Genomic DNA, 241,233 nt, shown 5'->3' on the forward strand with positions numbered 1-241,233 from the left:
ACCGGGATCTCTCTTCCAGGGCTGTGTCTGGGCCGGAGGGTCTACCGGAAGAGAGGTGAGCCCACCCCCTGGCGTCCCAGGTCCTGCCTCCTCTCCAGGGACAATGTGGGACCCCTCCCGGGGCATCTGGGGGTGGAGGGAGGAGTGGAATTCTGAGCTGATGAACAGGGCTCATGTGTGAGGAGCCCAGAGGCTGATCGTTGGGGGAAACTGAGGCACAGAGACTAAGGGGACGGCAACCTCCGACTCTCTTCTAGAGGCTCTGCCCAAACCTACCATCCGGGTGGCGCCGAGCGCTGTCGTCGCCATGGGGAGGCCCGTGAGCATCTGGTGTTACGGGTCTCGGAAGGCGGACCGGTACCACCTGCACCAGAAGTCAGCCCCGCGGCCCTGGAGAACTGTGTTCCCACGGGGACCCAGAGACAAGGCCGAGTTCCCCATCCCCCTCATGACCCGCGGCCTTGCTGGGAGGTACCACTGCACGTATGGCAGTCGAAGAGCCTCGTCCGCCCCCAGCGAGCCGCTGGACCTGGTGGTCACAGGTGAGCAGACACTTCCTCGGGCACAGGTGAAGGGGCGGTGCCGGGAGGGCCCACTCTTCCCACGGCCAAGCCTTGGGGCCCATGTGGGGGCGCTGGTCCTCTCCTTCCGTGGTTGTTTTAGAAAAGCAAGTGGACATTGATTGGCCGCAGACTTAGGACAGTGAAACCAGGAAGGGCGTAGAAGAAGCCACAGGGGAGCCCAGGGTGGGCTGCCTTGGATCACTGGGAAGTCAGAGAAAAGGGGCCTCAGGGTTCAGGGGGTTGGTGAGCCTGGGATGAGCTGCCACTTGGTTGCAAGTCTTGGGGGGTCCCTTGCCGTTTAGGAGATACGTGCCTGTGTGGGAAGGACAGGGGTAAAGAAATGGCATGGGAGAACTCCTGTGTGTGTGTGTGTGTGTGTGTGTGTGTGTGTGTGTGTGTCTGTGTGTGTGTGTGTGTTTAATATTTGTATTGATTTCAGAGAGGAAGGGAGAGGGAGAGAGAGAGAGAAACATCATGAGCCCTAGCTCAAACATGATGAGCCCTAGCCAGTTTTGCTCAGTGGATAGAGCACCAGCCTGGACTGATGCGTCTCGGGTTCGATTCCAGCCAGGGGCACATGCCTGGGTTGTGGGCTCGATCCCCAGTGGGGGGCATGCAGGAGGCAGCCGATCAATGATTCTCTCTCATCATTGTTGTTTCTCTCTCTCCCTTCTCTATGAAATCAATAAAGAAATATATTTAAAAAAAAGAAACATCAAGGATGAGAGGGAATCATGGATGGACTGCCTCCTGCATGCCCCCTACTGGGGATCGAGCCCACAACTCCGGCATGTGTCCTTGACCGGAATCAAATTCAGGACCCTTCAGTCTGCAGGCCAACGCTCTATCCACTGAGCCACACCGGCGAGGGCATGCTTCACTCTTTGGATGCATCATAGCAGTGGGATCATGCAGCATCTGTCCTTCTGTCACTGGCCCATGTTACTTAGTATAATGCCCTCACGCACTTCTCCTCTTTTTTTTTTTTTTTTAAATATACTTTCTTTAATTTCAGAGAGGAAGGGAGAGAGAGATCGAAACATCAATGATGAGAGAGAATCATTGATTGGCTGCCTCCTGCACACCCCCTACTGGGGATCGAGCCCGCAACACAGGCATGTGCCCTTGACAGGCATCGAACCCAGGACCCTTCAGTCCTCAGCCCTCTGCACTATCCACTGATCCAAAATGGCCAGGGCAGCATCCTCTCTTCTTTTAACAGTTCCTTCCCTCTTGTTCTTTTCCAGGAATGTTTGACCCACCCACCCTCTCCGCCTTGCCAAGAGCCGTTGTGACCTCTGGAGGGAGCGTGACCCTGCAGTGTGGCTCATGGCAGGGGTTTGACTGGTTTTATCTGTGTGACGAAGGGCGAGGTGGCCACTACCAACGTCTGGACTCACAGCGCCGAGACGGGTGGTTCCAGGGCCTCTTTACCGTGGGCCCCGTGAGACCAACTCACTGGTGGACATACAGGTGCTACGGTGTCTTCTCAGGTTCTCCTCATGTGTGGTCTTCCTCAAGCGGCCTCGTGGAGCTTCTGATCTCGGGTGAGAAAGTCTCAGCATTGCCCCAGAATCCCCTGGGTCTCCAGGCAGGTGGGGAGGAGTCTGGTCTCAGGTGGAGCACCAGGTTGGATGAGGTTGGAGCGAGAAAACTCAGGGATCCAGGAGCCTGCGGCCCAGGGCAGAGGGGAGTGCAGAGAGCCTAATCCTCTTACAAATACGATCACCTTTTTTCCCAGGTGTTTCTAGGAAACCATCCCTCTCAGTCCTGCCAGGCCCTGTGGTGGCCCCTGGAGACACCCTGACCCTACGATGTCAATCTGATGTCAACTATGACAGATTCGCTCTCTTCAAAATGGGGGAACATGACCTCCCCCAGCAACTTGGCCAGCAGCCTCAGGCTGGGCTCTCTCAGGTAGACTTCTCCCTGGGCTGGGTGAGTGTCTCCCACGGGGGCCGGTACAGATGCTACGGTGGATACAACCTCTCCTCTGAGTGGTCAACCCCCAGTGACCCTGTGGACATCCTGGTGACAGGTAAGGTGCCCGTCCCCAGCTCACATGCAGACTTGGCATCCTGTTGGCAATGGAGGGCGGCGAGCACAGACAAGAAGGGATGGGATGAGGGATGGGAAGATCTCAGAACAATAGGAACAGAAGGAGCAATGAAACACCCTTGAGTAGAGGCCCCGAGTGGCATCTCTTCTGAGGTCAAGGGAAGGGGGAATGAGGAAGGAGTTTGCACTAACACCGTGGACGTGTCTCTCCCAGCCTTACTCCCTCAGGACACGCTGCCCACTCTGTCAGCCCACCCAGGCCCCACCCCGGCCCCAGGAGAGAATGTGACCCTGCGGTGTCAGACTGGGAGCTTGTTTGACACATTCCTCCTGTTCAAGGAGGGGGACATCCGTCCCCCTCTGCACCTCAAGTCTCAGTACCAAGACGGGGTGTTTCAGGCAAACTTCCCCATGAGTCCCGTGACCCTGGACCACGGGGGCACTTACAGGTGCTATGGGTCACTCAGTGGCACCCCCGTCCAGTTGTCACGTCCCAGTAACCCATTGGAGCTCAAGGTGGAAGGTGAGGAGCTGTCCATGGTATCTTCCTGCCTTCCCACCCCATTCCATCCATCCCGGTGTCTGGATCACCTCCCACAATGAACCACATCTGTCCGTCTTTCCCTCCTTTGCCCTCCTCTGCGTTCAGGCACCACTGTCTCCGACTGGGCTTTCATTTCCATGTGTGGAATGCATCAGCATCAGAAAAGACAAAGAGGTCTTTCTTTATTTTTCCTCTTCTTTTTCTTGTTCTTCTTCTCGTTCTTCTTGTTCCTCTTGTTGTTCTACTTTTTCTCCTTCTCCTTCTTCTTCTTTTTCAGTTAATCCTCACCCAAGGATATTTTCCCATTGATCTTTTGAAGAGAGTGGAAGAGAGAGGGAAAGACAGAGAGAAACATCGATGTGAGAGAAGCACATTGCTTTTTAGAGAAAATAGAATGGAGGGAGGGGGAGAGAGACACACATGGATGTGAGAGAGACACATAGATTGGTTGCCTCTTGCATACACCCCAACCAGAGCCCAGAATTGAACACCCAACCCTTTGGCATGTGAGCCAATTCTCCAACCACTGAAGAACACCGGCCAGGGCATAAACTGGTCTACATTTAAAAATGAATCAATGCATTCTAAAGAATGATCTGGTATCAGTACATATGAATCCACTGTAGACGTTTTAATGGCTGTATAGTACTCCCGTGCTTGAAGCTATCACCATTATCCAACACCCTAAAGTTTGGTATTTTGTTTGTTTCCAACCATTTTATATTTCAAGCCACCCTTCAATGAGTATCCCCATACATACCTAAAGCACAGATGTAGATGGAAACAACAATCCCTTACACCGTGGTTACATTTTTAGAATAAAATAGCTTAGGCGGAGGATATGGACACTTATTATGTGATAAAGATTCACAATTTCTTCCTATGGATCACTCCTTTTTAGCCCTCAGGTTGTGATTGAAAAATTTTTCTCCAGATAAAAACCTTGGCTGGTGACCCTATTCAAATAGACCCTGTCCTTATAACACCTTTCATAATTTTTTAAGTGTCTGACCAATCCTAACTGTATTGTATATTTTTCTTGTTACAGATCTAACTGATCTGCTACATATTTTACTTAATAATATTAATTATACTTTATCTTTTTTACAGAGACACATGTAGGTAGGTATGTGCACACCCCCCCATGTATATGTTTTTATACACGTCTCCTTACATTTATATATTTTATATAATGCATGTACTATACATTGTATACATATATGTCCATTATACACATATTATTTATATATTTACATGTAAATATATAATATATCTCATGTAAATGCATATGTTATATACATGGCACGCATAAATGTATATACATCCATACATAAATCTATTTCTACAAAGTCCACAACTATTTGGAGAATGAATGAATGCATGAAATAACAAAAGAAAATCACTGCAGACTCAGGATTAAGGTGAACTGGCTGAGGTTGGGCAAAGACTGGTTTATTTCTGACCCTCAGGAACCCCTGAACACCCACCTCTCATCCATGGATCCAGGACCTTCATCTAAGGATGAACTCCAATGTTCAGGAGATCAGGTTTAGCTTGGGCTATTGCTCCAGAGAGATAAGAGACCAAGAAAAAGCTAAACTTCAGCAGTTTTTAAACATGTTCACTCTAAGCCTGTGGCATACGGTGTGGCCAAACCCCACCCTCCTTTTTTTTAAAGACCCTAAACCTAAGTCTAAGTGAGATGAAATCAGAGACACTAGGGTTGCCCCCTCAACTATAGTTGTACAAGGCATCATCGTGAATGTAGATAAAACATGTTTGTGAGTAGGGATATACAATAAGGTAGATTCTGAGTCAATGCTGGGCTGAAAGGCTTCCAGCTCCTCACTCTCTCTGGTTTTCTGATTCTTAGGGGATCCTGTTAATATCACCCCATCAGTGCAGACCCCAAATTTCACAAGTGGTAAGTAACCACACATGTTTACCTTGGGGACTGGGAAGTTCCATGGACAGAGGGGACCTACACATCTGATCTGGTGCTGATTTGAGTGTGACTCGCCATATCCATCATGACCACTTTCTCCCATTGTCCCCAGGACCCGAGGTCCCAGATTACACAGTGGAAAATCTCATTGCCATGGGCCTGTCTGGATTGATCCTGGGGGTGCTAGGTGTGTTGCTGTTTCATGCGTGGTACAGCGAGAGAAGGTCCTCAGGGATAAACTGAAGATGGAGCGCACCCATTCCTCAGGCATGGTGCCACAACCTTAGACCCAAACCACAGAGGCAAGGTTGTGAGGGCAAAGAAGGTACTGAAAGCTGGAGCCACAAGCTGTGTGAACTCTGTGCTGAGGACCTAAAGGAAATGAAACAGTATTGTTAGTGCTGGAGGCGATGACAGTGGCTAGGAATATTCCTCGTGGGAGATTCCTCCACCATGACCCTTGCCCTTGCATTGCCCTCTCCTCAGTGTTTGGCTGCTCTTATCCCCCATCTCAATGACCCAATGCTACATCCACATGAAGAGATTATGTTCATAACTCCACTCTGTCTCATGCTTGTTCCTACACTGTGTTGCACATGTCATCTTTATCACACCTACATTCCCTGGTGTGAGTTGCTCTGTGCCTTGAACTCTAAGTGCAGAGACTCAGGTAACGTGGTTGAGGAACTAGATCAATGAACTAATATTTATATCCAGCCCGGAGAGTGCAAGCTGAGAATGCCACCAAGGACCATGTCTGGATTCTGCAGGTTCCTTTCTCTTCACCTGGTGCTTCTCGTGTGGCTCCTCCCACACATCAGCGCTTGGAATCCACACTCTCCGGTGTGGCCTCATGCAAGGGACAGCCCGTCTGTGAGCCTGTCTTGCCTTCCTGTGAAGCTGGTAGTGATGATGGCTCCTACGTGGCTGTGGTGCCAATGAAATGAGATTGTGAATTGTAGGACAATAAATCCATGCTTGTTTTTTGTTGCTGTTTGTTTTCATTTTGATATTAACTGCTGGAGAGAGGATGGAGCAGGTAGCATCTCACACACTACTGGCAAGTGTACAAATTTTTTCTGCCAATTTGGGGAATTTTTTGTTTTTTTGAGAGAGTAATTTTCAGGTATGATAATCCTCATCATCATCCTCATCATGACCTTCATGGTCATCATCACATCATTATCATCATCACCATCACTATAACCATTATGAGCATCACCATTACCAGCATCATTACTATAATCATCATCATCATCATCAAACTTGGGACCTTTCTGTCCACAGGGCAATGCTCTATCCACTGAGCCAAACTGGTTAGGGCAGGACAATGCTTCTCGAGTGGTACTCTACCCCAAAATGCATAATCTGAATCTGAGCATGAGTTGCTATTGGACAAATCTCTTTCACGTCTATTATAGCTTCTTTCTCACCAGAACCATCCCCTGCCCATCAGCCCCTGGTCATCTCCACTCAACAACCCTTCTATGACCAGTGCCTGTAAGAAGAAGCCTGTTCCTTTATCTAAGCTTAATTCAAGTGAAATCTGGGAGGATTTAGAGACACACACAACCCCTGCAGTGTGGGGAGACATAATGCCTTGGGCAGAGACCAAGGCAATGTCCTGCCCTACACCCAACGGTCACTCCATGGTGTGTTAGGAACAGTGTCTAGAATACAGAACTTGGGGTTTACAAAAGGCAGAACTTGTTTTCTGAAAAAGGAGAAGTCATGCATCTTATTTGGGATGGTAACAGAGACTAGCCTGTGGCGAAATAGCTGTTTTGCTTCCCTTTAACAGGTCAGTGTTGAAACATGGGCTGGGGGCAATGGATGCCTACCCACGACATCCTCTTAGTAAGCGTGGCCTTCCAGGCCCTGTCCTCTCATCCCTCTGCACAGCGTGGGCGGGCCAGGAAAATCCCCGTAATTCTGAAACTCACCCCCCTGGTCTGCCATATTCTGTGGGGAAGAAAAGTTGAGTCCTAGTTTATTATTATCACTTTGTAGTTTTAGAAAGACCCCCTGATTTCACTTCAAAATCCTCTTTAATTGGTCTTTTTGCATTGGTGTGTTATTGATTTATTATTTCTTCACAAGTATTTTGAAAATAAGGCTTGGTAACAAAGTTGTCCATAATCAACGGTTGACTATTGGCACTATGTCACCTTCATTAGTCTTCTCATTGGTGTGTTACCGATCTATTATCCATTAGTAAGTGTTCTTAAGTTAAGCATTGGTGATCAATTAAGCAACGGTTAATCACTTAATGGATTTATTGGCTATTCGAATGTTCATTTATTGAATTTTATGAGCTGGAGCACAGTGTAAGAAGTGCTGATGATTCCACAAGGAGAAGATGTGGCTTACAATCCCATGGGCCATCTTATTGGCTTAACTTCTTTTGCCTACAAAATCACTACAACAAATTGTGAGACACACTCCTTAGCCAACCAGGGACAATCCTTTATTTAGGCAGGGGAGAGACATCGGACATGTAGGTAGTATAAACTTGGTTTGAAATGCACAGGTGGTCGCTTACTTGAAGGTCCTGGACACCAGGTGAGAAGATGATGCTGGGATCCACAGGGGATAGCAAGCTCTTATGGGGCATGGGGAGTGTCCAGGAGAGGGTCAAGGTGAGATGGGAGTGGACATTCACCAAGAGAGGCAGATGGGAAGTCACCGAGCAGGAATTTCTTAGTGGGATAACCAGAGATGCGGACTTCTTTCCAAGTGCCTGTGTCTCCAGGAAAGAGAAAGATTTATGCACATTCACGTTCTGGAAAATACTTTGGAAGTTGAGAATGGAGGGGGTCACCATTCTCTGTGTTTGGGCTTTTCATTTCCTGGTCGTTGAGTCTCCCATCATTTAAAAACTATGTCATTATCTTTTAAAAAATATATATAGAGAGAGAAGCATCGATCAGACAATTAAACCTCAGAGGGAAGGTAGGGGAGAGTAGGGGTAAGGGGGAGAAAACAACCAAAGGGCTTGTATGCATGCATATAAGCCTAGCCAATGGACACAGACAACAGGGGGGTGAGGGCATGAGTGGGGAGGATGGGGGGGATAATGGGGAAATAAGGACACATATGCAACACCTTAATCAATAAAGAAATTAATATATATATATATTGAGTTCAAAGAGGGAGAGGGAGAGAAACATTAATGATGAGAGAGAATCATTGATCAGCTGCCTCCTGAAAGCCTCCTACCGGGGGCTGAGCCCGCAACAAGGGCTTGTGCCCTGACCCGGAATCAAACCATGACCACCTGGTTCATAGTTAAGATGCTCAGCCACTGAGCCATGCTGGTTGGGCATTATCACCCTTTTTACTGGTAAAATAGTAACCTGTAATTCCTGTAATTTCCTGCAGATTCTTTTCTACTGATTGTTGACCTAGCCATTCTGTTAAATATTCAATTACTCCTGGTTATCTCCAAACCACTAGCACCTGCCAGTCAGAGTGGAGGCTTAAACAGGTGAGGTGATAAATGCAGATTGCCTGGGTCTCTGAACCTGCCCTGTAGCTATTTTTCTAGTTCTGGAATTCCCCAGTGGTATGGACATCCTCAACACCCGAGCTGTGGAGTAAGAGATACAATGGAGGAAAGGCCGGGGGTGGGGTGGACGGCACTGGAGATGACCTTTTCACCTGGTAGGGCTGCACATATTTGTGCCCCCACCAAGGACTTGGAAGACACAGGTACCAGGATTCCATCCACATCCCCATGTAACTCCCCAAGGAATTTGGCTTCTGCTAAGGACAAATGGACCTTGAAGAATCGCAGTGGGTTCTTATGTACCAGGTGATGATTTTAATTTCTGCCTCAACTGAGTCTTCATTACTGGAAAAAACACCCCCACCCCAAACCCTGGACATTTCCTGGTGTACAGCTATTTATCTGGTAAAAATGGACCCTCTCTGGGTCTATCTCTAACGGCTACAAGGTCAGTCTGCTTCTGTGTGTCACGGCCAACAACACACTCAACTGCCCTCCTCTAGGAGAGAGGAACTCTCCAGACCCCTAATCTAGGCTGCAGGGACCAGGATCGCCCCTCCATTGGGCAGGACACCCCACAGGTCCATTACGTACCATGTGGATTGGACCTGCAGAAACAGGAAATAAGCAACCATCCAGGCCCTTTGTAAGACCGATGTGTTCCAGAGTGTGGGAAAGGGATCTGCCCACGTCTCCAGCCTTGCTGCCCGGGTGAAATTCCTAGGACTCCAGTTCCCCGAGGCATGTTGAGGTAGCCCATCCATGGTGAGGACTCAGGTCCATCTGACCCTCTTGTGAACGAGGAGCAAACCTAATTCCTGGTGGACCTTCTTTGAAAGTTGGAGACAACATATTCCTCCTTGGGCATGTCACCTCCACCCACATATGAGCGTCTTGAGAGGCTGCTGGTTTTGGGTGGGACCCGAACAAGAGATGTCTTTGCAACAGGTCCAGGCTGCCTGGGCTTGTGACCCAGGAGATCCAATTGTGTTTGGAGCATTGGATAGATTGTCAGCCTGTGGACGAAAGGGACCCGGCTTCAATCCTGGTCAAGGTCACCTACCTTGGTTGCAGGCTCCTCCCTGGCCCGGGTCCTGGTCGGGGCTCATGCAGGAGGCAACCAATTGATGTGCTTCTCTCACATCGATGTTTCTCTTTGTCTTTCCCTCTCTCTTCCACTCTCCCTTAAAAAATAATCAATGGGAAAATATCCTTAGATGAGGCTTAACAACAACAACAAAAAAAATCAATCAATCAATCCATCAATCAATACTAAAGCACAGACATTTACTACTCTGGAGTCACACTATGCATTTCCATGGAGGACTATTCTCCTCTGTGAAACAATGTTGGGGTTGTTACTGGGTTCCACCAGAGGTCGTCTTGGCCAAGTCACCATGAGGCATGAGGTGCCCATCATGGAATGGGAGGTGGCTCCTGAGCACACCTTGAGCGGGGCATGCCCAGTAGTGCCCCATCCCCAGACAGAAGTGCTTTATGTGGCTCAAGAAGTCCCCAAAGGCATGAGGCAGGCACAGCAAGGACCTTCTGAAGATATGCACCTCCTTCTCCTCAGTACCTGGGCCTATGTCACCTCCCATGGCACAAGGAACTTTGCAGGTGTGATGGAGTTAAGGATGTTGAGATGGGAGATGGCCCTGGGTGATCCAGGTGGGCTCCATGCCATCAGAAAGTCCTTGGGATTGAATGAGGGAGGCAGGAGAACAGAGCCAAAGAGATGTGATGAGGAGAGCAGTGGACAGGGATATAATTGCTGGCCCTGAGGATGAGAGGGCATGAGATATGGGAAGCCAGTGAAGCTAGAAAGACAAGGAATCCCATTCTGACTCCTGAATGGAAAGATGATAAATCTGTGTTGCTTTAACCCATTAAGCATATGGTTATTTGTTATAGCAGCAACAGGATACTAATTCTCTCTCTCTCTCTCTCTCTCTCTCTCTCTCTCTCTCTCTCTCTCTCTCTCTCTCATTTTTGGAGGTGGTGATGCAGTTTTTCTCTGTTTTGGCTAATCTGAGATTTGCAAGCTCAGAGTTGGAATCTGATGTGTGGTTCAGTGGTGAATTCCCTGGCAAGGCACATTGCAAATCCTCAAGGAATAAGGGTGGATGCTTGGGTCAAAGAGGAGTTCAGGCCAGTGAGGCAGAAGCTTATGGATGAAATGGGGCCTGATTCGGGGTCAGACATGTCTGCAGAAGCCTGCTGCCTGCCCCTCACCCCCCGCAAGGCCTCAGCTGAGGAAATGAGAGCCAGGCTCCCCGGGAGGGGCTGTTCCCTTTCTTGGGGCTGCTGACGTGAGAGCCCCATGACGGGGAGGACCAGCCTCCCGGGGGCCACACCCTGTGTGTCTGTCTGTTCTGAGGACACTGTGGCCTCCTCCATCTGCACAGCCGCGAACAGAGAGAGGAGACGCCATGACCCCCACCCTCAGGGCCCTGCTCTGCCTCGGTGAGATGGGAGGGGGAGGGGAGCCCTGCTCTCTCAGGACCCCAGGACTCAGGGGGCTCCTGGGGAGGAGGAGGCTGCTCAGGGTTCAGGGCAAACCTCTCACAGGGACTCTCTTCCAGGGCTGAGTGTGGGCCTCAGGACCCCAGTGCAGGCAGGTGAGTCTCCCAGATGTCCCAGGTCCCGCTCCTCCCTGGGGACAAGGGGCCACCCCATGGGAAGCTGGGGATGAACAACACCCCTTCCGGGCTGACAGATGGGAGATGTCTGGGAGGGACGTGGGGATGAGAGCTGGGAACTGGGGGTGGGAATATCTTGTTAGCCTGATACTGGTTTCCTTCCAGGGACCCTCCCCAAACCCACCCTCTGGGCTGAGCCAGGCTCTGTGATCCCCTGGGGGAGCCCAGTGACCATCTGGTGTCAGGGGACCCTGGAGGCCCAGGAGTACCATCTGAAGAAAGAGGGAAGCCCAGTGCCCTGGGACAGACAGAAGCCACTGGAGCCCGGGGACAAGGCCAAGTTCTCCATCGCACACATGACAGAGCTACACGCAGGGACATATCACTGTTACTATCTCAGCCCCGCTGGCCTGTCAGAGCACAGTGACCCCCTGGAGCTGGTGGTGACAGGTGAGAGGATACTCAGGGGTCCCAGCCTCAGGCTCTGCCCTCAGGAAGGGGGTCTGCTCTCAGGGTGTCTCCCTCTCACAGCCCAGCCCTGGGGGACTTGAGGGAGGTGTGAGCCCATTTAACACACTGCCTCCTCCTCTCCTAGGATCCTACAGCAGACCCAGCCTCTCAGCCCTGCCCAGCCCTGTCGTGACCTCAGGAGGGAACGTGACCCTCCAGTGTGGCTCACGGGAGGGTTTTCACAGGTTCATTCTGACTAAGGAAGGAGATCACAGGCTCTCCTGGGCCCTGGACTCACAGCCACAGCCCAGTGGGCAGTCCCAGGCCCTGTTCCCTGTGGGCCCCGTGACCCCCGGCCACAGGTGGACATTCAGATGCTATGGCTGCTACAGGAACAGGCCCCAGGTGTGCTCACTCCCCAGTGATCCCCTGGATCTCCGGGTCCGAGGTAAGTCCCATCCTGGTCCCATCCATGGATTGAAGTGCCAATCAGGTTATTGGCATCTTTGCTGTGAGAGGAGTCCCATGTGAGCTGGTGGGGGTTAGTGCATCACAGGGGGTCCTGGGTCAGAGACAGTGAGACCTGGCGCCAAGAGAGAAGAAGGGGATTATGGGAGGAGCAACCCCTGTAATTCACGTCTGGTCTCCCCAGGTGAGTCTGGGAAGCCCTCCCTCCTGAGCCAGCAGGGCCCCATCGTGGCCTATGGACAGAGCCTGACCCTCCAGTGTCGCTCTGATGTCGGCTATGACAGATTCACTCTGCACAAGGAGGGGGAACGCGACCTCCCCCAGAGCCTTGTCCTGCAGCCCCAGGCTGGACTCTCTCAGGCCCACTTCCCCCTGGACACTGTGAGCAGCTCCCACGGGGGGCGGTACAGATGCTACGGTGGATACAACCTGTCCTCTGAGTGGTCGGCCCCCAGTGACCCCCTGGATATCCTGGTGGCAGGTGAGGAGCCAGTGGGTTCAGTCAGGGACCCAGACTCTGCACAGGCCCTGCTGGGTTCTCAGGTGGTGAGGCCAGAATGAGAGTGCAGGCCCCAGGGAGGGAGAGAGATAGGTGGTGGGAGGGGAGAAGGGAGACTCAGAGAAACAGAGACAGACAGAGATGAGGGCCCGCAGAGAGAGGCCTGGTGACTCTCAGGGCAGAACAAGGTGGGCAGGCAGCCCTCACCCTCCCTCTCTCTCTCTAGGACACCTGCCTGACACACCCTCCCTTTCGGTGCAGCCAGGCCCCAGGGTGGCCTCAGGAGAGAACGTGACCCTGCGGTGTCAGTCACAGAGCCCGAGGGACACGTTCCTTCTGGCCAAGGAGGGGGCAGCCGATCCCCCCCTGCGTCTGAGATCAGAGCACGGAGCTCAGCAGTTCCAGGCAGAGTTCTCCATGAGTCCTGTGACCTCAGCCCACGGGGCCACCTACAGGTGCTACAGCTCACGCAGCTCCTCCCCCTTCCTGCTGTCACTCCCCAGTGAGCCCCTGGAGCTCCTGGTCTCAGGTGAGGGCCCTGACCCTGTCTGCTGAGCTTTCAGCTCAGGGTCCTGTCCCCAGAACGATTATGGGCTGAAAGGTAGGGAGGGGCTCTAGGGATGGTCACCCAGAGGAGATCTGCCCCTCAGAGACCCTCCTATCCCTGTTCACCTCTCCTGCTCCCCTGGGTTCGGAAGGTGCCAGGAGGGCAGTGGGAGGGTCTGAGGGGCCACAGGGCAGTTGCAGGAGGATCTGAGTGAGGTGGGGACCCCAGAGGCAGCCTCAGCTTCTCACCTGTTCTGGCCTTCTTCCCAGGACCCCTGGGCTTCAGCCCCCACCACAGGGCCCATGTCCACAGCTGATGGACCACTGGGTCCCCTTTGCTCAGAGGGAGACAGGCCACCCCAGGGTGATTCTGAATCTCTCAGAGGATCTAATGGTCCCCCACCCCACCCCCCAGACACCTACGGACAGGCTTGTGTCCCAGGGGGGCTGAGAGTCAGGCAGAGATGCTGGGAAACCCCAGGCTCCTAGGCTCTGAGGCTGGCAGGTGACAGGTCGGGAGGTCATGGCAGAAGGAGATGTGGGGGCCCAGTCTGGGGCAGAGGAGCTGGGCTCAAGTGGGGAGAAGGCAGACACCACCCCTCACCCCACATTCTGATCCCAGAAGGCTCTGAGGAACCGCAGCTCCCCCCCATGGAGTCAGGCCCCTGGAGGGGTAAGTGAGGGTCTGTGTGAGTAGGTGGTGGGTGTCTCCATGGGGGACAGGGGCTCAGCCATGCAGGGGTTCAGGTGCCTCTGAATTCGCTGACTTGGGCCCGCCCTTTCCCTGCCTGGGCCTCAGTGTCTCCAGGTGTAAAAGGAGAGAATCCTTGTCCAGAGCTTAGACTTCCTGTCGGTTCTGGCCCTGACCTCCTGGGAGAGGGGCCTCACTGGGAAGCCCCCAGGACGTGATGTTATGGGGCCTGTCCCCTCTGTCTCAGTGACGGTGACACTGTACAGGGAGGGACAGGCAGGACAGGGTCCGGGCACCCAGTCCTCCCCCTCAGCTCAGGCTCAGCTCAGAGGAGGGAACAGGCTGGATCAGCCCTGGGTCAGCTCCTGGCTCTGCTGCTCCTGCTGTGGGGCTGGGCGGTCCCCTCTCTCCTCTGAGTGTCGGGTTCCTGTCTGCTCATCCCTGGTCCCATCCTGCTCACAGGCTGCTGGGAGATGAGGTGACATAAGGGCCGCACAGAGCTCAGGAAGGCAGAGCCCCCAGCCCGACCTTCCCAAGGAGGCATCAGGGCCTGCAGGGTGGGATGGATGAGGGAGAGACTCAGATTCCACCCCTCACCCTGCCCCTCCTGTCCCTGCTGTGCTGGGGGCGGGTAATGAGGAAGGACTCTCAGCTCCAGATGAGATGTGGACAGGCCCCTGCAGAGAAGGAGCCCAGAGCACGAAGCTGGTGTCCCCCTGGGGGCAGCGTGAGGACAGCACAGGGAACCCACAGTCCTGTGTTCCAATCCCAGCCCTGCCCCGTCCAGGCTGGGTGCCCTGGGGCACGTGATTAACCTCTCTGAGCCTCATTCAAGTGGGAGGTGGGGTCAGAAATCCCTGGTGCATGACTGCTGTGAGGTGAGAGATTAATGACAGACCCCAGCATGAGCCTCGCACACAGTAGGTGCTCATTAAATTGCATCACTGGCTCATTCATGATGTCACTCATGTCCAAGGTCCCAAATGGTACATTATCATCCTGATCGGGGTCTCGGTGGCCCTGGTCCTGCTGCTCTCCCTCCTCCTCTTCCTCCTCTTCCGACACCGACGTCAGAGCAAAAGCAGGATGTCAGGTGAGTAGGGAAAGGCATGACCTGGGTCACAGGAGGGAGAGGGACTCAGAGCACCTGCCACAGGAAACCAAATGGATGGAGAAGGTGAGCTGGGAAAAGGATTTCTCCAGAATCTCAAATCAGGAAATATATAGAGAAAACATTCAATGTCAGCACACGTGTATGTATCTAAGGTAATCTTTCATTATTGTCAATGCCATGAAATAGGAAACTTACACACAAGGTATGTTAAGGTTTCCTCGTTTTCAGTGGAATCACAGGGGCGGGGGGAGGTCCTATCTCCCAGGGCTGAGACGGTCCCTCTTGACCAGCCCAGAGAGGGGCTCATGTCCAACCTCCTGCAGGGACCACACACCCAGAGCCCAAGGACAGAGGCCTGCAGATCAGGTAATTCCTGCCCCAAAGACCTGAGACCTCCACCACTTATGGCCCAGCTCTGCCCCAACTCTCCTCTCTCCTCCCCAGCTCCAGCCCAGCTGTGGACACCCAGGAGGAGCCCCTCTGTGAGAGGAAGAGACAGCTGCCCTGGGGGAGGGGGCACAGGGATTTCAGGAGGCGACGCGTAGGGTTAGGCTGGGAGGCTGGGGGTCAGGGTGAGAAGGACTGAGACCCACACTGTGTGACCTGGCACCTTACCTCACCCTGGGTTAGTGGCCCATCTGGGAGCAGGCAGGGTTGCAGCCCTGAGATCTCGGGGACCTGCCAGGAGACACCCCCCTGTTCTGCCCCAGCAGATGCTTCTGTGAAGGACCCACAGCCTGGGGAGAGCGTGGAGCTGGACCCTCAGGTGAGACCCCTGCTCCTGTCCAGGCCACCAAGGACCTTCTGTTGCCCAGTTTAATCCAATGGACCCTTCCCTGCCCCACCTCACCTGCTTCTCAGTAGAGTCCACACCGACCTCCCCTCTGGGCCCCCAGGTCGTCCAGCTGTGACTCACTCCTCCTGGTTTCCTTGTGACCTCATGGCCCCTCCTACAGGGCCCCCTTTGCTGGCCCCTCGTCCTCTGTCTGAGCTTGTGCAGCCCCAGGTCTCAGGAGGAGGCAGGAATGAGTGACTCACCCACAGGTCCCCAGGACCCCTTCATTCATTCACCCAGCAGATGTGAGGGGCTCACTGTTTACAGCTCCATTTAGGGGCCACGGTGCCGCCCTGAGCCACACTATCTCCACACTCCTCGAGCTCCCCTGTGGGCGAGGGAGACAATGTGCAAACAAGCAGCCAGTGTCCCGGAGAGCAAAGTGCTGTGAAGGAACATAAAGCATGAGGAGGGGATAGAGTGCACGGTGGGGGACAGGGAAAGAGCGGGTGCAGAGGTCCTGGGGCAGGGCCTGCTTCTTCAGGAGGAGGGGCCCTGAGGCTGGAGTCCAGTGAGCGAGAGAGAGCGCGTTAGGGTGAGAGTCAGAACCACAGAAGCATCCAGAGGCCCCGAGGCTCGGGAAGTCCCTGCAGATTCCATCAGGAGAGGGACCTGGTCTATTTAAAGTGTAAGCCATCTCTCTGGCAACATGAGGATGATTGACAGGAGGCACTGTCTCCAGCAGAACAGGCAGGATGACGGCCCCCAGGGAGTGACGTACGCCCAGGTGAACCGCTCAAGACCAAGACTTGGGCCGGGAATGGCCGCCTCTCCTTCCTCCCCTTCAGGGGGGTTTTTGAACCAGAAGGCCAGACAAGCAGAAGAGGACACTCAGGTGGGTCCTGTCCTCCCCAGGTCCCTAGGATCCCCCCAACTCCAACCATGTTTCATCCCTCTCTTTCTCTCCCCCCTGCTCCAGGCTGCTGCGTCTGACACCCCCCTGCATACAACCTACGCCCTGCTGACCCACTCGGCCCTCAGATAGAGGACAACACCCCCCTTCCTCCCATCAGTGGGGCCCCCAGATGAGTCCAGTGTGTACGCTGCTCTGCCCATCCACTAGCCCAGACCCCACAGTGCAGGGAGAGGGCCTGCCGGGGCCCCCGAGGGCACTGGAGCGGCCCCCATGGACACTCAGTTAGTGCCCCTGGCAGTCTGGAGACCCGACGTGGACCCCCAGCTACTGGGACTCCCTGGGAGTCGCCTGATTCTGCAATCACAGATAACTAATATTCCTCTCCATTATGGAATCAAAGCAACAGACTTCTCAATAACCAACGTGTGAACTGATTATTGACAGGAAGTGAGCGAATGCTTTAAATTAATGATCATGTAAATATTATGCATCAAGCCTATGAAATAAAAAAAATTAAGAGGCACGCCCTGACCGGTTTGGCTCAGTGGATAGAGCATCGGCCTGTGGACTGAAGGGTCCCAGGTTCGATTCCGGTCAAGGGCATGTACCTTGGTTGCAGGCACATCCCCAGTGGGGAGTGTGCAGAAGGCAGCTGATAGATGTTTCTCTCTCATGGATGTTTCTAACTCTCTATCCCTCTCCCTTCCTCTCTGTAAAAAAAATCAATAAAATATATTAAAAAAATTAAGAGGCATGAGTGAATATATTAGAAAAGAAAAGCCTAAAAGGTCGAGACCCAAGTTATTACATCAAGGATTTAGAAAACGAATAGCCAATTATTCTAAATGAAGGTAGAACGAGGGATGTGATAATGAGTAGCTACTAGTGAGGACAGACAAAAATAGAGAAAAAGCAGCAAAGTCAAAAAATTTCATTCTTGAAAATCGTGAGTAGACAAGGAAAAAGTAGACACAGATCCTACAGACTTTAATTCCCCGATGAGACAGCATCACGGATCCTACAGTCTTTAAACAGATACCACAACGTGATAAACAATTTGAGGCCAGGCCCTGCCCAGGTAGCTCAGTTGGTTAGAGCATCACCCCAATACATCAAGCCTGCAGGTTTGATCTCTGGTCAGGGCACATACAAGAATCAGCCAATGAATGCATAAATAAGTGGAACAACAAATCGATGTCTCTCTCTCTCTCTCTCTCTCTCTCTCTCTCTCTCTCTCTCTCTCCCTTCCTTCCTCTCTCTCTCTAATTAAGACAATAAAATTTGATGCCAACGTATTAGCCACCGGCATGACTCAGTGGTTGAGCATGGACCTATGAAACAGCAGGTCATGGTTCGATTCCCAGTCAGAGCCCATGCCCGGGTTGTGGGCTCTATTGTCAGTTTGGAGCATGCAGGAGGCAACCGATCATAGAGTCTCTCTCATCATTGATGTTTCTATCTCTCTCTCCCTCTCCTTTCCTCTCTGAAATCAATAAAAAATAAGCCTAGCCAATGGACACAGACAACAGGGGGGTGAGGGCATGAGTGGGGGCGGGGGTTGGGGGGTAATAGGGGAATAAGGACACATATGTAACACCTTAATCAATTAAGAAATTAAAAAAACATTTTTAAAAAAATGGACATGTTCAAATGTACAGTTTACTAAGTAGACATCAGAGTTAGTAGAAAGTCTGTGTCACCTTGTGTATACAGTAAGTACACGTAATAAACATTGGCCCGCACATGAGCACTGTGGAACATGAAAAAAGTAAAAATGGTAGAAACAAAGAGTAGAGTGGTTGGGGGAGGGAGACATGGGGAGAGCTTGGTTAAAAGGTACAACCTTCCAGTTTCAAGATTGGCAAATCCCGGGGCTCTAATGCACAGCATGGTGATTATAGCTAAGACCCCGGTTTATCTTATTTGTGCATGTTGCTGAGAGAGAGACAGCAACTCAGGGATAGGAGTGAGGTGTTAGCTAAGGCCAGGGTGGATCTCCTCTTGCAATATCCTATATAATAAAGAGCTAATATGCTAATTAGACCGGATTGCAGAATGACCTTTCAGGACGACCTTCTGGGATGACCTTCCAGAACAACCAGTGGGCAGAGGGTGGGGCCGGGGGACCGCTAGGCTGCCGGGGCTGCGAAGGCCTACCATTGCATGAATTTTGTGCATCGAGCCTCTAGTATAAATATACCAGTTCAGGAGGCTTCATTGGTGGTTTCTTCAAAACACTTATGCACTTACACACACACACACACACACACACACATGCACGCACATGCACGCACATGTGCCCACACGCACACACTTCCCAAGAGCAAAAAACCACACCTGGAGGTTGAAGAATCTCTCCCCCCAAACCTGTTCTCCCTCATGGAGAGCCAGTCTCACCTGGTGGGTTTAAGGAGGGAGACACGACTTCTCGCTCAGGGATTTGCCCCAGCTGACATGTTCACCTCTGTCCTTTAAAATTAATGTGGCTCAGGACACAGTGTTCACTAACAGTCGGCTCCCTGGAGGTATTCCTCCACTGTCTTCTTGTATCAGCTTTTCCTGTGAGGAAGTCTGGTGCCAGGGAGCTTGTCATTATGGCGATTTGCATTTTTCTCTAGAAAGTAAGGTGACAACCCTTTTAGAAACCCAGGCTAGTCCTCCTTGATTTGTTCTTGAGTTGAAATTCACATAAAATCAACCATTTTTATGTGTACAATTCGGTGTAGGATATACATTTTAAAATTTATCTATCCTTCATTCCCCACAAAAGATCAAAATAAAGATTGCAGCTCTCCAGGATTTCATTTTTAAGCATGGACACCTTATCACTTGTTTGGTCTTTTCTCATGTCTGTAAAATTTTCAATTATTTATCTCTTGAGCTGTTACTAGACGTCATTCTCACTTCTTTCCTTCTGACATCAGGGATATGACATTAGCCCTCCTCATTGTAGTCCTCAAGTACCTTACATCCCCACTTCAGGTCTCTCTAAGCTGCATTCTGGGAATTACTTCAGTATTATGCTCCATTTTCATGATTGTCTCTTCAGCTGTGTCTCTTCCCCGAGGGGTTGAATTGTTTGAATGTGCTCATTCTACTGGGTTTTTCATCTTTCAAAGTTCTAACTCATTAGGTTCTTCTACAACAGAATCCATATTCTTCTTGTGTCAAAAATCGAATCCGCCTTTTATGTTCCAGAGATTGAAGCATGATTAATCTCACATTACTCACATATTTCCCTACTGACTCTACTCTATTGCATATCACACTCCCCATCATCAGTAGATTGCTGTCCATAGCACTGTTTGTCATTATCAGGATGACTCTACTGTGCATTCTTTTTTTTGTTTAATTTCTTTATTGATTAAGGGGTTACATATGTGTCCTTATTCCCCCATTACCTCCTCTTACCCACCCCCCAACTCATGCCCTCACCCCCCTGTTGTCTATGTCCATTGGTTAGGCTTATATGCATGCATACACATCCTTTGGTTGATCTCTCCCCCTTACCCCCACCCTCCCCTACCTTCCCTCTGAGGTTGGATGGTCTGATCGATGTTTTTCTGTCTCTGGATCTGTTTTTTTTTTTTTTTTTGGATCTGTTTTTGTTCATCAGTTTATGTTGTTCATTACATTCCATAAATGAGTGAGATCATGTGATATTTATCTTTCTCTGACTGGCTTATTTCACTTAGACTCACCCCTCACACACCTGATCTTCCACAGATTGCTCATGGGGCTGTCCTGGGAGTCAGGCTGACGAGGCAGGGACTGTGGCAGCTGCCCCCGCCCCATGGCGACCACTCACTCAGACTCAGCATCTGCCCAGGGTTCTGCCCCTCAGGGATGGTCCAATGGGAGCCTCGCGGGCACACACGGGACAGACACCCGTGGCTGACAATGCAGGACTTGGGCTGTTTCAGGCCACACCGGGGAGGTTTCTCACTGCGGACCATGGGCTCGGTCCAGTCCCTGAACACAAACATGGGGCGGGGGACCACGGCTTCCAGCCTTCACCTGGCCCCTGACCCCTCCCTTCCTGTGAGGACCTGGAGTCCCTCTCTGTGTCCACACAGGATAGACTCTCTTTTCTGTGATGACCTGCTGATGGCTTCAGACACACCAGGGCCTCCCTCCCACTCAGCTTTTGTCACTGATTTTCCCTGTAGTTCCCTCTCCTTTTGGGCAACTTTCATTTCCCCTTTTTCTGCATTTGTCTGTTTCTAAAATTATAGAACTACTAGTGGCCTGATGCACAAAATTCATGCATGGGGGAGGAGGGGTGTCCCTAGCCCAGCCTGCACCCTCTAGCAATCCGGGACCGCTGGCTCCTAACCGCTCACCTGCCTGCCTGCTTGATCGCCCCTAACCACTCTGTCTGCTGGCCTGATCAACCCCAACTACCCCCCCCTTCTGGCCTGATCACCCCTAACTGCCTGCCCTGCTGGACTGATTGCCCACAACTGCCCCCCCGTCAGCCTGATTGCCCCCAACTGCCCCTCCACTGGCCTGCTTGCCCTCAAGTGCCCCCCTGCCAGCCTGATCACCCCCAACTGCCCTTCCCTGCCAGCCTGATTGCCCCTAACTGCCTCTGCCTTGGCCCCGCCACCATGGCTTTGTACAGAAGGACATCCAGAAGGTCTCTGGAAGGTCTCTCAGTCTAATTAGCATATTACTCTTTTATTAGTATAGATTGTAAGAAGTTTTATTTGGTCTTCAGAGCAGACAAGGGCTCGAGTGGGTGCAACAATCCTGCACTTGACTGTGGACACCTTGATCCTCTCATCGCCCACCCGCTCAGGTCTCCACCTGGTCTGAAGTCCATGTCTCCCTCCCATGAGCCCAGCTCCACTGACCCACAACCACTCTGAGGATCCAAAAGGGGAAACTGAGGCTCAGAGACAGGACATCACCACTCAAGTTTACACAGGCATTGGGTGATGGGCATTTAAATAAAAGTCAGTTCTAAGTCAAAATCAGCACTCTAACCCAAATCAATGTCCCCTGAAGCTTGGAGGCAGCACCACAGAATGAGGAAGAGACTGTAACCCAGAAACAAAGGGCCCTGAGGGGGCAGGAATGACTCACAGGCTTGTTGCCAGGAAGGTGGGGTGAATGCTGTCACTAAAAAAAAAAAAAAAAGTTCAAGAGGGCAGCTATGGTAGAAAGAAAGTCACACCCTAGGCCAGGAGAAGGGACATGTTTCCTTCCCTTATTTCCCTTCATCTCCCTTCTGTCCTCATTGTTACAAGGACATCACCCTGAGCTGCACAGGGAGAGGGTGAGCGTGTCCCTGCTGATCTGAGCTCTGCAGGCCACAGGGACCCACATCTTCCTGAAGTGTCTCCAGGGCCCGGGTGGCACTGTCCATGGTGAGGACCCCAGGGAGGTGCTGATGGACGGGCTGAGGAGGAAGGAGACCCCGGGGGGGGGGGGAGGCTCTGACAGGGAAGGACGTGCCCTGGTCACCTCACCTGCAAGGGGCATCTCAGGAGGCTGTGGGTCTATTTCCTGCTTCACCATGAAAATGAGAGCCAGGCTGCTAGAGAGAGGCTGTGCCCTCGCCTGTGGGCTGCTGATGTGACAACCACGAGAGAAGAAGGGCCAGCCTCCCTGAGCCCACACCCTCTATGTCTGCCCAGAGGGCATCATCGTCTCCATCTGCACACCCCTCACCCGAGCGAGGAGACACCATGATCACCACCCTCGTGGCTGTGCTCTGTCTTGGTGAGATGGGAGCGGGAGGGGAGCCCTGCTCTCTCAGGACCCCAGGACTCAGGGGGCTCATGGGGAGGAGGGTGCTGCTCAGGGTTCAGGGCAAATATCTCACAGGGATTCTCTTCCAGGGCTGAGTGTGGGCCTCAGGACCCAAGTGCAGGCAGGGGAGTCTCCCCAGGTGTCTCAGGTTCCACTCCTCCCTGGGGACAAGGGTCCAGCCCAAGAGCAGCTGGGGATGGAGAAGAACAGTTCTGGCATGACAGTTGGGGGGTATCTGGGACTGAAAAGCTGGGGACTGAGGATGAAAATGTCTTGTGACCCTGATACTTGCTTCCTTCCAGGACCCCAAGCCGACTATCTGGGCTGAGCCAGGCCCTGTGATCCCCTGGGGGAGCCTCGTGATCATCTGGTGTCAGGGGACCGAAGGGGCTAAGGAGTACCGTCTGGATAAAGAGGGAAGCCAACGATGGAAAAGACAGGAGGCACTGGAACCTGGGGACAAGGCCAAGTTCTCCATCTCACACATGACAGAGCGTGATGCAGGGATATTTCACTGCTACTATCTCAGCCTTGATGGCTGGTCAGAGCGCAGTGACCCCCTGGAGCTGGTGGTGACAACAGGTGAGAAGACACTCAGGGGTCCCAGCCTCAGGCTCTGCCCTCAGGAAGGGGGTCTGCTCTCAGAGTCTCTCCCTCTCACAGCCCAGCCCTGGGGGACATGAGGGAGGAGTGAACCCATTTAACACGCTGCCTCCTCCTCTCCTAGGATCCTACAGCAAACCCAGCCTCTCAGCCCTGCCCAGCCCTGTCGTGAACTCAGGAGGGAACGTGACCCTCCAGTGTGGCTCAGGGCAGGGATTTGACACATTCATTCTGACTGAGGAAGGAGATCACAGGCTCTCCTGGACCCAGGACTCACAGCGACAGCCCAGTGGGCAGTTCCAGGCCCTGTTCCCTGTGGGCCCGGTGACCCCCATTTACAGGGGGACATTTACATGCTATGGCTGCTATAGGAACAGTTCCCAGGTGTGGTCACAACCCAGTGACTCCCTGGAGCTCCTGGTGTCAGGTGAGTTCCATTATTGTCCCATCCATGGACTGAGGCACCAGACACATTATTGGGATCTTTGTTGTGAGGGGAGCCCATGTGAGGGGGTAGAGGTGAGGGGAACACAGGGGCTCCTGGGCCAGAGACACAGAGAGATACAGTGAGACCTGGGGGCCAGGTCAGGAAAGGGGTTTATGGGAGGAGCAGCCCCTGTAATTCACGTCTGGTCTCCCCAGGTGAGTCTGGAAAGCCCTCCCTCCTGAGCCAGCAGGGCCCCATCGTGGCCTCTGGACAGAGCCTGACCCTCCAGTGTCGCTCTGATGTCGGCTATAACAGATTCGCTCTGCACAAGGAGGGGGGACGGGACCTCCCCCAGAGCCTTGTCCTGCAGCCCCAGGCTGGGCTCTCTCAGGCCCACTTCCCCCTGGGCACTGTGAGCAGCTCCCAGGGGGGCCAGTACCGATGCTACGGTGGATACAACCTGTCCTCTGAGTGGTCGGCCCCCAGCGACCCCCTGGACATCCTGGTGGCAGGTGAGGAGCCAGTGGGTTCAGACAGGGACCCAGACTCTGCACAGGCCCTACTGGGAGGTTTCAGGGGGGTGAGGCCATAATGAAAGTGCAGGCCCCAGGGAGGGAGGGAGACAGAGAGATGAAGGGTGGGAGGGTAGAGGGGGAGACTCAGAGAAACAGAGACAGACAGAGAGGAGGGTCCTCAGAGAGAGGCCTGGTAACTCTCAGGGCAGAACAAGGTGAACAGGCAGCCCTCACCCTCCCTCCCTCTCTCTAGGACACCTGTCTGACACACCCTCCCTCTCAGTGGTGGTACATTCAGTCACCAGGGTGGCCTCAGGAGTGAACGTGACCCTGCTGTGTCAGTCACAGAGCCCGACGGACACGTTCCTTCTGTCCAAGGAGGGGGCTTCCGGTCCTCCCCTGCGTCTGAGATCAGAACACCGAGCTCAGCAGTACCAGGCACAGTTCTCCATGAGCCCTGTGACCTCAGCCCACGAGGGCACCTACAGGTGCTACAGCTCACACAGCTCCTCCCCCTTCCTGCTGTCACACCCCAGTGAGCCCCTGGAGCTCCTGGTCTCAGGTGAGGGCCCCTGACCCTGTCTGCTGAGCTGTCAGTTCAGGGTCCTGTCGCCAGAAGAACTATGGGCTAAAAGGGAGGGAGGGGCTGTAGGGATGTTCCCCCAGAGATCTTCCCACTTAGCATCTCAGCTCCTCCTGGTTCCACTCAGAATCTGTGGGGGTTTTCAGTAAAATCCAGCAGCCCTGTGTAGTTCGCATGGAGCCTGGGTCTTTAAGCAGGTTGGAGAGTGTGTGGAGTGGGAGAAGGAGAGGGCACCCAGGCCTGGCTTGTAACATAGGGACGATGGCGGGGGTGATGGGGGAGTAGAGGCCGGGAGAGGTGGAGAGAGGACAGGGGGACACTCCCTCAGCTGCTCATTTCCAGAGCCCCTTGGATGGAAGCCCTCACCACACAGGTGGGGGCCCTGAGCCTTCTCAGAGCAGGACAGGTGGCTGCTCTGGCCAAGGTGGGACCTGCTGTGGGTGATGGTGCCATCCCCAACACCTGACTGTAGTGAGAATGTCCCCACCTGTGGGCATCACTCTGTAAGGCCCTGTGCTCACCTGAGACTCAGGTGGACCATGAACACCTCATGAGGAACAATGGGCTTCCTGCTCAGATTCTGTGCAATTCATGGCTGCCCTCTGCATTTTACGTCTTTATTGTTGAGAATATTACAGATGTCCCTCCTCCCCTTTTTCCCCCTTTATCACCCTCTTCCAGCTGACTCCCTCGCTGCCCTTCCCAGGCCCTCACCGCACTATTCTCTGTGTCCATTGATATGCATATATGCATACAAGTTCTTTGGTTAATCTCTTCTCACCCTCTCCTCTTTACCTCTGAGATTCCTCAGTCTATTCCGTGTTCCCATGCCTCCAGTTCTATATATCCATCGTCAGTTTATTTTGTTCATCAGATTCCACATATGTGTGAGATCAGGTAATATTTGTCGTTCTTGACTGGCTAATTTGGCTTAGCATAATAATCTCCAGCATGTTTTGCACACATCTCTCTATTATTGGTTTTGTTCTGAGAACTTTTGAGCAATAGTTATTTACGCATTTAAATTTTAGTTACAAGCATTCAGGAATTAAAAGAGGTAGTTCAACTCCAATTACCAAAGTTGCTTCAAGGGTGTTGTATTTGTGTTTTGTCTTTTACTACAGAACAATTTTTTTTTTAGTTTTTTTTCATAAAATAACCCCCACACATAGCTGAAGAATTGCTCAAGTTGTACATAAATGCATGTCTGTATATTTGAGACCAACCCATGGAACCTGGGCCCTCAGCTGTTGCATAAATATAAGCTTTTATACCCAGATGAGGTAGATTCCATGGCTCAGAATCCCACAGTGAGCAGAGAGATGCAAATAACACATTGCTTTCTGCCATGAGCGACCATATTCCTCACCCATCCTGGCAAAGCCAAACTGTGTTTCAAAGTGACTCAGAAGCAAAGTCTAAACTCAGAAGTCCCAGGGAGACAGAAAGAATCCATGAAAGCAGCCAGGACCCTTCTCCATCAGAGAAAGGGTTCATGGAGGGACTGGTAGCAGTTAGGTCCTGAGAAAAGAGAGAGTTATGGGGACACTGGGCTTGAGTGGCATCAACTCCTCACACAGCCCCACTCCTTTCTGGTTCTCAGGAGCAGCTGACACCATCAGCCCATCACAGAACAACTCAGACCCCATGAGTGGTGAGTAGGAGACACTCTCTGTTATGGGCTCAGCACAGATGGTCATGTCCTGTCAAGGGGAGGTGGTGACCTGGGTGGACATCCAGGGCCCAGGGGTGAGTTTGTCCTGCCCTGACCTCTGTCACCTCTTTGCCCACAATTCCCAGCCTCCCACCCCCAAGACTACACTGTGGAGAATTCCATCCGGTTGGGTGTGGCTGGATTGGTCCTGGTGGCGCTTGGGGTGCTGCTCTATCAGGCTTGAAACAACCACAGAAGGACCCAGGATGCAGCAGGACGTGAACATTGAGGGAACAATGCATGGTTCAGAGAGGGGGATCTTGGGAAGGTTCTGGAAGATAATGTGGGATATATGCTGAGGGACCTGTCTGTGGCTCCTTGCATGTGGAGGAGTCATTGCTCATGTGCAGGGACAGGTCAGGACCTCCTGCCATTGATCTGTGGCCCTTTCCCTGCTGACCACTGTGAGGCCTGTGACTGGTTTTGACTCTCCCCATTTTGGTGAAATTAGCATTTATCCCATGTGGCAGGTACAGGTCCACAGCTCCCTACACTTTCTTGGAATATGTTTTCCTTTATTTCTAACCACACGGACGTTCATGTCTGTATGAAGTCCCCATCTACTGAGTCCAGAGCATGCTTTCTATTGTCATCAGTCTACAAGGTGCACAATCCATCCTGCAAGAGGTAAACCCACAGGAGGTCCTAATGCCCTCTCTGGACTCCACAAGCCCCTCACCTGGCCTCCGAGGCCACCTGTGTGCTTTCTGCAGAAACCTCACCCCTTGGGATGGAGACCTGGTTGTTTGAAGGGGTTGCCTGTTCTGCGCTGCCTCTGAAACCCCCTATTGTACAAAACACAGTGAAACACACAGACAATGTGTTACAGACGTGCTCCCTTGAAACCTATGTCCAGTTATTCCCCGATGGCACTTCAATAAATTTAATTAAAAAAAAACAACTTCTGATTCCTGGCATTTGACAATTTCTCTGGTATATATGCTTCATTCATGGCCAATGTCCAGTGCCCATGTTGTTATTATAGAGGGACCCGCCTAGAATGGGTCAGCCTCAGGCTGTCCTGTAGTTTGTGGGTTCTTTAAAATTGTTAAAAAATATATATTTCTACTGATTTGAGAGAGGAAAGGAGAGGGAGAGATGGAAACATCCATGATGAGAGAGAATCATTGATCTCCTGCCTCCTGCAGGCCCCACCCTGGGGATCCAGCCTGCAACAAGGGCAGGTGTCCTGACAGGGAATTTAACTGTGACCTCCTGGTTCTTATGTCAATGCTCAACCATGGGCCACAGCAGTTGGTAGTGTGTGAGTTCTTGACTTCATGTAGGCAGGCCTTCACAACAGGGTCCAGGTGACATTGAGAATACGTTTATTACGGCTGGGGACAGTGAAACACAAGGAAAGGCTCAGGGTAGAAGAAGCCACAGGAAAGAGCGTAGGTGGGGCTTTGGCACTCTGGGAAGGTTATAGGAAAGAAAGGAGCCAAGGCAGGGACAGCTCCACTGTGAGCCTCACACTCAGCCCTGGACAGATGCTCAGGCCTGACTCGCCTGGATGATTGAATCTGTTTCTCACACACACAGGCTGGGTGGCTCAGTGCTGACCATGGGCTGGGTCAATGGGTGTAGACATCCCTGCTCCCATCCTCAAAACATGTATGTGGAGGGGCCAACACTGCTTCCAACTCTCTCCCTGTTCCGCATCCCTCCCTGCATGTGAGGACCTGCAGAAGCTTTTCTGACCATACAGAGGTGGGAAACTCCCCTCCGAAGACCCTTTGCAAGTCCCAGGCATTGGAGGCCACTCAACTTGGGCTGATTTTCTTTGTTGCTGGAGATTCTGATCTTGGGAACTTTTACTTCTCTTTTATGCATTGACTGTGGTACATAATCCTATATAATAAAAGGGTAATATGCAAATTGACCCTAATGATGGAATGACCATAATGACCACTCGACCAGTCACTATGAGGTGCACTGACCCTTTCCCCTGTTGGCAGGTTCTGATCACCCAGTGGTGAACAGTGAACCAAGGGGTGGGTAGGAGGGGCGGCTGCCGGCAGCAGGGGAAGATATCCCTGATCGCAGGCCAGGCCTAGGGACTGTATCTGTGCATGAATTTTGTGCACCGGGCCTCTAGTTCAGAAACATCATAAGTAGCATTTCTCAGCATAAAGAGCAGATTGGGACTCGGGTGGGCACATCCATTGTCCACATTGACTGAGGAGCAAATAGCTTGATCCTCTCATGTGTCCACCCAGCCACCTTCACCTGATCTGGGAATCAACAAGGATGGATCACTCCCATGGCCCAGGCACCACTGAAGCCACAACCACTCTGAGGAGTTGAGTTCATAACAACATGCTGCAGATGGGGAAACTGAGGCTCAGAAATCAAATGTTACTGCTCAAGGGCACAAGGGCCGTGGTCCATGGAGGGACACTTACATAAGAATGAGGTTTGTCACCAACATCACAGCACTGACCACTCACTGTCCCCTGAGCTGAGGACCGAAGTCAAAGCTCACAGGATGGACCACAGCTCTGCCCCAGGAACAAGGCACTGAGCAAGCAGGACTGAGTCATAATCTTGTTCCCAGGAAGGAGAGGGTGGCTGCTGTGGCAAGAAAAAGGAGAAGGTCATGAGAGGCCTGTGAGACACAGAAAGCCCACACTCTGGGGCCAGGAGAAAAGTTGGTTTTCCTTCCTTTATTTCCCTGCATTCCCCTCTGTGCTCACTGTCACAGGGACATCGCCCTGAGCTAGAAAGTGAGAGGGTGAGCGTGTCCCTGCTGATCTGAGCTCTGCAGCCACAGGGACCACGTCTTCCTGAAGTGTCTCCAGGCCCGGGTGGCACTGTCCATGGTGAGGACCCCAGGGAGGTGCTGATGGATGGGCTGAGAGGAAGGAGACCCCGTGGGGGAGGCTCTGACAGGGAAGGACGAGCAGTGGGTCACCTCACCTGCAAGGGGCGTCTCAGGAGGCTCCGGGTCTATTTCCTGATCCTTCATGGAAAGGATGACCAGGCTTCTGGGGAGACACTGTTCCCCTTCCTGTGGGGCTGCTGACATGACAACCATGAGGCAGGGAAGGACAGCCTGTCAGTGGCCACACCCTGTGTGTTTGTCCAGAGGCCACCACATCTCCATCGACACACGAGAACGAGGAGACGCCATGACTACTGCCCTCTTGGCTGTGCTTTTCCTTGGTGAGATTTCAAGGGGAAGGGGAAGTCCTGATTTGAGAGGGACCCTGCCCCACAGCAAGGCCCTGGTCTGTCAGGACCCCAGGACTCAGGAGGCTCATGGGGAGGAGGGAGCTGCTCAGGGTTCAGGGCTAACCTCTCACAGGGACTCTCTTCCAGGGCTGAGTGTGGGCCTCAGGACCCCAGTGCAGGCAGGTGAGTCTCCCCAGGTGTCCCATGCCCCACTCCTCCCTGGGGACAAGGGCCACCCCATGGGAAGCTGGGGAAAAACACCCCTTCCGGGCTGACAGATGGGGGATGTCAGGGAGGGACGTGGGGTTGAGAGCTGGGAACTGGGGTGGGAATGTCTTGTGATCCTGATACAGATTTCCTTCCAGGGCCCCTCCCCAAGCCCACCCTCTGGGCTGAGCCAGGCCCTGTGACCCCCTGGGGGAGCCCCGTGACCATCTGGTGTCAGGGGACCCTGGAGGCCCAGGAGTACCGTCTGGAGAAAGAGGGAAGCCCAGTGCCCTGGGACAGACAGAAGCCACTGGAGCCTGGGGACAAGACCAAGTTCTCCATCGCACACATGACAGACCTGCAGGCAGGGACATATCACTGTTACTATCTCAGCCCCACTGGCTGGTCAGAGCGCAGTGACCCCCTGGAGCTGGTGATGACAGGTGAGAGGACACTCAGGGGTCCCAGCCTCAGGCTCTGCCCTCAGGAAGGGGGTCTGCTCTCAGGGTATCCCCCTCTCACAGCTCAGTCCTGGGGGAAGTGAGGGAGATGTGAACCCCATTTAACATGCTGCCTCCTCTTCTGCTAGGATTGTATAGGAAACCCAGCCTCTCAGCCCTGCCCAGCCCTGTCGTGACCTCAGGAGGGAACGTGACCCTCCAGTGTGGCTCATGGGAGGAATTTGACAAGTTCATTCTGACTAAGGAAGGAGATCACAGGCTCTCCTGGACCCTGGACTCACAGACACAGCCCCGTGGGCAGTCCCAGGCCCTGTTCCCTGTGGGCCCCGTGACCCCCACTAACACGTGGAGGTTCAGATGCTATGGCTGTTCCAGGAAGAGACCCCAGGTGTGGTCACACCCCAGTGACCCTCTGGAGCTCCTGGTCTCAGGTGAGTCCCATTATTGTTACATCCATGGATTGAGGTACCAATCAGGTTTTTGGCATTTTTGCTGTGAGGGGAGCCCCATGTGAGAGGGTGGGGCGAGGGGAACACAGGGGCTCCTGGGCTAGGGACACAGAGAGAGACAGTGAGACCTGGGGGCCAGGCCAGGAGAAGAGGTTTTTTGGAGGGGCAGCCCCTGTAATTCACGTCTGGTCTCCCCAGGTGAGTCTGGGAAGCCCTCCCTCCTGAGCCAGCAGGGCCCCATCCTGGCCTTGGGACACAACTTGACCCTCCAGTGTCGCTCTGATGTCGGCTATGACAGATTCGCTCTACACAAGGAGGGGGGACGGGACCTCCCCCAGAGCCTTGTCCTGCAGCCCCAGGCTGGGCTCTCTCAGGCCCTCTTCCCCCTGGGCACTGTGAGCAGCTCCCACGGGGGCCGGTACAGATGCTACGGTGGATACAACCTCTCCTCTGAGTGGTCGGCCCCCAGTGACCCCCTGGACATCCTGGTGGCAGGTGAGGAGCCAGTGGGTTCAGTCAGGGACCCAGACTCTGCACAGGCCCTGCTGGGGTATCAGGTGGTGAGGGCAGATCACAGTGCAGAGCCCCAGGGAGGGAGGGAGAAAGAGAGAGGCAGGGGGTGGGAGGGGAGAGGGGGAGACTCAAAGAAACAGACACAGACAGAGAGGAGGGTCCTCAGAGAGAAGCCTGGTGACTCTCAGGGCAGGACAAGGTGGGCAGGCAGCCCTCACTCTCCTTCTCTCTCACTAGGACACCTGCCTGACAGACCCTCCCTCTCGGTGCAGCCAGGCCCCAGGGTGGCCTCAGGAGAGAACGTGACTCTGCGGTGTCAGTCATGGAGCCCGAGGGACACGTTCCTTCTGGTCAAGGAGGGGGCAGCCGATTCACCCCTGCGTCTGAGATCAGAGCCCCGAGCTCAGCAGTTCCAGGCAGAGTTCTCCATGAGTCCTGTGACCTCAGCCCACGGGGGGACCTACAGGTGCTACAGCTCACGCAGCACCTCCCCCTTCCTGCTATCACTCCCCAGTGAGCCCTTGGTGCTACTGGTCTCAGGTGAGGGGCCCCTGACCCTGTCTGCTGAGCTGTCAGCTCAGAGTTTTGTTCCCAGAAACATTCTGCATTGAAAGGGGAGTGGGGGGCTCTAGAGATGGTCAACCAGAGATCTTCCTGTTAGAGGCTCCCCTCCCCCTGCTCAGCCCTCCCCCTCACCTTTATCCAGAAGGTGCCAGGTGGGAAGAGGGAGGTCTGAGGGCCACAGGGCAGATGCAGGAGGTTCTGAGTAAGGTGGGGAACCCCGGGTTGGTCCCAGACTCTCACACTTTGTGTTCTCCTTCCCAGGACCCTCTGGGACCCCAGCCCCCACCCACAGGGCCCATGTCCAAGCTGCTGAACCACAGGGTCCTCATTGCTCAGTGGGAGCACAGACCTCCCCTGAGCCTCTGAGGATCTAATGCCCTCCGTGACTTGAGAGCAGGCTCCTGTCTGGGAGGGCGGGGAGGGGGAGGAGGGGTTGGCAGTCCTAGAGAGCTTTTACGGAAACCATGGGGATCCAGAGGCTCTGAGGATTCACCCACCCTCCACCCATGGAGTCAGGTCTAAGATGGGGAAGTGAGGCAGGTGACAGGTGGGATGGTCATGGCAGAGGGAGATGTTGGGGTCCAGCCTGTGGGAGGACCAGCCAGGCTCAAGTTGGGAGAAGGCAGCCCCGCCCGTTACCCCACTGACCTTGGTTCATGGTGAAGGGGGAATCCCTGGCAGAGGGGTCTCTGTGCTCCCTGAGGTCATGAATTTGGTCCTGTGTCTGGTCCCTGAGCTCCTGTTCCCAGGTGAGTAGCCCTGTTCTGTCCTCTCTGAGCTCCAAGGTCATCTCTGTCTCGGTCCCCAGCAATGTCTGAGATGCGATGGAAGTAGTGGGAGCACTGTGTGGTTCCACAGAGAAGGGTCATCCGCGAAAGGGTGGACACAACCGGGACCACCCTCCCCTGGGACAGCTGGGCCCTGCAGTCTCAGACACGCCTAAGGGAGGGAGGGAGGGAGGCGGCACTATTGGGGTGATGCTAAGAGGAAGTGGGAATTAACTGAAGTGACCAGACAGAGGCCCTGCCCCCTGACTTCTGGTGCCTACACCTCAGACCTGAGCATCACTCTTCCCAGGGGGACATCCCACAGGCGGGACCCCGGGAAATGGGGCTGAGTGTGTGTGGGCTCAGCTCTCCTGGGAGGTGAACTCTGAGAACCTTTTCCCTCTGCACCAGGGGGCTGCCTGCCATGACCTGCAGGGGCTCTTTGATTCCTGACTTCCTGGGGCACCTGACACCTGGCTTGGCCTAGACCTGCTCCAGGTGCAGCCTCTCTGGGCCTGTCCTGCTGCTCCCAGTCACTGTGACCTTGTAGGGATTGAAAAGCTGAGGGAGACAGGGGGCAGGTACACTGAGCATCCACCAGGCCTGGGGGCTCAGCTCAGCAAGAGGAGCCACAATGTTTGGAGACACCAAAGATTTGGAAACTCCCACTTAGCATCTCAGCTCCTCCTGGTTCCACACAGAATCTGTGGGGTTTTCCACTAAAAGCCGGCTGCCCTGCCTAGTTCCCCTGGCGCCCAGTCCCTAAGCAGTTTGGAGAACGTGTGGAGTGGGAGATGGAGAGCGGGCCAGGTTGGCAGCCTTTGGTGCCCAGTCCTGGCTTGTAGCACAGGGACGATGGCTGGGCTGATGGAGGAGGTGAGGTGGGGAGAGGTGGAGAGAGGACAGGGGGACACGCCCTCAGCTGCTCATTTCCAGAGCCCCTTGGATGGAGACCCTCACCGCACAGGTGGCTGCTCTGGCCAAGGTGGGGTCTTCTGTGGGTGACGGTGCCATCCCCACTGGACACCCTGCTGTAGTGAGAAGTGTCTTCACCTGTGGGCACCACTCTGCAAGGCCCTGTGCTCACTTAGAGGTCTCCAGGCCCTCAGTGCTCACCTGAGACTCAGGGGGACCAGGTGAAGCTTGTGACGAACTAGGGGGTTCCAGACGCTGTGCAATCAATTCTGCTCTCTGCATTTTAAGTCTTTATTGTTGAAAGTATTACAGATGTCCCCCCCCCCCCCCCGCTACTTTTGTTGCTCCATAACCCTCCTCCAGCTGGCTCTGTCTCTGCCCTTTCCAGGCCCTCACCACAGTATTCTCTGAGTCCATGGGCATGCATATTTGCATACAATTTCTTTGGTTAATGTCTTCCCTCCCTCTCCTCTTTACCTACGAGATTCCTCAGTCTGTTCTGTGTTCTCCGCCCCTGGTTCTATTTTATTCATCACATTATTTTGTTCATTAGATTCCACATATGTGTGAGATCGTGTCATAGTTGTTGTTATTGACTGGCTTATTTACTTAGCATAATGATCTCCAGCATGTTTTGCACACATCTCTCTATTATTGCTTTTTTTCTGAGAAGTTTTAAGCAATAGTTATTTACGCATTTGAATTTCAGTTACAAACATTTAGGAATTAAAAGAGGTAATTCAACTTGAATTTGGAAGATGCTTCCAGGGTGTTGTGTTTGTGTTCTGTTTTTCACTTCAGAACCATTTTTTTCAGTTTTATTCATAAATTTGCCCCCACACATAGCTGCAGAATTGCTCAAGTTCTACATAAATGCATGCCTGTATATTTGAGATCAACCCATGGATCCTGGGTCCTCAGCTGTTGCACAAATATAAGCTTTTATACCCAGATGAGGTAGGTTCCATGGCTCAGAATCCCACAATGGGCACAGAGATTGAAATAACCCATTCTTTTCTGCCATGAGAGACCATATTTCTTCCCAATCTGTAATTGTCAAGGCAAAACAAAAGTGTGTTTCAATGTGACTCACAAGCAAAATCTAAACTCAAAAGGCCCAAGGAGATAGGAAGAATCCATGAAAGTAGGCTGGACCCTTCTCCAGCAGAGAAAGGATTGATGGAGGGACTGGTAGCAGCTAGGTCATGAGGAAGGGGACCCTGGGCTTGAGTGGCATCAACTCCTCACACAGCCCCACTCCTTTCTGGTTCTCAGGAGCATGCGAAACCATCAGCCCATCACAGAATAACTCAGACCCCAAGAGTGGTGAGTAGGAGACACTCTCAGTTATGGGCTCAGCACAGATGGTCATGTCCTGTCAAGAGGAGGTGGTGCCCTGGGTGGACATCCAGGGCCCAGGGGTGAGTTTGTCCTGCCCTGACCTCTGTCACCTCTTTGCCCACAATTCCCAGCCTCCCACCCCCAAGACTACACTGTGGAGAATTCCATCCGATTGGGCGTGGCTGGATTGGTCCTGGTGGCACTTGGGGTGCTGCTCTATCAGGCTTGAAACAACCACAGAAGGACCCAGGATGCAGCCAGGACGTGAACATGGAGGGAACAATGCATGGTTCAGAGAGGGGGGTCTTGGGAAGGTTCTGGAAGATAATGTGGGATATATGCTGAGGGACCTGTCTATGGCTCCTTGCAGGTGGAGGAGTCATCACTCATGTGCAGGGACAAGGTCAGGACCTCCTGCCATTGATCTGTGGTCCTTTCCCTTCCGACCACTGTGAGGCCTGTGACTGGTTCTGACTTTCCCCATTTTGGTGAAATTAGCATTTATCCCACGTGGCAGGTACAGGTTCACATCTCCCTACACTTTCTTGGAATATGTTTTTCTTTATTTCTAACCACACGGACATTCATGTCTGTATGGAGTCCCCATCTACTGAGTCCAGAGCATGCTGTCTATTGTCATCAGTCTACAAGGTGCACAATCCATCCTGCAAGAAGTAAACCCACAGGAGGTCCTAATGCCCTCTCTGGACTCCACAAGCCCCTCATCTGCCCTCCGAGGCCACCTGTGTGCTTTCTGCAGCAACCTCACCCCTTGGGATGGAGACCTGGTTGTTTGAAGGGGTTGCCTGGTCTGCGCTGCCTCTGGAAACCCCCCCCCCCCCCATTGTACAAAACACAGTGAAACACACAGACAATGTGTTACAGACGTGCTCCCTTGAAACCTATGTCCAGTTATTCCCCGATGGTACTTCAATAAATTTAATTAAAAAAAAACAACTTCTGATTCCTGGCATTTGACAATTTCTCTGGTATATATGCTTCATTCATGGCCAACGTCCAGTGCCCATGTTGTTATTATAGAGGGACCCGCCTAGAATGGGTCAGCCTCAGGCTGTCCTGTAGTTTGTGGGTTCTTTAAAATTGTTAAAAATATATATTTCTACTGATTTGAGAGAGGAAAGGAGAGGGAGAGATGGAAACATCCATGATGAGAGAGAATCATTGATCGCCTGCCTCCTGCAGGCCCCACCCTGGGGATCCAGCCTGCAACAAGGGCAGGTGTCCTGACAGGGAATTTAACTGTGACCTCCTGGTTCTTATGTCAATGCTCAACTATGAGCCACACCAGCTGGCAGTTTGTGCGTTCTTGACTTCATGTAGGAAGGCCTTCACAATAGGTTCCAAGTGACGTTGAGAGCACATTTATTACAGCTGGGGACAGTGAAACACAGGAAGGGCTTTTCTGACCACACAGAGCTGGGACCCTCTACTCTGATGATCCTTTGCTAGTCCCAGGCATCGGAGGCCACTCAGCTTGGTCCTATTTTCGTTGTTGCTGGTGATTCTGATCTTGGGATCTTTTACTTCTCTTATTACTATACTAGAGGCCCAGTGCATGAAATTCGTGCCCGGGAGGTGGGGGTGGGAGCGTGCCCTCAGCCCAGCCTGCACCCTCTCCAATCCAGGACTCCTATGGGGATGTCCCACTGCTGGTTTAGGCCCAATCCCTGTAGGATAGGGCCTAAACCAGCAGTCAGATATCCCTCTCGCAATCCACAACCACTGGCTTCTAACCACTCACTTGCTTGCCTGCCTAATGGCCCCAGCTACCCTCCCCTGTCAGCCTGGTCACCCCCAACTGCTCTCCCCTGCCAGTCTGGTTGCCGCAACTGCCCTACCCTGCTGGCCAGTTCACCCCCAACTGCCTTCCTCTGCAGGCCTGGTCTCCCCCAACTGCCCTGCCCTACCGGCCTGGTCACCCCCAATGGCCCTCCCCTGCCGACCTGGTCCCCGCAACTGCCCTCCTCTGCCAGCCTGATCTCACCCCTAACTGCTCTCCCTTGCCGGCCTGATTGCCTCTAACTGCCTCTGCCTTGGCCCCCACCACCATGGCTTTCTCCAGAAGTAAGTTGGACATTTGGAAGATGGCCATCCACCTGGTCTAATTAGCATATTACCCTTTTATTAGTATAGATAGATTATATAGGATAGGATTGTTTAAAGAGGGGGGGAGCCTTTTTCAGCAGGAGGAGATGCTCTTGGCAGACAAAAATATGTAATCCCTATATCTGGACCAATAGCCAGCCACATGCACTATACTGCCAAACCGGTCATTAAAAAATTGAACCGCTTTCTTACACCTTACACCAAACAGCTGGTGCCCTTAAAACCCCTCCTCAGTCCCAACCTTAGGTTCTGCCTTTGCAGTTCACCCAGATTAGGTTCTGATTGGTCGGTTTCTATGCCAGTCAGCATCAAAAGCTCCATCTCCTAGCATTGGCTCCTCTGGGAAATCCAGAATGGCGCTGACTTCACATTGGTGTCAGCCCTTCTGTCATGCCCCCAGTCCACTACCAGGTGTATCTCTGGCCGCTCTGAGAAGCAGTACCTCAGGTCTGGGCTGGTGGCAATTTTGAATTCTCATCCCTGACCTAACCTTTGTACAGTGCGAGCTCCATGAAGGCAAGCATTTGTCTTGTTCATTCTTAGTTCACTCATAGACTTTACCTGTGTCTATGCATCTATGCTAGCACTGCATGGAGACTGGTCGGACAGTCGTTTCGGTTATCACAGTCAGTGCCTGTTTGTATGTATAGATATAGATGGAGTGTGGGACATATTTCAGAAATATCATAAGTAGCACTTCTGAGCATTAAGAGCAGATGCAGTTCTTGGGTGGGCTCATCCATTGTCCACGTTGACTATGGAGTCAGATAACTTGATTCTCTCATGTGTCCACCCACTCATCTCCATCTGATCTGGGAATCAACAAGGATGGATCCATCCCATGGCCTGAGCACCACTGAACCCACAACCACTCTGTGGACTTGGGGTCATAACAACATATTTCAGATGGGGAAACTGAGGCTCGGAGATTGGATGTTACTGCTCATAGGCAACAGGGCCATGGATGATGGAGGAAAATTTAAATAAGAATGAACGTTGTCACCAACCCTACTGACCACTCACTGTCCTCGAAGCTGAGGACCAGAGGCCAGGATCACAGGATGGGGCACAGCTCTGCCCCAGAATCAAGGTCCTGAGGAGGCAGGAGTGAGTCATAATCTTGCTCCCAGGAAGGAGAGGGTGGCTGCTGTGGCAAGAAAAAGGAGAAGGTCATGAGGGGCCCATGAGACACAGAAAGCCCACACTCAGGGCCAGGAGAAGAGTTGGTTTTGCTTCCCTTATCTCCCCGCATTCCCCTCTGTGCTCATTGTCACAGTGACATCGCCCTGAGCTGCACAGTGAGAGGGTGAGCTTGTCTCTGCAGATCTGAGCTCTGCAGGCCACAGGGACCCATGTCTTCCTGAAGCATCTCCAGGGACAGGTGGCACTGTCCACAGGGAGGTGCTGATGGATGGGTTGAGGATGAAGGAGACCCCGTCGGGGAGGATGTGCTCTGAGTCACCTCACCTGCAAGGGGCTTCTTTGGAAGGCCCTGGTCTATTTCCTGCTTCACCATGGAAACAACAGCCAGGCTACCAGGGAGATGTTGTTCCCCTTCCTGGGGGCTGGTGACGTGGCCACCACAAGAGAGGAAGGGCCAGTCTCCCAGTGCCCACACCCTCTTTGCCTGCCCAGATGGGACCATCGTCTCCATCTATATACCCCACATCCGAGCGAGGAGACACCATGACCACCACCCTCATTGCTGTGCTTTTTATTGGTGAGATTTCAAGGGAGAGGGGAACCCTGCTCTGTCAGGATCCCCAAGACTCAGGAGGCTCTTGGGGAGGAGGGTGCTGCTCAGGATTGAGGGGCAAATCTCTCACAGGAACTCTCTTCCAGGGCTGAGTGTGGAGTTCCAGAACCAAGTCACAGCAGGTGAGATGGTCCCCAAGTGTCCCAGGTCCCTCTCACTGGGAACAAGGGGATACAGCCTGTGCATCTGGCGATGGAGAGCAGTGGTTCTGGGTTAATGGATGTGGGGCGCCTAAGAAATGTGGGGATGGGTAATGCCTTCTAACCCAGCCTCTGGTTTCCTTTCAGGGACCCTCCCCAGACCTACTGTCTGGGCTGAGCCAGGCTCTGTGATCCCCTGGGAGAGCCCAGTGACCATCTGGTGTCAAGGGACCCGAGGGGCTAAGGAGTACCTTCTGGATAAGGAGGGAAGCCCCATGCCCTGGGACAGAGGGAACCCATTGGAGTCAGGGAACAAGGCCAACTTCTTCATCACACACATGACAGAGCTACATGCAGGGATATATCGCTGTTACTATCTCAGCCCTGATGGCTGGTCAGAGCGCAGTGACCCCCTGGAGCTGGTGGTGACAGGTGAGAGGACACTCAGGGGTCCCAGCCTCAGGCTCTCCCCTCAAGAAGGGTGTGCGCTCTCAGGGTGTCTCCCTCTCACAGCCCAGCCCTGGGGGACGTGAGGGAGGTATGAGCCCATTTGACATGCTGCCTCCTCCTCTCCTAGGATTCTACAGAAAACCCAGCCTCTCAGCCCTGCCCAGCCCTGTCGTGACCTCAGGAGGGAACGTGACCCTCCAGTGTGGCTCATGGCAGGGATTTGACAGGTTCCTTCTGACTAAGGAAGGAGATCACTGGGTCTCCTGGACCCTGGACTCACAGCCACACCCCAGTGGGCGGTCCCAGGCCCTGTTCCCTGTGGGCCCTGTGACCTCCAGCAACAGGTGGACGTTCAGATGCTATGGCTGTTACAGGAACAGACCCCATGTCTGGTCACACCCCAGTGAGCCCCTAGAGCTCCTGGTCTCAGGTAAGTCCTCTTATTGTCTCATCCATAGATTGAGGGACCATGAACTTTATTTGCATCTTTGCTGTGAGGGGAGCCCCATGTGAGAGGGTGGGGTGAGGGAGCACAGGGACTTCAGGGCCAGAGACACAGAGACAGTGAGACCTGGGGGCCAGGACAGGACAAGGGGTTACGAGAGGAGCAGCCCCTGTAATTCATGTCTGGTCTCCCCAGGTGAGTCTGGGAAGCCCTCCCTCCTGAGCCAGCAGGGCCCCATCGTGGCCTCTGGACAGAGCGTGGCCCTCCAGTGTCGCTCTGATGTCGGCTATGACAGATTCGCTCTGTCCAAGGAGGGGGGACGGGACCACGCCCAGAGCATGATTCCACTGGACACTGCTGTAGTGAGAAGTTTCCCCTCTTGTGGGCACCACTCTGCATGCCCTGTGTCCCCTGGAGGCCTCCAGGCCCTCAGTGCTCACCTGAGACTCAGGGGGGACCATGGGCAGCTCATGAGGAACTAGGGGGATCCTGCCCAGACTCTGTGTGAAATTCATGGCTGCTCTCTACATTTAAAAAAAACATCTTCATTGTTGCGAGTATTCCAGATGCCCACCCCCTTTTTTTCTTCCTTAACACTTTTCTATCTGGTTCCCTTCCTGTTCTTCCTTGGTCCTCACCACACCATTCTCTGTGTCCATGGGTCATGTGTATATGCATGTAAATTCATTGGTTAATCTCTTCCCACCCCCTCCCCCAGTCCCTCTGAGATCCATCAGTCTGTTTCACGTTTCCATACCTCTGGTTCAATTCTTTATTCTTCACTTTATTTTGTTCATTAGATTCCACATATAAGTGAGGTCACATGATATCTGTCTTCCTGTCACTGGCTTATTTCGCTTAGCATTATAACACACTCCGGCATATTTTGCACACACCTCTCTATTATTGCTTTTGTTATGAGAGCTTTTAAGCAATAGTTACTTACACAATATAAATTTAAGGTCCAAACATTTAGGACTTAAAAGAGGTAACTCTACTGGAAATGTCTTACAAAAGATGCTTCAAAGGTGTTGTGTATTTTTTTTCTTCAGATGCATTTACCAGTTATATTCATAAAACTGAACCCACCCTAGCTCAAAAATTGCTCAAAGTCTACATAAATGTATGTCTGTATATCTGAGACCAACCCACAGATACTTGGTTCTCAGCTTTTGTTTAAATATAAGCTCTTATAACCAATGAGGTAGCTTCCATGGCTCAGAATTCCACAATGAGCAGAGCGATTGAAATAACACATTGTTTCATGCAATGAGAGACCATATGTCTCTCCAGTCCTGAATTCTCGAGGCAAAGCTAATCTGCGCTCCAAAGTGACTCAAAGAAGAATCCATGAAAGCAGACTCGACCCTTCTCTAGCAGACAAAGGGTTCATGGAGGGACTGGCAGCAGTTAGGTCCTGAGAAAAGAGAGAGTTATGGGGCCTCTGGGCTTGAGTGGCATCAACTCCTCACACAGCCCCACTTCTTTCTGGTTCTCAGGAGCAGCTGACACCATCAACCCATCACAGAACAACTCAGACCCCAAGAGTGGTGAGTAGGAGACACTCTTCAGTTATGGGGTTCAGCAAAGACAGTTGTATCCTATCAAGGGGAGAGGGTGCCCTGGTGGACATCCAGGGTCCTGGGTGAGTTTGTCCTGTACTGACCTCTGACCTCTTTTCCCACAATTCCCAGCCTCCCAGGCCCAAGACTATACCTTGGAGAATTCCATCCGGTTGGGAGTGGCTGGATTGGTCCTGGTGGTTCTTGGGGCGCTACTATTTTGGTCACGAAACAGCCAGAAACAGACCCAGGATGCAGCCAGGACGTGATCACAGAGGGAACAATGCCCCGTTCAGAGAGAGGGAGCCTTGGGAGTGAATCTCATGTGCCCAGAAGGTTCTGGAAGATAACGTGGGACATATGCTGAGGGACCTGTCTGCGGCTCCATACAGATGGAGGAGTCATCACTCAAGTGCAGGGACAAGGTCTGGACCTTCTGCCCTTGAACTGTGGCCCTTTCTGATTCGACCACTGTCTCCTCGTTTTCTTAGAATTCTCCCTTCTGGTCCTTTTACCTTTGCCCTTTCATATAATAATTTGGGTGCTTATAAAATTCTACACTTACAATTCACGCCTTCAGTGAACTTTTATGATATTCATTGGCCATTTTTTATTTGTAAAGGAGAGCTGGTGTACAATAAAGTCACTTCTCACCTGTTTCCTCCGCTTGACACGAACTATGAAGACACACATTTCATATGTATATTCATGCACCTGACACTGCGTGTTCTCTCTGCTTCTCTGAAAAATAGCTGCCCACTGTCCCCTAGGTCTGTAGCCAATGTCATCCTCACCTCATTCCTCCTGAAACCACACACATGGTCCTTCTCTTTCCATTCCCTTACATCTGCCAGCACTTCTGTCTGTGAGGAAACTGCCCCTCAGCTTCAGTCCTGACGATAATTAAGTCCTCCCTGTATGTCCTTGGTACCTTTCAAGCTGAAACGTATGTTCTGGAGAGCTTCAGGGCAGGGAGTCCCAGTAAATGTGTTCACAGGCCCTTTGAGAGAAACACATGGGACTCCAGAAACCCGCTGTCTCACTCAACCACAATAATCGCAGGGTTTTACAACCAAAAGTTATGGGGACTTCTCTTCCCAGCACTGTAACCATGGGCTGGGGATTCTGATGTTGATCTGGGATCCCTCACAACTGAGGGAGGACCTTCATATCCAAGCCTCCCCCCACCCCGTTTTTAACCATCACACATGGGTATGAGACCAGCCCATTTTCCTCCCATGTCTCTATCAGTCTCTATGTGGCTTCTGTATACACTCAGTTTTAAACTTCTGTTGGGCTAGATTTCAGGCAGTTCTGAATGATGGATGTTCTGTAGTTAGGTTTAATTTGATATTGTTGTGGGAAGTTCCAGTTACTATGCTTGCTTACACAACCATCTTGACCAGAACTCTCTATTCCCATGCATCTAAAGTGTTCAATTCCAGTCTCTCCAATCTCTCTGTATTGCATTCTACAAAACTAGAGGCCAGGTGCACGAATTCGTGCACGGGTGGGGTCCCGCCGGCCTGCCCCTATTGGGGCCAATCAGGTATGCTGGGTGGGGGTTGGAGGCCCTGAGGTTGGCTGGCTGTTCCCACCTCTGATCAGGATGGGGGTGGGCTGATCAGGGGTGATTGGGGGGTAGGGCCAGCCAGAGAAAGGGACCTCAGGAAGTTGGCTGGCATGCCCCTACACCCTGGTCAAAATATCGGTTGAGGGGACAATTTTTTGCACCTTAGCCTTTTATTATATAGGCTTTCTTCAATGTTGTCTTCCAATTTTGTTAATACAATAACAAAATTGGAAGACAACATTGAAGATACAACTTCAACTGTATCTTCTCCTGGGTGAAAAAAAAAATATTTTGAGAGTGTTAAATCAAATCATGTTTCTATTTTTATTCCTTTTACTGCTATGACATTTAAGTAATGCCTTTCTAAAATTCTCTACACTTTTATCATATAAACCCTGGGGTTGTTCCAATAATTCAATTTTCACCTTCGTTGTTTCTGACATTTCAACAATCTTTGATTAAAATGAGTTTCTTATATTCCTAGTGTTGTTGTCTCATATATGATTACCTGCATTAAAGACTCGGTAGGCAGCCTTTCTTAGCGTTATTTTTCATAATTAGAGTACTTGTTGATGTCTATTCCTTGTAGATGCTCACACCTGATTCTGCTCAGAGAGTTACTCCCAGGACTCACCTGATGTTGGAATCTGAAGGGGATGGAGAGGTGCAGCATCCACTCTCCTAAAATCAGCTTTTAACTGTGATGTGCCCAGCAGGGATGGCTCCAATGTCAGCCTCACACTCACACCTGAACAGATGCTCCTGTTGGACTAGGCTGGATTGAATCTGTCACACACACCCCCCACCCCTCCCCCACACACATGGCTCAGTGCTGACCTTGGGCTGGGTCAGTGCATAGAGACGCCTCAATGCTCATCCTCAAGCAGGAGAAGTGGGGCAACCAAACTATCACCTTATCCCAGATCCCCTCCCTGCCTGTGATGATCCTGGGGTCCCTCTCCTGTCCACATGGAGGTGGAGAACTCCGCACAGATGACCACTTGTGGTCACCAGTGGCCACTCCTCTGATCCTTTTTATTTGTTGTGGTTCCCTCTCTGTTTGGGGAACTCTCATCTCACTTCCTCTGCATTGACTATGGCTGCATCTTTTAGAAATATAAGCAATAGAATATTTCTCAGAATTAGGAACAGATGAGGGCTCCTGAGTGGACACACCCACTCCTCATTTTGACTGTGAAATGAGATACATTGATCATCTTGTGTCACATCTCACACATCTTAATCAGGTCTGCAAATTATCAAGGACTGATCCCTCCCACATCGCAAACATCACCGATCCCACAACACTCTGAGAATTTGGCTTCATGCCTACGTGCTTCACACCAGGAAACTGAAGTGCAGAGATCGGCTGGTACTGCTCAAGGTCACACAGACCATGGATGATAGTGAAATATTTAAATATGAGCTTTGTTCCCAACATCAGAGCACTAGACCCCTCGCTGACCCCAAAAGCTGAAGAGAGGAGGACAGGATGAGGGGACAGCTCTGCTTAAGGATCAAGGATCACTGTGGAGGCAGGAATGAGCCATATCTTATTTCCAGGAAACTGGGTGGATGCCGTTGCAAGAAAAAGGAGAAGTCCATGGAGGGGGTGTGATAGAAAGCTACATTCTGGGGCCACAGAAAGGACCTGTTTCCTTCCCTTATTTCCCTGCATTTCCCTCTGAGCTCACTGTCTCAAGGACATCACCCTGAGCTGCACAGGGAGAAGGTGAGAGTGTCCCTGCTGATCTGAGCTCTGCAGGCCACAGGGACCCACGTCTTCCTGAAGCATCTCCAGGGCCCGGGTGGCACTGTCCATGGTGAGGACCCCAGGGAGGGGATGATGGACGGGCTGAGGAGGAAGGAGACCCCGTGGGGGAGGCTCTGACAGGGAAGGATGTGCCCTGGGCCACCTCACCTGCGAGGGGCATCTCAGGAGGGAGACTACAGGTCTATTTCCTGCTTCACCATGAAAATGAGAGCCAGGCTGCTAGAGAGAGGCTGTGCCCTTGCCTGTGGGCTGTTGATGTGACAACCACGAGAGAGGAAGGGCCAGCCTCCCTGAGAACACACCCTCTATGTCTGTCCAGAGGGCATCATCGTCTCCATCTGCACACCCCTCACCCGAGCGAGAAGACACCATGACCCCCACCCTCGTGGCTGTGCTCTGTCTTGGTGAGATGGGAGGGGGAGGGGAGCCCTGCTCTCTCAGGACCCCAGGACTCAGGGGGCTCATGGGGAGGAGGGTGCTGCTCAGGGTTCAGGGCAAACCTCTCACAGGGACTCTCTTCCAGGGCTGAGTGTGGGCCTCAGGACCCCAGTGCAGGCAGGTGAGTCTCCCCAGGTGTCTCAGGTTCCACTCCTCCCTGGGGAGAAGGGTCCAGCCCAAGAGCAGCTGGGGATGGAGAAGAACAGTTCTGGCATGACAGTTGGGGGGTATCTGGGACTGAAAGCTGGGGACTGAGGATGAAAATGTCTTGTGACCCTGATACTTGCTTCCTTCCAGGACCCCTCCCCAAGCCGACTATCTGGGCTGAGCCAGGCCCTGTGATCCCCTGGGGGAGCCTCGTGACCATCTGGTGTCAGGGCACCCCAGGGGCTGAGGAGTACCGTCTGGATAAAGAGGGAAGCCAACGATGGAAAAGACAGGAGGCACTGGAACCTGGGGACAAGGCCAAGTTCTCCATCTCACACATGACAGAGCGTGATGCAGGGATATATCGCTGTTACTATCTCAGCCCTGATGGCTGGTCAGAGCGCAGTGACCCCCTGGAGCTGGTGGTGACAACAGGTGAGAGGACACTCAGGGGTCCCAGCGTCTGCCCTTAGGATGGGGGTTTGCTCTCAGAGTCTCTCCCTCTCACAGCCCAGCCCTGGGGACATGAGGGAGGTGTGAGCCCATTTAACATGCTGCCTCCTCCTCTCCTAGGATCCTACAGCAAACCCAGCCTCTCAGCCCTGCCCAGCCCTGTGGTGACCTCAGGAGGGAACGTGACCCTCCAGTGTGGCTCAGGGCAGGGATTTGACACATTCATTCTGACTGAGGAAGGAGATCACAGGCTCTCCTGGACCCTGGACTCACAGCGACAGTCCAGTGGGCAGTTCCAGGCCCTGTTCCCTGTGGGCCCCGTGACCCCCATTTACAGGGGGACATTTACATGCTATGGCTGCTATAGGAACAGGTCCCAGGTGTGGTCACAACCCAGTGACTCCCTGGAGCTCCTGGTGTCAGGTGAGTTCCATTATTGTCCCATCCATGGACTGAGGCACCAGACACATTATTGGGATCTTTGTTGTGAGGGGAGTCCCATGTGAGGGGGTAGGGGTGAGGGGAACACAGGGGCTCCTGGGCCAGAGACACAGAGAGATACAGTGAGACCTGGGGGCCAGGTCAGGAAAGGGGTTTATGGGAGGAGCAGCCCCTGTAATTCACATCTGGTCTCCCCAGGTGAGTCTGGGAAGCCCTCCCTCCTGAACCAGCAGGGCCCCATCGTGGCCTCTGGACAGAGCCTGACCCTCCAGTGCCGCTCTGATGTCGGCTATGACAGATTCGCTCTGCACAAGGAGGGGGGACAGGACCTCCCCCAGAGCCTTGTCCTGCAGCCCCAGGCTGGGCTCTCTCAGGCCCACTTCCCCCTGGGCACTGTGAGCAGCTCCCATGGGGGCCGGTACCGATGCTACGGTGGATACAACCTGACCTCTGAGTGGTCGGCCCCCAGTGACCCCCTGGACATCCTGGTGGCAGGTGAGGAGCCAGTGGGTTCAATCAGGGACCCAGACTCTGCACAGGCCCTACTGGGAGGTTTCAGGGGTGTGAGGCCAGAATGAAAGTGCAGGCCCCAGGGAGGGAGGGAGCCAGAGAGATGAAGGGTGGGAGGGTAGAGGGGGAGACTCAGAGAAACAGAGACAGACAGAGAGGAGGGTCCTCAGAGAGAGGCCTGGTGACTCTCAGGGCAGAACAAGGTGGGCAGGCAGCCCTCACCCTCCCTCCCTCTCTCTAGGACACCTGCCTGACAGACCCTCCCTCTCAGTGGTGGTACATTCAGTCACCAGGGTGGCCTCAGGAGTGAACGTGACCCTGCTGTGTCAGTCACAGAGCCCGACGGACACGTTCCTTCTGTCCAAGGAGGGGGCTTCCGGTCTTCTCTTGCGTCTGAGTTCAGAGCACCGAGCTCAGCATTACCAGGCACAGTTCTCCATGAGCCCTGTGACCTCAGCCCACGGGGGCACCTGCAGGTGCTACAGCTCACACAGCTCCTCCCCCTTCCTGCTGTCACACCCCAGTGAGCCCCTGGAGCTCCTGGTCTCGGGTGAGCAGCCCTGTCCTGTCCTCTCTGAGCTCCAAGGTCATCTCTGTCTCTGTTCCCAGCAATGTCTGAGATGCGATGGAAGTAGTGGGAGGACTGGGTTGTTCTACAGAGGAGGGTCATCCGTGAAAGCGTGGACACTGACGGGGACCTCCCTCCCCTGGGGCAGCCTGGCCCTGCAGTCTCAGCCAGGCTTGAGGAAGGAGGAAGGTGGCACTATTGGGGTGATGCTAAGAGGAAGTGAGATTTGACTGAAGTGACCAGACAGAGGCCCCGCCCCCTGACTTCTGGTGGCTCCACCTCAGGCCTGAGCATCACTCTTCCCAGGGGTACATCCCACAGGCAGGACCCCGGGAAATGGGGCTGAGTGTGTGTGGGCTCAGCTCTCCTGGGAGGTGAACTCTGAAAACCTTTTCCCTCTGCACCAGGGGGCTGCCTGCCATGACCTGCAGGGACGCTTTCATGCCTGACTTCCTGGGGCACCTGACACCTGGCTTGGCCTAGACCTGCTCCAGGTGCAGCCTCTCTGGGCCTGTCCTGCTGCTCCCAGTCACTGTGACCTCGTAGGGATTGAAAAGCTGAGGGAGACAGGCGGCAGGTACACTGAGCATCCACCAGGACTGGGGCTCAGCACAGCAAGAGGAGCCAAATGTTTTGGAGACACCAAAGATTTGGAAACTGCCACCTAGTATCTCCACTCCTCCTGGTTCCACACAGAATCTGTGGGGTTTTCCACTAAAAGCTGGCAACCTTGCATAGTTTGCCTGGTGCCCGGTCCCTAACCAGAGTGGAGAGTGTGTAGAGTGGGAGGTGGAGAGGTGCCAGGTTGGCACCATTTGGTGCCCAGGCCTGGCTTGTGGTACAGGGATGATGGCTGGGCTGATGGGGAAGGAGAGGGCAGGAGAGGTGGAGCGAGGATAGGAGACACTCTCTCGACTGCTCACTTCCAGAGCCCCTTAGACAGAAGCCCTCACCACACAGGTGGGGTCCCTGAGCCTTCTCAGAGCAGGACAGGTGGCTGCTCTGGCCAAGGTGGGACCTGCTGTGTGAATGGTGCCGTCCCCACTGGACACTCTGCTGTAGTGAGAAGTGTCCCCACCTGTGGGCACCACTCTGCAAGGCCTGTGCCTCCTGGAGGCCTCCAGGCCCTCAGTGCTCACCTGAGACTCAGGGGGGATCATGCAGGGTGCAAGGGGACCTGGGGCCTCCTGCCCAGAGTCTGTGCATTCACCTCTGCTCAGGGTTTCTGTGCACACGGGTCTATTATGGCTCTTTTTAGAGAACCTTCAGGCAATATTTCAGTCTATGGGCTCACAATTTAACTTACATTATATGGAGTCCAGATTGAAATATAAGCATTCTATTCCTCTTCTCATTGGGAGTAGATTAATACCAGACCTGTGTTATGGAGAATAACTTCTTGTTTATATAAAGACTTATTTTCACACACATATTCAAATGAGCTTTATGCATGAATCTAAGAAGCATGTGACAGCTATTTTTAAAATTGAGTAAATGCACAGCCCACGTAGATAATTGCACACCTAATATTGTAATTTGTGAGTAAGCGGTGTGATTCCTGTAGGTTTTCTAAATGGTAGTAAGTGCACATAGGAAAGCTCTTGGTTTGGGCATATTTATTTCATGACCTGTTAGCCTCCCAAAGACTCTCTCCCTGTGGGCTGTTTTTCAGTTGATTCCTCCAACATGCTGAGAAAATCAGAATAGCCACCAGGCCTAGAAAATGTCACTTCTTTGTTCCCAATTGCATACCTATTTTTCTCACTCCACACCTAAGACAATGAAATGAGGGATTAAAATGTTCCAGAGTTTCTCTTCCATAAAACAGCTTAATTCACACCCAAAGTGATGTCAAGGCAAACCCACTTACAAATTTGCATTTTATATTGAAAGCACTATGGGCCGCTTTGTTCCAATCCGTTCTTCTGTCTCATTAGGGTTTACTAGGAATGGTCTCTATCCTGACAGACGCACATTCCCCATATTTACCTTTTCTCTGACCTTTAACCACATGACACCCATTACAAAGGCTTCTTAGTGTCACTAGAACATTTGGACATTAACCCAACTGAGTGACGCGGATCACCCATGTGCATTATCTGAATTGTGGAGCTGACACTTAGAGTTATTGTGTGGATCACTGTAAGGAGGAGAGGTCCGTAATTTCTGTTTACATCATGGGATTTATATAAAAATGGGGTGAGAGATTGACCTAATTTCCTACTCTTGGTGCTCAGTAGATATTGAAATTAGGGGGATTTTCTCTGTGACTTAAATTTGAACCAAAAGTGTGGACTTCCTTGGTTTTGACCTTAGTTGTCTTTTGAGTTAAAAAAAATAATCACATGATTAGCATCCACATACCCATATTTTTTCATCTGGAAAATACATCTACCACTGTAGGTATTTGTTATTGTAAAATAAAGTGAGTTAATATATAAAAGAATCAATAGATGAACAACTTCAGGTGAAGATGAACATAGCAGACCCGTGAGAGGAGGGGCCTGGGCAGGGTGGGGTGAAGGAGACCCAGCCCAGACTTTCACCCCTTCATGCTCCTGAGATTCAGGAGGCCCTGACAGCAACCCCTCCTCCATGGACCCTGGGTCCCCCGCCATTGAAAACAGGGGATCTCTCAGCTGTAGGGGAATAAGCTCATGGGGTCTTGATCCTCAGACTGAACACAGAACACACAGCTGTTAGTTATTTCTGAACTGAGACCATTTCTTACTCATCCTCAGTTCTAGGGCACAGCTAACTCTTATCAAGGTGACTCAGAGCAGGTGCTGAGTGCAGACATCAGAGGGACACTGATGTCAAGGGGAGGTGGGAGCCCAGGTTCAACATTAAAATTTTGGAGATTTGGGTCTGCCCCGACCTCTGAGACTTCTTTACCCACAATTCTTATTTTTCCATCCCCAAGACTACACAGTGGAGAATCTTATCCGGATTTGTGTGGCTGGCTTGATCCTGGTGGTCCTCGGGGTGCTGATATTTCAGGCTCGAAATGACACCAAAATCACCCTCCAAACAGCCAGGATGTGAACACAGAGGGAACAATGCACCGTTCAGAGTGGGGGAGCTTTGGAGCCCATCTGAGGATTCCAGGAGGTGCTGAAAGAGAATATGGACCACTATTGGGGAAACTGTCTGCTGAGAATGCCCAGGGAAGTAGAGGTGGTAGGTGAGATTTGGGTGCAGGAGAACATGGGCCATGTCCCTGTAGAGGACGTCTCCGCCATCTACCTGGGTGCTCTCCCTCCCTCCCTGACCTCGCTGATTCTCTCCCACTGCCCTTCTGTTCTCACCCTGTGATGTGAGGGTCCCTCCCACATTGCTGGTTTGGATTCACATTTATACATCCCTTCATGCTGGGTCACATCCATCTCAACAAAATGAAGGATCTTCACAACCCTGTTTTGTTTTGTTTTAAACCATAAAGAACAAAGGAACACGGACCTGGTCCGTAGTCGGAAAACATCATAATAATGCAGCAGTGACAGAAACGGGACACAAACTGGAATCAGGTTTTGTGTGATTCCCTTTATGCAAAATGTCCAGTTGAAGGAAACCCATAGAAACAGAAATCTGATGGGTTTGTCTGGGGTTGAGCAGGAGGACAGATGGGTGATGGACTGTTTGGTGTTGTTGTTTTTTGGGGTGGTTTTGGGCGGGGCAGGGGTTTTTTAAAAACACTTGAAACAAGGTAGATGTTGTCATTGAGACATTGTATATTTACTGCATTCTAGTGAATTTCATATTTTAAAGGCTCAATTGTCTGTTATGTGACTGTTGCTTCAATAAAAATAAATGCAATGAAATACGCATGGTTCCCTGTAGGTTTTTTTTACCTTGGAGGTTGCCCCACTGGTGTCCGTGGAGTTTTATGGAGGCAGGACTCCCACCAGGTCAGAGGTGCCCTAAGTGCCTTAGAGACCAACCCGCTGATGAAGTTTCCACCTTCACTCCTGACTTGGGCTGAGTCTAGGATCCAGGATGAGGCCCACCATCCCTGCTTCCTTTTGTCTGTGCTCATCTGCCATTCAACCAAGGATGCACTACAGCTTCTGATTTACCTTATGGGCTTGGGAATACACATGTGGCTTCCACACAGCCCTTCCCACCACACGTCTCCCATAAAAATGCCTTCATCAGGTCAGAAAATGACACCAGATTTCCGGCTTCCGAGGCTCAGTGGTTGAGTGTTGACCTATGAACCAGGAGGTCATGGTTGGATTCCAGGTCAGGTTACATGCCTGGGTTGTGAACTCCATCCCCAGTGTCGGGCTTACAGGAGGTGCCCGATCAATGATTCTCTCTCATAATTGATGTTTCTATCTCTTTCTCTCCCTCTTCCTTCCTCTCTGAAATAAAAAAAAAAATCCCACCTAATAATAGAGTAATATGCTAATTGACCATACCTTCGCTATGCCCAAGCCACACCCACCAGCCAATCAGGGCGAGTATGCAAATAAACCCAACCAAGATGGCTACAGCCACAGAAAGCAAGGTTTCCCTGGTAATAAAGGCAGCCAAGCTTTCCACGAGCCGTTGCAGGCCTAAGCCTCCACTCAAGGATACAAAGTTTCAATTATAGAGTAAACAAATTCAAACAGAATGGCGGCAGCCATGGAGCTGGGGAGTCCAGGCCAGGGTTGCCCATGGCAACAGAGAAATCAAAGCTTTCCGCACACCCTGGCTGGGCCCAGGCCTCCATTTAAGGCTACAAAGTTTCAATTATAGAAGGTGAATTAACCCAAACAGAAATGGCTGCCGGCTGTGGAGCATGCAGGAGGCTTGGCTCCGCTCCAGGCTACAAAGTTTCAATTGTAGAAGGTAAATAAATTCCAGATACCAGGGCCTCCACTTGGGTCGCCAGGGGGCGTGGCTGGCCTGCAAACCACCACAGGCCCCTTGCTCAGGCCTCCCCATGCCCCAAGGGAAGCCCCACCCTGATCAGGGACACCCTTCAGGGCAAACCAGCTGGCCCCCACTCCTGTACCAGGCCTCTATCCTATCTAATAAAAGAGTAATATGCAGATTGACCATCACTCCAACACACAATATGGCTTCCCCCATGTGGTCAAAGATCCTGCCCCCATGTGGACACAAGATGGCCACCACAAGATGGCCAGCAGGGGAGGGCAGTTGTGAGGCACCCGGCCTGCAAGGGAGGGCAATTGGAGGCGATCAACCCTGCAGGGGAGGGCAGTTAGGGGTGACCGGGCCGGCAGAAGAGGGAAGTTGGGGGCAAACAGGCTGGCAGGGGAGCAGTTAGGCATCAATCAGGCTGGCAGGCAGAAGCGGTTAGGGGCAATCAGGAAGGCAGGCAGGCGAGCAGTTGGGAGCCAGCAGTCCTGGATTGTGAGAGGGATGTCCGACTGCCCATTTAGGCCTGATCCTACTGGGATTGGGTCTAAATGGGCAGCCGGACATCCCTTGAGGGGTCCCAGATTGGAGAGGGTACAGGCTGGGCTGAGGGACATCCCCCCCCTCCGTGCACAAATTTCATGCACCGGGCCTCTAGTTATATTTATAAAAAAGGAAAGAAAATAACAACAGATTGGGGCTCTTCGTGTCTCAGGCACTGCCAACCTTCATAACAATCCTCAGAAGTGAGGTTTCACGATTTTGCCCAACACGCAAAGAGGAAGAGAAGAGACTGGTTCAAAATAGATGCTCAAAAAACAAACAAACAAAAAACAAAATACATGCTCAATAAATGTGTCCCCAGGTCTTAGAATACAACCTGGGAATTGTCTCCCACACACTCTTCTACCCAAAGCATGGAGATGGAATAAACAGCATTAGACAAAGAGGTACAGTCTGGGGGACAAGAGGCGGTGAGGAGGCAGAAAGGACTCTGAAGGTTTGATGGAGAGGGATGGAGAGCAGGGGTTCTGCTCACAAAACAAGGAAGTCAGAGAGAGGAAGTGATAGGGAGAAACAGCAGCACACACCCAGGCCCAGAGGGTGGTGCTGGTTGCCTCTGTGGGTGACTGACAGTGTTGTAACATCCCCCAGGCCCCCTGTTCCTCTTGGGGTCCGCAACCTTGGCACAGCCCCGTTGGCTCCTGCAGGCAGCCAAGGAGGAGAGAGGAGGATCCCTCCATCCTCCCCTCCCTCCCCCTCACACACTGAACCAATCCCAGCGTCTGGCTCCAGGTTCTCCTTTCTGTGACCCAGTTCATCCCACAGACAAGCTCACGTGAAGACCCAGGACAGCTCATTGGTGTGACCCCATCAGCCTTCTTCTGGCCTCCTCCAGACACTCACTGTGGGCTCAGGTGTTTCATTCTCATGGCCCCAATCATACATGTCACCGACCATCCCCTGCACAAGCCTGTCCACGGTCCCCCCTGTTTCCAGCCTCATCCAGGATCTCCACTCGGCAGTCCGTGCTGCTGATGATCAGGCTGAGCTACACTCTCCAGCCCCAAGGAGGCCAAGGCCTCCTCCAACCAAACTCATCCCAGTGAACCTCCTCCCCTCCCCCCCACACAACCCAGGTTAGGACCACATCGTGCCTCCTCACGGGGTCCCCTGAGCCCATCTGAACAGAGCCGCCTCCTCTCCAAACCTCCTAGACCTGAAACAACATACGTTTATTTCCAATATGTATTCCCTGCATTTCAGAAATAAAGCAACAGCCTTGGCAAAATAATCAATGTGTGGATCCAAACAGAAGGGAATGTTTTAGATTAAATGATAATGTAAATATTACACAGCAAACCTATGAAATGAAAAAATTAAAAGTCATGTGTGCTTGTGAGTGTGTGTGTGAGAGTGTGAATGTGTATGTGTATGTGAGTGTGTGTGAATGTATATGTGGGTGGGGTGTATGAATGTATATGTGAATGTTTGAGAGTGATGTGTGTGTGTGTCTGTCTGTGAAGGTGTATGTGTGTGTTTTGGGGTGTGAGTGTGTGTATTGTGTGGGTTTGAGTTTTTATGGGCCTATGTATGTGTCAGTTGGTGTGTACGTGTGAGTGTGTAGTGTTGGAGTATATATGTGTGTTGCTGTTTTAGTGTGACTGTGTACGTGTATATGTGTGTGAGTGAGTGTGTATGCTTGTGAGCATATATGTCAGTGAGAGTTGTGTGACTAGTAATGAGAGTGGATATGTGTGTATGAGTGAATATATGTGTATAAGAGTATGCAGACATGAGTGTGTGTGAGCCTATGTGAGCATATGAATGTGAGTGTGTATGTATGTATGTAAGAGTGCTTAAGTGTGTATGCTTATGTGTGTGTAAGTGTATAGGTGTATGAGTGTGAGTGTATATGTGTGTGTGAGTGTGTATATGAATGTGCATCTGTGTTTGAGTGTGTGTGTGTATGATAGTGTGTGTGTGTGTGATAGTGTGTGTGTGTGTGTCCATGGGCAGCTATACCCATCTGTCTGAGGGAAGCAGAGGTGAGAGCTGAGGTTGGAGGGTCACATCTGATGACAATGAACAGCCTTGAGCTCAGAAGGAAGAGACTGGACTCACCCTGAAGACAGTGAGGACCATGGAAGGGTTTTAGGCATAAACAGCTTCTGAAAGGGAGTGGCAAGGGCAGATGTGGAGGGTGAACTGGAGAGGGGAGTGAGGGTGTGGAGCTAAGAGCTCAGGAAGGTGGTGGACGTGACCGCTGCCTTGGAGTGTATGAAGGTGTCCTCCCTCCCTGCCTTGGTGACTGGGGACACCAAGGGGCCCTCCGGACAGTGAGCCCAGAGGTGGGGAGGGAGGAGCCTGGGGCTGTGCAAGATGCATCTGCTCCCACAGGAAGCTCAGCACCTCCTCCTGGCCCTGGGACGCAGGTCCTATGTCTCCCACAGGTTCCACCTGACTTTCTGTCTCTGTGAGCAGCGGGATCTCTCTATGTCCTGGGGGCCAATCACCTGAGTCATTTCTGCCCCCTTCAGAGCACCTTTGAGGCTGGGTGTCACTTTCCCCTTCAAGCTGTGGAGACTCTTCAGAATTCAGACAAGAACAACATTCATGGGAGTCCTATTCCAAGGCAGTAACACACACAGACACATTCAATATCAGGTGTGGCGCTATCAGCTGAGTGGTTGGAGGACACTTGAGCCAGCCACTTCCTCCCTTGACTTCTCAGCAATACCAACGCCTTCCCCACAAAGATGGAGAGAATTCTTCTTGACTGAGATATGAAGGAAAGGAAACCAGCCATTCAATGTAGATGGAGATGGTGATGGTTTGAGAGATTGAAAAGCAGAGACGCCTCATCCAAAGGAGCAGAAGGAAGACTCCAGGCCAGACCCCGCGTGTGGAGTCACCTGGATCATAACAGACCCTTGCCGTGCAGCGGGGAGGTCATGGCCTTTCCATCATGTTGTGCTGGGCCAGTCGGTGAGTCTGTGGGGCACAGAGAAGCTTTTACCTGCCTCACAGCATTTGCAACCCGCAATGCCAAATGGGCGACAGACCAAAATGTGAAAAACAAACCAATTACCTTTTCTTTTGCGAAAAGGGAAGGGGGAACTATCTTACTAGATTATGGGTGACATTTTTTTTTTCTCGATGTGGACACAACAACACATACTTAGGGGGGACATGGACACAGTGGAATCCACTAACATGAAGAACTTCTGTTCCTGTAGACACAGCGAGACTGAAGACGATATTTGCAATGCCCAATTGAGACCACGGACTGGCATTCAGGTCATTAGGACACATGTACAAGTTGTTATGTGGCAGCAGAGAGCAAATAGAAAAGCAAGCAAAAAACCTTAACAAGCAACAGATACTGACATGCCAATGTGCAGTGACATTATGTAAAGGTGATGAGCTGGCCTTGGCTGGTGTTCTCAGTGGTTAGAGCATCAGCCTGACCACCGAAGGGTCACAGGTTTGCTTCCTGGTCAAGGGCATGTGCCTTGGTTCCAGGTTTGATCCCCGGCCCTCATGTGGGATGCAACCTATTGACGTGTCTCTCTCACATCAATGTTTCTCTCTCTCTCCCTTTCATCCTCTCTAAAAATCATTGGAAATAATATCCTCAGGTAAGGAGTAACAAAAAAAAATTTAATAAAAGGTGCTGAGCTTTATAAGTCATTGAAGAAATAAATGTGCATCAAACCACAGGGTGGTACCAATACCTACACTGAATAATGGACATTAAAAATGCAGGAAACGCGAAGGGTCGGCAGGGATGGGAACCTACCAGGACCCTGCTCCAGGGAAAGTGGAGGAAATGCTGAGGTCACTGGGAAACGGCTCACCAGAATCTTTCACAAATGAGCTCCCTCAATAGCCGTGTTCGGGTGTCCCATGGGGCTGTTCAGAGCCAGACTCTCAGGGGCCGAGTCAGGACCAGAACGTGGGTCCCGCCCTCTCTGAGCAGGAGTCAGACCAGCAGACACATGAGACCTGAGGATCAGGTGAGACCTCAGACACTGCTGACCAGCCTCCTGAAACCTGGGCTCCCTGTGAGCCCTCATTCTGGGGAGATGCAGAGCCAGGCCCAGGGCGGGGCCCTCCCCTGGCTGTGGGGTGTGGTAACCCCAAAGGGTTGCAACATCCTTTAAGTCATCACATCCTGTGAGACTCTGTCCTTCAGGCTCAGGCTTCCTCCATCTGCAGAGCAGGAGCCCTCAGAGCAGACGCCATGACGTCCATCCTCTCTGCTCTTCTCTGCCTCGGTCAGTTGTGAACATGGGGACGGGGAGCAGGAGGGGCGGTAGCACCCCCTTGTTCATGGGGAACCTCTGGCTCAGGGAGCTCGAGTGGACGGGGCCTTATAGTAAGGGAATCAGCTCAGACGTCCGGGTGCAAATCTCTCACAGCAACTCTCTTCCAGGGCTGAGTCTGGACCAGAGGATCCGTGTGCAGGCAGGTGAGTCCTCCCCAGGCTCCATGTCATTTCTCTTCCTTCATCCCTGGGGCTCAGCAGGGGAGCACAGAGGTGCTGGGATGAGGTGAGAGAAGAGGAGGTTTGAGCACTGAGCTAGGAAATGAAGGTGGAGAAGGTCTTGGTAATGCAGCCTCTGGTTTCCTTCCAGGGACCCTCCTCAAGCCCACCCTCTGGGCAAAACCGGACTCTGTGATGCCCAGGGGGAGCCCCGTGACCATCTGGTGTCAGGGGACGGTGGAGGCCCAGGAGTTCTATTTTGATAAAGAGGGAAGCACATTCCACCAATGCGGAGAGAAACCACTAGATCCGATGGACAAGGGCACGTTCAACATCACAAGCCTGACAGAGGGTGATGCTGGGAGATATCACTGTTACTATCGCAGCCCCGCTGGCCAGTCAGAGTGCAGTGACCCCCTGGAGCTGGTGGTGACAGGTGAGAGGACACTCAGGGGTCCCAGCCTCAGGCTCTGCCCTCAGGAAGGGGGTCTGCTCTCTGGGTGTCTCTCTCACAGCCCAGCCCTGGGGGACCTGAGGGAGATGTGAGCCCCATTTAACATGCTGCCTCCTCCTCTCCTAGGATCCTACATCAAACCCAGCCTCTCCGCCCTGCCCAGCCCTGTCGTGACCTCAGGAGACAACGTGACCCTCCAGTGTGGCTCAGGGCAGGGATTTCACAGGTTCATTCTGACTAAGGAAGGAGATCACAGGCTCTTCAGGGCCCTGGACTCACAGCGACAGCCCAGTGGGCAGTACCAGGCCCTGTTCCCTGTGGGCCCCGTTATCCCCAGCCACAGGTGGACGTTCAGATGCTATGGCTGCTACAGGGACAGGTCCCAGGTGTGCTCACACCCCAGTGACCCCCTGGAGCTCCTGTTCTCAGGTAAGTCCCATTATTATCCAATGCATTGATTCAGGAACCAAACTGGGGTGTTATTAGTGTCATTACTTTGAATGGAGCCCCATGTGAGAGGGTGAGGTCAGTGGATCACAAGGGCACCTGGGTTAGAGACACAGAGAGAGACAGTGAGACCTGGGGGCCAGGCCAGGAGAAGGGTTTTGTGGGAGGAGGTTCCCCAGTAATTCACATCTGGTCTCCCCGTGTGAGTCTGGGAAGCCCTCTCTCCTGAGCCAGCAGGGCCCCATCGTGACCTCTGGACAGAGCCTTACCCTCCAGTGTCGCTCTGATGTCGGCTATGACAGATTCGCTCTGCACAAGGAGTGGGGACAGGACCTCCCCCAGAGCCTTGTCCTGCAGCCCCAGGCTGGGCTCCCTCGGGCCCACTTCCCCCTGACACTCTGGGAGGCTGATAAGGGTGCGGGGGGTGCGGGTACATATGCTAGAGTAGAAACAAACTTTTCTTGAGTGTTAGACACAGTGACCACCCCCTGGACATCCTGGTGGCAGGTGAGGAGCCAGTGGATTCAGTCAGGGACCAGACTCCACACAGGCCCTGCTGTGGGTCTCAGGTGGTGAGGCCAGAATGAAAGTGCAGGTCCCCAGGGAGTGAGAGAGACAGAGAGAGGCAGGGGGTGGGAGGGGAGAGGGGGAGACTCAGAGAAACAGACAGACAGAGAGGAGGGTCCTCAGAGAGAGGTCTGGTGACTCTCAGGTCAGATCAAGGTAGGCAGCCCACCCAGCATTGCTCAGAGGTTGAACTTCGACCTATGAACCAGGAGGTCATGGTTCAATTCCAGGTGAGGCTGCATGCCCAGGTTGCAGGCTCAATGCACACGTAGGGGGCATGCATGAGGCAGCTGATCATATCTTCTTTCTCCTTTCTCATCATTAATGTTTCTATCACTCTGTCCCTCTCCTTTCCTCTCTGTAACATATATATATGTCACAGCCGACATCAGAGCGACACTGGAGGGTCAGGCTTTGTCCAGAGGCCATAGTGGGGCCCTGCTGGCTCAAGAGGGAGGGCATCCAAGGACTCACATGGGCGACCAGATGGGTCACTAATATATATATATTAGTGGCCCAGTGCATGAAATTTGTGCACTCGAGGTGGAGCGGAGTGGGGGTTCCCCAAGCCTGGCCTATGTCCTGTCACAGTGCGGGAGCCCCACAATCCATCGCTGCAAAGAGGTAGGCCCCAACCACCCATCTGGGGCTCCTTGATAGATTGCCCCAAAGAGGTAGGAAGGCGCAGGGTCGGGCGGGGACATGAGCCTCAAGTCCCCAGGACAGCACAGGGGTCAGGGACGTGAGCCCCAAGCCCCGGGCCCATTTCCTGTTGGGACCTGAACCTCATGTCTCTGGCCTGCACAGGGGGCAGGTACACAGCCTGCTGATTGGTCGTTATGTGACGGTGTCCTGACCAATTTGCATGTTATCTATTATTACATAGATTTTAAAGTACAAGGTGGGCAGGCAGCTCTCACCCTCTTCCTTCTCTCTGGACGCCTGCCTGACAGACCCTCCCTCCAGGTGCAGCCAGGCCCCAGCGTGGCCTCAGGAGAGAATGTGACCATGATGTGCCAGTCACAGAGCCCAAGGGACACGTTCCTTCTGTCCAAGGAGGGGGCAGCTGATTCCCCCTGCATCTTACATCAAAGCATGGAGCTCAGGAGTTCCAGGCAGAGTTCTCCATGAGTCTTGTGACCTCAGCCCACGGGGGCACCTACAGGTGCTACAGCTCACATAGCTCCTCCCCCTACCTGCTGTCACTCCCCAGTAAGCCCGTGGTGCTCCTGGTCTCTGGTGAGGGCCGCTGACCCAGCCTTTTCTGAGTTCAGTCATTCAGGGCCCTGTGGCCAGGAGAGGTGAGGCTAGGATGGAAGAAATACACGAACGATGTCTTGGGCTGAGCTGTGGGATGCGGTGGGGATGCCTTTGTAATGGAGCCTCTTGTTTTCTCTAGGGCCCCTTCCCAAACCCACGCTCTGGGCTGAGCCAGGCCCGGCGATCCCTCAGGGAAGTTCCCTGACCATCACCTGTCAGGGAACCCCAGGGGCTGACGAGTACCATCTGGATAAAGAGGGAAGCCCAGCACCATGGAAAAGAGAGAAGCCACCGAAGCCCGGGGACAAGGCCACGTTCTCCATCACACACATGACAGAGCATGATACAGGGATATTTCACTGTTACTATCACAGCCCTGATGGCTGGTCAGAGCGCAGTGACCCCCTGGAGCTGGTGGTGACAGGTAAAAAGACACTCAGGGGGCCCAGCCTCAGGCTCTGCCCTCAGGAAGGGGGTCTGCTCTCAGGGTGTCTCCCTCTCACAGCCCAGCCCTGGGGGACATGAGCGAGGTGTGAGTCCCATTAAACACGCTGCCTCCTCCTCTCCTAGGATCCTACAGCAAACCCAGCCTCTCAGCCCTGTCCAGCCCTGTCTTGACCTCAGGAGGGAACGTGACCCTCAGGTGTGGCTCAGGGCGGGGATTTGGCAGGTTCCTTCTGACTAAGGAAGGAGATCACAGGCTCTCCTGGTTCCTGGACTCACAGACACACCACAATGGGCACTCCCAGGCCCTGTTCCCTGTGGGCCCCGTGACCCCCATTCACAGGTGGACCTTCAGATGCTATGGCTGCTACAGGGACAGGCCCAACTTGTGCTCACCAGCCAGTGAGTCCCTGGAGCTCCTGGTCCCAGGTGAGTCCCATTATTGCTCCATCCATGGACTGAGATACTAGCCAGGTTGTTGGCATCTTTGCAGGGAGGGGAGCCCCATGTGAGAGGTGGGGTGAGGGGAGCACAGGGGTTCCTGGGCCAGAGACACAGAGAGAGACAGTGAGATCTGGGGGCCAGAACAGAAGAAGAGGGTTAATGGGAGGAGCAGCCCCTGTAATTCACGTCTGGTCTCCCCAGGTGAGTCTGGGAAGCCCTCCCTCCTGAGCCAGCAGGGCCCCATCGTGGCCTATGGACAGAGCCTGACCCTCCAGTGTCGCTCTGATGTCGGCTATGACAGATTCGCTCTGCACAAGGAGGGGGGACGAGACCTCCCCCAGAGCCTTGTCCTGCAGCCCCAGGCTGGGCTCTCTCAGGCCCTCTTCCCCCTGGGCACTGTGAGCAACTCCCACGGGGGCCGGTACAGATGCTACGGTGGATACAACCTGTCCTCTGAGTGGTCGGCCCCCAGTGACCCCCTGGACATCCTGGTGGCAGGTGAGGAGCCAGTGGGTTCAGTCAGGGACCCAGACTCTGCACAGGCCCTGCTGGGGTCTCAGGTGGTAAAGCCAGAATGAAAGTGCAGGCCCCAGTTAGGGAGGGAGAAAGAGAGATACGGGGTGGGAGGGGAGAGGGGAGAATCAGAGAAACAGAGACAGACAGAGAGGAGGGTGACTCTCAGGGCAGAACAAGGTGAGCAGGCAGCCCTCACCCTCCCTCCCTCTCTCTAGGACACCTGCCTGACAGACCCTCCCTCTCGGTGCAGCCAGGCCCCAGGGTGGCCTCAGGAGAGAACGTGACCCTGCGGTGTCAGTCACAGAGCCCGACGGACACGTTCCTTCTGGCCAAGGAGGGGGCAGCCGGTCCCCCACTGCATCTGAGATCAAAGCACCGAGCTGGGAAGTTCCAGGCAGAGTTCTCCATGAGCCCTGTGACCTCAGCCCATGAGGGCACCTACAGGTGCTACAGGTCAAACAGCTCCTCCCCCTTCCTGCTGTCACGCCCCAGTAAGCCCTTGGAGCTTCTGGTCTCAGGTGAGGGTCCCTGACCCTGTCTGCTGAGATGTGAACTCAGGGTCCCATTCCCAGAAGAATTATGGGCTGAAACTAGGGTGAGGGGCTTCCGGGATGGTCACCCTGAGGAGATCCTTTCCTTGGAGGCCCTCCCACCCCGTCCACCCCCTTCCCCTCACCTGGATACTGAAGCAGTGGGAGGTCTCAGGGGCCACAGCACAGATGATAGAGGGTGTCTGTGTGAAATGGGGTCCAGGGTCAGCCCAGGCCTCTCAACCTCTTTGTGTCATCACATGCAGGACCCTCTGGAGGCCCCAGCCCCCCACCCACAGGGCCCACCTCCACAGCTGGTGAGTCCCAGGGAGCTCTGCCCAGAGGGAGCACAGCCCACCCAGCAAGTCCTGAGAGTCTGTCAGGGGATCAAGTGACCCAGATCCTCAAGGACAGCTTGTGTCCCGGGGGGGCTGGGAGTCCCACAGTCTGAGGCTGGTGATGGGTGGGGTGGTCATGGCAGAGGGAGATGTGGAGGTGCAGTCTGGGGAGGAGCTGGGCTCATGTGGGGAGATGACAGCCCCCCGTCCTGCCCCATCCTGAACCCAGGATGCTCTGAGGATCAGTCTCACCCACCCTCAGGATCAGGCCCACAGACAGGTAAATGGGGGTCTCTGTGGGTAGGTGGCGGTTGCCTGATGGGGACGGGGCTGAGCCATATGGGAATCAGGCCCCTCTGGATTCGCTGACTTGGACACCCCTTCCCCTGTCTGGGCCTCAGTGTCTCCAGGTGTAAAAGGAGAGAATCCTGCCCAGAGCTTAGATTTCCTATCAGTTCTGGCCCTGACCTCCTGGGAGAGGGCCTCACAGGGAAGCCCCCAGGATGTGATGTTATGGGGCCTGTCCCCTCTGTCTCAGTGACGGTGACACTGTACAGGGAGGGACAGGCAGGACAAGGGTCCGGGCCCCCAGTCCTCCCCCTCAGCTCAGGCTCAGCTCAGAGGAGGGAACAGGGTGGATCAGCCCTGGGTCAGCTCCAGGCTCTGCTGCTCCTGCTGTGGGGCTGGGCGGTCCCTGACACCAACCCCTCCTCCATGGACCCTGGGTCCCCAGCTGTGGAACACGTGGGATCTCTCAGCTGTAGGGGGATAAGCTCATGGGGTCTTGATCCTCAGACTGAACACAGAACACACAGCTCTTAGTTATTTCTAAATTGAGACCATTTCTTCTCTCACCCTCAGTTCTTGGGCACAGCTAACTCATATCAAGGTGACTCAGAGCAGGTGCTGAGTTCAGACATCAGAGGGACCCTGATATCAAGGGGAGGTGGGAACCCAGGGAAGACACAAGAACCCTGGAGGTTTGGGTCTGCCCCGACCTCTGAGACTTCCTTACCCACAATTCTTATTTTTCTATCCCCAAGACTACACAATGGAGAATCTCATCAGGATGGGCGTGGCTGGCTTGGTCCTGGTGGTCCTCGGGGTGCTGATATTTGAGGCTCAGAACAACCCTATAAAGACCCTCGATGCAGCCAGGATGTGAACACAGAAGGAACAACGCACCGTTCAGATTGGGGGAGCCCTGGAGCCCATCTGAGGATCCCAGGAGGTGCTGAAGGAAAGTTGAGACCATAGTTGGGGAAACTGTCTGTTGAGAATGTCCAGGGGAGTAGACGTGGTAGGTGAGGTTTTGGTGTAGGAGAACGTGCGCCATGTTCTCCTCCATCCACCTGGGGTGCTCTCCCTCCTTCCCTGTCTTCGCTAACTCTCCTCCACTGCCCTTCTGTTCTCACCCTGTGACGTGAGGGTCCGTCCCACATGGCTGGTTTGGATTCACATCTATTCACCCCTTCATGCTGGGTCACATCCATCCCAACAAAATGAGGGATCTTCACAACCCTGGGATTTTTTTAAACCATAAAGAACAAAAGGACGGGTACCTGGTATATTGTGGGCGAACGTCATAATAATGCAGCTCAGTGACAGAAAGCGGACCAAACTGGAATCAGGTTTTGTGTGATTTCATTTATGCAAAATGTCCAGGAGAAGGAAACCCATAGAAACAGAAATCTGATTGGTTTGTCTGGGGTTGACCAGGAGATCAGATGGGAGACAGACTGTTTGGTGTTTTTTGGGGGTGGGGTATAAAAACTTCTTGAAACTAGATAGACGTTGTCATTGAGACATTGTGTATTTACTGAATTCTAGTGAGTTTCATATTTTAAAGGCTCAATTGTACAATATGTGACTGTTGCTTTAATAAAAATAAATGCAATGAAACATGCATGGTTCCCTGTAGCTCCCTTATACCTTGGAGGTTGCCCCACTGGTGTCCGTGGAGTTTTATGGAAGCAGGACTCCCACCAGGTCAGAGGTGCCCTACATGCCTTAGTGCTTAGGGACCAACCCACTCATTACATTTCCACCTTCACTCCTGACTTGGGCTGAGTCTAGGATCCAGGATGAGGCCCACCATCCCTGCTTCCTTTTGTCTGTGCTCATCTGCCATTCAACCAAGGATGCACTACAGCCTCCGATTTACCTTGTAGGTTTGGGGGATACACATGCAGCTTCCGACAGCCCTTCCCAGCACATGTCTCTCATACACATGCCTTCACCAGGTCAGAAAATGAAACCCGATTTCCGGCCGGTGTTGTTCAGTGGTTGAGCATTGATCTATGAACCAGGAGGTCATGGTTGGATTCCAGGTCAGGGCACATGCCTGGATTGTGGGCTCCATCCCGAGTGTGGGGCTTGCTGGAGGCGCCCGATCAATGATTCTCTCTCATCATTGATGTTTCTCTTTCCCTCCTCCTTTTCTCTGAAATCAACACAAAATATTTTTTAAAAAGAAAGACAATGACACCAGATTGAGGCCCTTCATGTCTCAGGCACTGCCGATCCTCATAACAACCTCAGAGGTGAGGTTTCACAATTTTTCCCAATAGGCAAAGAGGGAGAGGAGAAGAGACAGACTCAAAATAGATGCTCAATAAATGTGTCCCCAGGTCTTAGATTACAACCTGGGGATTGTCTCCAACATGCTCTTCTACCCAAACCATAGAGATGGACAAACAGCATTAGACAAAGAGGTACATTCTGGGGGGACAAGAGGCAGTGAGGAGACAGAAAGGACTCTGCAGGTTTGATGGAGAGGGATGGAGAACAGGGGCTCTGCTCACAGAGACAAGGAAGTCAGAGAGGAAGTGATAGGGAAAAGCAGCAGCACACACCCAGGCCTGGAGGGCGGTGCTGGTTGCCTCTGTGGGTGACTGACAGTGTTGTAACATCCCCAGGCCTCCTGCTCCTCTTGGGGTCAGCAACCTTGGTACAGCCCCGTTGGCTCCTGCAGGCAGCCAAGGAGGAGAGAGGAGGAGCCCTCCATCCTCCCCTCCCTCCCCATCACACACTGAACCCATCCCAGAGTTCTGGCTCCCGGTTCTCCTTTCTGTGACCCAGTTCATCCCACAGACAAGCTCAGGTGAAGGCCCAGGACAGCTCATTGGTGTGACCACATCAGCTTCCTCTGGTCTCACTGTGGGCTCAGGTGTTTCATTCTCATGGCCCCAAATGTACCTGTCACCGACCATCCCCTGCACACAGCCTGTCCACGGGTCCCCACTTTGTGCAGCCACATTCAGGGAGCTCCACCAGGCAGGCCATGCTGCTGACTATCAGGCTGAGCTGTGCTCTCTATTCCCAGTGAGGCCAACACATCCTCCAACCAAACTCATCCCAGTGAACCTCCTCCCCTCCCGCCTTGGGTTAGGACCATATTTTGCCCCCTCATGGGGGCCCAGAGCCCATCTGAACCTAGCTGCCTCCTCTCCAAACCTCCTAGACTGAAACAACATACTTTTATTTCCAACATGTATTCCCTACATTTCAGAAATAAAGCAACAGACTTCGCATTAATCCATGTGTGAAACCAAACAGAAGTGAATGTTTTAGATTAAATGATAATGTAACTATTACACATCAAACCCATGAAATGAGAAAATTAAAAGCCATGTGTGCTTCTGAGTGTATGTGTGTGTGTGTGTGAACGTATGTGTGTATGAATGTGCATGTGTGTGTGTGTGTGTGTGAGTGTTTGTGTTTTCATGGGCAGCTACACCCATCTGTCTGAGGGAAGCAGAGGTGAGAGCTGAGGTGGGAGGGTCACATCTGATGACAATGAACAGCCTTGAGCTCAGAAGGAAGAGTCTTGACTCACCCTGAAGACAGTGAGGACCATGGAAGGGTTTTAGGCATAAACAGCTTCTGAAAGGGAGTGGCAAGGGCAGATGTGGAGGGTGAACTGAAGAGGGGAGTGAGGGTGTGGAGCTCTGAGCTCAGGAAGGAGGTGGATGTGACGGCTGCCTTGGGGGTGTGAAGGTGACCTCCCTCCCTGCCTTGTTGACTGGGGATACCAAAGGGCCCTCAGGACAGTGAGCCCAGAGGTGGGGAGGGAGGATCCTGGGGCTGTGCAAGATGCATCTGCTCCCACAGGAAGCTCAGCGCCTCCTCCTGGCCCTGGGACACAGGTCCTAAGTCTCACACAGGTTCCACCTGACTATCTGTTTCTGTGAACAGCAGGATCTCTCCATGTCCTGGGGGCCAATCATTTGAGTCATTTCTGCCCCTTCAGAGCACCTTGAGGTTGGGTGTTACTCTCCTCTTTAAAATTTGGAGACTCTTCAGGGTTCAGACAGGAGTGATGTTCATGAGAGTCTTGCTCAAAGGCAGTAACACACACAGACACATTAATTATCAGTTGTGGCGCTACCGTCTGAGTGGTTGAAAGACACTTGAGCAGGCTACTTCCTCCCTTGACCACACAGCAATACCAATGCCTTCCCCCACAAAGATGGTGAGAATTCTTCCTGACTGAGATATGGAGGAAAGGAAACGAGCCATTCAATGCAGATGGAGATGGTGAAGGTTTGAGAAATTGAAAAGCAGAGATGCCTCATCCAAAGGAGCAGAAGGGAAGACCAGGTCAGAACCCACGTGTGGAGTCACCTGGATCATTCAGTCGGGAGGTCATGGTCTTTCCATCACATGGTGCTTGGCCAGTGGGTGAGTCGCTAGGACACGGTAAACATCTTACCTGCCTCACAGCATTTGCAATAAACAATGCCAGATGGGCAACAGGTCAAAACAAGAAAAATAAATCCATTACTATTTCTTTCACCAAACTATCTTATTAACTGGTGAGAGATTTTTTTCTTCAAGTGGACACAAGAACACGAACTTAGGGGGAAATGGACACAGTGGAATTACTAACATGAAGAACTTCTGTTCCACACAGACACCAGTGAGACAGGGAAGAGGTAATTGCGATGCCAAAATGAGACCACGGACCGGCACTCAGATCACTTAAGAAATATTACAGATCTGTAATGTGGCAGCAGAGAGCAACAGAAAAGCAAGCAAACACCTTTATCAAGCAAGTGATACTGACATGCCAATGTGCAGTGACAGTATGTAAAGGTGATGAGCTGGCCTTGGCTGATGTTCACTGTAGTTAGAGCATCAACCTGACCACCGAAGAGTCACAGGTTTGCTTCCTGGTCAAGGGCATGGGCCTTGGGTGCAGGTTTTCTCCTCAACCCTCATGTGGGATGCAAACAATTGATGTCTCTCGGACATCAATGTTTCTCTCTCTCTCCTCTCTGTCTCTCTCTTCTATGTCTCTCTCCCTTTCACTCTCTTTAAAAATCAATGGAAGAAAAATATCCTGGTGTGAGGATTAAAATTTTTTTAAAAGAAGTGCTGAGCTTTATAAATCATTGAAGAAATAAATGTGCATCAAACCACAGGGTGTACCAATACCCTGAATAATGACATTAAAAAGGGAGGAAACACAAAGGTCGGCAGGGATGGGAACCTAGCAGGACCCTTGAGCCAGAGAAAGTGGAGGAAATGCTGAGGCCACTGGGAAACTGCTCAGCAGAATCTTTCACAAATGAGCTCCCTCAATAGCCGTGGTCGGGTGTCCCATTGGGCTGTTCAGAGCCAGATACTCAGGAGCCAAATCAGGACCAGAACTTGGGTCCCGCCCTCTCTGAGCAGGAGTCACACCAGCAGACACATGAGACCTGAGGATCAGGTTGGGCCTGAGGACCTGTCTCCTCCTGAGCCCTCATCTTGGGGAGATGTAGAGCCATGTCCAGGGCAGGACCCTCCCATGGCTGTGGGTCCCCAGCTGTGAAAACCTAGAAAGCGGCAGCAGCTTCTGACTCTCCACATCCTGTGCGTCTCTGTCCTTCAGGCCCAGGCCTCCTCCATCTGCAGAGCAGGAGCCCTTAGAGCAGACACCATCCCATCCCTCCTCTCTGCTCTTCTCTGCCTTGGTCAGTTGTGGACATGGGGACAGGCAGCAGGGGCGGGAAAAGGAGAGAATGGTCAGGTAATCCCCCCTTGTTCATGTGGAACCTCAAGCTGAGGAAGCTCAAGTGGACGGGTACAGAAGAGAAGGGAATCAGCTCAGACGTCCTGGTGCAAATCTCTGACAGGGACTCTCTTCCAGGGCTGAGTCTGGACCAGAGGATCCGATTGCAGGCAGGTGAGTCCTCCCCAGGCTCCATGTCATTTCTCTTCCTTCATCCCTGGGGCTCAGCAGGGGAGCACAGAGGTGCTGGGATGAGGTGAGAGAAGAGGAGGTTCTAGCACTGAGCTAGGAAATGAAGGTGGGAAAGGTCTTGGTAATGCAGCCTCTGGTTTCCTTCCAGGGACCCTCCTCAAACCCACCCTTTGGGCAAAACCGGACTCTGTGATGCCCTGGGGGAGCCCCGTGACCATCTGGTGTCAGGGGACCGTGGAGGCCCAGGAGTTCCGTTTTGACAAAGAGGGAAGCACAGTGCACCAATGCGGAGAGAAACCACTAGATCCGATGGACAAGGGCACGTTCAACATCACAAGCCTGACAGAGGGTGATGCTGGGATATATCATTGTTATTATTACAGACTTGATGGCTGGTCAGAGCGCAGTGACCCCCTGGAGCTGGTGGTGACAGTAAGTAAGAGGACACTCAGGGGTCCCAGCCTCAGGCTCTGCCCTCAGGAAGGGGGTCTGCTCTCAGGGTGTCTCCCTCTCACAGCCCAGCCCTGGGGGATGTGAAGGAGTTGTGAGCCCATTTAACACGCTGCCTCCTCCTCTCCTAGGATCCTACAGAAAACCTAGACTCTGAGCCCTGCCCAGCCCTGTCGTGACCTCAGGAGAGAATGTGACCCTCCAGTGTGGCTCAGGAGAGGGATTTGACACATTCATTCTGACTAAGGAAGGAGATCACAGGCTCCCCTGGACGCTGGACTCACAGCGACAGCCCAGTGGGCAGTTCCAGGCCCTGTTCCCTGTGGGCCCCGTGACCCCCGACCACAGGTGGACCTTCAGATGCTATGGCTGCTACAGGGACAGGCCCCAGGTGTGGTCACCACCCAGTGAGTCCCTGGAGCTCCTGGTCCCAGGTGAGTCCCATTATTGCTCCATCCATGGACTGAGCTACCAGCCAGGTTGTTGGCATCTTTGCTGTCAGGCAAGCCCCATGTGAGATGGTTGGTTGAATAAATTACAGGGGCTCCTGGGCCAGAGACACAGAGAGAGACAGTGAGACCTGGGGGCAAGTACACGAGAGGGGTTTATGGGAGGAGCAGCCCCTGTAATTCACATCTGGTCTCCCCAGGTGAGTCTGGGAAGCCCTCCCTCCTGAGCCAGCAGGGCCCCATTGTGGCCTCTGGACAGAGCCCGACCCTCCAGTGTCGCTCTGATGTCGGCTATGACAGATTCGCTCTGCACAAGGAGGGGGAACGGGACCTCCCCCAGAGCCTAGTCCTACAGCCCCAGGCTGGGCTCTCTCAGGCCCTCTTCCCCCTGAGCTCTGTGAGCAGCTCCCACGGGGGCCGGTACTGATGCTACGGTGGATACAACCTGTTCTCTGAGTGGTCGGCCCCCAGCGACCCCCTGGACATCCTGGTGGCAGGTGAGGAGCCAGTGGGCTCATTCAGGGACCCAGACTCTGCACAGGCTCTGCTGAGGGTCTCAGGTGGTGAGTCCAGAATGAAGGTGCAGGTCCCAGGGAGGGAAAGAGACAGAGAGAGGCAGGGGGTGGTGGGGGAGAGGGAGATACCTAGAGACAACAGAGACAGACAGAGAGGAGGGTCTTCAGAGAGAGGGCTGGTGACTCTGAGGGCAGACAAGGTGTGTAGGAAGCCGTCACCCTCCCTCCCTCTCTCTAGGATGGCTGCCTGACAGACCCTCCTTCTAGGTGCAGCCAGGCCCCAGGGTGGCCTCAGGAGAGAACGTGACCCTGCTGTGTCAGTCACAGAGCCCAAGGGACACGTTCCTTCTGTCCAAAGGCAGGGGGGCGGGGGGCAGCCAATCCCCGCCTGTGTCTGAGATCAGAGCACCGAGCTCAGCTGTACCAGGCAGAGTTCTCCATGAGCCCTGTGTCCTCAGCCCACAGGGGGACCTACAGGTGCTACAGCTTACACAGCTCCTCCCCCTACCTGCTGTCACACCCCAGTGAGCCCCTGGAGCTCCTGGTCTCAGGTGAGGTCCCCTGACCCTGTCTGCTGAGCTGTCAGCTCAGGGTCCTGTCCCCAGAAGAACTATGGGCTGAAACTGGGGTGAGGGGCTCTCGGGATGTTCACCCTGAGGAGTTCCTTTCCTTGGAGGCCTTCCCATTCTGTCCACTCCCTTCCCCTTCACCTGGATACCGAGGCAGTGGGAGGTCTCAGGGGCCACAGCACAGATGTAAGAGGGTGTCTGTGTGAAATGGGATCCAGGGTCATCCCAAGCCTCTCACCCTCTTCCTGTCCTCACTTCCAGGACCCTCTGGAGGCCCCAGACCCCACCCACAGGGCCAACCTCCACAGCTGGTGAGTCCCGGGGAGCTCTGCCCAGAGGGAGCACAGCCCACCCAGCAAGTCCTGAGAGTCTGTCAGGGGATCCAGTGACCCAGATCCTCAAGGACAGCTTGTGTCCCGGGGGGGCTGGGAGTCCCAGGGTCTGAGGCTGGTGATGGGTGGGGTGGTCATGGCAGAGGGAGATGTGGGGGCGCAGGCTGGGGAGGAGCTGGGCTTATTGGGGAGAAGGCAGCCCCGACCCTTCCTGCCCCATCCTGAACCCAGGAGGCACTGAGGATCAGTCTCACCCACCCAAAGGGTCAGACCCACAGACAGGCAATTGGGGGTCTTTTAGGGGAGGTGGTGGGTGCCTCTTTTAGGATAGGGGCTGAGCCATATGGGGGTTCAGGCCCCGCTGGATTCACTGACTTGGACACCCCTTCCCCTGCCTGGGCCTCAGTGTCTCCAAGTGTAAAAGGAGAGAATCCTTGTCCAGAGCTTAGACTTCCTATCGGTTCTGGCCCTGACCTCCTGGGAGAGGGCCTCACAGGGAAGCCCCCAGAACGTGATGTTATGGGGCCTGTCCCCTCTGTCTCAGTGACGGTGACACTGTACAGGGAGGGACAGGCAGGACAAGGGTCCGGGCCCCCAGTCCTCCCCCTCAGCTCAGGCTCAGCTCAGAGGAGGGAACAGGCTGGATCAGCCCTGGGTCAGCTCCTGGCTCTGCAGCTCCTGCTGTGGGGCTGGGCGGTCCCTTCTCTCCTCTGAATGTTGGGTTCCTGTCTGCTCATCCCTGGTCCCATCCTGCTCACAGGCTGCTGGGAGATGAGGTGACATAAGGGCCTCACAGAGCTCAGGAACGCAGAGCCCCAGCCCAGCCCGACCTTCCCAAGGGGGCATCAGGGCCTACAGGGTGGGGACAGATCCAGGAGAGATTCAGAGTCCACACCACACCCTGCCCCTTCTGTCCCTGCTGTGCTGGGGGCGGGTAATGAGGAAGGACCTACAGTTCCAGATGAGATGTGGACAGGCGCCTGCAGAGGGGAGCCCAGAGCAAGAAGCTGGTGTCCCCCTGGGGGGCAGCGTAAGGACAGCACAGGAAACCCACAGTCCTGGGTTCCAGTTCCAGCCCTGCCCTGTCCAGGCTGGGTGACCTGGGGCACGTGGTTAACCTCTCTGAGCCTCAGTGAAGTGGGTGGTGGGGTCAGCAATGCCTGGTGCATGACTATGAGGTGAGAGGAGATGAGTGACAGACCCCAGCATGAGCCTCGCACACAGTAGGTGCTCATTAAATTGCATCACTGGCTTATTCATGATGTCACTCATGTCCAATGTCCCAAATGGTACATGATCATCCTGTTCGGGGTCTCAGTGGCCCTCGTCCTGTTGCTCTCCCTCCTCCTCTGTGAGGTGAGAGGAGATAAATGACAGGTCCCAGCATGTGCCTCGCACACAGTAGGTGATCATTAAAGGGCATCATTGACTCATTCATGAAGTCTCTAATGTCCTAGGTTCCAAATGGTACTGGATAGGGCTCTTGGTGGCCTTGGTCCTGCTGCTCTCCCTCCTCCTCTTCCTCGTCCTCCAACATCGGCCTCAGAGCAAAGGCAGGACCTCAGGTGAGTAGTGAAGGGAGTGACCTGGGTCACACAATGGAGAGCTCAGAGCACCTGCCACAGGAAAGCCAAATAGATGAAGAAGGTCAGCTGGGAAAAATATATCTCCAGAATCTCAAATCAGAAAACCTAGGAAGAATACGCTCATTGTCAGCACAGATGCACAGAGGTAAGGTCATTTTTCATCCTTTTCAGTCTCATGAATATGAAACATTCTCACAAGTGCTTTTTCTGAATCTATTGATAAGATCATGTGATTTTTATCCTTCATTGTGTTGATGTAGTGCATCACGTTTATTGATGCGTGAATATTGAACCATCCTTGCATCTCCAGAAAAAGTCTTTTTGGTCATGTTGTATGATCTTTTTAATTTATTGCTGTATCTGGCAGCATGAGGATAAGTGACAGGAGGATTTCAGCGGTGGAATTTAGGGGAAAAGAAACCATTGCGTTGAATCTTTAGATCCATAGACAACTAGATGATAAAGATGTGGCGTGTGTGCACAATGGAATATACATCAGGCATAAAGAGTACGAAATGCTGCCATTTGGGACGACATGGAGGACCTACAGGGTATTATGCTGAGTGAAATGATTCAGGAGACGCTGTTCCGTCTCACTGTCTCCAGGAGAACAGGACAGTTGAAGGCCCCCCCAGGGAGTCTGTACGCCCAGGTGAACAGCTCAACATCAAGACTCAGGCAGGGAATGACCACCTCTCCTTCTTCCCTGTCAGGGGCATTTTTGGACACAAAGGACAGACAAGCAGAAGAGGACAGACAGATGGACAATCAGGTGGGTCCCATCCTCTCCAGACCCCAAGGCTTCTCAAACCCCAACCATGTTTCATCCCTCTCCCCCTGCTCCAGGCTGCTGCACCTGATGCCCCCCAAGATGTGACCTACGCCCAGCTGAACCTCTTGGCCCTTAGACAGCAGACAAGTGCACCCCATCCTCCCCGTCAGAGGAGCCCCCAGAAGAGCCCAGCGTGTACGCTGCTCTAGCCATTCACTAGCTCAGGAGGGACCCAGACCCCACACTTTAGGGAGGCGGCCTGCAGGGACCCCAGAAGGCAGGAAAGTGCCCCCCTGGACATTCACGTAGTGCCCCACCACCGCGGAGACCTGAGGTGTCCCTGGGACTCTTGGGGAGTCACCTCATTCTATAGCAAAAGATAAGCCAATATCTCTACATTTGGAAATCAAAGCAACAGACTTCCCAATAACCAACGTGTGAACAAAATCAAGTGAATGTTTTAAGTGGAATTGTAATGTAAATGTGACACATCAAACTATGAAATAATAAAATTAAGAACCTTAAAAAATGAATGCCTAATCTATTATGTCAAGAATTTAGGGGGAAAATCTAACTATTGCGTTGAATCTTTAGAGCCATAGACAACTAGATGGTAAGTATGTGGTGTGTATGCACAATGGAATGTAAACCAGCCATAAAGAGAATGAAATCCTGCCATTTGGGACAATATGGATGGACCTAGAGGGTATTATGCTGAATGAAATGATTCAGACAAGGAAAGGTGTCACTTATCTCTGGGATTTTTCACATCCTCACAGCAAAGGGAACAAAAGCAGACCCATAGAAATAAATAACAAAGTGATGGTTGCCAGATGGGAGGGGAGGAAGAATGGGTGAGAAGGGGAAAAGAAGATATTCAATAATAAATATCATATCTGTGTTGTACACCGGAAATTAATATGCTATTGTATGCCAACTATGCTTTAATAAAAATGGTCAATTAAAAAATGGTTAGTTAAATGATAGAAACGTTTTTCTAAATGAAGGTGTAAGGAGGAAATGACACGTTTTTACACAGCAAAGGAAACCATCAACAAAATGAAAAGACAGCCCACCGAATGGAGAACTATTTGCCAATACATCTGATAAGGGCTTATTGTCCAACATTTATAAGGAACTTATAAAGCTCAACACCAACCCTCCCCTCAAACAATTCAATAAAAAATGGGCAGAGAACCAAATAGACACCTCTCCAAGGAGGACATACCGATGGCCAGTAGACATGAACAGATGCTCAACATCACTAATCATCAGAGAGAGGCAAATTGAAACCACACACCTTTCAGGATAGCTTATCATCAATAAAACCACAAATATCTATGCCCCTCTATGGTCATAGCAGCAGCATTTACAAAAGCCAAGATCTGGAAACAGCCCAAGGGCCCATCAGCGGAGGAAAGCTCTGGTACATTTACACAGTGGAATAATATGCAGCTGTAAAATAAAGAAGGAACTCTTACTTTTGGCGACAGCATGGATGGTCCTGGAGAGCATTATGTCAAGTGAAATAAGCCAGTTGGAGAAAGACAAGATCCCTATGATTTCACTCATATTTGGAATCTAATAAATAAAATAAACTAAAAAAATAACAAACATAGTGGAGAGAGACTCACATATACAGAGAACAGACTGTCAGCTGTCAGAGGAGAGGGAGTTGTGGGCTGGGGGAGAAGGGGAATGGATTAAGCAAAGAAATAAAAGAAAGACTCATGGACACAGACAATACTATGGTGACTGCCAGAGGGAAGGGTGGGGCGGGGGAGGTAAAAATGGGGTAAGGGGTGTGGAAATAGATTAGACTTAGGGGGATAAGCACACAGTATCATGTACCGATGACGTGGTGTAGAATCTTATACCTGAAACCTGCATAATTTTATGAACCAACGTCACCCCAGCAAATAAAAAACTTCAATAAAAAACAAATACATGTAGGCTGTTCGGAGATATGGTTCCAGTCAGACCCTCAGGGCCTGCTATTTTTAGGGTGAGAAGCAGGTGTCGCCTTCCTGTGAGGCTAGCGCCTTGTGAAGAGTGCGCGTGTGGTGTGAGGACCCGGCCCCCCACATCCTGTGACCTTCTCTGCTGGGCTCAGCCCCTGCCTCCCCTTCCTCAGAAGCACCCTGGTCCCCAAGTCCTCAGCCTCAGGAAGGGCAGGTAAGCAGGGACCCCTCATTGGAGCTGAATATGGACTTCGTGTTTGTGAATTTCTGCTCCTCGCCTGCCTCTCAGGTGAAAACACAAGAAGTGTCTCTCCTGGGACTTTTATGCCTTTGTGACCGACATTGAAGTCTTTTATCCATTCTGAGTGCATTCTCGTGTATGGTGTAAGTGAGTGGTACATTTTCTTATTATTCTTTTTTAAAAAAATATATTTTATAGATATTTTACAGTGAGGAAGGGAGAAGGATAGTTAGAAACATTGATGAGAGAAAAACATCAGTCAGCTACCTCCTGCACACCTTGCACTGGGGATGTGCCCACAACCAAGGTACATGCCCTTGACCGGAATCGAACCGGGGACCCTTCAGTCTGCAGGCCGACGCTCTATCCACTGAGCCAAACCGGCCAGGACTCTTCTTATTCTTATTCTTATTCTTATTCTTATTTTTAAAAATATATTTTATTGGTTTTTTACAGAGAAGAAGGGAGAGGGATAGAGAGTTAGAAACATCAGTGAGAGAGAAACATTGATCAGCTGCCTCCTGCATACACCCTACTGGGGATGTGCCCGCAACCAAGGTACATGCCTTTGACTGGAATCGAACCTGGGACCTTTCAGTCCGCAGGCCGATGCTCTGTCCACTGAGCCAAACCGGTTTTGGCTTATTCTTATTCTTTTTTTTTTCCATGTGCCTGTCCAATTTTCCCAGCACCATTTTTGCAGAGCCTGCCCTCACTCCGCTGTATATTCACAAAGTCACCAATCATCAGGGAAATGCAAGTGCTGGATGTGGAGAAGAGGGAACCCTCATGCACTGCTGCTGGGAATGCAGCCGGGTGCAGCCACTGTGTAAGCCGTATGGAGTTTCTCAAAAAATAAAAACGTGGAACTGCCATTTGACCCAGTGATTCCACTTCTGGGGATAGAATCGAAGAAACCCGAAACGCTCATTCGAAAGAATATACCTGGTACGCATCCCCTACCTTCACTGCAGCATCATTTACAACAGCCAAGATGTGCAAGCAGCCCTCGTGCCCGTTGGGAGATGAGTGGATAAAAAAGCTGTGGTATGTTTACACAATGGAGTACAACTCGGCTGTGAAAAAGGATGAAAGTCCTACCTTTTGCCACAGCATGGATGGACCTGGGGGTTTGTATGCCAAGTGAAGTAAGCCAGTCGGAGTAGGACAGGTTCCATATAAAATCACTTAAATGTGGAATCTAAACAACAAAACCATTAAGTGTATTTAATTTTTATCGTTGACGCTGTTACAGATGTCTCCCATTTCTTCCGTTTGCCCACTGCCAGCCACCCCATCTCCCCTCCCTTGGCCCTCACCTCACTGTTGTCTGTGTCCATGCGCTGTGCATATATGCTCTTTAGTGAATCGCTTACCATTCTTCATCAACTCCCCCCCTACCCTCCTCCCCTCTGACATCTGTCACTCTATCAATCCATTTCTCCTCCCGTCTTGGCATGTCTCCCATAATGTTGCCATTAGCATTCTTATTTTCTTTTTATACTTGAGGCCCGAATTCATGCACTGGTGGGGTCCCTCAGCCTGGCCTGCACCCTCTTACAGGCCAGGCTGAGGGATTGGACCAAAACCGGCAGTCTGACATCCCCCAGGGGATGTAGTAGTGCGCAAAGCAGCGGGCAGCGGAGGAGAAGCCCAAGCCCAGGCCAGGCGCCGTGCCTCTCCCGCTCATCCCGACCGCCCACTGCACCTGCCACCGCTCTGTAGTGTTCCCACGTAGGCGGGTGAGGCTCGCACCACCGCAGCTGTGCTCTCCAGCAGCGAGCCCGGTGTCTGGCTCACGTAGGTCAGCTGAACGGTGCTCCCGCTGTGGGAGCGCACTGACCACCAGGGGGCAGTTCCTGCATTTAGCGTCTGCCCCTGGTGGTCAGTCTGCATCATAGTGACCGGTCAACCGGTTGCTTGGTCACTTAGGCTTTTATATAGATAGATAGATAGATAGATAGATAGATAGATAGATAGATAGATAGATAGATAGATAGATGATAGATAGATAGATAGATAGCCTTCTCCTTCAAGATAATACTGTATCTTTTGTATTATTATTGACATTATTACAGATGACCTTCATCTCTGCCTATATGCACCCCTCTACCCAGCACACACCCCACCGCAGGCCTTCGGCACACTAATATCTATGGCTCTGAGCTATGCATATATGCAGGTAAGTTCTTGGATTCATCTTTTTCTGCCCCCTCCCTTCCCAGAGATCTGTCCCTTTCTTCCATGCATCATGCCTCTGGACCTATTTTTTTTTTATCAAGTTATCTTGTTCATTAGATTCCACACATAAGTGAGATCATGCAATATTTGTCTTTCTCTGACTGGCTTATTTCACTCCACATATTACCCTCCAGGTCCCTCCATGCTGTCTCAAAGGATAAAAGATCCTTTTTTTTTCACAGCTGCGTAGTATTCCCTGGTGTAAATGTACCACAGCTTTTGTACCCACTCATCCACCGATGGGCACTTGGGCTGTTTCCAGGTCTTATCTGTTGTAAATACCGCTTCCATGAACACAGGGGAGCATACGTTCTTTCTGATTGGTGTTTCGGGTTCTGAGGATAGGTTCCCACAAGTGGGATCTGCTGGGTCCATCGGCAGTTCCATTTTGAGTTTCATGTTAACAACTGAGGAATGAACGACTAACACCTCTGCTATAAACACGTCCAGGGGGAGTAGAGACTGTTTCCTGATGGACCAACAGCACCAACCAGACACTGCAAAGTCCACTCAAAGTTGTCGTCACAGAACCCAAAGGCCAGACCAAATGTGTAGAGTCGCCGGGAACAAAGGAAAAGATCCCTGCGGCGCCGGGAGGGATCGGGCTCCGGCCCCCCAGACCCTTCTCTCCTCCTGAGCCCTTAGTTTGGGGAACCTCAGAGCCAGGCCCAGGGCGGGAGAGTCCGCAGGCAGTGGGTGCACAGCTCACGGACGCGGAGGGCTGCAGCACCTTCTGACCCACCACATCCTGTGCGTCTGTTTTTCCGGCCCTGAGTCTCCTCCATTTGCAGAGCAGGAGCCACCAGAGCAGACGCCATGATGTTCCTCCTCTCCGCTCTTCTCTGCCTCGGTCAGTGGGGGACACAGGGAGGGGCAGCAGGAGGGGGGATGGCACCCCCTTGTTCATGGGGAAATTCAAGGTCTGGCAGCTCTGGTGGACGGGGCCTGATGGGAGGGGAATCAGCTCAGACATCTGGGTGCAAATCTCTCACAGGGACTCTCTTTCAGGGCTGAGTCTGGGCCATACGATCCACATGCGGACAGGTGAGTCCTCCCCAGGCTCCATGTCCCTCCTCTGCCTTCACCGCTGGGGCTCAGGAGGGAGCGCAGAGGTCCTGGGCTGAGCTGGGGAAGGTCTTGGTAATGCAGCCTCTAGTATCCTTCCAGGGACCCTCCCAAACCCACCCTGTGGGCTGAGCCAGGCTCCGTGATCCCTTATGGGAGCCCTGTGACCCCCTGGGGTGAGGGGACCCTGGAGGCCCAGAAGATTGATCTGTATAAGGAAGGAAAGTGTGTGCTTTGGAACACACAGACTCAAAGGAAGTCCACAGCCAAGGGCAAGTTCTCCATCACACACATGACAGGGAATGATGCAGGGAGATACTCCTGTTATTATAACAGCCCCACTGGCTGGTCAGAGCGCAGTGACCCCCTGGATCTGGTGGCAACAGGTGAGAGGACACTCAGGAGTCCCAGCCTCAGGCTCTGCCCTCAGGAAGGGGGTCTGCTCTCAGGGTGTCTCCCTCTCACAGCCCAGCCCTGGGAGACAAGAGGGAGGTGTTAGCCCATTTAACATGCTGCCTCCTCCTCTCCTAGGATTCTACAGCAAACCCAGCCTCTCAGCCCTGCCCGGCCCTGTCGTGCCCTCAGGAGGGAAAGTGAAGCTACACTGTGGCTCAGGGCAGGGATTTGACAGGTTCAGTCTGACTAAGGAAGGAGATCACAATCTCTCCTGGACCAAGGACTCAGAGCCACACCCCAGTGGGCGGTCCCAGGCCCTGTTCCCTGTGGGCCCTGTGACCCCCACTCACAGGTGGAAGTTCAGATGCTATGGCTGTTACAGGGACAGGTCCCAGGTGTGGTCACACCCCAGTGACATCCTGGAGCTCCTGGTCCCAGGTGAGTAAGTCACATTCTACTCCCATCCATGGATTGAGGCACCAGACACATTGGAATCTTCTCTGGGAAGGGAGCCCCAAGTGAGAGGGTGAGGGGATCACAGAGTGGGCCAGAGTAACAGAGAGAGACAGTGAGACCTGGGGGCCAGCATAGGAGAAGGGGGTTATGGGAGGATCCACCCCTGTAATTCACGTCTGGTCTCCCCAGGTGAGTCTGGGAAGCCCTCCCTCCTGAGCCAGCAGGGCCCCATCGTGGCCTCTGGACAGAGCCTGACCCTCCAGTGTCGCTCTGATGTCGGCTATGACAGATTCGCTCTGCACAAGGAGGGGGGACGGGACCTCCCCCAGAGCCTTGTCCTGCAGCCCCAGGCTGGGCTCTCTCAGGCCCTCTTCCCCCTGGGCACTGTGAGCAGCTCCCACGGGGGCCGGTACAGATGCTACGGTGGATACAACCTCTCCGCTGAGTGGTCGGCTCCCAGCGACCCCCTGGACATCCTGGTGGCAGGTGAGGAGCCAGTGGGTTCAGTCAGGGACCCAGACTCTGCACAGGCCTTGCTGGGGGTCTCTGGTGGGCAGGCCAGAGTGAAGGTGCTGTGCCCCAGGGAGGGGCAGAGACAGAGTGTGGGAGGTTAGAGGGGGAGACTCGGAGGAACAGAGACAGACAGAGAGGAGAGTCCCCAGAGAGAGGCCTGGTGACTCTCAGGCCAGAACAAGGTGGGCAGGCAGCCCTCACCCTCCCTCTCTCTTTCTAGGACAGCTGCCTGTCAGACCCTCCCTCTCGGAGCAGCCAGGCCCCAGGGTGGCCTCAGGAGAGAACGTGACCCTGCTGTGTCAGTCACGGAGACCGATGGCCACTTTTCTTCTGTCCAAGGAGGGGGCAGCCGATCCCCCCCTGCGTCTGAGATCAGAGCACCGAGCTCAGCAATACCAGGCAGAGTTCTCCATGAGCCCTGTGACCTCAGCCCACGGGGGGACCTACAGGTGCTACAGCTCTGACAGCTCCTCCCCTTTCCTGCTGTCACACCCCAGTGAGCCCCTGGAGCTGCTGGTCTCAGGTGAGGGCCCCTGACCCTGTCTGCTGAGCTGTCAGCTCAGGGTCCCGTCCCCAGAAGAATTATGGGCTGAAAGGGGAGAGGGCCTCTAGGGATGGTCACTCAGAGGAGATCTGTCCCTTAGAGGCACCCTACCGCTGTCCACAGCCTTCTCCTCACCTGGATCCAGAAGGGGTCAGCTGGGCAGTGGGAGGGACTCAGGGGCCACAGCACAGATGTAGGCGGAGTCTGAGTGAAGTTCCCACGCCAGGGTCAGCACCAGCTCCTCGCCCTGTGCCTGTCCTTCCCAGGACCCTGTGGGACCCCAGCCCCCCACCCACAGGGCCCATGTCCACAGCTCGTGCGTCACTGAGAGCTGGGCTCTGAGGGAGCACGGACCACCCAGGAAGTCCTGAGAGTCTGTGAGGGCATCGAATCTCTCCTAGATACTCAAGGACGGCTTGTGTGCGGGGTGGGGGGCTCAGATTCAGGCAGATATCAGGAACCACCAGGCTCCTGGGTCTGCGAGGCTGCCAGGTGACAGGGGGGTGGTCAGGGCAGAGGGAGACGTTGCGGCCCTTCCCTGGAAGGGGCAACTGTGGTCAATTGGGGAGAATCCAGCTCCTCCTCTCACCCCACATCCTTATCCGCTGGAGGCTCTAAGGATGGGCTGCTCCCCACCATGGAGTCAGGCACTGAGAGGGGTAAGTGAAGGAGGTGGTGGAATGCCTCCATGGGGACAGGGGCTCAGCCACACTGGGTTTCAGGCCCCTGTGGAGTTCCTGACTTGGACCCGCCCTTCCCCTGTCTGGGCCTCAGTGTGTGCAGGTGGGGAAGGAGAGAATCCTTGTCCAGAGCTTAGACTTCCTGTCGGTTCTGGCCCTGACCTCCTGGGAGAGGGCCTCACAGGGAAGCCCCCAGGACGTGATGTTATGGGGCCTGTCCCCTCTGTCTCAGTGACGGTGACACTGTACAGGGAGGGACAGGCAGGACAGGGTCCTGGCACCCAGTCCTCCCCCTCAGCTCAGGCTCAGCTCAGAGGAGGGAACAGGATGGATCAGCCCTGGGTCAGCTCCTGGCTCTGCTGCTCCTGCTGTGGGGCTGGGCGGTCCCCTCTCTCCTCTGAGTGTCGGGTTCCTGTCTGCTCATCCCTGGTCCCATCCCACTCACAGGCTGCTGGGAGATGAGGTGACATAAGGGCCTTACAGAGCTCAGGAAGGCAGAGCCCCCAGTCCAGCCCAACCTTCCCAAGGGGGCGTCAGGGCCCTGTTGGTAAGGATGGATCCAGGAGAGACTTAGAGTGCACCCCTCACCCAGCCCCTCCCTGTCCCTGCTGTGCTGGTGGCGGGTAATGAGGAAGGACCCTCAGCTCCAGATGAGACGTGGACAGGCCCCTGCAGAGGAGGAGCCCAGAGCATGAACCTGGTGTCCCCCTAGGAGGTGGAGGTGGGGGGTGGGCAGCGTGAGGACAGCACAGGCAACCCACAATCCCGGGTTCCAGTCCCAACCCTGCCCATCCAGGCTGGGTGATATCAGGCATTGATTAACCTCTCTGAACCTCAGTGAAGTGGGAGATAGGGTGAGCAATCCCTGATGCATGACTGCTGTGAGGTGAGGAGATGAGTGACAGACCTCAGCACGTGCCTCACACACAGTAGGTGCTCATTAAATGGCAACACTTGCTCATTCATGACGTCACTCATGTCCAAGGTCCGAAATGGAACATGAACATCCTGATCGGGGTCTCGGTGGCCCTTGTCCTGCTGCTCTCCCTCCTTCTTTTCTACCTCCGACACCAGCGTCAGAGCAAAGGCAGGACCTCAGGTGAGTAGGGAACGGGGTGACCTGGGTCACACAATGGGGTGCTCAGAGCACCTACCACAGGAAACCAAGTGGGTGGAGAAGGTCAGCTGAGAAAAGACTTCTCCAGAATCTGAAATCAGAAAACCTCGAAAGAAAACAGTGTCAGCACAGATGTTCAGTCTCATGAAATATGCACACAAGTGAGTGTTAAGGTTTCCTTCTTCCCTGTGGAATCACAGGGGGAAGGACTCCTAACCTCCCAGGGCTGAGACGGACCCTCTGGACCAGCCCAGAGAGGGGCTCATGTCCAACCTCCTGCAGGGACCACACACCCAGAGGCCAAGGACAGAGACCTTTAGATCATGTAATTACTGCCCCAAAGACCCAAGAACTCCACCACCCATGGCCCATCTCTGCCCCTAACACATCTGTCTCCTCCCCCAGCTGCAGCCCAGATATGGACGTCCAGGAGGAGCCCCTCTGAGAGAGGAAGAGACAGCTGCCCTGGGGGAGGGGAGACAAGGATTGAGGATGAATTTGGGAAGGAGATAGACTGGAAGGGTGGGGTTCAGGGTGAGACCCACACTGCCTGACCTGATGTCTCACCTCACCCTGGGTTAGTGGCCCATCTGGGAGCAGGCGGGGCCTGCAGCCCTGAGAACTTGGGGACCTGCCAGGAGACACACCCCCATTCTGCCCCAGCAGATGCTGCCATGAAGGACCCACAGCCTGGGGAGAGCGTGGAGCTGGACCCTCAGGTGAGACCCCTGCTCCTGTCCAGGCCACAAGGACATTCCTATCACCCAGTTTAATCCAATGGACCCTTACATGTCCCACCTCACTTGCTTCTCAGCAGTGTCCACACTGACCTTCCCTCTGGGCCCCCAAGGTTATCCTGCTGTGACTCACTCCTACTGGTTTCCTTGTGACCTCATGGCCCCTCCTACAGGGCCCCCTTTACTGGCCCCTCGTCCTCTGTCTGAGCTTGTGCAGCCCCAGGTCTCAGGAGGAGGCAGGAATGAGTGACTCACCCACAGGTCCCCAGGACCCCTTCATTCATTCACCCAGCAGATGTGAGGGGCTCACTGTTTACCGGCTCCATTTAGGGGCCACGGTGCAGCCCTGAGCCACACTGTCTCCCGCCTCGAGCTCACCTGTGGGCGAGGGAGACAATGTGCAAATAAGCAGACAGTGTCCCAGAGAGCAAAGTGCTGTGAAGGAACATGAAGCAAGAGGACGGGATAGAGTGCATGGTGGGGGGACAGGGAAAGAGCGGGAGCAGAGGTCCTGGGGCAGGGCCTGCTTCTTCAGGAGGAGGGGCCATGAGGCTGGAGCCCAGTGAGCAAGAGAGAGCGCATTAGGATGGGAGTCAGAACCACAGAAGCATCCAGAGGCCCCGAGGCTTGGGAAGTCCTCACAGATTCCATCAGGAGAGGGACCTGGTCTATTTAAAGTGTAAGCCATCTCTCTGGCAACCTGAGGATGATTGACAGGAGGATTTCTACTGTGGAATCAAGGAGACCCTGTTCTGTCTCACTGTCTCCAGCAGAACAGGCAGGATGAAGGCCACCAGGGAGTGACGTACGCCCAGGTGAACCTCTCAAGACTAAGACCTGGGCAGGTAATAGCCACCTCTCCTTCATCCCTGTCAGGGTGATTACTAGATAAGAAGGGCAGACAAACAGAAGCGACAGACAGATGGACAGTCAGGCGGGTCCCATCCTCTCCATACCCCAAGACTACCCCAACTCTAACCACATTTCATCCTACTCACACCCCTCCCCCCCTGCTCCAGGTGGTCACCTACGCCCAGCTGAACCACCTGACCCTCAGACAGAAGACATGTGCACCCCCATCCTCCCCATCAGAGGAGTCCCCAGATGAGCCCAGTGTGTATGCTGCTCTGTCGGTCTACTAGTCCAGGAGGGACCCAGACCCCACACTCCAGGGAGGGGTTTTGCATTTCCCAGAAGGGGTGGAAGCCTGACGTGGACCTCCACAGCTCCTGGAAACCTCTGGGAGTCACCTGATTTTATAGTCAAGATAAGCAATGTCGCCTGACCAGTGTTGCTCAGTGGTTGAGAGTCGATCTATGAACCATGAGGCAGCAGTTCCTTTCTTGGTCAAGGAACATGCCAGGTTGCTGTCTTGTTTCCCAGTAGTAGGCTTGGGGGAGGCAGCCAATCAATGGTTCTCATCATTGATACTTCTATATCTCTGTCCCTCTCCTCTCTGAAATCAATAAAAATCTATACTAATAATAGAAGAATATGCAAATTGTCCGGGACTCCTTCACAGTAATGACCAAACAGCAGGCTGTGTAGTGCAACAAGGCCAGCAGTGGGGTTAGTGAGGGACGACCAAATGACTGAACAGCAGGCTGCATGGGGAGACCAGGCTGGCAGGGGGGAGAGTTGGGGGTGATCAGGCCAGCAGGGGAAGCAGTGAAGGGTGACCAGGCTGGCAGAGGGAGGCAGCAAGGGGCTATCAGGCCAGCAGCGGGGGGAGGGGCAGTTAGGGGCAACCAGGATGACGGGGAGGTCAGTTGGAAGTGACCAGGCCAGAAGGGGGGGAAGTTGGAGGTGACCAGTCTGGCAGGGGGGGCAGTTAGGGGTGATCAGGCAGGCAGGCAGGTGAACAGTTAGGAACCAGCAGTCCCAGATTGTGAGAGGGATGTCCAGATGCCGGTTTAGGTCCGATCCCTAGGATCGGGCCTAAACTGAAGGTCGGACATTGCCCAAGGGGTTCCAAATTGGAGAGGGTGCAGGCTGGGCTGAGGGGACCTGACCCCTGCATGAATTTTGTGCACCAGGCCTCTACTATATTAATAACAAGATAACAAATATCCTTACCTTTTTAAAATAAAGCAACAGATGTCTCAATAATAAATGTGTGAACAAAACAGAAGTGAACATTTTTAATTAAATGATAATGTAAATAGTACACATCAAATCTATTAAATGGGAAAATTAAAAACAATGAATGGTAGAAAAGAAAATGCTAATTAGACCAGATTAAAGCCGGGGCTGTGAAGGAAGCCCGGATTCCAGGTGTCTGCCAGCAGCCAGAGGGAAGCAAGCCTGTGTCCCGGGTGCCAGAGGGAAGCAGGTGCCAGCAGCCGGGGGGAAGGAAGGCCTACTCTTGCAAGGATTTTGTGCATAGGGCCTCTCTTAAATAATAACCTTAAAAGTAAATGGATTAAATGCTCCAATCAAAAGATGTAGGGTAGATGATTGGATACAAAAACATGACCAAACTATATGCTATCTACAAGACATCCACCTTAGTACAAAGGACTCACACAGACTAAAAGTAAAGGGATGGAAAAAAATTCAGGCAAATGGAAATTAAAAAGAAAAAAAATACTGGAGTAGCAATACTCATGTATGGCAAGATAGATCTCAAAGTGAAGCCATAACAAGAGATAAGGAAGGCACTTCATATATTAAAGGGATTGATACAATAGGCTATAACTCTAGTAAACATATACACACCCAATACAGGAGCATCTAAATATATTTTTTAAAAACTTCTGCAGGCTATCAAGGGAGAGATTGACAGCAATAATAGTAGGGGACTTTAATACCCCATTGACATAACTGGATAAATCTTCTAGACAAAACAATAAGGAAACAGCAACCCTACATGACACTCTAGAGCAGATGGAACTAATTGACATCTTCAGAACATTCCACCCCAAAGCTACGGAATATACATTCTTCTCAAGTGCACATGGGACACTGTCAAAGACAGACCACATGTTAGGACACAAGCTAAGTCTCTATAAATTTAAGAAGATTGAAATCATACCAAGCATCTTCTCAGACCACAATGGCATGAAATTAAAGAAAGTAGCTACAATAAAAAACATTAAAAAACAATCAAATGCATGGAGGCTAAATCACATGCTATGACATAATGAATGGTTTGCCAAAGATGAATTAAAAAACATCCTGGAAGCAAATGAAAATGAACACGCAACAATCTAAAATCTATGTGACACAGTGACAGCAATACTGAGAGGGAAGTTCATAGCACTACAGGCCTACCTCAAAAAATAAAAATAAAAAAAACACACAAAACACACACACACACACACACACACACACACACACACACACACACAAGAAAAAATGGTAATAAGTTATCTAACACTACAACTTAATGAATTACAAAGTGAACAACAAGAAAAGCCCAGGATAAGTAGAAGGAAGGCAATAATAAAGATCAGAGTGGAAATAAATGAGGTAGAGAAAAACAAAACAAAAGATCAATAAAACAAGAGCTGGTTCTTCGAAAGGATAAACAACATTGATGAACCTCTAGCCAGACTCACCAGGAAACACAGAGAGAGGACCCAAATGAACAAAATCAGAAACAAAAGAGGTGAAGTAACCTCGGATCCCATAGAAATACAAAGGATCATTAAAAAAAATACTATGGACAACTTTATCCCAACAAATGGGACAACCTGGATGAAACGGACATATTCCTAGAAAAATACCACCTTCCAAAACTGAATCAGGGAGAATCAGAAGACCTGAATAGGCCAATAACTACTGATGAAATTGAAGCATAATGTAAAAACAAACAAACAAAAACCTCCCAGCAGCCCTAGCTTGTTTGGCCAGTGGATAGAGCATTGGCCTGTAACTGGAAGGTTCCAGCTTCAATTCTGGTCAAGAGCACATGCCTAGGTTTCAGGCTCAATCCCCAGTAGGGGCATTCAGGAGGCAGCAGATCAACAATTCTCTCTCATCATTGATGTTTCTATCCTTGTCTCCCTCTCCCTTCCTCTCTCCAATCAATAAAAAATATATATATTTTAAAAAAACAGCAAACAAACGCCTTGGTCCAGATGGATTCACAGGGAAACTTTACCAAATATTTAAAGAAGAGCTAACACCTGTTTTTTTCATGCTGTTGCAGTTGACACTAAGTTCCCTGTAATTCTCACTAAGTTCCATGAACACACTTATAACTATGACTTTGAGCTCTATATCTGATAACTTGCTTGCCTCCATGTAATTTAGCTCTTTTTCTGAAGATTCCTCTTCTTCTTTTGTTTGGCACCTATCCCCACATTTTGGCTCTCTCTTTGTGTTTGCCTCTATGTATTAGAGAGATCTGACATGAGTCCCATTCTTTGTGGGGTGATTTCAGGTAGTAGGTGTCCTGGGGGACCTAGTGGCTAAGTCTCCTTGAGCTCCTGAGCCAAACGCACAAGGAATGTCCCTTTTGTGTATTATGTGGGCCCTCCTGTGGAAGTGGGTCTTGATTGCTGTTGGCCCACTGGTATGTGGACTCAACCCTCAGAGTGTTTACTGTGAGGCTCACCTCCAACCACATCATGCTGGTTGTTGTACAGGTGCTGACAGACTAAAACAAAGCAAAATAAAAAATAAAAAAAAAATCAAGAAAAAATGCCACCAAGAACAACATCAATAAAAAGAGAAAGAGCCCTAACTGGTTTGGTTCAGTGAACAGAGCGTTGGCCTGAGGACTGAAGGGTCCCAGGTTCGATTCCCGTCAAGGGCATGTACCTTGGTTTCAGAAGGCATCTGATTGATGTTTCTCTCTCATCGATATTTCTAACTCTCTATCCCTCTCCCTTCCTCTCTGTAAAAAATCAATAAAATATATTTTTAAATAAAAAGAGGAAGAAAAGAAAGAGAAAGAATAATAAAAGTCAAAAGAAGAGGTGAAAATATGCAAGAAAACAAAAAGAAATAGAAGATGAAGAAAGAAAGGGGGGAGGGGGGAAAGAAAGATTAGGAAAAGAAAACCAGAAAAAAAAAGTATAAGAAAAGGAAACAGAAATATGAAGAATTAAAAAAGAGAGAGAAGGAAAAAGAAAATGAACAACAGAAAATGAAATGAAATGAAATGAAATGAAATGAAATGAAATGAAATGAAATGAAATGAAATGAAATGAAATGAAATGGGGTGGGGGAGGAGAAAACAGTGAAGCTTGTTGGATCTGCTCTGATGATGTCTGAAGCCACCCACGTGGGCTGCAGATTCCTGACCCCCAGCCACCTGCCTGAATCTACAGCTGACCCCCAGCATGCGGCTGCCTCTGCTGGGCTTGTCTACATGAGGGGAAACCAAGCTGTGCTCCACGGCCCGTTTTCACCATCACAGGGGCCGGGGGTGGGTCAGCCAACGTCCCCAGGCTCCCTGGGATCTGCCTCTGCTTTCCTCCACCTGCTGGCCGGCTGCCAGGCTTAGGCACTGAAACAGCCTGTGGTGGCATCAGGAGCTTGGGGTGACTGTGTTTCCCATGAGGGGAGGTGCCCTTTGCACTTCAGGGAAGAGGGTGGGTGTGCCCCCCATCCCGGGAGCCCCACCTCTGAGTCTGCCCAGGATGGTTCCCTGACTCAGCAGGCGGAGCCCCTAGTAGTCACGTGGGTGGAGCCTTGGAAGCCAAGAGGCTGGGTCTGTGGGAGCTAGAAGCTGGTGTTTCTCTCAGGTCTCCCATGAGTTCCCTGGAAAGTGGGGGGGGGGCATGGTCCCACCCCAAAATAAGTCACTGACAACCCCTGCCACTGCTCAGCCTTCTGAGCCCCAGTTGATGCTGCTGAGCCCTCAAGAGGACATCACGTGCTGGGTGGGGTGAGGAGGATTCCACAGGGCTGGGCGGGTGGAGTGCTGGAGGGTGGGGGTCATTGCTTTTCCTCAGGCAAATGCTGCTTGGGGTGGATTGATTGTTCCTCCCAAGAATGGCGGCTGTGGTATTGGATTCTCTAGCACTGGATCCTGGTGGCCGCGCCTCCACACCTCTCCCCAAAGCCGGACACCCCAGACTCTCCTTGGGTGAGTCCAGTCTGCAGCATCCTCCCTCTGCCTGTGGGTGAGTGGCTGAAAAATGTTTTGTGTGTTGGCCCTTTATTAGTTTTTGTTAATCCTCATCCAAGGATATTTTTTCCATTGATTCTTTTTTTTTTTTTTGAGAGAGAGAGAGTGGAAGGGAGGAAGGAAGGGGGAGAGAGAAACATGAGTGTGACAGAGACATATTGAGGGATTACCTCCCACACATGCCTGGATGGGGCTGTATCCAACCTGTAACCCAGGTACGTGCCTTTAACTGGGAATCCAATCCATGACCCTTCAGTGTGCTGTACGGCACTCTAATCACTGAGAAAAACTGGCCAGGGCTGAACATGCTCTTGGTGCTAAACACAGCAAAAGGATAAAATACCTATATAAGATTTAAATATACTTGCAGTGAAGATAAACCCTTTAAAAAATAAAGATCTAGAAAACATTCTGACACATGGAAGTCATATACTCATAGTTTATGCCCTTTTTATATGAAACTAGAGGCCCAGTGACGAAATTCATGCAGTGGGGAATGTGTGTCCCTCAGCCCAGCCTGCACCCTCTTCAATCTGGGATCCCTCTCACAATCCAGGACTGCTGGCTCCCAACCGCTCGCCTGCCTGCCTGCCTGATTGCCCCTAACTGCTTCTGCCTGCCAGCCTGATCACCCCCTAACCACTCCCCTGCCAGCCTGATCAACACCTAACTGCTCCCCTGCCAGCCCAATTGCCCCCAACTGCCCTCCCCTGCAGGCCTGGTCTCCCCCAACTGCCTTCCCCTGCCAGCCTAGTTGCCCTTAACTGCCCTCCCCTGCAGGCATGGTCCTCTCCAACTGTCCTCCCCTGCAGGCCTGGTCACCCCCAACTGTCCTCCCCTGCAGGCCTGATCATCCCCAACTGCCCTCCCTTGCAGACCTGGTCCCTCCCAACTATCTTCCCCCACTGGCCTAATCGCCCACAACTGCCCTCCCCTGCCAGCCATTTTGTGATGGCCATCTTGTGGCGGCCATCTTGTGGCAGCCATCTTGTGTCTACATGGGGTGACCATCTTTGACCACATGGGGGCGACCATCTTCTGTGTTGGAGTGATGGTCAATTTACATATTATTCTTTTATTAGATAGGATTGAAGAGACTTTAGAAAAGAGACATATCTAGGTGCCCTATGGATGGGGCTGGAACTGTCCATGACCCAGTGCTGAATTCACACCACCTCTCAGGATTAACATAAAAATAGGGCAGAATTAGGGGAGATGATGGTGGCCTGTGGTCTTAAGAAACACCTCCTAGATACACACCACATTCCTGGTCAAGGCTGGGCCAGGTCTGGGTCAGCACAACCTCTTGAAAGAGATGAACTGTCCTGACCTGTGGATTCTGTGGTGACCACTTTGAATTCCCTTTATGGTTTCAGGTTCGCTCTCTTCATGCATCAGAAAAAGGGGTGAATTCCCTGTGGAAGTTTTTTAAAGCAGAGGTTTTGATGACTTATTTTTCAGTTGTTAAGGTGAAGCTTGAGAGGCAAGTTCACAAAATGTGGTGGGCAGGGTTCCCACACCACAGTGTGGGCAGGGCACAAGGTGCCAGTCACACAGGAAGGGGACCAGCTCTCCTCACCCCAAAAATAGCAGGTGCTGAGGGTCTGACTTGAGCCGCATCTCTGAACTGTCCTGTTTAGTTTTCCTAAACTCTACAATCACACACTGATTTTAACATAGCTCGCTGCCATGTGAAAGTCAAAACAATTATTTGGTTTACTTAATATTCCAGTGCCAAGCTAATGAATAAAATGGTTAAGGATGTAAAACAATTTTTAGCAGAAACATGAAATCTCTCTCCCCCAATATCTACACAGCCTTCTATCAGTTGCACATATAACTCTCCTGACAACAAAAAGCAGAGTGGACAGTTGGATTCTGCATCTCTAGAAAACAAGAAAACCTACAATATCTATTTTTTCTTGTTTGACTGAAGTCATTTATTTGTGTTTGAGTCAAACCTGTTTCTTCTATCAGAAATCAGAGAGATGAGAGAGAGGGAGATGATGAAAGACAGTGAAGTTGTTTGCCACAACAAAATACAACTAACTAGGTGGCTTAAGACAACAGAAATTAATTTTATTAGAGTTTGGAGAAGAAAAATTGATTGCAGATGGAGATAGATATAGATAATAGATAGATAGATTGATGATAGATGATAGATAGATATAGACAGACAGATAGATAGATAGATAGATAACAGATAGATAGATACATGATAGATAGATGATAGATTGACACGCTGATACATAGACACACAAAGGGATACATAAGTGGGTGGATAGATTTGCAAACTTTCCAACATGTGCTCTCATCAGATTCTATTTTCTGTCCTCCACTCTAGGTAAAGTTTTCTTACATCAGGCCTGGGTAACTTTTCCCAACTTTACTGAGATGTAAATGATGTATAACATTGGCTAAGTGTTAGGTGACAACGTGTGGATGTGATACATGTAAATATTGCAATATGATACCACTTCAGTGTTAGCTAACAATTCCATTAATAAGTCATAATTGCTCCATTTTTGTGGTGATAACCTTTAGGATACAATCTCTTAGCTACTTTTGGGGTAATATGATACAACATTGTTTACTGTGGTCACCATACTGTACATTAGCCAACCCCCCCAAATTCTTTACCTTATCACTGAAAGTCAATACTCTTTCACCAACATCTCTCCTTTCCCCACACTCCCTGTGGTAACCATCATTCTACTAGTTTGGCCTTTTCAGATCCCACACGTACATGAGATTAATTAGCATCTGTCTTCATCTGTCTGATTTACTTCACATAGCATAACACCCTCCAGGTCCCTCAGGGTCATTACAAATGGCAGGATTTCCTCCTCTCTTGTGGCTGAATAATATTTAATTTTATGTCGATTCAGAAATGGGCAATTTCCACCAGTCAGAGCATTCTACACATGTGCTTTCAGGGACAGCAGTCCACCAGACCGTCCCCATGAACACTGACGTGTTAATGCCACATGGGGACAGCTCTGGGGAAATGACACGGTGGCGTCTAGTGAGGAGAGGAAGGACTGTGGGTCCAGAGAGGGTTTGGGCATCATGTTGGAGCTTTAATTCCCAGGCTTGCACCTGGCTTAGCCCATTTATTCAGTTATGGAACCCAGGTTAACCCCTGTGAACTGAAGAGATGAAGAAGCGATAATGCCCATCAGGTAATGTGGGGATTAGAAATAAAGAATATTTTATTACATGAACGTGGGGGGAGAGCATGAGGTGTTAGATGTGGGGACCCACACCAACCCTGTAAATGGACTCCCTAGTCACAGGGGTGAGAAAAGAAGAGGGGTCCTCACAGAATGTCAACCAAGACGGGTAGAGAAAATAAATATTTAATGAAGTAAGAGTCCTGTACAGGGAACACATAGACAGACATTTCCTGCACCCAAACCACATCTACTCTCCTGGACACACTCAGGAGCAGATGGTTCCCACAACTGCTTGCCCTGACTTTCCTTCAGCACCTCCTGGGGTCATCAGATGGGCTCCAAGTCTCCCCCTCTCTGAACGGTGCATTGTTCCCTCTGTGTTCACTTCCTGGCTGCACCGTGGGTCTTTCTCTAGTGATTTCTATTTTTTTTTTTCAATCTTCACTGTTGAGGGTATTACAGATGGCCGCCATCTTTTTTCCTCCCATTGCTCCCCTCCATCTGTTTCCTGCCTGACCCCATACCTCCACTCCCTATTGTTTGTGTCTATGGGCCATGCATATATACATTCTTAGGTTAATCTCTTACCGCCTCCCCTCCCCTTTCCCTCTGAGATCTGTCAATCTATCCCATGCATCCATGTCTCTGGACCTATTTCCTCTGTCAGTTTATGTTCATTAGATTCCACAGATAAGAGTCATCCTGTGATATTTGTCTTTATCTGATTGACTTAATTCATTTAGCACCATAATCTCCAGGTCTCTCCATGTTGTCTCAAAGGATAAGATTTCCTTTCCTTTTTAAAATATATTTTTATTGATTTCAGAGAGGGAGAGAGAGATAGAAACATCAATGGAATCATGGATTGGCCACCTCCTTCACACACCACACTTGGGACTGAGCCCCCAACCCAGGTGTATGCTCCACCGGGAATCGAACCAAAACCTCCTGGTTCATAGGTCGACACTCAACCACTGTGCCATGCTAGCCAGGCTAGAGTGACCCCCCCCATTTTTTTTTTTACAGCTGCATAGTATTGCATTGTAGAAATATACCATAGCTTTTTTATCCACTCATCTACTGATGGGAACTTGGGCAGTTCCCACTTGTTGGCTATTATAAATAACACTGCTATGAACAGAAGGATTCATATATTCTTTCTGATTGGTGTTTTGGGTTTCTTAGGATACATTCATAGAAACAAAAAAAAAATAAACAAATGGGACTACATAAAACTAAGAAGCTTCCACACAGCAAAGAAAACCAGCATGAAAATGAAAAGGGAACCCACTGTATGGGAGAAGATATTTAACAATGATATATTTCATAAGGGGTGAATGTCCAAAATATATAAAGTTCTTACATAACTCAACAAAAGGAAGAGAAATAATCCAAATTAAAAAAAATGGACAGAGGGCCTGAATAGACAGTTGTCCAAAGAGGACATACAAATGGCCAAGAGACATATGAAAAAATCCTCAATGTCGTCACTCATCATTAGAGATTGGCAAATTAAAACGACAATGAAGTACATCCTCACACCTGCCAGAATGGCTACCATCAATAAATGAACAAACAGCAAGTGCTGGCAAGGATGTAGAGAAAAGGGAACCCTAGTGCGCTGCTGGTGGGAATGCAGACTGGTGCAGTCACTATAAAAATCAGTATGGATTTTTCTCAAAAAAAATTAAAATGGAGCTGCCTTTATGACCCAGTGATCCTCCAGAAGCTCTTGGTAGCATCAGATCCATTTCCAAGGCTCTGCCTCGCTGGGTGGTGGGTTTGTTGTCTTTTGTGTTTCCGTCCCGGCTGCCAATCCTGAAACAGCAACACCCCAACGACCACCAGGACCACGCCAGCCACGCCCATCCGGATGAGATTCCCCATGGTGTAGTCTTGGGGGGTTGAGGCTGGAGGTTGTGAACAGAGAGGTCACAGAGGTCAGGGCAATGTTGAACCAGCCCAGCATCTCTGGATGTGTCTAGGTCACCTGACTTCCACTGACTGGATGTGACCTTCTGCACTCAGCCCCATTATTGACAATTTCCCATACTCACCTGCCTTGGAGTTTGACTTGTTCTGTGATAGTCCCAGGGTATCAGCTGCTCCTGAGAACCAAACACACACAGTGTGTGGTGAGGAGGTGTGGGAATGCTTGTCATCTCTTCTCTGATCTCCAAGGAGTCCCCCAACTAATAATGCCCCTCTCAATCCCTTGAGATGAGCATCTTCGGTGTCTTGTCTTGTAAGTAACTAGGATGCAAAGAGGAACATGTAGGGCTTCATTGTGACTTGGGATCAGGAAAGTGAAGGAGTGAAGGGTTAGGTCTACCTTTTAGTTCCTCCACTTCAGCCGGTTCCTTGTGTCTCTGATTTTGTATTATAATCACAGTGATGCCGTCACTGCTAAGGAGGGGACAGGCCCAATAACGTCACGTCCTGGGGGTTCACTGTGAGGACTCCTCTCCCAGGAGTTCAGACCCAGAACTGACAGAAAATGTAAGCTCTGAGCCACGATTCTCTCCTTTTACACTTGGAGCCACTGATGCCCAGCCAGGGGAAGGGCGTGTCCAAGCCAGCGCCTCCACATGACTCAGCCTCTGTTCCCCATGGAGACACCACCACCTCCCCACAGAGACCCTGACTTACCTGTCTGTGGACCCGATGACATGGTGGGAGGGAAGGATCCTCAGAGCCTCCTGGGGATCAGGTAAAGTGTGAGAGTTTGGTGCTGTCTTCTCCCCACTTGAGCCAGGTGTCTCCTCTTCAGCCTGAGCCCCAATGTCTCCCTCTGCCATGACCACCCCTCCTGTCCTCACCCTCCTTTACCCCTCTGCAGGCCTGACCCTATGGCTGGGAAAGAGTAAATCCTCAAGCCACTGGCCCCATGGTCCCATGAAGGAGACTCATGTAATACTTTAAACAATAACGAATTTTTAAAATATGAGAATCAATCAATTACTTTTTCTTTAGCAAAAAAATGTAGAAAAATATTTTAAAACTGTGTGGAAACTAAGGTTTTTTTAAATGGTTACTAAACCATGAACTTTGTGGAAAATCTGGTAAATTGGAATCCACTGAAAGTAAGCAACAGACACCCAGAAGAGAGTGAAAAGCAAAACCACACAATAGGTGGGTGAAGGTATTTGCAATAACAAAATGAAACCAGGAAGCCCTATCCGGTTTGGCTCAGTGGATAGAGCATCAGCCTTGGGACTGAAAGGTCCCAGGTTTGATTCCGGTCAAGGGCATGTACCTTGGTTACGGGCACATCTCCAGTGGGAGGTGTGCAGGAGGCAGCTGATCGATGTTTCTAACTCTCTATCCCTTTCCCTTCCTCTCTGTAAAAACTCAATAAAATATATATATTTTTTAAATGAGACAAGGGACTGGTACTCAGAACATTTATGTACCATGCAGAAATCTGTAAGATGACAGCAGGGAACAATAGAAAAACAAACAAATACATTAACATGCAGCCTAAAAAATTTATATCCATTGTGTGGTTATTTTTTAAAATGTCCTCAGCTTCATCACTTATCAGAAAGTGGACATTAATCCATACTCTGAGACCAATGCATACCCAGAATGGCTAAACTATCCAGACAGAATCTCTGAGCATTGTCTTGGGTGTGGACACTGGTGATAGGAGTGAAATGGTGTGGCCACTCTGGGAAAATGCTCCCTGGCATCTTGTAAACATGAGCACCTGGCACAGCCTTGTTATCTAACTTTTCCAGCAACATTTGATGGAAAGAGCATCCTTTCTCCCTTGGTTTGTCTGGGCACCATTGTCCAAGCCCAGTTGACTGTGCAGGTGTGGGTCTATTTCTACGTCTCTTTTATTCCCTTGACCTTGAGCAGAAATGAACACATTCTCTTCATTAAAGGACTTGTGTCTGTCCTTTAACTAATTCCCAAACCCCCTTATGACAGGCACTTTACAGTAACATTTGAAATATGATCATGTGAGTCCTCCCTTCCCACAATGTTTTCCTTCAGAATTGTTTTTGCCTCTTTTAGTTCTATGGATTTTTCATGTAAATTTTAGAACCAGCTTGTCAGTACTTAAAGCATAAACTTGAGATCTTCAACCTAGTGACATTTTTTAAACTGTCCCTGAGAAGATAGAAAGTCGGAGTTGAGTGGCTGGCTTTTTCTGTCCTGGAAATATCAGGATTATTTCATCATTCATGTTTCTCAGGCTCATCCACCCAGATAGTCCATCCCACTCAGCACATTGACGTTCTTCCTAACAGGACACGCATTGTGACCCAGGAATATTCACCTTTTTAGGCTATGACCAATCTTCCTTATGTGCTTGAAAGAATTTAACAAAGACTCTTCCCTACCCACTAATGCATACTTTTCTGTGAATAAAATAGTGAGTGTCTGGGAGAAGTATCCACTCATTGACAAAGTGAATCTACCTTCCTCTTATCTTCATCTCAGTTACTCCCCCACTTACAATGAGTCTATTTCATCATTGATGTTTCTGTTCTTGGACATGAAATGAGCTCTCTGGTCCTATTATTTCCTTTAAAACAAGCTCTAGTTTGTTCTATTGGACATAATCTTGATGCTCAACACACCAAGAGGATCAATGTCTACATAGGACGAAAATATACTTGTGGTTAAGGTAAACCACCTAAAAGGTATAGATGCATAAAATAGTTTCCCTGAAAAGAAAATGAAAATAAATAAGTAAGTAAGTAAATAAATAAATAAATAAATAAATAAATAAATGCTCCTCAGGCCAATAAAATCATGCCGGTCATGTACTCATATTTCTATGCCCCTTTTATATAAAACTAGAGGCCCGATGCATGAAGATCCGTGCAAGAATGAGCCTTCCTTCCCTTGGCTGCCAGCACCACCTTTTCTCTGGCCAGAGCCACCTTTTCGCTCCTGCCGGGAGCCGCATTTCTGCCTTCCCATGCTGCTCAGAGGCTTGGAGAGGCTGGGGTGGTGTGGAATGCCTGCATCCTCTCCATGGGGATGACACAAGTGTCCTGCCCCTGGCCGCTCAGTGCCTGAGTATGCAAATTAACCTGCCATCTCTGTTGGGTTAATTTGCATACTCACTCTTGATTGGCTGGTGGGCATCACAAAGGTATGGTCAATTAGCATGTTACTCTTTTATTAGTGTAGATTGAAGAGAGACTAGAAAAGAGATACAGGTAGGCACCCAATGGATGGGCGGTTGGAGCTGTCCATGACCGAGTGCTGAATTCACACCACCTCTCTGGGTTAACATACCATATAGGATAAAATTAAGGGAGGTGGTAGTGGTTCATGGTCTTAAGAAACACCTCCTAGATACACACGTACATTCCTGGTCAAGGCTGGGCCAGGTCTGGGTCAGCACAACCTCTACAAAAGAGGGGAGCTGTCCTGACTTGTGGATTGGTAATGACAAGTTTGAATTTTCTTTGCAGGATTAGGTTGGTGCTGTTCATCCATCAGGAAGAGGGGTGAACTCCCAGTGGTAATTTTATCGCTGAGTTCTTGATGACTTACGTTTCAGGTGTTAAAGTGACACTCAAGAGACAAGGTCACAGGATGTGGTGGGCAGGGTCCCCACAGGGTACAAGGTGCCTGTCACACAGGAAGGAAGCCAGCTCTTCTCACCCCAAAAATAGCAGGTGCTGAGGGTCTGACATGAGACACATCCTTCAAGAGGCCTCCTGTTTGAACTGACACATTTAGTTTTCTTAAACATTACCATCAGATATAGGTTTTAACATAGCTTGCTGACATTTGAAAGTCATCAAAATTATTAAGTTTATTGTAGTCAGTGTTCATGGGCCAAGATAATGTATAAAATGGTTGACATAAAACAATTTTCAGAAAAAATATGAAACCTCTCTTGTAAGCAATATCTATTAGGCCTTTATCAGTCACATATTTTTTCACTCTCCTCCCGCCCCCCCCCCCCCACCCAAATAAAATGCCAAGTGGGTAGTTGGGCCTGAATTTTATAAGAGAAGAAAACTAACAAGATCAGTTTTTCTTGTTTTATTTAAATCATTCTTGCGTATGAGTCAAAACCCTATTTAGCTTGGCCAGTGTTGCTCAGTGGTTGCGCATCAACCTCTGAATCAGGAGTTCATGGTTTGATTCCCAGTCAGGGTACATGCCCTAATTTTTCCCAGCTTCCCTGAGATAGAATTGACATATAACATCGTGTAAGTGCTAGGTGACATGTGTGGATGTGATGCATTTAAATATTGCAATATGATACCACTTCAGTGTTAGCTAACAATTCCATGAAAATATCACCTAATGGCTCCTTTTTTTGTGGTGAGAACCTATAGGATACAATCTCTTACCTACTTTTGATTATATGATACAGCATTGTTTATTGTAATCACCATGCTGTACAGTAGACCTCAATTTGTTAATCTTATCACTGGAAGTCGATACTCTTTCACCAACATCTCTCCTTTCCCCACATTCCCTGTGGTAACCATCATTCTTCTCTGTTTGAATTACTATAGCTTTTTCAGATCCCACATGAATGTGAGATTATTCGTCATCTGTCTGGTTGATCTCACATAGCATAACGCCCTCCAGGTCCTTCAGGGTCATTACAAATGGCAGGATTTCCTTCTCTCTTGTGGCTGAATAATATTTAATTTTATGTCAATTTAGAAATGGGCATCTCCCACCAGTCAGAACATTCTACACATGGGCTTTCAAGGGCAGAACAAGCACTGATGTGCTGATGCCACGTGGGGACAGCTCTGGGGAAATGACATGGGTGGTGTCTGGTGAGGAGAGGAAGGACTGTGGGTCCAGAGAGGGTCTGGGCATCTTGTTGGATTTTTAATTCCCAGGCTCGTATTCGAGTTAGCCCATTTATTCAGTTATAGAACCCAGGTTAACTTCTGTGTGCTGGAGCAATGATGAATCCATAACATTCACCTGGGAATGTGGCGATTAGAAATACAGAACAAGTTATTGCATAACAATGGGAGCGCATGAGGTGTTTGATGTGGGGACCCACACCAGCCAATCGGTCGTTATGCATGAGGGTGTAACCTCAAGTCATAGGGGTGAGAAAGGAAGAGGGGTCAAGACAGACAGAGAAAATAGACATTTAAGGGTGGAAGAGTCCTATACAGGGAACACACAGACATTTTCTGCATGCAAATCATGTTTATTCCCCTGGACATTCTCAGGAGTTTCCCCAACAATGGCCCCATCTTTCAGCACCTCCTGGGGTCATCAGATGGGCTCCAAGGCTGCCCATCTCTGGACGGTGCACCGTCCCCTCTGTGTTCACCCTCTGTCTTCATCATGGGTCCTTCTCTGGTTGTGTTGAGCCTCAAATAGCAGCACCCCGAGGACCACCAGGACCAAGCCAGCCATGCCCATCCGGATGAGATTCCCCACGGTGTAGTCTTGGGGGAGGGAAGCAGGGAGTTGTGGACAAAGAGGTCAGAGAGATCAGGATCCTGGATGTCCACCCAGCACACCCACTTCCCCTTGACTGAACATGACCCTCTACCCCAAGCATGTCAAACTCACAGCCTGCTGGCCACATGCAGCCCACATGAATATTCTTGCAGCCCAGCCAATATAATGGTATGTAAGAAATGTTTTAACAAAAATTCCATAACTTAATTTTTACAATATTCTGTTATACATATCTAGTGGCCTCGGTGCACTCGGTGTGTGTGGGGGGAAGGGGTCCCCCAGCCTGGCCTGTGCCCTGTCACAGTGTGAGAGCCCCGCAATCCATTGCCCCAAAGAGGTAGGCCCTGTCCACCCATCTGGGGCTCCTCGAAGAATTGCCCCAAAGAGGTAGATGACAGCCAGAGGAGGCCTGCGGATCCATGGTCTGGGCCACCTTTGCGGGATCCATGGTCTGGGCCACCTTTGCCCAGGCTCGCCGAGAGGCCTCTGCCACACCCGCCTCTGTCCCCGATGCTGCAAGTCCCCGCCCACCCAGCCTCCAGTTGATTGGTCATTATGCATGAGGGTGTCCTGGCCATTTGCATATTGCCTTTTTATTTGTATAGATTGTTAATGACGAACTATAACGTTTGCTAATGAATGATTACTATAATTGTGTTGCATTCATTTCCCTTAGGTGCCTTACACGCAGGTGCACCATTTCTCTCCACTAAGTGCACCATTTCTCTCCACTAATACCAGCAGTGAATATTTTAGCAGCCGATGGCCACGTCATTAGGCTTGGACTGACTTGTTGGGTGTAATCAACAGGAAATATTTTGCTTTGGTAGATAAAGAAAAATAGGTTCATTTGCCTTACACTGATTAATTTGTACAGTTATCTGGTGTCTGGTAAGTTCATGTTCAAGAAAAAAATATTAATTTTTATTAAAATGTTCCATTATTTTATGTTAACGATGACTCATTTATTTCAGCCCTTTGTATTGAGCATGTCTCTATCAACATAAACCTACGTTTCTATGAAAATGGAAGCTTTTGGTTTTTTTTTTTTTTTGTGGCCACATACACTTAAACCTTGTTAGACTTTGAGTTTGACATGCTTTCTCTACCCCAACCCCATATCTGAGGATGTCTCCCACTCACTGATCTTGGGGTCTGACCTACTTGGTGATGGGCTGAGGGTGTCACCTACTCCTGGGAATCAGGACACGAGGGTGTGCGTGAGGACCTGGGGAGGCAGGAGCCCTCCCCCTGGGCCCTGTGCTCTCAGATGCCCCACTTCTCCGATGATGACTTTTACACCGCCCCTCCACGAGCCTGTCTTTTCTCTGCCAGGTTCCCTGGGATCCTCCTTGGATTGTTACTAGCCTGCCTGTGAGCTGTGAATTCAGAACCTGCTCTGAGGTTCATAGGACCAGACTTGGCTTGGGCCCCTACATTAATGAGAAAGGCGGTCTCCATAAAGAAATTGTTGACTGTTCTTGTTGTTGTTGTTTTAACTACAAGACTTCATCATCTTACTTTGCTACAGCTGAGAGATGCAACTTATCCAAAGCCTGGGGAGCAGGAATCCATGAATGAGGAGCGAGAGTCAGTGGCTCTGGAAATTATAGGTTTTTGGAGCCCCCAGGGTTCCCTCATTTATTACTGTCTCACACGTTCCCGGGTACGGGGCCCTAACCTACCTGAGCAGAGAAAGCAGTGGGTCAGGGACCCCTCACCTGCAACCAGGAGCTCCAGGGGCTCACTGGGGAGTGACAGCAGGAAGGGGGAGGAGCTGTGTGAGCTGTAGCACCTGTAGGTGCCCCCGTGGGCTGAGGTCACAGGACTCATGGAGAACTCTGCCTGGTACTGCTGAGCTCGGTGCTCTGATCTCAGACGCAGGGGGGGATCGGCTGCCCCCTCCTTGGACAGAAGAAATGTGTCCCGCGGGCTCTGTGACTGACATAGCAAGGTCACGTTCTCCCCTGAGGCCACCCTGGGGCCTGGCTTCACCGAGAGGGAGGGTTTGTCAGGCAGGTGTCCTAGAGAGAGGAAGGGAAGGAGAGAGGGTGAAGGCTGCCGGCTCAGCTTGTTCTGACCTGAGAGTCACCAGGCTTCTTTCTAAGGACCCTCCTGTCTGTCTCTGTTTCTCTGAGTCTCCCCCTCTGCCTCCCACTCCTCTCTCTCTCTCTCTCTCTCTCTCTCTCTCTCTCTCTCTCTTTATCCCACTCTGAGAACCCCAGAGCCCTGGCCCAAGCCATCACCAACTGGGGCTCTCCATCGGGGTCAGTATAGATTTTAATACCCTGACTGAACCCACTGGCTCCTCACCTGCCACCATGATGTCCAGGGGGTCACTGGGGGCCGACCACTCAGAGGACAGGTTGTATCTACCGTAGCATCGGTACCGGCCCCCGTGCGAGCTGCTCACAGTGCCCAGGGGGAAGTGGGCCTGAGAGAGCCCAGCCTGGGGCTGCAGGACAAGGCTCTGGGGGAGGTCCTGTCCCCCCTCCTTGTGCAGAGCGAATCTGTCACAGCCGACATCAGAGCGACACTGGAGGGTCAGGTTCTGTCCAGAGGCCACGATGGGGCCCTGCTGGCTCAGGAGGGTGGGCTTCCCAGATTCACCTGGAGAGACCAGACATGAATTACAGGGGCTGCTCCTCCCACAAAACCCTTCTCCTGGCCTGACCCCCAGGTCTCACTGTCTCTGTCTGTGTCTCTGGGCCAGTAGCCCCTGTGCTCCCGTCACCCCACCATCTCACATGGGGCTCCCATCCCAGCAAAGACCCCAATAACCAGGTTGGTGCCTCAGTCCATGGATGGGACAGTAATGGGACTTACCCGGGACCAGGAGCTCCAGGATGTCAGTGGGGTGTGAGCACACCTGAGGCCTGTCCCTGTAGCAGCCATAGCATCTGAACGTCCACCTGTGAATGGCGGTCACAGGGCCCACAGGGAACAGGGCCTGGGACTGACCACTGGCCTGTGGCTGTGAGTCCAGGGCCCAGGAGAGCCTGTGATCTCCTTCCTTAGTCAGAATGAACCTGCCAAACCCCTCCCATGAGCCACACTGGAGGGTCACGTTCCCTCCTGAGGTCACGACAGGGATGGGCAGGGCTGAGAGGCTGGGTTTGCTGTAGGCTCCTAGGAGAGGAGGAGGAAGCGTGTTAAATGGGGCTCACAACTCCCTCATGTCCTCCATGGCTGGCCTGTGATAGAGACACCCTGAGAGCAGACCCCCTTCCTGAGGGCAGGGCCTGAGGCTGGGACCCCTAAGTGTCCTCTCACCTGTCACCACCAGCTCCAGGGGGTCACTGCGCTCTGACACGCCAGCGGTGCTGTGATAGTAACAGTGATATATCCCTGCATCATGCTCTGTCATGTGTGTGATGGAGAAGTTGGCCTTTTCCCCGGGCTCCAGTGGCTTAGGTTTGTACCAGGGTGCTGGGCTTTTATCTTTATACAGACTGTACACTTTAAACCCTTGGGTCCCCTGACACCAGATGGTCACGAGGTTCCCATAAGGGATCACAGGGCCTGGCTCAGCCCAGATGATGTGTTTGGGGAGGGTGCCTGGAAGGAAACCAGAGGCTGTATTACAAACACCTTCCCCACCCTCATCCCCCAGCTCCGTGGTCGGCAAACTGCGGCTTGCAAGCTACATGCGGTTCTTTGGCCCCTTGAGTGTGGCTCTTCCACAAAATTCCACGGCCTGGGCAAGTCCATTTTGAAGAAGTGGCGTTAGAAGAAGTTTAAGTTTAAAAAACTTGGCTCTCAAAAGAAATTTCAATCATTGTACTGTTGATGTTTGGCTCTGTTGACTGAGTTTGCCGACCACTGCCCCAGCTCAACCCCAAATCTTCTCATTTTATCACCTCATTCCAGCACCTCTGTGCTCCCTCCTGGGCCCCAGGGGTGAAGGAAGAGGAGGGACAAGGAGCCTGGGGAGGACTCACCTGCCTGCACCCCGGTCCTCTGGTCCAGACTCAGCCCTGGAAGAGACTTCCCATCAGAGATTTGAACCCGGATGTCTGAGCTGATTCCCTTCCTATCAGGCCCTGTCCACTGGAGCTGCCTGAGCCTGAGGTTCCCCATGAACAAGGTGGTGCAGCCGCCCCTCCTGCTCCCCCTCCCCATGTCCACAACTGACCGAGACAGAGAAGAACTGAGAGGATGGACATCATGGTGTCTGCTCTGAGGGCTCCCGCTCTGCAGATTGAGGAGGCCTGGGCCTAAAGGACAGAGATGCACAGGATGTGGTGAGTCAGGAGCTGCTGCCCTTCAGGGTTTTCACAGCTGGGGACCCACAGCCTGGGGAGGACACCACCCTAGGCCTGGCTCTGCATCTCCCAGGAGGAGGGCTCATGGGGAGTCCAGGTTTCAGGAGGCAGCTCAGCAGTGTCTGAGGTCTCACCTGATCCTCAGGGTCTCATGTGCAAATGCATGTTGCAAAGATCCCCAGGCTCACCCCCTCCCACCTTGTTGGTGTTTTATTTACAAACTAGAGGCCCGGTGCATGAAATTCATGCATGAGGGTTGTTTGTGTGTCCCTTACCGAGACAGAGAAGAACAGAGAGGATGGACATCATGGTGCAGGCTTGGGTCCCCCCCCCCCCAACTGTCCTCCTCTGCAGGTCTGGTCATCCCCAACTTCACTCCTCTGCTGGCCCAGTCCCCCGAACTGCTCTCCCTTGCAGGCCAGTTCCCCCTAAACTGCCCTCCACTGCCTGCTCCCAACTGTCCTCCCCTACAGGCCTATTCACCCCTAACTGCCCTCCCCTGCAGGACTGGTCCCTCCCAACTGCCCTCTCTTGCTGGCCTGATCACCCACAACTGCCCTCCCCTGCTGGCCATCTTGTGGCAGCCATCTTGTGTCTACATGGGGGTGGCAATCTTGTGTGTTGGAGTGATGGTCAATTTGCATATTGCCTCTTTATTATATAGGATACTAGTAGCCCATTTGCAGGAAGAATCCTGCAAGCGGCCGCTGCGGCCGCGTGTGCCGCCACCGTTGCAGCCGCCGCGCCTGCACCCACACGTCGCTGCCGCCCACCCCGCCCCGCCCCGCCCTGCCCTGCCCGGGCTTTCCCTCTGGCAGCCACCTTGCTTTCTGCTTTTCTTCCCTCTTCCTTCTAAGTTGTCTTCAGTCTTCACTCCTCCCTTCCTTAGCGTATGCAAATTAACCACCATCTTTGTTGGGTAATTTGCATATTCGCCCTGATTGGCTGGTAGGCGTGGCTTTGGCTGGTGGGCGTAGCTGGGCATAGTGAAGGTGTGGTCAATTTGCATATTACTATTTTATTAGGTAGGATTGCACTCCTCCAGTTCATTTGTAATACATGACACATGATTTTATAAGATGATCTAAACAGTTTGTTTCTCATATGTTCCTTTTGTGATAAACACCTCATCAATGCCCTTGTGTGGCGATCCCCACACCCATGACAAGCCACCACTTCTCTCTCCCTTCCTCCCTTTTAGACAGTCTGTCTGTATGTGTCCAGAGGCATTTAAAATGTTCTTTCCTCTCTACCATGTTCTCATCCACCTCTTAGGTCTCCACCTACTCACACAGCCGATCCTTCAAACACAGTCTAGACATGGTCCCAGCTGTTCTCATACAGTTCTTTTTAAATTTCCTTTTTGTAAATAATTAATTCATACATTAGCCTTAGAATGTCCTAGTCTACTTCTCCGAGTTCTCAAAATACAAGCAATGTGTCTCCTGGATCATGGATGTATTTCTGGTACCTGGATAAATACCTGGCAGGTAGAAGGAGATAAATATTTGTTTATGGAAGAGTCCAAGACAGAATGTAAATTCCACTTGTGGTGGCTGAGAAGGTTCGTGATTGCCCTCTTTAGAGCCGGCCGGCCAGGGGTTGCCTCTGACCCAGAACAGGGACCTGCCCTCTCAGAGCAGAAGTTCAGACCAGAGTCCTGGGAGTCAGATGAGACCTCAGAGCTGAGCTGTGTCCCCAGAGGCCTGGACTCCCCCCTGAGGGCTCATCCTGGGGAAACCCAGAGCCATCCAGGGTGGGGCCATCCACTTGCTGTGGGTCCACATCTGAGGGAAGCCGGAAGGGCAGTAGCAGCTCCTGAACCACATCCTGTGTGTCTCTGTCGTTCAGGCCAAAGCCTCCACCATCTGCAGAGCAGGAGCCCTCAGAACAGATGCCATGGCGTCCATCCTCTCTGCTCTTCTCTGCCTCGGTCAGTTGTGCACCCGGGGAGGAGGAGAAGAAGGGGCGGCTGCACCCCCTTGTTCATGGGAACCTCAGGTTCAGGCAGCTCCAGTTGACAGGCCCTGATTGAAGGGGAATCAGCTCAGATGTCTGGGTGCAAATCTCTCAAAGGAACTCTCTTCCAGGGCTGAGTCTGGACCAGAGGACCCATGTGCAGGCAGGTGAGTCCTCCCCAGGCTCCATGTCCCTCCTCTTCTTTCATCCCTGGAGCTCAGGAGGGAGCACAGAGGTGCTGGGATGAGGTGATAAAATGAGGGTCTTGGGTTGAGCTGGGGGTTGAGGGTGGGGAAGGCCCTTGTAAAACGACCTCTGGTTTCCTTCTAGGGATCCTCCCCAAACCAACCCTCTGGGCTGAGCCAGGCCCTGTGAACCCCTGGGGGATCCCCGTTACCATCTGGTGTGAGGGTTCCCCAGGGGCTGAGGAGTACCGTCTGGATAAAGAAGGAAGCCCAGCACCATGGAAAAGACTGGATCTACTGGAGCCCGGGGACAAGGCCAAGTTCTCCATCACATACATGACAGACCATATTGCAGGGATATATCACTGTTACTATTGCAGCCCTGCTGGCTGGTCAGAGCGCAGTGACCCCCTGGAGCTGGTGGTGACAGGTGAGAGGACACTCAGGGGTCCCAGCCTCAGGCTCTTCCCTCAGGAAGGGGATCTGCTCTCAGGGTGTGTTCCTCTCACAGCCCAGCCCTGGGGGATGTGAGGGAGGTGTGACCTGTACTACATTCCTACTTTTTCCCCTAGGATCCTATGGCAAACCCAGCCTCTCAGCCCTGCCCAGCCCTGTCGTGACCTCAGGAGGGAACGTGACCCTCCAGTGTGGCTCAGAGCAGGGATTTGACAAGTTCATTCTGACTAAGGAAGGAGATCACAGGTTCCTCTGGACCCAGGACTCACAGCCACAGCCCAGGGGGCAGTCCCAGGCCCTGTTCCCTGTGGGCCCTGTGACCCCCAACCACAGGGGGACTTTCAGATGCTATGGCTGTTACAGGAACTGGCCTCATATGTGCACACGCTCCAGTGATACCCTGGAGCTCCTGGTCCCAGGTGAGTCCCATTTTTGTGTCATTCACAGACTGTGGTATCAACCAGTTAATTGGCATCTTTGTTGTGAGGGGAGCAAAGGGGCTACTGGGCCAGAGACACAGTGACAAAGAAGGTGAGACCTGGGGGCCAGGCCAGGAGAAGGGGGTTATGGGAGGATCCACCCCTGTAATTCATATCTGGTCTCCATAGGTGAGTCTGGGAAGCCCTCCCTCCTGAGCCAGCAGGGACCCATCGTGGCCTCTGGACAGAGCCTGACCCTCCAGTGCCGCTCTGATGTTGGCTATGACAGATTCGCTCTGCACAAGGAGGGGGGACGGAACCTCCCCCAGAGCCTTGTCCTGCAGCCCCAGGCTGGGCTCTCTCAGGCCCACTTCCCCCTGGGCACTGTGAGCAGCTCCCACGGGGGCCGGTACCGATGCTACGGTGGATACAACCTCTCCTCTGAGTGGTCGGCCCCCAGCGACCCCCTGGACATCCTGGTGGCAGGTGAGGAGCCAGTGCATTCAGTCAGGGACCCAGACTCTGCACAGGCCCTACTGGGGGTCTCAGGTGGTGAGACCAGAATGAAAGTGCAGACCCCAGAAAGGGAGAGAGACATAGAGCGACAGGGGGTGGGAGGAAGGGGGGGGACTCAGAGAAACAGAGACAGACAGAGCGGAGGGTCCTCAGAGAGAGGCCTGGTGACTCTCAGGGCAGAACAAGGTGGGCAGGCAGCCCTCACCCTCCCTCCCTCTCTCTAGGATGGCTGCCTGACAGACCCTCGCTCTCGGTGCAGCCAGGCCCCAGGGTGGCCTCAGGAGAGAACGTGACCCTGCGGTGTCAGTCACAGAGCCCGAGGGACACGTTCCTTCTGGTCAAGGAGGGGGCAGCCGATCCCCCCTCTCGTCTGAGATCAGAGCACCGAGCTCAGCAGTTCCAGGCAGAGTTCTCCATGAGCCCTGTGACCTCAGCCCACAGGGGGACCTACAGGTGCTACAGCTCACACAGCTCTTCCCCCTTCCTGCTGTCACACCCCAGTGAGCCCCTGGAGCTCCTGGTCTCAGGTGAGGACCCTGACCCTGTCTGCTGAGCTCTCCACTCCCCGGAATTATGGGCTGAAAGGGAGTGGGGGGCTCTAAGGATGGTCACCCAGAATTTATCTATACCTCAGAGGCCCTCCCTGTCTACTCCCTTCCCCTCATGTGGGTCCAGAAGGTGTCAGCTGGGCAGTGGGAGGGTCTCACGGGCCACAGCACAGATGTAGGAGGTTCTGAGTGAGGTTCCAACTCCAGGGTCAGGCCCAACCTCTCACCCTCTTCCTGTCCTCACTTCCAGAACCCTCTGGAGGCACCAGCCCCCGACCCACAGGGCCCGCCTCCACAGCTGGTGAGTCCCGGGGAGCTCTGTGCAGAGGGGGCACAGCCCACCCAGCAAGTCCTGAGAGTCTGTCAGGGGATCCAGTGACCCAGGTCCTCAAGGACGGGCTTGTGTCCCTGGGGGACTGGGAGTCCCAGGGTCTGAGGCTGGTGATGGGTGGGGTGGTCATGGCAGAGGGATATTCGGGGGCGCAGGCTGGGGGAGGGGGAGCTGGGTTCATGTGGGGAGATGACAGCCCCATCCTGAACCTAGGAGGCTCTAAGGATCCATCTCTCCCACCCACAGGGTCAGGCATGCAGACGGGTTAGTGAAGGGTTCTGTGGGGAGGTGGTGGGTGCCTGATGGGGACAGGGGCTGAGCTATAAGGCGTTCAGGCCCCTCTGAAGTCTCTCACTTGGACACGCCCTTCCCCTGCCTGGGCCTCAGTATCTGCAGCTGTGAAAGGAGGGAATCCTTGTCCAGAGCTTAGACTTCCTGTCGGTTCTGGCCCTGACCTCCTGGGAGAGGGCCTCACAGGGAAGCCCCCAGAACGTGATGTTATGGGGCCTGTCCCCTCTGTCTCAGTGACGGTGACACTGTACAGGATGGGACAGGCAGGACAAGGCTCCGGGCACCCAGTCCTCCCCCTCAGCTCAGGCTCAGCTCAGAGGAGGGAACAGGCTGGATCAGCCCTGGGTCAGCTCCTGGCTCTGCTGCTCCTGCTGTGGGGCTGGGCAGTCCCTTCTCTCCTCTGAGTGTCGGGTTCCTGTCTGCTCATCCCTGGTCCCATCCTGCTCACAGGCTGCTGGGAGATGAGGTGACATAAGGGCTCACAGAGCTCAGGAAGGCAGAGCCCCCAGCCCAGCCCGACCTTCCCCAGGGGGTGTTAGGGCCTGCAGAGTAGGGACGATCCAGGGGAGATCCAGAGTCTAGCCCACATCCTGCCCCTCCTGTCCCTGCTGTGCTGGGGCGGGTAATGAGGAAGGACCCTCAGCTCCAGAGGAGACGTGGACAGACCCCTTCAGAGGAGGAGCCAGAGCACAAAGCTGGTGTCCCCCTGGTGGGCAGCGTGAGGCCAGCACAGGGAACCCACAGTCCTGAGTTATAGTCCCAGCCCTGCCTGGTCCAGGCTGGGTGACCTGGGGCACATGGTTAACCTCTCTGAGCCTCAGTGAAGTGGGTGGTGGGGTCAACAATCCCTGGTGAATGACTGCTGTGAGGTGAGAGGAGATGAGTGACAGACCCCAGCACGTGCCTCACACACAGTAGGTGCTCATTTAATTGCATCACTGGCTCATTCATGACGTCACCCTTGTCCAAGGTCCCAAATGGTACATGGTCATCCTGATTGGGTTCTCGGTGGCCCTCGTCCTACTGCTCTCCCTCTTCCTCTTCCTCCTCCTCCGACACCGATGTCAGAGCAAAGGCAGGACGTCGGGTGAGTAGGGAACAGGGTGACCTGGGTCACAGGAGGGAGAGGGGCTCAGAGCACCTGCCACAGGAAACCAAATGGATGGAGAAGGTGAGCTGGGAAAAGGATTTCTCCAGAAGCTCAAATCAGTAAACCTAGAAAGAAAACAATGTCAGCACACATATAAGGTAATCTTTAATCATTTTGAATCTCATGACATATGAAACATGCACATGTGTGTGGTACGTTTATTCTTTCCTGTGGAATCACAGGGGGAGGGGTCCTATCTCCCAAGGCTGAGATGGTCCCTCTTGACCAGCCCAGAGATGGGCTCATGTCCAACCTCCTGCAGGGACCACACACCCAGAGGCCATGGACAGAGGCCCGCAGATCAGGTAATTTCTGCCCCAAAGATCTGAGACCTCCATGACCCATGGCTCAGCTCTGCCCCTAACTCTCCTGTGTCCTCCCCCAGCTACAGCCCAGCTGCAGATGCCCAGGAAGAGGCTCTTTGTGAGAGGAAGAGACAGCTGCCCTGGGGGAGGGGGCACAGGGATTTTAGGAGGTGATGGGGAGGGTTAGGCTGGGAGGCTGGGTGTTAGGGGTGAGAAGGACTGAGACCCACACTGTGTGACCTGGCACCTTACCTCACCCTGGGTTAGTGGCCCATCTGGGAGCAGGCGGAGTCTGCAGCCCTGAGATCTCGGGGACCTTCCAGGAGACACACCCCTGTTCTGCCCCAGCAGATGCTTCTGTGAAGGACCCACAGCCTGGGGAGAGTGTGGAGCTGGACCCTCAGGTGAGACCCCTGCTCCTGTCCAGGCCACCAAGGACCTTCTGTTGCCCGTTTAATCCAATGGACCCTTCCCTGTCCCACCTCACCTGCTTCTCAGCAGCATCCACACTGACCTTCCCTCTAGGCCCCCAAGGTTATCCTGCTGTGACTCACTCCTCCTGGTTTCCTTGTGACCTCATGGCCCCTCCTACATGGTCCCCTTTGCTGGCCCCTCGTCCTCTGTCTGAGCTTGTGCAGCCCCAGGTCTCAGGAGGAGGCAGGAATAAGTGACTCACCCACAGGTCCCCAGGACCCCTTCATTCATTCACCCAGCAGATGTGACGGGCTCACTGTTTACAGCTCCATTTAGGGGCCACGGTGCCGCCCTGAGCCACACTGTCTCCACACTCCTCGAGCTCACCTGTGGGCGAGGGAGACAATGTGCAAACAAGCAGCCAGTGTCCCAGAGAGCAAAGTGCTGTGAAGGAACATAAAGCATGAGGAGGGGATAAAGTGCATGGTGGGGGACAGGGAAAGAGCGGGTGCAGAGGTCCTGGGGCAGGGCCTGCTTCTTCAGGAGGAGGGGCCCTAAGGCTGGAGTCCAGTGAGCGAGAGAGAGAGAGAGCGTGTTAGGATGAGAGTCAGAACCACAGAAGCATCCAGAGGCCCCGAGGCTCGGGAAGGCCCTGCAGATTCCATCAGGAGAGGGACCTGGTCTATTTAAAGTGTAAGCCATCTCTCTGGCAACCTGAGGATGATTGACAGGAGGATTTCTACTGTGGAATCGAGGAGACGCTGTTCTGTCTCACTGTCTCCAGCAGAACGGGCAGGATGAAGGCCCCCAGGGAGTTACGTACGCCCAGGTGAACCGCTCAAGACCAAGATCCGGACCAGGAATGCCCACCTCTCCTTTGCCTCTGTTGAGGGGATTGCTGGACACAAAGGGCAGACAAGCAGAAGAGGACAGACAGATGGACAGTCAAGTGGGTCCCGTCTTCTCCAGACACCCAGGTTTTTCCCAACCCTAACCACGTTTCATACCTCTTTCTCCCACTGCTCCAGGCTGCACCTGACGCCCAACAGGATGTGACCTACGCCCAGCTGAATCTCTTGGCCCTCAATCAGAGGACAACTGCACCCCATTTCTCCCCATCCAATGAGCCCCCAGATGAGCACATTGTGTATATTGCTCTGTCTGTCCCCTAGCCCAGGAAAGACCCAAACCCCACATTTCAGGAAGGGGGCCTGCACATACCCCCAAAAGCCTGAATGCTTCCCCATGGACACGTGGCTAGTGCCCCAGCCTGGAGACCTGACAGGGACCACCCACAGCTCCTGGGGCCTCTGGGAGTCTCCAGGTTTATAGTCGAAGATAACCTATATCTCTACCTCTTACAAATAAAGCAACAGACTTTTCAGTAATCAATGTGTGAACCAAAACCAGAAGTGAATGTTTTAAATTAAATTATAATGTAAACTAGAGGCCCAGTGCACGAATTCATGCATGGGTGGGGTCCCTCAGCCTGGCCGCCAATCGGGGCCACTGGGTTGGGCCCTGCTGGCAGTGGGTAGGAACTGCGGGAGGTTGGCCCCAGCAACAAGCTAACCAACGGCCAATTCCAACAAGCTAACCAACGGCCAATTGTGCTCCCTCCTCCCTCGTGTCTGGGTCCAGGGTGGAGGTGAACCAGATTCAGGGATGTCAGGGCCCCAGCAGCAATGTCTGGGTCAGTGCACATCATAGCTACTGGCTGGTCGTCAGGTCATTCCGGTCGTTTGGTCAAAGCAGTCACTTAGGCTTATATATATATACATATATATATATATATATATATATATATATATATATATATATATATATATATATATTGGACCTATGAAATAAGATAATTGAAAACCATGAATGAATATATTGGAAAAAGGAAAAGCCTTAAATATTCAATGACCTAAGCTATTATATCAAGAATTAAAGGCCTGCAGTGGGGGCTGGGTTGAGGGGGAAGTGGAGGGACATAAAGGCCATCTGTAACACTGTCAACAATAAAAAATAAACTAAAAAAAAAACTTAGAAAAAAAGATTGCACTGAATCCTAGATGACTGGATATGCAAGATCCTCCATAATGGGACTGGGCCCAGAGGGTCATGTGATGTTAAGGGGAGGTGGGTGACCTGGGTGGATAACCAGGGTCCTCAGGTGATTTTGGTCTGCCCTGCCCTCTGTGACCTTTTTACCCACAATTCTTAGTTTCCCACCCCCACGTCTACACCATGGGAAACCCCATTTGGATGGGCAAGGCTGGCTTGGTCCTGGTGGTGTTTGGGGTGCTGCTATTTCAGGCTTGAAACAGCCAGAGAAGGACCCATAATGCCCCCAGAGTGTGACTAGAGAAGGAACAATGCACGGTTCGGAGAGGGGGTGCCTTGGATCCCATCTGAGGGTCTCAGGATGTAGTGGGAGAAAGTGGGGACCCCGAGTTGGTAGAACTACCTGCTGATTTTTCTAGCAGAATCAAGATGGTTTGGGTGCACAAAAATGTCTGAGGTCTCCCTGTACAAGCTTCTTCCTCCATTAAATGTGTATCTTCTCTCCCTGTCTTGGTTGACTTTCTGTGATGACCTCCCTTCTTTCCTCACCCCTGTGACTTGAGGGTCCATCCCACATGGCAGGTGTGGGTTCCCACATCTAACGCCCCATGCTCTCCTCCACTGTTATGTCTGTTTAGATAATTACATTTATTGTGGTGAACCCTGTTTAATAAATTGTACCAGTTTTGAATGTGCAATTCTATGGTACCACATATATGTATATTTTATGGGATACCATGTTATTTACTTTTTATCACCACATGACCAGATGGGTATTGTTGAGTCTTCTCTTCAGTTCACAGGACTTCATCTGAATTCAATAACTAAATAACTCAGGCAGTGTGGCTCAGTGGTTGAGTGTTGTCCTATGAACCAGGATGTGATGGTTCAATTCTGGTCAGGGCACATGCCTGGGTTGTGGGCTCGATCCCCCGTAGGTGTGCACGAGGCAGCTGATCCATGGTTCTCTCTTATCATTGATGTTTCTGTCTCTCTCCCTCTTCCTTCCTCTTTGAAATCAATAAAAATATATTTAAAAAAATTAACTAAGTGGGCAGAATGAGATATAAAACTAGTAAAGAAAATTTAAAATGATGTCTCACACCCATTCTGGACCCCACAACACTTCCTGTCTTCCTCAGATGACACAGGATATTGGGGTTTAATCATTTTTTACATCTTTTTTTGGTCAAATATTGCATATTTGTCATTCACTTGTAATACATGGTGTGTATGATCTTCATAAACAACCTCACCAGCGCAGTCCATTTCTATATTTCCCTCTTGTCTTGGAGACACTACCCAATGCCCTTGCATGGTGGACAGTGCCAACGTGACCTGTTTCCATCTCACTTTCTCTTACCTTCCCCCTTCAGAGAGTCCCTATGTCGGTAATGGTGTCTGGATGTTTTTTTCTCTGTAGAATTTCCTCCCACCCCCTTAGGACTTCACCTCCTCAAACAGCCACCATTCCCTCAACCGCAGTCTAGTCCTGGGCCCAGTTGTTCTAATATTTTCTCTCTCCTCTCCTTTGTACATAAATTAATTGCAACATAAATCTTTGAATGCTCAAAGGCTGCTAATCTGAAATTTCCAAATGCAGGAAATAAGTCTTTGTCAATTAGGTCTTTCTGGTGACTGGTATAAATATTGGTAGAAGGTGATAAGTAAATCTTTGCATATGGCCTTGCTAAAGGCAGAAATTAAATTTAAAAATATTTATTATCTTTATTGTTGAGAGCATTACAGATGTCCCCCCATTTACTCCCAATTGCCCCCCCTCCACCTGGTTCCTGCCCCACCCCAGGCCTGTTGTGGAGGTCTGACCATTCAACCAGGCAGGATGTGGTTCTGCAACAACTTACATTTAATTGTGGGTGTTACTGTCCTTGAAGAAGAACAATCCCTAAGCCTAAGCCTTACCCTAACCCTGTCATAAATCATATGTAAAGCACAGACTCATGTTTATATTTCCCTTTTATATAAAACTAGAGGACTGGTGCATGAAATTTGTGCACTCGGGTGGGGGTCCCTCAGCCCAGCCTGTGCCCTCTCTCAGTCCGGGAGCCCTTGGGGGATGTCCAACTGATGGCTTAGGCCCGCTCCCTGCTCCCCTTAGCTGGCAGTTGGACATCCTTAGCGCTGCTGCGGAAGCGGGAGAGGCTCCCGCCACCACCGCTGCACTAGCCAGCTGTGAGCCTGGCTTCTGGCTGAGTGGCACTCCCCCTGTGGGAGCACATTGACCACCAGAGGGTAACTCCTGAGTTGAGTGTCTGCTCCCTGGTGGTCAGTGCACTTCATAGCGACTGGTCGTTCTGCTGTTCAGTTGATTTGCATTTTAGCCTTTTATTATATAGGATTCAAGGAACATAGGCTAAGCTACATATCTGGATGCCCACCAGGAGGGGTGGAGCTGTCCACATCTCAGTGCTGAATTTGTTTCCACCCTCTCAGGATTAACATACAAAGTGAGCAGTAATTAGGGGAGAGGGTGGTGGTCCATGGTCTTAAGGAAAACCTGCCAGATACGCATGCATGTTGTTGGTCAAGATTAGAGCTGCTGTGAATCACCACAACCTCCTGAAACCAGGAGAACTGTCCTGACTTGCTGACTCTCTGACGACAACTTTGAATTTACTTTGCAGAGTCAGGTTGGTGCTGCTCATCCATCAGGAAAAGTGCTAAACGACCCATAGAAGGTGCTATAGCACAGCTCTTTTTAAAAATATATATTTTTTATTTAAAAAAACACATTTTTCTTGATTTCAGAGAGGGAGAGAGCGATAGAAACATCAAGGAAGAGAGAGAATCATTGATTGGTTGACTCCTGCACGCCCCCTACTGGAGATCAAGCCTGCAACCTGGGCATGTGCCCTTGACCAGAATCGAACCTGGGACCCTTCAGTCTGCAGGCCGATGCTCTATCCACTGAGCCAAACCAGCTAGGGCTATAGCAGAGTTCTTGACGATTTATTCTTCAGCTGCTAAAGCGAAGCTCAAGATGCAGTGTTATCTTTAAGGGAGAGGGTAAGTTAAAGATAATAAGAATGCCAATGGCAAACCCTCCTCTGGGTATTGATGCGAAAAAGGTAAAAGCATTTATTCATAAAGATATGTGTGTCCATGGTTTATGGATGTCAGCAACCTTCACCCTCCCCCCTCCACCTTCACCACCTCACACAGCCACTTCCTGCATCCTGGAGAGTGAGACTTCTTGTCGTCTGAGGAGCAGGTGAGGAGCGAACATTCAGAAACACTGATGCAAGTTCAGCTCCCATGAGATGCCCCTGTTGACCTGCATTTCCTGAGGCTGAGAACTTGGGAAACATGGTGCTTCTGTCAAACAGGAGGCAGGGCTGAGCAAAGCAGAGACAGTCCAGGATGTGGTGGGCAGTGTCTCCATACCGCATAAGTCCTGTTCACAAGGTGCCCATCTCACAGGAAGAGGACCAGACCTTTCACCCTAAAAATAGCAGGTGCTGAAGGTCTGATGTGAACCACGTCCTGACCACACCTCACGTCTAAAGTACCACATTTACTTTTCCTATGCTCTGCAGTCACATAAGGACTTTCACATAATTTTTCTGCCATTGGAAAGTCATACCAATTATTCCATTTATAGCTTTCAACAGCCCCTGGCCAAGCTAATGTAGAAAAATAGTGAATAGTCTGAAGCAATCTTCAGGAGAAATATGACATCTCTCAAGCGGCTAGTATCTATTAAGGCCTTGTGCCAGTCACATAGTCTTCACTCTCTGGCCAAACAAAAAGCAGAGTGGACAGTTGGATTCTGCATTTCTAGAAGAGAAGACAACCTAACAAGGTTTGCTTTTTATTATTTTAGTTGAAATCATTCCTTGTGTGTGAGTCAAAATCAGTGTCTTATATTTATACTAGAGGCCCCGGTGCACAAAAGTCATGCATGGGGCGGGGGGTCCCACAGCCCAGCCTGCATTCTCTCCAATCCAGGACCTCTTGGGGGATGTCTGACTGCTGGTTTAGGGAAACCTTCAGTTGAACATCCCTCTCACAATCCGCGACTGCTGGCTCCTAACTGCTCGCCTGCCTGCCGGCCTGATCACCCCCTAACTGCCCTCCCCTGCTGGCCTGATGGCCCCTAACTGCCTCTGCCTTGGCCCCTGGCACCGTGGCTTTGTCCGGAAGGATGTCTGGAAGATGATCAGTCTAATTAGCATATCACCCTATAGATGGAGAGAGAGTGAAGTGAGAGAAACACATCAATTGGTTGCCTCCCAAACAGATCCAGACTAGGGCCAGGAATTGAACCCGTGACCCTTTGATGCATGGGCTGACTCTCTAACCACTGAGAAACCCTGGCCAGGGCTGGAAGTTGGCACTCTGTCCAACATCTTTCCATTCCCCTATCCTGCCTGTGTTGAGGATCATTCCACTCTATGTTTCTATGAGTTTGGCATTGGTAGATTCCACACATAGGTGAGAACAGTATCTGTCTTCCTCTGTCCCATTTATCTCACTTAGCACAATGCCCCAAAGTGTGACCCATGTCAGAGCTGGCAGGATTTACATCTTCTTCATGGCTGAATGGTATTCTTGTATGTATGTATTCAGAAAATGGCAAATGCCACAGATCAGAGCATCCTAAAAAGTGATGATTTTCAGAGGCAGCACAGTGCCAGGCTGTCCCATCAAACACTAATGTGTCAAATCCAAGTGATACCATTACTGGGGAAATGGCACAGTTGACATCTGATGAGGATGGGAAGGGATGTGGAGTACAGATGGGGCATAGCCATCATTTTGGATTTCTCTTTTCTAGGTTTGTATCTAAGTTTGCCCATTTGTTTAGTTACTGAATCCAGGCAAAGTCCTCTGAACGGAGGAAAGGACTCAATAATGTTCATCTGGTCACGTGGAGATAAAAAATAAATAATATGGTATCACGTAAACATAGATAGATATTGTACAATAGAATTGTACACTTGAAACTTGTACAATTGATGAAACAATGTCACCCCAATAAATGTAATTTTAAAAAAGTGGAGGAGAGCATGAGGTGTTAGATGTGGGGACCTACACCTGCCACGTGGGATGGTCCCTCAAATCACAGGGATGAGGAAAGAAGTGTGTGTGTGTGTGTGGGGGGGGGTCATTACAGAAAGCCAACCAAGATGTGGAGAGGAAACTCACATTTAATAGAGGGGGAAGCTGGTCCAGGGAGCACTCGGACATCTCCTGCACCAAACCATGTTCATTCCGTTAGAAAAATCAGCTGGCAGGTCTCCCAACGCATAGTCCCGACTTTCCTTCAGCACCTCCTGGGGTCCTCAGATGGGCTCCAAGGCTCCCCCTCTCTGAACTGTGCATTGTTCCCTCTGCATTCACCTCCTGGCTGCATCCTGGGTCTGTCTCTGGCTGTTTCCAGCCTGAAATACCAGCACCCCGAGCACCACCATGACCAATCCAGCCACGCCCATCCGGATGAGATTCCCCATGGTATAGTCTTCGGGGTGGGAGGCTAGGAATTTGGAAAAGTAGGTCACAGAGGCCAGGACACTGGATATCCACCCAGAGCACCCACTTCCCCTTCACAGGACATGACCCTCTGAGCCCAGCCCCATAACTGAGAGTTTCTCCCACTCACTGATCGTGGGGTCTGAGTTGTTAGGTGATGGGCTGGTGATGAGGGTGTCAGCTGCTCCTGAGAATCATGACACGAGGGTGTGAGTGAGGACCTGGGGGGACAGGAGTCTTCCTCCTGGACCCTGTGCTCTCAGATGCCCCACTTCTCAGATGATGACTTTTACACCGTCCCTCACCACACAGCCCCACAGCAGGAGCACCAGAGCCTGGAGCTGAGCCAGGGCTGATCCACCCTGTTCCCTCCACTGAGCTGAGCCTGAGCTGAGGGGGAGGACTGGGGCCCGGAGCCTTGTCCTGCCTGTCCCTCCCTGTACAGTGTCACCGTCACTGAGACAGAGGGGACAGGCCCCATAACATCACGTCCTGGGGGATTCCCTGTGAGGCCCTCTCCCAGGAGGTCAGGGCCAGAACCGACAGGAAGTCTAAGCTCTGGACAAGGATTCTCTCCTTCCACACCTGCAGACACTGAGGCCCAGACAGGGGAAGGGGGTGTCTATGTCAGTGAATTCAGAGGGGTATGAACCCCCATATGGCTCAGCCCCTGTCCCCCATGGAAGCACCCATCAGCTCCCCACAGAGCCCCTCACACAGAGTGGGTAGAAGAGACCAATCCTCAGTGCCTCCTGGGTTCAGGATGGGGCAGGAAGGGTCGGGGCTGCCTTCTCCCCCAATGAACCCAGCTCCTCCCCAGCCTGCGCCCCCACATCTCCCTCTGCCATGACCACCCCACCCATCACCAGCCTCAGACCCTGGGACTCCCAGCCCACCCGGGACACAAGCCCATCCTTGGGTCACTCAGACCCCTGACAGACTCTCAGGACTTGCTGGGTGGGCTGTGCTTCCTCTGGGCAGAGCTCCCCGGGACTCACCAGCTGTGGACGTGGGCCCTGTGGGTGGGGGGCTGGGTCCTCCAGAGGGTTCTGGAAATGAGGACAGGAAGAGGGTGAGAGGCTTGGGCTGGCCTTGGACCCCATTTCACACAGACTCCCTCTTACATCTGTGCTGTGGCCCCTAAGACCTCCCACTGCTTCAGTATCCAGGTGAGGGGGAGGGAGTGGATGGGGTGGGAGGGCCTCCAAGGAAAAGATATCCTCTGAGTGACCATCCCTAGAGCCCCTCCCTCCCTTTCAGCCATGATTGTTCTTGGGACGGGACCCTGAGCTGACAGCTCAGCAGACAGGGTCAGGGGCCCTCACCTGAGACCAGGAGCTCCAGGGGCTCACTAGGGAGTGACAGCAGGTAGAGAGAGGAACTGCATGAGCTGTAGCACCTGTAGGTGCCCCGATGGGCTGAGGTCACAGGACTCATGGAGAACTCTGCCTGGAACTGCTGAGCTCGGTGCTCTGATCTCAGACGAGAGGGGGGATCGGCTGCCCCCTCCTTGGACAGAAGGAACGTCTCCCTCTGGCTCTGTGACTGACACAGCAGGGTCACATTCTCTCCTGAGGCCACCCTGGGGCCTGGCTGCACTGAGAGGGAGGGTGTGTCAGGCAGGTGTCCTAGAGAGAGGGAGGGAGGGTGAGGGCTGCCTGCCCACCTTGTTCTGCCCTGAGAGTCAGCAGGCCTCTCTCTGAGGGCCCTCCTCTCTGTCTGTCTCTGTTTCTCTGAGTCCCCCCCATCTCCCCTCCCACCCCCTGCCTCTCTCTGTCTCCCTCCCTCCCTGGGGCCCTGCAATTTCGCTCTGGCCTCACCACCTAAGACCCCAACAGGGCCTGTGCAGAGTCTGGGTCCCTGACTGAACGCACTGGCTCCTCACCTGCCACCAGGATGTCCAGGGGGTCGCTGGGGGCCGACCACTCAGAGGAGAGGTTGTATCCACCGTAGCATCTGTACCGGCCCCCGTGGGAGCTGCTCACAGTGCCCAGGGGGAAGAGGGCCTGAGAGAGCCCAGCCTGGGGCTGCAGGACAAGGCTCTGGGGGAGGTCCCGTCCCCCCTCCTTGTGCAGAGCGAATCTGTCATAGCCGACATCAGAGCGACACTGGAGGGTCAGGCTCTGTCCAGAGGCCACGATGGGGCCCTGCTGGCTCAGGAGGGAGGGCTTCCCAGACTCACCTGGGGAGACCAGATGTGAATTACAGGGGTGGATCCTCCCATAACCCCTTTCTCCTATGCTGGCCCCCAGGTCTCACTGTCTCTCTCTGTGTCTCTGGCCCAGGAGCCCCTGTGCTCTCCTCACCCTCTTACATGGGTCTCTCCTCACAGCAAAGATGCCAATAATGTATTAGGTGCCTCAATCCATGGATGAGACAATAATGGGACTCACCTGAGACCAGGAGCTCCAGGGGGTCACTGGGGTGTGACCACATGTGGGGCCTGTCCCTATAACAACCATAGCATCTGAAGGTCCACCTGTGAATGGGGGTCACGGGGCCCACAGTGAACAGGGCCTGGGACTGCCCACTGGGCTGTGGCTGTGAGTCCAGGGCCCAGGAGAGCCTGTGATCTCCTTCCTTAGTCAGAATGAACCTGTGAAATCCCTGCCCTGAGTCACACTGGAGGGTCACGTTCCCTCCTGAGTTCACCACAGGGCTGGGCAAGGCTGAGAGGCTGGGTTTGCTGTAGGATCCTAGGAGAGGAGGAGGCAGGGTGTTAAATCAGCTCACACCTCCCTCATGTCCCCCAGGGCTGGGCTGTGAGAGGGAGACACCTTGAGAACAGACCCCCTTTCTGAGGGCAGAGCCTGAGGCTGGGACCCCTGAGTGTCCTCTCACCTGTCACCACCAGCTCCAGGGGGTCACTGCGCTCTGACCAGCCAGCAGGGCTGCGATAGTAACAGTGATATATCCCTGCAACATGCTCTGTCATGTGTGTGATGGAGAACTTGGCCTTGTCCCCGGGATTCAGTGGCTTCTGTTGGTACAAGGACGCTGGGCTTCCCACTTTAAACAGACGGTACTCCTCAGCCTCTGGGGTCCCCTGACACCAGAGGGTCACGGGGCTTCCCCAGAGGATCACAGGGCCTGGCTCAGCCCAGAGGGTGGGTTTGGGGAGGGTCCCTAAAAGGAAACCAGAGGCTGCTTTACAAAAACCTTCCCACCCTCATCCCCCAGCTCAACCCAAGACCCTCTCGTTTTATCACCTCATCCCAGCACCTCTATGCTCCCTCTTGGGCCCTAGGGATGAAGGAAGAGGAGGGACCTGGAGCCTGTGGAGGACTCACCTGCCTGCACTCGGGTCCTCTGGTCCAGACTCAGCCCTGGAAGAGAGTATCTGTCAGATATTTGCACTAGACTTCTCAGCTGATTCCCCTCCCATCAGGGCACCATCCACTCGAGCTGCCTGAGCCTGAGGTTCCCCATGAACAAGGCGGTGCCGCCATCCCTCCTGCTGCCCCTCCCCATGTCCCCCACTGACCGAGGCAGAGAAGAGCCGAGAGGATGGACATCATGGCGTCTGCTCTGGTGTCTCCTCCTCTGCAAATGGAGGAGACTCAGGGCTGGAAAAACAGACGCACAGGATGTGGTGGGTCAGAAGTGCTACAGCCCTTCCGCGTCCGTGAGCTGTGCACCCGCTGCCTGCGGACTCTCCCGCCCTGGGCCTGGCTCTGAGGTTCCCCAAACTAAGGGCTCAGGAGGAGAGAAGGGTCTGGGGGGCCGGAGCCCGATCCCTCCCGGCGCCGCAGGGATCTTTTCCTTTGTTCCCGGCGACTCTACACATTTGGTCTGGCCTTTGGCTTCTGTGACGACAACTTTGAGTGGACTTTGCAGTGTCTGGTTGGTGCTGTTGGTCCATCAGGAAACAGTCTCTACTCCCACTGGACGTATTTATAGCAGAGGTGTTAGTCGTTCATTCCTCAGTTGTTAACATGAAACTCAAAATGGAACTGCCGATGGACCCAGCAGATCCCACTTGTGGGAACATATCCTCAGAACCCAAAACACCAATCGGAAAGAATGTATGCTCCCCTGTGTTCATAGCAGCGGTATTTACAATAGCTAACACCTGGAAACAGCCCAAGTGCCCATCCGTGGATGAGTGGGTACAAAAGCTGTGGTATATTTACACCAGGGAATACTATGCAACTGTGTAAAAAAGAAGGAATTTTTACCCTTTGGACAGCATAGAGGGACCTGGAGACTATTACGCTAACTGAAATAAGCCAGTCAGAGAAAGACAAATATTGCACGATCTCACTTATGTGTGGAATCTAATGAACAAAATAACTTGATAAAAAAAAAATAGGTCCAGAGGCATGCTGCATGGAACAAGTAGACAGATCTCATGGAAGGGGGGGGGGGCAGAAAAAGATTAACTAAAGAACTTATTTGTATATATGCATAGCTCAAAGCCATAGATATTAGTGTGCAGAAGGCCTGCAGGTGGTGTGTGCTGGGGGGAGAGGGGTGCATATAGGCAGAGATGAAGGTCATCTGAAATAATGTAAATAATAATACAAAAGATTCGGTATTATCTTGAAGGAGAAGGCTATCTATAATAATAAAAGGGTAATGTGCTAATTAGACCAGACATCCTTCCAGATGACCTTCGGATGAAGCCAGGGCTGCAAGGGAAGCCTGGGTCTCCGATGCCAGAGGGAAGCCGGTGCTGGTAGACGGGGGAAGGAAGGCCTACTATTGCACAAATTTCATGCATCGGGCCTCCAGTCTACATATATAAAAGCCTAAGTGACCAAACGACCAGTCGACTGGTCACTATGATGCAGACTGACCACCAGGGGCAGACGCTAAATGCAGGAACTGCCCCCTGGTTGTCAGTGCGCTCCCACAGCGGGAACACCGTTCAGCTGACCTACGTGAGCCAGACACCAGGCTCACTGCTGGCGAGCACAGCTGCGGTGGTGCGAGCCTCTCCCACCTCCGTGGGAGCACTACCAAGTGGTGGCGTCAGGGACTGTGGGGGCAGCTGGGATGAGCAGGAGTGGTGCAGCGCCTGGCCTGGGCTTGGGCTTCTCCTCCGCTGCCTGCTGCTTTGCGCACTACAACATCCCCTGGGGGATGTCAGACTGCCGGTTTTGGTCCAATCCCTCAGTCTGGCCTGCGAGAGGGTGCAGGCCAGGCTGAGGGTCCCCAACCAGTGCATGAATCAGTGCACGGGCCTCTATTATAAAAAGAAAATAAGAACGCTAATGGCAACATTATGGGAGACATGCCAAGACAGGAGGAGAAATGGATTGATAGAGTGACAGATGTCAGAGGGGAGGTGGCGGGGCGGGGGGGGGGGGGGAGTTGATGAAGAATGGGAAGCAATTCACTAAAGAGCATATATGCACAGTGCATGGACACAGACAACAGTGTGGTGAGGGCCAAAGGAGGGGAGATGGGGTGGGTGGCAGTGGGCAAACGGAAGAAATGGGGGACATCTGTAACAGCGTCAACAATAAAAATTAAATACACTTAATGGTTTTGTTGTTTAGATTCCACATTTAAGTGATTTTATATGGAACCTGTCCTACTCCGACTGGCTTATTTCACTTCGCATACAAACCTCCAGGTCCATCCATGCTGTGGCAAAAGGTAGGACTTCCATCCTTTTTCACAGCCGAGTTGTACTCCATTGTGTAAACGTACCACAGCTTTTTTTATCCACTCATCTCCTGATGGGCACGTGGGCTGCTTGCACATCTTGTCTGTTGTAAATGATGCAACAGTGAACATAGGGGATGCGTACCAGGTATATTCTTTAGAATGAGCGTTTCGGGTTTCTTCGATTCTATCCCCAGAAGTGGAATCACTGGGTCAAATGGCAGTTCCATGTTTTTATTTTTTGAGGAACCTGCCTACGGCTTACACAGTGGCTGCACCCGGCTGCATTCCCAGCAGCGGTGCATGAGGGTTCCCTCTTCTCCACATCCAGCACTTGCATTTCCCTGATGATTGGTGACTTTGTGAATATACAGCGGAGTGAGGGAAGGCTCTGCAAAAATGGTGCTGGAAAAATTGGACAGGCACATAGAAAAAGAAAGGAAGGAAGGAAGGAAGGAAGGAAGGAAGGAAGGAAGGAAGGAAGGAAAGAAGGGAGGGAGGGCTGAGGACTTGGGGACTAGGGTGCTTCTGAGGAAGGGGAGGCAGGGGCTGAGCCCAGCAGAGAAGGTCACAGGATGTGGGGGGCCGGGTCCTCACACCACACACACACTGTTCACAAGGCGCTAGCCTCACAGGAAGGCGACACCTGCTTTTCACCCTAAAAATAGCAGGCGCTGAGGGTCTGACTGGAACCACATCTCCGAACAGCCTACATGTATTTGTTTTTTATTTGCTGGGGTGACGTTGGTTCATAAAATTATGCAGGTTTCAGGTATACGATTCTACACCACGTCATCGGTACATGGTACTGTGTACTTATCCCCCTAAGTCTAGTCTATTTCCACACCCCTTACCCCGTTTTTACCTCCCCCACCCCACCCTTCCCTCTGGCAGTCACCATAGTCCATGAGTCTTTCTTTTATTTCTTTGCTTAATCCATTCTCCCTTCTCCCCAACCCCCTCTCCTCTGACATCTGACAGACTGTTTTCTGTATATGTGAGTCTCTCTCCACTATGTTTGTTATTTTTTTTAGTTTATTTTCTTTATTAGATTCCAAATATGATTGAAATCATAGGGAACTTGTCTTTCTCTGACTGGCTTATTTCACTTGACATAATGCTCTCCAGGACCATCCATGCTGTCGCAAAGGTAAGAGTTCCTTCTTTATTTTACAGCTGCATATTATTCCACTGTGTAAATGTACCACAGCTTTCCTCTGTTGATGGGCACTAGGGCTGTTTCCAGATCTTGGATTTTGTAAATGCTGCTGCTATGATCATAGAGGGGCATAGATATTTATGGATTTATTGATGATAAGCCATCCTGAAATGTGTGTGGTTTCAATTTGCCTCTCTCTGATGATTAGTGATGTTGAGCATCTGTTCATATGTTTACAGGCCATCGGTATGTCCTCGTTGGAGAGGTGCCTATTTAGGTCCTCTGCCCATTTTTTCATTGGATTGTTTGGGGGTTTCTGGTGTTGAGCTTTATAAGTTTCTTATAAATGTTGGACAATAAGCCCTTATCAGATATATTGGAAAATAGTTCTCCATTCAGTGGGTTGATGGTTTCCTTTGCTGTGCAAAAACGTATTATTTCTTGTGCCGTGCCAGCACAGCCAAGGGTTCGGTGAGCCTGAGGAGGGTCAGTGAAAGATTAAAGAAAAAACAGAGAAAGAGAATATAGCTGGGGCTCAGTGGACCTCCTATGCCTGGATGAGGCCACAGAGTAGGTTCCAGCCAGCAAGCTGAGGCTTCATTCTATCGTCAGAGAAAAACAAGATAGTGGTCAACATAGTTACAATGTTCTTGTGAGTTTCACTTTTTTTTTGGCAGCACTTGCTGCACCTCCCACAGCCCATTAACTACCCAGGAAGGATCTAGGGAGCAGCCATAAGGTCAAGTTTAATTATGCTAAGAGGGCTCTGCCCTCTAAACTGGGACTTGTTTGTGGTCTGCCACAGGTTAATCTGAGGCTTAACCCTACAGCCACTCTCTACAATTTCCTCCTTACCCTTTCATTTAGAAAAATTTTCTATTGTTTAATCATTTTTAATTGATGTTTTTATTAAAGCATGGTAGGCATACCATATCATATTAGTTTCCGGTGTACAGCACGGATAGGATATTTATTATTGACTATCTGCCCTTCCCCTTCTCACCCATCTTTCCCTCCCGTTTGGAAACCTTCAGTTTGTTATTTATTTCTATGTGTCTGCTTTTGTTCCCTTTGCTTTGAGGATGTGAAAAATCCCAGAGATAAGTGACTATGGGAACCCCTTTTACGTTCTGAGTGGTTCAGGATTCAGGTTCAGAGTTTGGGTTCTGGAGGAGGCCACACACAAATGAAAGAGACTAGAAAAATATTAATTTGGCAATATTGGGGGCCAGATGGGAGCCCAACTCTAGTGAGAGGACTACACCCCACTCTGGCCTTGCTACCCCTGTTATTAAGGTTTGGGATCCAGTCACAGAGGCAGGCAATTCCAGTAATAGCCAATCAGAAAGGATTTACATAAGATTGACAGGTGGAAGTTGCTTCAGCTACCATTGTTTGAACTAGACAGTGAGTGGTTGGCTCTGACCTTTCGGAGTTTCCAAGGTTAACCAGCCTTCCGGGTTCCTTGTCCACACCTTTCTGCTAGTGGGAACAATGGTCAGTTTCTGACAAGTGACATCTTTCCTTGTCTGAATCATTTCACTCAGCATAATACCCTCTAGGTCCATCCATGTTGTCTCACATGGCAGGATTTCATTCTCTTTATGGCTGTTTTATATTCCATTGTGCATACATGCCACATTCTTGTCATCTAGTTGTCTATGGATCTAAAGATTCAATGCAATGGTTGTTTTTCCCCCTAAACTCTTGACATGATAGATTAGGCCATTGATTTATTGAGGTTCTTAATTTTATCATTTCATAAGTTTGATGCATCACATTTACATTACAATTTCAGTTAAAACATTCACTTGTTTTTGTTCACATGTTCGTTATTGAGAAGTCTGTTGCTTTGATTTCCAAATGTAGAGATATTGGCTTATCTTTTGCTATAGAATGAGGTGACTCCCCGAGAGTCCCAGGGGTACCTCAGGTCTCCGCGGTGGTGGGGCACTAGCTGAATGTCCAGGAGGCAGCTTTCCTGCCTTCTGGGGTCCCTGCAGGCCCCCTCCCTGGAGTGTGGGGTCTGGGTCCTTCCTGAGCTAGTGGAAGGCTAGAGCAGCGTACACACTGGGCTCTTCTGGGGGCTCCTCTAACGGGGAGGATGGGGGTGCACTTGTCTGCTGTCGAAGGGCCAAGAGGTTCATCTGGGTGTAGGTCACATCCTGGGGGGTGCGTCAGATGCAGCAGCCTGGAGCAGGGGAGAGAGAGGGATGAAACATGGTTGGGGTTTGAGAAGCCTCAGGGCCTGGGGAGGATGGGACCCACCTGACCATCTGTCTGTCCTCTTCTGCTTGTCTGTTCTTTGTGTCCAAAAATGCCCCTGACAGGGAAGAAGGAGAGGTTGTCATTGCCTACCTGAGTCTTGATGTTGAGCAGTTCACCTGGACCTACAGATTCCCTGGGGACCTTCAACCATCCTGTTCTGCTGAAGAGAGACAGTGAGATGGAATAGCATCTCCTTGATTCCACTCTTGAAATCCTCCTGTCACTTATCCTCATGTTGCCAGATCCAGCAATAAATTAAAAAGATCATACACCATGACGAAGAGGACTTTTTCTGGAGATGCAAGGATGGTTCAGTATTCGCGAACCAATAAACGTGATGCACCACATCAACACAATGAAGGATAAAAATGAAATGATCTTATCAATAGATTCAGAAAAAGCACTTGTGAGAATGTTTCCTATTCACGAGACTGAAAAGGATGAAAGATGAACTTACCTCTGTGCATCTGTGCTGACAATGAGTGTATTCTTCCTAGGTTTTCTGATTTGAGATTCTGGATATATCTTTTTCTCAGCTGACATTCTTCATCTATTTGGCTTTCCTGTGGCAGGTGCTCTGAGCTCCCTATTGTGTGACCCAGGTCACACCCTTCCCTACTCACCTGAGCTCCTGCCTTTGCTCTGACGTCGGTGTTGGAGGAGGAGGAGGAAGAGGAGGAAGAGGAGGAGGGAGAGCAGCAGGACCAAGGTCACCAAGAGCCCCTTCCAGTGCCATTTGGGACCTAGGACATGAGTGACTTCATGAATAAGTCAGTGATGCCCTTTAAATGATCACCTACTGTGTGCGAGGCATGTGCTGGAACCTGTCATTTATCTCCTCTCACCTCACAGCAATCATGCACCAGGCATGGCTGACCCCACCACCCAATTCACTGAGGCTCAGAGAGGTTAATCACGAGCCTCAGGTCACCCAGCCTGGACGGAGCAGGTCTGGGACTGGAATCCAGGATGGTGGGTTCCCTGTGCTGTCCTCACACTGTCCCCCCCCCGTCCACCTCCCAGGTGGACACCAGCTCTGCACAAGTATTCTCTCCTTTTACACTTGGGGACACTGATGCCCAGGCGGGTGAAGGGCTTGTCCAAGTGAGAGACTTCAGAGGTGTCTAAACCCCTTATAGCTCAGCTCCTGTCCCCACATAGAGGTACCCATCACCCCCACACACACACACACAGAGACCCCCACTTACCCGTCTGTGGGCCTGAACCCGGGGGTGGGAGAGACCAGTCCTCAGAGCCTCCTGGGTTCAAGATGGGGCAGGACGGGTAGGGGCTGTCACTCCCCACAAGAGCCCAGCTCCCCCTACCCCAGCCTGCACCCCCACATCTCCCTCTGCCATGACCACCCCAGCCATCACCAGCCTCAGACCCTGGGACTCTCAGCCCACCCCCCCCGGGACACACGCCAGTCCTTGAAGATCTAGGTCACTGGATCCCCTGACAGACTCTCAGGACTTCCTGGGTGATTTGTGCTCCCTCTGCACAGAGCTCCCCGGGACTCACCAGCTGTGGAGGTGGGCCCTGTGGGTGAAGGGCTGGGGCCTCCAGAGGGTCCTGGAAGTGAGGACATGAAGAGGGTGAGAGACTTGGGCTGACCCTGGACCCCATTTCACACAGACTCCCTCATACATCTGTGCTGTGACCCCTGAGACCCTCTCACTGCTTCAGTATCCAGGTGAGGGGGGAGGAGGTGGATGGGATGGGAGGGCCTCTAAGAAAAGGATCTCCTTGTGGCAATCATCCCAGAGCCCCCCACCCCAGGTTCAGCCCATAATCCATCTGGGGAAAGGACCCGAAGCTGACAGGTTCAGAGGCCTCTCACCTGAGACCAAAAGCTCCAGAGGCTCACTGGGGAGTGACAGCAGGAAGGGGGAGGAGCTATGTGAGCTGTAGCACCTATAGGTGCCCCGATGGGCTGAGGTAACAGGGCTCATGGAGAACTCTGCCTGGAACTGCTGAGCTCGGTGCTCTGATCTCAGACGCAGCGGGGGATCGGCTGCCCCCTCCTTGGCCAGAAGGAACGTGTCCCTCTGGCTCTGTGACTGACACAGCAGGGTCACGTTCTCTCCTGAGGCCAAGCTGGGGCTTGGCTGCACTGAGAGGGAGGGTGTGTCAGACAGCTGTCCTAGAGAGAGAGAGGGAGGGTGAGGGCTGCCTGCCCACCTTGTTCTGCCCTGAGTGTCACCAGGCCTCTCTCTGAGGACCCTTTTCTCTGTCTGTCTCTGTTTCTCTGAGTCTCCCCCTCTACCCTCCCACCCCCTGCCTCTCTCTTTCTCCCTCCCTCCCTGAAGCCTGCACTTTCATTCTGGCCTCACCACCTGAGACCCCAGCAGGGCCTATGCGGAGTCTGGGTCCCTGGTTGAACCCACTGGCTCCTCACCTGCCACCAGGATGTCCAGGGCGTCACTGGGGGCCGACCACTCAGAGGACAGGTTGTATCCACCGTAGCATCGGTACCGGCCCCCGTGGGAGCTGCTCACAGTGCCCAGGGGGAAGAGGGCCTGAGAGAGCCCAGCCTGGGGCTGCAGGACAAGGCTCTGGGGGAGGTCCCGTCCCCCCTCCTTGTGCAGAGCGAATCTGTCATAGCCGACATCAGAGCGACACTGGAGGGTCAGGCTCTGTCCAGAGGCCACGATGGGGCCCTGCTGGCTCAGGAGGGAGGGTTTCCCAGAATCACCTTGGAGAGACCAGACGGGAATTACAGGGGCTGCTCCTCCCATAAACTCCTTCTCATTACCATACTCCCAGGAGAAGAGAAGACACCCCAGAAGCAACTTTGCTCCTCTCACCATCTCACATGGGGATCCCCTCCCAACAAAGATGCCAGTAATGTACCTGTTATATCAGTCCATGGATGATTTAATAATGGGACTCACCTGAGACCAGCAGCTCTAGGGTGTCACTGGGGTATGAGCACACCTGAGGCCTGTCCCTGTAACAGCCATAGCATCTGAATGTCGACCTGTGGCTGGGAGTCACGGGGCCCACAGGGAACAGGGCCTGGGACTGCCCACTGGGCTGTGGCTGTGAATCCAGGGCCCAGGAGAGCCTGTGATCTCCTTCCTTAGTCAGAAGGAACCTGTGAAATCCCTGCCCTGAGCCACACTGGAGGGTCACATTCCCTTCTGAGGTTAGCACAGGACTGGGCAGGGCCGAGAGGCTGGGTTTGCTGTAGGCTCCTAGCAGAGGAAGAGGCAGCGTGTTAAATGGGCTCGCACCTCGCTCATGTCCCCCAGGGCTGGGCTGTGAGAGGGAGACACCCTGAGAGCAGACCCCCTTCTTGAGGGCAGAGCCTGAGGCTGGGACCCCTGAGTGTCCTCTCACCTGTCACCACCAGCTCCAGGGGGTCACTGCGCTCTGACCAGCCATCAGGGCTGAGATAGTAGCAGTGAAATACCCCAACGTCATGCTCTGTCATGTGTGTGATGGAGAACATCACCTTGTCTCCGGGCTTCAGTGGCTTCTCTCTTTTCCATGGTCCTGGGCTTCTCTCTTTATACAGACGGTACTCCTCAGCCCCCGGGGTTCCCTGACAGGAGATAGTCAGGGGCCTCCCCAGGGGGATCACAGGGGCTGGTTCGGCCCAGAGGGTGGGTTTGGGGAAGTTCCCTAGTGAAAACAAGAGACTACATTACAAAGGCCTCCCCACCCGCATCCCACAGCTCAGCCCAAGAAACTGTTCGTGTATTTCTTCCATCCTAGCCTCACCTCTCCTGGGCACAGGCCCCTGAATGACTGAGCTCAGAAAGGACAGGGTCAGGGGCCCTCACCTGAGACCAGAAGCTTCAGGGGCTCACTGGGGAGTGACAGCAGGAAGGGGGAGGTGCTGTGTGAGCTGTAACACCTGTAGGTGCCCTCGTGGGCTGAGGTCACATGGCTCATAGAGAACTCTACCTAGAATTGCCCAGCTCGGTACTCTGATCTCAGAAGCAGAGGTGGATCGGCTGCCCCTTACTTGAACAGAAGCAACGTGTTCCTCAGGCCGTGTGACTGACACAGCAGGGTCACGTTCTCCCCTGAGGCCCTGGCTGCACACAGAGGGAGGGTCTGTCCAAGAGAGGGAGGAGGGGGAGGGCTCCCTGCCCACCTTGTTCTGCCCTCAGAGTCACCAGGCCTCTCTGAGGACCCTCCTCTCTGTCTTTGTTTCTCTGAATCTCCCCTTCTGCACTCCCATCCCCCATCTCTCTCAGTCTCTCTCCCTCCTTGGGGTCTGCACTTTAATTCTGGCCTCACCGTCTGAGATCCCAGCAGGGCCTGTGCAGAGTCTGGGTCCCTGACTGAACCCACTGGCTCCTCACCTGCCACCAGGATGTCCAGAGGGTCACTGGGGGCTGACCACTCAGAGGAGAGGTTGTATCCACCGTAGCATCGGTACCGGCCCCCGTGGGAGCTGCTCACAGTGCCCAGGGGGAAGAGGGCCTGAGAGAGCCCAGCCTGGGGCTGCAGGACAAGGCTCTGGGGGAGGTCCCGTTCCCCCTCCTTGTGCAGAGCGAATCTGTCATAGCCGACATCAGAGCGACACTGGAGGGTCAGGCTCTGTCCAGAGGCCACGATGGGGCCCTGCTGGCTCAGGAGGGAGGGCTTTCCAGTCTCACCTGGGGAGAGCAGACGAGAATTACCAGGGCTGCTCCTCCCATAACCCCCTTCTCCTGGCCTGGCCCCCAGGTCTCACTGTCTCTGTTTGTGTATCTGGCTCAGGAGTCCTTCCTCTCCCCCTCTCACATGGGGCTCCCCTCCCAGCAAAGATACCCATAATATGTCTGGTCCCTCAATCCAGGGATGAAGTAATAATGGGACTCACCTGAGACCAGGAGCCCTAGGGCGTCACTGGGGTGTGAGCACACCTGGGGGTTGTCCCTGAAGCAACCATAACATCTGAACATCCACCTGTGGTTGGGGGTCACGGGGCCCACAAGGAACAGGGCCTGGAACTGACCACTGGGCTGTGGCTGTGAGTCCAGGGTCCAGGAGATCCTGTGATCTCCATCCTTAGTCATAATGAACCTGTCAAATTCTTCCCATGAGCCACACTGGAGGGTCACATTCCCTCCTGAGGTCACCACAGGGCTGGGCAAAGCTGAGAGGCTGGGTTTGCTGGAGGATCCTAGGAGAGGAGGAGGCAATGTGTTAAATGGGCTCACACCTCCCTCATATCCCGCAGGGCTGGCCTGTGAGAGGGGGACACCCTGAGATAAAACCCTCTTCCTGAGGGAAGGGCCTGAGACTGGGACCCGTGAGTGTCCTCTCACCTGTCACCACTAGCTCCAGGGGGTCACTGCGCTCTGACCAGCCATCAAAGCTGAGAAAGTAACAGTGATATCTCCCAGCATCATGCTCTGTCATGTGTGAGATGGAGAACATCACCTTGTCACCAGGCTCTAGTGGCGTCTCTCTTTTCCATGGTGCTGGGCTTCCCTCTTTATCCAGACGGTACTTTGCGGCCCCTGGGGTCCCCTGACACCAGATGGTCACGGGGCTCCCCTGGGGGATGACAGGGCCTGGCTCAGCCCATAGGGTGGGTTTTGGAAGGGGCCCTAGAGAAAGCAAGAGGCTACATTACAAAAGCCTCCTCACCCACATCCCACAACTCAGCCCAAGACACTGTTATTGTATTTCTTTAATCCTAGCCTCACCTCTCCCAGGCACAGGGCCCTGAATGAAGAGCTCAGAAAGGTCTGGGTCAGGGGACACTTATCTGAGACCAGGAGCTTCAGAGGCTCACTGGGGAGTGATAGCAGGTAGGGGGAGGTGCTTGTGATCTGTAGCACCTGTAGGTGCCCCCATGAGCTGAGGTCACAGGGCTCATGGAGAACTCTGCCTGGAATTCCCAGCTCAGTGCTTTGAGCTCAGACGCAGGGGGAGATCAGCTACCCACTCCTTGGATAGAAGGAAAGTGTCCTTTGTGTTGTGTGACTGACACAGCAGGGTCACATTCTCCCCTGAGGCCATGCTGGGTCCTGGCTGCATCAAGAAGGAGGGTGTGTCAGGCAACCCTCCTAGAGAGAAGGCGGGAGGGTGACAGCTGCCTGCCCACTTTGTACTTAAAATATATATATATATATATGGTAGGGAAGATGGCTACCAACAGGCAGGCAGACTGCAAGATAGTGTGTGAGTGAGAGAATGAATGGAGTGTGTGTGATCGCATTGGTAGTGTTTATTTGTGAGTTGAGGGAAAGCTATGCTCCAAGGGACTGTTGGGGATTGCCAGACGGGGTTCCCCTGACTGGACAGCCTCCACTGCTGCTGAAATCCCTCCCAGAGCAACCAGCTATGACGTGGAGACTGCGCCATCTTGAAGGGAAGAATGGCTGTTATCAGAAGTCTAAAAATCCCGGGAATCTACAACAACAACTCCCAGGGAAGAGTTGTGAACCCAGGAACACCGGACCCCAAGCAACGTGAATATGCGGACATGGAGCAGCTCTGCACCTTCTCACGGAAAGGTTAGGTTTTGCCTAGGAAAAGGAGAGAGAGAACTACATAACCAAACACCTGGAGAAGAGAGATCATGGGGAGACAAAGAAACATCCCGCATATGAAAGAAAAGGAGGCATCACCAGAAAAGGAAGTAAAGGAAATGGAGGCAAGCAACCTATCAGAGAAATGATTCAGAGAAATGGTCATAAGGTTGCTGAAAAGAATGGAAGACAAATTCAACAATATGTGTAAGAACCAAGAGGAAATGAAGAAGAACCAAGACATCTCTTCTATAAAGAACTCAATAGAAATCATCAATAGTAGACTAGAAGAAGCAGAGGTCCACATCAGTGAGCTAGAAGACAAGGTAGAAAAAAATACCCAAGCAGAACAGCATCTAGAAAAAAAAGTTAAAAAACAGAAGGAAAGCCTAAAGGAACTTTGGGACAACATGAAACAAAACAACATCCACATAATAGAGGTGCCAGAAGGAGATGAAACTGAGCTAGGAATAGAAAACCTGTTTGAAGAAATAATGACAGAAAACTTCCCTGATATAGGGCAGAAAAACCCCACACAAATCCAAGAAGCTCACAGAGTCCCAAGCAAAATGAAGCCCAAAGGACCGACACCAAGGCACATTATAATTAAATTGGCAAACACCAACGACAAAGTAAGAATCTTAAAAGTGGCCAGAGACAGAAAGTTACCTACAAAGGATCTCCCATCAGACTAGCGACTGATTTCTCAATAGAAACACATCAGGCCAGAAGGGAATGGAATGAAATATACAAAGTCATACAAAGGAAGGGCCTGAATCCAAGAATACTGTACCCAGCTAGGCTATCAATCAAAATTGAGCGTGAAATCAGGAGCTTCACAGACAAAAAAGGACTAAGGGAGTTTATTACCACCAAACCAGCAATGAAAGAAATGCTAAAGGGTCTGCTGTAAAAAGAAGAAATAGGAAGTGAAGAAGGAACACAGGGGTAAAGAATAAAAATGGTGACGAACAAGTACCTATCAACAATAACTTTAAATGTAAATGGATTAAATGCCCCAATCAAAAGACATAGGGTAACTGAGTGGATAAAAAATCATGACCCATATATCTTCTGTCTACACGAAACCCGCCTCAGAAAAAAAAATGCACACAGACTGATAGTGAAGGGATTGAGAAAGGTTTTACAGGTGAATGAAAAAGAAAAAAAAAAAAGCTGGGGTAGCAATACTTATATCTGACAAATTAGATCTCAAACTGAAGGACATAAAAAGAGATAAGGAAGGCCACTTCATAATACTAAAGGAACCAATCCAACAAGAAGAAATAACTCTGGTAAACATATATGCACCCAATACAGGAGCACCCAAATACATAAAAGAACTTCTGCAGGATATCAAGGGAGAGATTGACAGCAATACAATCATAGTAGGGGACATTAATACCCCACTATCACCATCGGACAAATCCTCTAAACAAAAAATTAGCAAAGAAACATCAATCCTAAATGATTCACTAGATCATATGGAATTAATTGATACCTTCAGAACATTTCACCCCAAAACCACAGAATATACATTCTTCTCAAGTGCACATGGGTCATTTTCAAAGATAGACCATATATTGGGTCACAGGCAAAGTCTCTTCAAATTCAAGAAGAAATCATATCAAGCATCTTCTCAGATCACAGTGGCATAAAACTGGAAATCAACAACAATAAAAAAATCAAACACATGGAGACTAAATAGCATGCTATTAAACAATGACTGGGTTACCAGAGAGATCAAAGAAGAAATAAAAAACATCATGGCCACAAACGACAACGAAAACACAACAATCCAAAATCTATAGGACACAGCGAAAGCAGTCTTGAGAGGAAAGTTCATAGCTCTACAAGCCTACTGCAAAAAACAAGAAACAATAGTAATAAATTACCTAACCCTACAACTCAAAGAGTTAGAAAGAGAGCAACAAGAAAATCCCAGTGTAAGCATAAGGAAGGAAATAATAAAGATCAGAGTGGAGATAAACGACATAGAGACCCAAAAAATAAATAAATAAAATACAAAAGATCAAAAGAACCAAGAGCTGGTTCTTTGAAAGGATAAACAAGATTGTTGAACCTCTAGCCAGGCTCACCAAGAAGCAAAGAGAGAGGACCCAAATAAACAAAATCAGAAATGAAAGAGGAGAAATAACAACAGACCCCACAGAAATACACAGGATTGTTAAAAAATACTTTGAACAACTCTATTCCAAGAAACTGGACAACCTGGAGGAAATGGACATATTCCTAGAATACAACCTTCCAAAACTCAATCAGGAAGAATCTAAACATCTCAATAAGCCAATAACTATGGAAGAAATTGAAGTTGTCATCAAAAAGCTTCCAGCAAACAAAAGCCCGGGGCCAGACAGCTTGACAGGGGAGTTTTACCAAACATTCAAGGAAGAACTAAACCCTATCCTCCTCTGACTATTCCAAAAAATTCAAGAGGAAGGAACACTTCTAAACTCATTCTATGAAGCCAGCATCACCCTAATACCAAAAACAGATAAAGACAACACAATGAAAGAGAATTACAGGCCAATATCCCTCATGAACATAGATGCCAAAATCCTCAACAAAATCCTAGCAAATTGGATCGAGCAGTACATCAGAAAGATCATACACCATGACCAAGCAGGATTTTTCCCAGGGATGCAAGGATGGTACAATATCCACAAATCAATAAACGTGATACATCACATAAACAAATTGAGAGATAAAAATTATACAGTCATATCAATTGATGCAGAAAAAGCATTTGACAAAATACAACACCTTTTATTGATAAAAACACTCAGCAAGATGGGAATAGAAGGATCATCCCTCAACATAATAAAAGCCATATATGACAAACCCACAGCCAACATCATACTCAATGGGCAAAAACTAAAACCATTTCCCCTAAGAACAGGAACAAGACTGGGATGCTCACTCTCACCACTCCTGTTCCACATAGTATGGGAAGTATTAGCCATTGTGATTAGACAAGAAGAAGTAAATGGCATCCACATTGGAAAAGAACTAAAACTGTCCTTATTCAGATGACATGATATTGTACTAAAAAACCCTAAAGACTCCATCAAAAAAAATTAGACTTAATAAATGAATTCGGCAATGTAGCAGGATACAAAATTAACGCCAAAAAATCTATGGTATTTCTATACACCAAGAGTAAACTTACAGAAAGAGAGACTATACTTAACTAAGGAGGTAAAAGACCTATACGCAGAAAACTACAGGATACTGAAAAAAGAGATAGAGGAAGACATAAAGAGATGGAAGAACATACCATGTTCATGGATTGGTAGAATCAACATCATTAAAATGTACATACTACCCAAAGCAATCTATAAATTCAATACACTCCCCATTAAAATACCAATGGCATATTTCACAGACCTAGAAAGAACTCTCCAAAAATTCATCTGGAATTTTAAAAAGACCCCTAATAGCTACAGCAATCCTGAGAAAGAAAAACAAAATAGGTGGGGTCTCAATACAAGATTTCAAGCTGTATTACAAAGCCACTGTTCTCAAAACAGCCTGGTACTAGCACAAGAACAGACATATAGATCAATGGAACAGAATAGAAAACCCAGAAATTGACCCAAACCACTATGCTCAATATTTGAAAAAGGAGGCATGAACATGCAATGGAGTGAAGACACTCTCTTTAATAAATGGTGTTGGGAAAATTGGAAGATACATGCAAAAAAAAAAATGAAACTAGATCACCAACTTACACCATACACAAAAATAAACTCTAAATGGATAAATGACTTAAACAAAAGACAGGAAAACATAAAAATACTAGAGGAATCCACAGGCAGCGAAATCTCAGACATATGCCAAAGCAATTTCTTCACCGAAAGAGCTCTTAGGGCAACGAAAACGAAAGAGAAAATACACAAATGGGACTACATCAAAACAAAAAGCTTTTTCACAGCAAAAGAAACCATCAACAAAACAACAAAAAAAACCCCACTGTATGGGAGAACATATTTGCCAATGTTATCACCAATAAAGGTTTAATCTCCAGCATCTACAGGGAACTCATACAACATAACAAAAGGAAGATAAAGGATCCAATAAAAAAAAATGGGCAATGGACCTAAATAGATACTTTTCAATAGATACTTTTCAAAAGGAAGGCCAAGAGACATATGAAAACATGCTCAGTCACTAATTATCCGAGAGATGCACATCAAAACGACAACGCGGTACCATCTCACACCTGTCAGAATGGCTATCATCAACAAATCAACAAACGATAAATGCTAGCGAGGATATGGAGAAAAAGGAACCCTTGTGCACTGCTGGTGGGAATGCAGACTGGTGCAGCCACTGTGGAGAACAGTATGGAGTTTCCTCAAAAAACTAAAAACGGAGCTCCCATTTGACCCAGTGATCCCACTTCTAGGAATATATCCCAAGAAACCAGAAACACCAATCAGAAAGGATATATGCACCCCTATGTTCATAGCAGCACAATTTACCATAGCTAAGATTTGGAAACAGCCTAAATGCCCATCAGCAGATGAGTGGATTAGAAAACTATGGTACATCTACACAATGGAATATTATGCTGCTATAAAAAAGAAGGAATTCTTACCATTTGCTGCAGCATGGATGGAACTGAAGAGCATCATGCTAAGAGAAATAAGCCAGGCAATGAAAGAAAAATACCACATGATTTCACTCATTTATGGAAAATAAAGAACATTATAACGTGATGAATAAAAAGATAGATAAAAAGCAGTGAATCATTGAATAGACTGTCAAATTACAAGGGGAAGGCTGGGGAGTGTTGGAGGGAGGGGTAGACATCAACCAAAGGACTTGTATGCATGCATGTAAGCACAAACAATGGACAAAAGACAATAGGGGGGTGAGATGAGGGCATGTGCCAAGGGGTAGGGAAGGCGGGGAAATAGTCAATGGGGAAAAAAAGGAGATAAATGTACTACTATTTGTAATACTGTAAACAATAAAATAAAATTTAAAAATAATAAAAAAGGATTAAGTTAATATATATATATATATATATATATATTTCAAAGATAAAAGGAGAGGGACAGTACCTTTCCCCCATGGAGGCACTCACCACTGCCTCACATACACCCTCACTTACACCTCAGGGGGCCTGACCACGTGGTGGGGAGCAACCTATCCTCGGAGCCTCCTGGGGTCAGCATGTGGGTAAGACGTGGGAACTGGCCTCTCCCCATTTGAACTCGGTGCCCTCTCCTGATGCTAGGCCTCAACATCCCCCTCTGCCATGACCACCCACCCTTCACCTGCCCTACTTCCGGTCTCCAAGCCAGATTCCCCAGGGGTGTGGACACAAAAACTCTGAGCCCTGCAGGCCTGTGGTTTCCCTGAGATCTCCCCTGACCCCAGTCCCCACACAAGTCTGTCTCTGGTGTCAGGGGCCATTAGATCCTGGGAGAGACTCTGAACCACCTGGCGGGGTGGGGGTCAGTGCTCATTCTGAGCAAGAAGGACCTAGTGAATCCTCAGCTACAGACATGGGCCCTGTGTGTGGGGGGGGGGGGGGTAGGGGGGAGGGCTGGGGTCCCAGTGAGTCCTGGGAAGGAGGCCCGAAAAGTTTGAGAGTGTGGGCTAACCATGGAGTCCCCACCTCACTCAGATCCTCCTATATCTTGCCTGTGGCCCCTGAGCCACTCCCACTGTCCAACTGGTGCCTTCTAGGGTTAGAAGGGTGTTGGAGGTGAAGATGTTGTCTCGGTGACCATCCCTAGAGAACCCTTCTTCCCTTTCAGCCCCAAATTGTCAGGACGGGAACCTGAGTACACATGTCATCAGACAGGGTCAGGGGCCCTCACCTGAGACCAGGAGCTCCAGGGGCTCACTGGCGTATGACAGCAGGTAGGAGAGAGGGGTGATGGGTGAGCTATACCATCTGTAGGTGCCCCTGTGGGCTGAGGTCACAGGAGTCATGGAGAACTGTGCCTAGTACTGCTGAGCTCGGTGCTCTGAACTCAGACACAAGGGGGGATTGGCTGCCCCCTCCTTGGACAGAAGGAACATGTCCCTCGGACTGTGTGACTGACACAACAGGGTCACATTCTCTCCTGAGGCTACCCTGGGGCCTGGCTGCACCGAGAGGGAGGGTCTGTCAGACAGGTGTCCTAGAGAGAGAGAGGGAGGGTGAGGGCTGCCAGCACAGGTTGTTTTGACCTGAGAGTCACCATGTCTCACTCTGAGGACACTCCTCTCTCTGTGTCTTTGTTTCTCTGAGTCTCCCCCTCTCTACTCCCAAGCCCCATCTCTCTCTGTCTCTCCCCCTCCCTGGGGCCTGCACTTTCATTCTGGCTTCACCACCTGAGACCCCCAGCAGGGCCTGTGCAGAGTCTGGGTCTCTGACTGAGCCCAAGGCTCCTCACCTGCCACCAGGATGTCCAGGGGGTCACTGGGGGCCGACCACTCAGAGGACAGGTTGTATCCACCGTAGCATCTGTACTGGCCCCCGTGGGAGCTGCTCACAGTGCCCAGGGGGAAGAGGGCCTGAGAGAGCCCAGCCTGGGGCTGCAGGACAAGGCTCTGGGGGAGGTCCCGTCCCCCCTCCTTGTGCAGAGCGAATCTGTCATAGCCGACATCAGAGCGACACTGGAGGTTCAGGCTCTGTCCAGAGGCCACTATGGGGCCCTGCTGGCTCAGGAGGGAGGGCTTCCCAGACTCACCTGGGGAGACCAGATGAGAATTACAGGGGCTGCACCTCCCATAAACCCCTTCTACTTTCTTTACCCCAGGAGAAGAGAAGGGACCCCAGAAGTCCCTGTACTCCCTTCACCATCTCACATGGGGCTCCCCTCCCAGCAAAGATGCCAGTAATGTATCTGATACCTAATCCATGGATGATGGAATAATGGGACTCACCTGAGACCAGGAGCCCTAGGGCGTCACTGGGGTGTGAGCACACCTGTGGATTGTCCCTGTAGCAGCCATAGCATCTGAACGTCCACCTGTGGCTGGGGGTCACGGGGCCCACAGTGAACAGGGCCTGGGACTGCCCACTGGGCTGTGTCTGTGAGTCCTGGGTCCAGGAGAACCTGTGATCTCCTTCCTTAGTCAGAATGAACCTGTGATATCCCTGCCCTGAGCCACATTGGAGGGTCACGTTCCCTCCTGAGGTCACGACAGGGCTGGGCAGGGCTGAGAGGCTGGGTTTGCTGGAGGATCCTAGGAGAGGAGGAGGCAACCTGTTAAATGGGGCTCACACCTCCCTCATGTCCCGCAGGGCTGGGCTGTGACAGGGAGACACCCTGAGAGCAGACCCCCATTCTGAGGGCAGAGCCTGAGGCTGGGACCCCTGAGTATCCTCTCACCTGTCACCACCAGCTCCAGGGGGTTACTGCGCTCTGACCAGCCATCAGGGCTGAGATAGTAGCAATGAAATATCCCAACGTCATGCTCTGTCATGTGTGTGATGGAGAACATCACCTTGTCTCCGGGCTTCAGTAGCTTCTCTCTTTTCCATGGTGCTGGGCTTCCCTCTTTATACAGACGGTACTCCTCAGCCCCGGGATTCCCCTCACACCAGATGGTCACGGGGTTCCACTGGGGGATCACGGGGGCTGGATCAGCCCAGAGAGTAGGATTGGGAAGGGGCCCTAAAGAAAACAAGAGGCTCCATTACAAGGCCTCCCCACCCGCATCCCAAAGCTCAGCCCAAGACACTGTTAGTGTATTTCTTCCATCCTAGCCTCACCTCTCCCAGGCACAGTGCCCTGAATGACTGAGTTCAGAAAGAACAGGGTCAGGGGCCCTCACCAGAGACCAGGAGCAACACGGGCTCACTGGGGAGTGACAGCAGGTAGGGATAGGTGCTGTGTGAGCTGTAACACCTGTAGGTGCCCCAGTGGGCTGAGGTCACAGGACTCAGGGAGAACTGTGCCTGGTACTGCTGAGGTCGGTGCTCTGATCTCAGATGCAGAGGGGGATTGGCTGCCCCCTCCTGGGACAGAAGTAACGTGTCCCTTGGTCTCTGTGACTGACACAGCAGGGTCACGTTCTCTCCTGAGGCCACCTTGGGGCCTGGCTGCACCTAGAGGGAGGGTCTGTCAGGTAGCCGTCCTAGAGAACAGGAGGGAGGGTAACAGATGCCTGCCCACCTTGTACTTAAATATATATATATATATCCTCCTATCTAATAAAAGAGTAATATGCAAATTGACCATCACTCCAACACACAAGATGGCTGCCCCCTTGTGGTCAAAGATGGCTACCCCCATGTAAACACAAATGGCCACCACAAAATGTCCAGCAGGGGAGGGCAGTTGGGAGGGACCAGGCCTGCAAGGGAGGGAAGTTAGGGGTGATCAAGCCTGCAGGGGAGGGCATTTAGGGGTGACCAGGCCGGCAGAGGAGGGAAGTTGGGAGGGACTAGGACTGCAGGGAAGGGCAGTTGTGGCAGGGGGCGGGGACCCAGGCCTGCAGGGGAGAGCAGTTGGGGGGACCAAGCCAGCAGGGGACGGCAATTAGGGGTGACCAGGCTGGCAGGGGAGGGCAGTTAGAGGTGACCCGGCCTTCAGTGGGGGGCTGTTAGGGGTGACCAGTCCTTCAGGGGAGGGCAATTAGGGGCAATCAGGCTGGCAGGGGATTGGTTAGGGGGTGATCAGGCTGGCAGGCAGAAGCAGTTAAGGGCAATCAGGAAGGCAGGAAAGCGTACAGTTGGAAGCCAGCAGTCCTAGATTGTGAGAGGGATGTCTGACTGGCTCTTTAGGCCCAATCCTACCAGAATCAGGCCTAAAAGGGCAGTTAGACACCCCTTGAGGGGGTCCCAGATTGGAGAGGGTGCAGGCTGGGCTAAAGGTCAAACTCCCCCGCCCGTGCACAAATTTTGTGCACTGGGCCTCTAATATATATGTATATATTTCAGAGAGAAAAGGAGAGGGACAGTCCCTTCCCCCCAGGGAGGCACTCACCACTGCCTCACATAGACCCTCACTTACCCCGCTGGGGGCCAGACCATGGGGTGGGGAGAAGCCTATCCTCAGAGACTCCTGGGGTCAGGATGAGGGTAAGACATGGGGAATGCGTTCCACCACTTGAACTTGGTGCCCCGACCTGAAGCTGGGCCTCAACATCCCCCTCTGCCATGAGCACCCCACCTTTCACCTGCCCTACTTCCGGTCTCCAAGACAGATTCCCCAGGGGTGTGGACGAGAAAACTGCGAGCCCTGGAGGCTTGTGGCTTCCCTGAGATCTCCCCTGACCCCAGCTCCACACAAGCCACTCTTGGGTGTCAGGGGCCATTAGATCCTGTGAGAGACTCTGAACCACCTGGTTGGGTCAGTGCCCCTTCTGAGCAAGAAGGACCTAGTGGTGCCTGAGCTGCAGACATGGGCCCTGTGCAAGGGGGGCGTGGGTCCCAGTGAGTCCTGGGAAGGAGACCAGAAAGGTTTGAGAGTCTGGCTCACCATGGAGTCCCCACCTCACTCAGATCCTCCTGTATCTGCCCTGAGACACTCCCACTGTCCAACTGGTGCCATCTGGGTCCAGGTGAGGGGGAGGGATGAGCAGGGTTAGGAGGGTGTCTGAGGTGCAGATGTTGTCTGGGTGACCATCCCTAGAAACCCCTCCTTCCCTTTCAGCCCCGAATTCTCAGGAAGGGACACTGAGTTCACATATCATCAGACAGGGTCAGGGGACCTCACCTGAGACCAGGAGCTCCAGGGGCTCACTGGGGTGTGACAGCAGGAAGGGGGAGGAGCTTTGTGAGCTGTAGCACCTGTAGGTGCCCCAGTGGGCTGAGGTCACAGGGCTCATGGAGAACTGTGCCTGGTACTGCTGGGCTCGGTGCTCTGATTTCAGACGAGAGTGGGGATCGGTTGCCCCCTCCTTGGCCAGAAGGAACGTGTCCCTCTGGCTCTGTGACTGACACAGCAGGGTCACGTTCTCTCCTGAGGCCACCCTGGGGCCTGGCTGCACCGAGAGGGAGGGTGTGTCAGACAGGTGTCCTAGAGAGAGAGAGGGAGGGTGAGGGCTGCCTGCCCACCTTGTTCTGCCCTGAGAGTCAGCAGGCCTCTCTCTGAGGACCCTCCTCTCTGTCTTTGTTTTTCTGGGTCTTCGCCTCATACGCACACCCCCCATCGCTCTCTGTCTCCCTCCCTCCCTGGGGCCTGCACTTTCATTCTGGCTTTACCACCTGAGACCCCCAGCTGGGCCTGTGCAGAGTCTGGGTCCCTGACTGAACGCACTGGCTCCTCACCTGCCACCAGGATGTCCAGGGGGTCACTGGGGGCCGACCACTCAGAGGACAGGTTGTATCTACCGTAGCATCTGTACCGGCCCCCATAGGAACTGCTCACAGTGCCCAGGGGGAAGAGGGCCTGAGAGAGCCCAGCCTGGGGCTGCAGGACAAGGCTCTGGGGGAGGTCCCATTCCCCCTCCTTGTGCAGAGCGAATCTGTCATAGCCGACATCAGAGCGACACTGGAGGGTCAGGTTCTGTCCAGAGGCCACGATGGGGCCCTGCTGGCTCAGGAGGGAGGGCTTCTCTGACAAACCTGGGGAGACCAGACGTGAATTTCAGGGGCTGCTCCTCCCATTAACGCTCTTCTATGTCCTGGCATGGCCGCCATGTCTCCCTGTCTCTGTGTCTTTGTCCCAGTGGCCCCTGTAACCCCATCACCCGCGCACATGGGGCTCCCCTCCCAGCAAAGTTGCCTGTAGTGTATTTGGTGCCTCAATATATTGGTGGGGCAATAATGGGTCGTACCTGAGAGCAGGAGATCCAGGGCATCACTCGGGTGTGAGCACACCTGTGGGCTGTTCCTGAAGCAGACATAGCATCTCATGGTCCACCTGTGAATGGGGGTTACGGGGCCCACAGGGAACAGGGCCTGGGACTGCCCACTGGGCTGTGGCTGTGAGGTCAGGGTCCATGAGTGCCTGGGATCTCCTTCCTTACTCAGAAGGAACCTCTCAAATGCCTGGGTTGAGCCACACTGGAAGGTCACGTTCCCTCCTGAGGTCACGACAGGGCTGGGCAGGGCTGAGAGGCTGGGTTTGCTGTAGAATCCTAGGAGGGAGGAGGCAGCGTGTTAAATGGGGCTCACACCTCCCTCATGTCCCCCAGGGCTGGGCTGTGAGAGGGAGACACCCTGAGAGCAGACCCCCTTCCTGAGGGCAGAGCCTGATGCTCGGACCCCTGATGTCCTCTCACCTGTCACCACCAGCTCCAGGGGCTCACTGCGCTCTGACCAGCCAGCAGGACTGAGATAGTAGCAATGAAATATCCCAACATCACGCTCTGTCATGTGTGAGATGGAGAACATCACCTTGTCTCCAGGCTTCGGTGGCTTCTCTCTTTTCCATGGTGCTGGGCTTCCCTCTTTATCCAGACGGTACTCCTCAGCCCCTGGGGTTCCCTGACAGGTGATGGTCAGGGAACTTCCCTGAGGGATCGCCGGGGCTGGCTCAGCCCAGAGCGTGGGTTTGGAGAGGGGCCCTAGAGAAAACAAGAGGCTACATTACAAAGGCATCCCCACCGCATTCCACAGCTCAGCCCAAGACAACGTTCGTGTATTTCTTCCATCCTAGCCTCACCTCTCCTGACCATAGGGCCCTGAATGACTGAGCTCAGAAAGGACAGGGTCAGGGGCCCTCACCAGAGACCAGGAGCTCCAAGGGCTCACTGGGGAGTGCCAGATGGAAGTGGGGGGAGATGTGTGAGCTGTAGCACCTGCAGGTGCCCCCGTGAGCTGAGGTGAACCCTGCCTGGTACTGCTGAGCTTGGTATTTTTATCTCAGAAGCAGGTGGGGATCGGATTCCCCTCCTTGGATAGAAGGAAACTGTCCCTTGGTCTCTGTGACTGACACAGCAAGGTCACGTTCCCCCTGAGGCCTCGCTGGGGCCTGGCTGCACTTGGAGGGAGGGTCTGCCAGGAAGCCGTCCTAGAGAACAGGAGGTTTTAAATATATATATATATGTTTCAGAGAGAAAAGGAGAGGGACAGTCCCATTCGCGCATGAAGGCACCAACCACTGCCTCACATAGACCCTCACTTACCCCTCTGGTGGCCTGACCGCATGGTGGGGAGCAGCCTATCCTCAGAGCCTCCTGGGGTCAGGATGTGGGTGAGACTTGGGGACTGCCTTCTCCCCACTTGAACTCGGTGCCCCTCCTGAAGCTGATGGCCTCAACATCCCCCCCTGCCATGACCACCCCACACTTCTCCTGCCCTACTTCCTGTCTCCAAACCAGATTCCCCAGGGCTGTAGACACGAACACTTTGAGCCCTAGAGGCCTGTGGTTTCCCTGATATCTCCCCTGACCCCAGTCCCCACACAAGACTCTCTTAGGTGTCAGGGGCCATTAGATCCTTTGAGAGACTCTGAACCAACAGGTTGGGCCAGTGCTCCTTCTGAGCCAGAAGGACCTAGTGGTTCCTGAGCTGCGGACATGGGCCTTGTGGGTGGGGGGCTTGAGTCCCAGGGAGTCCTGGGAAGGAGGCCAGAAAGGTTTGAGAGTCTGGCTCACCATGGAGTCCCCACCTCACTCAGATCCTCCTGTATCTGCCCTGTGGCCGCTGAGACACTCCCACTATCCAACTGGTGCCTTCTGGGTCCAGGTGAGGGGGAGGGCTGAGCAGGGTTAGGAGGGTGTCTGAGGTGCAGATGTTGTCTGGGTGACCATCCCTAGAGACCCCTCCTTCCCTTTCACCCCGAATTCTCAGGACGGGACCCTAAGTTCACATGTCATCGACAGGATAGGGGACCTCACCTGAGACCAGAAGCTCCAAGGGCTTACTGGGGTATGACAGCAGGTAGGGCGAGGTGCTGCTTGAGCTGTAGCACCTGTAGGTACCCCAGTGGCCTGAGGTCACAGGACTCATGGAGAACTCTGCCTGGTACTGCTGAGCTCGGTGCTCTGATCTCAGACGAGAGGGGGGATCGGCTGCCCTCTCCTTGGACAGAAGGAACGTGTCCCTCTGGCTCTGTGACTGACACAGCAGGGTCACATTCTCTCCTGAGGCCACCCTGGTGCCTGGCTGCACCGAGAGGGAGGGTGTGTCAGGCAGGTGTCCTAGAGAGAGAGAGGGAGGGTGAGGGCTGCCTGCCCACCTTATTCTGCCCTGAGAGTTACCAGGCCTCTCTCTGAGGATCCTCCTCTCTGTCTGTCCCTGTTTCTCTGAGTCTTCTCCTTCCTCCTCCCAACCCCTCCCCCGTCACTCTCTGTCTCCCTCCCTCCCTGGGGCCTGCACCTTCATTCTGGCTTTACCACCTGAGACCCCAGCAGGGCCTGTGCAGAGTCTGGGTCCCTGACTGAACCCACTGGCTCCTCACCTGCCACCAGGATGTCCAGGGGGTCACTGGGGGCCGACCACTCAGAGGACAGGTTGTATCCACCGTAGCATCTGTACCGGCCCCCGTGGGAGCTGCTCACAGTGCCCAGGGGGAAGTGGGCCTGAGAGAGCCCACCCTGGGGCTGCAGGACAAGGCTCTGGGGGAGGTCCCGTTCCCCCTCCTTGTGCAGAGCGAATCTGTCATAGCCGACATCAGAGCGACACTGCAGGGTCAGGCTCTGTCCAGAGGCCACGATGGGGCCCTGCTGGCTCAGGAGGGAGGGCTTCTGAGACTCACCTGGGGAGACCAGACGTGAATTACAGGGGCTCCTCCTCCCATTAACCCTCTTCTTTTCTCCTGCTCGCCAGGTCTCTCTGTGTCTTTGTCCCAGCGGCCCGTGTACCTCCATCACCCTCTCCCATGGGACGCGCCTCCTGGCAAAGATGCCAGTAGTGCATCTGGTGCCTCAATCGATGGATGAAGTAATAATGGGACTCACCTGAGACCAGAAGCCCAAGGGCATCACTGGGGTGTGAGCACACCTGAGGCCTGTCCCTGTAGCAGCCATAGCATCTGAATGTCCACCTGTAAACGGGGGTCACTGGGCCCACAAGGAACAGGGCCTGGGACTGCCCACTGGGCTGTGGCTGTGAGTCCAGGGTCCAGGAGACCCAGTGATCTCCTTCCTTAGTCAGAATGAACTTGTGAAATCCCTCTGCTGAGCCACACCTGAGGGTCACATTCCCTTCTGAGGTCACAACATGGCTGGGCAGGGCTGAGAGGCTAGGTTCACTGTAGGATCCTAGGAGAGGGGGTTCAGCGTGTTAATTGGAGACTACACCTCCCGCACGTCCCCCAAGGCTGGGCTGTGAGAGGGAGAGGGAGACACCTTGAGAGCAGACCCGCTTCATGAGGGAAGAGCCTGAGGCTGGGACCCTTGAGTGTCCTCTCACCTGTCACCACCAGCTCCAGGGGGTCACTGCGCTCTGACCAGCCAGCAGGGCTGAGATAGTAGCAGTGAAATATCCCAACATCACGCTCTGTCATGTGTGTGATGGAGAACACCACCTTGTCTCCGGGCTTCAGTGGCTTCTCTCTTTTCCATGGTGCTGGGCTTCCCTCTTTATACAGACGGTACTCCTCAGCCCCTGGGGTCCCCTGACAGGAGATGGTCACGGGGTTCCCCTGGGGCATCACCGGGGCTGGCTCAGCCCAGAGGGTGGGTTTGGGGAAGTTCCCTAGAGAAAACAAGAGACTACATTACAAAGGCCTCCCCACCCGCATCCCACAGCTCAGCCCAAGACACAGTTAGTGTATTTCATCCATCCTAGCCTCACCTCTCCTGGCCACAGGGCCCTGAATGACTGAGCTCAGAAAGGACAGGGTCAGGGGCCCTCACCAGGGACCAGGAGCACCACGGGCTCACAAGGGAGTGACAGCAGGAAGGGGGAGGAGCTACGTGAGCTGTAGCACCTGTAGGTGCCTCCGTGAGCTGAGATCACATGGCTCATGGAGAACTCTGCCTGGAACTGCCCAACTTGATTTTTTGATCTCAGAAGCAGGGGGAGATCGGCTGCCCCCTCCTTGGACACAAGAAAAGTGTCCCTCGGGCTCTGTGACTGACACAGCAGGGTCACATTCTCCCCTGAGGCCTCACTGGGGCCTGGCTGCACCTGGAGGGAAGGACTGTCAGGTAGCCGTCCTAGAGAACAGGAGGGAGGGTAACAGCTGCCAGCCCACCTTGTACTTAAATATATACATACATACATACATACATATTTATGGATGTGTACATAAATATATATATATATATGTTTCAGAGAGAAAAGGAGAAGGACAGTCCCTTTCCTCCAAGGAGGCACCAACCACTGCCTCACATACACCCTCACTTACCCCTCTGGGGGCCTGACCACGTGGTGGGGAGCAGCCTATCCTCGGAGCATCCTGGGGTCAGGATGTGGGTGAGACATGGAGACTGCCTTTTCCCCACTTGAACTCGGTGCCCCGACCTGAAGCTAGGCCTCAACATCCCCCTCTGCCATGACCACCCCACCCTTCACCTGCCCTACTTCCGGTCTCCAAGCCAGATTCCCCAGGGGTGTGGACGTGAAAACTCGGAGCCCTGGGGGCCTCTGGTTTCCCTGAGTTCTCCCCTGAACCCAGCCCCCACACAAGCCTCTCTTAGGTGTCAGGGGCCATTAGATCCTGGGAGAGACTCTGAACCAACAGGTTGGGCCAGTGCTCCTTCTGAGCCAGAAGGACCTAGTGCTTCCTGAGCTGCAGACATGGGCCCTGTGGGTAGGGACTTGGGTCCAAGTGAGTCCTGGAAAGGATGCCAGAAAGTTTTGAGAGTGTGGGCTAACCATGGAGTCCCCACCTCACTCAGATCCTCCTGTATCTGCCCTGTGGCCCCAGAGACACTCCCACTGTCCAACTAGTGCCTTCGAGGTCCAGGTGAAGGGGAGGGCTGAGCAGGGTTAGGAGGGTGTCTGAGGTGCAGATGTTGTCTGGGTGACCATCCCTAGAGACCCCTCCTTCCCTTTCAGCCCCGAATTCTCAGGATGGGACCCTGAGTTCACATGTCATCAGACAGGGTCAGGGGACCTCACCTGAGACCAGAAGCTCCAAGGGCTTACTGGGGTATGACAGCAGGTAGGGCGAGGTGCTGCTTGAGCTGTAGCACCTGTAGGTGCCCCATTGGGCTGACGTCACAGGACTCATGGAGAACTCTGCCTGGTACTGCTGAGCTTGGTGCTCTGATCTCAGACGAGAGGGGGGATCGGTTGCCCCCTCCTTGGCCAGAAGGAATGTGTCCCTTTGGCTCTGTGACTGACACAGCAGGGTCACATTCTCTCCTGAGGCCACCCTGGGGCCTGGCTGCACCGAGAGGGAGGGTGTGTCAGACAGCTGTCCTAGAGAGAGGGAGGGAGAGTGAGGGCTGCCTGCCCACCTTATTCTGCCCTGAGAGTCACCAGGCCTCTCTCTGAGGATCCTCCTCTCTGTCTGTCTCTGTTTCTCTGTGTCTATTCCTTCCTCCTCCAAAACCCTCCCCCGTCACTCTCTGTCTCCCTCCCTCCCTGGGCCTACACTTTCTTCCTGGCCTCACCACCTGAGACCGCCAGCAGGGCCTATGCGGAGTCTGGGTCCCTGATTGAACCCACTGGCTCCTCACCTGCCACCAGGATGTCCAGGGGGTCACTGGGGGACGACCACTCAGAGGAGAGGTTGTATCCACCATAGCATCGGTACCGGCCCCCGTGGGAGCTGCTCACAGTGCCCAGGGGGAAGTGGGCCTGAGAGAGCCCAGCCTGGGGCTGCAGGACAAGGCTCTGGGGGAGGTCCCGTTCCCCCTCCTTGTGCAGAGCGAATCTGTCATAGCCGACATCAGAGCGACACTGGAGGGTCAGGCTCTGTCCAGAGGCCACGATGGGGCCCTGCTGGCTCAGGAGGGAGGGCTTCTCTGACAAACCTGGGGAGACCAGACGTGAATTTCAGGGGCTGCTCCTCCCATTAACTCTCTTCTATGTCCTGGCGTGGCCGCCATGTCTCACTGTCTCTCTCTGTGTCTTTGTCCCAGTGGCCCCTGTAACCCCATCGCCCGCGCACATGGGGCTCCCCTCCCAGCAAAGTTGCCTCTAGTGTATCTGGTGCCTCAATCCATTGGTGGGGCAATAATGGGTCGTACCTGAGACCAGGAGATCCAGGGCTTCACTCGGGTGTGAGCACACCTGTGGGCTGTTCCTGAAGCAGCCATAGCATCTCATGGTCCACCTGTGAATGGGGGTCACGGGGCCCACAAGGAACAGGACCTGGGACTGCCCACTGGGCTGTGGCTGTGAGTCAAGGGTCCATGAGCGCCTGGGATCTCCTTCCTTAGTCAGAAGGAACCTCTCAAATGCCAGGGTTGAGCCACACTGGAGGGTCACGTTCCCTCCTGAGTTCACGACAGGGCTGGGCAGGGCTGAGAGGCTGGGTTTGCTGTAGGCTCCTAGGAGAGGAGGAGGCAGCGTGTTAAATGGACTCACACCTGCTCATGTCCGCCAGGGCTGGGCTGTGAGAGAGAGACACCCTGAGAGCAGACCCCCTTCCTGAGGGCAGAGCCTGAGGCTGGGACCCCTGAGTGTCCTCTCACCTGTTGTCACCACCAGCTCCAGGGGGTCACTGCGCTCTGACCAGCCATCAGGGCTGACATAGTAGCAGTGAAATATCCCAACATCATGATCTGTCATGTGTGTGATGGAGAACATCACCTTGTCTCCAGTCTTCAGTGGCTTCTCTCTTTGCCATGGTGCTGGGCTTCCCTCTTTATACAGACGGTACTCCTCAGCCGCTGGGGTTCCCTGACAGGAGATGGTCACGCGGCTCCCCTGGGGGATGACAGGGCCTGGCTCGGCCAAGAGGGTGGGTTTGGGAAGAGGCCCTAGAGAAAACAAGAGGCTCCATTACAAAGGCCTCCCCACCGCATCCCACAGCTCAGCCCAAGACACCTTTCGTGTATTTCTTCCATCCTAGCCTCACCTCTCCTGGCACGGGGCCCTGAATGACTGAGCTCAGAAAGGACAGGGTCAGGGGCCCTCACTAGAGACCAGGAGATCCAAGGGCTCACTGGGGAGTGCCAGATGGAAGTGGGAGGAGATGTGTGAGCTGTAGCACCTGCAGGTGCCCCCGTGAGCTGAGGTGAACCCTGCCTGCTCCTGCTGAGCTTGGTATTTTTATCTCAGAAGCAGGTGGGGATCAGATGCCCCCTCCTTGGACAGAAGGAAACTGTCCCTCCGGCTCTGTGACTGACACAGCAAGGTCACGTTCCCCCTGAGGCCTCGCTGGGGCCTGGCTGCACTTGGAGGGAGGGTCTGCCAGGAAGCCGTCCTAGAGAACAGGAGGGAGGGTAACAGCTGCCAGCCCACCTTGTACTTATAAGTGTGTATATATATGTTTCAGAGAGAAAAGGAGAGGGACAGTCCCTTTCCCCCATTGAGGCACCAAACACTGCCTCACATAGACCCTCACTTACCCCTCTGGAGGCCTGACCACGTGGTGGGGAGCAGCCTATCCTCAGAGCCTCCTGGGGTCAGGATGTGGGTGAGACGTGGGGACTGCCTTCTCCCCACTTAAACTCGGTGCCCCTCCTGAAGCAGGGCCTCAACATCCCCCACTGCTATGACCACCCCACATTTCTCCTGCCCTACTTCCTGTCTCCAAACCAGATTCCCCAGGGCTGTAGACAGGAACACTTTAAGCCCTGGGGGCCTGTGGTTTCCCTGAGATCTCCCCTGACCCAGCCCCTACTCAAACCTGTCTCTGGTATCAATGGCCATTAGATCCTGTGAGAGACTCTGAACCAACAGGTTGGGCCAGTGCTCCTTCTGAGCCAGAAGGACCCATTGGTTCCTGAGCTGCGGACATGGGCCCTGTGGGTGGGGGGCTTGAGTCCCAGGGAGTCTTGGGAAGGAGGCCAGAAAATTTTGAGAGTCTGGATCACCATGGAGTTCCCTCCTGACTCAGATCCTCCTGTATCTGCCCTGTGGCCTCCAAGACATTCCCACTGTCCAACTGGTGCTTTCTGGGTCCAGGTGAAGGGGAGGGCTGAGAGGGTTAGGAGGGTGTGTGAGGTGCAGATGTTGTCTGGGTGACCATCCCTAGAGACCCCTCCTTCCCTTTCAGCCCCGAATTCTCAGGACGGGACCCTAAGTTCACATGTCATCGACAGGATAGGGGACCTCACCTGAGACCAGAAGCTCCAAGGGCTTACTGGGGTATGACAGCAGGTAGGGCGAGGTGCTGCTTGAGCTGTAGCACCTGTAGGTGCCCCAGTGGGTTGAGGTCACAGGACTCATGGAGAACTCTGCCTGGAACTGCTGAACTTGGTGCTCTGATCTCAGACGAGAGGGGGGATCGGTTGCCCCCTCCTTGGCCAGAAGGAACGTGTCCCTCTGGCTCTGTGACTGACACAGCAGGGTCACATTCTCTCCTGAGGCCACTCTGGGGCCTGGCTGCACCGAGAGGGAGGGTGTGTCAGGCAGCTGTCCTAGAGAGAGAGAGGGAGGGTGAGGGCTGCCTGCCCACCTTATTCTGCCCTGAGAGTTACCAGGCCTCTCTCTGAGGACCCTCCTCAGTGTCTGTCTCTGTTTCTCTGAGTCTTCTCCTTCCTCCTCCCAACCCCTCCCCCGTCACTCTCTGTCTCCCTCCCTCCCTGGGCCTGCACTTTCATTCTGGCCTCACCACCTAAGACCCCAGCAGGGCCTGTGCAGAGTCTGGGTCCCTGAATGAACCCACTGGCTCCTCACCTGCCACCAGGATGTCCAGGGGGTCGCTGGGGGCCGACCACTCAGAGGACAGGTTGTATCCACCGTAGCATCTGTACCGGCCCCCGTGGGAGCTGCTCACAGTGCCCAGGGGGAAGTGGGCCTGAGAGAGCCCAGCCTGGGGCTGCAGGACAAGGCTCTGGGGGAGGTCCCGTTCCCCCTCCTTGTGCAGAGCGAATCTGTCATAGCCGACATCAGAGCGACACTGCAGGGTCAGGCTCTGTCCAGAGGCCACGATGGGGCCCTGCTGGCTCAGGAGGGAGGGCTTCTGAGACTCACCTGGGGAGACCAGACGTGAATTACAGGGGCTGCTCCTCCCGTTAACCCTCTTCTTTTCTCCTGCTCGCCAGGTCTCTCTGTGTCTTTGTCCCAGTGGCCCGTGTACCTCCATCACCCTCTCCCATGGGACGCGCCTCCCGGCAAAGATGCCAGTAGTGCATCTGGTGCCTCAATCGATGGATGAAGTAATAATGGGACTCACCTGAGACCAGAAGCCCAAGGGCATCACTGGGGTGTGAGCACACCTGAGGCCTGTCCCTGTAGCAGCCATAGCATCTGAATGTCCACCTGTAAATGGGGGTCACTGGGCCCACAAGAAACAGGGCCTGGGACTGCCCACTGGGCTGTGGCTGTGAGTCCAGGGTCCAGGAGACCCAGTGATCTCCTTCCTTAGTCAGAATGAACTTGTGAAATCCCTCTGCTGAGCCACACCTGAGGGTCACATTCCCTCCAGAGGTCACAACATGGCTGGGCAGGGCTGAGAGGCTAGGTTCACTGTAGGATCCTAGGAGAGGGGGTTCATCGTGTTAATTGGAGACTACACCTCCCGCACGTCCCCCAAGGCTGGGCTGTGAGAGGGAGAGGGAGACACCTTGAGAGCAGACCCGCTTCATGAGGGAAGAGCCTGAGGCTGGGACCCCTGATGTCCTCTCACCTGTTGTCACCAGCTCCAGGTGGTCACTGCGCTCTGACCAGCCATCAGGGTTGAGATAGTAACAATGAAATATCCCAGCATCATGATCTCTCATGTGTGTGATGGAGAACATAACTTTGTCTCCTGGCTTTAGTGGCTTCTCTCTTTTCCATGGTCCTGGGCTTCCCTCTTTATACAGACGGTACTCCTCAGCCCCTGGGGTCCCCTGACAGGAGATGGTCAGGGAACTTCCCCGGGGGATGACAGGCCCTGGCTCCGCAGAGAGGGTGGGTTTGGGGAAGATCCCTAGAGAAAACAAGAGGCTACATTGCAAAGGTCTCCCCACCGGCATCCCACAGCTGAGCTCAAGACACTGTTATTGTATTTCTTCCATCCTAGCCTCACCTCTCCTGGCACAGGGCCCTGAATGACTGAGCTCAGAAAGGACAGGGTCAGGGGCCCTCATCAGAGACCAGGAGCACCACGGGTTCACTGAGGAGTGACAGATGGAACGGGGAGGAGGTGTGTGAGCTGTAGCACCTATAGGTGTCCCCGTGAGCTGAGGTCACGGGGCTCATGGAGAACTCTGCCTGGTACTACTGGGCTTGGTATTTTGATCTCAGAAGCAGGGGGGATTGGCTTCCCCATCCTTGGACAGAAGGAAAGTGACCCTTGGGCTCTGTGACTGACACAACAGGGTCACGTTCTCCCCTGAGGCCTCGCTGGGGCCTCGCTGCACCAGGAGAGAGGGTCTGTCTGGTAGCCGTCCTAGAGAATAGGAGGGAGGGTAACAGCTGCCTGCCCACTTGTACTTAAATGTGTGTGTGTGTGTGTGTGTGTGTGTGTGTGTGTGTGTGTGTGTGTTTCAGAGAGAAAAGGAGAGGGACAGTCCCGTTCCCCCATGGAGGCACCAACCGCTGCCTCACATACACCCTCACTTACCCCTCTGGGGGCCTGACCACGTGGTGGGGAGCAGCCTATCCTCAGAGCCTCCTGGGGTCAGGATGTGGGGACTGCTTTCTCCCCAGTTGAACTCAGTGACCGGTCCTGAAGCAGGGCCTCAACATCCCCCTCTGCCATGACCACTCCACCCTTCACCTGCCCTACTTCCGGTCTCCAATTCAGATTCCCCAGGGGTGTGGACGCGAAAACTCTGAGCCCTGGGGGCCTGTGGTTTCCCTGAGATCTCCCCTGACCCAGCCCGCACACAAGCCTGTCTCTGGTATCAAGGGCCATTAGATCCTGTGAGAGACTCTGAAGCAACAGGTTGGGCCAGTGCTCCTTCTGAGCAAAAAGGACCTAGTGGTTCCTGAGCTGCGGACATGGGCCCTGTGGGTGGGGACTTGGGTCCGAGTGAGTCCTGGGAAGGAGGCCAGAAAGGTTTGAGAGTGTGGGCTAACCATGGAGTCCCCACCTCACTCAGATCCTCCTGTATCTGCCCTGTGGTCCCCAAGACAGTCCCACTGTCCAACTGGTGCCTTCTAGTTCCAGAAGAGGGGGAGGGCTTAGCAGGGTTAGGAGGGTGTCTGAGGTGCATATATTGTCTGGGTGACCATCCCTAGAGACCCCTCCTTCCCTTTTAGCCCAGAATTCTCAGGACGGGACCCTGAGTTCACATGTCATCAGACAGGGTCAGGGGACCTCACCTGAGACCAGAAGCTCCAAGGGTTTACTGGGGTATGACAGCAGGTAGGGCGAGGTGCTGCTTGAGCTGTAGCACGTGTAGGTGCCCCAGTGGACTGACGTCACAGGACTCATGGAGAACTCTGCCTGGTACAGCTGAGCTCGGTGCTCTGATCTCAGACGCAGGGGGGGATCGGCTGCCCCCTCCTTGGCCAGAAGGAACGTGTCCCTCTGGCTCTGTGACTGACACAGCAGGGTCACGTTCTCTCCTGAGGCCACCCTGGGGCCTGGCTGCACCGAGAGGGAGGGTGTGTCAGACAGGTGTCCTAGAGAGAGAGAGGGAGGGTGAGGGCTGCCTGCCCACCTTGTTCTGCCCTGGGAGTCACCAGGCCTCTCTCTGAGGATCCTCCTCTCTGTCTCTGTTTCTCTGTGTCTTCTCCTTCCTCCTCCCAACCACTCCCTCCCTGGGCCTGCACTTTCAGTCTGGATTTACCACCTGAGACCCCCAGCATTGCTTGTGCAGAGTCTGGGTCCCTGACTGAACCCACTGGCTCCTCACCTGCCACCAGGATGTCCAGGGGGTCACTGGGGGCCGACCACTCAGAAGAGAGGTTGCATCCACCGTAGCATCTGTACCGGCCCCCGTGGGAGCTGCTCACAGTGCCCAGGGGGAAGTGGGCCTGGGAGAGCCCAGCCTGGGGCTGCAGGACAAGGCTCTGGGGGAGGTCCCGTCCCCCCTCCTTGTGCAGAGCGAATCTGTCATAGCCGACATCAGAGCGGCACTGGAGGGTCAGGCTCTGTCCAGAGGCCACAATGGGGCCCTGCTGGCTCAGGAGGGAGGGCTTTCCAGACCCACCTGGGGAAACCAGAGGAGAATTTCAGGGGCTGCTCCTCCCATAATCCCCTTCTTCTTTCTTTACCCCCAGGAGAAGAGAAGGGACCCTAGAAGCCCTGGAGCTCCCCTCACCATCTCACATGGGGCTCCCCTCCCAGCACAGATGCCAGGAATTTATCTCTTGCCTCAATCTATGGATGCGGTAATAATGGGACTCACCTGAGATCAGAAGCCCTAGGGCATCACTGGGGTGTGAACACACCAGGGGCCTGTCCCTGTAGTAGCAGCCATAGCATCTGAAAGTCCACCTGTGGCTAGCGTTCAAGGGCCCCACAGGGAAGAGGGCCTGAAACTGCCCACTGGGCTGTGTCTGTGAGTCCAGGGACCAGGAGAGTCTCTGATCTCCTTCCTTAGTCAGAAGGAATCTGTGATATCCCTGCCCTGAGCCACACTGGAGGGTCACGTTCCCTCCTGAGGTCACGACAGGGCTGGGCAAGGCGGAGAGGCTGGGTTTGCTGTAGGATGCTAGGAGAGGAGGAGGCAGCGTGTTAAATGGGGATCACACCTCCCTCATGTCCCCCAGGGCTGGGCTGTGAGAGGGAGAAACCCTGAGAGCAGACCCCCATTCTGAGGGCAGAGCCTGAGGCTGGGACCCCTGATGTCCTCTCACCTGTTGTCACCAGCTCCAGGGGGTCACTGCGCTCTGACCAGCCATCAGGGCTGAGAAAGTAACAATGAAATATCCCAGCATCATGATCTCTCATGTATGTGATGGAAAACATCACTTTGTCTCCAGGCTTTAGTGGCTTCTCTCTTTTCCATGGTCCTGGGCTTCCCTCTTTATACAGACGATACTCCTCAGCCCCTGGGGTCCCCTGACAGGAGATGGTCAGGGAACTTCCCCGGGGGATGACAGGCCCTGGCTCCGCAGAGAGGGTGGGTTTGGGGAAGATCCCTAGAGAAAACAAGAGGCTACATTGCAAAGGTCTCCCCACCGGCATCCCACAGCTGAGCTCAAGACACTGTTATTGTATTTCTTCCATCCTAGCCTCGCCTCTCCTGGCACAGGGCCCTGAATGACTGAGCTCAGAAAGGACAGGGTCAGGGGCCCTCACCACAGACCAGGAGCACCACGGGCTCACTGAGGAGTGACAGATGGAACGGGGAGGAGGTGTGTGAGCTGTAGCACCTGTAGGTGTCCCCGTGAGCTGAGGTCACGGGGCTCATGGAGAACTCTGCCTGGTACTGCTGGGCTTGGTATTTTGATCTCAGAAGCAGGGGGGATTGGCTTCCCCATCCTTGGACAGAAGGAAAGTGTCCCTTGGGCTCTGTGACTGACACAGCAGGGTCACGTTCTCCCCTGAGGCCTCGCTGAGGCCTTGCTGCACCAAGAGGGAGGGTCTGTCTGGCAGCCGTCCTAGAGAATAGGAGGGAGGGTAACAGCTGCCTGCCCACCTTGTACTTAAATATATATATGTGTGTGTGTGTGGTGTGTGTGTGGTGTGTGTGTGTGTGTGTTTCAGAGAGAAAAGGAGAGGGACAGTCCCGTTCCCCCATGGAGGCACTCACCACTGCCTGACATACACCCTCACTTACCCCTCTGGGGGCCTGACCACGTGGTGGGGAGCAGCCTATCCTCAGAGCCTCCTGGGGTCAGGATGTGGGTGAGACATGGAGACTGCCTTTTCCCCACTTGAACTAGGTGCCCCGACCTGAAGCTGGGCCTCAACATCCCCCTCTGCCATGACCACTCCACCCGTCACCTGCCCTACTTCCGGTCTCCAAGCCAGATTCCCCAGGGGTGTGGACGTGAAAACTCTGAGCCCTGGGGGTCTGTGGTTCCCTGAGATCTCCCCTGACCCCAGCCCCCACACAAGCCTCTCTTAGGTGTCAGGGGCCATTAGATCCTGGGAGAGACTCTCAACCACCTGGTGGAGTCAGTGCTCCTTCTGAGCAAGAAGGACCTAGTGGTTCCTGAGCTGCAGACATGGGCGCTGTGGGTGGGGGGCTTGAGTCCCAGGGAGTCCTGGGAAGGATGCCAGAAAGGTTTGAGAGTCTGGCTCACCATGGCGTCCCCACCTCACTCAGATCCTCCTGTATCTGCCCTGTGGCCCCCAAGACACTCCCACTGTCCAACTGGTGCTTTCTGGGTCCAAGTGAGGGGGAGGGCTTAGCAGGGTTAGGAGGGTGTCTGAGGTGCAGATGTTGTCTGGGTGACCATCCCTAGAGACCCCTCCTTCCCTTTCAGCCCCGAATTCTCAGGACGGGACCCTGAGTTCACATGTCATCAGACAGGGTCAGGGGACCTCACCTGAGACCAGAAGCTCCAAGGGCTCACTGGGGAGTGACAGCAGGTAGGGCGAGGTGCTGCTTGAGCTGTAGCACCTGTAGGTGCCCCATTGGGCTGACGTCACAGGACTCATGGAGAACTGTGCCTGGAACTGCTGAGCTCGGTGCTCTGATCTCAGACGAGAGGGGGGATCGGTTGTCCCCTCCTTGGCCAGAAGGAATGTGTCCCTCTGGCTCTGTGACTGACACAGCAGGGTCACATTCTCTCCTGAGGCCACCCTGGTGCCTGGCTGCACTGAGAGGGAGGGTGTGTCAGACAGCTGTCCTAGAGAGAGAGAGGGAGGGTGAAGGCTCCCTGCCCACCTTGTTCTGCCCTGAGAGTCAGCAGGCCTCTCTCTGAGGGCCCTCCTCTCTGTCTGTCTCTGTTTCTCTGTGTCTTCTTCCCCCTCGCAGGCCCTTCCCCATCACTCTCTGTCTCTCTCCCTCTCTGGGGCCTGCACTGTCATTCTGGCTTTACCACCTGAGACCCCCGGCAGGGTCTGTGCAGACTCTGGGTCCCTTATTGAACCCACTGGCTCCTCACCTGCCACCAGGATGTCCAGGGAGTCACTGGGGGCCGACCACTCACAGGACAGGTTGTATCCACCGTAGCATCTGTACCGGCCCCCGTGGGAGCTGCTCACAGTGCCCAGGGGGAAGTGGGCCTTAGAGAGCCCAGCCTGGGGCTGCAGGACAAGGCTCTGGGGGAGGTCCCATTCCCCCTCCTTGTGCAGAGCGAATCTGTCATAGCCGACATCAGAGCGACACTGCAGGGTAAGGCTCTGTCCAGAAGCCACGATGGGGCCCTGCTGGCTCAGGAGGGAGGGCTTTCCAGCCTCACCTGGGTAAACCAGAGGAGAATTTCAGGGGCTCCTCCTCCCATAACCCCCTTCTTTTTTCTTTACCCCCAGGAGATGAGAAGGGACCCCAGAAGCCCCGGAGCTCCCATACCATCGCACATGGGGCTCCCCTCCCAACACAGATGCTAGGAGTTTATCTGGTGCCTCAATCCATGGATGACGTAATAATGGGACTCACCTGAGACCAGGAGCCCTAGGGCGTCACTGGGGTGTGAGCACACGAGGGGCCTGTCCCTGTAGTAGCAGCCATAGCATCTGAAACTCCACCTGTGGCTTGCGGTCAAGGGCCCCACAGGGAAGAGTGCCTGGTACTGCCCACTGGGCTGTGGCTGTTCGTCCAAGGACCAGTAGAGTCTCTGATCTCCTTCCTTAGTCAGAAGAAACCTATGATATACCTGCCCTGAGCCACACTGGAGGGTCACGTTCCCTCCTGAGGTCACAACAGGGCTGGGCAGGGCGGAGAGGCTGGGTTTGCTGTAGGATCCTAGGAGAGGAGGAGGCAGCATGTTAAATGGGGATCACAACTCCCTCATGTCCCCCAGGGCTGGGCTGTTAGAGGAGGACACCCTGAGAGCAGACCCCCTACCTGAGGGCAGAGCCTGAGGCTGGGACCCCTGAGTGTCCTCTCACCTGTCATCACCAGCTCCAGGGGGTCACTGTGCTCTGACCAGCCATCAGGGCTGAGATAGTAGCAGTGAAATATCCCACCATCACGCTCTGTCATGTGTGAGATGGAGAACATCACCTTATCTCCAGTATTCAGTGGCTTCTCTCTTTTCCATGGTGCTGGGCTTCCCTCTTTATCCAGACGGTACTCCTCAGCCCCTGGGGTTCCCTGACAGGAGATGGTCACGGGGCTCCCCTGGGGGATGACAGGGCCTGGCTCGGCCCAGAGGGTGGGTTTGGGAAGGGACCCTAGAGAAAACAAGAGGCTCCATTACAAAGGCCTCCCCATCTGCATCCCACAGCTCAGCCCAAGACACTGTTAGTGTATTTCTTCCATCCTAGCCTCACCTCTCCTGGCACAGGGCCCTGAATAACTGAGCTCAGAAAGGACAGGATCAGGGGCCCTCACCTGAGACCAGGAGCACCATGGGCTTACGGGGGAGTGAAAGATGGTAAGGGAAAGAGCTGTGTGAGCTGTAGCACCTGTAGGTGCCCCCGTGAGCTGAGGTCACAGGGTGCATGGAGAACACTGCCTGGAACTGCGCAGCTTAGTGTTTTGATCTCACACACATGAGGAATCGGCTGCCCCCTCCTTGGACAGAAGGAAAGTGTCCCTCGGGCTCTGTGACTGACACAACAGGGTCACGTTCTCCCCTGAGGCCTCGCTGGGGCCTCGCTGCACCAGGAGGGAGGGTCTTTCTGGCAGCCGTCCTAGAGAATAGGAGGGAGGGTAACAGCTGCCTGCCCACCTTGTACTTAAATATGTGTGTGTGTGTGTGTGTGTGTGTGTGTGTGTGTGTGTGTGTTTCAGAGAGAAAAGGAGAGGGACAGTCCCATTCCACCATGGAGGCACCAACCACTGCCTCACATAGACCCTCACTTACCCCTCTGGGGGCCTGACCACGTGGTGGGGAGCAGCCTATCCTCAGAGCCTCCTGGGGTCAGGCTGTGGGTGAGATGTGGGGACTGCTTTCTCCCCACTTGAACTCAGTGACCCCTCCTGAAGCAGGGCCTCAATATCCCCCTCTGCCATGACCACTCCACCCGTCACCTGCCCTACTTCCGGTATCCAAGCCAGATTCCCCAGTGGTGTGGACGTGAAAACTGAGCCCTGGGGGCCTGTGGTTCCCTGAGATCTCCCCTGACCCCAGCCCCCACACAAGCCTCTCTTAGGTGTCAGGGGCCATTAGATCCTGGGAGAGACTCTCAACCACCAGGTTGGGCCAGTGCTCCTTCTGAGCCAGAAGGACCTAGTGGTTCCTGAGCTGTAGACATGGGCCCTGTGCGTGGGAACTTGGGTCCGAGTGAGTCCTGGGAAAAAGGCCAGAAAGTTTTGAGAGTGAGGGCTAACCATGGAGTCCCCAACTCACTCAGATCCTCCTGTATCTGCCCTGTGGTCCCTGAGACACTCCCACTGTCCAACTGGTGCCTTCTAGGTCCAGGTGAGGGGGAGGGCTGAGCAGGGTTAGGAGGGTGTGTGAGGTGCCGTTATTGTCTGGGTGACCATCCCTAGAGATCCCTCCTTCCTTTACAGCTCTGAATTCTCAGGACAGGACACTTAGTTCACATGTCATCACACAGGGTCAGGGGACCTCACCTGAGACCAGAAGCTCCAAGGGCTTACTGGGGTATGACAGCAGGTAGGGCGAGGTGCTGCTTGAGCTGTAGCACCTGTAGGTGCCCCAGTGGGCTGCCGTCACAGGACTCATGGAGAACTGTGCCTGGTACTGCTGAGCTCGGTGCTCTGATCTCAGACGTGAGGGGGGATCGGCTGCCCCCTCCTTGGACAGAAGGAACGTGTCCCTCTGGCTCTGTGACTGACACAGCAGGGTCACATTCTCTCCTGAGGCCACCCTGGGGCCTGGCTGCACTGAGAGGGAGGGTGTGTCAGACAGCTGTCCTAGAGAGAGAGAGGGAGCGTGAGGGCTGCCTGCCCACCTTATTCTGCCCTGAGAGTCACCAGGCCTCTCTCTGACGACCCTCCTCGCTGTCTGTCTCTGTTTCTCTGTGTCTTCTCCTTCCTCCTTCCAACCACTCCCTCCCTGGGCCTGCACATTCATTCTGGCTTTACCACCTGAGACCCCCAGCATTGCTTGTGCAGAGTCTGGGTCCCTTACTGAACCCACTGGCTCCTCACCTGCCACCAGGATGTCCAGGGGGTCACTGGGGGCCGACCACTCAGAGGACAGGTTGTATCCACCGTAGCATCGGTACCGGCCCCCGTGGGAGCTGCTCACAGTGTCCAGGAGGAAGTGGGCCTGAGAGAGCCCAGCCTGGGGCTGCAGGACAAGGCTCTGGGGGAGGTCCCGTCCCCCCTCCTTGTGCAGAGCGAATCTGTCATAGCCGACATCAGAGCGACACTGGAGGGTCAGGCTCTGTCCAGAGGCCACGATGGGGCCCTGCTGGCTCAGGAGGGAGGGCTTCTCAGACACACCTGGGGAGACCAGATGTGCATTACAGGGGCTGCTCCTCCCATTAACCCTCTTCTATGTCCTGGCGTGGCCGCCATGTCTCACGTTCTCTCCCTGTGTCTTTGTCTCAATTGCCCCTGTAACCCCATCACCCTCACACATGGGGCTCCTCTCCCAGCAAAGTTGCCAGTAGTGTATCTGGTGCCTCAATCCATGGATGGGACAATAATGGGACTCACCTGAGACCAGGAGATGCAGGGCAGCACTGGGGTGTGAGCACACCTGTGGGCTCTTCCTGAAGCAGCCATAGCATCTCATGGTCCACCTGTGAATGGGGGTCACGGGGCCAACAAGGAACAGGGCCTGGGACTGCCCACTGGGCTGTGGCTGTGAGTCCAGGGACCAGGAGAGTCTCTGATCTCCTTCCTTAGTCAGAAGGAACCTCTCAAATGCCTGCGTTGAGCCACACTGGAAGGTCACGTTCCCTCCTGAGGTCACGACGTGGCTTGGCAGGGCTGAGAGGCTGGGTTCACTGTAGGATCCTAGGAGAGGCGGGCAGCATGTTAATTGGGGAGCACACCTCCCTCATGTCCCCCAGGGCTTGGCTGTGAGAGGGAGAAACCCTGAGAGCAGACCCCCATTCTGAGGGCAGAGCCTGAGGCTGGGACCCCTGATGTCCTCTCACCTGTTGTCACCAGCTCCAGGGGGTCACTGCGCTCTGACCAGCCATCAGGGCTGAGATAGTAACAATGAAATATCCCAGCATCATGATCTCTCATGGGTGTGATGGAGAACATCACCCTGTCTCCTGGCTTTAGTGGCTTCTCTCTTTTCCATGGGGCTGGGCTTCCCTCTTTATACAGACGATACTCCTCAGCCCCTGGGGTCCCCTGACAGGAGATGGTCAGGGAACTTTCCCGGGGGATGACAGGCCCTGGCTCCGCAGAGAGGGTGGGTTTGGGGAAGATCCCTAGAGAAAACAAGAGGCTACATTGCAAAGGTCTCCCCACCGGCATCCCACAGCTGAGCTCAAGACACTGTTATTGTATTTCTTCCATCCTAGCCTCGCCTCTCCTGGCACAGGGCCCTGAATGACTGAGCTCAGAAAGGACAGGGTCAGGGGCCCTCACCACAGACCAGGAGCACCACGGGCTCACTGAGGAGTGACAGATGGAACGGGGAGGAGGTGTGTGAGCTGTAGCACCTGTAGGAGCCCCGGTGAGCTGAGATCACCGGGCTCATGGAGAACTCTGCCTGGTACTGCTGAGCTTGGTATTTTGATCTCAGAAGCAGGGGGGATTGGCTTCCCCATCCTTGGACAGAAGGAAAGTGTCCCTCGGGCTCTGTGACTGACACAGCAGTGTCACGTTCTCCCCTGAGGCCTCTCTGGGGCCTCGCTGCCCCAGAGGGAGGGTCTGTCAGGTAGCCATCCTAGAGAATAGGAGGGAGGGTAACAGCTGCCTGCCCACCTTGTACTTAAATATATATGTGTGCCTGTGTGTGTGTATTTGTGTGTGTGTGTGAGTGTGTGTGTGTGTGTGTGTTTGTGTGTGTGTGTGTGTGTGTGTGTGTGTGTGTGTGTGTGTGTGTATCAGAGAAAAAAGGAGAGGGACAGTCCCGTTGCCCCATGGAGGCACCAACCAATGCCTCACATAGACCCTCACTTACCCCTCTGGGGGCCTGACCACGTGGTTGGGAGCAGCCTATCCTCAGAGCCTCCTGGGGTCAGGATGTGGGTGAGATGTGGGGACTGCTTTCGCCTCACTTGAACTCAGTGACCCCTCCTAAAGCAGGGCCTCAACATCCCCCTCTGCAATGACCACTCCACCCTTCACCTGCCCTACTTCCGGTCTCCAAGCCAGATTCCCCAGGGGTGTGGATGTGGAAACTCTGAGCCCTGGGGGCCTGTGGTTTCCCTGAGATCTCCCCTGACCCAGCCCCCACACAAACCTGTCTCTGGTATCAAGGGCCATTAGATCCTGTGAGAGACTCTGAACCAACAGTTTGGGTCAGTGCACATTCTGAGCAAGAAGGACCTAGTGGTTCCTGAGCTGCAGACATGGGCGCTGTGGGTGGGGGGCTTGAGTCCCAGGGATTCCTGGGAAGGAGGCCAGAAAGTTTTGAGAGTGTGGGCTAACCTTGGAGTCCCCACCTCACTCAGATCCTCCTGTATCTGCCCTGTGGTCCCCGAGTCACTCCCACTGTCCAACTGGTGCCTTCTAGGTCCAGGTGAGGGGGAGGGCTTAAGAGGGTTAGGAGGGTGTCTGAGGTGCCGTTATTGTCTGGGTGACCATCCCTAGAGAACCCTCCTTCCCTTTCAGTCCCGAAATCTCAGGATGGGACCCTGAGTTCACATGTCATCAGACAGGGTCAGGGGACCTCACCTGAGACCAGAAGCTCCAAGGGCTTACTGGGGTATGACAGCAGGTAGGGCGAGGTGCTGCTTGAGCTGTAGCACCTGTAGGTGCCCCAGTGGGCTGACGTCACAGGACTCATGGAGAACTGTGCCTGGTACTGCTCTGATCTCAGACGAGAAGGGGGATCGGCTGCCCCCTCCTTTGCCAATAGGAACGTGTCCCTCTGGCTCTGTGACTGACACAGCAGGGTCACATTCTCTCCTGAGGCCACCCTGGTGCCTGGCTGCACTGAGAGGGAGGGTGTGTCAGACAGCTGTCCTAGAGAGAGAGAGGGAGCGTGAGGGCTGCCTGCCCACATTATTCTGCCCTGAGAGTCACCAGGCCTCTCTCTGTCGACCCTCTTCTCTGTCTGTCTCTGTTTCTCTGTTTCTTCTCCTTCCTCCTCCCAACCACTCCCTCCCTGTGCCTGCACTTTCATTCTGGCTTTACCACCTGAGACCCCCAGCATAGCTTGTGCAGAGTCTGGGTCCCTTACTGAACCCACTGGCTCCTCACCTGCCACCAGGATGTCCAGGGGGTCACTGGGGGCCGACCACTCAGAGGACAGGTTGTATCCACCGTAGCATCGGTACCGGCCCCCGTGGGAGCTGCTCACAGTGTCCAGGAGGAAGTGGGCCTGAGAGAGCCCAGCCTGGGGCTGCAGGACAAGGCTCTGGGGGAGGTCCCGTCCCCCCTCCTTGTGCAGAGCGAATCTGTCATAGCCGACATCAGAGCGACACTGGAGGGTCAGGCTCTGTCCAGAGGCCACGATGGGGCCCTGCTGGCTCAGGAGGGAGGGCTTCTCAGACACACCTGGGGAGACCAGATGTGCATTACAGGGGCTGCTCCTCCCATTAACCCTCTTCTATGTCCTGGCGTGGCCGCCATGTCTCACGTTCTCTCCCTGTGTCTTTGTCTCAATTGCCCCTGTAACCCCATCACCCTCACACATGGGGCTCCTCTCCCAGCAAAGTTGCCAGTAGTGTATCTGGTGCCTCAATCCATGGATGGGACAATAATGGGACTCACCTGAGACCAGGAGATGCAGGGCAGCACTGGGGTGTGAGCACACCTGTGGGCTCTTCCTGAAGCAGCCATAGCATCTCATGGTCCACCTGTGAATGGGGGTCACGGGGCCAACAAGGAACAGGGCCTGGGACTGCCCACTGGGCTGTGGCTGTGAGTCCAGGGACCAGGAGAGTCTCTGATCTCCTTCCTTAGTCAGAAGGAACCTCTCAAATGCCTGCGTTGAGCCACACTGGAAGGTCACGTTCCCTCCTGAGGTCACGACGTGGCTTGGCAGGGCTGAGAGGCTGGGTTCACTGTAGGATCCTAGGAGAGGCGGGCAGCATGTTAATTGGGGAGCACACCTCCCTCATGTCCCCCAGGGCTTGGCTGTGAGAGGGAGAAACCCTGAGAGCAGACCCCCATTCTGAGGGCAGAGCCTGAGGCTGGGACCCCTGATGTCCTCTCACCTGTTGTCACCAGCTCCAGAAGGTCACTGCGCTCTGACCAGCCATCAGGGCTGAGATAGTAACAATGAAATATCCCAGCATCATGATCTGTCATGTATGTGATGGAGAACATCACCCTGTCTCCTGGCTTTAGTGGCTTCTCTCTTTTCCATGGTGCTGGGCTTCCCTCTTTATACAGACGATACTCCTCAGCCCCTGGGGTCCCCTGACAGGAGATGGTCAGGGAACTTCCCCGGGGGATGACAGGCCCTGGCTCCGCAGAGAGGGTGGGTTTGGGGAAGATCCCTAGAGAAAACAAGAGGCTACATTGCAAAGGTCTCCCCACCGGCATCCCACAGCTGAGCTCAAGACACTGTTATTGTATTTCTTCCATCCTAGCCTCGCCTCTCCTGGCACAGGGCCCTGAATGACTGAGCTCAGAAAGGACAGGGTCAGGGGCCCTCACCACAGACCAGGAGCACCACGGGCTCACTGAGGAGTGACAGATGGAACGGGGAGGAGGTGTCTGACCTGTAGCACCTGTAGGTGCCCCGGTGAGCTGAGATCACCGGGCTCATGGAGAACTCTGCCGGGTACTGCTGAGCTTGGTATTTTGATCTCAGAATCAGGGGGGATTGGCTTCCCCATCCTTGGACAGAAGGAAAGTGACCCTTGGGCTCTGTGACTGACACAGCAGTGTCACTTTCTCCCCTGAGGCCTCTCTGGGGCCTCGCTGCCCCAGAGGGAGGGTCTGTCAGGTAGCCATCCTAGAGAATAGGAGGGAGGGTAACAGCTGCCTGCCCACCTTGTACTTAAATATATATGTGTGCCTGTGTGTGTGTATGTGTGTGTGTATGTGAGTGTGTGTGTGTGTGTGTGTGTGTGTGTGTGTGTGTGTGTGTGTGTGTCAGAGAAAAAAGGAGAGGGACAGTCCCATTCCACCATGGAGGCACCAACCAATGCCTCACATAGACCCTCACTTACCCCTCTGGGGGCCTGACCACGTGGTTGGGAGCAGCCTATCCTCAGAGCCTCCTGGGGTCAGGATGTGGGTGAGATGTGGGGACTGCTTTCGCCCCACTTGAACTCAGTGACCCCTCCTAAAGCAGGGCCTCAACATCCCCCTCTGCCATGACCACTCCTTCCGTCACCTGCCCTACTTCTGGTCTCCAAGCCAGATTCCCCAGGGGTGTGGACGTGAAAACTCTGAGCCCTGGGGGCCTGTGGTTTCCCTGAGATCTCCCCTGACCCCAGCTCCACACAAGCCTCTCTTAGGTGTCAGGGGCCATTAGATCCTGGGAGAGACTCTCAACCACCTGGTGGAGTCAGTGCTCCTTCTGAGCCAGAAGGACCTAGTGGTTCCTGAGCTGCAGACATGGGCTCTGAGGGTGGGGGGCTTGAGTCCCAGGGAGTCCTGGGAAGGAGCCCAGAAAGGTTTGAGAGTCTGGCTCACCATGGAGTCCCCACCTCACTCAGAACCTCCTGTATCTGCCCTGTGGCCCCCAAGACACTCCCACTGTCCAACTGGTGCCTTCTGGGTCGAGGTGAGGGGGAGGGCTGAGCAGGGTTAGGAGGGTGTGTGAGGTGCAGATGTTGTCCCACCCCTAGAGACCCCTCCTTCCCTTTCAGCCCCGAATTCTCAGGACGGGACCCTGAGTTCACATGTCATTAGACAGGGTCAGGGGACCTCACCTGAGACCAGAAGTTCCAAGGGCTTACTGGAGTATGACAGCAGGTAGGGCGAGGTGCTGCTTGTGCTGTAGCACCTGTAGGTGCCCCATTGGGCTGACGTCACAGGACTCATGGAGAACTGTGCCTGGTACTGCTGAGCTTGGTGCTCTGATCTCAGACGAGAGGGGGGATCGGTTGCCCCCTCCTTGGCCAGAAGGAATGTGTCCCTTTGGCTCTGTGACTGACACAGCAGGGTCACATTCTCTCCTGAGGCCACCCTGGTGCCTGGCTGCACTGAGAGGGAGGGTGTGTCAGACAGCTGTCCTAGAGAGAGAGAGGGAGCGTGAGGGCTGCCTGCCCACATTATTCTGCCCTGAGAGTCACCAGGCCTCTCTCTGTCGACCCTCTTCTCTGTCTGTCTCTGTTTCTCTGTGTCTTCTCCTTCCTCCTCCCAAACCCTCCCCCGTCACTCTCTGTCTCCCTCCCACCCTGAGGCCTGCACTTTCATTCTGGCCTCACCACCTGAGACCCCAGCAGGGCCTGTGCAGAGTCTGGGTCCCTGACTGAACCCACTGGCTCCTCACCTGCCACCAGGATGTCCAGCGGGTCGCTGGGAGCCGACCACTCAGCGGAGAGGTTGTATCCACCATAGCATCGGTACCGGCCCCCGTGGGAGCTGCTCACAGTGCCCAGGGGGAAGTGGGCCTGAGAGAGCCCAGCCTGGGGCTGCAGGACAAAGCTCTGGGGGAGGTCCTGTTCCCACTCCTTGTGCAGAGCGAATCTGTCATAGCCGACATCAGAGCCACACTGGAGGGTCAGGCTCTGTCCAGAGGCCATGATGGGGCCCTGCTGGCTCAGGAGGGAGGGCTTCCCAGACTCACCTGGGGAGACCAGACGTGAATTACAGGGCCTACTTCTCCCACAAACCGCTTCTCCTGTCCTGGCCTCCAGGTCTCACGGTCTCTCTCTTTTTTTTTCATCCCAGCGGCCTCTGTACCCCATCACCCTCTCTCTTGGGGCTCCCATCCCAGCAAAGATGCCAGTAGTGTATCTGGTGCCTCAATCCCTGGAATATGTAATGATGGGACTCACCTGAGACCAGGAGCCCTAGAGCGTCACTGGGGTGTGAGCACAGCTGAGGCCTGTTTCTGTAGCAGCCATGGCATCTGAACGTCCACCTGTGGCTGGGCATAACGGGGCCCACAGGGAACAGGGCCTGGTACTGCCCACTGGGCTGTCGCTGTGAGTCCAGGGCCCTGAAGAACCTGTGATCTCCTTCCTTAGTCAGAATGAACCTGTGATATCCATACCCTGAGCCACACTGGAGGGTCACATTGTCTCCTGAGGTCACGACAGGGCTGGGCAGGGCGGAGAGGCTGGGTTTGATGTAGGATCCTAGCAAAGGAGGGGGCAATGTGTTTAATGGGACTCACACCTCCCTCATATCCCCCAGGGCTGGGCTGTGAGAGGGAGAAACCCTGAGAGCAGACCCCCATTCTGAGGGCAGAGCCTGAGGCTGGGACCTCTAAGTGTCCTGTCACCTGTTGTCACCAGCTCCAGGGGGTCACTGCGCTCTGACCAGCCATCAGGGCTGAGATAGTAACAATGAAATATCCCAGCATCATTATCTCTCATGTGTGTGATGGAGAACATCACCCTGTCTCCTGGCTTTAGTGGCTTCTCTCTTTTCCATGGTGCTGGGCTTCCCTCTTTATCCAGACGGTACTCGTCAGCCCCTGGGGTTCCCTGACAGGTGATGGTCAGGGAACTTCCCTGAGGGATCGCCGGGGCTGGCTCAGCCCAGAGCGTGGGTTTGGGAAGGGGCCCTAGAGAAAACAAGAGGCGACATTACAAAGGCATCCCCACCGCATCCCACAGCTCAGCCCAAGACACCGTTCGTGTATTTCTTCCATCCTAGCCTCACCTCTCCTGGCAAAGGGCCCTGAATGACTGAGCTCAGAAAGGACAGGGTCAGGGGCCCTCACCAGGGACCAGGAGCACCACAGGCTCACTGGGGAGTGACAGCAGGAAGGGGGAGGAGCTGTATGAGCTGTAGCATCTGTAGGTGCCCTGTGAGCTGAGGTCACGGGACTCATGGACAACTCTGCCTGGAACAGCCCACCTTGGTGTTTTGATATCAAAAGCTGGGGGTGGGGGGATCAGCTGCCCCTTCCTTTGACAGACGGACAGTGTCCCTCGGGCTCAGTGACTAACACGGCAGGGTAACGTTCTACCCTGAGGCTTCGCTGGGGCCTGGCTGCACCTAGAGGGAGGGTCTGTCTGGTAGCCATAGTGGAGAACGGGAGGGAGGGTAACAACTGCCTGCCCACCTTGTACTTAAATGTGTATAAATGTTTCAGACAGAAAAGGAGAGGGACAGTCCCTTTCCCCCATGGAGGCACCAACCACTGCCTCACATAGACCCTCACTTACCCCTCTGGGGGCCTGACCACGTGGTGGGGAGCAGCCTATCCTCAGAGCCTCCTGGGGTCAGGATGTGGGTGAGACATGGAGACTGCCTTTTCCCCACTTGAACTACGTGCCCCGACCTGAAGCTGGGCCTCAACATTCCCCTCTGCCATGACCACTCCACCCTTCACCTGCCCTACTTCCGGTCGCCAAGCCAGATTCCCCAGGGGTGTGGACATGAAAACTCTGAGCCCTGGGGGCCTGTGGTTCCCTGAGATCTCCCCTGACCCCAGCCCCCACACAAGCCTCTCTTAGGTGTCAGGGGCCATTAGATCCTGGGAGAGACTCTCAACCACCTGGTGGAGTCAGTGCCCCTTCTGAGCCAGAAGGACCTAGTGGTTCCTGAGCTGCAGACATGGGCCCTGAGGTGGGGGGCTTGAGTCCCAGGGAGTCCTGGGAAGGAGCCCAGAAAGGTTTGAGAGTCTGGCTCACCATGGAGTCCCCACCTCACTCAGAACCTCCTGTATCTGCCCTGTGGCCCCCAAGACACTCCCACTATCCAACTGGTGCCTTCTGGGTCCAGGTGAGGTGGAGGGCTGAGCAGGGTTAGGAGGATGTCTGAGGTGCAGATGTTGTCTGGGTGACCATCCCTAGAGTCCCCTCCTTCCCTTTCAGCCCCGAATTCTCATGACGGGACCCTGAGTTCACATGTCATCAGACAGGGTCAGGGGACCTCACCTGAGACCAGAAGCTCCAAGGGCTTACTGGAGTATGACAGCAGGTAGGGCGAGGTGCTGCTTGAGCTGTAGCACCTGTAGGTGCCCCATTGGGCTGACGTCACAGGACTCATGGAGAACTGTGCCTGGTACTGCTGAGCTTGGTGCTCTGATCTCAGACGAGAGGGGGGATCTCTTGCCCCCTCCTTGGCCAGAAGGAATGTGTCTCTTTGGCTCTGTGACTGACACAGCAGGGTCACATTCTCTCCTGAGGCCACCCTGGGGCCTGGCTGCACCGAGATGGAGGGTGTGTCAGACAGCAGTCCTAGGGAAAGAGAGGGAGGATGAGGGCTGCCTGCCCACCTTATTCTGCCCTGAGAGTCACCAGGCCTCTCTCTGAAGACCCTCCTCTCTGTCTGTCTCTGTTTCTCTGTGTCTTCTCCTTCCTCCTCCCAACCCCTCCCCCATCACTCTCTGTCTCTCTCCCTCTCTGGGGCCTGCACCTTCATTCTAGCCTCACCACCTGAGACCCCAGCATGGCTTGTGCAGAGTCTGGGTCCCTGACTGAACGCACTGGCTCCTCACCTGCCACCAGGATGTCCAGGGGGTCGCTGGGAGCCGACCACACAGCGGACAGGTTGTATCCACCGTAGCATCGGTACTGGCCCCCGTGGGAGCTGCTCACTGTGCCCAGGGGGAAGAGGGCCTGAGAGAGCCCAGCCTGGGGCTGCAGGACAAGGCTCTGGTGGAGGTCCTGTTCCCACTCCTTGTGCATAGCGAATCTGTCATAGCCGACATCAGAGCGACACTGGAGGGTCAGGCTCTGTCCAGAGGCCACGATGGGGCCCTGCTGGCTCAGGAGGGAGGGCTTCTCAGACTCACCTGCGGAGACCAGACGTGAATTACAGGGGCTACTTCTCCCCGAAACCGCTTCTCTTGTCCTGGCCTCCAGGTCTCACGGTCTCTCTCTTTTTTTTTCATCCCAGCGGCCTCTGTACCCCATCACCCTCTCTCTTGGGGCTCCCATCCCAGCAAAGATGCCAGTAGTGTATCTGGTGCCTCAATCCCTGGAATATGTAATGATGGGACTCACCTGAGACCAGGAGCCGTAGAGCGTCACTGGGGTGTGAGCACAGCTGAGGCCTGTCCCTGTAGCAGCCATGGCATCTGAACGTCCACCTGTGGCTGGGCATAATGGGGCCCACAGGGAACAGGGCCTGGTACTGCCCACTGGGCTGTAGCTGTGAGTCCAGGGCCCTGAAGAACCTGTGATCTCCTTCCTTAGTCAGAATGAACCTGTGATATCCATACCCTGAGCCACACTGGAGGGTCACGTTCCCTCCTGAGGTCACGACAGGGCCGGGCAGGGCTGAGAGGCTGGGTTTGCTGTAGGATCCTAGCAAAGGAGGAGGCAGCGTGTTTAATGGGACTCACACCTCCCTCACATCACCCAGAACAGGGCTGTGAGAGGGAGACACCCTGAGATCAGACCCCCTTTCTGAGGGCAGAGCCTGAGCCTCGGGCTGCTGAGTGTCCTCTCACCTGTTGTCACCAGCTCCAGGGGGTCACTGTGCTCTGACCAGCCAACCGGGCTGACATAGTAGCAGTGAAATATCCCAACATCATGCTGTGTCATGTGTGAGATGGAGAACATCACCTTGTCTCCGGGCTTCGGTGGCTTCTCTCTTTTCCATGGTGCTGGGCTTCCCTCTTTATCCAGACGGTACTCCTCAGCCCCTGGGGTTCCCTGACAGGTGATGGTCAGGGAACTTCCCTGAGGGATCACCGGGGCTGGCTCAGCCCAGAGCGTGGGTTTGGGAAGGGGCCCTAGAGAAAACAAGAGGCGACATTACAAAGGCATCCCCACCGCATCCCACAGCTCAGCCCAAGACACCGTTCGTGTATTTCTTCCATCCTAGCCTCACCTCTCCTGGCCACAGGGCCCTGAATGACTGAGCTCAGAAAGGACAGGGTCAGGGGCCCTCACCAGAGACCAGGAGCACCACAGGCTCACTGGGGAGTGACAGATGGAACGGGGAGGAGGTGTGTGACCTGTAGCACCTGTAGGTGCCCCGTGAGCTGAGGTCACGGGACTCATGGAGAACTCTGCCTGGAACAGCCCACCTTGGTGTTTTGATCTCAAATGCTGGGGGCGGGGGGATCAGCTGCCCCTTCCTTTGACAGACGGAAAGTGTCCCTCGGGCTCAGTGACTAACACGGCAGGGTAACGTTCTACCCTGAGGCTTCGCTGGGGCCTGGCTGCACCTAGAGGGAGGGTCTGTCTGGTAGCCATAGTGGAGAACGGGAGGGAGGGTAACAACTGCCTGCCCACCTTGTACTTAAATGTGTATAAATGTTTCAGACAGAAAAGGAGAGGGACAGTCCCTTTCCCCCATGGAGGCACCAACCACTGCCTCACATAGACCCTCACTTACCCCTCTGGGGGCCTGACCACGTGGTGGGGAGCAGCCTATCCTCAGAGCCTCCTGGGGTCAGGATGTGGGTGAGACATGGAGACTGCCTTTTCCCCACTTGAACTCGGTGCCCCGACCTGAAGCTGGGCCTCAACATCCCCCTCTGCCATGACCACTCCACCCGTCACCTGCCCTACTTCCGGTCGCCAAGCCAGATTCCCCAGGGGTGTGGACATGAAAACTCTGAGCCCTGGGGGTCTGTGGTTTCCCTGAGATCTCCCCTGACCCCAGCCCCCACACAAGCCTCTCTTAGGTGTCAGGGGCCATTAGATCCTGGGAGAGACTCTCAACCACCTGGTGGAGTTAGTGCTCCTTCTGAGCAAGAAGTACCCAATGGTTCCTGAGCTGCAGACATGGGCCCTGAGGGTGGGGGGCTTGAGTCCCAGGATGTCCTGGGAAGGAGCCCAGAAAGGTTTGAGAGTCTGGCTCACCATGGAGTCCCCACCTCACTCAGATCCTCCTGTATCTGCCCTGTGGCCCCCAAGACACTCCCACTGTCCAACTGGTGCCATCTGGGTCCACGTGAGGGGGAGGGCTGAGCAGGGTTAGGAGGGTGTGTGAGGTGCAGATGTTGTCTGGGTGACCATCCCTAGAGACCCCTCCTTCCCTTTCAGCCCCGAATTCTCAGGACGGGACCCTGAGTTCACATGTCATCAGACAGGGTCAGGGGACCTCACCTGAGACCAGAAGCTCCAAGGGCTTACTGGGGTATGACAGCAGGTAGGGCGAGGTGCTGCTTGAGCTGTAGCACCTGTAGGTGCCCCATTGGGCTGACGTCACAGGACTCATGGAGAACTGTGCCTGGTACTGCTGACCTTGGTGCTCTGATCTCAGACGAGAGGGGGTATCGGTTGCCCCCTCCTTGGCCAGAAGGAACGTGTCCCTCTGGCTCTGTGACTGACACAGCAGGGTCACGTTCTCCCCTGAGGCCACCCTGGGGCCTGGCTGCACCGAGAGGGAGGGTGTGTCAGACAGGTGTCCTAGAGAGAGGGAGGGAGGGTGAGGGCTGCCTGCCCACCTTGTTCTGCCCTGAGAGTCAGCAGGGCTCTCTCTGAAGACCCTCCTCTCTGTCTGTCTCTGTTTCTCTGTGTCTTCTCCTTCCTCCTCCCAACCCCTTTCCCATCTCTCTCTTTCTCCCTCCCTCCCTAGGGCCTGCACTTTCTTTCTTGCTTTACCACCTGAGACCCCAGCAGGGCCTGTGCAGAGTCTGGGTTCCTTACTGAACCCACTGGCTCCTCACCTGCCACCAGGATGTCCAGGTGGTCACTGGGGGCCGACCACTCAGAGGACAGGTTGTATCCACCGTAGCATCGGTACCGGCCCCCGTGGGAGCTGCTCACAGTGCCCAGGGGGAAGAGGGCCTGAGAGAGCCCAGCCTGGGGCTGCAGGACAAGGCTCTGGGGGAGGTCCCGTTCCCCCTCCTTGTGCAGAGCGAATCTGTCATAGCCGACATCAGAGCGACACTGGAGGATCAGGCTCTGTCCAGAGGTCACGATGGGGCCCTGCTGTCTCAGGAGGGAGGGCTTCTCAGACTCACCTGTGGAGACCAGACGTGAATTACAGAGGCTCCTCCTCCCATTAACCCTCTTCTTCTGTTCTGGCAGGGAGGTCTCCCTGTCTCTCTGTGTCTTTGTCCCAGTGGCCCCTCTACCCACATCACCCTCTCACTCTGGGATCTCCTCCCAGCTAAAATGCCAGTAGTGTTTCTGATGCCTCAATCCATGGGTGGGGCAATAGTGGGTTGTACCTGATACCAGGAGCTTCAGGGCATCACTGGGATGAGACCACACCTGGGGACTGTCCCTGTAACAGCCATAGCATCTGAACGTCCACCTGTGAATGGGGGTCACGGGGCCCACAGGGAACAGGGCCTGGAAGTGCCCACTGGGCTGTGGCTGTGAGTCCAGAGCCCAGGAGAGCCTGTGATCTCCTTCCTTAGTCAGAAGGAACCTGTGATATCCCTCTGCTGAGCCACACTGGAGGGTCACGTTCCCTCCTGAGGTCACGACTGGACCGGGCAGGGCAGAGAGGCTGGGTTTGCTGTAGGATCCTAGGAGAGGTGGGGGCATCGTGTTAAATGGGCTCACACCTCCCTCACATCTCCCAGGGCTGGGCTGTGAGAGGGGACTCCATGAAAGCAGACCCCTTTCTTGAGGGCAGAGCCTGATTCTGGGACCTTTGAGTGTCCTCTCACCTGTCACCACCAGCTCCAGGGGGTCACTGCCCTCTGACCAGCCCTCAGGGCTGATATAGACACAGCGATAGTTCCCTGCATCACCCTTTGTCATTTGTGCGATGGAGAACTTTGCCTTGTCTCCAGGCTCCAAGGAATTCCCTCTGCTCCAGGGCACTCCCTCTTTATCCAGTCGGTACTCTTTGGCCTTCAGGGTCCACTGACACCACATGGTCACGGGGCTACCCCAGGGGATCACAGGGCCTGGATCAGCCCAGATGGTGGGCTTTGGAAGGGTCCCTGGAAGGAATCAGAGGCTGGGTTAGAAGGCATTACCCACCCCCACATTACTAAGATGGGCCACATCCATTAACCCAGAACCACTATTATCCATCCTCAGATGCATAACCTGTTCCCCCTTGTGCCCAGCTAGAGGGACCTAGGACACCTGGGGAGACTCACCGGCTTGCACTGGGATCCTGAGGCCCACACTCAGCCCTAGAAGAGAGTCCCTGTGAGAGATTTGCCCTGAACCCTGAGCAGCACCCTCCTCCCCATGAGCTTCCTGAGTCCTGGGGTCCTGACAGACCAGGGCTCCCCTCCCCCTCCCATCTCACCGAGGCAAAGCAGAGCCCTGAGTGTGGGGGTCATGGCGTCTTCTTCCTGGGGCTTCAGGTGAGCAGATGGACGAAGCCACAGTGCTAGTGGGATAAGCACAGAGACGCACAGGAGGTGGTCACTTGGAGACCAGCCTTGCCCATCAAGGGGTGGTCACATCAGCAGCCCACAAGCAAGGGCACAACCATTTCTAGCAGCCTGGCTCTCATTTTCATGGTGAAACAGGAAATAGACCCGGAGCCTCCTGAGACGCCCCTTGCAGGTGATGTGGCCCGGGGCACATGCTTCCCTGTTGGAGCCTCCCCCACGGCGTCTCCTTCCTCCTCAGCCCGTCCATCAGCACCTCCCTGGGGTCCTCACCATGGACAGTGCCACCCGGGCCCTGGAAATGCTTCAGGAAGACGTGGGTCCCTGTGGTCTGCAGAACTCAGATCAGCAGGGACACGCTCACCTTCTCCCTGTGCAGCTCAGGGCGATGTCACTGTGACAATGAGCACAAAAGGGAAACACAGAACAAATAAAGGAAGGAAACAGGTCCCTTCTATGGCCCAAGAATGTAGCTTTCTCTCTATCTCACCCCCTCCATGGACTTCTCCTTTTTCTTGCAACAACATCCACCCCAGTTTCCTAGAAATAAGATATAACTCATTCCTGCCTCCACAGTGATCCTTGTTCCTTAAGCAGAGCTCTCCCCTCATCCTGTCCTCCTCTCTTCAGCTTTTGGGGTCAATGATGGGTCTAGTGCTCTGATGTTGGGGACAGAGCTCATATTTAAATACTTCACTATCATTCATGGTCTGTGTGATCTTGAGCAGTACCAGCCGAACTCTGCACTTCGGGTTCCTGGTGTGAAGCATGTAGGCATGAAGCCAAATTCTCAGAGTATTGCGGGATCGATGGTGTCTTGGATGTGGGCGGATGAACCCTTGATAATTCCCAGACCTGATTAAGATGTGTGGGATGAAACATAAGAGGATCAATGTGTATCATTTCACAGTCAAAATGAGGGATGGGTGTGTCCACTCAAGAGCCTTCATCTGTTCCTAATGCTGAGAAAGAGATGCAGCCATCATCAACGCAGAGGAAGTGAAAGTTCCCCAAACAAAGAGGGAACCTCACAAAATGAAAAGGATCAAAGTGAGTGGCCACCGGTGACCACAGTGGTCATCTGTGGGGAGTTCTCCACCTCTGTGTGGACTGGAGAGGGACCCCAGGGTCATCACAGGCAGGGAGGGGATCTGGAATAAGGTGATAGTTGGGTTGCCCCATTTCTCATGCTTGAGGATGAACATTGAGGCATCTCTATGAACTGACCCAGCCCAGGGTCAACACTGAGCCGTGTGTGTGTGTGTGTGTGTGTGTGTGTGTGTGTGTGTGTGTGTGTAACAGATTCAATCCAGCCTAGTTCAACAGGAGCGTCTGTACAGGTGTGAGTGTGAGGCTCACATTGGAGCCATCCCTGCTGGGCACATCACAGTCAAAAGCTGAGTTTGGGAGAGTGGATGCTGCAACTCTCCATCTCCTTCAGATTCCAACATCAGGTGAGCCCTGGGAGAAACTCTGTGGAGAATCAGATGTGAGCATATACAAGGAATAGACATCAACAATTATTCTAATTATGAAAAATGATGCTAAAAAGGCTGCCTACCGAGTCTTTAATGCAGGTAATCATATATGAGACAACAGAACACTAGGAATATAAGAAACTCATTTTAACCAAAGATTGTTGAACTGTCAGAAACAACAAAGGTGAAAATTGAATTATTGGAAGAACCCCAAGGCTTATATAATAAAAGTGTAGAGAATTTTGGAAAGGCATTACTTAAATGTCAGAGAAGTAAAAAGGAATAAAAATAAAAACATGATTTCCTTTAACACTCTCAAAATATTTTTTTTCACCCAGGAGAAGATACAGATGAAGATAAAATAACAGAATTGGAAGAGAACATTGAGGAAATCATATATAATAAAAGGCTAATATGCAAAAAATTGTCCCCTCAACTGGGAGTTTGACCAGGGGGTGGGGCCATGCCAGCCAACTGCCCTTGACCCCTCCCCCTGGTGGGCCCTACCCCCAATCACCCCCAATCGGCCCACCTCCACCCCAATCAGGGGTGGGGATGGCCAGCCAACCTCCTGGCCCCCAAACCCCAGTCCACCCGCCCGATCAGCCCCAATAGGGGCAGTCCAGTCGGACCCCACCTGTGCACGAATTCGTGCACCTGGCCTCTAGTTTTGTAGAATGCAATACAGAGAGACTGGAATTGAACACTTTAGATGCATGGGAATAGAGAGTTCTGGTCAAGATGGTTGTGTAAGTAAGCATAGTAATTGGAACCTCCCACAACCACATCAAATTGCAACTAAACTACAGAACATCCATCATTCAGAACTGCCTGAAATCTAGCCCAACAGAAGTTTTATAACTGAGTACATACAGAAGCCACATAGAGACTGATAGAAATGTGGGGAGGAAAATTCGCTGGCCCCATACCCATGTGTGGTGATAAAAACTGGGGCTGGGGGGAGAGACTTTGTTGTGAAGGTCCTCCCTCAGTTGTGAGGGATCCCAGACCTACATCAGACCCCCCACCCAGGGTTACAGTGCTGGGAAGAGAAGTCCCCATAACTTTTGGTTGTAAAACCCTGTGATGATTGTGGTTGAGTGAGACGGAGGGTTTCTGGGGTCCCAGGAGTTCCTCTTAAAGGGCCTATGAAGACATTTACTTGGACTCTCTTGCCCTGAAGCTCTCCAGGACCTACATTGCAACTTGAAAGGTACCAGGGACCTACAGGGAGGACTTAATTATCTTCAGGACTGAAGCTGAGGGGGAAGTTTCCTCCCAGACAGAAGTGCTGGCAGATGTATGGGAATGGAAAGAGAAGGGCCATGTGTGTGGTTTCAGGAGGAATGAGGTGAGGATGACATTGGCTACAGACCTAGGGGCCAGTGGGTGGCTATTTTTCAGAGAAGCAGAGAGAACACGCAGTGTCAGGTGCATGAATATACATATGAACCGTGTGTCTTCATAGTTCATGTCAAGTGGAGGAAACCGATGAGAACTGACTTCATTGTACACCAGCTCTCCTTTACAAATTAAAAAAGGCCAACAGATATGGTAAAAGTACTCTTGAAGGAGTGGATTGTGAGTGAAGACTTTTATACTCATCCAAATTAGTATATTAAAGGGCAAAGGTGAAAGGGTAAGAGGGGAGAAATCTACAAGGATAAGGAGACAGTGGTTGGGAGGGAAAGGACCACAGTTCAATGGCAGAAGGTCCAGACCTTGTCCCTGCACTTGAGCAATGACTCCTCCACCTGCAAGGAGCCGCAGACAGGTCCCTCAGCATATGTCTCACGTTATCTTCCAGATTCTCTGGGCACATGAGATTCACTCCCAAGATTCCACCTCTCTGAACAGTGCATTGTTGCCTCTGTGTTCATACCCTGGCTGCAACATGGGTCCTTTTGGGGCTGTTTCAAGCCTCATAGAGCAGCACCCCAAGCGCCACCAGGACCAATCCAGCCATGCCCATCCAGATGGAATTCTCCAGGGTGTAGTCTTGGGGGTGAGAGCCTGGGAATTGTGGGCAAAGAGGTCACAGGGGTCAAGGCAGGACAATGTCCACCCAGGGCCCTGGATGTCCAGCCAGGGCACCCACCTCCCCTTGACAGAACATGACTGTCTGTGCTGAGCCCATAACAGAGAGTGTCTCCTACTCACCACTCGTGGGATCTGAGTTGTTCTGTGAGGGGCTGATGGTGTCGGCTGCTCCTGAGAACCAGAAAGAAGTGGGGCTGTGTGAGGCGTTGATGCCACTCAAGCCCAGTGTCCCCATCACTCTCCCCTTCTCATGACCTAACTGCTTCCAGTCCCTCCATGTACCCCTTCTCTGCTGGAGAAGGGTCCTGGCTGCTCTCATGGATTCTTTTCCGAATCACTTTGGAGCACAGATTGTCTTTGTCTGGAGAATTCAGGACTGGGCAGACATATGGTCTCTCATTACACACAATAGTGTGTTGTTTTAATCCTTCTGCTCACTGTGGGAATCTGAGCCATGGAAGCTAACCCAACAGGGTATAAGAGATTATATTTATGCAACAGCTGGTGACCTAAGATCCATGGGCTGGCCTCAGATATAGAGACATGCATAGATATAGACCTTAAACAATTCTTGAGATAAGAGTAGGGACAATATTATAAATAAAATTGCTAAATGCATCTGAAGAAAAAAAACCATGAAGCATCTATTCTAAGACATTTCGTATTAATAAAATGTTATTTAACATAATAAAGTATAAGTTTAATGTAACCCCAATTACAATAAGAGTAGAATTACCTTTATAATTCCTGGATGTTTGCAACTTAAATTTATATGTGCAAGTAGCTACTGCTTAAAAGTTGTCAAAGCAAAAGCAATTAATAGATGTGTACAAAAATATCTTGGAAATTATGATGATAAGCAAAATAAGTTAGACGGAGAAAAAATTAATCATCTCACTTATATGTGAAATGTAATAACAAAATAAAGTGATGGATAAAATAGAACCAGAGCATTAGAAACATGGAACAGACTGATGAATATCAGAGGAAGGGAGGAGGGGGCTGAAAGAGATTAACCAAAGAACTTATATCCATACTAGTGGCCCAGTGCACAAAATTCATGCACATTAAAAAGGAAGTAATTAGAGAAAATATTTTAATATTGCTATTTGCCCTTTCTCTATAATAGAAGTGTCAGAGATGAAAGAAAATTAGTAAAATGTATATGAAAATCTCCCTCCTGTCAGAGTCTGGGGCTTACTGGGGGACCCAGAGTCAAGTCCCCTCCCACCCACATGCACCTCAAAATGGCACAAAACCAAGACCCGGCCGATCCCAATGCCGTCAAGCCCCATAGGGTAGGGAGGACATGGCCTTGGGTCCCCAGTCAAGCCCCTCTGGGTGGGGGGCATGGCCTCAGGTTCCCCAGTCCTGGCGTGAGGGCGATAGGGCGCAAGGGCATGATAACCATTGGCATATTAGCTCTTTATTATATAGGATATGCCATGCGCATGGTCACAAACAACAGTGTGGTGAAAGCCTGTGTTGAGGCAGGAACTGGGTGGAGGGGGCCAATGAGGAGAAAAAGAAGGACATATATAATACTCTCAACAAGAAAGATTTAAAATGCAGAGAGCAGTCATGAGTTTCACACAGTCTGGGCAGGAACCCCCTAGTTCTTCACAAGCTTTGCCTGGTCCGCCTGAGTCTCAGGTGAGCACAGGGCCTTGCAGAGGGGTGCCCACAGGTGGGGACACTTCTCACTGCAGCAGAGTGTCCAGGGGATATAGCACTGTCAACCACAGCAGGTTGTTTCAGGTCTAGGAGGTTTGGAGAGGAGGCGGCTCTGTTCAGATGGGCTCAGGGTGCCCATGAGGGGGCACAATGTGGTCCTAACCCAGGTTGTGTGCTGGGGGGAGGGGAAGAAGTTCACTGGGATGAGATTGGTTGGAGGAGGTATTGGCCTCACTGGGACTTGAGAGTGTAACTCAGCCTGATCGTCAGCAGCGTAGACTTCCGAGTGGAGATCCCTAGATGTGGCTGGAGTCAGGGGAGCCCCATGTACAGGCTTTGTGCAGGGGATGGTTGGTAACAAGTACGTTTGGGGCCATGAGAATGAAACAGCTGAGCCCGCAGTGAGTGTCTGGAGGACGCCAGAAGGAGGCTGATGGGGTCACACCAATGAGCTGTCCTGGGTCTTCACCTGAGCTTGTCTGTGGGGAGAACTGGGTCACAGAAAGGAGAACCGGGAGCCAGAACGCTGGGATTGGTTCAGTGTGTGAGGGGGAGGGAGGGGAGGACGGAGGGATCCTCCTCTCTCCACCTTGGCTGCCTTCAGGAGCCAACGGGGCTGTGCCAAGGTTGCTGGCCCCAAGAGGAACAGGGGCCCTGGGGGATGTTACAACACTGTCAGTCACCCACAGAGGCAACCAGGACCGCCCTCTGGGCCTGGGTGCTGCTGCTTCTCCCTATCACTTCCTCTCTCTGACTTCATAGTTTCTATGGGCAGAACCCCTGCTCTCCATCCCTCTCCATCACACCTTCAGAGTCCTTTCTGCCTCCTCACCGCCTCTTGTCCCCCAGACTGTACCTCTTTGTCTAATGCTGTTTATTCCATCTCCATGCTTTGGGTAGAAGAACATGTTGGAGACAATTCCCAGGTTGTAATCTAAGACCTGGGGACACGGTTATTGAGCCAGTCTCTTCTCCTCTCCCTCTGCCTGTTGGGCAAAATTGTGAAACCTCACTTCTAAGGGCTGTTATGAGGATTGGCAGTGCCTGAGACATGAAGAACCCCCATCTGGTGTCATTTTCTTTCTTTTTTTAAATATTTTTTATTGATTTCAGAGAGGAATGCAGAGGGAGAGATAGAAACATCAATGATGAGAGAGAATCATGGATCAGCTGCCTCCAGCACGTCCCACACTATGGATGGAGCCCACAATCCATCCTTGACCGAGAATAGAACCATGACCTCCAAGTTCATAAGTCCACAGTCAACCACTGAGCCACACCGGCCGGAAATCGGGTTTCATTTTCTGACCTGGTGAAGGCATGTGTATGGGAGACATGTGCTGGGAAGGGCTGTCGGAAGCTGCATGTGTATCCCCCAAGCCTACAAGGTAAATCAGAAGCTGTAGTGCATCCTTGGTTGAATGGCAGATGAGAACAGACAAAAGGAAGCAGGGATGGTGGGCCTCCTCCTGGATCCTAGACTCAGCCCAAGTCAGGAGTGAAGGTGGAAACTTCATCAGCGGGTTGGTCTCTAAGGCACTTAGGGCACCTCTGACCTGGTGGGAGTCCTGCTTCCTTAAAACTCCACGGACACCAGTGGGGCAACCTCCAAGGTATAAGGGAGCTACAGGGAACCATGTGTGTTTCATTGCATTTATTTTTATTGAAGCAACAGCCACATAACATACAATTGAGCCTTTAAAATATGAAATTCACTAGAAATCAGTAAATACACAATGTCTCAATGACAACGTCTATCTAGTTTCAAGTTTTTATAACCCACCCACACACACACAAAAAAAACAAAAAACACAACAACACCAAAGAGTCTGCCTCCCATCTGCCCTCTTGGTCAACCCCAAACAAACCAATCTGACTTCTGCTTCTATGGGTTTCCTTCTCCTGGACATTTCACATAAATGGAATCACACAACCTCTGATCTCTTGTGTCCGCTTTTTGTCACTGAGCCGCATTATTATGACGTTCGCCCACAATGCACCAGGTACCCATCCTTTGTTCTTCATGGTTTAAAAAATTCCAAGGTTATGAAGATCCCTCATTTTGTTCCGATGGATGTGACCCAACACGAAGGGGTTTATAGATGTGAATCCGAACCAGCCATGTGGGATGGACCCTCATGTCACAGGGAGAGAACAGAGGGCAGTGGAGGAGAGTCAGCGAGGTCTGGGAGGGAGGGAGAGCAGCCCAGGTGGATGGTGGAGGACATGACCCACGTTCTCCTGCACCCAAACCTCACCTACCACCTCTACTCCCCTGGACATTCTCAACAGACAGTTTCCCCAACTATGGTCATGATTTTCCTTCAGCACTTCCTGGGATCCTCATATGGGCTGTTAGGCTCCCCAACTCTGAACAGTGTGCTGTTCCCTCTGTGTTCACATCCTGGCCACATCGAGGGTCCTTATGGGGTTGTTTCGAGCCTCAAATAGCAGCACCCCGAGGATCACCAGGATCAAGCCAGCCACACCCATCCGGATAAGGTTCTCCACTGTGTAGTCTTGGGGATGGAAAAAGAAGAATTGTGGGTAAAGAAGTCTCAGAGGTCAGGGCAGACCCAAATCTCCAAAATGTTAATGTTCAACCTGGGATCCCACCTCCCCTTGTCATCAGCGTCCCTCTGATGTCTGAACTCAGCACCTGCTTTGAGTCACCTTGATAATAATTAGCTGTGCCCAAGAACTGAGGATGAGTAAGAAATGGTCTCAGTTCAGAAATAACAAGAGCTGTGTGTTCTGTGTTCAGTCTGAGGATCAAGACCCCATGAGCTTATTCCCCTACAGCTGAGAGATCCCATGTGCTCCACAGATGGGGACCCATGAAGGACGGGTTGGTGTCAGGGCCTTCTAGATCTTAGGAGCATCAAGGGGTGATTGTCTGGGCTGGGTCACCATTACCCCACCCCACCCAGGCCCCTTCCTCTCATGGGTCTGCTATGTACATTGTCACTGGAAGTTGTTCATCTATTGATTCTCTTATTAACTCATTTATTTTATAATAACAAATACCTACTGTGGTAGATGAAAAATCGCCCTGGCCGGCGTGGCTCAGTGGATAGAGCATCGGCCTTCGGACTGAAGGGTCCCAGGTTCGATTCCGGTCAAGGGCATGTACCTTGGTTGCGGGCACATCCCCAGTGGGGGGTGTGCAGGAGGCAGCTGGTCGATGTTTCTCTCTCATCGGTGGTTCTAACTCTCTATCCCTCTCCCTTCCTCTCTCTGTAAAAAATCAATAAAATATATTTTAAAAAAAAAGAAAAGAAAAATATTGGTATGTGGATGCTAATCATGTAGTTGGGGTTTGTTTTTTTTTAACTCAAAAGACAACTAAGGTCAAAACCAAGGAGGTCCACAGTTCTGGTTTAAATTTAAGTCACAGAGAAAATTCCCCTAATTTCAATAATTTCAATACTGAGTACCAAAAGTAGGAAATTATGTCAATCTGTTACACCATCTATACATATAAAAGCCTAAGCAACTGAACCTCCTCCACCTCCTTGTTTATTACTGTCAACAACACTCCTAGGAACAGGGCCCTGAGCTGACTGGGCACAGAAAGGACGGGGTCTGGGATCCTCACCTGAGACCAGCAGCTCCAGGGGGTCACTGGGCTGTGACAGCAGGTAGGGGGAGGAGCTGTTGGAGCCATAGCACCTGTAGGTCCCCTGGTGGCCTGAGCTCACAGGACTGAGGGTGAAGTTGGCCTGAGCGGGTGCAGATGTGTCCTGCAGATGAAGGTGCTGGGGAGGGTCCAGTGACCCCTCCCTGTGCAGGTGGAAGGTATCCAAACAGTCCTCAGACCCACACTGCAGGGTCAAGGTCGCTCCCCTGGCCACTGAGGGTCCCGGCTGGGCTGAGAGGGAGGGTTTCCTGTACATTCCTGGGGAGAGGAAGGTTGTGGTGTGTAGAGAGCCACCCCTCACCTCACACCCTTGACCCTGAGCTGGGGGACCTTGTCCTTCTCCAGAGACTCTGTCTGTGACCCCCCTCTCAGCTACTCTCAGTCCCTCATGGTAAGATTTTTTTAACCCCTTTTATGTCCTTTCTCACTCTCTCCTCCTTCAGCAGATGGAAAGGGCCCAATCTGAACTGTGAGCTACAGGAGGCCACCACAGGGCTTAGCTGGGCTGAAAGTGAGGGAGCACCGCCCACTCCTGAGGAAGGAGAAAGGATCTGTGTTAAAGGAACCATCACCCTCATGCCCCACGTGTGTTCTGTAAGGGGTGGGGTCCCCTGAGGCCACACGTAATTCCCTCTGCCTATGAACTGGAGCCCACAGTGGGGAGGTGACCTGGTGTCTCGCTTATCTGTCACCATGAGGAGCAGGGGGTCACTTCTCTGTGACAGTATGTCCCCAGTGGTGTGATATGCACACTGGTACAGCCCTGCGTGGGATAGGGTCATGGCTCCAATGAGGAAACCGGCCTTGTCGCTGGAGTGCTGTGGTATCTTCGTATCCAAGGGCTCAGAGCCCCTCTCTTTATACAGAAGGTAGGCACTAGCCTGCAGAGACCCCTGACACCAGATGGTCACAGGGCTCCCCTTGGTGACGAAGGGGCCTTGGTCAGTCCAGATTGAGGGTTTGGAGACGTGTCCTGGAAAGGAATCAGACCTGAAAGACCTGGCAGCCTTTCTCCCCCTCATCACATCATGAATGAGCCAGTGATGCCATTTAATGAGCACCTACTGTGTGGGAGGCACATGCTGGGGTCTGTCACTCATCTCCTATCAACTCACAGCAGTCATGCACCAGGGATTGCTGACCCCACCACCCACTTCCCTGAGGCTCAGAGAGGTTAATCACGTGCCCTAGGTCACCCAGTCTGGAGGGAGCAGGGCTGGGACTGGAACCCAGGACTGTGGGTTCCCTGTGCTTGTCCTCACGCTGCCCCCAGGGGGAAATCAGCTTCGTGCTCTGGGGTCCTCCTCTGCAGGGGCCTGTCCCTGTCTCATCTGGAGCTGAGGGTCCTTCCTCATTACCCGCCCCCAGCACAGTAGGGACAGGAGGGGCAGGGTGAGGGGAGTACTCAGAGTCTCTCCAAGGTCCATCTCCACCCTGCAGGCCCTGATGCCCCCTTGGGAAGATCGTGCTGGGCTGGGGGCTCTGCCTTCCTGAGCTCTGTGAGCCTTTATGTCATCTCATCTCCCAGCAGCCTGTGAGCAGGATGGGACCAGGGATGAGCAGACAGGAACCTGACACTCAGAGGAGGGAAGGGACCACCCAGCCCCACAGCAGGAGCAGCAGAGCCTGGAGCTGACCCAGGGCTGGTGCACCCTGTTCCCTCCTCTGAGCTGAGCCTGAGCTGAGGGGGAGGACTGGGTGCCTGGACCCTTGTCCTGCCTGTCCCTCCCTGTACAGTGTCACCGTCACTGAGACAGAGGGCACAGGACCCATAACATCACGTCCTGGGGGCTTCCCTGTGAGGAACTCTCCCAGGAGGTCAGGGCCAGAACCGGCAGGAAGTCTAAGCTCTGGACAAGGATTCTCTCCTTTTACACCTGGAGACACTGAGGCCCAGGCAGGGGAAGGGCGGGTCCAAGTGAGAGACTTCAGAAGTTCCAGAACCGATACATGACTCAGCCCCTGTTCCCTACTCGGAGGCACCACCACCCACCACTTCCCCTCTGTGGGCCTGATTCCCTTGGGGGGCGGGGGATGAGAAAGAGCGACCAATGCTCAGAGCTTTCTGGGATCAAGATGAAAGGTGAGGGGCAGCGTCTGCCTTCTCCCCACTGGAGCCTGGATCCCCCTCCCCCAGCCTGAGCCCCTACATCTCCCTCTGCCATGACCTCTCCACCTGCCACCTGCCTCACTTTCCTCTCTAATGCCTGACTCCATGGAGGGGGAAGGGGGTAGTGAACCCTCAGAGCCCCTGGAGGCCTGTGGTCCCCCTGAGATCTCTCCCTGACTCCCAGCCCCCCTGGGACACAAGCCTGTCCTTAGGTCTATGGGGGTCATTAGATCTTCTGAGAGTCTCAGACATCCTGGGGTGGCCTGTCTCCATCTGAGCAAAGAGGACACTATGCGTGCAGAGATGGGGTCCCAGAAGGTCCTTGGGAAGGAGAACAGGAGAGGTGGGAGGCTGGGGCTGAGCCTGGAGGTCCCACCTTACTCAGACTCATCCTGCATCTGCCTGGGGTCCCCACACTAAGATACTCCCACTGTCCACCTGAGACACCTTCTGGGAAAGGAAGAGGGAGAGGGGTGAACAGGGTAAAGGTGTGTCTGAGGGACAAATACCTTCTAAGTGACCATCTCTACAGCCACCTCACTCCCCTTTCAGCCCATGATTGTTCTGAAGACAGGACCCTGAGCTGACAAGCAGAAAGACAGGGTGAGGGGCCCTCACCTGAGACCAGGAGCTCCAGGGAATCACTGGGGTGTGACCACACCTGAGAGCTGTTCCCATAGCAGCCATAGCATCTGAACATCCACCTGTGGCCGGGGGTCACGGGGCCCACAGGGAACAGGGCCTGGGACTGCCCACTGGGCTGTGGCTGTGAGTCCAGGGTCCAGGCGAGCCTGTGTTTTCCTTCCTTAGTCAGAATGAACCCGTCAAATCCCTGCCCTGAGCCACACTGGAGGGTCACGTTCCCTCCTGAGGTCACAACAGGGCCAGGCAGGGCTGAGAGTCTGGGTTTGCTGTAGGATCCTAGGAGAGGAGGAGGCAGCGTGTTAAATGGGCTCACACCTCCCTCATGTCCCCCAGGGCTGGGCTGTGAGAGGGGGACACCCTGAGAGCAGACCCCCTTCCTGAGGGCAGAGCCAGAGGCTGGGACCCCTGAGTGTCCTCTCACCTGTCACCACCAGCTCCAGGGGGTCACTGCGCTCTGACCAGCCATCAGGACCGAGATAGTAACAGCGATATATCCCAGCATCATGCTTTGTCATGTGTGGGATGGAGAACTTGGCCTTGTCCCCGGGGTCCAGTGGCTTCAGTCGTTTCCATGGTGCTGGGCTTCCCGCTTTATAAATTAGGTACTCCTTAGCCTTTCGTGTTCCGTGACAGCAGATGGCCATGGGGCTCCCCAAAGGGATCACAGGGCCTGGCTCAGCCAAGAGGGTAGGTTTGTGGAGGGTCCCTGGAAGGAATCAGAGGCTGGGTCACAGGTCACAGTCTCAGATGCCCCCCATCTCTCAGACAGATCTGCTATTATCCTTTCCCACCTGCCTGAGTGGGTGGCCCCTCATCACCAGGGAGGAATGGGACCCTGGAACCTGGGGAGACTCACCTGCCTGCACTCGGGTCCTGAGGCCCACACTCAGCCCTGGAAGAGAGTCCCTGTGAGAGATTTGCCCTGAACCCTGAGCAGCTCCCTCCTCCCCAGGAGCCTCCTTAGTCCTGGGTCCTGACAGACCAGGGCCCCCTTCCCCCTCCTCCCTTCTCACCAAGGCAGAGCAGGGCCCTGAGGGTGGGGGTCATGGCGTCTTCTCCCTGGGGCCTCAGCTGAGCAGATGGAGGAAGCCTCTGGGCCAGAAAGATGGACAGACAGACACACAGGTGGTGGTCACTTGGATGCTGTCCCTGCCTGTCTCGGGGTTTTTCACGCCAGCAGCCTAGAGGCGAGGGCACAGGCTGGCTCTCATTTTCATGGTGAAAGAGGAAATAGACCCGGAGCCTCCTGAGATGCCCCTTGCAGGTGAGGTGGCCCAGGGAATGTCCTTCCCTGTCAAAGCCTCCTCCGCAGGGTCTCGTTCATCCTCACCCCATCCATCAGCACCTCCCTGTGGTCCTCACCTTGGTCAGTGCCACCCGGGCCCTGGAGACACTACAGGAAGACCTGGGTCCCTGTGGCCTGCAGAGCTCAGATCAGCAGGGACACACTCACCTTCTCACTGTGCAGCTCAGGGGGATGTCCCTGTGACAATGAGCACAAAAGGGAAACACAGAACAAATAAAGGAAGGAAACAGGTCCCTTCTAAGACCCCAGAGTGAAGCTTTCTCTCAATCACACCCCCTCCATGGACTTCTCCTTTTTCTCACAACAACATCCACCCAGTTTCCTGGAAATAAGATATAACTCATTCCTGCCTCCACAGTGATCCTTGTTCTTTAAGCTGAGCTGTCCCCTCATCCTGTCCTCTGCTCTTCAGCTTTTGGGGTCAATGAGGGGTCTAGTGCTCTGATGTTGGGGACAGAGCTCATATTTAAATATTTCACTATCATTCGTGATCTTGAGCAGTACCAGCCGAACTCTGCACTTCGGGTTCCTGGTGTGAAGCATGTAGGCATGAAACCAAATTCTCAGAGTGTTGGGGGATCGGTGGTGTCTTGGATGTGGGCAGATGAACCCTTGATAATTCCCAGACCTGAGTAAGATGTGTGGGATGAGACATAAGAGGATCAATATGTATCATTTCACAGTCAAAATGAAGGGTGGGTGTGTCCACTCAAGAGCCCTCATCTGTTCCTAATGCTGAGAAAGAGATGCAGCCACCGTCAATGAAGAGGAAGTGAAAGTTTGCCAAACAGAGAGGGAACCTCACAAAATGAAAAGGATCAAAGCGAGTGGCTACCAGTGACCACAAGTGGTCATCTGTGGGGAGTTCTCCACCTCCGTGTGGACAGGAGAGGGACCCCAGGGTCGTCACAGGCAGGGAGGGGATCTGGAATAAGGTGATAGTTGGGTTGCCCCATTTCTCGTGCTTGAGGATGAGCATTGAGACATCTCTATGCACTGTCCCAGCCCAAGGTCAGCACTGATCCCTGTGTGAGTGTGTTTGTGTGTGTGTGTGTGTGTGTGTGTGTGTGTGTGTGTGTGTGTGTAACAGATTCAATCCAGCCTAGTCCTACAGGATCGTCTGTTCAGGTGTGAGTGTGAGGCTCACATTGGAGCCATCCCTGCTGGGCACATCACAGTCAAAAGCTGAGTTTGGGAGAGTGGATGCTGCACCTCTCCATCCCCTTCAGATTCCAACATCAGGAGAGCCCTGGGAGTAACTCTCTGTGGAGAATCAGGTGTGAGCATCTACAAGGAATAGACGTCAACAAGTACTCTAATTATGAAAAATAACGCTAAGAAAGGCTGCCTACCGAGTCTTTAATGCAGGTAATCATATATGAGACAACAGAACACTAGGAATATAAGAAACTCATTTTAATCAAAGATTATTGAAATGTCAGAAACAACAAAGGTGAAAATTGAATTATTGGAAGAACCCCAAGGCTTATATAATAAAAGTGTAGAGAATTTTGGAAAGGCATTACTTAAATGTCAGAGAGGTAAAAAGGAATAAAAATAAAAACATGATGTCCTTTAACACTCTCAAAATATTTTTTTTCACCCGGGAGAAGATACAGATGAAGATAAAATAACAGAATTGGAAGACAACATTGAGGAAATCATATATAATAAAAGGCTAATATGCAAAAAATTGTCCCCTCAACTGGGAGTTTGACCAGGGGGTGGGGCCATGCCAGCCACCTGCCCTCGACCCCTACCCCCAATCACCCCCAATCGGCCCACCTCCACCCCAATCAGGGGTGGGGATTGCCAGCCAACCTCCTGGCCCCCCTACCCCAGTCAATCCACCTGATCAGCCCCAATAGGGGAAGGCCAGCTGGACCCCACCTGTGCACGAATTCATGTACTTGGCCTCTAGTTTTGTAGAATGCAATACAGAGAGACTGGAATTGAACACTTTAGATGCATGGGAATAGAGAGTTCTGGTCAAGATGGTTGTGTAAGTAAGCATAGTAATTGGAACCTCCCACAACCACATCAAATTGCAACTAAACTACAGAACATCCATCATTCAGAACTGCCTGAAATCTAGCCCAACAGAAGTTTTATAACTGAGTACATACAGAAGCCACATAGGACTGATAGAGAGGTGGGGAGGAAAATGCGCTGGTCCCTTACCCATATCTGGTAATTAAAGACTGGGGTGGTGGGGAGACTTGGATGTGAAGGTACTCCCTCAGTTGTGAGGGGTCCCAGGCCAACATCAGACCACCTCCCAGGGTTACAGTGCTGGGAAGAGAAGTCCCCATAACTTTTGGTTGTAAAACCCTGCGATGATTGTGGTTGAGTGAGACAGAGGGTTTCTGGAGTCCCAGGAGTTCCTCTTAAAGGGCCTATGAAGACATTTACTTGGACTCTCTTGCCCAGAAGCTCTCCAGGACCTACGTTGCAACTTGAAAGGTACCAGGTACTTACAGGGAGGACTTAATTATCTTCAGGACTGAAGCTGAGGGGGCAGTTTCCTCACAGACAGAAGTGCTGGCAGATGTATGGGAATGGAAAGAGAAGGGCCATGTGTGTGGTTTCAGGAGGAATGAGGTGAGGATGACATTGGCTACAGACCTAGGGGCCAGTGGGCGGCTATTTTTCAGAGAAGCAGAGAGAACACGCAGTGTCAGGTGCATGAATATACATATGAACCGTGTGTCTTCATAATTTGTGTCAAGTGGAGGAAACAGATGAGAACTGACTTTATTGTACACCAGCTCTCCTTTACAAATAAAAAATGCCAACAGATATGGTAAAAGTACACTGAAGGAGTGAATTGTGAGTGAAGACTTTTATACTCACCCAAATTAGTATATTAAAGGGCAAAGGTGAAAGGGTAAGAGGGGAGAAATCCACAAGGATAAGGAGACAGTGGTTGGGAGGGAAAGGACCACAGTTCAATGGCAGAAGGTCCAGACCTTGTCCCTGCACTTGAGCGATGACTCCTCCATCTGCAAGGAGCTACAGACAGGTCCCTCAGCATATGTCTCACATTATTTTCCAGAACCTCTGGGCACATGAGATTCACTCCCAAGATTCCACCTCTCTGAACGGTGCATTGTTCCCTCTGTGTTCATACCCTGGCTGCAACATGGGTCCTTTGCTGGCTGTTTCAAGCCTCATAGAGCAGCACCCCAAGCGCCACCAGGACCAATCCAGCCATGCCCATCCGGATGGAATTCTCCAGGGTGTAGTCTTGGAGGTGAGAGCCTGGATATTGTGGGCAAAGAGGTCACAGGGGTCAAGGCAGGACAATGTCCACCGAGGGCCCTGGATGTGCACCCAGGGCACCCACCTCCCTTTGACAGGACATGACTGTCTGTGCTGAGCCCATAACAGAGAGTGTCTCCTACTCACCACTCGTGGGGTCTGAGTTGTTCTGTGAGGGGCTGATGGTGTCAGCTACTCCTGAGAACCAGAAAGAAGTGGGGCTGTGTGAGGCGTTGATGCCACTCAAGCCCAGGGTCCCCATCACTCTCCCCTTCTCATGACCTAACTGCTTCCAGTCCCTCCATGAACCCTTTCTCTGCTGGAGAAGGGTCCTGGCTGCTCTCATGGATTCTTTTCTGAATCTCTTTGGAGCACAGATTGTCTTTGTCTGGAGAATTCAGGACTGGGCAGACATATGGTTTCTCATTACACACAATAGTGTGTTGTTTTAATCCTTCTGCTCATTGTGGGATTCTGAGCCATGGAAGCTAACCCAACAGGGTATAAGAGATTATATTTATGCAACAGCTGGTGACCTAAGATCCATGGGCTGGCCTCAGATATAGAGACATGCATAGATATAGACCTTAAACAATTCTTGAGATAAGAGTAGGGACAATATTATAAATAAAATTGCTAAATGAATCTGAAGAAAAAAACGTGAAGCATCTATTCTAAGACATTTCATATTAATAAAATGTTATTTAACATAATAAAGTATAAGTTTAATGTAACCCCAATTACAATAAGAGTAGAATTACCTTTATAATTCCTGGATGTTTGCAACTTAAATTTATATGTGCAAGTAACTACTGCTTAAAAGTTGTCAAAGCAAAAGCAGTTAATAGATGTGTACAAAAATATCTTGGAAATTATGATGATAAGCAAAATAAGTTAGACGGAGAAAAAATTAATTATCTCACTTATATGTGAAATGTAATGAACAAAATAAAGTGATGGATAAAATAGAACCAGAATATTAGAAACATGGAACAGACTGATGAATATCAGAGGAAGGAAGGAGGGGGCTGAAAGAGATTAACCAAAGAACTTATATCCATACTAGTGGCCCAGTGCACAAAATTCATGCACATTAAAAAGGAATTAATTAGAGAAAATATTTTAATATTGCTATTTGCCCTTTCTCTATAATAGAAGTGTCAGAGATGAAAGAAAATTAGTAAAATGTATATGAAAATCTCCCTCCTGTCAGAGTCTGGGGCTTACTGGGGGACCCAGAGTCAAGTCCCCTCCCACCCACATGCACCTCAAAATGGCACAAAACCAAGACCCGGCCGATCCCAATGCCGTCAAGCCCCATAGGGTAGGGAGGACATGGCCTTGGGTCCCCAGTCAAGCCCCTCTGGGTGGGGGGCATGGCCTCAGGTTCCCCAGTCCTGGCGTGAGGGCGATAGGGTGCAAGGGCATGATAACCATTGGCATATTAGCTCTTTATTATATAGGATATGCCATGCGCATGGTCACAAACAACAGTGTGGTGAAAGCCTGTGTTGAGGCAGGAACTGGGTGGAGGGGGCCAATGAGGAGAAAAAGAAGGACATATATAATACTCTCAACAAGAAAGATTTAAAATGCAGAGAGCAGTTATGAGTTTCACACAGTCTGGGCAGGAACCCCCTAGTTCTTCACAAGCTTTGCCTGGTCCCCCTAAGTCTCAGGTGAGCACAGGGCCTTGCAGAGGGGTGCCCACAGGTGGGGACACTTCTCACTGCAGCAGAGTGTCCAGGGGAGACAGCACTGTCAACCACAGCAGGTTGTTTCAGGTCTAGGAGGTTTGGAGAGGAGGCGGCTCTGTTCAGATGGGCTCAGAGAGCCCATGAGGGGGCACGATATGGTCCTAACCAGGGTTGTGGGTGTGTCAGGGAGGGGAGGAGGTTCACTGGGATGAGTTTGGTTGGAGGAGGCATTGGCCTCACTGGGACTGGAGAGTGTAGCTCAGCCTGATCGTCAGCAGCATGGCCTGCCTAGTGGAGATCCTTGGATGTGGCTGGAGTCAGGGGCGAACCGTGGACAGGCTTTGTGCAGCTGATTGTTGGTAACAGGTACGTTTGGGGCCATGAGAATGAAACACCTGAGCCCACAGTAATGGGCTGGAGGAGGCCAGAAGGAGGCTGATGGGGTCACACCAATGAGCTGTCCTGGGCCTTCACCTGAGCTTGTCTATGAGGAAAACTGGGTCACATTAAGGAGAACCGGTAGCCAGAACGCTGGGATTGGTTCAGTGTGTGAGGAGGAGGAAGGGGAGGATGGAGGGATCCTCCTCTCTCCACCTTGGCTGCCTGCAGGAGCCAATAGGGCTATGCCAAGGTTGCTGGCCCCAAGAGGAACAGGGGGCCTGGGGAATGTTACAACACTGTCAGTCACCCACAGAGGCAACCAGCACCGCCCTCAGGGCCTGGGTGTGTGCTGCTGCTTCTCCTTATCACTTCCTCTCTCTGACTTCCTTGTTTCTGTAGGCAGAGCCCCTGCTCTCCATCCCTCTCCAACAAACCCTCAGAGTCCTTTCTGCCTCCTCACCGCCTCTTGTCCCCAAGACTGTCTAATGCTGTTTATTCCATCTCCATGCTTTGGGTAGAAGAACATGTTGGAGACAATTCCCAGGTTGTAATCTAAGACCTGGGGACACGGTTATTGAGCCAGTCTCTTCTTCTCTCCCTCTTTGCCTGTTGGGCAAAATTGTGAAACCTCACTTCTAGGGGTTGTTATAAGGATCAGCAGTGCCTGAGACATGAAGGGCCTCAATCTTGTGTCATTTTCTTTCTTTTCTAAAATATTTTTTATTGATTTCAGAGAAGAAGGGAGAGGGAGAGAAAGAGATAGAAACATCAATGATGAGAGAGAATCATGGATCAGCTGCCTCCAGCAAGCCCCACACTATGGATGGAGCCCACAACCCAGGCATGTACCTTGACCGAGAATAGAACCATGATCTCCTGGTTCACAGGTCAACACTCAACCACTGAGTCACACTGGCCAGAAATCTGGTGTCATTTTCTGACCTGATGAAGGCACATGTATGAGAGACGTGTGCTGGGAAGGGCTGTGTGGAAGTCCCATGTGTATCCCTCAAGCCTACAAGGCAAATCGGAAGCTGTAGTACATCCTTGGTTGAATGGCTGATGAGAGCAGACAAAAGGAAGCAGGGATGGTGGGCCTCATCCTGGATCCTAGACTCAGCCCAAGTCAGGAGTGAAGGTGGAAACTTCATCAGCGGGTTGGTCTCTAAGGCACTTAGGGCACCTCTGACCTGTTGGGAGTCCTGCTTCCATAAAACTCCACGGACACCAGTGGGGCAACCTCCAAGGTATAAGGGAGCTACAGGGAACCATGTGTGTTTCATTGCATTTATTTTTATTGAAGCAACAGTCACATAACATACAATTGAGCCTTTAAAATATGAAAAGCACTAGAAATCAGTAAATACACAATCTCTCAATGACAACGTCTATCTAGTTTCAAGAAGTTTTTATAACCAACCCCCCAAAAAAACACCAAACAGTCCATCTGCCATCTGTCCTCCTGGTCAACCCCAGACAAATCAACCTGACTTCGGTTTCTATGGGTTTTCTTCTCCTGGACATTTCACATAAATGGAATCACACAACCCCTGATCTCATGTGTCCGCTTTCTGTCACTGAGCTGCATTATTATGATGTTCGCCCACAATGTACCAGGCACCTGTCCTTTGTTCTTTATCGTTTAAAAAAATCCCAGGGTTGTGAAGATCCCTCATTTTGTTGGGATGGATGTGGCCCAGCATGAAAGGGTGTATAGATGTGAATCCAAACCAGCCATGTGAGACAGACCCTCATGTCACAGTGTGAGAACAGAACTGCAGTGGAGGAGAGTGCGCGAGGACAAGAAGAGAGGGAGAGCACCCAGGTGGATGGAGGGGGCATTCTTTACAGGGACCCCGCACCCAGACCTCACCTACCACTTCTACCTCCCTGGACATTCTCAGCAGACAGTTTCCCCAACTGTGGTCCATATTTTCTTCCAGCACCTTCTGGGGTCATCAGATGGGCTCCAAGGCTCCCCCACTCTGAACGGTGCATTGTTCCCTCTGTGTTCTCATCCTGGCCACATCGAGGGTCCTTATGGGGTTGTTTTGAGCCTCAAATAGCAGCAATCCGAGCATCACCAGGATCAAGCCAGCCACACCCATCCGGATAAGGTTCTCCACTGTGTAGTCTTGGGGATGGAAAAAGAAGAATTGTGGGTAAAGAAGTCTCAGAGGTCTGTGTGGGCTCAAATCTCCAAAATTTTAATGTTCAACCTGCAATCCCACCTCCCCTCGTCATCAGCGTCCCTGTGATGTCTGCACTCAGCACCTGCTCTGAGTCACTTGATAAAAGTTAGCTGTGCCCAAGAACTGAGGGTGAGGGAAGAAATGGTCTCAATTCAGAAACAACACGAGCTGTGTGTTCTGTGTTCAGTCTGAGGATCAAGACCCCATGAGCTTATTCCCCTAGAGCTGAGAGATCCCACGTGTTCCACAGCTGGGGACCCAGGGTCCATGGAGGAGGGGTTGCTGTCAGGGCCTCCTGAATCTCAGGAGCATGAAGGGGTGAAAGTCTGAGCTGGTCCCCTTCACCCCACCCTGCCCAGGCCCCTCCTCTCATGGGTCTGCTATTTTCATCCTCACCTGAAGTTGTTCATCTAGCGATTGTTTAATTTACTCATTTATTGTACAATAATGAATACCTACAGTGGTAGATATATTTATCAGATGAAAAATATGGGTATGTGGATGCTAATCATGTGATTATTTTATTTCAAAAAACAACAAAGTTTATAACCAAGGAAGTCTTCAGTTCTGGTTCAAACTTTACAGAACAGAGAAAATCCCCCTAATTGCAATATTGAGTGAGCACCAATTGTAGGAAATCATGGTCATCTGTTACACCATTTTGATATAAATACCAAGGATATAAACATAAATTATGGACCTCTCCTCATCACAAAGATCCATGCGATGATTCTAAAATCCCAACTCCCACAATTCAGAAAATGCACGTGGACGATGAACATTATTCTGTTGGGTTAATAGCCAAGTGGTGGCTACCAAGAAGCCTTTGTAATGTGTCTCCTGTCGTTATAAGTCACAGAGAAAAGGTAATTCTGGCAGATCTGTATCTGTCAGAAAAAGAGCATTCCTACGAAACCCTATGAAACAAAACGGATTGGAACAAAGAGGCCAATAGTGCCTTTGACATAAAATGTAGAATTCTTCACGGGTTTGCCTTGACCTAACTTTGGGTGTGAATTGAGCTGTTTTCCGGAGGGGAAACTCTGGCACATTTAACCCCGTCATTTCATCCTATGGGATGTGAAGTGAGAAAACTAGGTATGCCATCGGGAATAAAGTGGTATTTCCTGGGCTGGTGGCTATTCTAATTTTCCCAGCATGTTGGAGGGATCAACTGAAAAGCAGTCCACAGGGAGAGAGTCTTTGGGAGGCTAACAGGTCATGATATAAGTGTGTCCAAACAAGAGCTCGCCTATGTGCACTTACTACCATTTAGAAAACCTACAGGAATCACACTGCTTACTCACAAATTACCACGTTAGGTGTGCAATTCTCTAAGTGGGCTGTGCATTCACTCAATTTTACAAAAAGCTGCCACATGCTTCTGAAGTTCATTCATAAACTTCATTTGAAAATGTGCATGATAAGAAGACTTTATATAAACAAGAACTTGTTCTCCATAACAAATGTCTGAATTAAATCTACTCCCAATGGCACTAGGAATAGAATGCTTATATTTCTATCTGGACTCCGTATAATGTAAGCTAAATTGTGAGCTCATAGACTGAAGTATTGCCTGAAGGTTCTCTAAAAAGAGCCATAATAGACCCGTGTGCACAGAAACCCTGAGCAGAGGTGAATGCACAGAGCCTGGGCAGGAGGCCCCAGGTCCCCATGAGGCCTGCAGGGTCCCTCCTTATTCTCAGGTGAGGACTGAGGGCCTGGAGGCCTCCAGGCGAGCACAGGGGGCCGTGCAGTGTGGTGCCCACAGGCAGGATGCTTCTGTCCATAAGGGGGTGTCCAGTGGGGGCTGGGACTACAGGGATCAAGATTCTGAGATGAAGACATCGGGAGGTGAATGGGGGGGGCGGGGTCTGTGTTCTCTGCTCAGTCTAATCACATTCCTGCTCATTTCACACACATCTCACTTGCACTCCCTACCCTTCATCTCTGCTGAGGTTCAGAAATGGGGTTCAGGAGTGGGAGGTCCTGTCTTGTCTCTACTCTCTCATGGGCTGGACCCTGCTCTGTGGAACCTCCTCCCCCTCCTTGTTTATTACTGTCACAGACACTCATAGGGACAGGGCCCTGAGCCGACTGAACACAGAAAGGATGGGGCCAGGGCTGCTCTCCTTAGACCACCAGCTCCAGGGGGTCACTGGGCTGAACAGCAGGTAGGGGGAGGAGCTGTTGGAGCCATAGCACCTGTAGGTCCCCCGGTGGCCTGAGCTCACAGGACTGAGGGTGAAGTTGGCCTGAGAGGGTGCAGACATGTCCTGCAGTCGAAGGTGTTGGGGAGGGTCCAGTGACCCCTCCCTGTGCAGGTGGAAGGTGTCCAACCAGATCTCAGACCCACACTGCATGGTCACGGTCATTTCAGGGCACTGAAGGTCCCAGTTGTGCTAAGAGGGAGGGTTTCCTGTACATTCCTGGGGAGAGGAAGGTTGTGGTGTGTAGAGAGCCACCCCTCCCGTCACGCCCTTGACCCTGAGCTGAGGGACCTTGTCCTTCACCAGAGACTCTGTCTGTGACGCCTCCCAGCTCCTCTCAGTCCCCATGGGGGGGAGGCGGGTATCTCCTTTTATATCCTTTCTCACACTCTCCTCCTTCAGCAGATGGAAAGGGCCAGAGGTGACCCGTGAGCTACAGGAGAGGGACACATTCCCTCCTGAGGCCACCACAGGGCTTGGCTGGGCTGAGAGGGAGGGTGCACCATCCACTCCTGAGGGAGAATAAAGGGTCTGTGTTAAAGGGACAGTCACCCTCATGCCCCAGGTGTGTTCTGTGAGGGGTGGGGTCCCCTGAGGCCACAATTTATTCCCTCTGCCTGAGACCTGGAGCCCACAGTGGGGAGGGTACCTGGTGTCTCCCTTACCTGTCACCACCAGGAGCAGGGGGTCACTCCGCTCTGAGAGTATGCCACCAGTGGTGTGATATGCACACTGGTACAGCCCTGCATGGGATTGGGTCGTGGCTTCAATGAGGAAACCAGCCTTGTTGCTGGAGTTCTGTGGGATCCTCATTTCCAAGGGCTCAGAGCCCCTCTCTTTATACAGAAGGTAGGCACTAGCCTGCAAAGACCCCTGACACCAGATGGTCACAGGGCTCCCCTTGGTGACGATGGGGCCTGGGTCAGCCCAGATGGAGGGTTTGGGGACGTCTCCTGGAAAGGAATCAGATATGATAGTACCTGGGGAGCCCTCATCCCCTCATGATGTCATGAATGAGCCAGTGATGCCATTTACTGAGCACCTACTGTGTGTGAGGTAAATGCTGGGGTCTGTCACTCCTCTCCTCTCATCTCACAGCAGTCATACACCAGGGACTGCTGACCCCACCACCCACTTCACTGAGACTCAGAGAGGTTAACTACGTGCCCCAGGTCACCCAGTCTGGATGGGGCAGGGCTGGGACGGGAACCCAGACTGTGGGTTCCCTGTGCTGTCCTCACGCTGCCCCCCAGGGGAACACCAGCTTCGTGCTCTGGGCTCCTCCTCTGCAGGGCCTATCCAGGTCTCATCTGGAGCTGAGGGTCCTTCTTCATTACCCGCCACCAGCAAAGCAGCGACAGGGAGGGGCCTGGTGAGCGGTGCACTCTGAATCTCTTCTGGATCCATCCCCACCCACGGGGCCCTGACGCCTCCTTGGGAAGGTCGGGCTTGGCTGGAGGCTCTGCTTCCTGAGCTCTGTGAGGCCCTTCTGTCACCTCATCTCCCAGCAGCCTGTGAGCAGGATGGGACCAGGGATGAGCAGACAGGAACCCGACACTCAGAGGAGAGAGGGGTCCGCCCAGCCCCACAGCAGGAGCAGCAGAGCCAGGAGCTGAGCCAGGGCTGATCCACCCTGTTCCCTCCTCTGAGCTGAGCCTGAGCTGAGGGGGAGGACTGGGGGCCCGGACCCTTGTCCTGCTGTCCCATCCTGTACAGTGTCACCGTCACTGAGACAGAGGGGACAGGCTCCATAACATCACATCCTGAGGCTTCCCTTTGAGGCCCCTCTCCCAGGAGGTCAGGGCCAGCACCGACAGGAAGTCTAAGCTCTGGACAATGATTCTCTCCTTTTACTCCTGGAGACACTGAGGCCCAGACAGGGGAAGGGGGTGTCCAAGTCAGCGAATCCAAAGGAGCCTAAACCCTTTAAAGCCCCAAAGTTCAGAACCTGTCCCCATGGAGGAATCCACCACCTCCCCACAGAGACCCTCACTTATCCCTCTGTGGGCCCGACTCAGGCCTCCTGGGATGAGGATGGGGTAGGAAGGGTGGGGATGTCACCTCCCCACATGAGCCCAGCTCCCCTCCCCAGCCGGCGCCCACCTCCCTATGCCAAGACCACCCCACCCATCACTGCCTCAGACCCTGGGACTCCCAGCACCCCCGGGACACAAGCCCGTCCTTGAGGATATGGCTCCCTATGCACAGAGCTCCCCGGGACTCACCAGCTGTGGACGTGGGCCCTGTGGGTGGGGGGCTGGGGCCTCCCGAGGGTCCTGGAAATGAGGATGGAAAGGGGTGAGGCTGGGGCTCACTCTGGAGTCTCCAAATCACTCGGTCGCTTCTCCTCCATCTGCTCTGTGACTCCCGAAGACACTCCCCCTGCCCACTTAACAACTTCCCACCCAGTTAATGGGAAGGATTCAGCAAAAGTGAGAGCATCTCTGAGGGCAGATCTCCTCTGCTGGGTGACCAACACTCAGACCCCTCACTCTCACCCAAGCTCAGATGTCTCCTGGGGCGGGACCCTCAGCTGCCTGTGCTCAGAGAGGATGGGATCAGGGGCCCCTCACCTGAGACCGTTAGATCCAGGGGGTCACTAGGGTGAGACCACTCCTGGGGATACTTCCCAAAATTGCCATAGCATCTGAACGTCCATCTGTGACCGGGGGTCACGGGCCCCACAGGGAACAGGGCCTCGGACTGCCCACTGGGCTGTCGCTTTGAGTCCAGGGTCCAGGAGAGCCTGTGATCTCCTTCCTTTGTCAGAAGGAACCTGTCAAATCCCTCCCATGAGCCACACTGGAGGGTCACGTTCCCGCCTGAGGTTACGACAGGGCTGGGCAGGGCTGAGAGGCTGGGTTTCCTGTAGACTCCTAGGAGAGGAGGAGGCAGCGTGTTAAATGGGCTCACACCTCCCTCATGTCCCCCAGGGCTGGGCTGTGAGAGGGAGACACCCTGAGAGCAGACCCCCTTCCTGAGGGCAGAGCCTGAGGCTGGGACCCCTGAGTGTCCTCTCACCTGTCACCACCAGCTGCAGGGGGTCACTGTGCCCTGACCAGCCCGTGGGGCTGAGGTAGTTACAGGTATATCTCTCTGCATAATTTCCTCTAATGAGGAACTTGGCCCTGTCTCCAGGCTCCAGCGATTTCTGTCTGTCCAAGTACCAAGGATTGCCATTTGCATACAGCCGGTATTCCTGAGCCTTCGGGGTCCCCTGACACCAGATGGTCACGGGGCTCTCATAAGGGATCACAGGCCCTGGCTCAGCCCAGATGGTGGGTTTGGGGAGGGTTCCTGGAAGGAAACCAGAGGCTGTATTACAAAGACTTTCCCACCCTCTTCCCCCAGCTCAGCCCAAGACCCTCTCATTTTATCACCTCATCCCAGCCCCTCTGTGCTCCCTCCTGAGCCCCAGGGATGAAGGAAGAGGAGCGACATGGAGCCTGGGGAGGACTCACCTGCCTGCACTCGGGTCCTCTGGTCCAGACTCAGCCCTGGAAGAGAGTCCCTGTCAGATATTTGCACCCGGACCTCTGAGCTGATTCCCTTCCCATCAGGCACCGTCCACTGGAGCTGCCTGATCCTGGGAAGTAAGACGGGCAGCCGCCTTTCTTACTCCCCCTCCCTGTGTCCACAACTGACCGAGGCAGAGAAGAGCAGAGAGGATGGACGTCATGGCGTCTGCTCTGAGGGCTCCTGTCTGCAGATGGAGGACTCCTGGGCCTGAAGGACAGACACGCACAGGATGTGGTGGGTCATGAGCTACTGACGCCTTCTGGGTTTTCACAACTGGAGACCCACAGCCAGGGGAGGGCCCCGCCCTGGGCCTGGCTCTGCATCTCCCCAGAATGAGGGCTCACAGGGAGCCCAGGTTTCAGGATGCAGGTCAGCAGTGTCTGAGGTCTCACCTGATCCTCAGGTCTCATGTGTCTGCTGGTCTGACTCCTGCTCAGAGAGGGCGGGACCCAGGATCTGATCCTGACTCGGCCCCTGAATGTCTGGCTCTGAACAGCCCAATGGGACACCTTACCACGGCTACCGAGAGAGCTCATTTGTGAAAGATTCTGCTGAGCAGTTTCCCAGTGGCCTCAGCATTTCCTCCACTTTCCCTGGCTCAAGGGTCCTGGTAGGTTCCCATCCCTGACAACCCTTCATGTTTCCTGCTTTTTTAATTTTCATTATTCAGTGTAGGTATTGATACACCCTGTGGTTTGATGCACATTTATTTCTTCAATAATTTATAAAGCTCAGAACTTTTTTTAAAAAAAACAACTTTTTTTTTAAATCCTCTCGTCAGGATATTTTTCTTCCATTGATTTTTAAAGAGAGTGAAAGGGAGAGAGACAGAGAGGAAAGAAGAAGAGAGGAGAGAGAAAGAAACATCAATGTCTGAGAGACATCAATTGGTTGCATCTCACATGAGGGTTGAGGAGCAAACGTGCAACCAAGGCACATGCCCTTGACCGGGAAGCAAACCTGTGACCCTTCGGTGGTCAAGCTGATGCTCTAACTACAGTGAACATCAGCCAAGGCCAGCTCATCACCTTTACATAATGTCACTGCACATTGGCATGTCAGTGTCAGTTGCTTGATAAAGGTGTTTGCTTGCTTTTCTGTTGCTCTCTGCTGCCACATTACAGATCTGCAATATTTCTTAAGTGATCTGAGTGCCAGTCCGTGGTCTCATTTTGGCATCACAATTATCCTCTTCCCTGTCTCTCTGGAGTCTATGGGGAACAGAAGTTCTTCATGTTAGTGATTCCACTGTGTCCATTTCCCCCTATGTTCATGTTCTTGTGTCCACTTGAAGAAAATTTCTCTCTCTTGATTTTTCTTGTTTTGTTCTGTTGACCATCTGGCATAAATTATTGCAAATGCTGTGAAGCAGGTAAGATGTTCACGGATTGGCCCAGCGCCATGCGATGGAAAGACCATGACCTCCCCGCTGCACAGCAAGGGTCTATCACGACCCAGGTGACTCCACACAAGGGGTCTGACCTGGAGTCTTTCTTCTGCTCCTTTGGATGAGGCGTCTCCGCTTTTCAATTTCTCAAACCGCCACCATCTCCATCTGCATTGAATGGCTGGTTTCGTTTCCTCCATCTCTCAGTCGAGAAGAATTCTCACCATCTTTGTGGGGCATGCATTGGTATTGCTGAGAAGTCAAGAGAGGAAATGGCCGGCTCAAGTGTCCTCCAAATTCAGGATGTGGTAGCATCACACCTGATATTGAATGTGTCTGTGTGTGTTACTGCCTTGGAACAGGACTCCCATGAATGTCATTCTTGGCTGAACCCTGAAGAGGCTCCACATTTTAAAAAGGAGAGTGACACCACTCCTCAAGGTGCTCTGAAGAGGCAGAAATGACTCAGATGATTGATTCCCAGAACGTGGAGAGATCCTGCTGTTCACAGACACAGAAAGTCAGGTGGAACCTGTGTGAGATGTAGGACCTGCGTCCCAGGGCCAGGAGGAGGCACTGAGCTGCCCTGTGGGAGAAAATGCATCTTGCACAGCCCCAGGCTCCTCCCTCCTCACCCCTGGGCTCACTGTTGAGGGCCCTTTGGTGTCCCCAGTCAACAAGGCAGAAAGGGAGGTCACCTTCACACCCCCAAGGCAGCTGTCACATCCACCTCCTTCCTGAGCTCAGAGCTCCACACCCTCACTCCCCTCTCCAGTTCACCCTCCACATCTGCCCTTGCCACTCCCTTTCAGAAGCTGTTTATGCCTAAAACCCTTCCAAGGTCCTCACTGTCTTCACAGTGAGTCCAGTCTCTTCCTTCTGAACTCAAGGCTGTTCATGATCATCCAGGTGTGACCCTCCCACCTCAGCTCTCACCTCTGCTTCCCTCAGACAGATGGGTATAGCTGCCCATGAACACACACACACACACACACACACACACACACACACACACCCATCAATCCCCTCTCTCTCTCTCTCTCTCTCTCTCTCTCTCTCTCTCACACACACACACACACACACACACACACACACCCATAAATTCCCTCTCTCACACACACACAAACACACACACACACCCATCAATCCCCTCTCTCTCTCTCTCTCTCTCTCTCTCTTTCACACACACACACACACACACATAAATTCCCTCTCTCTCTCACACACACACAAACACACACACACGTGCACACACACACTCATACTGGCTCATGTCTACACGCTCTTACACACGTTCATTCACACACACATATGCACTCTCATTACTAGTCACACAACTCTCACAGACATATATGCTCACAAGCATACACACACACACACACACACACACACATACACTCACACACATGTACACAATCCACTAAAACACCAACGCACATATACACTCAAACACCCACATGCTAAACATTCACACTTGAACACACATATATAAGCCAGAAAAACTCAAACACATACAATATACACACTCACACATTAAAACACATACATACACCTTCAAATACACACAAATCACTCTCCAACATTCACATATACATTCATATACCCCACCCAAATATACACTCACTCACACATACACATTCACACAAACACTCACAAGAACACTTGGTTTTTCATTTTTTCATTTCATAGGTTTGCTGTGTAATAGTTACATTATCATTTAACCTAAAACATTCACTTCTGCTTTGATTCACACATTGATTATTGCCAAGTCTGTTGCTTTATTTCCAAAATGCAGGGAATACATTTTGGAAATAAACGTATGTTGATTCGGTCTAGGAGGTTTGGAGAGGAGGTGGCTCTGTTCAGATGGGCTCAGGGGACCCCGTGAGGAGGCACGATGTGGTCCTAACACGGGTTGTGTGTGGGGGAGGGGAGGAGGTTCACTGGGATGAGTTTGGTTGGAGGAGGCCTTGGCCTCCTTGGGGCTGGAGAGTGTAGCTCAGCCTGATCTTCAGCAGCACGGACTGCCGAGTAGAGATCCCTGTCTGGAGTCAGGAGGGACCCATGGACAGATTTTGTGCAGGAAATTGTCAGTGACAGCAACTTTGGGGGCCATGAGAATGAAACACCTGAGCCGACAGTAATGGGCTGGAGGACACCAGAAGGAGGCTGATGGGGTCACACCAATGAGCTGTCCTGGGCCTTCACCTGAGTTTGTCTGTGGGGAGAACTGGATCACAGAAAGGAGAAGGGGGGGGGCAGAATGCTGGGATTGGTTCAGTGTGTGAGGGGGAGGGAGGAGAGGATAGAGGGATCCTCCTCTCTCCACCTTGGCTGCCTGCAGGAGCCAATGGGGCTGTGTCAAGGTTGCTGGCCCCAAGAGGAACAGGGGGCCTGGGGGATGTTACAACACTGTCAGCCACCCACAGAGGCAACCAGCACCGCCCTCCAGGCCTGGGTGTGTGCTGCTGCTTTTCCCTATCACTTCCTCTCTCTGACTTCCTTGTTTCTGTAGGCAGAGCCCCTGCTCTCCATCCCGCTCCAACAAACCTTCAGAGTCCTTTCTGCCTCCTCACCGCCTCTTGTCCCCTAGACTGTACCTCTTTGTCTAATGCTGTTTATTCCATCTCCATGCTTTGGGTAGAAGAACATGTTGAAGACAATTCGCAGGCTGTAATCTAAGACCTGGGGACACTGTTATTGAACTTCTATTTTGAGCCAGTCTCTTCTCCTCTCCCTCTTTGCCTGTTGGGCAAAATTGTGAAACCTCACTTCTAAGGGTTGTTAAGAAGATCGGCAGTGCCTGACACATGAAGAACCCCCATCTGGTGTCATTTTTTTTTCTTTTTTAAAATATTTTTTATTGGTTTCAGAGAGGAATGCAGAGGGAGAGATAGAAACATCAATGATGAGAGAGAATCATTGATCAGGCACCTCCTGCACGCCCCACGCTGGGGATGGAGCCCACAACCCAGGCATGGAATCCTGGAATCAAACCTTGACCTCCTGGTTCATAGGTCAACACTCAATCACTGAGCCATGCCGGCTAAAAATCTGGTGTCATTTTCTGACCTGGTGAAGGCATGTGTATGAGAGACGTATGGTGGGAAGGGCTGTGTGAAAGCCACATGTGTATCCCCCAAGCCTACAAGGTAAATCAGAAGCTGTAGTGCATCCTTGGTTGAATGGCAGATGAGAGCAGAGAAAAGGAAGCAGGTATAGTGGGTCTCATCCTGGATCCTAGATTCAGCCCAAGTCAGGAGTGAAGGTGGAAACTTCATCAGCGGGTTGGTCTCTAAGGCACTTAGGGCACCTCTGACCTGGTGGGAGTCCTGCCTCCATAAAACTCCACGGACACCAGTAGGGCAACCTCCAAGGTTTAAGGGAGCTACAGAGAACCATGCATGTTTTACGTGCATTTGTTTTTATTGATGAAACAGCCACATAACATACAATTGAGCCTTTAAAATATGAAATTCACTAGAATGCAGTAAATACACAATGTCAATGACAATGTCTATCTAGTTTCAAGAAGTTTTTATAACCAACCTCCCAAAAAACACCAAACAGTCCACCTCCCATCTGTCCTTCTGGTCAACCCCAGACAAACCAATCTGATTTCGGTTTCTATGGGTTTCCTTCTCCTGCACATTTTGCATAAATAGAATCACACTACCCCTGATCCTTTGTGTCCACTTTCTGTCACTTAGCTGCATTATTATGACATTCACCCACAATGTACCAGGTACCCGTTCTTTGTTCTTTATGGTTTAAAAAATCCCAGGGTTGTGAAGATCCCTCATTTTGTTGGAATGGATGTGGCTCAGCATGAAGGGGTATATAGATGTGAATCCAAACCAGCCATGTGGGATGAACCCTCATGTCACAGGGTGAGAACAGAAGGGCAATGGAAGAGAGTCAGCGAGGTCAGGGAGAGAGGGAGAGCACCACAAGTGGATGGAGGAGGCGTCCTCTACAGGGACATGACCCGCGTTCTCCTGCACCCAAACCTCGCCTACCACGTCTTCTCCCCTGGACGTTCTCAGAAGACAGTTTCCCCAACTGTGGTCCATATTCTCTTTCAGCACCTCGTGGGATCATCAGATATGCTCCAGGGCTCCCCACTCTGAATGGTGCATTGTTCCCTCTGTGTTCTCATCCTGGCTGCATCAGGGGTCCTTCTGGTGTCATTTTGAGCCTGAAATAGCAGAACCGCAAGGACCACGAGGATCAATCCTGCCACACCCATCCGGATGATATTTTGCACTGTGTAGTCTTCTGGGTTGGAAGTAGGAATTGTAGACAAAGTGTTCACAGATGTCAGAGCAGAACCGAGAAATCCCAGGACCCTGGATGTCCACACAGGACATCCACCTCTCCTTCACAGGACATGACCCTCTACCCCCCACGCCCAGCCCCATAAGTGAGAGCTTCTCCCATCAGTGATTTTGGGTTTCACCTATTTTGTGGTGGGCTGATGGAGTCAACTGCTCCTGAAAATTATGAAAAGAGGGTGTGAGGACTTGGGGAGACGTGAACCTTCCTTCAAGGTTCTGTGACCCAGAGGCCCCAATTTTCAGGTCCTAAGTTTTACACAGTCCCTTATTGAGCCCTTCCTCCACACCGCCAGGTTCCCTGGTCTCTTCATTGGATTATCATTAGCCTGACTTGATCTGTGAATTTGGAACCTGCATGAGCCTCTTTGCAGTAGAGTTTGGCTGCCCACCTTAGCTCAGTATTAATAAGAAAAGTGGTTTCAATAGAGAAATTAAGTGCTATTGTTCAGTGTTTTGTCTGCAATATAAGACCCCATAATATTATTTCCCTATGTCTAAGAGATCCCACTTATTCCAAACCTGAGGAACAAGAATCCAAGGGTGAGGGATTAGAATCAGGAGCTCTGCAACTTTTATATTTATTTTCTTACTCTTTTTATTTATGTTGTTATTGGTGAAGGGTTTTTTAGTTTTGTTTTGTTTTCTTTGTTTTGTCTGTCAGCACCTGCACAACCATTTGCACCATGTGGTTGGAGTTGAGCCTCATGGTGAGCCTCCCTGAGGGTTGATCCCACACACCAACGGGCCAACAGCAAACAAGACCCAATTACAATAGGAGGGACCACATAATACACACATGGCGCATTCCTAGAACATACAGCTCAGAGATCAAGGAGACTGCCACTGAGTACCATGGGATACCTAAGGCATAAGGCTACCCCAGAAAGTCGGGGAGTCACAGCAGATCTCTCTAATACATAGAAGCAAACACAAAGAGACAGATAAAATAGGACAGACTAAGAAACAACCCACAAATTTTTTTTTAAAAAAAGGGTCAATCTATAGGAAAAAATGAGCTAAAAAATTGGAGGCAAGCAATTTATCAGATATAGAGTGTAAAGTAATGGTTATAAGGATGCTCAAGGAACCTAATGAAAATTACAAGGAACTTAGTGGGAACTACAATGGCATGAGAGAACAAATAGAAACCAAGAATAAGAATCAGTATGAAATGAGGAAAAACACATCTGATATCAAGAATACACTGGAAGAAATCAAAAGTAGAATGAATGAGGAAGAAGTTCAAACAGTGATTTGGTTGACAAAGTAGAAAAAAACACCTAATTAGAGCAGCAAAATAGAAAGGGTAGTTTAAGAGAACTTTGGGGAAATGTCAAATGAAACAATATTCACATCCCAGGGATACAAAAAGAAGAAAATGAACAAGGAACAGAGAACCTGTTTAAAGAAATAATGACAGAATTCACAGGTGAGTTTTATCAAATACTCAAAGAAGAACTAACACCTATCCCCCTGAAACTATTCCAAAATGTTCAAGAGGAATTGACATGTCCAAGCTCTTTTTATGAGTTCAGCATTATCCTAATTCCAAAACCAGATAAAAAAAAAAAAACACTACAAGGAAAGAAAATTACAGGCCAATTTCCCTGATGAGCATAGCTGCTAAGATCTTCAACAAAATATTAGCAAATCAGATCCAGAAATAAATTTAAAAGATCATACACCATGACCAAGTAGCACTGTTTCTGGAGATGCAAGGATGGTTCAATATTCACAAATCAATAAATGTGATACACCACATAAACAACAAAAGGATAAAAATCACATGATCATATCAATAGATTCAGAAAAAGAATTCAACAAAATATAGTACCCACTGATGATTTAAAAAAAACTCTCAGTAAAGTGAGAATAGAGGGATCATACCTCTACTTAATATAGGCCATATATGACAAATCTTCATCCAACATCATACTCAATGGGCAAAATCTAAAAGCATTTCCCTTAAGATCAAGAAAACGACAGGGATGTCCACTTTCACCACTCTTATTCAGCATAGAACTGGAAGTCCTAGCCACAGCGGTCAGACAAGAAGAAATAAAAGGCATCCAAATTGAAAAAGAGTAAGTAAAGCTCTCATTATTCACAGATGACATGGTATTGTACATAGAAAGCCCTAAAGACTCCATCAAAAAAAAAACAACCTGCTAGTTTTCATAAATAAATTTGGAAAAGTAGCAGGATCCAAAATTAATATCCAGAAATTGATAGCATTTTTATCCACCAACTAGAGGCCTGGTGCTCAAATTCGTGCATCGGGGGGAGGGACTACGGGAGGTTGGCTGGCCTGGGGAAGGGGGGCCATGGGAGGTTGGCCGCCAGCCCTGAGTAGGGAGCTGGCCCTTGCCCCCCTGGGAAAGAGGCCATGTCCACTGCCACCCACCCCAGTTCCCCATCCCTGCCCAGGCCCGAAGGCCCCAGCGGGGTCAGGAGAGGAGGTGACAGTAGCCAGGCTGGGTGTGAAAAGAATGGACACCTGACGCCAACGCTGCCCTCAGCGCCACGCCACCTCGCGGTTCCCCGCCTCCCAGCCTCCTCCTTCCCTCACTGCCACACTGCCACCACGGTGGGCGGGCGGCCCTCAGGGAAGGCAGAGGATGGGAGCAAGACAAACCCTTGTGTCGAGGGCTGGCTTTCAATAGATCACAGCAAGCTGCTCTGCTACCTATGAAACCCTGACCCAGAAGCAGGTCTCTAGGAAGGGTTTAGCGCCAGGTGCCAATGGGGGCCGGCTGGCTGCGGGGAGGGGCTGAGGGAGGTTGGCTGTGGGAGTACACTGACCACAGGGGGCAGCTCCTGAGTTGAGCGTCTGTCCCCTGGTGGTCAGTGCATGTCATAGCAACTGGTCAACCAGTCGTTCCAGTCGGTCCAGTCGTTCAGTCATAACGGTTACTTTGGCTTTTATATATATAGATAATGAACTCTCAAAAAGATAAATTTAAAAGAAAGCAATCCCATTCTCCATTGCAACAAAAAAAATAAGATACCTGGAAATAAATTTAACCAAGGACGTAAAGACCTGCACTCAGAAAACTTTAGGACATTGAAAAAAGAAATAGAGGAAGATACCAAAAAGTGGATGCATATACCATGTTCATGAATTGATAGAATTAACATCATTAAAATGTCCATACTACCCAAAGCAGTCTACAGATTCAATGCATTCCCTATTAAAATAACAACAGCATATTTCACAGATCTAGAATGAATGTTCAAAAAATTACATGGAACCAAGTAAGACCCTGAATAGCAACAGTAATCTTGAGAAATTGGCCCACATCATTTTGGTCAATTAATATTTGACAAAGGAGGTAAGAGCATCAAAGATAGTCTCTACATAAATGGTGTTGGGAAAATTAGCCAGGTACATGCAAAAAAAACCCACAAAACTAGACCACCAACTTACACCATACACAAGAATAAACTCAAAATGGATGAAAGACTTAAACGTAAGTCATGAAATCATAAAAACTGTAGAAGAAAACAGGCAGTAGAATCTCAGACAGCTCACGTAGCAGCATTTTCACTGATACATCACCAAGGGCAAGGGGACAATGGAAACAATAAACAAATTGGACTACATCAAATTGAAAAGCTTCTGCACAGCAAACTAAACCATCCACAAAATGAAAAGAGAACCTACTGCATGGGAGAACATATTCACCAATGACATATCTGATAAGGAGTTAATTTCCAAACTATACAAAGAATTCATACAACTCAACACCAGGAAGACAAAAAAAAATCCAATTTTTAAAAATGGACAAAGGACCTGAGTAGACATATAGATGGCCAATAGAAATGAAAAAATGCTCAACAACAAGGAGGTATCAACTCACACGTACCAGAACTGCTACCATCAAAAAGTCCACAAGTGACAAGTGTTGGCAAGGTTGTGGAGAAAGAGGAACCTAGTACATGGCTGGTGGAAATGCAGAGGGGGGCAGCCACTATGGAACACAGTGTGGAGTTTCCTCAAAAAAATTAAACATGGAACTGCCATTTGACCCAGGGATCTCGCTTCTAGGAATCTATCCTAAGAATCTTGAAACACCAATCAGAAAGGATGTATGCACCCCTATGTTCATAGGAGCATTATTTACAATGGTTAAGATCTGAAAAGACCCCAAGTGCCCATCAGTAGATGCGTGGGTAAAAAAGCTATGGTACATTTACAACGTGGAATACTATGCAGCAGTAAAAGAGAAGGATCACTTACTCTTTAAGACAGCGTGGCGAGACCTGGAGAGTATTATGGTAAGCAAAATGGGCACGTTGGAGAAGACAAATATCACATGATCTCACTTATATGTGGAATCTAATGAACAAAATAAACTGACAAACAAAATAGGTCCAGAGGTATGGATACATGGTACAGACTGACAGATCTCAGTGGGGGCCGGGGGAGGTGAGGGAGGAAAGCACAGGAGGAGATTAACCAAAGAACTTATATGCATCTATGCATAACCCACGGACACAGACAACAGTATGGCAAAGGCCTGAGGTAGGGTGGGTGTTGGGTGGAGGGAGCCAAAAAGGGAGAAAACAGGGGGTATCTGTAATATTGTCAACAATAAAAAGGAGAGAAAAAAATTAAGATGTAAACCCAAAAAAAGAAAAAGTTGTCTCAATACAGAAATTGAGTGCTCTTTCCAGTGTTTTGTCTGAAGTGCAAGACCGCAGCATCCTATTTCCCCACGGCTGAGAGATCCCCCCTTATTCAAAACCTGGGGAGCAGGAATCCGTGGATGAGCGTTAGAGTTAGGGGCTCTGGAACCTATTGTTTGGTGGAGTCCCCAGGGTCTCATTACAGGTCCCTGAGCTGACTGAGCATAGAAAGGAGTGGGTCAAGCCCTAGCCGGTTTGGCTCAGTGGATAGAGCGTTGGCCTTCGAACTGAAAGGTACCAGGTTCGATTCCTGTCAAGGGCACATGCCTGGGTTGTGGGCTCGATCCCCAGTAGGGGACTTGCAGGAGGCGACCGATCCATGATTCTCTGTCATCGTGGATGTTTCTATTGCTCTCTCCCTCTTCCTTCCTCTCTGAAATAAGTAAAAATATATTTCTTAAAAAAAGAAAAGAAAGAAGTGGGTCAATGACCACTCACCGGAGACCAGGAGCTTCAGGGGGCTCACTGGGGAGTGACAGCAAGTAGGGAGAGGTGCTGCGTGAGCTGTGGCACCTGTAGGTCCCCCTCCCCCCGTGGGCTGAGGTCACAGGGCTCATGGAGAACTCTGCCTGGTACTGACGAGCTGAAAACTTTGATCTAAAAGCAGAGGATTGGCTGTCCCCTTCTTGGACAGAAGGAAAGTGTCCCTCAGTCTCTAAGACTGACAGAAAGGCCATGTTCTCTCCTAAGGTGCCTGCTTGCATTGACAAGGAGGGTCTGTCAGGCAGGTGTCCTAGAGAGAGGGAGGGAGGGTGAGAGCTGCCTGTCCACGTTGTTCTGACCTGAGAGTCACCAGGCCTCGCTCTGAGGACCCTCCTCTCTGTCTGTCTCTGTTTTCCCTGAGACTATCCCTCTTGCTCCCATTCCATGGCTCATGCTGTCTACTTCCCTGGAGAGCCCACACCCCTTGTCCTTGTCCTGAGACACCCACCACCCCAGCCCAGCCTGTGCAGAGTCTGGGTGTCTTACTGAAGCCACTAGATCCTCCACAACCATACAGATGTCCAGGGGGTCGCTGGGGGCCAACCACTCAGAGGAGAGGTTGTATCCACCGTAACATCTGTACCGGCCCCCCGTGGGAGCTGCTCACAGTGCCCAGGGGGAAGTGGGCCTGAGAGAGCCCAGCCTGGGGCTTCAGGACAAGGCTCTGGGGGAGGTCCCGTCCCCCCTCCTTGTGCAGAGCGAATCTGTCATAGCCGACATCAGAGCGACACTGGAGGGTCAGGCTCTGTCCAGAGGCCACGATGGGGCCCTGCTGGATCAGGAGGGAGGGCTTCCCAGATTCAGGGGCTGCTCCTCCCATAAACCCCTTCTCCTGGCCTGGCCCATAGGTGTCACTGTGTCTCTCACACTCAGTGTCTCTGATCAAAAAGCCCTGAATTTTTGCCTTACCCCACCCTCTCACAGGGAGCTCCCCTCTGAGCAAAGATACCAGTAACCTGTCTGGTCTCTCAAAACATGGATGTGATAGGGATGGGGATTTCTCACCTAAGACCAGGAGCTCCAGAGTGTCACCTGGGTGTGACCACACCTGGGGCACCTTCTTGTAACAGCCATAGCATCTGAACATCCACCTCTGAATGGAGGTCACCGGGCCCACAGGAAACAGGGCTTGGACCTGCCCACTGGGCTGTGGCTGTGAGTCCAGGGACCAGGCGAGCCTGTGATCTCCTTCCTTAGTCAGAATGAACCCGTCAAATCCCTGCCCTGAGCCACACTGGAGGGTCACGTTCCCTCCTGAGGTCACGACAGGGCCGGGCAGGACTGAGAGGCTGGGTTTGCTGTAGAATCCTAAGAGAGGAGGAGGCAGCGTGTTAAATGGGCTCACACCTCCCTCACGTCCCCCAGGGCTGGGCTGTGAGAGGTGGACTCCCTGAGAGCAGACCCCCTTCCTGAGGGCAGAGCCTGAGGCTGGACCACTGAGGGCCTCTCACCTGTCACCACCAGCTCCAGGAAGTCGCTGGGCTCCGACCAGCCGGTGGGGCTGTGGTAGTAACAGTAGTATATCCCGGCAGAATCCTGGTTCATCTGTTTGATGGACAACTTGGCCCTGTTCGTGGGCTCCCATGGGGTCTGCGTGTTCCAAAACAAACGTTTTCTTTCCTTATACAGATAGAACATTTTGGCATCCAGGGTCCCCTGACACCAGAGGGTCACAGGGCTCCCATGCGGGATCACAGGGCCTGGCTCAGCCCAGAGGGTGGGTTTGGAGAGGGTCCCTGGAAGGAAACCAGACGCTGCATTACAAAGACCTTCCCCTCCCCCCACCCCACCCCCTCATCTCCCATATCAGCCCTAAATACTCTCATCGTATCACCTCATCCCAGGACCTCTGTGCTCCCTCCTGAGCCCCAGTGGATGACATGGAGCCTGGGGAGGACTCACCTGCCTGCACACCGGTCCCTTGGCCCAGACTCAGCCCTTGGTCAGAGTCCCTGTCAGTGTTTTCCACCCGGACGTCTGAGCTGATTTTCTTCCAATCAGGGCCCCATCCACTCAAGCTGCCTGAGTCTGAGGTTCCACAAGAACAAGGGGGAATTTCCTGTCCATCCCCTCCTGCTGCCACTCTCCACAAGTGACCGAGGCAGAGAAGAGCAGAGAGGATGGACATCATGGCTCTGAGGGCTCCTGCTCTGCAGATGGAGGAGGCCTGCGCCTGTAGGACCAAGACACACAGGATGTGGTCAGTCAGGGGCTGCTGCTGCCCTTCTGGGTTTTCACAGCTGTGGACCCACAGCCAGGGGACGGCCACGCCCTGGGCCTGGCTCTGCATCTTCCCAGAATGAGGGCTCAGGGGGAGTCCGGGCTCTCAGGAGGCAGCTCAGCAGTATCTGAGGTCTCACCTGTTCCTCAAAGTCTCATCTGTTTGCAGGTCTGACTGATCTGGAGTCTTCCTTCTGCTCCTTTGGATGAGGAGTCTCTACTCTTAATCTCTCAAACTGCCACCATCTCCATCTGCATTGAATGGCTGGTTTCGTTTCCTCCGTATCTCAGTCGAGAAGAATTCTCACCATCTTTGTGGGGAAGGCATTGGTATTGCTGAGAAGTCAAGGGAAGAAGTAGCCTGCTCAAGTGTCTTTCAACCACTCAGATGGTAGCACCACAACTGATATTTAATGTATGTCTGTGTGTGTTACTGACTTTGAGCAAGACTCTCAGGAACGTCATTCCTGTCTGAACCCTGAAGAGCCTCCACATTTTAAAGAGGGGAGTGACACCCAGCCTCAAAGGTGCTCTGAAGGGGCAGAAATGACTCAGATGATTGGCCCCCAGGACATGGAGAGATCCCGCTGCTCACAGAGACAGTGAGGTGGAACCTGTGTGAGACGTAGGACTTGTGTCCCAGGGCCAGGGGGAGGCGCTGAGCTTCCTGTGGGAGCAGATGCATCTTGGGCAGGCCCAAGGCTCCTCCCTCCCCACCCCTGGACTCACTGTCCTGAGGGTCCCTTGGTGCCCCAGTCACCAAGGCAGGGAGGGAGGTCACCTTCACACCCCCAAGGCAGCCGTCACGTCCACCACCTTCCTGAGCTCTGAGCTCCACACCCTCACTCCCCTCTTCAGTTCACCCTCCACATAGGTATCTAACCTCATTTCAGAATCTGTCCATTTTCTGCTCAAAATCATTCCATGTTCTCACTGAATTTAGGATAAATCCAGACTCTTCTTTCTGAACTGAATGGTGTTCATGATCATCCAGATGGGACCCACCAGCCTCAGCTCTCACCTCTGTTTCCATCCAATCAGACAGTTACCCAATGAGAACACACACACACACTCACAAGCACACACTCACAACACACACACTCACTAAACACATACACACACTCACAAACACACACTCACAACACACACTCTCACTAAACACATACTCACAAACTCTCACTTACACTCACATGCACACATGCACAGACACACAATAACACACTCACAAACACATACATACACACTCACACAGCCACAAATATACAGACATACACACACTCACACACATACACACTCACTAATACTCATACATGCACACTCATACACAATTACACCCATACACACTGACACTTAACACAGACATACACACTCACACATACACACATTCACACACAATCACACTCTCATATAATTCACACACTCACACACACTCACATACAATGGGCCATTTAACCCTCCCATTCTTCTCCATATCTAACATTTAGGGCCATGTGGGCCTCACAAATCCCTTCCCACGCCCCCAGCTTGGACACGAAGGAACACTGAGACTTCTGGTTTCCCTTCTCTACATGTGTTTGTGACTGACCAAGGGTAGGCGAAGGGTACATGACAAACCCACATAAGCCACTTATGGAACCGTGCTCTACACACAATATTATAATTTAACTAGAGGCCCAGTGCACGAAATTTGTGCATGGGGTGGGGAGGAGGGAGTCCTTCAGCCCGGCCTGCACCCTCTCCAATCCAGGACCCCTCAGGGGATGTCCAACTGCCAGTTTACCGGAAGTTAGGCATCCCTCTCGCAATCCAGGACCACTGGCCCGTAACTGCTCACCTGCCTGCCTGCATGGTTACCCCTAACTGCTCTCCCCTGCCAGCCTGATCACCTAACTGCTCTCCCCTGCCAGCCTAATCACCCCTAAGTGCTCTCCCCTGCTGGCCTCTGCCTCGACCCCTGACACTGTGGCTTTGTCCAGAAGGATGTCTGGAAGGATATATGGAAGACATCCAGTCTAATTAGCATATTACCCTTTTATTAGTATAGATCACTGTTGATATTTTTATTTACAAATATTGCACTTCTCTAGTTTATTTGTAATACGTGGCACATAGGATTTTATAAGACGATCTGACCAAACAGTTTGCTTCTTGTATATTCCTTTTCGGTTAAAGATATCACGCCATGCCCTTGTGTGGTGATCACCACACCCATGACCAGCCACCACCTCCCTCTCTCTTCCTCCCTTTCAGACAGTCTGTATGTGTCCAGGGGCTCTAGAATGTTCTTTCCTCTCTAAAACGTTATCACTCCACCTCTTAGGTCTCCACCTACTCACACAGCCATTCCTTCAAACACAGTCTAGACATGGTCCCCAGTTGTTCTCATACTTTTTAAATTTCTCCTTTGTCAACAATGAATTACAACATTAGCCTTAGAATGCCCGAGTCTACTAATTAGAGTTCTCAAAATACAAGAAATAGGTCTCCTGGATCACGGATGTATTTCTGTACTTGGTACAAGTACTCAGCAGGTGGTAGGTGAGCAGTTAGTACTTGTTTATGGAAGAGTCAAAGGCAGAAAGAGAATTCCCTTTGGGGGAGACTGAGGACACAGGCAATGAGCTGCAGGTAGGGCCAGCCTGTTGAGGGTGGACTCAGGATGAGAACCTGGGTCCTGCCTTCTCTGAGCAGGACTTCCGACCAGGCAGAGGGTCCTCAGAGTCAGAAGTGACCCCAGATCTGGGCTGAGAGTCTCCAGTGGCCTCATCATGGAAAAACCCTGACCCAGGCCCAGGGCGGGGCGGTCTGCTTGCTGTGGGTTCACAGCTCTGAGGGCTCGGAATGACGGCAGCAGCTCCTGACCCACCACATCCTGTGCATCTCTGTCCTTCAGGCCCAGGCCTCCTCCATCTGCAGAGCAGGAGCCTCAGAGCAGACGCCATGGCATCCATCCTCTCTGCTCTTCTCTGCCTTGGTCAGTTGTGGACACGTGGAGGGGGAGCAGGAGGGGCAGCTGCATCCTCTTGTACATGGGAAACCTCAGCCTCAAGCAGCTCGAGTGGACAGGGCCTGATGGGAAGGGAATCAGCTCAGACATCCAGGTGCAAATCTCTCACAGGAACTCTCTTCCAGGGCTGAGTCTGGGCCAGATCATCCACGTGCAGGCAGGTGAGTCCTCCCCAGGCTCCATGTCCCACCTGTCACTTCACCCCTGGGGCTCAGGAGGGAGCACAGAGATCCTGGGCTGAGCTGGGAGATGGGGAGTTTGAAAGGTCTTTGTAATGTAGCCTCTGGTTTCCTTCCAGGGACCCTCTCCAAAGCCACCATCTGGGCTGAGCCAGGCCCTGTGATCCCTTATGGGAGCCCTGTGACCCTCTGGTGTCAGGGGACCCTGGATGCCCAGGAGTTCTGTATGTATAGACAACAAAAACGTGTGCTTTGGAAAACACAGACTAACTGGAATCCCAGAGACAAGGTCAAGTTATCCATCACACGCATGACAGAGCATGATGCAGGGAGATACTACTGTTACTATATAAGATTCACAGGCTGGTCAAAGTTCAGTGACCCTCTGCATCTGGTGGTGACAGGTGAGAGGACACTCAGGGGTCCCAGCCTCAGGCCCTGCCCTCAGGAAGGGGGTCTGCTATCAGGGTGTCTCCCTCTCACAGCCCAGCCCTGGGGGACATGAGGGAAGTGTGAGCCCATTTAACACGCTGCCTCCTCCTCTCCTAGGAGCCTACAGCAAACCCAACCTCTCAGCCCTGCCCAGCCTTGTCGTGACCTCAGGAGGGAACGTGACCCTCCAGTGTGGCTCAGGGCAGGGATTTCACAGGTACATTCTGACTAAGGAAGGAGATCACAGGCTCTCCTGGGCCCTGGACTCACAGACACAGCCCAGTGGTCAGTCCCAGGCCCTGTTCCCTGTGGGCCCCGTGACCCACAGCCACAGGTGGACGTTCAGATGCTATGGCTGCTACAGGGACAGGCCCCATGTGTGGTCACACCCCAGTGACCCCCTGGAGCTCCTGGTCTCAGGTGAGTCCCATTATTGTCTCATCATGGATTGAGGCACCAGACACATTATTGGCATCTTTGTTGTGAGGGGAACCCAATGGGAGAGGGCGGGGTGAGGGGGGCACAGGGGTCCATGGATCAGAGACACAGAGAGAGACAGTGAGACCTGGGGGCCAGGCCAGGAGAAGGGATTATAGGAGGAGCAGCCCCTGTAATTCACGTCTGGTCTCCCCAGGTGAGTCTGGGAAGCCCTCCCTCCTGAGCCAGCAGGGCCCCATCGTGGCCTATGGACAGAGCCTGACCCTTCAGTGTCGCTCTGATGTCGGCTATGACAGATTCGCTCTGCACAAGGAGTGGGAACAGGACCTCCCCCAGAGCCTTGTCCTGCAGCCCCAGGCTGGGCTCTCTCAGGCCCACTTCCCCCTGGGCACTGTGAGCAGCTCCCACGGGGGCCGGTACAGATGCTACGGTGGATACAACCTGTCCTCTGAGTGGTCGGCCCCCAGTGACCCCCTGGACATCCTGGTGGCAGGTGAGGAGCCAGTGGGTTCAGACAGGGATCCAGACTCTGCACATGCCCTACTGGGAGGTTTCAGGGAGGTGAGGCCAGAATGAAAGTGCAGGGCCCCAGGGAGGGAGGGAGACAGAGAGAGGCAGGGGGTAGGAGGTGTGAGGGGGAGACTCAGAGAAACAGAGACAAAAGAGAGGTGGGTCCTCAGAGAGAGGCCTGGAGTCTCTCAGGTCAAAACAAGGTGGGCAGGAAGCCCTCATTCTCCCTCCCTCCCTCTCTCTAGGACACCTGCCTGACAGACCATCTCTATCAGTGGTGGTACACATAGGCCCCAGGGTGGCATCTGAAGGAACGGTGACCCTGCTGTGTCAGTCACAGAGCCTGAGGGACACGTTCCTTCTGTCCAAGGAGGGGGCAGCCAATCCCTCCCTGCATCTGAGATCAAAGCACCGAGCTGGGAAGTTCCAGGCAGAGTTCTCCATGAGCCCTGTGACCTCAGCCCACGGGGGCACCTACAGGTGCTACAGCTCATGCAGCACTTACCCCTACCTGCTGTCACACCCCAGTGAGCCCCTGAAGCTCCTGGTCCCAGGTGAGAACCCCTGACCCTATCTGCTGAGCTGTCAGCTCAGGGTCCTGTCCCCAGAAGAACTATGGGCTGATAGAGAGGGAGGGGCTCTAGGGATGGTCACCCAGAAGACATCTTCCCCACAGACACCCTGCTACCTTGTACATCCCTGCCCTTTACCTGGGTCTAGAAGGTGCCAGGTGGGCAGCAGTTGGGCCCTGACTGGGCCACAGCACAGATGTAGGAGAGAAGCCTGAGTTTTGAGGGGCACAGAGTCCCAGATCCCCCCCTCCTTCTGTCCTCACCATCTAAGGACCCTACCCCCCATCCACAGGGCCCCTGTCCACAGCTCATGAGTTACTGGGATTTTTTTCTTTGAGGGAGCTCAGAGGCCCTACTCTGAGTACAGACCAGGCAGAGAATCCCAGGAATCAGAAGAGACCCCAGATCTGGGCGGAGTGTCTCCGGGGGGCCTGGCGTCCTCCTGTGTCCTCATCATGGAACAACCCATGGGCAGTTCTGAGTCTCTCAGGGGATCAAATGCCCCCTCAGATCTCAAGGACAAACGGGCTGAGTCCTAGGAGAGCTGGACTCGGGGAGAGATTTCATGGGACTATGGGGGGCCAGGGGCTCGAGGATTTACTCCTTCCCAGCCATAGCATCAGGCCTGCAGAGGGCTAAGTGAGGGTGAGGACAGGAGGGGTGGTCATGGCAAAGGGAGATGTTGAGGCTCAAGTGGGGAGAAGGCAGCACCAAACCCTCACACTTCATCCTGATCCCCAGGAGGCTCTGAAGATCCCTCCTTCCCCACCACGGCATTGGGCCCCCAGACAGGTAAGTGAGGATCTCTGTGGGGAGGTGGTGGTGTCTCCATGGGGAAGAGAGGCTGAGTCATGTGGGGGTTCAGGCACCTGAGGAGGCGCTGGCTTGGACACGCCCTTCCCTTGTCTGGGCCTCAGTGGCTCCAGGTGTAAAAAGAGAGAATCGAGGCTCAGAGCTTACATTTCCTTCAGCTCTGGGTCTGAGCTCCTGGGAGAGGGCCTCACAGTGAACCCCCAGGATGTGACGTTATTGGGCCTGTCCCCTCCGTAGCAGTGACGGTGTCACTGTGATTATAATTCAAAGTCAGAGACACAAGGAGCCAGCTGAGGTGGATGAACTAAAAGGTAGACCTAACCCTTCACTCCTTCACAATCCTGATCTCAAGACACAATGAAGCCCCAGATGTTCATCTTTGCATCCTAGTTACTTACAAGACAAGACACCGAAGATGCTCATCTCAAGGGGTTGAGATGGGCATTATTAGTTTGGGGACTCCTTGGAGATCAGAGAAGAGATGACAGGCATTCCCACACCTCCTCACCACACACTGTGTGTGTTTGGTTCTCAGGAGCAGCTGATCCCCTGGGAAATTGTTCATCACAGAACAATTCAGACTCCAAGGCAGGTGAGTGTGGGAAATTGTCAGTGATGGGGCTGAGTGCAGAGGGTCACATCCAGTCAGTGGAAGTCAGGTGACCTGGATACACATCCAGGGGTGCTGGGCTGGTTCGATATTGCCCTGACCTCTGTGACCTCTCTGTCCACAACCTCCAGCCTCAACCCCCCAAGACTACACCATGGGGAATCTCATCCGGATGGGCGTGGCTGGCTTGGTCCTGGTGGTCGTTGGGGTGTTGCTGTTTCAGGATTGGCAGCCGAGAGGGAAACACAAAAGACAACAAACCCACCACCCAGCGAGGCAGAGCCTTGGAAATGGATCTGATGCTACCAAGAGCTTCTGGAGGATCGCTGGGTCATAAAGGCAGCTCCATTTTAATTTTTTTGAGAAAAATCCATACTGATTTCCAAAGTGGCTGCCCCAGCCTGCATTCCCACCAGCAGTGCATTAGGGTTCCCTTTTCTCCACATCCTCGCCAGCACTTGTTGTTCGTTGATGTATTGATGGTAGCCGTTCTGGCAGGTGTGAGGTTGTACCTCATTGTTGTTATAATTTGCATGTCTGGTGATTTGTGACGTTGAGCATTTCTTCATATGTCGCTTGGCCATGTGTATGTCCTCTTTGGATAACTGTCTATTCAGGCCCTCTGCCCATGTTTTATTTGGGTTATTTCTCTTCCTTTTTGTTGAGTTATAGAAGAACTTTATATATTTTGGAAATTAACCCCTTATCAGACGTATCATTGGCAAATAACTTCTCCCATAGAGTGGGATCCCTTTTCATTTTTGATGCCGGTTTCCTTTGCTGCGCAGAAGCCTCTTAGTTTGCTGTTGTCCCATTTGTTTATTTTTTTTCCCTTTGTTTCTAGGAAGAAACCAGAAACACCAATCAGAAAGAATATATGCACCCCTATGTTCATAGCAGCGTTATTTATGTCACTGTGATTATAATTCAAAGTCAGAGACACAACTGACTAACTGCCCAAGTGCCCTTCAGTAGATGAATGGATAAAAAAGCTGTGATACATTTACACAAAGAAATGTTTTACAGCTGTAAAAATAAATAAAGGAACTCTTAGTCTTTCAGACAACATGGAGATTCCTGGAGATTATTATGCTAAGTGAAATCAGCCAGTCAGAGAAAGGCAAATATCACATGATGTCTCTTATATGTGGAATCTAATGAACAACATAAATGGCCAACGATATAGGTCCAGAGGCATGGATGCATGGAACAGACTGACCGATCTCAGAGGGAAGTGGGGAGAGGCAGTAAGAGATTAACCTAAGAACTTACATGCATATAGACACAGACAATAGGGTGGTGAAGGTATGGGGGGACAGGAAACGGATGGAGGGGAGCAAGGGGGACATGAGCACAAAGGGAACAATGCACGGTTCAGAGAGGGGGAGCCTTGGAGCCCATCTGAGGACCCCAGGAGGTGCTGAAGGAAAGTCGGGACCAGCAGTTGTGGGAACCATCTGCTGAGTGTGTCCAGGGGAGTAGATGTGGTTTGGGTGCAGAAAATGTCTCTCTGTGTGTTCCCTGTACAGGACTCTTCGCCCATTAAAAGTGTATTTTCTCGGGAGGCTGGGGGAAGGTCAATGGGGAAAAAGAAAAAAGGAGATATATGTACTACTATTTGTAATACTTTAAACAATAAAATATTTTTTAAAAAAAAAAGTGTATTTTCTCTCCCTATCATGGTTGACTTTCTGTGATGAACCCCCTTCTTTTCTCACCCCTGTGACTTGGGGGTCCATCCACATGGCTGGTATGGGTCCCCACCTCTAGCACCTCATGCTCTCCCCCACTGTTATGTAATAAAATATTCTTTTTTAATTTTATTGGGGTGACATTAGTCAACATGAACATATAGGTTTCATAATGGATTACTAATTTACATAATCTGTATATAGGACCATGTGCCCACCACCCAAAGTCAGTTCTTCTCCAGTCACCTCATATTAGGACCCCTTTCTCCCCCACCCCCTCCCTCTGGCAACCACCACTCTGCTGTTTGTGTTCATACGTCTCAGTTTTATATTCCACTCATGAGTTAAATCATATAGTTCTTAGCTTTTTCTGTCTCACTTATTTCACTTCACATAATGTTCTCAAGCTCCATCCATGTTGTTGTAAATGATGCTATTTCATCCTTTCTTATGCCCGTGTAGTACTCCATTGCATATACACTGAGTGGCCAGGTTATGATGATCTCTGAATGCATAATAATCTGGCCACTCAGTGTATATCCTATATAATAAAAGGCTAATCTGCAAATTGTCCCCTCGACCAGGAGTTCGACCAGCAGGCAGGCTGGCCAACCGTCCCTGTCCCCTCCCCCTGGCCAGGCTGACCAGACCCCACCCATGCACGAATTCATGCACCGGGCCTCTAATATATATATATATTGAGTGGCCAGATTATTATGCGTTCAGAGATCATAATAATCTGGCCACTCAGTGTATATAGCACATCTTCTTTACCCAGTCCTCTATCACAGGGCACTTTGACTGTTTCCAAGTCTTGGCCACCATGAACAATGCTGCAATGAACATAAGGGTGCACATATCTTTGTGTATAAATGATTTTGAGTCTTTGGGTTACATACCCAGGAGTGGGGTTGTTGGGTCATATGGTAGCTCTATTTTTAATTTTTTGAGGAATCGCAGACTGCTTTCCATAGTGGTTGTACCAGTTTACATTCCCACCAGCTGTGAATGAGGGTCCACTTTTTTCCACAACCACTCCAACACTTGTTGTTGCTTGTCTTGTTGGTAATGGACACTCTAGTAGTTTTAATTTGCATTTCCCTGATTGACAGGGAGGTTGGAACATCTTTTCATGTATCTATTGGCTGTTTGTATGTCTTCTTGGGAGAGGTGTATTTTCAGGTCCTCTGCCCAGTTTTTGATGGGATTGTTTATTTGTTTGGTGTTGAGTTTTACGAGTCCCTTATATATTTTGGAAATTAAATCTTTGTCAGAGATATTGTTTGCAAATATCATCTCCCATCTGGTTGGCTGCCTGTTTGTTTTGTTGTCCATTTCTTTTGCTATGCAGAAGCTCTTCAGTGTGATATTGTCCTATTCATTTATTTTTGCCTTTACCTCCCTTGCCTTTGGGGTCAAGTCTATAAAATTTTCTCTATCACCCAGGTCCATAAGTTTGGTACCTATATGTTTTTATATGTGACTTATAGTTTCGGGTCTTACATTTAAGTTTCTGGTCCATTTTGAATTGATTTTTGTACATGGGGACAAACTGCAACTCCTCCGAGTTTGACATTTTTTAGAATCCACATGTAAGCGAGAACATACATTATTTGTCTCCCTCTGTCCAATTTATCTTAGTTAACAGCATGCCCTAGAGCTTCATCCATATTGTCACAAATGGCAAGACTTACGTGTTTTTATCCTGGCAGAATAATGTTCTACTCTGTATGTGCCCAGAAAATGGTAAACACCAAAATACAGAGCATTCTAAAAATTATTATTTTCAGAGCAACACAGCACCAAGCTGTCCCTTCAGACGTTAATGAGTTGAATCCAAGTGATGACATTTCAGGGGAAATGGCACAGTTGGTATCTGATGAAAACAGGGAAGGTTGTGTGGACCCAAACCAGTCTTGTAGGATAAACCCTCATGTTATTGGGGTGAGAAAAAATAAGGGGGTCATCAGAGAAATTAAATCTCGGTGTGGAGAGAAAATACACATCTAATGGAGGAAGAGTCCTATGCAGGAAGCACAGAGACATTTCCAGCCTCCAAACCATGTTTATTCTGCAGGACATTCTCAGCAGACAGTTCCCCCAACCCAGGGTCCATATTTTCTTTCACCACCTCCTGGGATCATCAGATGTGCTGCAAGGCTCCTCCTCTCAGGATGGTGCATTGATCCCTCCGTGTTCACCTCCTGGCTTCATCGTGTGTTCTCCTGGGGCTATTCCAAGCCTGAAATCGCAGCACCCCAAGGACATACAACAAGCTAAAATGTCTGGGACATAACAAAAGCAATCCTGAGAAGGAAGTTCATAGCATTACATGCTTATCTCAAGAAACAAGAAAAAGCTCAAAGCTCAAATAAATCTAACTCTACATCTGAAATGATTCATAGGAAAAGCCCAGAGAATGTAGACGGAAGAAAATAATAAAGACCCAAGCAGAAATAAATGACATAGAGACTACAAAAACAATACAAAAAAATCAGTGAAACCAAAAGACAGTTCTTTGAAAAGATAAACAACTTGTCGAACCTTTAGCCAGATAAGAAACAAAGATTTAAAAAATCAGAAATGAAAGAGGCTCAGTAACAACTGGCAATACAGAAATACAAAGGATTGTAAGAAAATACTTTGAACACCTATATGCCAACAAACTGGACAAATTCATAGAAATATACCTTCCAAAACGCAATCAGGAAGAATCACAGAACCTAAATAGGCCAATAACAGCTAATGAAATTGAATCAAAAAAAAGTCCCGGAGGGGGCGGAGAGAAATCCATGGTCCAGATGAATTCACAGGTGAGTTTTATCAAATACTCAAAGAAGAACTAACACCTCTCCTCCTGAAACTATTCCAAATATTTAAGAGGAAGTGACACGTCCAAGCTCTTTTTATGAGTTCAGTTATCCTGATTCCAAAACCAGATAAAAACACTACAAAGAAAGAAAATTACAGGCCAATATCCCTGATGAGCATAGGTGCTAAAATCTTCAACAAAGTATTAACAAATCAAATCCAGCAATAAATTAAAAAGATCATGCACCACGAACAAGTAACACTGTTTCTGGAGATGCAAGGATGGTTCAATATTCACAAGTTAGTAAATTAATAAACGTGATGCACCATATAAACAACATGAAGGATAAAAATCACATGATCATATCAATAGAATCAGAAAAAGCATTCGACAAACTCCAGCACCCAGTGATGATAAAATTAAAAAAAAAAAAAAAAAAAAACACCTCTCAGCAAAGTGAGAATGGAGAATTGCATGTACCTGGCCAATTTTCCCATTTTATTAATGTTCAAGAAATTAAAAATGGAACTGCCATCAACCATTCTAATTCTTTCACAAACCTACTTTTAAGATCCATTGTAGACCTCACAAATCCCTTTCCTCGCCCCCAGCTTGGACTAGACTCCTCTCCTCATTTCTCTTCTCTACATGTGTTTGTGACTGACCACGGAAAGGCGAGAATTATGTAACAAATCCATATAAGCTGTTTATCTAACATTTAACACACAATATTAGAATTAAATTACTGTTGATATTTTATTTCTATTGGCAAATATTGCACTTCTCTAGTTTATTGGTAACACATGGCACATAGAATTGTATGATGATCTGACCGAACAGTTTGCTTCTTATATATTTCCTTTGAGTTAAAGACATCACGCCATGTTCTTGTGTGGTGATCACCACACCCATGACCAGCCATCGCCTCCCTCTCTCTTCCTACCTTCCAGACAGTTTGTATGTGTGCAGGGGTCTCGAGAACGTTCTCTCCTCTCTAGAATGTTCTCACTCCACCTCTTAGGTCTCTACCTACTCACACAGGCGATCCTTCAAACACAGTCTAGACATTGTCCCCAGTTGTTCTCATATTTTTTAATTTTTCTCCTTTGTCAACAATGAGTTACAACGTTAGCCTTAGAATGCCCAAATCTACTAATTAGAGTTCTCAAAATACAAGAAACCGGTCTCCTGCACCACGGAAGTATTTCTGGTACCTGGATAAACTTCTGGCAGGTGATTAGTAAATATTTGTTTATGAACGAGTCAAAAGCAGAAAGAGAATTCCCTTTGGGGAAGGCTGAGGAAACAGGAATTGAGCTGCAGGTAGAGCCAGCCTGTTGAGGATGGGCTCAGGGTGGGAACCTGGGTCCTGCCCTCTCTGAGCAGGACTTCCGACCAGGCAGAGGGTCCTGGGAGTCAGAAGTGACCCCAGATCTGGGCTGAGAGTCTCCAGAGGCCCATAGTCCTCCTGAGTTCTCATCATGGAAACACCCACACCCAGGCCCAGAGCGGGGCGGTCTGCTTGCTGTGGGTTCACAGCTCTGAGGGCCCGAAGGACGGAAGCAGCTCCTGACCCACCACATCCTGTGCGTCTCTGTCCTTCAGGCCCAGGCCTCCTCCATCTGCCGAGCAGGAGCCCTCAGAGCAGACGCCATGGCATCCATCCTCTCTGCTCTTCTCTGCCTCGGTCAGTTGTGGACACAGAGAGGGGGAGCGAGCGGGAGGGGCCAGGGTGGCTATAACCTTTGTTCATGGTTAGCTATAACCTCAAGCTCAGGCAGCTCGAGTAGATAGGGCCCTGAGAAGAGAGAAAGAGCTACAATGTCCAGGTGCAAAGGTCTCACAGACACTCTCTTGCAGGGCTGAGTCTGGACCAGAGAGCCTGTGTGCAGGCAGGTGAGTCCTCCCCAGGCTCCATGTCCCACCTGTTACTTCACCCCTGGGGCTCAGGAGGGAGCACAGAGGTCGAGGACTAAGCTGGGGGATGAGGGTGGGGAAGGGCTTTGTAATGCATCTTCTGGTTTCCTTCCAGGGACCATCCCCAAACCCACCCTCTCAGCTGAGCCAGGCTCTGTGATCCCTTATGGGAGCCCTGTGACCCTCTGGTGTCAGGGGACCCTGGAGGCCCAGATGTTTCATCTGTACAAGAAAGGAAAACCTGTGGTTTGGAACACACCGAGCCCATGGAAGCCCATGAACAAGGGCAGGTTCTCCATCACACGCATGACAGACCATGATGCAGGGACATATCGCTGTAACTACCTCAGCCCCACTGGCTGGACAGGGCACAGTGACCCCCTGGAGCTGGTGGTGACAGGTGAGAGGACACTCAGGCATCCCAGCTTCAGGCTATGCCCTCAGGAAGGGGGTCTGCTCTCAGGGTGTCTCCCTCTCCCAGCCCAGCCCTGGGGAGGTGTGAGCCCATTTAACATACTGCCTCCTCCTCTCCTAGGAAACTACCATGAACCCAGACTCTCAGCCCTGCCCAGCCCTGTCGTGATCTCGGGAGGAAATGTGACCCTTGAGTGTAGCTCATGGCAGGGATTTCACAGGTTCATTCTGACTAAGGAAGGAGATCACAGGCTCTCCTGGACACAGGACACACAGCCACAGCCCAGAGAATCATCACGGGCCAAGTTCTCTGTGGGGCCTGTGACCCCCAGCCACAGGTGGACGTTCAGATGCTATGGCTGTTACAGAGAGAGCCTGCAGGTGTGGTCACCACCCAGTGATGCCCTGGAGCTCCTGGTCCCAGGTGAGTCCCATTATTATCTCACCCAAGGATTGAGGCATCAATCACATTATTTGGATCTTTGCTCTGAGGGGAGCCCCATGTGAGAGGGTGAGGTGAGTGGAGCAAAGGGGCTCATGAGTCAAAAACATAGAGACACTGAGACCTAGATGCCAGAATGGGAGAAGGAGACTTATGGGAGGAACAGCCCCTGTAATTCATGTCTGGTCTCCCCAGGTGAGTCTGGGAAGCCCTCCCTCCTGAGCCAGCAGGGCCCCATCGTGGCCTCTGGACAGAGCCTGACCCTCCAGTGTCGCTCTGATGTCGGCTATGACAGATTCGCTCTGCACAAGGAGGGGGGACGGGACCTCCCCCAGAGCCTTGTCCTGCAGCCCCAGGCTGGGCTCTCTCAGGCCAACTTCCTTCTGGACACTGAGAGAAGATCCCACGGGGGCCGGTACAGATGCTACGGTGGATACAAACTCTCCTCTAAGTGGTCGACCCCCAGTGACCCCCTGGACATCCTGGTGGCAGGTGAGGAGCCAGTGGGCTCAATCAGGGACCCAGATTCTGCACAGGCCCTGCTAGGTGTCTCTGGTGGTGAGGCCAGAATGAAAGTGCAGGCCCGAGGAAGGGAGAGAGACAGAGAGACAGGGAGTTGGAGGGGAGAGGAGGAGAGTCAGAGAAACAGAGACAAACAGAGAGGAGGGTCCTCAGAGAGAACAAGGTGGGCAGGCAGCCCTCACCCTCCCTCTCTCTCTCTAGGACACCTGTCTGACACACCCTCCCTTTCGGTGCAGCCAGGCCCCAGGGTGGCCTCAGGAGAGAACGTGACCCTGCTGTGTCAGTCACAGAGCCCGAGGGACACTTTCCTTCTGTCCAAGGAGGGGGCAGCCGATCCCCCCCTGTGTCTGAGATCAAAGCACCCAGCTCGGCAGAATCAGGCAGAGCTCTCCATGAGTCCTGTGACCTCAGCCCACAAGGGGACCTACAGGTGTTACAGCTCACACAGCACCTCCCCCTACCTGCTGTCACTCCCCAGTGACCCCCTGGAACTCCTGGTCTCAGGTGAGGGGCCCTGACCCTGTCTTGCTGAGATGTTCCCTGGGGGCCCTGTCCCTGGAGACTCTGAGACAGTAAGAAGTGCTGGGGCCCAGGAGTTTGCCACTGACAGGATATTCTGAAGCCCCTGCCACCAATCCTTCCTCCATGGACCCTGGGTCCTCAGCTGTCGGCTTAGTGGGATCTCTCAGCTGTAGATGTTTAGCCTTATGAGTTCTGTGTCTCCAACAAGACACGAAACACACAGCCCCAAATTATTTCTGCATTGAGATCATTGTTCTCCATCATCCTCAACTTGAGAAATACAGCTTTTACCCAAGTCACTCAGAACAGGTTCTGAACTCAGGGATCACAGGAGGCTGAGGTCATCCAACGAAGAGCCCATGGAACCTGGCCTAGTAGAGACAGGCTCATGGAGGGGCGGTGTAAAAGTCATCATCTGAGAAGTGGGGCATCTGAGAGCACAGGGCCCAGGGGGAAGGCTCCTGTCTCCCCAGGTCCTCACTCACACCCTCGTGTCATGATTCTCAGGAGCAGCTGACACCCTCAGTCCACCACCAAATAGGTCAGACCTCAAGATGGGTGAGTGGGAGAAACTCTCAGGTATGGGGGTGGGGGTAGAGGTTCATGTCCTTTCAAAGGGAGGTGGGTGTCCTGGGTGGACATCCAGGGTTCTGATGTCCTCCTGGGGTGACTTTGGTCCACTCTGACCTCTATGATCTCTTTGTCCACCTCCCACCCCCAAGACTACACGGTGGGGAATTCCATCCGGATGGGCGTGGCAGGCTTGGTCCTGGTGGTGCTTGGGGTACTGCTATTTGAGGCTCAAAACAGCCTGAGAAGGACCCATGATGCAGCCAGGACATGAACACAGAGGAAACTGCACCATTCAGAGAGGGGGAGCCCTGGATCCCAGGAGGTGCTGCAGGAAAGTTGGGACCACAGTTGGGGAAACTGTCTGCTGGGAATGTCCAGGGGAATACACATGATTTGGGTGAAGAAAATATCTGTGTGTTCCCTGGACTCTTCCTCCATTTAATTCCTATCTTCTCTTCCTGTCTCGGTTGGCTTTCTGTGATGACCACCCTTCTTTTCTCAACCCTTAACTTGAGGGTCCATCCTACATGGTTGGGGGTCCCCACCTCATGCTCTCCCCCATGTTCATGTAATAAAATATTCTTTTTTAAAAAATATATTTTATTGACTTTTTACAGAGAGGAAAGAAGAGGGACAGAGAGCTAGAAACATCGATGAGAGAGGAACATCGACCAGCTGCCTCTTGCACACCCCCTACCGGGGATGTGCCCGCAACCAATGTACATGCCCTTGACCGGAATCGAACCTGGGACCTTTCAGTCCGCAGACCGACGCTCTATCCACTGAGCCAAACCGGTTTCGGCAATTCTTTATTTCTAATCACCACATTACCAGATGGGCATTATCGCTTCTTCATCTCTTCAGTTCACAGGGGTTAACCTGGGTTCCATAACTGAATAAATGGGCTAAGCCAAGTGCAAGCCTGGGAATTAAAGCTCCAACCTGATGCCCAAACCCTCTCTGGACCCACAGTCCTTCCTCTCCTCACTAGATGCCACCCATGTCATTTCCCCAGAGCTGTCCCCACGTGGCATCAACACGTCGGTGTTTGTGGGGATGGTCTGGGGGAGTGCTGCCCCTGAAAGCACATGTGTAAAATGCTCTGACTGGTGGGAGATGCCCATTTCTGAATCGACATAAAATTAAATATCATTCAGCCACAAGAGAGGAGGAAATCCTGCCATTTGTAATGACCCTGAGGGACCTGGAGGGCGTTATGCTACGTGAAGTAAATCAGGCAGATGAAGACAGATGCTGATTAATCTCACGTACGTGTGGGATCTGAAAAAGCCAAACTAGTAGAAACAGAGAGAATGATGGTTACCACAGGGAGTGTGGGGAAAGGAGAGATGTTGGTGAAAGAGTATCGACTTTCAGTGAGAAGATGAACAAGTTGGGGGGGGCTAATGTACAGTATGGTGATCACAGTAAACAATACCGCATCATATTACCCCAAAAGTAGCTAAGAGATTGTATACTAAAGGCTCTCACCACACAAAAAAAAGAGCAATTATGTGACTTTTTAATGGAATTGTTAGCTAAGGCTGACCTTGTATCATATTGCAGTATTTACATGTGTCACATCCACACGTTGTCACCTAACACTTACACAATGTTATATGTCAATTACATCTCAGTAAAGTTGGGAAAGTTACCCTTGGGCCTGACGTAAGAAAACCTCACCTAGAGAGCAGGACAGGTAATGGAGACGGATGATTGCATATGTTGGGAAGTTGCAAATCTATACACCTATTTATATACCCCTTTGTATAATATTTGTGTCTGTCTATCTGTGTTTCAGTCTATCTATCTATCATCTGTATATCTCTATCTCCATCTGTCAATGAATCTCTCATCTCCGGATTCTAATAAAATTAATTTCTGTTGTCTTAAGCCACCTTGTTAATTGTATTTTGTTGTGGCAAATGTATGAAACTAATTCACTGTCTCTCATTCTCTCTTCCCCTCTCTCCTCTCTCTGATCTCTGATAGAAGAAACTGTGGTTTGACTATTACACTGACCAGCAGACCCTGAGTGACGGATGAATGGATTACTCTGACACACGTTTCTGTGAAAGAGAGGGCTAAGGGACTGCTTGGCTATAGCGACCTGCCTCCCTAGGCTTTTATAGTAACAATAGCTTAAACTAAAAGAAACTATTAGATACTATCAGCCAGGTGAGCATCCTTTGAGAGAGCATATGCATCCTTTAAGCAAGTACGTTTTGAAGTCTAAACATAAAGATTCCAGAAAAACACCCGGGGACTCAGACTTGTTTGGAAAAGTCAAGGCAGGGTCTGCTGCCTTTGGTAAGGTTCCCCTAGAGCAGTGGTCAGCAAACTCATTAGTCCACAGAGCCAAATATCAACAGTAAAATTATTGAAATTTCTTTTGAAAGCCAAATTTTTTAAACCTAAACTTCTTCTAATGCCACTTCTTCAAAATAGACTCGCCCAGGCCGTGGTATTTTGTGGAAGAGCCACACTCAAGGGGCCAAAGAGCCGCATGTGGCTCACCAGCCGCAATTTGCCGACCACAGCCCTAGAGGCCTCCAACCTTTCCGAGAACCCTCCTTACAGGCTTTCCAACCAAGTCCCGTGCTTCCCCACAATGCACACAAAAAAATGCTATCCGTGAAACAACACTTGATCTTGTAGGTTTCCTTCTCTTCTAGAGATGCAGAATCCAACTGTCCCCTCTGCTTTTTTCTGTCAGGAGAGTTATATGTGCATCTGGTAGGAGGCCTACTATATATTCAGTGGGAGAGAACTTCATATTTCAGCTGAAAATTGTTTCATATCCTTAACCATTTTATTCATTAGCTTAGCACCGGAATATTAAATACTATAAATGGAATAATTGTTTTGACTTTCACATGGCAGCGAGCTGTGTTAAAATCAGTGTGTGACTGTACAGTTTAGGAAAACTCAACAGGACAGTTCAGAGATGCGGCTCAAGTCAGACCCTCAGCACCTGCTATTTTTGGGGTGAGGAGAGCTGTTCCCCTTCCTGTGTGACTGGCACCTTGTGCCCTGCACACACTGTGGTGTGGGAACCCTGCCCACCACATCCTGTGAACTTGCCTCTCAAGCTTCGCCTTAAGAACTGAAAAATAAATCATCAAAGCCTCTGCTTTAGAAACTTCCACAGGGAGTTCACCCCTTTTCCTGATGCATGAAGGGAGCGAACCTGAAACCACAAAGTGAATTCAAAGTGGTCACCACAGAATCCACAGGTCAGGACAGCTCATCTCTTTCAAGAGGTTATGCTGACCCAGACCTGGCCCAGCCTTGACCAGGAATGTGGTGTGTATCTAGGAGGTGTTTCTTAAGACCATGTGCCACCACCATCTCCCCTAATTCTGCCCTATTTTGTATGATAATCCTGATGGGTGCTGTGAATTCAGCACTGGGTCGTGGACAGCTCCACCCCCCATCTATAGGGCACCTAGCTATGTCTCTTTTGTAAAGTCTCTTCAATCTATAATAATAGAAGTGTAAATATGCTAATTAGACCAGACAGCCGAATGACCTTCCGGACATCCTTCCAGATGAAACCGCGGCGGCGGGGCCGAGGAAGAGGCGGTTAGGGGTGATCAGGCAGGCAGGTGAGTGGTTAGGGGTGGTCAAGGAGGCAGGTGAGCGATTAGGGGCAATCAGGAAGGCAGGCAGAGTAGTTAGGGGCAATCAGGCAGGCAGGCGGGCAGGCAGGCGAGTGGTTAGGAGCCAACAGTCCTGAATTGCAAGAGGGATGTCTAACTGTCGGTTTAGACCTGATCCCGCAGGAATCCCTGTGGGATTGGGCCTAAACCATCAGTAGGACATCCCCCGAAGGGTCCCGGATTGTGAGAGGGTGCAGGCTTGGCTGAGGGACACACACACCCCCATGTACGAATTTTGTGCACCAGGCCTCTAGTTACATATAAAAGGGGCAAGAACTATGAGTATATGACTTACATATGTTTTATGCAGAATGTTTTATAAGTCTTTATTTTTTAAAGGGTTTACCTTCAATACAAGTATATTTAAATCTTACATAAGTATTTTATCCTCTTGCTGTGTTTAGCACCAAGAACATGGTCAGCCCTGGCCAGTTTTTCTCAGTGGTTAGAGCATCAGACCACACTCAGAAGGGTCATAGGTTCAAGTTCCTGGATTACAGGTTCGATACAGCTCTCATCCAGGTATGTGTGGGAGGCAATCCATTGATATGTTTCTCTCACACTCTTGTTTTTCACTCTCCCTCTCCCTTCCTCCTTTCCACTCTCTCTGAACAAAAGAATCAATAGAAAAAAATATCCTCTGGTGAGGGTTAACAAAAAAATAAATAAAAACCCCTAGTGGATAGAGCATTGGCCTGTGGACTAAAGGGTCCCAGGTTTGATTCTGGTCATGGGCAAATGTCTGGATTGCAGGCTCGATCCCCAGTGTGGGGCATGCAGGAAGCAGTCTCTCTCATCACTGATGTTTCTCCCTCATCATTGATGTTTCTATTTCTCTCTCTACCCCTCCCTTCCTCTCTGAAATCAATTTTAAAATATATGTTTAAAAAATAATTGAAATAAATTAATAAAGGGCCAACACAAAAAACATTTTTCAGCCACTCACCCACAGGCAGAGGGAGGATGTGAAGACTGGACTCACCCAAGGAGAGTCTGGGGTTTCCGGCTTTGGGGAGAGGTGTGGAGGCGTGGCCACCAGGACCCAGTGCTAGAGCATCCAATACCACAGCCGCCATTCTTCTTGGGAGGAACAATTGATCCACTCCAGCTTCTAGCTCCCACAGACCCAGCCTCTGGGCTTCCAAGGCTCCACCCACATGACCATTAGAGGCTCCGCCTGCTGAGTCAGGGAACCATCCAGGGCAGACTCAGAGGTGAGGTTCAGGGGTCGGGGACACACAGCCACCCTCTTCCCTGAAGTGCAAAGGGGACCTCCCATCATGGGAAACGCAGTCACCCCAAGCTCCTGATGCCACCACAGGCTGTTTCAGCGCCTAAGCCTGGCAGCTGGCCAGCAGGTGGAGGAAAGTAGAGGCAGATCACAGGGAGCCTGGGGACGTTGGCTGACCCACCCCTGGCCCCTGTGATGGTGAAAACGGGCCGTGGAGCACAGCTTGGTTTCCCCTCATGTAGACAAGCCCAGCAGAGGCAGCCGCATGCTGGGGGTCAGCAGTAGATTCAGGCAGGTGGCTGGGGGTCAGGAACCTGCAGCCCATGTGGGCAGCTTCAGACATCGTCAGAGCAGATCCAACAAGCTTCACTGTTTTCTCCTCTCCTGGCCATTTCATTTCAATTTATTTTCTACTAGAGGCCCGGTGCACAAAAATTCGTGCACTCGGCATTGGGGGGGGGGTCCCTCAGTTCAGCCTGTGCCTTCTCGCAGTCCAGGAGCCCTCAGGGGGTGTCCGACTGACGGCTTAGGTCCGCTCCTTGGGGAAGCGGGCCTAAGCCACAGTCTGGCCTCCCTCTGCAGGAGGCGACCGATGGGCCAATAGGAGGACGGCGCTGGCTGGTGAGCAACTGGCCCCGCCCCCTGATCACCCCTCCACCACTGCTGGTCACTGCCCCCTGACTGCAGTCCCTCCCTCTGCCCACTGGCACCTGCCTTGGCTTGCCTGGCACAGCCCACTCGCTGGCCCTGACCCTGCCAACCAGTCATTCTGCTGTTTGGTCAATTTGCATATTAGGCTTTTATTATATAGGATTGTTCGTTTTCATTTTTCTTCTCCTTTTTCTTTAAAACTTCATACTTCTCTGTTTCCTTTTCTAATTCTGTTTCCTTTTCTCTCTCTTTCTCTCTCTTCTTACACTTTTTTCTGGTTTTGTTTTCCTAATCTGTCTTTCTCCACAGGGCTTGGCTGCACGTGGTAGGGGCCAACCTGCAATCTAAGGCCCATTTGTTCACAGCACGGGACCCAGGGGTGGGTCAGCAACCTCCCTCAGGTTTCCTGGGCTCCGCCTCCACCTGCCTTCACCTGCCAGCCAGCTGTCCATCTTAATCACTCAAAAGTCTGTTTCTGAAAGGGCTTCCGGTGGAATGGGGAGTGTAGACGTCTGGGTCTCCCCTAACAGGGAGGTGCCATTCAGATTTCAGGGAAAGGGATGGTGTGTTTCCTGTCCCAGAGCTACTCCGCTCAGCGTGTCCCAGAATATCTTCCTGCCCTTGGCTGGGCAGAGACCCACTCATGCAGCCCATTGGAAACCTGGAGTTTCTCTCAGCTCTCCCGTGAGGGGGGAAGCACCAGTCAGGGTCCTGGGTGCTAAACACAGGCACTCAACCCCACCCCCATGCCAGTGGGTGACGCTTCCTGAGACTGTTCAAACCCATTGGCTTGGCCTCTGTGGCTGTCTCCTTTGTGGATGTCAAGGTGTAGGGTGTGCATATCACATGATCTCACTCATTTGTGGATTATAATGAACTACATAAACTGATGAACAAAAGCAGATCCAGTGACAGGGAAGCATCAATCAGATGCTCAAACCTCAGAGGGAAGGTAGGGGAGGGTGGGGATAAGGGGGAGAGATCAACCAAAGGACTTGTGTGCATGCATATGAGCCTAACCAGTGGTTAAGGACAACAGGGGGATGGGGGCATGCGTGGGGAGGGGTGTGGGATGGGAATGGGGGGATGAGGACAAATATGTGACACCTTAATCAATAAAGAAATTTAAACAAAAAATAAATAAATAAGTAAAACTGTAAATAAACCCCAAGTATTATCAACAAATGAACTGGCTAAACAAACTAGCATATCCATACAATGGAATACTATTCAGCGATACAAATAAATGAACTGTTATTACACACAGGAAAAAAAAAAAAACCTGCAGCATTATGTCTGACCCGGTTGGCCAGCAGCCCTGCCAGATGTTACACAGCTGGATGTTACACGGTCTCGGTTCTGGTGCTCCGGGCTGTGGAGCCCAGCCTGGGCTCTGGGCCCCAATCTTCTCAGTAAAATCACCCACCCACAGCTGCGAGACCCCTCCTCACCCTCAGCCTGTCCCCCATGAAAGCTGGGGCAGCCCCTCTCATGGCCTCACCGTTCCTGCTGGACTCCAGGTGTTTTCTGTCCTTCCTTGACGTGTCTGTCTCCTCTTCAGCCGGACCTCAGTTGGTAATTGCTGGTGAATGTTCCCCAATTCAGCCGTATTTCCAGTCTGGCCCGGGGAGGAGGTGCATAAAGATCTGCCTATTCGTCTGCCACCTTCTCCGGCCAACCAGAAATAAATTTTTAAAAAGGAAAATAAAATGTCTCCCTCTTGGCCTGGTCTCTCTCTCCCTAGCACTTCCCTTTAGCGACTTCCTTGTTCTATTAATAGCACCCCCTTTCTCTTGTTCTTCTTCTTTCAAAACGTCTGAGTCACTTCTGCTTCCTCCGTGCCCCTTCTCCCGGGGCAGGACTCTCCTCCTCAAACTGGGTTTCTTCTGCAAACACTGGTGAGAGGCAATTCAGACTAAATGCAGTGAGAGCTGTGAGGTCTGCGGACTGTCCGCCCGAAGCAGGTCTTTCCCCTCCTGGCGCTCTTTCCCGCCCTGTGTCAGCCCTGCTGTGGAGGAGCAGGGTCCCCGAGACACGCAGGGGTGCAATCGGGCAGGTGTCATGAGACAAGGCGCCCACGTGCAGGTAGGAGACCCTGCGGGGACCCTGGCCCCGGACCTCACAGGAAAGGGCTGACTGAAGGCACCCTCCACACATCACTTCTCCTCCAAACATGTAGAAATGCTGGGCTATTGGTCCTCGAACACGTGGTCCCATTCCAAACAAACAAGAGAATCAACAGTGACAGGAAAGCGGGGTAACTCACAGAAATGAGCAGAAGCCATTGGGAGTGGCATGGGAGTGGGGGTGAGGTTCCAGGGAAGGGACCACAGGGCCGGCTTCACCAAATCTGTGTGGAGACAGGGGAGCCATTCCCCAGGGTGACACTGGGGTCCTGGTGTGAAGTCCCCAAATTGCCACACCCCAAGTTGGGGATCATGTTGGTGTTGAATTGCAGGTGATGACCTCTGGTTGACATTCTCCTGGCCTGATGGAAAGTATTAGGATGTGTTTCTTCTTATTCGTTCCCTGGGAAAAGTGTGTATAATCTTGGGGTGGGGGGGTGCCTGCATTTCATAAGTGTTTGGAAGAAATCGCTAAGGAAGCTTCCTGCACAGGACTTTGGATGTGGACAATTTTTGAGGGAGAGAGAGAGAAGAGGGAAAGGAGGAGGAGGAATCGGGGGAGGAGGAGGAGGAGGAGGAGGAGGAGGAGAACAAGAACAAGAACAACAAGAGCAAGAAGAACAAGAAGAGAAACATCCATCAGTTGCCTTTTATACAAGCCCCCACCTGGGATCAAACCGGCAACCTTTCGGTGCACAGGATGTCACTCAACCAACTGAGCCACTCCTGCAGGGCCTGGGACAATTTTGGATGACACAGTCATTGTATTTAATCCATATAGAGCAAGCATGTCAAACTCAAAGGCTAACACAGGCCAAATAAACAAGGTTTAAGTGTATGTGGGCCGCAAAAAAAAAACACACAAAAGCTTCCATTTTCATAGAAATGTAGGTTTATCTCGATAGAAACATGCTGAATACAAAGGGCTGAAATTAATGAGTCATCGTTAACATAAAATAATAGAACATTTTAATAAAAATTAATATTTTTTTCTTGAACATGAACTTACCAGACACTGAATAACTGCACAAATAAATAAACATAATGCAAATAAACCTATTTTTCTTGTTCCCCAAAAGCGAAATATTTCCTGTTGTGCACACCAAACAAGTCAGTTCAAGACTAATGATGTGGCCATCAGCTGCTAAAATATTCGCTGCTAGTATTAGTGGAGAGAAATGGCGCACCTGTGTGTAAGGCACATAAGGGAAATGAATGCAACACAATTATAGTCATCAGTCATTAGCGAACGTTGCAATTCGTTATTAATAATCCTATATAATAAAGAGCTAATATGCTAATTAGGCCAGACTGCAGAACGACCTTCCAGAACGACCTTCTGGAATTACCAGTGGGCGGGGCCACAGGGTGGTGAGGCAGCCGGGGCCACGAGGGCCAAGCCCCTTGCATGAATTTCGTGCATCAGGCCTCTAGTTATGTATAACAGGATATTGTAAAAATTAAGTTAAGTTACGAAATTTTTATTAATACGTTTCGTACATACCATTATATTGGCTGGGCCACAAAAATATTCATTGTGGCCCACGGGCCACGAGTTTGACACACTTGGTGTTAGAGGGTGATAGAGATTTCCCTCTTATCTGTGCCCATTCAGTGAATTTTGCGTCCGAAGGTGTCCATTTTAAATGCCGTGTGTAATACATGGCCATCCAATTGTTCAGAATGCCCTGCTACTGTCTTTTTGAAGCCCGCGCAATGGTTCGTGCTATCTGCCCTTGCATCGTTAGTATTAGAAACGTGTGCATTCTCCCATGTTCTCTCGGGCATTCGGGCTGAGATTTATACATGTGATTCATGATTTCAAAACTAAATTGTGGGGACTTTGTGGATTTTCCTGGGTTTTTGTTCTCAGCAGTCACTCCTCGTCCTCTGTCCTTATCGTGTTTCTCCTTACACCTTCGTGTATAATATTTGCTCTTCTTTTACTAATGATCTTTAATGTATTTTTATTGATTCCAGAGAGGAAGGAAGCGGGGAGAGAGAGATAGAAACATCAATGATGAGAGAGAATCAGTGATCGGTTGCCTCCCGCACGACCCACATTGGGGACCAAGCCCACAACCCGGGCATGTGCCCTGACCGGGAATCAAACCGTGACCTCCTGGTTCATAGGTCGATGCTCAACCACCCAGCCACTCCGGCAGGGCTTACTAATGATTTTTAATTGAATATTTTTATGAAAGTATTGTGGGTATACAATATCATATTAGTT

General features: G+C 52.2%; 14 protein-coding genes and 1 pseudogene across 15 annotated transcripts; 7 read left to right on the forward strand and 8 right to left on the reverse strand.

Moving 5' to 3' along the window:
- Window positions 1-307: 307 nt before the first annotated feature.
- On the forward strand, window positions 308-5,397 carry LOC307116154 (leukocyte immunoglobulin-like receptor subfamily A member 6; the record flags this gene model as incomplete). Its single annotated transcript, XM_079799827.1, has 6 exons — window positions 308-542; window positions 1,811-2,110; window positions 2,305-2,601; window positions 2,899-3,144; window positions 5,039-5,089; window positions 5,223-5,397. The coding sequence occupies 6 exons, from the start codon at window positions 308-310 to the stop codon at window positions 5,351-5,353; spliced, it is 1,260 nt and encodes a 419-aa protein (XP_079655953.1). The 3' UTR covers window positions 5,354-5,397.
- Window positions 5,398-11,026: 5,629 nt separating this feature from the next.
- On the forward strand, window positions 11,027-41,458 carry LOC307115931 (leukocyte immunoglobulin-like receptor subfamily A member 6; the record flags this gene model as incomplete). Its single annotated transcript, XM_079799495.1, has 8 exons — window positions 11,027-11,084; window positions 29,640-29,675; window positions 29,858-30,142; window positions 30,289-30,591; window positions 30,808-31,104; window positions 31,360-31,662; window positions 41,127-41,177; window positions 41,322-41,458. The coding sequence occupies exons 1-8, from the start codon at window positions 11,051-11,053 to the stop codon at window positions 41,456-41,458; spliced, it is 1,446 nt and encodes a 481-aa protein (XP_079655621.1). The 5' UTR covers window positions 11,027-11,050.
- LOC307092430 (leukocyte immunoglobulin-like receptor subfamily B member 3) lies at window positions 11,253-15,449 on the forward strand (the record flags this gene model as incomplete). Its single annotated transcript, XM_079759727.1, has 6 exons — window positions 11,253-11,261; window positions 11,711-12,158; window positions 12,363-12,659; window positions 12,904-13,206; window positions 14,891-15,007; window positions 15,352-15,449. The coding sequence occupies 6 exons, from the start codon at window positions 11,253-11,255 to the stop codon at window positions 15,396-15,398; spliced, it is 1,221 nt and encodes a 406-aa protein (XP_079615853.1). The 3' UTR covers window positions 15,399-15,449.
- Window positions 41,459-44,906: 3,448 nt separating the features above from the next.
- On the forward strand, window positions 44,907-63,117 carry LOC307116156 (paired immunoglobulin-like receptor B; the record flags this gene model as incomplete). Its single annotated transcript, XM_079799829.1, has 16 exons — window positions 44,907-44,940; window positions 45,060-45,095; window positions 45,272-45,556; window positions 45,695-45,997; window positions 46,214-46,510; window positions 46,767-47,075; window positions 56,902-56,937; window positions 57,104-57,388; window positions 57,533-57,835; window positions 59,567-59,659; window positions 59,820-60,104; window positions 60,251-60,553; window positions 60,770-61,081; window positions 61,300-61,602; window positions 61,881-61,931; window positions 62,894-63,117. The coding sequence occupies 16 exons, from the start codon at window positions 44,907-44,909 to the stop codon at window positions 63,115-63,117; spliced, it is 3,459 nt and encodes a 1,152-aa protein (XP_079655955.1).
- Window positions 63,118-67,985: 4,868 nt separating this feature from the next.
- LOC307116157 (leukocyte immunoglobulin-like receptor subfamily B member 3) lies at window positions 67,986-83,908 on the forward strand (the record flags this gene model as incomplete). The annotated part of the gene is given in 17 exon segments (XM_079799830.1): window positions 67,986-68,124; window positions 68,291-68,578; window positions 68,724-68,746; window positions 68,750-69,026; window positions 69,242-69,465; window positions 69,469-69,538; window positions 69,795-69,820; window positions 69,824-69,910; window positions 69,912-70,107; window positions 71,915-72,022; window positions 78,267-78,302; window positions 78,461-78,709; window positions 79,365-79,661; window positions 79,909-80,211; window positions 81,898-82,011; window positions 82,696-82,748; window positions 83,786-83,908. Coding segments are annotated over 17 exon segments (2,613 nt in total).
- A 15,400-nt stretch (window positions 83,909-99,308) lies between these two features.
- On the reverse strand, window positions 99,309-103,526 carry LOC307116158 (leukocyte immunoglobulin-like receptor subfamily A member 6; the record flags this gene model as incomplete). The annotated part of the gene is made up of 6 exons (XM_079799831.1): window positions 99,309-99,430; window positions 101,168-101,470; window positions 101,760-102,056; window positions 102,273-102,575; window positions 102,720-103,004; window positions 103,388-103,526. 6 exons carry the CDS (start codon window positions 103,524-103,526, stop codon window positions 99,309-99,311), a joined length of 1,449 nt encoding a protein of 482 aa, XP_079655957.1.
- Window positions 103,527-105,610: 2,084 nt separating this feature from the next.
- Window positions 105,611-231,601, forward strand: LOC307116159 (leukocyte immunoglobulin-like receptor subfamily A member 6; the record flags this gene model as incomplete). The annotated part of the gene is made up of 6 exons (XM_079799832.1): window positions 105,611-105,644; window positions 106,001-106,285; window positions 219,612-219,914; window positions 220,129-220,425; window positions 230,437-230,739; window positions 231,453-231,601. The coding sequence occupies 6 exons, from the start codon at window positions 105,611-105,613 to the stop codon at window positions 231,599-231,601; spliced, it is 1,371 nt and encodes a 456-aa protein (XP_079655958.1).
- On the reverse strand, window positions 127,379-148,182 carry LOC307092432 (immunoglobulin superfamily member 1-like; the record flags this gene model as incomplete). Its single annotated transcript, XM_079759730.1, has 21 exons — window positions 127,379-127,613; window positions 128,079-128,129; window positions 128,392-128,442; window positions 128,711-129,013; window positions 129,269-129,565; window positions 129,765-130,067; window positions 130,213-130,497; window positions 131,187-131,483; window positions 131,690-131,992; window positions 132,138-132,422; window positions 140,259-140,561; window positions 140,708-140,992; window positions 143,039-143,341; window positions 143,593-143,889; window positions 144,102-144,404; window positions 144,549-144,833; window positions 146,109-146,411; window positions 146,672-146,968; window positions 147,171-147,473; window positions 147,625-147,909; window positions 148,071-148,182. 21 exons carry the CDS (start codon window positions 148,180-148,182, stop codon window positions 127,486-127,488), a joined length of 5,379 nt encoding a protein of 1,792 aa, XP_079615856.1. The 3' UTR covers window positions 127,379-127,485.
- On the reverse strand, window positions 149,267-157,571 carry LOC307092433 (paired immunoglobulin-like receptor B; the record flags this gene model as incomplete). The annotated part of the gene is made up of 13 exons (XM_079759731.1): window positions 149,267-149,583; window positions 149,844-150,140; window positions 150,357-150,656; window positions 150,804-151,091; window positions 152,394-152,696; window positions 152,956-153,252; window positions 153,455-153,684; window positions 154,084-154,192; window positions 155,533-155,835; window positions 156,069-156,365; window positions 156,564-156,869; window positions 157,015-157,299; window positions 157,460-157,571. The coding sequence occupies 13 exons, from the start codon at window positions 157,569-157,571 to the stop codon at window positions 149,267-149,269; spliced, it is 3,444 nt and encodes a 1,147-aa protein (XP_079615857.1).
- Window positions 158,642-160,626, reverse strand: LOC307092434 (leukocyte immunoglobulin-like receptor subfamily A member 6; the record flags this gene model as incomplete). Its single annotated transcript, XM_079759732.1, has 5 exons — window positions 158,642-158,958; window positions 159,202-159,513; window positions 159,711-160,016; window positions 160,163-160,447; window positions 160,608-160,626. 5 exons carry the CDS (start codon window positions 160,624-160,626, stop codon window positions 158,642-158,644), a joined length of 1,239 nt encoding a protein of 412 aa, XP_079615858.1.
- LOC307092435 (immunoglobulin superfamily member 1-like) lies at window positions 161,075-189,332 on the reverse strand (the record flags this gene model as incomplete). The annotated part of the gene is made up of 23 exons (XM_079759733.1): window positions 189,208-189,332; window positions 189,051-189,086; window positions 175,924-176,202; window positions 175,477-175,779; window positions 174,955-175,266; window positions 174,407-174,709; window positions 172,798-173,082; window positions 172,349-172,651; window positions 171,841-172,137; window positions 171,278-171,580; window positions 169,223-169,525; window positions 168,715-169,011; window positions 168,152-168,298; window positions 166,926-167,063; window positions 166,481-166,765; window positions 166,035-166,337; window positions 165,522-165,818; window positions 164,994-165,284; window positions 163,295-163,579; window positions 162,849-163,151; window positions 162,336-162,632; window positions 161,796-162,098; window positions 161,075-161,133 (listed from the first exon to the last, which is right to left on the reverse strand). The coding sequence occupies exons 1-23, from the start codon at window positions 189,239-189,241 to the stop codon at window positions 161,075-161,077; spliced, it is 5,763 nt and encodes a 1,920-aa protein (XP_079615859.1). The 5' UTR covers window positions 189,242-189,332.
- Window positions 184,197-188,838, reverse strand: LOC307092436 (leukocyte immunoglobulin-like receptor subfamily A member 5; the record flags this gene model as incomplete). Its single annotated transcript, XM_079759734.1, has 3 exons — window positions 184,197-184,333; window positions 188,168-188,470; window positions 188,616-188,838. 3 exons carry the CDS (start codon window positions 188,836-188,838, stop codon window positions 184,197-184,199), a joined length of 663 nt encoding a protein of 220 aa, XP_079615860.1.
- Window positions 192,664-202,920, reverse strand: LOC307092437 (leukocyte immunoglobulin-like receptor subfamily A member 5; the record flags this gene model as incomplete). The annotated part of the gene is made up of 6 exons (XM_079759735.1): window positions 192,664-192,761; window positions 192,909-192,959; window positions 201,815-202,117; window positions 202,263-202,538; window positions 202,703-202,738; window positions 202,887-202,920. The coding sequence occupies 6 exons, from the start codon at window positions 202,918-202,920 to the stop codon at window positions 192,664-192,666; spliced, it is 798 nt and encodes a 265-aa protein (XP_079615861.1).
- On the reverse strand, window positions 213,608-218,243 carry LOC307092438 (leukocyte immunoglobulin-like receptor subfamily A member 6; annotated as a pseudogene). Its single transcript has 5 exons — window positions 218,213-218,243; window positions 215,108-215,392; window positions 214,662-214,964; window positions 214,172-214,463; window positions 213,608-213,936 (listed from the first exon to the last, which is right to left on the reverse strand). The product of its transcript is annotated as a leukocyte immunoglobulin-like receptor subfamily A member 6 (transcript).
- On the forward strand, window positions 220,885-230,259 carry LOC307092439 (leukocyte immunoglobulin-like receptor subfamily A member 6; the record flags this gene model as incomplete). The annotated part of the gene is made up of 6 exons (XM_079759736.1): window positions 220,885-220,996; window positions 221,756-221,806; window positions 228,973-229,257; window positions 229,420-229,695; window positions 229,909-230,054; window positions 230,206-230,259. 6 exons carry the CDS (start codon window positions 220,885-220,887, stop codon window positions 230,257-230,259), a joined length of 924 nt encoding a protein of 307 aa, XP_079615862.1.
- Window positions 231,602-241,233: the final 9,632 nt, after the last annotated feature.

This window comes from Cnephaeus nilssonii (genome assembly GCF_951640355.1).
Source record: "Cnephaeus nilssonii genome assembly, chromosome: 20".
NCBI lineage: Eukaryota > Metazoa > Chordata > Mammalia > Chiroptera > Vespertilionidae > Cnephaeus > Cnephaeus nilssonii.